The sequence below is a fragment of the Xiphophorus hellerii genome, chromosome 19 (assembly GCF_003331165.1).
Source record: "Xiphophorus hellerii strain 12219 chromosome 19, Xiphophorus_hellerii-4.1, whole genome shotgun sequence".
Lineage (NCBI taxonomy): Eukaryota > Metazoa > Chordata > Actinopteri > Cyprinodontiformes > Poeciliidae > Xiphophorus > Xiphophorus hellerii.
The window spans coordinates 15,170,470-15,458,827 of record NC_045690.1 but is presented as its reverse complement, the minus strand read 5'-3'; the positions used below and the strand labels follow the sequence as shown (position 1 = coordinate 15,458,827).

The following is a 288,358-nucleotide window of genomic DNA, read 5'->3' as shown; positions in this document are numbered from 1 at the left end:
CCGCCCACCCTTGTTGTGGTTTTTTTTTTGGGCGTCTGGTAGCCGCCCTTGAGGGGGGGGTACTGTCAGGATCTGTGTTTTTCCGTGTTTAGTTAGAGTTTTTTGTGTCCTTGAGTCTCTTCGTTGTCCTGTCCTCCCCTTGATTGTTCCCAGGTGTGTCTCGTTCTGTGATTACCCTCCCGTGTATTTAACTCCACCTGTGTTCCTTGTTCCTCGTCGGGTCCTCGTCAATGTTTCGTCAACGTCAATGTCTAGCCTTGTTGTCGTCAGTTTGTCCATGTGCCTGCTGCTCGTTGTTAGACTTATTTATTATTAAAATTCATCATTCATCATACCTGGGTCCGCTGCGTCTGCCTCACCACCAACACCGCACCGTAATTCATGACAGTTTCAGATGGCTATAAGTGAGAGCTGACAACTAATGTATAAAGCTCAGTATTTACTCTCTACATTTACTATTTTATGTGACTTAGTGTTCAAACAAATCTAACTAAAATGCCATGAAACTTTTTAATTGTGCGCCGCTGAGAATTTTGATAAATATTTTATCTTATTGTTAAAAGATGTTCATATTTAGAACAGAGGTGGCAGCACACCATATGTCCACAAACAGTTTCTTTAAAACAGGGTTTAAATAATATTTTGAAGGCAAAGAAGAAGTTAACATTAATGCTCTTTTTAGCAATTTAGGGATATCAGCTAGAATGGGTAGCATCAATAGAATGGAAATCTCCATACATATTCCCTAGAGAATGTATACTCTCAACTCAGACTTCCAATTGTCTTCCAACATGTCACTTTTATATGTTTTATGACAGATTTGCACCATTTCACCTTCTTTGTCTCTACTGAAAGTCCAGCTCTCTCTTGTTCTTTAGCAGTCTAAGTTAATTGCGGAGACTGAACTAGCTCCTTACACTGCTGAGCTTCTTTTATTAAACCCATTGATCTCAATAATCAATGGGTTATTAATTATTATCAATAATATAATAATGCCAGTTATATTATTGATGATCAAGTCGTCATCAATAATATAACTGGCAGACACTGATCAAAGTGAAAATCATTTGAGTAAGGTCATCAGCTAATTTCTTGGTGGATTTCAAGGACATGTAAGGGGGGGTTTGAAGATCAGGACTGGGAAATGCTGTCCAGAGCGCCGAGCTCAGCCTGTCACATTCAGGTTGGTTTAAAAGTTATTTTAATCAGGTACCACAACTCTTGGCTCAATTTCAAAAAGGCATGTGGGTTCCAGTGCAGAACTATTTTTCATCTTGAAGTCATCTCAGATTAGTGACTGTCGATTATGAGCAAGATACTGACTGCTCATAATGACCCCCCCAGAATCACACTTCTTTACCGTTTGAACAGTCTTTGCAAATAGGTTTCAGCAATTTTATGCAGTAAATTGTTGGATGAAGTCTATGGTATTGCCAAGAAGAGCATATGTTCGTGCTATTTTTTTTTTCTAAATATGTCCTTTACTGCAAAGAAATCCTCAATTAGGCTGAAAAACAGCTTTTGGAGACCAGATTAGAGAGGAGCAGCTCAATAAAAGTTCGAAAGCCATTAAGATTGTTCTTACTTTTTGAGGTTCCGGTTTGAGTCTGGAAATAATGAAAAGTCTGGTAATTACAATTATTCCATGCAAGACAGATTTGGCCAGTCAGACTGAGAAAGAACCTCAAGTGGACTCTTCCACCCCATCAACAACAGCAGCTTAATGACCCAGAGGTTCCACTGATGTAGAACATCTGCTGTCCCCCTTTTCTTTTTTTTTTAGCGGGCTAATGGGTGACTAGACTGCACAAAGATGCATGACTTGGGGCAAGATTTTCTATGCAACAAATTTCTCATGAGCAGCTGCTGTGCTGAGTAGACTTGACACTTTGCTGTAAAATTGGGACACTTTGCTTGAAAACAACACAAAGAAAGTCCAGTTTGGCAACACCGGGAGAAGGGAGAAGTTATTTTTTAATTTGTTTAAACAAATTTACCATGCATCATGTATTTTATTAGGATTTAATGTGACCAACCAACATAAGTAGGGCATAATTGTGAAAGTAAAGGAAAAGCTGATGGATGGATGGCTTTGAAGGCATCTAAAAATCTGACGCTTAATGTGAAGTTGTGAACTTCATAAGGTTAACCTATAGAGGAAGGAAAAGGGCAATTATTGAAAGTCCATTAGAAGGCTTGTTTGAATCTTGAATTACTCTCCATTTTATCTGCCTGAGCTTACGTTATTTTAGGAACAATAGGCATATGTTTGTCTCTGGGCATGAAAGCTGCTACACATGTACCCCATGAAGACTTGCAGCTTTAACTGCAGCAAACTGTGGTTCTGGAGTCTTAACTCAGTGGGACTGAATGCATAACTAATGCCACATTTTCTTTTTCAATTTCCATTTTCCGGGATTGAAACAAATCCGAATAATTTTGTTTTCAGCTCACAGCTTTGAATTTCTTTTGGCTAATCCATTACCTAAATTCTAATAATATAGACTGAATTAAAGCATATTAAAGTGGCAAACGTACGCCAGGACTATGGATAAGATATAAGATTAGAAGAGCAAATAGTAGTAAATGTAAATTAAAATCAAGTAAAGCTCACTGTGGAAAGGTTTATCATCTTTGGTAAAACTATTCAATGTTTTGCATGTAGGTGGCTAACAACTTACATGCAAAGCACAATATTGTTTTTTTAAGACAAAACTATAAAGATGTATATTTTTGAAGTAATGTCTCTGTAGAGAAGAGTTGATCATAAGCACTTAAAAAAGTTAATCAATTAAGAGAAACAGAGCACAAAAGCCAAACCTTAAAAGCAAATGAATGAGGTTCATGATGGTCACTCACTCATTAAGAGGATTGGAAACTACTAAGCAACGAACAGAAAACACCACTATGGCTCTTTTTAGCATATAGAAGTACAAACTCCCCTATAGAATCAGTTGGATGAGGGGGGGAACAATCTCAGTGCTCTGACTTCTATCCTATTTACCTGATTCAAGTAAAGATCAGGGATTGGAGACCTGAAATGGTCTCATTAATGATCAATCAATTGCATTTGCTTCCTCCCACAAAAACAACATAAGATAAATTGCTGTGAAAGCAAAAGCCGAACTTAGATCAGATGCTTCACAACTAGAGTTAGAGCTTCAGTCAGTACTCAGAGTCAGCCCATATGCTATCGATGAATCTAGCTAACCAATGAATCACGACTGAACCAAACAAAAACACTAAATATTGTTAGCCACGGATATTCAGTTACACACTTGATGGACTGATCACCGTTAATGTGAATGTCTCTATGAAAGCTAAACTGGATTTTTGCTGGTTTGAAACAAGCATGTGTATTAGCATGTCAGTGTGGAAAGACATCAGCAATGATTCCACCCACTAACAATGGGTTACCACCCATTGTTAATGGGTGGCAACAAGCAACTGTTGCCACCCATTAATCTGGGAAAGGTTTTGAAGGCAGCCCATTTGAAGGAGTCGAAATCTGAGCAAAATCCTCTTTAATTTCAGATGGTCCAACTATTGTAGAGACAAATGTGTAGACATCTGTTCCACAGCTCAGGTTTGGCCATAATTGGATCATGCAAGAACTGGAGCAATGATGTACAATACTGAAGAGAGGTCTAACACATTTGCACAGAATGGGAGAGATTAATGAGGCAACGCAAGCTTATTTGAAAGGCACCATCTATAAACAAGGTTGCTCTCAAGGCAATTTGCTAAAGCATGTCCTGCTTTAGAAAATTTCTAAACGGAGCTTTTGCACACCTTGAATAATAATTCTGGTCTAAAATGTACCCATTGCCCTCTTCTTTCTCTCTTGGATTCAGTGAGAGAGGAAGGAAAATATGTTGCCTTTTGGATTCTGTGTCTTTTGATTTCCTTACGGCAAGTCATGCCATGTTGTTGAGATGGAAAACTCCAGTTTTACACCCACATAATCAATAGCTTTCAGATATAATCTATATTCTCAGTCTTGTAAGGATTTGCTGCTATAAATTTGATAAGATGGTTCACATTATGCGACTCTCAAACTCGGAGATGCACCTGCTACATTTTAATCTGACCCATGTTGGATGAGTTTTGTTATCTCAAAACAGAGCAGCAACACTGTGAGACATTCCAGCTGAACGGCGATTGGCACCAGCCAGAGCGAATATCTTGACTTTCTAGGATGTAAATGTGAAACTGTATCAAGAATCTAGTTTTGTGTGAGTAAATATCTCAAGAAGTCGCTGACTGCCCTTCTTGTGATAATCTTTTTGACAGATCTCTCCTCTAAGGTGTTGTGGGGTTTTGTTATTTTTGCGGAATAACAATCATACAGCACCTCAAATCAACAGAAACAAGCCTATTTCTCAAACAGATGAGCAGCAGATCCAGTGTCGCATAATAAGACAAGCAGAGATTGATATCACTGAGATCTAAATTGGCTCCAGCCTGCTGTGCACAAAAAGCAAAATGCTGTCACACAGTGACTTAGAAGCGGTGAAGATGGATTTCAAAAACTAAATCCTGTATTTCCAGGTCTGTTAGGTGAGAGAATTATTGATTAAGACTTCTTTAAAGCAACCCTATGTATCATCATAAAATGATAAAACATGCCACAAAACAATTGTAAAAGATTAAATAAATGAGGATAAATAATACACTGATGGTCAAAAGTAGTAAAACTGTAAACACTCAGTGTAATAAGACATGCCACTAAATAATTGAAAAGGGAAGTAAATGAGATTAAGCACATTCTTTTCTTCTTCTCTCCATCAAAATAACCATATTTTTAAAAGCCCAATAACATTTATCCTAAATTATATGAAATGTCCTCTGGTGACCTGTATAGGGTGTGCTCTATGTCTTGCTTACTGTCCAGTGGATATGCATTGCAATCCCCCCTGTCCCCCCCAAGTTCCTGCATGGATGAGAGGGTCTTAGAGAAATGATAAAACAAAATAGCGCTTTTCCCCAAACATGTCAGTGCATACAGCAATGCCACAGTGTCAAAATTATTAATCCAGAGCCTACATTCTCCCTCATCACTCAGCAAGAATGAATTAAGAGTAACAGAGTAAATAGAATCAATATTTCAAATAATTTATGTTAAAATTGACAAGATTATAAATTCTCAATCTGAAACTAGCATTGGTTTTGATTTTTGTAAATAAGTCATGCTGAAGATTTGTGAGTGATTCGTAACCTTTTAGTTAAAATCACCTGTCTGATATGGTGTTGGTTGAATGTGGGAACTGTTGTCTGCTTCCTGTGGAATCGTGAATCACCAAGCTGGTTTAGAAGTTGATTATGGTTTCATTATGATTAAAAAGTCATTGAGGGACACACTTTTTGAGCCTGTTCTTCATTCGTGATGCCGCAGCAGGGCAGTCTCAACAGTTTAACAAGTAAAACTTGTTGTTCAGTTGGATGTCCGCTCCTTGCTGTTCTCATGTTATCACTGGTTACCATACCCTATAGGGATCTCTGCTAGGAATTGGCTTCAGCTGTGACCTTGGCAATTCCACTCCACTTTTCAGCTGTTTAAAAATGAGACCAAACCCCCGAAGGCAGCGCGCAGCCCTGGAAATTAGCGTCTCAGAATCACTCTCATGAATGGCCATAAACATAACCTCCATCTGTACAAATAAGCTTCGCTGGGGGCCACAGTGGAGCGGCTATTAAAACAAAATCCCCAGAAGCTCAGATTAGCTTTTCACGCAGTCCGTCTGCCAAAATAAAACTCAGCAGTCCATATAGCAGAGGGCAGTAACTGCCATGAACCAGACAAGTCCCCTCAGTCTTTAACAGAGGCCTCTGAATGGAATCAGGAGACCGACAGGAGACTCAGGGGGAGCAATACGGACAGGGGTATCACAAGGCTTGCCTCGCTCAGACAGCAGCAATAATGCAGCCTTCCAAATCCCATTATCATTGTAATGGAACGGATGGTGTGGGAGGAGAGACGATGGATGTGTGGGAGAGCGAGAGAGATGAGGTGCAAGGGTGCTCCCATTCTCAGTCGCCCCCGTTTTGTCTTAAAGAAAAATGTGCGCACACACACGTATATAGTCCTCTATTTTACCAGCAGTGTAACAGAAAGCTCACAGATGACACCCATGAGTCATATAAATGCCTCTCTAAAGGAGAAAAATGCAGGGAGATGTGGGGATTTAAACCAGAATCATTTTTTAGGATTTAACCAGGGACACATCAGCAAAAATAGCTGGTTATATAGAAGGTTCACGGAAACACAAGTCATTTCATGTCAGTTCAGCCATCTTGGTTATCTTGAACGTAGCTTGAGCATTTTCAGACTGAACCAACTATGTATTTTGGTATTTCAGCTAAAAGTTACCTGATTTGGTCCCAGAATTACATGTTTGCTGTCATAAGCATTGATGAAACCTTCATATTTTATGAAATACATATTTGTCAAACCTGGAATCTCATCCTACTGAGTTAATTTAGCACACACATGAGACTCCTTAGGAAAAAACTTGAGAGTTAAACCTTTATATGTTTAGCAAAGTCTTTTGGCAAATTGCTGACTTGATTTTTACAATTTATTTTAATTATGTTTTTTCAGCATAGGATGATTATACAACACACAACTGAAGTTCATTTCAAAATCCCAAACCTGTGCATGAGTTTCAGACTTATTGTGGATTATCTCTCATACATACAGTAAAAATTTAACATGGACTCAAATTTTTTGAAAAGGTGCTACTGAAGTTATCTTGAACTGACAATGCTATCGCTAGTTTCTGGTTATTGATCACAGTTGACTACAGCTGGTATACAGTTTCTTTGACAGCATGAAAACATTGTTTAGTAGTACTCTTTGGCTAAATTAATATTTTAAACAATGAATGGAGGGACATCAGTGCTACTAACTGGAGAAAAGATAGTTTTGCATCGCCTCAAAGAAACACCTGCTGCAGAGTCAGATGGATTTTTTAGCTGCTGATATGATCAAATGAAGCACCTGCTGGAGAGAATTGCTTCATGGTCAGATGGGAAAAGGTTGCATTGCTTGGTGAAGGTTATATCATGCTGAGGATCCATCTCACTCATTGCACAAAATGAATAGAGCACAGGAATATCTCCAGCTTCACCTCAAATCAACAACAAGAGTTAGATGTTCTAGCAGGGTAATTCTCCAAATATTATTGGCAATGGATGATTTGGGAAAACATTCAGCCTTTAAAAAGACCTGATCTTAACTGTACTGAAAATTCGTGGACAGTACCAAAAAGCAGCTGCTGCAGAGGAACTAGCAAATGAGCCAGATTAGGGGATTCACATCTGCCATGAAGTGAGATCCAATATCTAGTCAGTGATGTCAGAAACCTGTTGGTGTCTACAGAAAGTCTATGGTTGAGGCTCTACTTGTAAAGGGACATTTTGATATGTTCACATTTCAACCTGTTTGTATAGTTTTTGAGAAAATCGTGAATTCTAACTTCTTTTCATGGTTTTGTTGTGCAACACATTTCCAAGCCAATTCTTTAGAAAAGAACTAAACTGCTGAAATACCCAATAGTTAACAAAGGATACAAATACACTCCATATTGAGAATGTGTCTTTTTCTCTCTGGGTAGCACTAGACAACAGTTCCTCATGTATCTGAACTCAAATATGCATCTGAAAGACCAAGGTCAGGCTTTCTTTTTACTGTCTGCAGAATAAAAATGAAAGTCATTGTCAGGGGCCAAGGGAAAAAAAAGAGAAACTGAGAAACACTTTCTTTCTTTGCAGCTGATTGCAGCTAGTTATGAACAAATTGTTTTCAACAAAATCGATTCTGCTTTGTGCTGAAAATCATAATGGTAATGGCAACACCTCATTTCACCGTGATAACAGTAGTGATGCTGACTCAGTATTTACTCTTCAGCCTTTCTTTCTCTCAGTTGAAACACACTGGTGCCCTGTGGCTCACTATATATATGTATATACTGAATATATACAGTACATACATCACATCTGAACCAGAAGAACATTCTGAAGCTTTGCAGCCTTTGGACCCACATTCTGCAGTGCTTTTTCGGTGAAGATAAGATGTGTTATCAAGAAATCTGAATGTTGAGACAAATAGGTTTTGTAAAAAAGGGCAAGAACATAGACAGAGGTAAAGTGCAGTGTTGAGCAGTGTTACCTCCCACAGGTAAAAGTATAAATAAGACCAGACTTGGTGAAGCGTCGGCTGGAAAAAGATTAATGGCTTTTATTTGACAAAAGGACACAAACATGAAAGAGAGAGGATTTGAAATTCTTGGAAACCACTAAGAATAGAAAGGAGGATTTGCAACAAGTTAAGAATAGCATAATACTGTATTAAACATATTAGGTATAGTTTAGATATAATGAAAAAATAAGAATATGTCATCACAGTTTAAATTGCACATAACTAGAAGTTTAAGATGCTATAAAGACTACAGTTTCATCCCTTGAACTTTTCTACATTATCACATCAAAACTACAAACTAAAGTGAATTTTGTTGAGTTTTTAACCGACGTTATAAACCAACACAAAGTAGCAAACAATTATGAGGACGTGAAATTACACATGGTTTTGCAAGTAAATACTGTATATTGTTTTTAATTTTTATTCTGCTACTTTTTAGCCTCTCGCCATTTAAAAGAAAAATGTACAACTAATTGTTTTAAGAACTCACCTCATTAATTAATTACACAACAGTGTGTAATTGAATCTAGTGTACAAGTGCAACTGCTTTGTCTTAGAGTTTCTTTAGGGAACATTAGTGGAGAATAGACACAATGAGCATCAAAGGATGAAGCAGACAAGTCAGAGATGAAATACTGGGTAAAAGTTTAACAAGTTTAAACACAACAAATACTGGAATGGCGATGGTCTTATTAGATAGAGCAAAAAAGGTTTTCTAAGGTAGGAATAGGGTGGGTTAGGGTTAACACAAGGGTCACTCTGAACCTTGTGTTGAGGAAAAATTGGTGGGGTGATCTGTGAGGCAGAAGCTCGGCTGGACTGCTACAGTGGAAGAGATTTTTGGAACCAGACAATGCTTTGTATGAGCAAACGTTTAGGAAGTGCAAATGACTGCCATGAAAGACTCAAAGCAACACTCGAGACATTTTTGATGAGAAAGTAAAATGTCATAAAGTGCCAAAAAATAAATTTTACATTATAACCCTCCCTGGCCCCTTTAATATGATGCTATGCAGACACCGAAAAGAAGTTACTCACCTTACCATGACAAATGCTTGGAGCAATACCAATTAACAGTCTGACCTACTTTTCAAATTATATACAGTATTGCTTAACAACTTGGGGGCACTCAAATCCTGCATAGCTCACTTTACCCTGAGTAAACCATAAGAATGAGGCAATGTCACTGCAAATTAGCAAACTGGGCAGTGTGGCAGTGAAACACTGTGAATTCCGCAGACTACATTAAAGTGCACACGAAACAGAAAATGTTACAATATACACTTTAATTCTTGACATTTTGACCTAGATACAAAAGATATTTCAAAATGCATGTGAGATTTACGGTTTTAACAGCAGCTTCAACATAATTGTTCAAAACGCATATATCAATCACAGTTTTTACTTTTTCAGTTGTACAAACAAACATTTAAGGATGGGTGTCACAGCTACATAAAAGTTGTTTGCATAAGACACCCACACATATAAAATGCATAATTTCAAAACTAATGTTTCATGAACCTAAAAGAAGGTTTTATTTGATATGTTGTGTGGGCAAACACGGCAGGAAAAGAAACTGTGTAGGAGCAAAGAAAGGGGAAAAAAACAGGTGGTATTAAAAGGATGAGCAGAAAGAAATTAAACACTGACCCAGACAGCAGAAAGGGCAATTCCAAGTGGGTGAGACAAAGGTGGGAGACACAACAGTGATGAATTGGAGAATCCAGATACCAAAAGAGCCCATCTTTTCCACTAAAGGTCTCTGTAGAGACTCTCAGAGGAAACAACAGCCTACTTTCTCCTGGATGCAAAGAACCATCATGCCAGCTGGCTGACTGCTTTCATTATCTGTAAAGTGTAGTCTTCGGAACAAAAGACTTGTGATGTAGTGAAATCTAACTTTATTTTGTGGTATTATCCAGTTTCATTTAGAGCTATTCATGCACTACAAGAGATAAAGGTGACACCACTACAGAAATGAAGATTAAGTATTAACAAATGCTTCTGTGTGACTTCATGATTAACTTCCACATGGGGGATTTTATCAGCAGGAATCCAACTGTGAAGCTCACTTACTCCCCTCTCTTTGCTCTGTCAGGTTCTAACAACAAGAGCATCTGATAAAAACATCTCTGTGTGACTGTCATAAAAATGGATTCCCAACCCTTACTGACTGGGGAGGAATCTATAATTCCTTCTACTTCAGAAAGCTTTGCCTCCTTTAAACCTTTTTTGTTACAAACTGGTCAGAATTTCAAGAAAGGGGACCTGCGTGTATCAATAAAGACTCAAAGTCAAGCGCATCTCTCAGATCACTTTGCTAAGGTTACAATAAGCTATTGAAATAATCAATAAAGTTGACTGCACAATTAATGCAATGGTTTGTGGCATCTTCATACAGAACCACAGGTCACTTTATCTCAGTAAATGTAATGCACAATGCAGAAAGCAGAGTTCTCCTTCCATAATAGCACTGCTGCAATGAGCCTATGCATTAGAGATGGGAACTGGAGTCTGCAAATTAAACTCAAGTTGTAGTTCAGTCGGAAAAACAGACTTCCAACTTGACTTGGAGTCCTACTGTAACGACTTTAGATTCAACTTTAACTGTAGGTTTGTGTCTTGGGTCTGATTAACAAGTCAGCTGGTGCTTCAGTAAATGTTAATGTTCCCCTCTGAAATACTATGATGTATACAAACGATTAGATGTCATTGTAACATTGCGCAGAGGATGCACATGGTTCTCCGTAATGTTTCCCGAGAGTCTGAACCTGTAAGTCGATATAACAGCAGCGTCCAAGTTCCTTTTTTAAATGCTACCATCAAGCACACATTTACAGAAGGTCAGACACAGACCCCAGCTCTGGCAGAAGTGAATATATGCCTCTGTTAAAAGTTCATTTGATTTATTAACCAGGGACCTCAGCAGCTGAACTGTTCATATTTGTAGCATAATAACTGTGACCCCATGGACGTCTTTCAAGTCGAGCTCTGTGTTAAATGACTTGGAGTCATTTTAAAATAACGCATTTTATTATTTCATTATTGATAAAGGTAGTAGAATAACTTCAAAATAAAAATAAATTCCTCCTTATTTTATTTTATTTTTTTGAGGAATTTAATATGGATGAGTATTAACATATTTTTTACTAGTTTTCTTTGCAATAAATGTTTCAGACATGGTTAAATATTGAATCCCCCCTGATGTTACAAGGATGCATGGGTAATGCATGTAGTGATAAGATATTTTACCTTAATTTGAAAAATCACTAGTAATATATTGAGTATTCTGAAAAGGCATCAAATATACATTTTTTAGATTAGGCTTAAAGATAATTGACATCCAGAGTCTATGGAAATTTGATTAGACCTGATGGTGTACATCAGATGTAAAAAAAAAATAATTTCCATTCCTATTAAATTGAGACTTGACATGTACTTCTCCCTCAAAGACTTGTGAAGATGTCTAACATGCAGTTGAGTTGTGTTGAATGCCTGTCACTGGATGGGTAAAGGGAAAATCATACCAGGACTTAAAGTTTACAAGTCAGAATTGGCAATTGAATCTACAGTATGTTTTAGATGTCCATTTTTTATTTATAGTTAGCTAGTTATTTCCTCACTCTATTGTTCTTTTAAAGTTTAGCTGTGCACTAAAAGGTTATTTATCAAGAGGAAGTAGTATTTTTATTTTTTCAAATAAAGCACATTTCAGGTTTAAGAACTGCAGTGCTCCTTGAAAGCAATGTATTGCACGTTTTAGCTGGAGGAATGTTAATATTCGAAACATGTAGGCTAGTTGTCCCAAAGCCTGAACCTGCATGTGCTATAAAAGAATCACAACTTGGTCTTTCATTTTGAACCAAAAAGGGTAGATAATGTATCAACAGATGGATGACAGTGTTAGTGACACCTACTGACCTGGCATGGTTACTACAGACATTTTTTTTATTACTTTTGACGATTGTTTTTTTTTTCTCATGCAAAGAAGGAAAAACATTTATTCAGAAAAATAAAACGCCAAACTTACTTCTAATAGAATCAGAAACACCAGCAGATGGCAGAATCTATGCAGGAAAATATTCTAACACACACCTAAACTAGCTCTCCTGTAGCTGGGAGGAATTATTTTATATGTAAGTCTTTATATGTGAGAAAATCAACAGATAAAAAAAGTATATGATGGACGTTTAGTGGCCAATGGGGGAGTGAGAGAGTGTGGATGAACCCGGTGAACAAGAATCTTAAGATTGCCCCAAACAGATTCCATTTCTGCGCTAGCAGGAAGTCATTGAACACTGAAACAGCATTTAAATTTATTTTCTGGTCTGTGCAAATGATCAGTGGACAGATAAAGGTCAGGGAGACAAAAATGCTTTTGGCTGTATTGATAAAGAGGCAAATGGAGGAAGAGTTGATGAGGGAAGGTGAGACAAGGCCCAGAGGAAAGATACTTGCTTGCTTTGGGATGAAGGAATGTGGGTTTCTGTCCAGCTTGATATTCAAGTAAATCTAAGGAGATTTCCACCCTAAGATTAAGTTGAACAACAGAGCTCAATAATGCAAGGCTCAATATGACAGACTTCTCCCAGATTTTAAGTCAGTGATTGAGATTCAGAACAGGACGCTGAATAAATCTCATATAGTTCCTTATAATTACTCTTCTCATGTTGCTCCAGGTTCCACAGGAAAGCTGATTTCTAATAGACTGAAAAACGGCTCTGTATGCAATCAAAGGTTTATTTCTGACATTTTTAGGTGAACTTTGATTTGCTCTATTAAAAGACCTTGAGAGAAATGTTACAGATTTTTCTGATTTTAAACTTGCTGAACTTTAAGAAAGCGTTAACCCCGATCTTTCATTTTTCCAGTTCTGTATTTAGCTTCCAGCTCATCTGTGTGACATTCTAGAAGAGGCATGGTGAGGTACTGATGAACCAATCACAAGCTTACTTTATATTATGTGTAAGACTTCTAATGTTACACAACCAATGGTAAATGTTCATTTTTTATGCTTTATTATTTGTTTTATAAAATATATGCTTTTGATCACAGACAAAATATGTTGAACTGTCAGTGTGATTAATTATTTTCATATGATTGGATGAAAAGACAGGTACACATTTTAGTGTACAACCTCTTAGTAAGAAAAATGTTGATGCAGTCAAAATACACCTATAATTATAAAAACTGCTGACACATTTAAGTTTATAATTATTTACATCTGACTAACATTTATTTTTGGTTGGAAAGTCAATCACTGTCTTTCAAAAAGTAATAAAACAATGTAAAAGTAGTACTAAAAAGGAAAGGAAAAAGGAGACATTAAGTTTTACTTTTTCATAGAAAATTGCATGTTATATGCTCTCAATAATCCTTAAAAAAAATAAAATTAGGAAATACAGCAACCAAGCTTCTTAACATTGCTGATCTTTTTTTTTTTTTTTGGTGTACCAAATCTTTGAGGCTGGAAGCAGGTCTCCTTGCTGAAGCTGTAGTGACTAAACTGGAAAAGTCAGTAGGAAATACCAAATAAATCTGGAATAGCGCAATTCCCTTGTTTAACTTAAAAAGTCTAACTAATGAAATACGTTCATACAACGCTAAAGATCAACGAACAGTATTTAACTCAAAACAATATGTGTTTGAATGAACTTCCCAACTTTCACTGATCATAGCGTAGACTCTAGTATTCACGCTACACCTATAAATAGCAACACTTTGAAAGAAAGGTCTGCTTCTCAATGACTCAAATGTAGTTAGAGAGCTTGCATTGGAAAACACTTTATTGAAGGTATGTAATTAATTGCAAACTCCATATTGCCTATATATTACATGCACAAGCAAGCATCATAATGAGGCTATATTTGCTTCCGCATCATGGAGATTAATAAGCAGCCCAACCAATATGCTGCTACCCACAGCGTCACAAATAGAGTGTGGCTCCTGTTTGCACAGATATCTTGTCGAAAGCAGCTCAAAACAGTGCAGAGAGAAATATCCATCAGCATGGAACAGTGGACAAAAGGGTCATAACCAAGGACATATCAAGCAGTGCGTGAAATTGCATGAGTTCATATAAAAATGTCTACTGGGGAGAAGACAGGTTTAAAGTAACTATGCTCTATTTTACCAGGCAGTAAATGAAGCATTAGTGTTGACACCTGATTTGGCAGAACGTTCGTCTGCTTCTGTAAGTGTTACTTTACTGCTAAAGCATCTTTATAGTTATAGAAATAAGTTTAGTCTTGCATGTCCTTGAACATGGCTTATTTTTTAAAGACTGTTCTCTAAATCTAATAAATGAATCCCCAACTCGAACTAGGGAGAAGAACTCAAAGCTAATTAAAAGATTTCCTCTGTCTTCCATTCCCTGCCTAAAAACAACAAAAAAAAACATCTACAGTCTTGAACCAGTCTATTTTGAGAGGCTGTCTATTGATCACTGCGGCCTTTGTCGACTGTGCAGCAGATGCAATCAGATCTGATGTAATAGGCCCATGCACTTAATTGGGCTTGGCCTTAGCGTTCCTGTCTATTGACTAAAATCTCTGCACTGAACCTCTAATCAAGAAGCGGCATCGACCAGGCTATCACTTCCTGCCAATTTCATAAGAGGGGATTTTTATAAGAATCCGGCCATATTAAGGTAGAGCTTTATGGTGCTAAAAAGGCCGTCCTATTTTTTGGGTTTTATTTACTGTAGTGTAGTGAAATCCCTTAAATTCAACTTGCTATTTGTTATTTTTAAAGACGTATGATACACTACTTTCAGAAATCATTAGAGAGCAGGAGAAAAGCAGTATAATCAGAGCACTTCATAACACATATGAGTTGCTGTAAGTTAGGTTGAAATAGCTGATAATGTTGCCATACCCATTCACCTCAGTATTTGTGTATTAATCAATCTATATTGGACATTGCTATATTAATGAGAGTCATCAGTTGGTTTGATCGAAAACATAGAATTACAATATATTACAGTGAATTACAATTTGTTTTCTCCCCTCCAGGGGGTCTTTTTTGTGGGCTCTAGTGTCCCTTATATGAAAGTAGGCTGACAGGAAAGGGGGAAGGAGAGGGAGGAAGACATGCGGCTATTGCCAGGTCCGGGAATAGAACCTGTGATGGCCGCGTCCAGGACTCAAGGCCTCCAAACATGGGTCGCGCTATCCCCTACGCCACCACAGCATGCCCGAATTACAATTTCTATCCCTGTTGATATTCCTGAATAATAAAAAAAAAATAGATGTCAATATTTTAACATCTGTTTTGTTTAAGATGTCAACCCAGAAGACATTTCAAGCTCAACAGTCTCAACAGGTGAGTATTTTGATCTGGGTTTAGGCACCGGGGTTAGATTCTGATGCCTAACCTATGACCTTTCTGGATAATTGTGTAAGGCTGACACTAGTAAATAAATTTTTACCTGAACGTTGCCAGAAGAGTCCTAGTTTAATTTAAAGCTGCAGTAGCCTTAAAAATATTCACTTTTATGAAGCCTAACTGAGACGGTTGAACAAATTCACATTTGTTGTTCGACAATATCCTGGAAGAAGCCGTGTGAGAATCAACAATGTGAACAACGTTTTTGTTAGAGAAAATACTCCTGATTTAGTGCTTCCATGTTTAGCTTTCTATTGTTCCTGAACAGAATCATTATTTTAGTTATTGCTACTTTTGCCTCTTTGCTTTGGTTTTTCAATGAATTTTTATACTTAGAACTTTTAGTGTTATTGGTCCTGTTCTCATTTCAGACATGGGGTTAGGAGGTCTGGACAGCAACACTAATTTGTGCCATCTCTTTGTGTGCTTTGTTTCTCCTTACCTTCGAAAGTACATTTGGCTTTGCTTCTCCCTTCACCTGTATTTCTCTCCCAGATGGCGGCATTGACTGATGTATTGCTTCCACTGATAATGTGTACTCTGTTTCTTATCTTCCCACAGAAAGTAACCCTGGTTCAATGAATCTGGATTAACTATGTCTCCTTTCTTGAAAGAATACTGACAAATTTCCCCTCTTATAGAATGCACCTTCAGCTCATTTTTTGTTTGTTTGTTTCTAGTCTTTTAACTTACTGCGAGTTGAGGCAGATGGCTCTGGTTTAAAAAATTTCATTGCTTTCCATAATGTAAATTGGATTGAAATTGTACGTAAAGTTCCTATATGAAGAGTTTGAACTGGAATAAATTTAATTGATTTGAACTGAATTTGAAAGAAACTGGACCTGCTTGCCTTGTAAAATGCTTCGATATATTTGCTGTGTCTCCATAAAAATAAAATGATTTAAACTGCAGAAAGACTTCAGCACTGAAACTTTATCAGTTTTGCTGAGGGCTATGGTAGCTTAAACTCCCTGATATAATAAAAAATATATATGTGATTATTGATCTAGTCCACTCCTTTGAGATCTAAGCTTAGAGGGTAACAGAATCAAAACTAGTTGATGCTTTCCCATTTCCAGAGCTTTCATTGTCGCTGCTTTTAAACACTCTCTTTATAACCATGGTTCATCCTCTGGGGAGACATCATAGTCCAGAGTTTACGTATGAACACGATTGCCTATCGTGCAGTGGCTAATGTTGTCCTTCTCGGCCTTCCCTTTAAAAAAAAAAAAAAAAAAAAAAAACAGCGAATAGAGAAAACAATTACAGTAGCACTTACTTCTAGGTGGCTCTGTAAAGATGCTTTTGATGAACAGCGAGTTTATTTATTTTTCATTATGTCTAGGCCTCCAATATTTATGCAATCACAGCTCTGAGCTCTTTCAACTTAGAGAACATGAAAGCTTTCCATCCCCTCTTTTGAAACCACGACAAAAATATCCACGATGTAGACAGAGTAAGCAAGATGTACGTCTATTTTAGCGCCACCGACCAAGAAAACAATATGTGCTGCAACTTTATGTCAATAATTTACTGTCATTTGGGTCATAAATGACCTTCGCATTTGAAGGATGTCCCATTTAAAGCTGGTCTTGGTTATGGCTGTACTGCTTTTATCTTTCATCTGTTGCCCAATGTTTCTGCAAGAATCAGTTTTAAAAATTACCTCTACAATTCACAAAATATATTGCTTGGTGAACTCTCTGCAGAGAAGGTTATTCTCTGTGTGTTGATTAGAAGAATTTCTTATCATAAACCTGAATCCCATCAATGAATTTAGTCCCTACTCTTTCCATAAGACATCTTAGAAAAAAATGCACTGGAAACAGTTTATTTAAACTTTTTAAATTTTTTTAAACAAAATATTTATGCAAAGGCATAAATTTGCGTCCTCCTAAACAGAAATGAAAACTCTGAGCGCTCAGTTTAATGTCAGTGAAAAGCTAGCTGAAGTCCAGAATAAATTCCACGCAGCAAAGAAAATGCAACAGAGTCAAACTTTATTAATGTGAGAGACATCACTTTGAAGTTACCCTTGAACTGAAGAGTCTCTCTTAGCACAGACCACTTTTACTCCTGTCAGATTAAATAAAAGGAGTACAAAAGGGACACAAAGAAGAATTGGTCAAGGAGGGGGTTTATTTTCTGAAAATTCAAGTTATATCTGTGATCTATTCTGTGACATAATTTGAGCCACATTAACATTCTGGAGCTATGCTAGAGTCTTGGTGCTGTTTCACAACAGCTGTCTGATTGGTTTATTAAAGCCATTTCTTAAATCCATGTATAATTTAATAAAGCCACCCTACAGGAATTTGTGAATTTCTGCTAGATTCCTTTGTGTGAAGCAGTGGGATTTAAGTTTCTTTGATATTTTTACAAACTGCAATTCTGCTGCGACAACAAGAGTGTTTTGTGCCTCGCTTCATAAATTGCTAGTTTCCTCGATGACAAGGGCTGTTTTGATTTCGCGTTTAATGGTAGGCTATTGTAAAGTGGATTTGCCGGATATTTGTGCTATAAAGAAGTCAAACTATGCTGCCCTCACGATGTGTTATTCTTACAAAGCTAGACAGCTAGCTAACACTTGAGTTGAAAATAATCCAGTCCTTGATAGTTTTCTTGTTTTATTTTGCAAATCTTTGCTGGTTTGTTTTTCTTTCCTTTTATTTTCTTTTCCTTTATTTTATTTTGTAAAACTGTAACAAAACACAAAAGTATACATCAGCTACAGATACAGAAAACAACCAGGCGAACACGTGACTCCCAATTCTCTCCAATTAGCTAACGATGTAGCTTTAAATATTGGTTGGGAAACGTAAAACTTTTCTACAAAATATTACACAATGCTGGAATAACGATTAATAAAATGAACTTACAGACAAATAGTGTCCAAGGAACAAACGTGTCTGAAGGACAGACGGAGACACCAATCGTACAGCTGGACGAGTTCTGCTTGACTGACCAAATTAAATATGTAAACAATGTCCACTAGGTGTCAGTAAGGTTCCATAGTTTAACTTACAATTTACCCACCAAATACTTAACAAAACATAATGATGGAGTCAGCACACAGCCTAAAGAGCTTGCTGAAAACTTTTCCACCTCTTTCACACAAGACATTTAACTGAAAAGCAGATGTCATGGAGAAAATACAAAAGAACAAATGAGCTTCCATTTAAATGTTGTTGAAGTTCTTTTCATTTAATTTTAGTTTTCTTTGGTAGGACCTTTTCAGGAGGAGACACCTTATCTTGGGAATATTTGCTCATTCCTCCTTCCAAAGTTCTCTACATTTATCAGATTAAACAAACATATCCTATCTACTCTACGGACAATTTCAAATGACCAAACATGTTTCTGTCAGATGTAATTCTGGGTTCGGGCCGTATAATTAAAAAATTTAATTTATCTTCCTTTCCATAAAACATTAAGAATGTTTGTGCCAGAGCTGGTTGGAGTAACTTATTTGTCATCCAACTTTGACAAAACACACAATTTCTTCTAAGCCTACAGCATGATGCTGCCACCACCATGTTTGACTGCAGGTATGATGTTGTTTTGGTCGTGTGCAGATCATAACATGTTAGTCGACAAGATTTTGTGAGATTTTAGAAAGGCCTAGACATTTTTATTTATTCTAGAGAAAATGATTTCCATCTTTCAGACATGGAATGTGTAGGAAGAGGTTGTCAGATGAAAAGAACAGACCTTGTCAGAAATTCTTGCAGCTTCTTCAATGTTGCTCTCAGCATCTTGACAGCCTACCCAGCTAGTTTCCACCTCATCTTATCAATTTGTAAAGTCACCTCTTTATTTTTTGAAACTACTTTTTTTTTTCCTTCAAGTGCTCCAATCCAGTCCAATGAGTGTCTGCCCTCTGGGCTGCACCGGTGTAGTTGTTGGCACTTGCTTCTTGCTGCAAAAACTCCTTGAGTTCATATCCTCAATGAACTGTAAGGAGTTTGTATGTACTTTCTTACACCAGGCCCATCCCAACACATACAAGATATTTATCAACTCCAAATTGCCTTTAGCTATGTGTGAGAGTGTCAAAGTTCCAGAGTGGACTCACGGAAAGAGGCTTTGCATTTGTGAGCGTTTGAATTTTAACATTTATATATTTGCTAGAGCATAAAACATTGTCCAAGTTCCAGAAAATGGAAGTTCCCAAAATTATCTGGTGTCCATGAATATCCAGCCTCCAGGATATCCATGGAGGCTGGATATCCTAAAACACAAAATCTAATTTGAATAGTTATTTTAATATCTAAAAATTAAATCTTGTACCTTACACTTTTTCTATGACTTAAAAGAACATTACTCCTTGAGCCACAATGTTCTTGATGTAATGGATAAATTGCATTGACATAGGGAAACCATTGTTATTTTTTTGATCTGAAAAAGGACAAAGCAAGTTTTGAAAACTTGAATATGACCAAGGATTATGTTAAAGGATCAGACCTGTGAGTATGAACTGATAACACACCAGCATGGATATCCTATAATTGTTGAGTATTTATTATTTGAAGAGCTTGAACATACAAAGCCAAAGATTTCTTTTAAAAGCTGAATTTAGTGTAGAAGTTTCAATTTAATGTAGATTTTCTCTGATCCTCATGAGGTCAGAATTACATAAACATACATGCTGAATAATATTTGGCTAAAATGGAAGTAGAGAACCCTCACTTTTTGTTGTCATCGTTCTAGCGGGTTATTTAACCACTTGTGGCATAATTTGTAGCATCCATTGAAACTGGCTGGAGTTCAAACATTTTCTGTTGAATTGAACTCAAAAGCATTTTCAAAATCTTAATGCTGGCTTTCTTTTAAACCAGTTTTGACATGATTTTGGGGCCACTGTGCTGCTAGAACAACCCGACTGTCAAAGTTTCACTGACCTGGACAAATCCGTTAAATCTGAAGTGAAACTAGATGGATGCATTCACACATACTGTACTTAAAGAGAGACAAGTCAAATAAACCGGTAAAAGCTCTGCTGATGGCGATGGTATGTAAACGTCTGACTGGAGCCGAGCAGAGACATACAACCCAAATCTTATTCCCCTGATTCATTCGCTCTGAGGTGGAGATGTTGTTCACTGAAATGTAACACAGACCTCTGATTACCCATTCGAGTGGGTATCTTTGATTTAACCAGATATAAAACCATCAATTATAGGTCTGCCATGTTAACAGCTACACAAAGGAGGAATTAAAATCTAATTTTGTAAATTAGCAGGAGCTGAAACAGACTAATCATAGTACAAGTGATTGGTCTAAATTCCCCAATATTTTTAGCACACTATTACTTTAATGCTTGTCACGCTCTGGCCATTTATCCTCCAGTTTTTTTTCTTGATGTCTGTGTCTTACTCTCGTAGTCGTATTTAATCAGAGGAGACAGGTTAATAGGCAGTGGCCTGTGGTAAGTAACTGTAATAGTCTCACATTCATGCCTGTTAGTTTTGGACGTATTACTCATAATTCTACACTTGGAGCTCCCCGGTACTTTATGCTTGAAGTTGTTGGAGATGCTGCAAGGATTGCTCTGTACGTGAAGAGATTCTGAACATAAAATGACAAAAGAGAAACTCTTTTTTTGTTTGATTATTTTATTTAAATGAAATAAATTCCTCAATAAATTAGCATTGTGGTTTCTGATTTTGAATGTGTTCAGGGTGGAAGACATCAGGATTAAAACATCCAGTGGATTTAAAGAAAAACTTACACATTGACATAAAAGTCCTCTACCTCCTGTAGTCCTCTAGCCATGACATAAATCATGCTTGAACAGAGTCAGTCTGAAAATACAAACACAAACTTAAATGTATAGGCATCTTGGAGGACTAGAACGAAGAATATCTGGTGAAGACATATATTTTCTGATTGTTAAAGTACAAAATGCAGAATAGGAATTAGACCTTGTATAAAGTCAAATGACCTAATGCATTAAGTCCACAATTTACAGCTAAGTCCCGACTTGTAAGAATAATTTTAGTCAAACTTGCATTCAACTGTTGCTTTGGGTTGAGCTTTATCCTTTTCATCACTTTAATGTACTGACAACTATAAAGCTTTTCAAGTCCCTTTGAAATACTCATAAAGAATATTTTAGACCTTAAACCCCATATCAATGTTTTTATGACGTCCGAGTGTTCTGGTAAAGAAAAATGTCTTTCTAAATGCCTGCCAAGAAGTGTGATCATCACTCAAGTAGAAAAAAGATGGGCTGATTTAGATACTCAACCCTTTTAAGATAATTCATAAGCCATAACTTCAAATTGTAATTATATTTTGTTAAACTGTGAATGTGAACATAATAATGAAACCTTCAAGCATTTAATCATTTTGTTGAATGCATAAAACCTTTAAGGCGAAAACAGCTTAAGGTAGGAAATGGATCCTACAAGGTATTTTATTGATATTCTTGTTCTCTTTTGTCTGAATAATGTAGTAGGAATAATAGTATCACATTTTCTTATAGGCATAATCCTGAATTGCAAGTTACTTAGTTGACTGATCACGGTTCACGACTTTGTGATGACTCCTTCCTCAGCAGAGGAAGAGGAAGCTTCCTACAGAAACCAAGCAAAATCACTCAGATTTGGTTGCAATGAATGTTTTTGTTTTCTCTTTGTATTGTTCTGCACCTAAGGTTGTTGGAAAGATGTTTTTTTTTTTTGTCTATGCATCACTCAATCCAAACTTTGGAACCACCAAAGCATCCAAGCTTGAAGAACTACAACCAGCAGCTTTCCAGTTGCCAGGTGACCTTTCATTCGGGACCACTGCTGTTGTGCCAATATTTTCCTGTCAGCTGAGTTGAGAAACAAGAGTGTGGGAGCTGCATGAACAGCAGATCAAATTGTTTCTCAGAGTAAGACAGCAATTCCAGACAACAGAAAGGCTTGATTATTTTCTGAAAGATATTTTCAGCCTGGGAAGCTGTAAGGACAGCTCCTCTTTTTTGTTTTTGTTGTTTTTTTTCTCCAACCATTCTTGTAAAATTAACATTGAACATTGTAACTACCTACGTAAATTAAATAAATGGGTTGCAAGTGTCTCTCTGTAGGATCCAGACTTATCAAAAGGTAGATTTTATTCATTATGTATAAATAACTTCATGAAACCCTCCCCTCTTAGTTGCAGATTTAGCATTTTTGAAGCTTTTTGTTTCAGTGCAATAATTTTATTTCTCAAATAATTCTTTAAAGTAAGTGTAATTTACTTTTATTTTGTAACCAGGTTGCTGTGTATTGCAGACTTCTGCCCAGGTCCCGCTTGAAAATGAAATCTAGATCTCAATGGGGTTTACCTGGTTAAATAAAGGAAATAAATAAAAATAAATAAAGTAATTATTTTATCAAATGAATATTAGTCAGAGATAAATAAACCATTTAATGAAAGATGAGCTAAGTTTAGCATACAGGACACACAGGCCCCGTCGGGGTGCTGTCAGAGCAGGTCTTGACTCAGATATGTTGATGAATCATTCACATGCCTCAAGGCAAATGCATAACAAACACGTGGTTAAGAGCTACAACATGTGAAACAGATGTCTGCATAATTTCTCTGATTTATCACTGCATTGAATTAAGCAAAAACAATTCTATATATGATGATCTGGAAATGACCTGTCAGGATGTGACATGTCTCAGCTGTATCTGTAGCTCCTGAATGAGACACTTCTCACATGAATCCTTTGTTTTGACTGGTGCCCCATGGCCGGTCCGTTGGGAAGTATCCCCGCTGTAACGTAAACCTCACGGGGAACTGCAGGATGCATCTTGACCTGGTATAGTATTACCTTGTCTCTCTTGTGGGAAATCATGTGTGGCAAGCAAATCCCCCCCCCCACACACACACATTTTGTTTTGTTTTCTTTTGTTTTTCAGCTCTGTAAAAGAATATAGACTGTTTTGGTTGGTTGACACTACTGTTACAGTCTGGCACTGGTGTAACATTTACAATTGATTTACAGCAGATCCTCAAAGACTTTTGTTTCTGTCTCTAACATATGAAGTAAGTTAGATTATGCTAACGACAAATAATATTGAACTTCAACTGTGGAAATTAATTTTAAACACACAGTAAGCAGGCAGTTCCGTAAATACTTTTAAAGTGAATTCATGGTTAAAGTGTCACATTATGGGGGGTGAATAACTTAGTGGAATGTGAACAGTGAGAAAGTTTTGAAAATGCCATTAGCTATTGTTAGAAAAACCAGGTGAGAAACCAGGAGTGGAAATGTTCAGTTTGTGAATTCAGTTTGCTGGGGGGAAGGGGCACAGTTTTTTATGTGGAAGAAGTGCAACCAGTTTTATTACTCAAATCACATTTATCTGTATCCCTCCAAGAAGATGTTCAATTCATTTATCAAAGCTCTTTTAAGTACTTAGAAACAAATACACACATATGTCTTTTATCTTCTGTTCTGTACTTGCAACAAAAAGATTTCTGAGATTGTAGAACTATCATTAATTGAAATCAGTCTTCAAATTGAGATTTTAAACCTTCCACAGAAGAGCAAGCTTGTCTGCGATAACATTTTTTAAAACATCAAAAATGACTCTGACTCAAAAGTTTGCACTTCACTGTCTTGCCATCAACAACTATCAGTACTCAGAAGGCCTTTCATAATTTGAAGTATCTGCAAAAAGAAATATATTCTATGAACTTGGTCTGAATGTTCTGGGACTTGAGGTTTCACAGTAAGCTGAAACAAATAATTAAAAAATTAATTAGAACATTCAAATGAACATGAATCGAGGCAGAATTTAAGGATTAATTTAATATTCCTCCTCAGATGTCATTCTGTTTCTTTTTGCATTACTTTTATTGCAAAGAGGAAATAAATGAGAAAAAAAATCTCTGATGATACCTTATAATGCTTATGTAATTTAAATGTAATGCATGTTTGCCTCTAATCTAGTTTTGAATTGTTTCCATAGATTAAATTATTGTGCCTTCTCAGCTGACCTATATATTGAGAGCAAACCTTTTTCTCCCAATCACAAGTCAGACATTTTGGATCAACTGAACAGTTTGACAATTTCTGCAGTTACTACATAAAACATGTGATAGGTTTGCTTGGTTGGTATTCAAAAGATTTTTTTGCAAGATGGAAAACACAGACAGGTGGTGTACAGTTTAGTCAGGTGACCTTTGGCCTTATTCAGCGTCATGTCATATTTGTGTATGAAGTAAAGAGGAGATCCCATTTTATCAAACAAAAACATGCATTTGGTGTGGTGGGTATGGTAAGGGGCAGAACCCCCTCCCCTTTTTTTTCCTCTTTCCCACTTCATTTGGCCACTTACAAATGTGTGTGGTCAGGTCGTGGTGGGCTGGCTCATGAGTTTGCATTGGTGCAGGCCACTGGATGCCGATCTGGTCCCCCATGGAGGTTGTGGGAACAGCTCTGTTTCGTGCTGGGACCCTGGTGTGGATGACTTTGGTGATGGGGGGGCTGTAGTAACCTTTCTGATGGTGTCTCTGTATCGCTACTCTCTCTTGTTGGGATAGTTGCCCTGTTGCAGGTGTACTCAGGTGATTCTCTAGAACAGGGGTGTCAAACTCCAGTCCTCAAGGGCCGGTGCCCTGCAACTTTTAGATGTGCCTCTGCTGCACCACACCTGAATAGAATAATTAGGTCATTAGCAAGACTCTGGAGAACTGATCTACACAAGGAGGAGGTAATTAAGCCATTTCATTCCAGCGTTTTGTACCTGTGGTACATCTAAAAACTGCAGGACAGCGGCCCTTGAGGACTGGAGTTTGACACCTGTGCTCTAGAAGGATCACTGCTGGTGTCTTGCATCCTAGTACTAACTGACTTGCCTGACTTTTGTGCAAGAGGTCCGCATCCCACTAGGGGATGTCTGGGGGCCTTGATGGGTGTGTGGGTTTTGTCCAAGGCACTGGCAGTCTGTGTGCTGTTGGGGGCTGTACATCGGTGTGTCTTGATAGGGTTGGCTCAGAAAGGCGCTGCTGTGGTTGTTATTCATGTTCCAATCCTTGAGAGATCTACATGGTGATGGCGTTCACCTCCTTCCTTTCTCTGGTTCTCTTCCAAATGTTCCATCACATTTGCACACTCTTAGATGCAGAAACAAAGTAACACATCATATCTGCATGGGCATATGCATAGCATAGAAGCACATGAGGGCTAAAATATGTATTAATTTAATATAATGAAAAATTCTGCTAATCCAAGGAACAAATCCAATTTGTTGCCTGGATTTTATTTTATTATTAATACTATCATTGCTATTATTTATATTTTAGCTATGTTTTCTTGCCCTCTGTCTTATAATAATGTTTGTTTACTGTGATTATTTTTAATGGTTGCAATCTGCCCAACATTTGATTTGCATAACCTCCCTGGAGAAGACCCTTACAACCATAGAATGTCGCTAAAAATGTTTAGTACAAGAAGACATGCGAGAAACCTTGTGTTCAGATGTTAACCAAGCCTTTGCAGTTGTTCATTTCTAATCCATTTGTTACCATTGCATTAATCAAGCATCAAGTGTCATAAAAACATGCTTCCTAAAAGTTAATTTATTATAAACTGTAAATGAATGAAGTACACAAATAAATAAATAAATGAATTATTAAGAAATTAAAGTAATACTTTTCACATACCCTTATGTTCACTCCAGCTGTGTTAGTGAGGGAATATGAACCTTTATTTCACCCTAGCATTTTCTGCTGTTTCACACTGGCTTCTTTGCATGGGTCAGTGATTGGTACCATGGCAAATATATCTTAAATATGGTCATAAATAAATTTTATTGAACACCTTTCACCATTCTACCCACTATTCTTCTGCCACCATAAATTCATGAAAATAAATTGGCGAACCTATTAGTCTTAATGGACACAATAAAGAACTTTCAAATGAAAGATATTAATATGGAAAAGTTAATACATAAAAATGTAACAATAGTTTTCTTACAATGGGAGCAGTATCATCAGAGAGCTAAACTATCCCTTAATACTTTTAAGATGAATTATGCATGTGTAAACATTTTAGTGCTCACATGAAAAAGAAAAGGACGCGTGACAGATCAGGCTCTCGGCATCACGTTTGGGTCCAGAATGAACATTATCTTCTGGTAGACAAAAACTAATGAGTTCCCATCACTGACTGCGGCAGCGGGCCCCTGAGAGCAGGTGGAGATAAGGAAGAAGTTGATGCCTGAGAGGCATTGCGAAAACAGCCACTCAATACCCTGAGCCCAGATTTCTGGAGAGCGCCTCGTAATGAATGTTCTCCTGACGATATTCTCCAGTAAATACACTCCTTTTATGAGAGCGGAGCGCTTTCATCAAATTACACTTGTCTGTTTTGTGCATGCAAAGCAACAAAGGCATGATGACTAAATTCATAAACCATCATGTTTCGGCAGCCTCTTTTCCCTCATTGAAATATTACAAAAGGAGTTTATGTTTTCTTCTTTGCTAAATCTGTGCCTTCCTACTGTTTTTGTTCATCTTGTCAGCCAGAAGCCATTTTGCCCAACAGCGCAAGAGCGTCAGAAGGGGTTTAAACTGAAAACATCAATGAAGCCGGCACTTCCTAATATGCTTAAAAATAAAGAAAAACTTTCAATACAGTCAAATTCTCTAAACTTTTATTTTCTTTTAAGAGATAAACAACTCTCTCTTTATATACAGTGCAGTCCATCCCAAAAGTTTTCAGAGCTTTTCAGTATTTCCCCATTTTATGTTACACAGTTAATTCTAATTGTTTATTAACTTAATAATTGTTAACTATTAAATTAATTTCTTTCCTTTAAATTTGACACAAATAGCACTTTGTGACAATGTGGAAAACAGTTTTTGAGTGTTTTTCAAATTTTCTGAAAGCACAAAACTAAGAAATTTCTTTCACTTAATATTTTATTTATCCATCTTTGGAAGCAAATGCAGACTGAAGTAATTTTGAATATGATACCACAACGTTAGCTCACCTATCTTTTGGTCCATTCTTCTTTGCAGCCCTTGGATGCCAGACGTCTGTGCAGCCATTTTCACAACTGTCCAGATATGTTTGATCCAAGTCTTTACTCTGACTAACTACTCCTTAGAAATCCTACCCATGTGCTTTGGGGTTATCGCAGTCTAAGGTCAAGAGCACTCTGGAGCAGGTTTTCATCCAGGATGCCGTTGCACATTGCTGCATTCGTGTTCCCATCTATTTTGACAAGTCTGCCAGTTCCTCCTCCTGCAAGACCTCCCCATAACATGATCCTGCCTTCAACATGCTTCACTGTATGTACAGCTCATTGATATCTTCCTGCTGAAGCTCTTTACAATATGAAACACTATTTTTGAATGGAAAATTTAAGTAAAATTTATACCTTAAGTTTTATAGTCAGACTTGAAGTTTAGCTACAGCGAGACTTTTTAGCCTTTTTAATCCCCTTTACTTTCACAGCACATTATATAAATACTAGAATTTTCCTCTCACTGTTAGTCGTTAACTCTTGGACCATTGGGAGGCTGTTAGAAATCATAGGACTTCACCTGATTGCTTTTTAATTAGCTCCCCCGAGGGCATTCTTTGTTAAATGAGCCAATGGCAGATACAGTAGGGTAACTGTCTGAGCCTTTACTGGCTGAACTCGACAGACAAAGCCCAAGTCACATGTTAGTTTAGGTTTCACCAACATCACATGGGTTAAACTGCCGAATTTTCATCTTCTCAGCTGAATTTCTCAAACATACTGTTTTTAGCTGAATGAACTGTGACATTAATTGTGCATTGTGCTGTCACAGTGCCTATTTTTGGCACTTTTTGGGTGGACAAATTTAAATTTGCTTCATTGAAGGGCTTTCCATTTAACAAAGCAAATCCAACAATTAAGACCAGCAGTATGAAGAATAATTGTCACTGTTCAGCTGAACACCAACCATGTGAAGGTGATTGATGAAGTTTCTGTCTTCCGCCAAATGGTACGAAGAGCCTGTGGCCTAGAAAGTGCTAATGAACAGCAGGGAAGAGCGAGTGCTGCTCGACCCTGTCGTGTTAATTATTTCACTCACAGCAATATCTTCCTCATGCACAATTTTTATGACCTGCTTTTTGCACCTTTTCCTCAGAACAACCTTGTTAAGCTCAGTGTACCATCAGTTTCAAGAATGGATATATTTAGAGGAAACTGGTATCTGTTTCCCTGGAGGAGATTTTGACTACATATTGTGCATTTTAATCCAAAGCTAAGATGTAAAATAATCTCTAATAGGCAGTTTTTTCTAAATGTCTATTATGGGTGGCATATATCATACATTTAAATGCTATCTATTTATTTTCCCTTGCTTCTACAAAAAAAAAAAAAAAACACAAAGAAATGTCAAAACTTGTGCCTGTTAACAGCTTTGATTAATGCAATCCAGAAGAATCTTCTGAACCATCTTTTATTAATGGATTTCAACAAACTAGTAATTTCCAAACCACAAACATCACAATGCACATAGGACCTCCTCAAAAAGCTTTCTGCCACAGTCACACTCGATGTAAGAGATTATAACAGTTATCAATAGTACTGATTTTATCTGTCTAGCTGTCTCCAGTTCAAGAGAGATTCACAATTTAAAGCTTTTCATACATATAAGCAAATGATCTGTAGTTTAACATCAGTTTTCTGTGATATCATTCATAAGGTTTAAAGTTATTTAGCTGTTTAAAAAAAAATGTATTTCTGTTATTCCTTTTATGTCCTGTAAAACACCCTAGATTGCCATGTATACAAATGGGACTTTTAAAGTAAAGATGTGTTTTCCTTGAAATCAGATTAGTATTTACTTCTTTCTTTTTAAAAGTGGTTGTCTTGCTAGAATAGAAAGAGTATATTGAAGGTAATGAATGAATCAGAGATTATTTAGAGTTCCCCAAATCTAATCTTAACATGACTGCACTGAAATGAGAGTATTGCTTATGGAGATACTGATAACTCTTAGGTCATAAAATTAATTTATTTCTAATGTTTTCTAATGGCACAGAAGATTTTACAAAATACAAACATACAGGCATCAAGAAGTCTTGTTTAAATAGTATATCAGCTGTTAGGAAACATCTGCAGTGATCCCCAGTCAAAAGATGTCAATTTAGAGTTATGAGCTGTAAAACGTTGGTTTTAGGACATAAATAATCCATTAATCTTCGTCTTGCTACCGACAGTTTACAGATGGCATGTGAACAAAAAAAAAAAACAGTCAGTAGATAAATGTGGTCGTCTTACGATGCTCGCCTAATTAATCAGTCTTTTCTGTGTTTTTCTGAACATTGCTTAATGTTATTAAAAGAATGTCATGAGTTCCATCTGGCCTTAACAGCTGCTCTGAATTAAATAGCCACAGAAGCACCTTAAGTTCTTTGTTCAGCAAGTTCTGCTGTTTCCTTTAACTGGGTGCTAAAATTACATTTATATTTCAAGAGCATTATTGCAAACTTGCTCATTTATCTGGTTCTCAATTTTTTTGTGTGTGGTAAAATTTAGTGGTGTTCTGGTCAAACTTGTCCTTTAAAATAGAGGCCCAGAAGTTAATGTTTGGTTTAATTAGATCATAGTGCATTATCCCACCAGATTTAGGGAGACCCTTTAGTATGGTACTGGGGTTATGCAATATTTCCACTTAGAACAGATTTACAACAGTCTCTTCCCTATTTGCGATTTAGTATATAAAAAAGTAAAAGTTCTAAAACTCAACCCAAGAAATTGAAAAGTTTTACTGCAGACATGAATGCTTCAAATTATATAAGTAGTCCTGGTGTTGTTTTATTTATTTACCTTGACAGCAAAAAGTTATCTTACCCTATATCAGGGCCAGATATAGATGTACATTTGGCCCAGACCCATGAACAGACTTTCCAAAAACCGTTACTGACTTGTGGTAGGGTGATGTGTTGATGATGAAGCCATGCATTCCTTCAAAACATCCATTTTATTGACCAAACCAATAACAATAGTGGCGTGAGTAACCATTCAAAGCCGACAACTAAAACTGTCTCCCACACCCTGAAAAGGTTGAATTTTTTTCTGTAAGCAAGCTGAATTCAAACACTAAGTTTATGATTTAAAAATCTATTTAAGGCATGGATGGGATGGTTCCTTCAAGAAAAACAAAATATCTATTTTCTCTGAAAATTATGTTTTTTCTACTTTTTCTCTCTGGTTTGGTGATTTGTTCCTACTTTCTCCATGGCCTAAGTAATATAAACAATAAATTGTTTATACTTTAAACTTTATATGTATGCACAACAGCCACATTGGATACTAAACTTGGTGTTGCTTGACAACATCAAACATTCTCAGTTGGAATTACAACTTCAGGGAACAATCTTGTTTTTCTTTCAATCTTGCAGCTCAGAAAATGTGGTTTCCAAGTACCATAGAGATCCTCCAGATTTAACTATTAGCTCTATTGTAATTTTTTCCTAATTCCTCAAATTGGGATCCCTTTGACTTTTGTCAACCACAGGTAAAATACCAATTGTTTATGACAAACATGGAGAAGCAGCATTCAGCATGGACCACAAATCTGGAACAAATTTTTAGGAAACGGCAAAACATCTGAAACCCTGAGTTCCTTTAAATATAGGCTAAAAATCCACCTGTTTAGAGTTGCTTTTGAACCATAATAAATGGAACATTGATCAATATATTCAACGCGTAAGACAAGTGACAAAGCTGTCTATTTTCCACCTAAAAGTGTCTGTGTGTATAAAAGAAACTAACTCAAATTGATTTTGTTTCTGTTTTATACATCAGTCCAGACAGTAGTGGATTGTTCCGAGCAATACTATGACCTGGAACATGTCAGCGTATCAGCCAGCTGTCGCCTCTAGTTACTTCTCATCACTATGCTGTTTGCCTCTACACTGATACAATAAGGATCCTGTCTTCATTCTTATTTTTTTAATAGAGTGCAGGCAGACTGAGGCAGGAGCAGCTGGTGTTTTTGCCTGTCTTCAGCAGAAAAATGAGACTGGCACAGCAGTCCCGCTGCTGAATATCAGCACACCTGCAGTCAATCAATAACTGGGTCCATGTGATAATTATATTAGGAGCAAAAATTGAATTAGGGAATTAAGAAAGATGTGAATGTCAGTCGAACTCTTTAAAGCTAATTAACTGCTGCCTTCTAAGCCTTCCAATCAGTGGAAAGAATCCACAAGCATACAGTCTATTATGGGGCGGATTAATTGGGTCTCTGCCACTTGGAGGCCTGAGAGCTCCCGGTGAAATTCACACTTGCGTATTTGCCGTTTTAACTATCCAGGAGAGAGGGAGGCGAGTTGTGATTTCCTGTCACTTGTCATTTTGGAGGTTCTTGTACATGACTCTCTCCACTCAGATCCCCAGAGACGGCCACTATAGCGGCTGACAATGTCTTGTCTCCGAATGAAAAAAAACTACCTGTTTTGACAGGAATCTGCAATAAATATGAGAAGAACATAAAAGCACATGCTAGAGGTGTGATTGTCCTAACAAACTGCTCTATGGTAAGTAGTCTAATTTAATGATAGTCTGTAAATCTCTGTACACATTTTTTTCCTAAACTCTAAGTTTCGCATTAATTCGCTTTGTACTTAGTCACTTAAATTCCCATTTTTCTCTTTTAAATTGGCAGATTCACTTTTGTATCCATTCTGTTTAAATTCCACACAACCATCTAAATTAATGATTTGCATTGGAAAAGGAAGTAAATCCTTTTCTTATGGTCAGTGAATGTGGAAGGATGTGTCTGATTTTCAGTGACACTACTTTTAATGGGTCTTTTTCAGTGCATATGTACTGTATGTTGTTTATTGGTATGATGACAAATATTTGATTGACAGCAACCCACTTAGTGCTTACACTCTCAAAGACTATTGAATCCAAATTGTATGGAGAAATACCAATTATGTTCAATACAAGCAGCATATGCTGAAAGTTGGTAGCTGATTGCATCGAGTTTACTGTGCAGCTCTATCGATAATCATTTATGGTTATAATTGTAATAAATTATATATAATTTATATAATAAGAAATAAATCCAAGGCTTTGCAGATGGAATATTTAATACTAGCCATTTATATATCTTGTGAAATACAATGTTCAGGTGTGTAATATATTTGAACATTTTCTAACTGTGAAAACATTAGAAAACGTTCATATGTCTGGAGTTTAGGAAGGAAACTCCAGACATTTGTCTCCCCAACAACACTCTTGAACTCACTGCGGCCACCTCACTTCAGACATTTGCATCCACACTTATGTTTTTTGGCTATTGGCATTCTTTGAAAGACATGAACCAAGGTATATCATTAAATCAAGAAGTTTAGCCTCGTTCTTAGAATAGCAGACTATGCCAAGGGCCAAAACTGATTACCTGCCATCACCATATTTTTGAACTCATCTGTTTAAAGCAGACACTCTACCACAACCTGGAGGAGGGATTCTACCTTTTTCCAGTGATAACGTAAGAAAGCTGACCTTTTATTTAGACTGCTTTATAGTTGCCTACAAACCGCTGCAGTTTGCGCTATTTAGCTTTTCTATGAGAGGTAAAAGGTACATTATGATGATGTATGTTTCATACAACAGCTGCTGTTTTCTTTAGTGTGAAAGCCAGTTGGAGTTTCATTCGAGTATCATCCAATGGCAGTGCCCTTAATATGTCCCAAGAGAAATAAATTATGCTGTTAGGAAAATAATGACAGACTTCCTTTGAAGATGTCAGCAGTGTCCCCTCATAGATGGACTGTGTTCCTTAATGAGAAAACCTGATGTCATTCTGTAGTATCCCATGCTAGGTTTGACTGGAAGCTATGATTGTTAAGGTTAGGATGTTTCTTGCAGATCTAGATTAAGAGAAAGCCATAAAAGAATAAAAAGGCTGTGATGGGTTTTGCTTTTTCTCATTTTGAATTACATCCACACTGTCTTGAAAAGAGGAAGTAAAGCTGCAATTTCAAAGATTTTCCAACTACAGAGCCTCTTATTCTGTTTTTATGTGCTATATCTTCAGTGCTCTTTTAGCACAAAAGGTTCCCTCTACTAGCAGTTGTTCAACATACACTAGAGCAATTTGTCTTTTTGTGGCAGGTCAGGATCAAGGTCGGCCTCCAGCAAAGTCAAGACGTCAAATGACAGACCTGGTAGACTTGTCATTATTTGTCTCAGGAGTCAGTCCTTATCTGGATCTGACAAGGAACCGATTTTGGCCTTAAAGGTTTATTCTACTGTTGTGATTAAATCAGTTTCTTGGGAGAAAAAAGGTGTAATAAAACAGCCTGCTTTTATTTTATTTTTTTTAACTTCAGTCGTAAAAAAAATGAGGGCACCAAATATATATTCAGTTCTCCCAAATATATGTCCAAATACAGTAGTTTATTTACAGGCAATCTTTAAAAATGTACATTGTTTGAACAAAATATAACAAACACATATATTCACCATTCCTCCTAATAGCTAGCTATCCCTCTTTTGGCTAAAGTAACATCAGTGCTTTTTGTGGCCATTGACCAATCTAGGACATTAATCTAAGGAACCCACTCATCGCTGAGCTGCATGTTAAATGGATTATTTGCATGTTCAGTCTGTTTCAAATCACCAAAAAGCAGGTCTGAAAGAGGAGGATCTGAGCTATTATGCCTCAGCCCAGGACTTTCCAATTACTAACCGTCAGCCAGTCCTTGTTGTAAACTAAGAAGCATTGGTACAATTCATTGTGATGATTTTTCTTAGGGTAAAGAGATTTCTTTGCTCACATCTGGCAACAGTAGAAAAGGCCTGCTGTAGGTCCTGTAGTTACAGTTTTGTGGGTTTTAGAGACTTCTTTTAACATCTGGTTTCACAGTGAGCTTACTTGAATGGTCAGACCAAAGCATGTTGGTATTATTTTTGGAATGTCCTCCACTTGAACACTATTTCCAGTTCAGCCGAATGGGAGATTTTAAATGTGCCATGTCATCTCTTTAAACCCTTTGTCAGACTCATAAGCTGATACAACCTTATTCTACTCTGTTTTTGTATTTTTAGTTATTAATGGGAATTTAAAACTGGCTAAAGTCTGTATCAGCAGTTCAGAGCTTCACAAAAGACTTTAATTGGAAATAAGTTAAAATCTCTGATCATTACATATCTGCTTAGTTAGATAATCCTGTTTTCTGTGTCAGAGTCGCTGATAACAAACTCAGTACTATTATAACTGTTTCAACCCATATTCTCAGATGAGATAAGACAGCCACGTCTTCTATTGTTTATAATGTTGTTATAGTTCCTATTTTAAACGACTTGGTCTAAGTTTCAAATCCAGCATGAAGAATGGTGAATAAAATACTGTTTAAATTGAAAGATAATTTCTAAATGTGTGACTATATTTGAGGTGCAATATAGTCCGCATAAGTTACAACGGGAGCCTTTTATGAGGTATAGTAACATAAGCACAACAGAATAAATGTAAAAATAGAAGCAGTAATAAATATGATACTCATTCTGGTTTGCATTATCACATTGTGGCTGTATAATCAGCTTCAGGTACATTTGATTAAAGCCTGAATTCTCCCAGTGCATTACCGTATGTGTCGCTCCCCATTTTGCAATATTATTTCCAGTGCTCATTCTGTACAACAGGGATATTAAAAAAGAAAAAAAGAGGAGCGTAATTTGAAATGTAAGGGCCTCTTTATTATCCTGTACTCCATTGTTGGGGGAAATTAAGTAAACAACTCTGAGGAGTTGTGAGGGATGAGAACGGATGGTTAATGACCCGCAGACAGCGAGAGTGGTCAGCAAATGAAAACAAGTTAATAACATCCCATATTCCCATGATGATATCAAGGAGAAGTCTGAAAATAAATCTAATTTCAAACTCTGAGGTTTCTGAACACGTCTGAGGTCGCCAACGCGCATATCGGACACACCTCCACTTCATGGGAGCCTTCACCCAGCGGGAGGTTTGACCCTGGACAAATTGCATTTTTTTTGTCTCCGAGCCCAACCTTCCTCAAGCTGAGCTCCCTGCAGGGTCTTCATGTGCTCGAGGTCACTTATTGCATTTTCTTGTTTCTTCTGAAGAATCACAACTACAGCTGTCTGGTTGGTTGGCTTACCCAGGTGGAATTTTACCTGAGAAGCTGTGTCTGAGGTATTTATATTCAGACAGACAATCAGACTGGAAATCAGCATTAAAAGCCTATAATGAAACCTCTTATCTCTAATCCTGTAGGTATTTTGTCTTTTGTGTGATTATATTTAAGATGAAATTGAGAAAACAACATGACAAATCGCATGGTGAAATTGTTTTTGATTTCCATTGGTAAGTTTTAATCTTTTCAGATCAGATAAACTTCTGACTCCAACACTGAACCATCTTCCTGTTAGGAACTGAGGTGGAGGCCAAGGTCTATAGCTAAGAGCTGGGAAGCCTCTTTGGGTGTTTGTCCTTAGGGCATAATTATGAACAAGAAGAAGAGTAGCTATGGGTAAAAGGACCTTGTGTTATGCTTAGCTCTCACCATCTGTTTCCTCTACAGGAGGTTCTTGGTCCATTATATCAGAAGGGAAAAATAATGGAGCCTCAGGGATGGTGGATGACCGTGTTGGAGGGCAGGCATGATCAGACTGGAAGGTTGTTGGTGTCACATCGCTGACTCTGCAGTATTTGGTTGACCTGTGTGGCATAGTGGGAAAAAGCTATCTTTGAGGTTCCTTAGTAGTGTCTTTTTTTATTAGAACCAAATGTAGCTTTGCTTTACGATAAATAAAAGTCTAATTTAATACTGCAATACCATTAGCTACATGGTCTGAAAAAAGAGGCAGACTTTGTTAATTTGAAGGGATAGCTTTAAATAAGTCGCTGTGTTTCTATTTTCACACCAAATTTAAATTATGTTAAGATTTTTTGCGTAGGTTGTAGTACATGATTGTGAATCAGAATTTAAATAACAGATGGGTTTTTAAATCTTTATCTGTGAATAAAAATCTGAACAACATGGAAAGCATTTCCCATCAAACTATTAAACTTCAGAAATCACACAGTTGGTAAAAATGTTCTGTCTGTGCGTGATTTAATGTCAGTACAACCAAATCTATTCTGCAAAGGCCTAAGGGGTTTGTTAGAGAACATTATGTAACATGATGTACTTTGTTAGAGACCACAGTACGTCATGAAGAAACACACTAGGTGGATGAAAGAGAAAGCTACAGAGCAGTTTGAGGGAGTGTTCGGGTCTCAAAGCAATAAGGTTAATTAAAGAAACAGCAGAGATTGGTAACTCTAGAGGAGATGCAGAGGTCCACTGCTCAGCTGGGAGAATGTGTTAAAAGGATAACAAATCTGACCTCTATCATCAATTTATCCAAACTAAAATGTCTCTGATTGCTGTCCAGTGTGGGTGTGATACTGATGCTGATTACAATTCCTCAAAAGTCCACTTTGTGAAATCCAAACTTTACTTTAACAATTCCTATTAAAACTGAAAGACAGTGATTTGACCATCAGAAATAATTGCTCCACGCCTATAGTTCACCCAAAGAGTGCTTGAATATTCTGACGTTGATGAACAGCTAAAGGCAGAAAATTGAGGTAAACAGTCAAGAGAAAACTTTCTGTTCTATGCAAATATGAATGCATGTTTTGACAGAGTGCATTTTCTTTAAAAAGCGGAAAATAACAAAAAACAGCAATTTTATTTGGAATCCTGATGTAATATAGCACAATTTCTGCGAGCGTAAAGAACCAAACAGATGTAAAGAGCTGAATAAGACCAAAATGTTTTTTTGTTTTTTTTAAAATCAGTTCTTAGTTTCAGTTTTAATCTGTTCGACCTAAACTTGTTCTTGTGAAGAGGAAAACTTGCACATAGTTGACTCAGCTGGATAATATCAGACTGTTTCATGTCTTTATCTCCGGAGACTAAATAATTAATTACTAATTTAGTCCTGGAAGAGGGCTGTTGATTAAACAGATCAGTTTCTGTTTGACGGAGATAAAACATTTCTGAAATTTCTGATTGCTGGAATAATTAAATAATTGAGCTCTGAGGCACTAATAAGAAAAGGAATTGGATGGATTTTCTGCCTGTGATCTATTGCTGGGAACCTCAAAGATAAACAACAAATGATTTCTCATACATCATGTAGTATTTGTGCAGTAGGCAGCAAATAAAACATTATGCAGCCTACTTTAGGGCTTTTAAGCTTGCAGCTGGAAGATTTGCTCTGTTTCCTCTTTGTTTACAAAAAGGTAAAACCCTAATGCCATCAGGGCTTATATGAAAACCCACATCTCTTATAATCCTCTAAGGCTTCAGGCAATATAGAGCAATATATTTTCAAATGCAATAAGCTAATTTTAACAGGATTCAGATGTTTAGACGTCTGCAAGGTGAATATTGATTTTATTGGGGAAGATGAGCAGAGAAAAGGTCATCTTGGAACTCACACACTTAGGTACCTTTATCAGTTTATTAAATTTAGACTTAATTTGTCAAATACAAGGCACTCTTCAGACACCTATATAACATTGTGCAGCAGATGTGGACTTTCTGGGTACTATGGCTTGGGTGGTCACAGGAGAAATCTGTTCTGTCTGCATAAATATCATGCATGAGTTCTCAGGGTGAAATTAAGAGATTGCAGCGGAGCAACATGAAGTTTGATTGATGATTAATAGATGTACTCAAACTGATCTCCTGAGGTGCAAATCCCCATGAAGAGCTTCAGCAGCTGTTTGAATGACAGCATGGGCCTTCGTTAGCATTTATCTTACATCCAGGCCCTCTGTAGCCCCTCTGCTGCATGCCTACCCCTCTTGCTAACAAAGCATGTTCTGTGTTTTAGGTGGCTATCCTGCAAAGCCTTCTACTTTGCATATCTCTTACATCTTACGCAGAAGGAACTTAACATGATCCCTCTTATCCCTCAAAGCTTTGTCACCTGGTTCTTTTCCCCTTCAGTGTGACAGCAACGAGCTGTGGACCTTCTCTTAATGGGATTATCCCACGTTTGCCAGAGGGAATCTGTGTGCAGCTGAAAAATGGTTTTGTATGTGCACGTCGTGTCCACATCTGTGTGCGTCATCGCTGCACAGGCCATATTTTTCGGTAAAAGAGATCAACCTAACAGCCAATTATTGCTGACAGACGCAATGCTGCAGCTGATGGTGTTGCCGAGGCAGGGAGAATGTACGATTCTTAGACAACAATATGAATATTATCCATACAACATGTAGGTAAACTGCAGGTAGGTTTTGTAAAATCTCAACAGTTTAAGTTTGCAGGAAGGAGCTGCAGCGGACTAATGGTCAAGTCCAGGACTAAGCAGCTACATTACTTCAAAAGACATTTTCTGACATCATGGTGTCTTGGTGTGTACATATTGTGACCCTATTAAAGCATTTTAATATTAGTTTTTTGTAGTGTGAAGAGTTTGGGATGTACCTTTTTAAATACTAGATCTTTAATATGACATGTTCGCATACTGACTACCTGTAATTTCTTGGAAACAACAGTGCACTAATTGACTTATTTTATTTAACAAAAAATACGATGCACTAGCACTATTGGCTAGTTTTACACCATTTGGCTGAATTAATTTCCGTGTGACACTTGTTGTGGGCCAGTCTCTGACATCAGTTTGAGGAAAGTTTGCTCTTGCCCTCACTTTCAGCTATGAGATGTTTTAGTGGTTTCTTACATGTTGAGCCAATTTATTTATAAGTTATCTGACAGCATCTCACTGAAATCAAGATCTGGGTTTCGGGTTGGCCCGGGACTTTTGATTTTATTATTCTCAGCCAGTGAATTTAATGGAACCATTTGAGTCATTGTCATGTAGCAGAATCTAGCTCTGCTTTGCTGCAATTTTAACAGATAGTCTCATATTTTCCCCAACAATCATCTTATGTGTAGCAGAATCTATCAGTGATTGTGCGCTGACAAGGTCTTGCTTCAGCAAAGCAGAAAATGGAAATGTTGAAGTCAAAAGAGAGGAACCGCATGTTCTCTTGGCGTGGATACTCGGCAGAAAGAAGCAGACATTCGACATTCGGGAGAGTGCCTCATAGCGTTAGATGAAGGGATCACTGAAAATCACATAAAAATCACGCTATCAAGCGTGAGGTCTACATGTATGTTGGACATACTGTATCTACTGGAAGAAGGATGGACATTCTATCCTCAAAAGTTGTTCAAACTCTTTTGACCCGGCTCAGGAAATCTACTCATGTCTGGCTGTTGAATCCACCGATAGTTCTGAAATGGCTCAACTTTTTTTGATCTTTTTTTTTTTTTTTATGGTGACTGCTTCAGAGTGGACCTATTGGGATACACTGGAAGGACAAGCCATCACAGCAATAAGGAGTATTTATTTATTTTTTAAAAAATCTGGCTTTTGTGATTGACGGGGTGCAACAACCAACGGAGGGAAAAAGGAATGGGCTTTTGGCACTGTGGAACCTTGGATGAAATCCTTTCACTGCCTCATCCATCAGATTGCTGGGCGACCGACTCCGCGGTGAGTTAAAAACATTATTTTAATACCTCTTCTCTCTTTCTCTCTTTTAAAGGGACATCTTCCATCATTTGAATAAACTTAATGTGGGACTTTTAAAGGTAAACAAAGCTGTTTCTCATCCTGTTTGGGAAAGAAAATGCCTTTTCACTTCTGACCTGACCTACACACTGACAAAATGTGATGTTTTGGGTCAATGTACACATGTGACTCCTGCTTCTCTCACATGAATGCCATAAGAACTTATTCTCAGATCTGTCGACCTTAAATGAGCTCCTGCATCAGTGCTTGCCCATTCCTCTTACATTTTTTCAACCCAAGTTTTCCACCATTCTCCAGTCGAAGAAGTGCATTTTTCCTCATTAGTACAGTAGGCCTACTATTTAGAATGGTGTCTGGTCCAGTCGGTTTTCAAGTTCACGTTTATTAATTTTTATTAAACTGTGGCAAAACACCACAGCTTTTATACAGCTTTTATTCAGTACAATTAAAACAAATACAGTAGAAATAAAATATCTGAAAGATTTGGCAAGTCAGAGACATCAAAATATTTTTTGGGAGGATACATGCTTCATTTTGTTTTTGATATTCTTTCACATAATTACAAAATTTCTACTTTTATTGCAAGCAATAACATTTTTGAAATACAATTACTTTGAATTACACATTTGGGTTCTGTTTATTGCATTTATGATTTAACCCTGTAATGATAAGTGAAACAGATCATATTAATACTTACAACTCAATTCTTGGTTTTGTTTTTTGTACATCATGCTTTATTGCAGGATACTTGAGTCAGTAAATGTGACCCCTTGACCAATTTAGCTGAGTAGCCCTGTTTTCGAATATCACTCAACAACCTCTTCAGATTTTGCAGATGGTTCAGTACATTTTGCTACAGTAAAGCGAGAGGAGAGAAAAAACATATCTCTGCTCCTTTAATGCAAGAGCTATCCTGTAGCTTATCTCTGGAAATCATCTACACATCCTGCTGCCTCACATCTAAAGCTACATCAGTGTTCACTGGATCTTTGTAGGACCCAGCATGCTGTTTTTATTCTCCTCACACATTGTTCAACCTTGTCTCTCTCACAGGTGGAGAGTGGCCTTGCCGACTTCACTCGCTGTTGTTTGGTATTCCAGTAATCACGCAGGCAGACAGAGTTTGTTCTTAACTTTTTGTCTTAGGTGGCAACAGAGGAGGTTTTAATGCCAGGGGATGAAACAGGCAGTGACAGAATCTCCCCAGTGACTCTTTATGGAGTCTTCCTGAAAAACAAAGTCAATAAGACTTGGAGCGCAAAGCCGCAGATATTGATTACCTGTCTCAGAGTATGAGGTGAGATTGGTGATACATCGAGGATGAGGAGAAGGCCGAGCGAGACCATGGGATAGGTGATATGAGGGATATGAGGAAGGAGTATGAAACTGCAAAGGGTGGGAGAGCGAGGATGTTTTGATGCTTCTGGAATTTGCAGACACCAGGGAGATGTAGGTGCTGGAGGGGGAGGTTTGCTGCCTTTTTCAAGAATAAAAGCAGGCGGCTAGAACACCGCAGCACTGAGCAAAAAGTGCAAAGCTTTGATTTATAAAAATAAAATGTATGTATCGCAACTACGTCTTCCCATTTCTGAAAGATAGTGCCTTAAAGTTATTAAATATAGGAGGCAGGGATGTCTTCATCTGACCCGGTGTATTAAATTATTCAGTTGATCTGATCTGGGTTTTCTGCTTAGATTCTAAGCTCTTTTCACCTGTTCTGATAACGTTTAATGAAAGAGAAGGAGTCGGGCTGCAGCTGCTTCCAGTCATGTGACCAGTTATGCCAGTTGTGCTCTTATATCCTCAGATAACTCTTGATGTAGAAGAGAGATGCACAGAGCTGCTAAAATGCTACTCATAAAGTTTTCTGACATTAGGAAGAAAATGTTGAGTTTTTGAGGGTGAGGAACAAGTTTTACTTTAGGTTCCTGTCTGCACATGACTGCTGGAGTTGCATCTAAATATGTCAACACAAACAGTAAGAATGCTAATGTTAGCCTTGGACCTTAACAAACCTCTCGTGATTCAGCATGGTTAGAATAAACAAGATGCAAGTTTAATGAAAACTGCATGCTGAATCAATGATCAGCCAGTGTCTGGTTCTGCTGGCAGCATATTTTTGCATATTTATACAATTTCAATGTAGCTCTGGCAACTTTTTTAGGATTATTGTCCTGTTGAACGTATAACCTCTGCAACAAGTCTTTCACAGCCTCTAATGGGTTTTGTCCCAGGATTGCCTTGTCCTCATCAATCAATCAATCAAATTTTATTTGTATAGCACATTTCAGCAGCAAGGCATTTCAAAGTGCTTTACATATACACAATATATACATATATCCAGTTTTCCATCAATGCTAATCAGCCTTAAAACCCTCTACCTTTTTTTTTAGAAATGGAAATGTACTATGAATGTAATTTTACCCCTGTATTTTTCCTTTTTTTTGTTGAGACCTATAGACTAACCTCATCTGAGCAAGACCTGAAGATGTTCCGAAGTCTTTTGTGACCTTCCGGCTAAGTTGTTGCCTCTCCTGGTAAGGGTCACTGCTGCTGTTTTCTCCATTTGTTGATAGTGGCTCTCACTGGGGATTGTTGGAATCTTAAATATGTAGGAATGGCTCAACAATATGAGGTTCAACCTCTTGCAATTGGAACACTTCTGCCATCTAATCTTAAATGTCTAGTTGTGCACTGTTCATTCAAGTCACCTTGTGTGATGTTATTCTGAAAAACCACTTAGAAAAACAGCAGTTTTGTAAAATCCATATTTTATCAACGTGGCTTTAGCATACAATTTAGGGCTGTTGTAGAAGATTATTTTGGTAATTGAGTACTCTTTAGATTATTTTTACGATTAATCGAGTAATAGGCTCTCTCGCTCTTTTTCTTTCTCTCTCTTTTCCTACCGTTCGCTCCGAAATGGTGCCGATGCAGTTTCAACTCCAGAAAAGCTGTCGTACTCCAAGCATTGCACCAGACAATTTAACAATACTTATTGGTCCCCCAAAATCTGATAAAACGCTGGAAAATTCAACACCATGCTGCTAGCACTTATCAACAACTGATAGGCAGAAGTGACAGCGCTGCCCACCACAAATAATGACCAGGGCGGAACCCGGTGCGCTAAATAATAAAACAAAAATTAACGAAGCTTCGAGACAGATGCATTTTCCTCAAGGAATATTAATTATCGACATACTCGAATCATTCGAGGAATCGTTACAGCCCTAATACAATTAGTAAACAATGTAGTATCACTTCTGTTTTTAGTACACGATTAGTAACCAGTTTCACTTGTATCAAGTGTTCTAAGACTACCAGATATTGTTTGCGAAGCAAGGGTTTTCTACAGTAAACGACAGAAAAGCTTCTGAACAAGTAAACAGAATTGTTTTCTGCACTGATGTCACACTGTTTGACAGACAGATGATCTCATGAAGAGCAGCACAGAGACATCGCAGCGGTGAGGGTTCAGCACAGCGGCGGTCAGCCCTAAAAAGCTCTCCAGCAAGCTGCTTTCTGTGAAAGTCAAACCTGGAACACAAAGCAACATGAATGCTCAATCTCTGTGGGCTTTTAACTCATTTCAAACACTAAAGGTTTTTTTTTTTTCCCATTCAGGAAAAGGTTCTGCTGCGTTTACACACCTGTAGCTCAGTGTTGTAAACTGTTCCTGTTATTCTATACATGCAGCTTCTACTCTTTGACTATGCTCATAACAGCATTGACAGTTTTGCTGAGGAATAGTTGGGTCCAGCAGGGTTCTTGTATAGAGTGGAAACACACAAATCTGATTTAAGCCATCCAGATGTAAGGCAATATCAAAAAGTGTGAGTATTTTCAGTTTTTCAACCCATATTATCTCCATCATTTTGCTCAGCGTCCGTCCATCCAGCCGTTGATCCATCAAACATTCAATTCCCCCATCACTGAATTTTCACATTATAAAAACAGGAATCTGCTCCACCTTGATGAATGTCCATTTTCAAAAGGAAACATGAATATTTTCAGTGACAAAGCAGTGACTGTAAACATATTGCATTTTTGCTCGTTTCACACATTTAAAGATGTTGTCATCCCAATGCAGCGGCACATTTTTTTTGTTTAATTTTTTCCACTATCACTGTTATTTTCTCTTAATCAGCTGACAATGGCGAGAAGAAATGTGACAGCGCGTGAGAAATTAAATTCTCAGTCACACGATAGAAATCGGTAATGCAAGGTGGGAAAAGGAATGAAAAAAGAGCACAATGAGTACTGCAGAGAAATCTGTGACTTTCTAAGGCAGGTTAGAAACTAACGCTTGTTTACACTTGCTCTCCAATTAATTCCAGATGACCTGCCAAACCCTTTGTCTCTGCATTGTCACAAAGTCTCACAGTCTGCCTGAGAGGTCAAGCTGCGATATCGTATTTCTCAGAAAAATCATAAAATTGGAGATGATGTGCAAGCCCAGACGTGGCTTCAATCCACCATGAGTCTTAGAAGCCTCTGATTAAAAAGCACACTTCATCTCCTCCTAAGATTTGTGAAAAAAGCAGCCCATGAGGGTGTGAAATTAAAGTCAGAGCAGAAGGTGAGCTGATGTGGACAGAGACAATGAAAGGAGAAAGGGAAGTGGCGCTATGAGAGGATGGCCTCAACCGTTTTTTTTGTTTTTTTTCCCTTGCCATCTGTGTTTTGTGATTAGGCTAAAGCCCAAGCTCTAAACTCAGATGTTGCAGCATTAGCATCCTGTGGAGGATGCTCATGTCAGTCAGTTGGATCCTTTTCTGTCAGTCCCAACTTTCTCCTAGCGAGAGTCTCCTTATCCTCTTAGCGAGCTCTGATCTGTCTATTCATCTCTTTCTTCATTCTTTTACTACTTACAAAACAACGCTTAAACGGATCGCTAAGGATTTTGGAAGTGAGGTTCTGTTAAAAGGTTCTAAGTAGTTGATATCTTGCCAGTGTTGGATAACTCTCTTGGAGTCTTTATTTAGGATTAATCCAGATTAGGATTAGGAATCGAAGGCAATGACTAGTAATTAGATCTACTTCAAAGTAGACTTTTGTCTTAAGACCTAAAAATATCGTGGGATTGTTTTATGTACATTACAACCACTAACACATTTGTATTGGGTGATGTTTACATAAAAAGTTGAGGTTGGAGGTGGTGCACCACCAATGGCCTTCTTGGTGGTGCACCTTGTTATAAAGGATGTGTGGAAGTAATTAAATATTAGGCATTGACATGACTAAAATAACATTTAAAATTTTTTTTTAAACATCTGATGAGAAATCAACTGAAAATGCTCATTTGTGTGCGGTGTCAATTAGAGGTGGAGTAAAACGGGTTGAGGATTAACAATATTGTCATAATTCTGTGGTCTTTAGAAACCATCTAGTTTAGTAAATTTAGGTAAAAACTTTCTGCAGCTTCACCACGATGTTGGACATTTTTCAGGAACTTACAAAGTCTATTTTACAATTTCTCGATAAGTAAAAAGATGCTATTTTAGGTGGAATTATTCTGTTTATCTGCACCACCTCACCTGATTTTTAACTTGCACTATTAGGAAAAGATTTTTTCAGGGACAGTATAACAATACAATTAAAAGAATTAGCTTGCTTTTAACTCAAGTTTGTAAATTATTCTAAGATCTAAATAATCTATTGTTTTTGGTCAATGCATATAAATAATTTGTCTGCTTTTTCCTGTCAAAACATTTGTGGAGTTTATATTTCGTTGCTTAATGCTTAAGGTAAAATGATCCCATAGGTTTGTTTGTAGGTTTGCAGTGGTGTGCATTTCCTCTGGCATTCAATGAAAACCTTTATTCTGTACTGTCCTTGCATCTTTACTTCTGCATGACTTGACCTTTCAGTCAAGTCATGAAGTAATACACCCGGGATTTATTGTACATGGAAAAAGTTGTATTATTTATTTATTTATTTTTAACCCACCTCGACGATTAGCAGGGCTGGCTTAGAAAGAGCTTTTCCCTTCAGTTCAATTTATTCTTGCGTCATGAAGAAGAGCCTCGAAGGATGAAAAACATTCAGCGCAGCTTGATCTGGGAGCTCAGCACTGCAGGGATCACAAACAGAAAAGCACAGATGCTCATGGGGAAGGTTTTCCAGCGGTTGGGTTGCTGCATTTCCTTGCTTCTGCTTTAACTGTGAGTACCAGTAAGCATTTATTTAAACACCCAACCTCAATAAGTCTGTGCTCATGTGCACAGACTTAGAAGAAGATATTAAATACAAGAGCTTTGCTTTGTTCCTACAGACAAACAATGCTTTTCTTGAGCTTAAATAAAGTACTTCTCTAATTAACCTTAAGATATTTGTACATATTTTAGCAAGCAAATTAAGGCTCTACTTTGATATCTAGTTTGTACAAATCTAAATGAAGACAGAGAAGGGAGGCTAATAACTGCTAATTCCCCCACAGCATTTTATAAGACTGAATAGGATAGAAAATAACTAGACTTTGAGCTAATTGTTTTTGTTACAAAAAAATGATGGAGAAGGCTCAGTTGTGTAAAGCATGGTATGTGTTGCAAAATATTTAAAAGTGCTTAGCCTGATTTGCGTAACCCAAACTAGACAGTTCAAACTATGTAGTTATCAAACTAAGGCAATGTTGATTTAATGCTAATTTTAATATCAGGCCTCTGTGACATCTGCACCCTCACACAATGGCAAAATACAATGGCTGGACTCAAACGTAGTGACTTGCCTCCACCTGCAGGAAAGTACCACAAACAGAACTCTAGACCAGATTTAAACTTTAGACCAGAAAACTACTGGACCAGCCTAATAATTCAAATTTTGTTGTGTGTAGTGCCATTAATTATATCTTTATTGCCTATATTACCAATGAAATTTAAATGAGAGCGTGAGTAGTTCTTATGAAAGGTTTTGGTTCAGTTCTGAACTAAGGGGAGTTTCTTCCTTCAACTAACTACAGACAAAACAATACTGTTGATGGGGCCGGGGCAAGCAAATGCTTCCTTCCAGATAGGCATTAAGATTAGAAGGACCTTACCGTTGTTTCGTGCAGTTTAATAGCTCATGCTGGTTCAACAAATGACACCAAAACAACAGTGCACATCTAAATTTCTGTCAGGAGCACAATTACCCAACGTGAATAAAATTACAAACCGTGATACTGTAGTTTCTGCGAGCTGGAAGAAGATGAGTCCCCAGGGGGAGACGCAGCACAACAGACGGACTAATTTTAGAAAACCACTTTACACCAGTTGAAGTGATGAGGCTATGCCGGTGAGGTGGTGGAGGGAATATTCAGAGAGCAACAACACTGTTACAAAATTCTCTATTAGGAACAAAGATGTTGAGTTGATAATTTCAGCAAAAGTTGTTTTGCAGAACAGACATTGCTCCCAGTGCGTTGTAATATCATTGACTTATTTTGCCGGAAGAATGAAAGAGTGTCTATCCTTTTTGTGTTATTTGCATACCAATGGGGATGTAAAATGAGAGATTGCTAATGAGCTGGTCATCCTATACATATATTTTGGATCCAAATGTTCCAGAATGTAATATGTCAAGGACACAGCCAGATATTCCATCAGAAATCAGGAATTTGGGGTGTCAGGAGGTCAAGAAGGAAAACCAGGACATATCTCACATTGGACACATCGTCCCTCCAGTGTGTCCTCGGTCCCCTTTGGAATATGCCCAAATAAAATCCAAAAAGAGGAGGATCATGATCAAATGACCCAAAATCTCAACTAACTCTTTAAGGGAGTAGGTGACAGAGCATCTTACCAGATCTTTAAGGCTGAGAATATCCAAACTGTGAAAGTGGGAACAGTAATCAATGCAATGGATCTTGTTTTTTGGCTAAGTTCTGTCCTCATTACAACTGGAGTTGCACCTGCAGGGTCCTATAGTTAAGTCCCCAATCTGTATATTCATTCCTCCATCTTGTCATTACTTATGAATACAACACTAATATACTTGAAGTTCTCAGGCTGAGGAAAGGAGTAACATCAGCAAAGCGAGAGGAAGTTGCAAAACCCTAAAACTAGTATAGACATGAACAGAAAGAAACATTCATTTAAGAAAATGCCCAAAAAGTACCACACCAGTAAGAAAACACAGGGTGAAATCTAAGCAAGGAAATAACCAAACAGAACATAAACCAAAATCAAAACTCTTAAAACCAAAACCTAAAGAAAATAGATAATATTAAGCTAAGAACTGAATCTGGGGATGAACCAAGACTAACAATAAGGAAATGATCTTAACTGGAAACGGTAATGAAACTAAAAGTCCAAACACCTCTGGATCAAGATACACTGAGAATCTCACATCATGACATACGGGATGGAAGTTCATGTGCCACCACTGTGGGCTTAAGGTTTGAATTTAATTTCTCACTTTGAACAAACTCAACTTTATCTTGGTACTAAAATCACAACTCTTGCTTTGGGCATAAGATGACCCGAAAGCCCTTTAATGTGTTTAAAACTAATTTACTTCTAATAATTATTCATACATTTGTGCTCATAAGATAAATGCAAAGTTTTGTTTAACTGCTCTTTTACTTTGGAATTTGTCATTTATAAGTAATGAAGATTGGAGATATTCAGTTTGAGTTTCTTTGTCTTTGCAATTTTTTTAAAATTGTCGGTGAAGAATAAGTCCTCTGTGTAGCACCATTTAGCTCCTGGTGTGCTAGCTACAAGTCTTATTTGCCCTAGTTCTGTCAGAAAATGCTGAGCTTTTACTTGGGTGTAAGGCTTTTGCAAACATTTTCCAATCCACATGACCTGCTCTTAGTATGTTAAAAAGTTGATGGGGATATATTCAAATTCACCCACTATTTTATGCATCACTGCAAACTGGCAGAAGGAACGAACGAGTAGGAAGTTGTTTTGGAGCGGCTACGACAGAAAAAAAAAAAGACAGCACAAGTACATCTGCCAGCAGAAACTGTACTGTATGCAGGAGGCTTCTAGAACAATCCTTCGCAATAAAGGCCCTTGATGTCCCATAGCCCCCCGTTGTTTCAGGCCTGCCTGTAGTCTTCCCAGAATGCACCTTTAAATCTCTGTCGTCTGAGAGCATTTCGAGGGAAGAGACGAATAAAACCAGGAGTGTGATGCACACCCTAATGTGAACCATTAGCATTGTCAATTAATAATTAAACATTTGAATGAGATGAAATCTGGGACCAGCTTGAGTCTGTAGTTCAAGTCAAGTTCAGGAAGAATATAATTTTACTCCCTCCCATATGCGCTTTTTCACTCTCTGAGCAGACACAGTCCATGAATTATATTTTTTACTGCTAATGTTGCATGGATCAGGGCTTCTCAATACTGGCTCGCAAAATGTAGACATTTCCCTGTTTCATTAATTCTGGTTTAAATTAAGTAGTTAAGAGGCTTCTGTGGAACTTACTGTTGAGATAATTTATTCATTTAACTAAAAAACATCCACAGTGATAGATCTCAAGGTCCTCTCTTGTAAATACAAAATATCCTTTCCAACACTTTTGATTAACATAAAGATCATGTTGTTTTTCAGTTTGTGGTGTTATATCATAAACGAGCAAAATGTATTTGACTTTCAGAAAAATATTCCCAGCCATCAGCATTGCTTTATTGCCTAACCTTTGTTTTTTTGCTGTTGTTGAAAAAAATCAATTCTAATTTTCTCAGCAGTTAGAATTCGAAGTGTGTAAGTCAGGAGTTTACCAACAGGTTGCAGGTCTCTCCAGCATTTACTGGGCAAGAGCTGGGACACACCCTTTTTTTCATTTATTATACACATCCTCTTTTTTAAGTGCAATATGGAAATAAATTAAATATTATTAGCTTATTACTCATAGTTGCTGAGGGTTTTGGCTACTGTGCCTATTAATAAATTCCACTGGTTTCAAAAGGCGCACGTGGAACATGGTAATGTTAGGTTTGATGGCATTCCCATACTAAGGTTGGTCTTGGAGATGGATAAGATGGCATAAGCAGCCCAGTTTTTGAGCAGAGTACACCCTTTGGTTGCATCTTGAACTAAAAAAACATGTAGCTAAAACATACAGATATATAATAAAACATCCTAACCTAACATGATAATTTGTATGTAAAATGTTGTAAGCCGAAATAAACATGGATGCAAAAAAAAAAAAAACAAAAACAAAAAAAAAACAACCCTGTAAATTGCAGCTTGTCCCTGTGTGGTTGCATGTATTCATGTTTGCCTGTCCATGTATTTTCTGAACTGCACAAAGCAGAAATCTCCCCAGTTTCACAAAGTCAGCATTTGAGTGTATTCAATAAAGAAGAAAAAAAGCATTGCTATGGTGTACACAGATAATCCTTTCAAAAAGAGAGCCTTCAGCAAACAAAATGTTGTGATTTTTCCAGAACACTGGGGGATAAAGTTTCTGAACTAAAAATGTCTCCTCTGAGAATTAACCAGGGCAGCATCTCTTTTTAATCACAAAATGAGTACAAACTGTAACTGGACAGCCAGTGTGTGTCCTTGCACCAAAGTCTTTCAGATTTGACAGTCCCTGAAGGGTTTGGACACCATGTGCAGGAGTGGTTCAGAATAAGGCTGCCTCCGCTTCGTGCGTCCTGAAAGCAAGCCCTCCAGTTGTATGGAAGATCCCTCTGGACCTTCTGAGAAAACTGCTGAGAAATACAAAAGATAAAACGGAGGAAAACTGCCACAACTTGGATTTGAATCAAGACTGGCAGAGGCTCAATGTGGAAAGCTTACTGGGTTTTACCAGCAAAAAGAGCCCCCTCACATGTTTATTCATTCTTCTATGGCAGAATATTGCAGCTCAAGGTCACAGAAGGCTGGCATTTTTGTTTTCGAAATGGCAGGCCCCTCATATGCTGCCACCACAATAACAAACATCCACAACCTTCCAGCAGATGGTTTGCTCAAAACTATCATCATAGCAGGAAGCCCCCGAATGCTTTCATTTGCACCAGAAGATTGTGCCAATTCTCTGTATTGATCATTCACATTTTACTGGATGCCATCTTTTAGTGAATAAGGCTTCCTAGAGTGTCACTTGGAACAAAGTAGGTTTATAGACCTTCATATATTTGCCAGGATGCAGATTTGTTGTATAATTTGGCAGCACAATGGTTTCACAACAAGAAACGGCCGTTCCCAATCAAGGCAAGAAAGTGTTTCTCTGGGTATTTTGTTCAATCCATATCTATTGCAATTACATCTACAAATCCACTTGCAACAAAGCTAGAGTTTGGTTAAATTGGATGAATAGAATCTTTAGATAGCAATTTTCAAGTTTTGGTACATATTCGGTCTGGACTTTGGACTTTGACTGGACCATCGGTGTATTTAAATGTAAATCATTCTGTTGTGGCTCTAAATGTTTGTGTAGGGTCACGACTCTACTGAAAGGTCAAGCTGAACTAAAAGCCTCAAGTCTCTTAAAGCCTTGCTGATGAAGGACCGCATTCCCATAGCATGATGACCCCCCCCCCCCAAAAAAAAAAAAACACTTCCCTGATTAAAGAGTCCTGCTCTTTAATCAGAGAAGTGTTTTTTTTCAAAATGTCCTTCCTTCAACAAAAGTAAAAAAAAGATATTTGGCTTAAATATCAGAACATTTAATTTTTGGACCTAATCTTAATGTCCTCTGAGAATCTGAGGTCAGTTCCAAAAAAGACTTAGGACATAAAAAGTTAGTATCATTCATTAGTATCATTCTTAAATCTCTCTATTTCACTTTTGTGAAGTGTGTGTGAACACCAGAATAAGTCTAAAGTATCTCAGTTCTCCATCCAGTTTCCACATGGGTAAAAGAAGATAAAATGCATAGCCCAAAGACTTTGGCTTACCTTTCAGGTAGGTCTGGGAAAATTCAGGTAATTCTGTTTGTGAGCAAAAATTTCCAGGAGCACTCATAACCTGACAGCATATCTTAAATTATTTATGCTATTCCTTGTTGAAAGAAGGTCTCTCACTTCAGTAACAGTAGCAATATTTATGCATGAGATCAGCAAACAGGTTCACAATATTTACCTGCTACAGCTGGATGCAGTGGTTTGGTTCCATTTGTCTCCTGAAACAGCTGGATGATATGCCAGCGCATGGACGGCGTCGTGTGAGGAATGGCTCGTGCTTACGACATTTCTTCACTCTATTTACTGAGTGACATTTACACAATGTTATACAGAAGGGGTGAGGTGAGGTAAGCTGCTGAGATACATCCTGCTGTGCCTCAGATGTCACACTGAGCTTTATTATTCTATGCTCGCTGTTTGAGACGCCACTGCGCCGTGAATCAATGCATAAAATTAGTTCTTTCATTTAAATAAAACCTTAGATGATATATACTGTAAATGTAAATATATATATATATATATATATATATATATATATATATATATATATATATATATATATATATATATATATATATATATACAGTACAGACCAAAAGTTTGGACACACCCTTCTAATTCAATGGGTTTTCTTTATTTTCATGACTATTTATAAGGCAAGAAATCCCTCTTATTAACCTGACAGGGCACACCTATGAAGTGAAAACCACTTCAGGTGACTACCTCTTGAAGCTCATCAAGAAAATGCAGAGTGTGTGCAAAGCAGTAATCACAGCAAAAAGTTGCTACTTTGAAGAAACTAGAATATAAGGGGTATTTTCAGTTGTTTTACACTTTTTTGTTTAGTGCATATTTCCACATGTGTTATTCCTAGTTTTGATGCCTTCAGTGTGAATCTACAATGTCAATAGTCATGAAAATAAAGGAAACTCATTGAATTAAAAGGTGTGTCCAAACTTTTGGTCTGTACTGTATATATATATATATATATTTTATGTGACCGCTTGAAGTTTTCGCAGGTCAGTTTGTGAGCTTGCAGTGTCACTGTGCTACAGATCTTCATTAGTGTAATCCCTGTTTGAGTCATGTGCTGTTGTTTAATCTAACAAAACACAAAGATTCAGTAATGTATAATGCGGTAAATTATATTTTGGACATTTAGGAAGGAGAAACTCTAGTATCACTGTGCATGGAGGCCAAAAAGTTATGTTTTTGGCCTCTTTTGAGCAGATCACCTTTCACCCACTTGCTTGCTTGTGGCAAACTTTAAACAGAGCCTCTTTAGGGAAAATTTGTAGAGTGCATGACTAATATTTGTCTTGTTGACAGATTCTCCTACCAGAGCTGTGACTCCTCTAGAGTTGATCAGGAAATCTTGGCTGCAGCTCATATTTAAAAAATATATAAAACTAGAAAAGAAGGACATAATGAAACAAAGAAAAATACATCATTTAGAATGGAATAGAGAATGAAGTCTGGATTTTTTCCTCATATTTATCAACCCTGGAAAATACAGAAATCCATTCTGACTTTCCCAGGCTCTTGTAGCAATACATGATTTCTTGCAAAAAATAAAAAATTCCGATATGAGAATTTTCTTCAACTCCTATTGATTGTGCTGAAAGATGAATTCATTTCAATTTATCTATATGTGGAAGAAGGCATGTATAAATGTATATATGACTTTAAAGATGTTAAACACTTGGCAACCACATTTACAGAATTAATTTCAGAATTTTGTAAACAGATCTTAAGTCTGTGAAATGTAAATTTGTGGTTGAAAATGTGACCAAAACACTAACTTTCAATCTTCAGCCCTTCAGTGTTGCTTGATCTATACCAGCAGGTATTGACATGCTCTCTGTTCAGAGCTATTGACAGCTGAGTCCTCCTTCTCATCGGCGGTCAAACTACAAATACTGCAGGAGAACTTGAGCTGAGAGATTGGAGGCGGTCAATTCAGGTGGAGAGATGTTGCACAAGCATGAAGAATGTTATGACTGGAAATTTTGACACCAAACAAGAAGTTAGTGTTAGCTCGGCTGTAGAGCGGTGCCCCTTGTATATCTCTACAAAGTCAAACCTTTAAATAATTTAACATGAAATAAAAGTTTGAAGATGATAATATAATCTTAGTTACACACACACATACACAAAAAAAGGGCACCAGCACAGAAATTTAAGCTTAATAAAGCTGAATGGAATTACAGAAAACGCTTTGCCACTGGCATTTCAGTCTAATGAGCTGTCAAGTCAAGTGAGTAATGCTTGACTTACATACTAATAGAAATTATAAGGCACTTGTGCTTTTAAAATGACTTGACTGTGATACTTTGCAGAAGACGAGTTTACATGTAAAAGATGTTTATTGTTTTAGGTTACACAACTATAATCACTTAATCTAGATAGATTAATTTTCTTAAATTACATGCTGCTTCATTTGAATTTGCTTATGTGCAAATGCATAATTGTGCAAATGTTTTCTACTCATTTAAAAGCTTTTCAGAGTAACTCACCCTAAAAATGTTTTTACCACAATCATTTTTGAATTAGCTGTGTGACGGTGTTAAACTTATATATTTTTTTTCTTTCCGCTAATCTGTCAGAGCTGAGTCTGGTAATTTCTAATTTGAATAACATTTCCAACTAAGACTTAACTTTATCACTGACAGACACAATAAACTGAATTTTATGCCCATTACAATTACGTGGTGACATTTAGGGTTTTCTGTGAATCCACTTCCATCATGCAAAGTTTCAAGCAGCCTTATTGTATTTGCAGATGTGTCAGAAATGGTTTGGCATAAAGTGTCCTGTGGCACACATGTCAGCCTTACAATTCTTGTAAGGATTCTTCTTGGATGGCCACACACTTCAATTAATGGATGGGTTTGCAAGTTGCAAATCTGGGAAAATATTCCACAAACTACTTCTGGCAAAAAATAAAGTATTCACAACACCCTGCAAATCATCTGTGTTGCCAAATTCAGGGTCTGTATCTTGGCTTCCTCCAAGTGGGAATTGTCCCAAATTCTGTCCTAAGAAGGCAGACAGACCAGATGTCCAAAGCATTAGAATTCTCTTTTTTTTTAAATTCATGGTATGAATTTAATAGAGCTGAACTCCTTGTTCCATCAACCCGTGTTAGCCAAGAAATCTGGCTGGCTCAATTAGGCTCCAATCAGCCCATCAATTTCAGATAACGCTTTCATTCCAGGCAAGAGATTATTTTTAGATCTGGACTTGGCAATCTACTCTTTTACATCTGACAACAGTGTTGTTAGTGGTGCTAATCATATACGGTCACAACTTAGTGACAGTTTTAACAAATATGTTAAAAAAATATTTCTTTTTCTATAAAAGGTACATATACTTGGTAGAGTACACATACCATGTCAGAGGTTGTAGTGCTCCGTGTGGTTGTCCTGGGTTTGATTCCCATCTCGGGTCCCTTGCAGCATATCTTCTCCTTCTCTATCCACCTTATTTAGTTTTCAGTAAAGACCACTAGAGCCAAAAAATCTTAAAGAAAAGCATTAGACTAGAGTTTAACAATCTGGGTGGCGCTCGGCCTCTACTGATGTTATCTTAAGATGAGTGTGGATTGGTTCCTGCTTCAGATCAGAGTCTGGACTTTGAGAAGGTGCTAAACTGCAGCAACAATCAAGATAGGCTCCACCTTGAATAAGTCAATAAACACAAATTATAAAACAGAAGAATGGAAAACCAAATGGCTAAATTAATTAAATATGATTGGTTCCCTAATTTGGCAAATATATCAGAATTTAAATTTGCATATTTGTTTCCAAAGGAAATAACTGTGAATGTAATAACACGAGGATGTGATTGGATTTTCTATTATCTGGGGAAGCATTTTTTCTACTGCAACCTCAAATATTATTACACCATCCAGCAGGTATCATTAATTGCTTGTTACTCGAAAAGCGAGAAGACACCATTTCTGAAGCAAGACAAAATAACGGCTGCTAGGCTCACATTTCAAACTTAACTGTGGCTCGACAACTTTCTTGCTAGAAAAACAACCCCTGCTCTTAGCATCCCTTCTATGTTATTAATATTGTGGTTATTAATGCAGCGTTCTGGAAATAAAGAATCCCTGTGAAAGTGGCGACGAGGCTGCAGATGATAGATAAGGGCTGCTTTCAGAGAGCATTTTCTGTAATGGACACCCACTATTAATGGGAATATGAGACCCCCGCTCCAACACCCCCTTCCCTCTTCAAACATTTTGCCATGACCTCCAATGCAATCTGCTGAGCTTTTGTACAAACTCTAGCTAAACCACGGTGGGCCGTGTTCAGGCATAAAAGATCATGGATAGATTCTCTGCAGGCTGCTGGTGCGCAAAAGCTGCAATAAAGAAAAGGGGGAAAAAAAGTAAAATGTGGGAAAAAAAAAAATACTTTAGATAACCTAAAAGGGTGACTGCCCTGAAAAATAAAACAGTAGTAATAGATTTTTGAAAGAGAAAAAGTAACTGAAGGTCAGAGATGAAAGAGGAGAAAATAATTAGTGTGAGTGCTCCCAGTAGGCACCGCGGTTAAAAAAACCCAAAAACACAACTACACTGTTCATATTATGTAATGATTAAAGATGTGCCGATGAAAAGTTGATTTCAGTGACAGAATATAAAATAGTATTTTTTTCTTCTCTGCTGATGACACTTAATCAGGTTCACATCACAAGCCCTGGGATTTGGGATGATATTGGAGTATTCTCATCCCAAAATAACTCAATCCACAGACATGTCATAAAATAAATAGTTTCATCTGGCTTCTTTTTAAACACCTCACAGATACTGAAAGTGGCTAACTTTGGATGGTGTTTCACTCAGTAACACAGCCGTATAATGTTGCAGTTAAAGCAATCAGCGCTTGGGTACGGTGTGTTCATCAGTCAATGGCCAATCAAGGAGAAAATCATCCGTTTCCTGTTGCAGCAGATTTCTCCTGGGATCTTGAGTTTTTCTTTCACTGAATTTTTATGCATCTAAATACATTCATATTAAGTATCAGGAGTATAAGTTGAAATTGAAGATACATTGATATGGACCAGTGATCAGTATGTAAAGGGTTTAAAGTAGTTTGTTCACTATAATCTGTTTCTAAAAATATCTTTATGCTTTATCTAATCACTTGTTTTTTTCTTTATTGAAGAACCAATTTAAGAGATCCAGACTTCAAAAAGGAAAATCTCCAGGAAGCATATGGTGTGACACAACCCGCAATAATAAAACCACAAAAGTTCTTCAGAAAATAATCTTTAACACTGAGAAACTCAATAAATGGAAACATATTGAAATGCAAGAAATTTAATGAAATTCTGGAACAAGATAAAATGCTGTGCTGTCCTGTATCAAGCATGTACGCTAGGTTCGATATTCTCTTGACATAATCATTATTTCAAAACGTATGCAGTTTAAAGTGGAAAAGATTCACTCATTACTTTCAGACTGTAGAGTTCAAATAGGTATAACAAGGAGGAGTAAAAAAGACAGAATAGGCTTCAAATTGCATGTTTAGTGTTATGTCTAATCCAAAAGAGCTGTCTGGTGCAGAGGGGGAATGCATTAAATGTAAATTACTTTTCCCTGCATGCAAGCTGAGATCTACAACAGAAACAAGGTCTCAATTTAATCCAGTGTGTTAAAAGAACAAGAACCTGTTTCCTGTTGAATTAACAGCTGCATCCAGGCGACCTGCAGCGTGAACTGTTGTTCAGCTTTAATTTTCAAGAATGAGTTAATTGTAGATGATAACTTGTGACAGATTTAATAAACAGTTTGAAAGAGACACAGGGAGGCAAAATGTGAATTGATCGCTGGAAGGAATTGTCAGATTGTTTAAGTTTTACGTTCTCACTTTAATTTTCATGAAGGGATATTCTCAATGCCTGACTTGTCATTGTAAAACTTTAATTGGTATTTTCAAACCCAATATTTGACAACTGAAGGTCTATTAATAAGCGCTCGTGCTGCGTTTGACATCCAGCGGTCATGTTCATCCTGCACCTTCGTCATGCAACGCCTTCCCCTTGTAGCGATTATATTTACTCTGTGCTGCCGTAAGCACCTTCGCTAACAGATTATATGAATTAAGGCCTTATTATGGGCTCTGCCCAGGAGCTGCATGTACAGGTGATTTGTAATAAGGACAGTGTTGAGGTGAGTCAGCAGCGACTGGCCTGATTACAGCAGCTGGACCTCTGGAGGAAAACCCCCTCTGCTCATCTGCAGGATGACAGGAAGGACACTCAGCGTTTCAGTGCTTTGTGGGGAGACGCAAAAAGAAACAATTAACATTGATCTGACTCAAGCATTGCAGCTGCTAACATATACAACAGTTGACTTTCCAAGAAAAGAAAACAAAGTGAAGTCAGTTTGGTTCATAGGAATTTATCAATATTTTATATCATTTTGTAGCAAAATGTTTTCACACAAATAGTTTTTTAATTGATTTTTCTGCTTAGAAGTTCAGGTGAGAATCATGTCTATGTCGAGTCAAGTACACATTTAAGTTGTAGTGTTGGTTAGCAGAGTGGAGAGGGATGATACATGATGTTACACGCAGAGGCTCAATGGTTGCTTCCCACTGGTCACTAAGTACCAGAGCCCCATTCTCATCTTACCATCACACGGTTTTGATTTAGTCTGGTTCTGTCTTGAGATGTCAGTTTTTGAAATGATCTATTTTCTGAGCAAAGATTGAAATAATTTTATCTTCTACCATCAAGGCAAATCTGAAACCTTAAGTTCCATTAATGGTTAAAAACAGACAGACAGTTTCACTTGAGTTTTTCTTTTTTGCTAAACACATCCAACTTTTTTTTTCAGATTTCTGTATAGGTAAATATAGCAGAAATAACTGCACAGTTGTCTTTTAATTTACACGAGAAACATTTTTGTCTGCCGAGGTACTTAATACAATCGGTATTTTGTTAGAGGCGCTCAAATCTGCTGGTGGTTTTCAAAAATGCCACAAACAAATGCAGTTATATAAAAATTTTAACCTTATGTTTCTTGTTGACAACTAAAGCATAAAAATATGTAAATTGGAGCAGCTTTATGGGCAATTTAGGCTAACTGAAATATCAAAAAGAAAAGGTGTAAATAAATGCCTAAGTTGCAAATGCCATAGTCAGTTTGCTAATTGGTTTATTCCATCATAACCTACATTCATTTTCTATACGTGAGATAAAAATATAGTAAGTGAATATGAATGTTCTATTTTAAATTAGCTCAAAATGTTAGTGCATTATTTAAATTTTAACTTGTGGGAACATTTTTAGAACTACTCCTTAAGATTGTTTTGTTATTCTAAAGAAGCAATTTGTATATGAATACTCATTCACTTTTCTTCTAGTGATTCATAACTTGTGTACAATGTTTTTTATTACTATCTATAATACAATTATTTATGACAAAACAAAATCTCAGAACACTGACTCAAAATCAACAAATGTGGGCCTAGAAAAATATGGCATGTAGACATTTAAAAATAATGATATGCACAAGTTTTGTTTATGTGAGCTGTCAGAAAAAATTTACAGAAATATAATTATGACAAATTGGAAGTCAGGCTTAGCTAGGCTGAAAAAGAAAATAAAACAATTATTTTACTTTATAAATGTGGTGGGGAAGCAAACACAAAACTAACACATAAAGAGCAAATATGCACTTTAGTTGTTGATTCAAACACGTAAGAATTTCCAGTCCTCCACTCCTGAAACATCATGTAAAATCCCATTCAGTAAGCCAACTAACAACCACCTTTTGTTGGTACACCACAGTAAAGCACCTTCTCACTGTTTGCTTCACATGAAAATAAAATTACTACTGCACAATCCCCACCCTACCCCCTTACATTCTCGCCCAGGTATTGTACAAAAAAATATACCAATATACAGAACAGTACATCTACTGTAAGAGGAAAAGGAAATGATGATCACCCAACATTTTTGAAATGCAGCAGAGTCCCACAGAATACTGATAAAGGCATTAAAACACGCGGATGATGCAGCTAACTTTAGGCAGTGATCTGAAAAGTAACAAATTTTAAGTATCTTACTGCAATGTACAGCCCTGTATGAAGGAGAACAACAAATGAATTGTTCCTCAGGTGAATCAAGTCAAGTAACACATTAATCAAAATAGATTTTGTATCATGCAATGTGGTGAAATAAATTCCCAGGCTTTGCAACTTATTGGCTCCCTAAAAGTCATCACTTTTCTCATTTTTCCAAATAAAATCCTCTCATGAGCGGCACAGTGACCTTTATGCAGCCAATAAATGACAAATTCCTCCATTTAACCTGGCTAAATGAGTAATTATCATGCTTTTTTGTTTTTGTTGCCTGAAGAGTTTCAGAATCCGGTGATATATCATGCTGTTGGCTGCTTTGGGCAAATGATTAAAAGGGTTTGGTGAATTTCAAACACTATTTGCATTTGGCTACAGTAATTTGTGCTGATAGTAGCTGAAACCACACTCTTAGAGAAACAACGTTCACATCAATGAGCCGTTGGTCTGCAGGGACTCCTGCAAACCAACACCAGATAATCAAATTACTTGCAAAGCAGGATTTCAACCTGAGCTGGACAAACGTTATAATTGTCTCCTTGGAGACCCACTAGGGAGCGGGGAAAGTAGAATAAGTATTTGCTGTCAGTATCTTTCCTGAAGCTGGAGTGATCTGAATATTGAGAATTGGGGGGGGGAATAAATTATTGTGAAATAAAGCTAACAGCTCCTTCTGGAGCTAATTTCACACTCTGAAGCTTGAACTTAAATTTAAAACTTTCATTGCAATTTAAGCACTCTGTTTGTTGAGTCACTTACTTTTACATAAAATCTTCTTACTCATCACACATTTTCTCTCCACTCAACAGCAAGGATACAAAAGAAAACAGATATTGCCAGAAGGCCCTTGCCTCACCTCAACTGGGGGACACTAATTCATTCCCAATAGAATGGGAGATTATCTATCCAGCCTCTTTTGATCAGAATATTAACAGGTATCCTTTCTAGATGCCGAAACCACTTCAGTTGACTCCCTGCCAATGCAAAGAAGCACCATCTCTGACTGCCTTCCAAACGTGGATCTTTCCCCCATTTTCTATATAGGAGTCCAGTCCCACTGCTGAGAACGGTCATTTTAGCTACTTTAATTCAGACTTTATTTCATTTGCTCATTCCCCACACTCATGAGTCTAGCCAAGGGATTTCATGTCCACTGATGGGTAAGTTGAGAAGTCTTGCCTCATTTCTTTTGTCACCAATGCAGGCTGGTTCAGTGTTTGTATTGTAGATGTCCCTCCAGTCCAACAATCAGATCTCTTCCTTTGTTTTACTCCTACACCTTAACAACCAGGATAGTTAAACTACATTACTTGAAGCAGTATCTTATAAAACTGAGATCTCCAGACCTCAGCCTATCCTCAGCTACTTCCTTCAGCTCACTTGGTGATTTCTCTGAGGGGTTCAAGAGAGAGTTGTAAAATGTAATCTCTCCAGCAAATCTGTGGAAGGGGCTCTTCCAATTTGGCCCAGATGGCAATACCCAAATTACCTTTGTTGGCTCTTGTCAATATTGAGAAACTGCGACTCTAATATGAGCACCTTCTATATAGCAGACCTTCACACCCTTTCCTTATGAGAATCCAGCCCTCCTAAGGAAGCTAATTCCATCAAATTGCACTTACAAATGGCTTATTACCCACAACTAACAACCTTAACCGAGTGATGGACCATATATTGGCGTGTAAATTGAAAGCTTTGTCCTTCAGCTCAGATCTCTCTTCATCACTATTCACTGATGCAGTGTCCACATCACAGCAGATGCTGATCTCATCCACAAAATAAATCCTTTCCTCAATTGTACCCTGACTTGTAAACAAGAGCCCCAAGGTTGTTAGGAATCTTCAAGACGGCTGTAAGATTTAGCCTTTACAGCAAGTCCTGGCAAGGGGCTTTTTCGTCTTGGGAAATATCCAAAAAGCAACCAAAGCTACTTCCACTGGGACCTATCAATACAGAGAAGCAGTGATTCACAGCTTGGCTATTCTACCCACCATCGATAGGGAATACACACTTATATAGACACTATTTGGTTAAGAAACCAAACGGTGTCCAAATGACAATTTCATACAAAAGTGACAAGGTACTTGAAGCTTAAACAAATGGGAATGATTTGACTGAGTTGTTGTAGACTCCATACCTATGGTTTTGAGTGGTTCCTGCTCTGATTAGCTGTTGGCTCAATTCCCCAATTTGAGTTCCTCTGATTTCTCAAGATGAGATCACTGACTGCTGTGTGGTGCCTTTAAGATACTGATTGGTCAAAAAAAGAAAAAAACTTTTACAAACTTGAGTACAAGCACAGCCTGTGTTTTAAGTTAGCTTTTGTTTTGTTTATCATACGGTCACCTCATGCATAACCTGAGAAAATGATTATGATGATGATAAATCTGCAATTGCTGAGGGAAAATAAGGGTATAAAATGGCAACATGAGAATTGGTACATCCTGTGTAAACCTGTTTTTAATGTTTTGAGGTGAGTCTTTCTTCTGGTGAATCACCTGAAATAATAAATAGTAAAAATGATAAAAAACAACATGAAAATAAAAATGACTTTGTTTTAATTTTCTACTATACTAGCTCCTGTGGTCCCCCTCTTTCTACAGCTGGAACATTTCCATTTTGAGTCTGAAACGTGTGATCTAGGTTATCACAGTTGAAGTAAGTCCTCATAGAGTTCAGTTCCTTTAAAGATGTAAATCCAGTATGAGTATCTTATCTTTCTGTAGATAGTTTTTCCATATAGGTAATTTCTCCAGTTGATTCAGAATGGAACATTTTTCAAATATAGTCAAGAGTTTCAATCTTGGACAGTCAGCTTGAGTTTTTTCACATAATCATTATAACAGTATTCACATGGTTGAAGTTCATACAGAACATCCCACTGTGTTCATGTTTCCTTAGTTTTTAATATAGATCTGTTGTTTGGTCGTAGACTTAGACTGTGCTCTCCATAACCCACTCAGAGCTCTCAAAAGTGGGTTTCTCATCCTCACTGTCGTCGTACTGCAGAAGCATACCGTTAACAGACAGGCTGCGTTTAGTCCAGATGTTACTGATCCTACGTGGCTGACTGCTGCGACACTGCACTGCCCCGACATGCCCCATGTCGAATGAGTGACTCCTCTTGGGTTTATCCTCATGTTGAAACCCAAGTAGTCGCCCTAGCATTGTTGTGGACTCAGCCCTCCCAAGCAGGGGTTCTTTGTCAGATGGTGGTGCCACAGCCACTGTTGTCATGGGATTGGCAACAGCACAGGATGAGGAGACAGAAGCTCCTTGGTGGTCCTTTGCTGCACCCCGTAGCTCTAGTGACGTAAAGGCCCCTAAAAGTTGGTCCAGGTTTTGCCGAGCTTTAGTGCCGTGCACATGCCTCCTAAACTTGGTACTTGGCAGGTTGCTGCATTCGCTGCTCTGCGCATTATAGCCTGCTCCTCTTCCTGTCTGGCTGTCCAACGAGTTAGAGGACGATGATGACGAAGAAAGACTACTCTGGAGGGATCCACACTTAAACTCCACCATTTCTTCACGCATAACTACTACTGTGGACTTGACCTGTGGTGGGGCTCCATTGAACCTGTTCACTCCCCCATTTGTCTGGGAGTATGTGTTACTTACAGTGGGTAATTTACTGGTTTGAATCCCACTGGTTACCTTATAGCGCACCATAAGGATGATGATGAAGACCAGCAGAGTTGCAACAATAATGCCACCAATGACCAGAATCATGGTGCCACCCATAAATCCACTGTGCAGAGACTGGCACTGTGGGTAATCTTCTGTGGTGACGAACTGGATGCATCCAACAATGTTGGTGGCAGTGAGAGTGGTTGCCGTGTCATCCCAGATGGCCAATACACACAGGTCATACTGCATTCCCGGCACCAGATTGGTGACTACAAAGGCCCGGTGAGTCCTGGGAATCATCCTGGAAGCACAAATGGGAAGACAAAGCATGACAAAAGTCTTTCCGCAGGGGATCAAAACTGATAAGAATAAACATGCTTATAGCACTTTTGAATTAGACAGAGCATATAAAAGAAATACCAATGAATAAGCATGTTATGTAGCATTTTATATGCAGAAAGTAATTTAAAGAGATTACAACTTTACTTCCACTGTATAACATTTGATTTGAAGGATGTAAATGGTAATCGGATACAATATAAATATTCACTTTTTGCATATTGTTTGGGTTGCATGTATGTGTTTCATTTACCATGCCTTACAGTCAACTAGATTATACCAAATGTTTTAGGATGTTTTATTAAATGGGCATCAATAATTCTAAGATACCAAATTGATTTATTCTGAGCAAACAAACAATTTTGCTGGATTCATTTAAGTGGGAAATGTAAATAACTATTCTTGTTGATACTAGAAATGTCTCTTTCTTTCATCTGCTTGATGGCATGAAGTGCTTTGGATGGTACACCCATCAACTTGTTTGAACTCTGAAGGCACCAATGGGAGTGTTTGTTGTTCAACATAACTGCCTTGTTATGCAACCTGCAAGTGAACTCATAGGTTTGCTCTGCTGCCCCTCGTGGCCATGATTGATTTTTATTTATCTGAATTCTTAAGTGGAAAGCTCAGACAAAGGTGAACATTTGCAAGCAATAAACTTATATTACTTTATTTCATATGATTTTAGAAACTGTTTTTCATAGGAAGATTTATTTTTGTTCCTGCTCATCCTCTGGCATAAATATGTAATTGTAGATACAACATGGTGAACATTAAGAATTAAACAGTAAACACTGTCAGTAATAATTTTTTTATTTATCCCCATCCGTCTCTTTCATTGTTTGATGAATTTCAAAATATTTGTTGAAGCATTGCTTTAAACCTTGTAACTGGCTAACATTGGGTTCCGCACAGCTATCTTAAGGTTCCATTATGGCTTTCAATCAAGGGAGCCTGGAATTTGATTATGCCATTGCAACACATTGATTAGTTTTTTCAGCAATTGTGCTGTAAATATAATGATATGTTTAAAATCATTGTCCTGCTGAAGACAATGTTTAATCCAAGCTTCTCAGAGGAGAAGTTTAATATAAAGTAGTTTATGGCTGACTTGATGACTTCCAGGTGCCCAGGTCTGGTGGCTGCAGAACAAATCCAAACTATTATACCTCTCCTGCTCTACCAGATTATTGCATTAATCATTTTTTGCTGATGTGTTGTGGTTGGTTTTCTCCAAACATGTTGAAAGCAAACAAACATCTTTTAGTTGATTTTAATCTGTCCAAAGCCATTTAAAGGTTCAGTCAGATGAAAGACTGCAAGCTGGAAGCTGCTTCTATATCTTGCCTTATCTGTTGTCCTGAGAAAATTTATCTGCAACATGACTTTGGATTTTATGCATTTACTTAATGGTACTAGAGTTCCCATTTTAAACAGCGGATGATGCTAGCAGACTTAATGGAGGAAGTGCCTTTTGTTAAAGAATTCTAGAGACAAAGTTTGCCCTTATTTCTTTTCAGCTGAGAAACGGTATTACATCGTGCAATTCCTGACATAAAACATAAACTATAAGGACTGTACTCCCCTATCCTCTCATACAACAATAACACATGGACTATCCTCACACACATCACGGACTGTTTTCTTCACACACACATACAACCTGTAAATTTTATCTGCCATTATTTATCTTGTATTATATTATATACATATATAATCCATTCCCTAACATTCTTGTATATTCTATATATTCTGTATAATCTGAATAATCTGTGCATATAGCTCCCATATTTATATTTATACACAATATCTATATCTCTTGCTATAACCCCTTATAGTCCATACATACATAGTCTTGTACATCTGTAAATAAATATTTATATCTCGTAGAGTACTTCTGGATAGATGCAAACTACATCTCGTTGCTTGTACTTGTGACAGTGCAATGACAATAAGGTTGAATTCTATTCTATTCTATTCTAACTTTTCAACATGTTAAACTTTTACTATAAAGTATGGTATGCAGTGGCAAGTAAATAATTCTCAATGTAGAATAATGTAATTCAAATTGGCTTGCAATGAATTACTCTTCCTAGACCGATGAGCGTCAGTTGTTACCACTATAAGGTAATTGGTTATATCTTTCTGGTTTGACTCTTCCCAGCTGCAAACAATCACAATTCTATCACAGTGTATTATTTTTACACTGAAAATAAACAAGTGCAATTTGAATAGCACCATGCAGTTAATAATTTCCATCTTGAATACCATAAGTGAAGCAAGAGCACACTTAATTATTTATGTAATTATAAAAGCATGTCAACAAACATCACATATAGTATGTTTGCAATTTAAAAACTGAAAAAATCTTAATTAAAAATTATTTTAAGGTACACCTAGCCACCAGGTGATCGTAAACATGGGCTTCAACATCAAACGTAAATAATGAACTATTTGACCCTTTTGAGCTATTGTAGCTGCACATTGCTGCATTCATTTTGATCTAATGAAAACAGTCCTTTCTGGGAATGCTATAACCCTAAAAACATAATGACTATAATAGATTTTTTGGTCAACAAATTAATTATGGACCTTATAAATGTACTGCAAAACAATTTGTTTTGTAGTTATTACTAGTAATCGATAAAAAGAAACAGGGATGCAATTTAATGTAATTTAAAAGAAGAAGAAAATGCAGGGAACTGCTTTAGCTTTGTCGGGTTCCTCATGAATGCAAATGTAGATGACTCATCCACTATTGTCACCAGGCAGAAAAAGAGGAAAGCTGGCACAGAATGTTCATGAAAGGGAAGGAAATCAGATAAAAAGCTTATTATTGAATTTGCACATATGTGAGATGCATCAACTCCGCTTGTGCAAAGTAACATCCTTCATTGCTGCGTTTGGTTATAATCTCAGATTCCCAGCTAAACACCAGTCCTATGCAAGTAATAGCAGAAAATAAATTATCTGATAAGGTTTTGAAAATTTGCTGTCAATTATTGGAGCTTGGAAGGTGTCACATAAAACTGCTGAAGCTTAGAAAGGTATCTAATTTTCACAATGGCTTGGGCCTTACTATGTGGGCATTCTCTGGAAAGATCTATAAATGTTACTTTAGGGGATACTGAATCTGGAAAAAGCTATTTTTCTTCTCTGTATGTACCACACCATTTTTTAGCTGAACACTGAGGCTATTTTCTATATTTCCAGACAATTATCCATCAGATTTCTTTTTCCATTCAGCATCTCATCTATAACAGAAAATTGATTTCACAGAGCCCCCAAAGATCTTTTGCTACTGTCGCCTAGGCCCACACTTGTATGGAGTTCAGCAGCTTAAGAGGGATACATTAGAATGAGCTCTATAATCCTTTTTCTTCTTGGGTTTCTAATTAATGGTTCAGGGCAAGGATTTCTCTTTGGATTTCTCAGAATACGAAAGCTGCATCCCCACAAAATTGTCTGCTTTATGGTGAAAAAAAAACCTAAAGAAGGATTAAGAAAGATGAATGTTGATCTCAGTGTAATACTTCAGAAGAAATAGTTGTCTCAAGAGCTCAGACAATTAGTAATCTAAAACCTGAACTTATGGCATTTTGAGGTAAAGAGATTATATTTCAGTCCTAATTGGGCACTTTGGTCAGTGAGATTTCAATTTTAATTTGGAAATAACTGACTGCAGCTTCTCTTACCTGTAAATGAGAACTTCATCATCCGAACAGTTGTACTGAAGCTGGAACATTTTGACCTTTGGAGTTGATTTGCTTACGGTCCACTTGACCAAAGCAGAGATGGCAGTCACTTCAGATACAGAAACCACCTTTTCTGGAGGAGGCTTGGGCTCCCCTTTGCCTATCTTAGTAGAGCTTGTGATGTCTGAAAGTCCTGATTTTGGCAGTGTAGTACGATTAGTGTTGTTAGTGATGTGGGGCAGTTGAATGATTGATAGCTCGATGGAGGCAGTAGACTCCCCTGCGGCGTTAGCAGCAATACAAGTGAAAATGCCATAGTCCTTGGATGTGGTGACTGCTATGTCAAGGGTGCCATTTTCATATACAGTGGCTCTTGAGGAGTTGCCAATCAAGCGATCATCTGGAGCAACCCAATGCACAGTTGGCATTGGATCTCCGACTGCTTTACAACGTAAACTAGCTGTTTGGCCCTCCAGCACCAGCAATTTGTGCGTATGTTGAGTGATCAATGGGGGCTCGCAGACAAATTCCTCCTCACGAACAGACCAAAAGTAGCGCCCCTTTACACTGGCTGGAGAGGCACATGTTTCCATATCATCCTCACGATCCAGCCTTCGTAGCCACAGTACCTCACAGTTACAGTGCAGTGGGTTTCCACCAAAGCTCAGAGAGAGTGGAGGTGCATATGGTGTACTCATCACCATGCTGCTCTGGGACCGTGCAAAAATTGGGTCTGGAGGAAGCTTCTGGAGGCGATTGGATGTCAGATCCAGGCGAGCCAGTTTTTCAAGGTCTGTAAAAGTCCCCTCAGCAATGAAGGCGATGAGGTTATGGTCCAGACTCATCTGATGCAGGTTGACCATCTTACGGATGGCCTCCCAAGGCACACTACGCAGGTTGTTGTAAGACAAATCCAAATCCTCCAAAGTCAGCATTAAATCATCAAAAGCTGAATCTGAGATTTGATTTAGTTGATTGTTGTTGAGGATCAGGTGCTGCAGATTGATCAACCCTCGTAGGTCATCCGCTCCCAGTTCAGTCAACCGGTTGGTGTCAAGGTGCAGTGACCTCAATGTCTCTAGATCAATAAAGGAAAAAGGCTGGATGCTGCTGATGGTGTTGCGAGACAAAGTGAGATCCACCAGACCTGTCATGTTGGCAAAGTCCTGAGTGGTGACCTTGAGAATGAAATTGCCTCCCAACCGGAGCTCTACAGTTCTCCGGTCTATGTCTGGTGGAACAAAAAGCAGACCTTTTGAGGGGCACAAGGTCCCCAGAGACTCCGAGAGGTTCTGACAGACGCAGTATTTGGGACATGCATGGACCATTGTCATAGCGGTTCCCAGAATCAGGAGGCAGATGACCACTTTGTCCATGTTACCTCATTTAAAGGAACCTGGAAAAGAAGAAAATAGGAAACTGTTAAAGTTTTGGCATTTTTCACTTGCACAAAATCACTTGTAGTAGTTGGATCATTCAGATTATAACAAAAGGTCGAGTTTCTTAATTTTACACACTAATGTCATCAAGCGTTTCTTTGCTTATTACATACTTACTTTACCTATCTTTGTTTCTTCTTTTATCCTTTTGTTTGACTCATTTTCAGTCCTCACCATTTCTCCATAGCATTTGCAATAATAAAAATAATTCAGGCTAGAAAAAGATTGGAGAAGCCACAGGTGTTCAATGGAATCAGCACGCTTCCATGAACATATTATCAGCCCTCACACCTGGCTGAGTCCTCCAAATGAATGGTCACAATTGGCTTCATCTGGTGAACTTTTAATTCCCCAAGATTTGTTTCATCAATTTCTAATATGCTCAAAATTTAAAAATCTATCTTTGTTTTTACCCAAGTAATTTCTACAAATGAAATACTCCTCTTTGGGTGTTTTTTCTCTGGAATCACGGGCACAATCAGCTATTTAATTTTGTTTTTCTTTGTGCTAATATGTATCAGTGAAGCCGATACTGGTTGCTTCACACGGATGTTTTTTTTTTTTTTTTTTCTTGGTTTAATTTACAAGACACACTCATGTGTGAACTGTTTTTGAGATTACCATCAGGGAAGTGTTCAAGAAGTTCAGGCCATAGAACTGCTGCAAAAATGTGTGCAAAAAAATCTAGACATTGCCTGTGTAACTCGGATTAATGCTTAAAACTAAGGTTCTGATGTCGCTGTTAGTCAGGTTTTGATTATGGATCTGTGTTGGTGATAAATTGAATGATTTCTTTTCTCTGCCATTTATAGAATGCATTCCCTTTTTATTTACAGATGTAAATGTAGAGGTATTGGCATAAAAGCACTGTTGTGAGACAAAAGTTCTAGAAAACTTTTGTAAATTGGTGTCTGTATCCCCGCTGTTTTTTAGGTTAAAGTATTCATACCCCTTGAATTTTTTCACATTTTGTCACATCGCAATCACAGACTTCAATGTAAGTTATTGGGATTGTATCTGACACAAAGTAACATAATTGTAAAGGTATGAACATTTGAAAAGTGTGGCATCCATTGTATTCAGTACTACTTAGTCAACATGGTAAATATAATTTTACTGCAATTTCAACTGCAAATCATTTGTGATATGATCCCATTAGAACATGCAATACAAATAGTTTTTTTATTTTTATTTTTAACATTCTTGTGTAAAGTCTGTAATGCAGATTTTCCACAAATTATATTGTTTTTGTTATTTGCTTCTCTTCACTATACAGGACAGGTCATAAGTGCAATTAAAACTATTTTTCCACCTTTTCATTGAAAAAAAAAATACATTTTTAGCTTTAATATATTTTTTTTACTTTTATATTTCAGAACCCTGAATAAGGAATAAAATCTAAAATATGCAATGCTTTTCAATGGCATACTTACAATTTGCAAATTCAAGTAGAAGGCTACTTTTCCATACATATTCATAAAGTAGGCTTGAGAAAGAAATTGTTAATTTAAAGAAATTAATCCAAAGCTATTGCCCTAGGTACCCAACAATCCTCCCAAGGTCATTTTAAAGCTATCCATGTTTTTGAATGTAGCTAAAATAGACCCAAGACCCAAGACAGAACTTTTCAAAAAAATCTTTTATCCAAGTCTGCCAAACTGCCATGAGAGGTCAGACATTTTTTAAACATGTAGGACAATGTTGCTGAAGAATTGTACCTATTTAATCTATTTAATGGTGAGTATTTTAAAAAGATAAATAGCTTCAATTAGTCAGATTTATTTGTCCATTATATATTTATCTCAATCTTTGACCTTTATGTTTTGAATCAATCACATTTATTACAGCACTGCCTGGGCATTTATTTTTGTGTGCCACCCCAACATCATCACTGCCCCCCTCTTAGCCTCCTTTAAAAACTCCCTGGATTTTAAAATCTCGATTCTACCCCCTGTGCCACAATCCACCCAGCTTGGATGCAATGCAATCAAAGCGGCATGCAGCTGATATTAATACAGGTGCCCACTGAGGAAACCTATGTGGCAACTTTGCTCCAACACCGGCACGACTATTGCTGACTTTGGTCCCAATATTGTCCGACATGTGCAACATCATTGCAATAATTTATTGGACATACATTTTGCTTTCATCACAAATGCAACATATTTATCACAATGCACTCCTGCAATTCTCAAGATCTTTTTTAAAAATGGCAATATATTTGCAATGTTAGAGGTGAAGCATGTCAGTCAACACATTTCACAATTTTTTGTTTTATTTGACGGCCAATTTTTAATTCACACTGGTAATGTCCGACAAGTTTCTACAAACACTAGGTAAAAGCCACATTGACCTTTTCTCTCAGTCATTGGGTGGGTAATAAACTACATGTGCCTCTTAAAAGAATGAAAGTCGAAATATTTCCAGCTGTTGGTGAGAGCTGAAGAAATCCAGTTGGCTTCTTTAAAAACACTTAGGTTATTTACTGTGAGGCTACACTCGATCATAACCTGACCTTTTCTCTCGAAGCTGCCACATGTTACTGAATCATCATATAAAAATTCAAAGAGCTCTGCTGAAACTGTATGAAATTCTCTGTAGAATGGTTTCATTTCATCCATATTTTTGCAGACTTGATGCATACGGTTCTGATCTTCTCAGAACTCTGAAGCTAATCCCCACAAGGCTTCACAGCGAGAACTGTCAGCAATGACGGACAGTTTCTCTCACGGACCTGTTTTAATGGATGGCATCTAGAAGCACAGACTAAAAAGCCCCTGAAATAGCTTCTTTATTCCAGTTCACATCTCCCTTTTTCCTCTGAACGGGGACAAGTGAAGCAAGAAACCATTTTGAGAAGCAGTAGATCTGCAGATCTAAAAGTAGAGCCAGCTGAATCTCAGTAATAATATTAATGATAATGAAATCAGAACATAAATATACCCTGTAGAACGTGCTCTGTTTGTGGTTGCCAAGCAATGAAAAGTTGGTAAACGCAAAGTAAAACTGACCTTTCAGAGATGCAAAAGGTTCAGCTGTGAGGAGGTGAGAGCCATGGGCAGTATTTTAAATCTTTAACTATTTACCTGCTGCCTGCTCTGAATTATAACGAAATACAACTGCTGCTGAAATACCAAGAGGCTATACAGTTCCATGCTATATTAATTAAATGGTTGGATTCATTTAAACGGTTTTTAAACATTTGTAGAAATGGTACATTTCATCTTTGTACATTTTGTACATTTCATATTTACAGGGTTTGTGCACTGTATGGAAAGGTACATGTTTTTTTTTTTGTTTTTTTTAATTAAAATAGAACATATAAGTGAGATCTTCATTGTCAGGCTTTATGCCTATTTATTTCCATAGTAAAAATACTGTCCACCCATTAGTTAATAAGCAGTCTATCCGTTCATACGTTCACACGTCCTTCTGTCCTTCATGTATCCATTTGTCATTGCATCCACCATCCTACGATCTGGTCATCATCAGTCCTTTACATATCCGTTCATCAATCCATCTGACAAACAATTCATTTATTTGTCTCCCCATCCCTCCATGCATACATATATAAATATATATGTATGCATATAAACCTATGTAGAAATACATTTCAATATCAATAATAAAATAAAAGAATTTACAAATGACTGAACAGTAAAAATGTGTGCAAATCCTGTGATTCATAAACTAATACTAAAATGTCAAAAACTAAAATATTACTTTGTTAAAGAAAACTTAAGCATTTCTATTCTGACTTTTCTTCCATGTCCTTGTCACATATATTTGACTTGCAGTCAATTGAAGAAACAGTAGCTGATGGAGATCAATATATATTTGTGCATTTCCAGAAAGTGAACATGAATTTATGGATCTAATTTCCTGCCAGGAGCAACAAAGCAGACACATTTCTGATTATCATCTGATCAGATTGTGCCTGTGAGTACATATTAACCTAAAATCCAGATTTATGTACTACATGTTTCTGTATTTCAGGTGCGACTGTCAGTTGCTAAATAAACATTAATAATATAACATCAATAGTGGTTTACTTTGTGGTGAAACTACATAAGATTGGATTTTTTAAAAAAAATCTACCACAATGAAGTCTATATTTCTTGAAGAAGGCAAAAATAGGAGAATGCTGTTTAGTTGGCTCGCCTGATGATTTAAACTTGGAAACAAAAATGCAACTCGGCTGGAGACCTTGTACATAAAGCAGCTACAGTAAGAAACTGTTTATCCTCTGATAGTTTTTATGTCATTTAATCAGTTACACACATCAAATTGAGCAACATCTATTGGTGAACAAGTTGTACATAAAAATGCCAAAAAAGTACATTATCTGTTTGTATCAAGTTTTAATTATGTATCCCTTTTGTCATCTCTTACTTTGTAGTTGACATACTGACCATGTGTTCATTTCATTCTTGTTATAGGGAGTGTTTCATATCTGCTTTGACAACAACAGCCTTTGTTTTGCTACTGCTCTTGAAACATCTCTGGTTGTGTTTGAAAAAAAAAAAAAAGGTAAAGGAAAAACTCCTTCCAGCTACCTCTCCTCGATTTTCATATTCCTTCAGTGCTCCTTCTACGATTTTTCCCATTGAGCTTGATTTCTCTGGCAAAATTTCACCCAGCCCAATCAGGGAACAGAAATAGTTGAGAATGATGTTGATGTTTACTGTTTTAAAATCGTAGTCTATCGTTGGTTGTGGTTTGGCAGTGGCACTGAAGCCATTCAGTCCGTGTTGGAGAAGACATGCGTTTAAAAGTTGCAGGAAAGCCCTCCAGGATTAGACACATCTAAATTGGTTAGTGAAGATAATTCTTTATGAAGTAACCTAACAACAACCAAACGTTTGGCTTGATTGAGAAATTGTTCGAAGGTTTCGATTGAGGCCCAGACCAGTTGGCTCTGAGACCAAACTATATTAAGCTTCAAATGGAAAAATCAAATTATTTAGGCTTCGTTTTCAAGTAGGGACAGATCCAAGATTTAAAGCGAATAAGACACCGAAGGAAAGAAAAACAAAAATTTTAAATGAGTAAGAAAGAAACTGTCTTGCTTATTATGGGTGAACTGAGGATCCATCTTTCAAAATGGAAATTAAGCCATAAGCTGACATCCAAGTGTTTTGTCAGTTCTTAGACAGCACACTTAAGATGCCATGATAGACTCACTGAATTCAAGGAGTTCATCAAGAGACATTTGTCAACCCAGAGTACTAATTATACAGCGAAATGAAAATTTTCTGGAAAAATAAAACACACATGCCCTAAAAGTCTCTTCTGAAAATCTGCCTAGAGAAAAGCTGGCAACCATTTTGAAAAATAAAACATAAAATATCAGCTGCCACTCCCAGGCAATGATAATGGAACAACATTTGGGATTACAGGAAGACAAAAGGTTGGTATTTCAAGAGAACAACATTATTTATAAATGGAGCTGACAGGCTTTTTCTTGTACGTGACTGTCAAAGCTAGTGAGAAGTCAAAGGAAAAAGAAGCAGACTGTCAAACTCAATCTCCAGAGTTAATCTCCACTGACCTAACACGCAGTCTGGAAGAGAAATATATGAAACATGGTGTCCATCCCTGGGTTACAAGTTACTTTAACTTAGTAAAAATAACTTTTATGTTTGGTGTTGGGTTGTTCTTTTAGCTTCCTCTGTAATCTTAATGCCATCAACCTCATTATTTTCATTAGAATGATTTTTAAGATACAAGTCTGAACAAATAGGTGTCCTAAACCTGATTTAGGGATGTGTTCTTATATTCTTTATTTCCATTGTGTGTAAATGAAATGAATCATTGTACCCAAAGCCTTTTCCTAAGAAATACCTATTTAAAAAAATAAATAAATAAATAAAAAAAAAAAAAAATATATATATATATATATATATATATATATATATATATATACTGAAATGCCTCTTTTCCTAAGTTTATTGACAAATGTTGCTTTTTAAAAGTGTCTTTGCACATGCACAATGTTAACTCCGTCAAGCCAATCATTTCAACATGCTATTTACTACCTGTTGCTGGAATTTGCTTTCGTTATAATAGGTTTCACAACAGCATTAATGTAGGATAGCTATATTTTTAAATCCGAAAAAGTGAACACACCAGTGAAAGACTTTCACATGTCAACAAGTACAAAAGAATTAGAACTAAATTGTAGGGGTGCACAATATATCGGTATCGACATCTGTATCAGTTGGTGCTGGTCATGTTCTAGCATATAAGTCAGATAAGTAAAGCTGGGCTGACATGAGCAACCAGTATTTATTATTTCCATTTTGTTGCCATTTGTGTGTGTGTTTGGAAGGGGAAAGTGAGGGATTTTGCCACGTATTTGTTCTGTTATGTGCCTGTGATAGTGATACAGCACAAGATTATGGGATGTTTTAACAGTAAGAGAAGCAATGTAAACAGTGTGATCACTTTTACACACTGTCAAAAGGAATCATATATAACAAATACTAAATAGTGGTTAAAAACTGCCATACTGCCAGTATGCCAATTTTTGCCAATATGACAATTGGCAAAAATGGTCATATTTGTACATCCCCTATAATTACTCTTCTGTAGCTTAGAAAATTATTCTGTAAAAAGATGAAAACATTTTATTTAAGTCAAACTGGACAAAAAATACAAAAATCTTAACTTACATTCAATGTAATAGAAATAAAAAAGCAGCAGTCTCACAAAGACACTTTAAAACCTGTGCACATTCCAGTCTTTAGTTATTGCCTTCATTCTCCTCTGCCAGGTTTGTGTACTATGCTACCCATTTGTTGTGACCAGGATGGTATGAAGGAAATTTATTTTCTCCTTGAAGCTACTCTTGCATTTTGTAAACATCAGCAGAAGTGCTGCCACACAGCTTGTGTTGTCTGTTCTGTCTATGAGCGGATAAAAACCACCCACTTGGCAGCAGCTCAAGACAGAGAAGAATGTCACATGAAAGAAAGGCTGTCGCATTCCATGCATCGCACCGGGCGATATATGAGTATACCCATCGGTCCCCTGAAAAACGATGAAACCCTAGACATTTTCATCAATCAAAGAAAGCCCCTGGATGCCCTGGACAGAAAGTGACAAGTAGACATGTCCGGGGAAAAAGATGGTTGGTCACCCTAATTTATGGACACTAAAAATTGCTGATGTTTTTTTTTATTATTAATTTGAACCCTGTTAATAAGCAAAAATAGCGCTCCACTCTGTTAATGAGGATAGTTGTCAATTTTAATAGTGATAATAGTAATAGTAACATGATAATAATAATAGTAAATGTAACCTATGTAAGGTGGCCTTAGTGTCAAGAAAGGATCTTTCAGTGTTTATATAAATCAGCTAAATAGAGCTAGTTGTTAGGTCACCATACATCATGTAGAAGGGGTTATTTCTCATGCAGCCTCTTTGTGACTTTAATCTGATGATTTAAGATGTTGAAAGTAAACTGCCTCAAACTGAAACCTGCTGCTTGTGGTGACAGAAGTTAGCATAAATCAGAATTTCTGCTTTTTGGCAAGGCGACAGCATCAGCCTTTTTTAAATTTTTTTTTAAGGTGTGTGTTGTGAGTAGAGGTCTCTTATGTAAGCGTAACCTTCATATGAACATGGCCTCTGCAGCTGTTTAGCCATCTGTTACACAAAAATCCAACTGTTCTGTAGGTAGTGCTGGCCCTGAGAGAGAGGACAGTAATCCTGATGGCTTCTTCTTCCCTTTCTGCAGCAACAAATCCCTCCATTGTTGAAATTCAAGGATTTAATGCGGACACGTCACTCTGCAGTCTGCTGAACTCTTTAGACCCCAATTTATGCTCAAGAAACATTTCTCTGCTTTCCTTTCACTGTTGAATTGTTTCTTTTTTTGACACTTTGGTTTGTTATTTTTGACTTTTTTATCCTTTTCATAACATTTGATTTTTCTTTATACAGTGCCTTGCACAACTTTTTTACATCCTTTGTACTTTTTCACATTTTGCCATATTTGAATCGCAAACTTCAAGATATTCCATTTGGATTTTATGTCGTAAACACACCCTATTAAAGTATATATGTTAACATTTTAAAAATCTAGAATGTTGACCTGTTTTTGAGAATGATGCTACTACCTCTTTTTCAGCATGACGAGGGTTTGTTTAGAGTGATGTGAAGAGGTAGTCATCTACTTCACATGGTTTCTTTTGGTCTAATCTGACCCAACAATCTTCTACATGTCTTTCGAGTCATCTACATCTAAAACATACAGGACAGTGGTCTCTGAGGACCAGTATTGGGAACCACTGATCTACATGGCTGGCAGAAAACTGTAAATAGAATATATTTTGCCTTTCTTCTGGATACTTTTCCATACAGAGATGCTAGAACCCTACTGCAGCTCATCCAAAGTTACCATGGCTGCTTCTCTGATTAATGCTGTTCTTGTGCAGTCAGTTCAGGTGAACGCCTTCCCTATTCTGCCATACACTCTAGATTTTAGACAATGGGCAGATCGGTGCTCTGTGAGGTGTTGAAAGGTTGGGTTATGGTTTTATGATCGAACCCTGCTTTTAGTCTTTTCACATCTTTGGCCTGTTTGCTGTGTTCCTTGGACTTCATGGAGTTGTTTGTTCTCTAATAATCACTTAGATCACCTAACAGCTGAATTAATCATTAGAATTAATTATAAGTTGTTTTCACTTGACTTTAATTAGTGGCATCACATTGAAAAAGGCTAAAAATAACATATGTAGGTTACACTGTGGGTATGTTGCTGCAGGGAAAAAATAGCAGTAATTGTCAGGTTCAAAAAGACTGCTTGATAGTCTTTATTTCTCTCTCAAAACATTACTTTATTTGTTTCACTCTTTAAGTTATTCTTGAATCTGGCCGGGTTCTGCTTAGGATTTAGTTTTCTGGTTCATGTGTTTATTTTCTGCCTATCCCTGGATCCCAGAAGCATCCCTTGGAATTTCAGGTCAGTCACACCTTGCCTGTATTTGTGTCGTATCCTAGCATTTTGAGAGCATTTCACAATTGTCTTTGACATTATGTTGGTTTGTCACATACATTCAGATTACCATATGGAAGTTTGTGGTTTTAACATCTCTGTTCTTCCTCCCATTAGAATGTAACTTAAAAAGGGAGGCATTTTCATTACATGCCCATTGTAGAAACATATTTTTAGCAATTTCTCTGCATTTTAACTCCAGTAACTCAACAATAATACATTCGAGTAAAGGCAAAAAAAAACAAAAAAACAAATGCCACCTAGTCTCCAAGCACACTTCTAAGAGGACAGACAAAAGTGGACTCAGTTGCATTACATCTCTCTCTCCCTTTCTCTGCTCTGCAATTTGATAAAACAAGTCAGGATGACAGCTAAACCTGCAAGTGCTGTGCACAAACCACTGATGCCGTTTTGCATCATTTGTGGGTGCTGACACTCAAAATGGTGACAGCAGCTTTCTCTGTGCACATATAAAGTTGCCCCAAGACAGAATATAAATGATGGACTTATGGTCTTTCTGTTTCTTTTTTCCTAACATGAATTATTACATTCTAACATCTTTTTAAAGTCAATTTGAATAGACTGACACATTTTTAAAATCAGAAAACCATCAATCAAATGTCAATGCCGCTTAAATCTAATAATTGCTCGTGAAACCCAGTGGCATTAAATGCCACCAAGCATTTGTATTAACTGCCAACAAGACTTGCATCTCGATTGTGACTGGAATAATGCCAGATGTTTTTTGGGAAACTTTCAGAGGTGAGCTTGCTGATGTGCTTTGAATCATTGGCTTACAGCAAAACCCAAGCGAGAATGAGTGTAAGGTCACACAGTGAAAAGTGGACATTCTCCTTTAGGATATTTTAATCCAGAGGAGAATTCATAGCTTGAGCTACACCATGTCATTAAGTTTCTGAAGACAACCACCATGTTGGACATGATGGTCTCTTTTGTGCTGGTTTTTAGGCCAAGATAATACAGGCTTTATGTTCTTTTACGTTATGGTCTCTTGAAGCTTTGGAGTGTTTTAATATACACTGTTTGTAGGAAGTGATCTTGGTACGGTTGATTTAGTCTACACTGCAATGTATTCACATCTACACAAATGCATCACACTGAGGTGAAAAACAACCACAGTTGGTTTCAAAGGTCCAATGCATCTCAGGTGTGAAAACATTGTTAGAAATGTCTTTGTATTCTTTCTTTTTTGACTGACAAATGTTCTGTTCTTGAATGTCTTTAGATTGAGGCATAATGTGTTGATTTCAGCCTACTTCATGTTGTCAGACACATTTTTTTTTGTTTCTTTTTTAAAGTGGATTTTTGATTGTCCAGCTCTGACAATGATATCTGGGTGAGGCTGGTGAAGTTAGACTAAAAATGTAATTAGTTAATCTATAACTTAAAAGGGAGTTAGTTTTAATTGCCTTTTTGTCCTTACTAAAATCTGAAAAAAAGACTTTTTGGATTTCTCCAAGGTTAAGAATACATAATTGGCATTGGCTAGTTAATCAATTTTCAACACATTGGTATCAGTTTGATAAGTATAATTGGGAGGGCCAATATTAACACGTCATATTTATTTCCATCTTGTTTGCTGTTTGTGAATGTGTTTTGGATAGGCATGTGATGGTGATGATGCAGCACAGAACTGGGGGGTGTTTAACTGAAGACAAGTAATGCCAGCCAAGTGGTCATTTTTTATGGCGTCGAAGGGGTAAGGTAGTATATATGAGAACACTTTTGATCATAATAGCAATATTAATATCAGATAAGAACCCACATTTTAATATCACTGCCGTCCCTCCACAAGTTATTTCTTTCTGATATTAAAATTTGTTTGATCTCAAAACATTGAAGTTTGCCAAAGGAGGAAGACTGAAGAAGTCGTATATAATTTGAGTATTGCGTTAAGCACACCCTTATTTTCAACTGGGATAGAAGAGGTTCTGGATTTCAGCGCTGAGATTTCAGGAAAGCTGAGGACAATGAGCATTAATGTCGGTGGTTGAAGGACGGCTTGTTTAGACTTCAGGTTATTTGGCACAGTTTCTGTTTGCATGTTTTGATCCTTTAGTGTTTGAGTTTATGTGCTCCCACATTCTGTGCGTGATGTAATCCGGCTGAAGGAGCCAAAATTCTCACCATACTTAACCTTGTCAGAAAAAAAAGACTCCCACAGTGCTGAGTTTATTTTTCTCAAACTTCACAGAAGCCAGAGAGTTTTTAGCTGCTAAACATGTTTTCTCTGAAAGAGTCTTATGGCGTCTGCAGTTTTTCGAGTCGTGATAAGGTTTGCACTTTTAAACAAGGCAAAAATGAAGGAAACTGTTTTGTGGGGCTTGAGGAAAGGTTTTAATGGGAGAATCCAACATTTCTGTTTTTTGAGGTCACACTCAGAATTTAATCCTGTACTCAGTCTATGTCAGGGGCTTTAAAAATGCAGCGGCAGTGACTCAGCTGTGGGCTACAACATAAGTCTTTCTTTTTTAAAGCATTGATTTGTTTACATTTTGGGAAACTTGCACCTTTAACAGTTTACATAATTTCTCATTAACAGCTTTGGGTTTTATTATTGCTGTGAATGAATCATGAATGAATTATGTGGATGTTAAAAGCAGAAATCTCGAGTGAAACCCAGCAGATGAATGGCTTCTATGTGATTAAATTTGCCTGAGTTGAATCTGTCAAGAACATACAGAACCTTGAACCTTACTACAACTTTTTTTACATTTTGAAATTAGTAAATAGGCAAATTTTTAATTTTTCTTTGTGATAGACCAACACAAAGAAATGTATAATTACACAGTGAAAAATGGATGGTTTTCAATTTTTGTAACAAAGGTGTGAAATGTGGCTTTACATTTGTGAACATTTATTATAGGTGCAAGTCTCCTACTAGAGAATTACATTTTCTCACATTTTTTTCAAACAGCTCAGCTCAGTTCGAGGCATCTTTGAATAGTCTGCAGACTATTTATCTTTGGTCTGGACTTTGACAAGGCCATTATAACAAATGAATATGGTTTACTCCAGAACCTTTCATTGAAACTCTGTCTGTATGTTTATGTTCACTCTCCTGCTGGAAGGTAAATATTAAGTCTTCTAGCAGCTTTCCTTCCAATGTTGCACTGTATTTGCGTCAAAGGTTATTCCTCTCAACCCAACAGGTTTGCTCAAAAATAACAAGTATTTTCAAAGAGATGAACTTTGCCGGAAGGCCATCTTTATTTTATTTTATTTCTTCATAAATCATACAGGGATCCGGTCAAAGTCTTAAAGGCCATGCACCTTTTCCTTTCCTCTTTGGATGTCAGCTTTGTGCAGCTGACATTCAAAAGCAAACACTGAGTAATCAGAGGAAAATCACAAATCCTTCTTGTTATTAGATAAAAGCTCCTGTTGTATAGTCAGTAAATGAACGGCAGAGTCACAGATGGGGATTTAACATAAGCCACATGGTTTCTGACAGCAATAAAAATAAAACCAGCCCAGGAAATAAAATTAAAAAGTGACCTAATTAACCTTTAGCTAATTAGATTACACCCATGTCCTTTTAATTTTCCTGATTCTGAGATGTTTTATCGTTTTGTGCATACATTTCATTATAACATTTTGGAATTGAATATATAAATTTAAAAAATAACACTAATATAAAAACAGCCAATTTGGAGCTTTCTAGTGGGCGTTTAGCCTGAGTTAGCCTCGTTTAATATTATAATCTTAATGTCTGTATTTTGAGGTAAAGTTTAATCATTTGAGCAGAGCATGTTGTGTTATATTGTCAACAAAACTGCAGAAAACATGAGCCAGGGGGAATTTCAAATGATTCCTACAGATGGAGAATTACCGGTTTTATTTTCTTAACCACCACCATAACAACGCGGGCCATTCAAGCCACCTGGAGCTTGTCACTTGGTGACTCATTGAATATTGCTCCACAAATGCATAAGCTGCCACTCAGTTCTAAATGTTATTTTGGTTTTTATACATTTCTTTTTACACGTTAGCTTATCAGGTGTGCAGAAGGAGCTAAAAGGTGTAAATGTTCCTGGAATTAGAGATTTGTTTTAATTAGGCCCGAGCAGCAAAGCGCTGCGAAGGCCTATTGTATCTGTACTGTTTCTTATTAGGCCCGAGCAGCAAAGCGCTGCGAAGGCCTATTGTATCTGTACTGTTTCTTATTATTAGGCCCGAGCAGCAAAGCGCTGCGAAGGCCTATTGTATCTGTACTGTTTATTATTATTACGATTCTTCCCACCTCTTCGTGTGCCTTTTTGGGGGCTTTATCATATTCAAAAACTCACCAAACTTGGCGGTCGCAACTAGAAAATTTAAAAATTTTGAATTTTAAGGTTGTCGCAAAAATCGCAAAAAGAATTGCTGAACGGCAGCAACTAGCAATTTTCTGTTGACACAATGGTATGAACGTATTTCATCGTAGAGACATGAAATTTGGTACGCTTGTAGAGCTCCCCAAAAGACTCAGAACTTACATTTAATGTTATTAGCCAACTATCACAGGAAGTCGGCCATTTTGTCTTGAACGTCCATTTTTTACCTCGATTTTGACGTTTACAGCCTTCGTATTTGATCGAACTCCTCCTAGGGATTTCGATTGATCGACTTCAAACTTGGTCAGTCTGATCATAAGGCATGTTTGATTTAAAGTTATCAAATTGGTGAGTTTTGGAGTATGTTGAAGGGGGGTTAGCAGGGGTCAAAGTTCACCTACTCGCCATGAAACACGAAACTCTTATATTTCCTATATAAAAACACATAGAGGGACCAAACTTTCATTGATTGATCGACATCGGGTGTCCTAAAATACCCTGTGGTCAAATGATGACATCACTTAGGCCACGCCCCCTGAGAACAGGAAGTGTCATGTTTTACTGTGAACGGTCGCTATCTTAGCCCTTTCACCTAATCAACATGAAACTGTGTTCAGAGACAGAAGACATGTTGGTGTGTTGAGGATTCCAACCCTGACCGGCTTTGACATAGCAGGTGGGCGTGGCGGCGTGGCGAAGTGACCTGTAACGCCGTTGCCATACGTTTGGCTCTGAATTCCACAATTTCGGGCCCAGCTGCTCCAAACTCACTAGGATGGATCCTTATCCACCCACCGACAGGAATTCATAACAAAATTTGGTGGGCGTGGTCTAATTTCTCTATAGCGACCCCTAGAGTATTTTAAATGAACAGCCCCAAGCCATGCTTAAACCTAGAATTACGAAACTTGGTACACATGTGTATCTTGACGGGACGTACAAAAAAGTCTCTTAGAGCCATGCTCTAAACCCAACAGGAAGTCGGCCATTTTAGATTGAATTTCATTTGACCTTGATTTTGACGTTCACAGCATTCGTATTTGATCGAACTCCTCCTAGGGATTTCGATTGATCGGCTTCAAACTCGGTCAGTCTGATCATAAGGCATGTCTGATTTAAAGTTATCAAATTGGTGACTGTCTGAGATTGCTGAAGGGGGGTTACCAGGGGTCAAAGTTCACCTACTCGCCATGAAACACGAAACTCTTATATATCCTGCACAGAAACTCACAGAGACACCAAACTTTCAGTTATTGATCATCAATAGGTGTCCTAAAATACCCTGTGGTGAAATGATGACATCACTTAGGCCACGCCCCCTGAGAACAGGAAATGTCATGTTTTACTGTGAACGGTCGCTATCTTAGCCCTTTGACCTCATCAACATGAAACTGTGTCCAGAGACAGAAGACATGTTGGTGTGTTGTGGATTCAAGCCCTGACCGGCTGCGATGAAGCAGCTGGGTGCGGCGGCGTGGCGAAGTGACCTGTAACGCCGATGCCATACGTTTGCTTCTAGATTCCACATGTTTCGACCGAGCTGCACCAAACTTGGCCTGACTCATCCTGGTGTGATACCTGACAATGCTATGTCATCAGATTATGACGTCATCTAAGCCCCGCCCCCTCACAACAGGAAGTGCTATTTTTTTCCTTGGAAACTTTCATCTATGGCTCTCTTGACCTAATCAAGGTGATTCTGTGTTGGATGACAGATAGGAAGTTGGTCTCGCTTGCTTTAAAGTGCCAAGAGTTTTCAATGGCGGCAACGCCGTTCGTATACGTTTGCCTCTACATTCCACATATTTTGACCGAGCTGCATCAAACTTGGCCTGAGTGATCCTGGAGGCTTGCCCGTCAATCCTACGTCATCACATTATGACGTCATCTAAGCCCCGCCCCCTCGGAACAGGAAGTGCCGTTTTTTTCCTTGGAAAGCTCCGTTTATGGCTCTCTTGACCTAATCAAGATGATTCGGATGATGAGCTCTGTCATTGCTCGCTGCTGGCTGAACCGTGTGGGCGTGGCCAAATGGCGAATATCAGTCCCTCGCCATATTCATACGTTTGGCTCTAATTCAAGCATGGATCATCCGATTGGCTCCAAACTGGATATGTATGACCTTTGTTCACCTCTAAAGAGCCCAACGGGATTGAGATGTAATTTGGCTCCACTGCGCCCCCTAAGTTAATACATCGGCTGTATCTCCTCGACGCATCGACCGATCTGCACCAGATTTTTTGACAGTCGTCGGGGAGCGCCGCCGAACGCATTCACGCGTGTCGCCCGGTGGACGGGCGTGGAAAATGCGCGACAGCTTCTGCGGCGGCTAGCGGGCGGCGGTGCTGGAAACTGCGGCAGAGCTCCTGCGGTGGGGAGTTGGCTGCGGCTCTGGAAATCGTGCCAGAGCTTCTGCGGTGGCTGGAACCCCCGCGGTGGCCAATAGGCCGGAGCGGCGCTTGCTGCGAGGGCCGCCCGAGGCTGCTCGCAGCTTTAATTATTATTACGATTCTGCCCCCCCAAAGAGGCGCCTTTTTGGGGGCTTTATCATATTCAAAAACTCACCAAACTTGGCGGTGGCGACTAGAAAATTTAAAAATTTTGAATTTTAAGGTTGTCGCAAAAATCGCAAAAAAAATTGCTGAACGGCGGCAACTAGCAATTTTCTGTTGACACAATGGTATGAACGTACTTCATCGTAGAGACATGAAATTTGGTACACATGTAGAGCTCACCAAAAGACTCAGAACTTACATTTAATGTTATAAGCCAACTATCACAGGAAGTCGGCCATTTTGTATTGAACGTCCATTTTTTTCCTCGATTTTGACGTTTACAGCGTTCGTATTTGATCGAACTCCTCCTAGGGATTTCGATTGATCGACTTCAAACTCGGTCAGTCTGATCATAAGGCATGTTTGATTTAAAGTTATCAAATTGGTGAGTTTTGGAGTATGTTGAAGGGGGGTTAGCAGGGGTCAAAGTTCACCTACTCGCCATGAAACACGAAACTCTTATATTTCCTATAAAAAAACACATAGAGGGACCAAACTTTCAGTGATTGATCGGCATCGGATGTCCTAAAATACCCTGTGGTGAAATGATGACATCACTTAAGCCACGCCCCCTGAGAACAGGAAGTGTCATGTTTTACTGTGAGCGGTCGCTCTCTTAGCCCTTTGACCTAATCAACATGAAACTGTGTCCAGACACAGAAGACATGTTGGTGTGTTGAGGATTCCAACCCTGACCGGCTTTGAGATAGCAGCTGGGCGTGGCGGCGTGGCGAAGTGACCTGTAACGCCGATGCCATACGTTTGCTTCTAGATTCCACATGTTTCGACCGAGCTGCACCAAACTTGGCTTGAGTGATGCTGGTGTGATACCTGAAAATTCTATGTCATCAGATTATGACGTCATCAAAGCCCCGCCCCCTCAGAACAGGAAGTGCTATTTTTTTCCTTGGAAACTTTCATCTATGGCTCTCTTGACCTAATCAAGGTGATTCTGTGTTGGATGACAGATAGGAAGTTGGTCTCGCTTGCTTTAAAGTGCCAAGAGTTTTCAATGGCGGCAACGCCGTTCGTATACGTTTGCCTCTACATTCCACATATTTTGACCGAGCTGCATCAAACTTGGCCTGAGTGATCCTGGAGGCTTGCCCGTCGATCCTACGTCATCACATTATGACGTCATCTAAGCCCCGCCCCCTCGGAACCGGAAGTGCCGTTTTTTTCCTTGGAAAGCTCCGTTTATGGCTCTCTTGACCTAATCAAGATGATTCGGATGATAAACTCTGTCAATGCTCGCTGCTGGCTGAACCGTGTGGGCGTGGCCAAATGGCGAACATCAGTCCCTCGCCATATGCATACGTTTGGCTCTAAATCACACACGGATCATCCGATTGACGCCAAACTGGATATGTATGATCTTTGTTCACCTCTAAAGAGCCCAACGAGTTTGAGATGTAATTTGGCTCCACTGCGCCCCCTAAGTTAATACATCGGCTGTGTCTCCTCGAGGCATCGACCGATCTGCACCAGATTTTTTGACAGTGGTCGGGGAGCGCTGCCGAACGCATTCACGCGTGTCGCCTGGTGGACGGGCGTGGAAAATGCGCGACAGCCTCTGCGGTGGCTAGCGGGCGGCGGTGCTGGAAACTGCGGCAGAGCTTCTGTGGTGGGGAGTTGGCTGCGGCTCTAGAAATCGTGCGAGAGCTTCTGCGGTGGCTGGAACCCCCGCGGTGGCCAATATGCCGGAGCGGCGCTTGCTGCGAGGGCCGCCCGAGGCTGCTCGCAGCTTTAATTATTATTATTATTCTTCCCACCTCTTCGTGTGCCTTTTTGGGGGCTTTATCATATTCAAAAACTCACCAAACTTGGCGGTCGCGTCTAGGCGGTTTAAAAATTTTGAATTTTAAGGTCGCCGCAAAAATCGCAAAAAAAATTGCTCAACGGCGGCAACTAGCAATTTTCAAAAGACCCATTGCTATTCACTTACTTCATCGTAGAGACTTGAAATTCGGTACAGTTGTAGAGCTCACTAAGACGCTCAGAATTTACAAGTAATGTCATAGTGCAAGTATCGCAGGAAGTCGGCCATGTTGGATTGAAGGTCCATTTTGGAGCCTGATTGGGCCGTTTACAGCCTTCGTATTTGATCGAACTCCTCCTAGGGATTTTGATTGATCGGCTTCAAACTCGGTCAGTCTGATCATAAGGCATGTCTGATTTAAAGTTATCAAATTGGTGAGTTTTGGAGCATGTTGAAGGGGGGTTAGCAGGGGTCAAAGTTCACCTACACGCCATGAAACAAAAACCTCTTATATTTCCTATACAAAAACACATAGAGGGACCAAACTTTCAGTGATTGATCGACATCAGGTGTCCTAAAATACCCTGCAGTGAAATTTTTTTTTTATGTAGGCCACGCCCCCTGAGAGCAGGAAGTGTAATGTTTTACTGTGAACGGTCGCTATCTTAGCCCTTTCACCTAATCAACATGAAACTGTGTCCAGAGACAGAAGACAAGTTGGTGTGTTGTGGATTCCAACCCCGACCGGCTGCGATGAAGCAGGTGGGCGTGGCGGCGTTGCGAACGCCATCGAATTTCGTTTGGCTCTGAATTCCACAGTTTCGGGGTGAGCTGCTCCAAACTCACTAGGATGGATCCTTATCCATCCCCGAACAGGAATCCATAGCAATATTTGGTGGGCGTGGCCTAATTTTTCTATAGCGACCCCTAGAGTATTTTAAATGAACAGCCCCATGCCATGCTTTATCCTAGAATTACGAAACTTGGTACATATGTGTATCTTGTCAGGACGTACAAAAAAGTCTATTACAGCCATGGTCGAAACCCAACAGGAAGTCGGCCATTTTGTATTGAAGGTCCATTTTGGACCTCGAGTTTGACGTTTACAGCCTTTGCATTTGATCGAACTCCTCCTAGGGATTTCGATTGATCGGCTTCAAACTCGGTCAGTCTGATCATAAGGCATGTCTGATTTAAAGTTATCAAATTGGTGACTGTATGAGCTTGCTGAAGGGGGGTTACCAGGGGTCAAAGTTCACCTACTCGCCATGAAACACGAAACTCTTATATATCCTGCACAGAAACTCACAGAGACACCAAATTTTCAGTTATTGATCAACAATAGTTGTCCTAAAATACCCTGTGGTGAAATTATGACATCGCTTAGGCCACGCCCCCTGAGAACAGGAAGTGTCATGTTTTACTGTGAACGGTCGCTATCTTAGCCCTTTGACCTAATCAACATGAAACTGTGTCCAGAGACAGAAGACATGTTGGTGTGTTGTGGATTCAAGCCCTGACCGGCTGCGATGAAGCAGCTGGGTGTGGCGGCGTGGCGAAGTGACCTGTAACGCCGATGCCATACGTTTGCTTCTAGATTCCACATGTTTCGACCGAGCTGCACCAAACTTGGCCTGACTCATCCTGGTGTGATACCTGACAATGCTATGTCATCATATTATGACGTCATCTAAGCCCCGCCCCCTCAGAATGAATTAGAGAGATCTTCTGTGTAATTACATAATAAACAGTACATGTTCGTCGTTTGTAGGGCAATGCTGCCCTCTGCTGGCCACTGAAATAGTTTCATTATTTCAGTAATTCGACACCAGAGGGCAGCATTGCCCTGCAGATGAAATTCTTCGATTTTGTAATACACCGGAAAAAATGAAAAATTGGTATTTCTAACACAAAAAGTCACAGAGACTCCAAACTTTCAGTGATTGATCGTCATCAGGTGGCCTACAATACCATATGGTCAAATGATGACATCACGTAGGCCACGCCCCCTGAGAACAGGAAGTGTCATGTTTTACTGTGAACGGTCGCTCTCTTAGCCCTTTGACCTAATCAACATGAACCTGTGTCCAGAGACAGAAGACATGTTGGTGTGTTGAGGTTTCCAACCCTGACCGGCTTTGAGATAGCAGCTGGGCGTGGCGGCGTGGCGAAGTGACCTGTAACGCCGATGCCATACTTTTGCTTCTAGATTCCACGTTTCGACCGAGCTGCACCAAACTTGGCCTGAGTGATGCTGGTGTGATGTCTGAAAATTCTATGTCATCAGATTATGACGTCATCTAAGCCCCGCCCCCTCAGAACAGGAAGTGCTATTTTTTTCCTTGGAAACTTTCATCTATGGCTCTCTTGACCTAATCAAGGTGATTCTGTGTTGGATGACAGATAGGAAGTTGATCTCGCTTGCTTTAAAGTGCCAAGAGTTTTCAATGGCGGCAACGCCGTTCGTATACGTTTGCCTCTACATTCCACATATTTTGACCGAGCTGCATCAAACTTGGCCTGAGTGATCCTGGAGGCTTGCCCGTCAATCCTACGTCATCACATTATGACGTCATCTAAGCCCCGCCCCCTCGGAACAGGAAGTGCCGTTTTTTTCCTTGGAAAGCTCCGTTTATGGCTCTCTTGACCTAATCAAGATGATTCGGATGATGAGCTCTGTCATTGCTGGCTTCTGGCTGAACCGTGCGGGCGTGGCCAAACGGCGAATATCAGTCCCTCGCCATATTCATACGTTTGGCTCTAATTCACACATGGATCATCCGATTGGCGCCAAACTGGATATGTATGACCTTTGTTCACCTCTAAAGAGCCCGACGGGTTTGAGATGTAATTTGACTCCACTGCGCCCCCTAAGTTAATACATCGGCCGTATCTCCTCGACGCATCGACCGATCTGCACCAGATTTTTGGACAGTCGTCGGGGAGCGCCGCCGAACGCATTCACGCCTGTCGCCCGGTGGACGGGCGGGGAAAATGCGCGACAGCTTCTGCGGCGGCTAGCGGGCGGCGATGCTGGAAACTGCGGCAGAGCTTCCGCGGTGGGGAGCAGGCTGCGGCTCTGGAAAACGCGCGAGAGCTTCTGCGGTGGCCGGAACCCCCGCGGTGGCCAATAGGCCGGAGCGGCGCTTGCTGCGAGGGCCGCCCGAGGCTGCTTGCAGCTTTAATTAGGCCCGAGCAGCAAAGCGCTGCGAAGGCCTATTGTTTCTGTACTGTTTCTTATTAGGCCCGAGCAGCAAAGCGCTGCGAAGGCCTATTGTATCTGTACTGTTTATTATTAGGCCCGAGCAGCAAAGCGCTGCGAAGGCCTATTGTATCTGTACTGTTTATTAGGCCCGAGCAGCAAAGCGCTGCGAAGGCCTATTGTATCTGTACTGTTTATTATTATTACGATTCTTCCCACCTCTTCGTGTGCCTTTTTGGGGGCTTTATCATATTCAAAAACTCACCAAACTTGGCGGTCGCAACTAGAAAATTTAAAAATTTTGAATTTTAAGGTTGTCGCAAAAATCGCAAAAAAAATTGCTGAACGGCGGCAACTAGCAATTTTCTGTTGACACAATGGTATGAACGTATTTCATCGTAGAGACATGAAATTTGGTACGCTTGTAGAGCTCCCCAAAAGACTCAGAACTTACATTTAATGTTATTAGCCAACTATCACAGGAAGTCGGCCATTTTGTCTTGAACGTCCATTTTTTACCTCGATTTTGACGTTTACAGCCTTCGTATTTGATCGAACTCCTCCTAGGGATTTCGATTGATCGACTTCAAACTTGGTCAGCCTGATCATAAGGCATGTTTGATTTAAAGTTATCAAATTGGTGAGTTTTGGAGTATGTTGAAGGGGGGTTAGCAGGGGTCAAAGTTCACCTACTCGCCATGAAACACGAAACTCTTATATTTCCTATATAAAAACACATAGAGGGACCAAACTTTCATTGATTGATCGTCATCGGGTGTCCTAAAATACCCTGTGGTGAAATTATTTTTTTAAGTAGGCCACGCCCCCTGAGAACAGGAAGTGTCATGTTTTACTGTGAACGGTCGCTATCTTAGCCCTTTGACCTAATCAGCATGAAACTGTGTCCAGAGACAGAAGACATGTTGGTGTGTTGTGGATTCCAACCCCGACCGGCTTTGACATAGCAGGTGGGCGTGGCGGCGTGGCGAAGTGACCTGTAACGCCGTTGCCATACGTTTGGCTCTGAATTCCACAATTTCGGGCCCAGCTGCTCCAAACTCACTAGGATGGATCCTTATCCACCCACCGACAGGAATTCATAACAAAATTTGGTGGGCGTGGCCTAATTTCTCTATAGCGACCCCTAGAGTAATTTAAATGAACAGCCCTAAGCCATGCTTTAACCTAGAATTACGAAACTTGGTACACATGTGTATCTTGTCATGACGTACAAAAAAGTCTCTTAGAGCCATGGTCGAAACCCAACAGGAAGTCGGCCATTTTAGATTGAAGTTCATTTGACCTCGATTTTGACGTTTACAGCCTTTGCATTTGATCGAACTCCTCCTAGGGATTTCGATTGATCGGCTTCAAACTCGGTCAGTCTGATCATAAGGCATGTCTGATTTAAAGTTATCAAATTGGTGACTGTATGAGCTTGCTGAAGGGGGGTTACCAGGGGTCAAAGTTCACCTACTCGCCATGAAACACGAAACTCTTATATATCCTGCACAGAAACTCACAGAGACACCAAATTTTCAGTTATTGATCAACAATAGGTGTCCTAAAATACCCTGTGGTGAAATTATGACATCGCTTAGGCCACGCCCCCTGAGAACAGGAAGTGTCATGTTTTACTGTGAACGGTCGCTATCTTAGCCCTTTGACCTAATCAACATGAAACTGTGTCCAGAGACAGAAGACATGTTGGTGTGTTGTGGATTCAAGCCCTGACCGGCTGCGATGAAGCAGCTGGGTGTGGCGGCGTGGCGAAGTGACCTGTAACGCCGATGCCATACGTTTGCTTCTAGATTCCACATGTTTCGACCGAGCTGCACCAAACTTGGCCTCAGTGATGCTGTTGTGATGCCTGACAATGCTATGTCATCATATTATGACGTCATCTAAGCCCCGCCCCCTCAGAATGAATTAGAGAGATCTTCTGTGTAATTACATAATAAACAGTACATGTTCGTCGTTTGTAGGGCAATGCTGCCCTCTGCTGGCCACTGAAATAGTTTCATTATTTCAGTAATTCGACACCAGAGGGCAGCATTGCCCTGCAGATGAAATTCTTCGATTTTGTAATACACAGGAAAAAATGAAAAATTGGTATTTCTAACACAAAAACTCACAGAGACTCCAAACTTTCAGTGATTGATCGTCATCAGGTGGCCTACAATACCATATGGTCAAATGATGACATCACGTAGGCCACGCCCCCTGAGAACAGGAAGTGTCATGTTTTACTGTGAACGGTCGCTCTCTTAGCCCTTTGACCTAATCAACATGAACCTGTGTCCAGAGACAGAAGACATGTTGGTGTGTTGAGGTTTCCAACCCTGACCGGCTTTGAGATAGCAGCTGGGCGTGGCGGCGTGGCGAAGTGACCTGTAACGCCGATGCCATACTTTTGCTTCTAGATTCCACATGTTTCGACCGAGCTGCACCAAACTTGGCTTGAGTGATGCTGGTGTGATGTCTGAAAATTCTATGTCATCAGATTATGACGTCATCTAAGCCCCGCCCCCTCGGAACCGGAAGTGCCGTTTTTTTCCTTGGAAAGCTCTGTTTATGGCTCTCTTGACCTAATCAAGGTGATTCTGTGTTGGATGACAGATAGGAAGTTGGTCTCGCTTGCTTTAAAGTGCCAAGAGTTTTCAATGGCGGCAACGCCGTTCGTATACGTTTGCCTCTACATTCCACATATTTTGACCGAGCTGCATCAAACTTGGCCTGAGTGATCCTGGAGGCTTGCCCGTCGATCCTACGTCATCACATTATGACGTCATCTAAGCCCCGCCCCCTCGGAACCGGAAGTGCCGTTTTTTTCCTTGGAAAGCTCCGTTTATGGCTCTCTTGACCTAATCAAGATGATTCGGATGATGAGCTCTGTCATTGCTCGCTGCGGGCTGAACCGTGTGGGCGTGGCCAAATGGCGAATATCAGTCCCTCGCCATATTCATACGTTTGGCTCTAATTCAAGCATGGATCATCCGATTGGCTCCAAACTGGATATGTATGACCTTTGTTCACCTCTAAAGAGCCCAACGGGATTGAGATGTAATTTGGCTCCACTGCGCCCCCTAAGTTAATACATCGGCTGTATCTCCTCGACGCATCGACCGATCTGCACCAGATTTTTTGACAGTCGTCGGGGAGCGCCGCCGAACGCATTCACGCGTGTCGCCCGGTGGACGGGCGTGGAAAATGCGCGACAGCTTCTGCGGTGGCTAGCGGGCGGCGGTGCTGGAAACTGCGGCAGAGCTTCTGCGGTGGGGAGTTAGCTGCGGCTCTGGAAATCGTGCGAGAGCTTCTGCGGTGGCTGGAACCCCCGCGGTGGCCAATAGGCCGGAGCGGCGCTTGCTGCGAGGGCCGCCCGAGGCTGCTTGCAGCTTTAATTATTATTACGATTCTTCCCACCTCTTCGTGTGCCTTTTTGGGGGCTTTATCATATTCAAAAACTCACCAAACTTGGCGGTCGCAACTAGAAAATTTAAAAATTTTGAATTTTAAGGTTGTCGCAAAAATCGCAAAAAAAATTGCTGAACGGCAGCAACTAGCAATTTTCTGTTGACACAATGGTATGAACGTATTTCATCGTAGAGACATGAAATTTGGTACGCTTGTAGAGCTCCCCAAAAGACTCAGAACTTACATTTAATGTTATTAGCCAACTATCACAGGAAGTCGGCCATTTTGTCTTGAACGTCCATTTTTTACCTCGATTTTGACGTTTACAGCCTTCGTATTTGATCGAACTCCTCCTAGGGATTTCGATTGATCGACTTCAAACTCGGTCAGTCTGATCATAAGGCATGTTTGATTTAAAGTTATCAAATTGGTGAGTTTTGGAGTATGTTGAAGGGGGGTTAGCAGGGGTCAAAGTTCACCTACTCGCCATGAAACACGAAACTCTTATATTTCCTATAAAAAAACACATAGAGGGACCAAACTTTCATTGATTGATCGTCATCGGGTGTCCTAAAATACCCTGTGGTCAAATGATGACATCACTTAGGCCACGCCCCCTGAGAACAGGAAGTGTCATGTTTTACTGTGAACGGTCGCTATCTTAGCCCTTTCACCTAATCAACATGAAACTGTGTCCAGAGACAGAAGACATGTTGGTGTGTTGAGGATTCCAACCCTGACCGGCTTTGACATAGCAGGTGGGCGTGGCGGCGTGGCGAAGTGACCTGTAACGCCGTTGCCATACGTTTGGCTCTGAATTCCACAATTTCGGGCCCAGCTGCTCCAAACTCACTAGGATGGATCCTTATCCACCCACCGACAGGAATTCATAACAAAATTTGGTGGGCGTGGCCTAATTTCTCTATAGCGACCCCTAGAGTATTTTAACACTAGGATAGCTCAGTTTTCGAGTCCTGCCTACATCGGCTTGCCAGGGCCAAAAGGCCTAAATCTCCACCCTGACGACTCTGATGGCTCAAATTAGCATCCCTTCTTCAATTGTAAATGTGGTCGTTGACCGTCAGGCCAGAAGGTAGGAGTGTGAATAGTCCATGTTGGGGGTGGGTATCTATGATACCTGCAGGAGATCAGGTCTCCTGTAGGTAGTGCTCTTCAGTTTAGTTTTGAAGCATACATGAAGTGCAAAAAGTGTAAGCAAAAGAAATCTGGGAGACTTTGCACATGCAAATTTGCATGCAGCCTTTTGTGCTGTGGAGGATAAATAGGTGACTGCTGCTCCCTGCTGCCCTCTGGAAAGAGGTTCTGCAGCATCCGGTGCAGGCCCACCTGGTTCCAAAACAGCTTTTTCCTACTTGCCATCAGACTGCTGAACTCTTAACTGGACTGCACTCAAAAACTGGTCTCCACTTTATACCTTGCACATGTACAGAGCTAAATAACTTCTATTTTACTGTCAGTCCTGCACTTTATATTTTATATTTAGATTTATATTCATATTTTATACTGTTGAAAATGACAACAAAGTCAGTCGAAGTCGAAGTCGAAGTCTAAGGAACAATTGTGCAACTGTGAGATGCGTTGAGGCCATTACCAGTACTGATAAGGTAATGGCCCTATTTACAGAACAAAAGCACCTGCTAGAGAAAATCCTTCAGGCCAGTTGGACTATCGAAGCCGATATAGGTATACGTCAAAGTGGACTAACTTGAGCTATTCTAGTGTTAAATGAACAGCCCCAAGCCATGCTTAAACCTAGAATTACGAAACTTGGTACACATGTGTATCTTGTCGGGACGTACAAAAAAGTCTCTTAGAGCCATGCTCTAAACCCAACAGGAAGTCGGCCATTTTAGATTGAATTTCATTTGACCTCGATTTTGACGTTCACAGCATTCGTATTTGATCGAACTCCTCCTAGGGATTTCGATTGATCGGCTTCAAACTCGGTCAGTCTGATCATAAGGCATGTCTGATTTAAAGTTATCAAATTGGTGACTGTATGAGCTTGCTGAAGGGGGGTTACCAGGGGTCAAAGTTCACCTACTCGCCATGAAACACGAAACTCTTATATATCCTGCACAGAAACTCACAGAGACACCAAATTTTCAGTTATTGATCAACAATAGGTGTCCTAAAATACCCTGTGGTGAAATTATGACATCGCTTAGGCCACGCCCCCTGAGAACAGGAAGTGTCATGTTTTACTGTGAACGGTCGCTATCTTAGCCCTTTCACCTAATCAACATGAAACTGTGTCCAGAGACAGAAGACATGTTGGTGTGTTGTGGATTCAAGCCCTGACCGGCTGCGATGAAGCAGCTGGGTGTGGCGGCGTGGCGAAGTGACCTGTAACGCCGATGCCATACGTTTGCTTCTAGATTCCACATGTTTCGACCGAGCTGCACCAAACTTGGCCTCAGTGATGCTGTTGTGATGCCTGACAATGCTATGTCATCATATTATGACGTCATCTAAGCCCCGCCCCCTCAGAATGAATTAGAGAGATCTTCTGTGTAATTACATAATAAACAGTACATGTTCGTCGTTTGTAGGGCAATGCTGCCCTCTGCTGGCCACTGAAATAGTTTCATTATTTCAGTAATTCGACACCAGAGGGCAGCATTGCCCTGCAGATGAAATTCTTCGATTTTGTAATACACAGGAAAAAATGAAAAATTGGTATTTCTAACACAAAAACTCACAGAGACTCCAAACTTTCAGTGATTGATCGTCATCAGGTGGCCTACAATACCATATGGTCAAATGATGACATCACGTAGGCCACGCCCCCTGAGAACAGGAAGTGTCATGTTTTACTGTGAACGGTCGCTCTCTTAGCCCTTTGACCTAATCAACATGAACCTGTGTCCAGAGACAGAAGACATGTTGGTGTGTTGAGGTTTCCAACCCTGACCGGCTGCGATGAAGCAGCTGGGCGAGGCGGCGTGGCGAAGTGACCTGTAACGCCGATGCCATACTTTTGCTTCTAGATTCCACATGTTTCGACCGAGCTGCACCAAACTTGGCTTGAGTGATGCTGGTGTGATGTCTGAAAATTCTATGTCATCAGATTATGACGTCATCTAAGCCCCGCCCCCTCGGAACCGGAAGTGCCGTTTTTTTCCTTGGAAAGCTCTGTTTATGGCTCTCTTGACCTAATCAAGGTGATTCTGTGTTGGATGACAGATAGGAAGTTGGTCTCGCTTGCTTTAAAGTGCCAAGAGTTTTCAATGGCGGCAACGCCGTTCGTATACGTTTGCCTCTACATTCCACATATTTTGACCGAGCTGCATCAAACTTGGCCTGAGTGATCCTGGAGGCTTGCCCGTCGATCCTACGTCATCACATTATGACGTCATCTAAGCCCCGCCCCCTCGGAACCGGAAGTGCCGGTTTTTTCCTTGGAAAGCTCCGTTTATGGCTCTCTTGACCTAATCAAGATGATTCGGATGATGAGCTCTGTCATTGCTCGCTGCGGGCTGAACCGTGTGGGCGTGGCCAAATGGCGAATATCAGTCCCTCGCCATATTCATACGTTTGGCTCTAATTCAAGCATGGATCATCCGATTGGCTCCAAACTGGATATGTATGACCTTTGTTCACCTCTAAAGAGCCCAACGGGATTGAGATGTAATTTGGCTCCACTGCGCCCCCTAAGTTAATACATCGGCTGTATCTCCTCGACGCATCGACCGATCTGCACCAGATTTTTTGACAGTCGTCGGGGAGCGCCGCCGAACGCATTCACGCGTGTCGCCCGGTGGACGGGCGTGGAAAATGCGCGACAGCTTCTGCGGCGGCTAGCGGGCGGCGGTGCTTGAAACTGCGGCAGAGCTTCTGCGGTGGGGAGCGGGCTGCGGCTCTGGAAAACGCGCGAGAGCTTCTGCGGTGGCCGGAACCCCCGCGGTGGCCAATAGGCCGGAGCGGCGCTTGCTGCGAGGGCCGCCCGAGGCTGCTTGCAGCTTTAATTATTATTATTATTCTTCCCACCTCTTCGTGTGCCTTTTTGGGGGCTTTATCATATTCAAAAACTCACCAAACTTGGCGGTCGCAACTAGAAAAATTAAAAATTTTGAATTTTAAGGTTGTCGCAAAAATCGCAAAAAAAATTGCTCAACGGCGGCAACTAGCAATTTTCTGTTAACACAATGGTATGAACGTACTTCATCGTAGAGACATGAAATTTGGCACACTTGTAGAGCTCACCAAAAGACTCAGAACTTACATTTAATGTTATTAGCCAACTATCACAGGAAGTCAGCCATTTTGTCTTGAACGTCCATTTTTTTCCTCGATTTTGACGTTTACAGCCTTCGTATTTGATCGAACTCCTCCTAGGGATTTCGATTGATCGACTTCAAACTCGGTCAGTCTGATCATAAGGCATGTTTGATTTAAAGTTATCAAATTGGTGAGTTTTGGAGCATGTTGAAGGGGGGTTAGCAGGGGTCAAAGTTCACCTACTCGCCATGAAACACGAAACTCTTATATTTCCTATATAAAAACACATAGAGGGACCAAACTTTCAGTGATTGATCGTCATCGGGTGCCCTACAATACCCTATGGTCAAATGATGACATCACTTAGGCCACGCCCCCTGAGAACAGGAAGTGTCATGTTTTACTGTGAACGGTCGCTATCTTAGCCCTTTGACCTCATCAACATGAAACTGTGTCCAGAGACAGAAGACATGTTGGTGTGTTGAGTAATCCAACCCCGACCGGCTGCGATGAAGCAGGTGGGCGTGGCGGCGTTGCGAACGCCGTCGAAATTCGTTTGGCTCTGAATTCCACAATTTCGGGCCCAGCTCCTCCTAACTCACTAGGATGGATCCTTATCCACCCACCGACAGGAATTCATAACAAAATTTGGTGGGCGTGGCCTAATTTCTCTATAGCGACCCCTAGAGTATTTTAAATGAACAGCCCCATGCCATGCTTTATCCTAGAATTACGAAACTTGGTACACATGTGTATCTTGTCAGGACGTACAAAAAAGTCTCTTAGAGCCATGGTCGAAACCCAACAGGAAGTCGGCCATTTTGTATTGAAGGTCCATTTTGGACCTCGACTTTGACGTTTACAGCCTTTGCATTTGATCGAACTCCTCCTAGGGATTTCGATTGATCGGCTTCAAACTCGGTCAGTCTGATCATAAGGCATGTCTGATTTAAAGTTATCAAATTGGTGACTGTCTGAGATTGCTGAAGGGGGGTTACCAGGGGTCAAAGTTCACCTACTCGCCATGAAACACGAAACTCTTATATATCCTGCACAGAAACTCACAGAGACACCAAACTTTCAGTTATTGATCATCAATAGGTGTCCTAAAATACCCTGTGGTGAAATGATGACATCACTTAGGCCACGCCCCCTGAGAACAGGAAATGTCATGTTTTACTGTGAACGGTCGCTATCTTAGCCCTTTGACCTCATCAACATGAAACTGTGTCCAGAGACAGAAGACATGTTGGTGTGTTGTGGATTCAAGCCCTGACCGGCTGCGATGAAGCAGCTGGGTGCGGCGGCGTGGCGAAGTGACCTGTAACGCCGATGCCATACGTTTGCTTCTAGATTCCACATGTTTCGACCGAGCTGCACCAAACTTGGCTTGAGTGGTGCTGGTGTGATACCTGAAAATTCTATGTCATCAGATTATGACGTCATCTAAGCCCCGCCCCCTCAGAACAGGAAATGCTATTTTTTTCCTTGGAAACTTTCATCTATGGCTCTCTTGACCTAATCAAGGTGATTCTGTGTTGGATGACAGATAGGAAGTTGGTCTCGCTTGCTTTAAAGTGCCAAGAGTTTTCAATGGCGGCAACGCCGTTCGTATACGTTTGCCTCTACATTCCACATATTTTGACCGAGCTGCATCAAACTTGGCCTGAGTGATCCTGGAGGCTTGCCCGTCGATCCTACGTCATCACATTGTGACGTCATCTAAGCCCCGCCCCCTCGGAACCGGAAGTGCCGTTTTTTTCCTTGGAAAGCTCTGTTTATCGCTCTCTTGACCTAATCAAGATGATTCGGATGATAAACTCTGTCAATGCTCACTGCTGGCTGAACCGTGTGGGCGTGGCCAAATGGCGAATATCAGTCCCTCGCCATATACATACGTTTGGCTCTTATTCACACATGGATCATCCGATTGGCGCCAAACTGGATATGTATGACCTTTGTTCTGCTCTAAAGAGCCCAACGGGTTTGAGATGTAATTTGGGGAAAATGCGCGACAGCTTCTGCAGCGGCTAGCGGGCGGCAGTGCTGGAAACTGCGGCAGAGCTTCTGCGGTGGGGAGCGGGCTGCGGCTCTGGAAAACGCGCGAGAGCTTCTGCGGTGGCCGGAACCCCCGCGGTGGCCAATAGGCCGGAGCGGCGCTTGCTGCGAGGGCCGCCCGAGGCTGCTTGCAGCTTTAATTATTATTCTTACCCCCTCTTCGTGTGCCTTTTTGGGGGCTTTATCATATTCAAAAACTCACCAAACTTGGCGGTCGCGTCTAGGCGGTTTAAAAATTTTGAATTTTAAGGTCGCCGCAAAAATCGCAAAAAAAATTGCTCAACGGCGGCAACTAGCAATTTTCAAAAGACCCATTGCTATTCACTTACTTCATCGTAGAGACTTGAAATTCGGTACAGTTGTAGAGCTCACTAAGACGCTCAGAATTTACAAGTAATGTCATAGTGCAAGTATCACAGGAAGTCGGCCATTTTGTATTGAAGGTCCATTTTTTTCCTCGATTTTGACGTTTACAGCCTTCGTATTTGATCGAACTCCTCCTAGGGATTTCGATTGATCGGCTTCAAACTCGGTCAGTCTGATCATAAGGCATGTCTGATTTAAAGTTATCAAATTGGTGAGTTTTGGAGCATGTTGAAGGGGGGTTAGCAGGGGTCAAAGTTCACCTACACGCCATGAAACAAAAACCTCTTATATTTCCTATACAAAAACACATAGAGGGACCAAACTTTCAGTGATTGATCGACATCAGGTGTCCTAAAATACCCTGCAGTGAAATTTTTTTTTTATGTAGGCCACGCCCCCTGAGAGCAGGAAGTGTAATGTTTTACTGTGAACGGTCGCTATCTTAGCCCTTTGACCTAATCAACATGAAACTGTGTCCAGAGACAGAAGACAAGTTGGTGTGTTGTGGATTCCAACCCCGACCGGCTGCGATGAAGCAAGTGGGCGTGGCGGCGTTGCGAACGCCATCGAATTTCGTTTGGCTCTGAATTCCACAGTTTCGGGGTGAGCTGCTCCAAACTCACTAGGATGGATCCTTATCCATCCCCGAACAGGAATCCATAGCGATATTTGGTGGGCGTGGCCTAATTTTTCTATAGCGACCCCTAGAGTATTTTAAATGAACAGCCCCATGCCATGCTTTATCCTAGAATTACGAAACTTGGTACATATGTGTATCTTGTCAGGACGTACAAAAAAGTCTATTACAGCCATGGTCGAAACCCAACAGGAAGTCGGCCATTTTGTATTGAAGGTCCATTTTGGACCTCGAGTTTGACGTTTACAGCCTTTGCATTTGATCGAACTCCTCCTAGGGATTTCGATTGATCGGCTTCAAACTCGGTCAGTCTGATCATAAGGCATGTCTGATTTAAAGTTATCAAATTGGTGACTGTATGAGCTTGCTGAAGGGGGGTTACCAGGGGTCAAAGTTCACCTACTCGCCATGAAACACGAAACTCTTATATATCCTGCACAGAAACTCACAGAGACACCAAATTTTCAGTTATTGATCAACAATAGTTGTCCTAAAATACCCTGTGGTGAAATTATGACATCGCTTAGGCCACGCCCCCTGAGAACAGGAAGTGTCATGTTTTACTGTGAACGGTCGCTATCTTAGCCCTTTGACCTAATCAACATGAAACTGTGTCCAGAGACAGAAGACATGTTGGTGTGTTGTGGATTCAAGCCCTGACCGGCTGCGATGAAGCAGCTGGGTGTGGCGGCGTGGCGAAGTGACCTGTAACGCCGATGCCATACGTTTGCTTCTAGATTCCACATGTTTCGACCGAGCTGCACCAAACTTGGCCTGACTCATCCTGGTGTGATACCTGACAATGCTATGTCATCATATTATGACGTCATCTAAGCCCCGCCCCCTCAGAATGAATTAGAGAGATCTTCTGTGTAATTACATAATAAACAGTACATGTTCGTCGTTTGTAGGGCAATGCTGCCCTCTGCTGGCCACTGAAATAGTTTCATTATTTCAGTAATTCGACACCAGAGGGCAGCATTGCCCTGCAGATGAAATTCTTCGATTTTGTAATACACCGGAAAAAATGAAAAATTGGTATTTCTAACACAAAAAGTCACAGAGACTCCAAACTTTCAGTGATTGATCGTCATGAGGTGGCCTACAATACCATATGGTCAAATGATGACATCACGTAGGCCACGCCCCCTGAGAACAGGAAGTGTCATGTTTTACTGTGAACGGTCGCTCTCTTAGCCCTTTGACCTAATCAACATGAACCTGTGTCCAGAGACAGAAGACATGTTGGTGTGTTGAGGTTTCCAACCCTGACCGGCTTTGAGATAGCAGCTGGGCGTGGCGGCGTGGCGAAGTGACCTGTAACGCCGATGCCATACTTTTGCTTCTAGATTCCACATGTTTCGACCGAGCTGCACCAAACTTGGCTTGAGTGATGCTGGTGTGATGTCTGAAAATTCTATGTCATCAGATTATGACGTCATCTAAGCCCCGCCCCCTCAGAACAGGAAGTGCTATTTTTTTCCTTGGAAACTTTCATCTATGGCTCTCTTGACCTAATCAAGGTGATTCTGTGTTGGATGACAGATAGGAAGTTGATCTCGCTTGCTTTAAAGTGCCAAGAGTTTTCAATGGCGGCAACGCCGTTCGTATACGTTTGCCTCTACATTCCACATATTTTGACCGAGCTGCATCAAACTTGGCCTGAGTGATCCTGGAGGCTTGCCCGTCAATCCTACGTCATCACATTATGACGTCATCTAAGCCCCGCCCCCTCGGAACAGGAAGTGCCATTTTTTTCCTTGGAAAGCTCTGTTTATGGCTCTCTTGACCTAATCAAGATGATTCGGATGATAAACTCTGTCAATGCTCGCTGCTGGCTGAACCGTGTGGGCGTGGCCAAATGGCGAACATCAGTCCCTCGCCATATGCATACGTTTGGCTCTAAATCACACACGGATCATCCGATTGACGCCAAACTGGATATGTATGATCTTTGTTCACCTCTAAAGAGCCCAACGAGTTTGAGATGTAATTTGGCTCCACTGCGCCCCCTAAGTTAATACATCGGCGCGGAGCTTCCGCGGTGGGGAGCGGGCTGCGGCTCCGGAAACCGAGCGAGAGCTTCTGCGGTGGCCGGAACCCCCGCGGTGGCCAATAGGCCGGAGCGGCGCTTGCTGCGAGGGCCGCCCGAGGCTGCTTGCAGCTTTAATTAGGCCCGAGCAGCAAAGCGCTGCGAAGGCCTATTGTATCTGTACTGTTTCTTATTATTATTCTTCTTACGATTCTGCCCCCCTCTTCGTGCGCCTTTTTGGGGGCTTTATCATATTCAAAAACTCACCAAACTTGGCGGAAGCGACTAGGCGGTTTAAAAATTTTGAATTTTAAGGTCGCCGCAAAAATCGCAAAAAAAATTGCTCAACGGCGGCAACTAGCAATTTTCAAAAGACCCATTGCTATTCACTTACTTCATCGTAGAGACTTGAAATTCGGTACAGTTGTAGAGCTCACTAAGACGCTCAGAATTTACAAGTAATGTCATAGTGCAAGTATCGCAGGAAGTCGGCCATGTTGGATTGAAGGTCCATTTCGGACCCTGATTTGGCCGTTTACAGCCTTCGTATTTGATCGAACTCCTCCTAGGGATTTCGATTGATCGGCTTCAAACTCGGTCAGTCTGATCATAAGGCATGTCTGATTTAAAGTTATCAAATTGGTGAGTTTTGGAGCATGTTGAAGGGGGGTTTCCAGGGGTCAAAGTTCACCTACACGCCATGAAACAAAAACCTCTTATATTTCCTATACAAAAAAACATAGAGGGACCAAACTTTCAGTGATTGATCGGCATCGGGTGTCCTATAATACCCTGCAGTGAAATTTTTTTTTTACGTAGGCCACGCCCCCTGAGAGCAGGAAGTGTAATGTTTTACTGTGAACGGTCGCTATCTTAGCCCTTTGACCTAATCAACATGAAACTGTGTCCAGAGACAGAAGACATGTTGGTGTGTTGAGTAATCCAACCCCGACCGGCTGCGATGAAGCAGGTGGGCGTGGCGGCGTTGTGAACGCCGTCGAATTTCGTTTGGCTCTGAATTCCACAGTTTCGGGGTGAGCTGCTCCAAACTCACAAGGATGGATCCTTATCCATCCCCGAACAGGAATCCATAGCGATATTTGGTGGGCGTGGCCTAATTTTTCTATAGCGACCCCTAGAGTATTTTAAATGAACAGCCCCAGGCCATGCTTTATCCTAGAATTACGAAACTTGGTACATATGTGTATCTTGTCAGGACGTACAAAAAAGTCTCTTGGAGCCATGCTCTAAACCCAACAGGAAGTCGGCCATTTTAGATTGAAGTTCATTTGACCTCGATTTTGACATTTAGAGCCTTCGTATTTGATCGAACTCCTCCTTGGGATTTCGATTGATCGGCTTCAAAGTCGGTCAGTCTGATCATAAGGCATGTCTGATTTAAAGTTATCAAATTGGTGACATTTGAACAGGTGGAAGGGGGGTTAGCAAGGCTCAAAGATCCCCTGTGATCGACTGTGTAATACAAAGGGTATCCTTTGTCATGTGTAGGGCAATGCTGCCCTCTGGTGTCGAATTACTGAAATAATGAAACTATTTCAGTAATTTCAGTAATTCGACACCAGAGGGCAGCATTGCCCTACGGAATGACAGTTCAATGTTGAATTGAAAAGGAAAAAATTAAATAATTTGTAATTCTAACACAAAAACTCACAGAGACACCAAAGTTTGAGTTATTGATCATTATCTTGTGTCCAATAATATCCAATGGTCAAATGATGACATCACGTAGGCCACGCCCCCTGACAACAGGAAGTCTTGTATTTTACTGTGAACGGTCGATAGCTTCTGCACCAAACTTTGCACGAGTGACCCTGGTGGGATCCTTGACGACCCTATGTCATCATATTATGACGTCATCTAAGCCCCGCCCCCTCAGAACAGGAAGTGCCGTTTTTTTACTTGGAAAGCTCCGTTTATGGCTCTCTTGACCTAATCAAGATGATTCGGTTGATAAACTCTGTCAATGCTCGCTGCTGGCTGAACCGTGTGGGCGTGGCCAAATGGCGAATATCAGTCCCTCGCCATATGCATACGTTTGGCTCTTATTCACGCATAGATCATCCGATTGGCGCCAAACTGGATATGTATGACCTTTGTTCACCTCTAAAGAGCCCAACGGGTTTGAAATGTAATTTGACTCCACTGCGCCCCCTAAGTTAATACATGGGCCGTATCTCCTCGACGCATCGACTGATCTGCACCAGATTTTTTGACAGTCGTCGGGGAGCGCCGCCGAACGCATTCACGCGTGTCGCCCGGTGGACGGGCGTGGAAAATGCGCGACAGCTTCTGCAACGGCTAGCGGGCGGCGGTGCTGGAAACTGCGGCAGAGTTTCTGCGGTGGGGAGTTGGCTGCGGCTCTGGAAATCGTGCGAGAGCTTCTGCGGTGGCCGGAACCCCCGCGGTGGCCAATAGGCCGGAGCGGCGCTTGCTGCGAGGGCCGCCCGAGGCTGCTTGCAGCTTTAATTATTATTATTATTACGATTCTGCCCCCCCAAAGAGGCGCCTTTTTGGGGGCTTTATCATATTCAAAAACTCACCAAACTTGGCGGTGGCGACTAGAAAATTTAAAAATTTTGAATTTTAAGGTTGTCGCAAAAATCGCAAAAAAAATTGCTGAACGGCGGCAACTAGCAATTTTCTGTTGACACAATGGTATGAACGTACTTCATCGTAGAGACATGAAATTTGGTACACATGTAGAGCTCACCAAAAGACTCAGAACTTACATTTAATGTTATAAGCCAACTATCACAGGAAGTCGGCCATTTTGTATTGAACGTCCATTTTTTTCCTCGATTTTGACGTTTACAGCGTTCGTATTTGATCGAACTCCTCCTAGGGATTTCGATTGATCGACTTCAAACTCGGTCAGTCTGATCATAAGGCATGTTTGATTTAAAGTTATCAAATTGGTGAGTTTTGGAGTATGTTGAAGGGGGGTTAGCAGGGGTCAAAGTTCACCTACTCGCCATGAAACACGAAACTCTTATATTTCCTATAAAAAAACACATAGAGGGACCAAACTTTCAGTGATTGATCGGCATCGGATGTCCTAAAATACCCTGTGGTGAAATGATGACATCACTTAAGCCACGCCCCCTGAGAACAGGAAGTGTCATGTTTTACTGTGAGCGGTCGCTCTCTTAGCCCTTTGACCTAATCAACATGAAACTGTGTCCAGACACAGAAGACATGTTGGTGTGTTGAGGATTCCAACCCTGACCGGCTTTGAGATAGCAGCTGGGCGTGGCGGCGTGGCGAAGTGACCTGTAACGCCGATGCCATACGTTTGCTTCTAGATTCCACATGTTTCGACCGAGCTGCACCAAACTTGGCTTGAGTGATGCTGGTGTGATACCTGAAAATTCTATGTCATCAGATTATGACGTCATCAAAGCCCCGCCCCCTCAGAACAGGAAGTGCTATTTTTTTCCTTGGAAACTTTCATCTATGGCTCTCTTGACCTAATCAAGGTGATTCTGTGTTGGATGACAGATAGGAAGTTGGTCTCGCTTGCTTTAAAGTGCCAAGAGTTTTCAATGGCGGCAACGCCGTTCGTATACGTTTGCCTCTACATTCCACATATTTTGACCGAGCTGCATCAAACTTGGCCTGAGTGATCCTGGAGGCTTGCCCGTCGATCCTACGTCATCACATTATGACGTCATCTAAGCCCCGCCCCCTCGGAACCGGAAGTGCCGTTTTTTTCCTTGGAAAGCTCCGTTTATGGCTCTCTTGACCTAATCAAGGTGATTCTGTGTTGGATGACAGATAGGAAGTTGGTCTCGCTTGCTTTAAAGTGCCAAGAGTTTTCAATGGCGGCAACGCCGTTCGTATACGTTTGCCTCTACATTCCACATATTTTGACCGAGCTGCATCAAACTTGGCCTGAGTGATCCTGGAGGCTTGCCCGTCGATCCTACGTCATCACATTATGACGTCATCTAAGCCCCGCCCCCTCGGAACCGGAAGTGCCATTTTTTTCCTTGGAAAGCTTCGTTTATGGCTCTCTTGACCTAATCAAGATGATTCGGATGATGAGCTCTGTCATTGCTCGCTGCTGGCTGAACCGTGTGGGCGTGGCCAAATGGCGAATATCAGTCCCTCGCCATATTCATACGTTTGGCTCTAATTCAAGCACGGATCATCCGATTGGCTCCAAACTGGATATGTATGACCTTTGTTCACCTCTAAAGAGCCCAACGGGATTGAGATGTAATTTGGCTCCACTGCGCCCCCTAAGTTAATACATCGGCTGTATCTCCTCGACGCATCGACCGATCTGCACCAGATTTTTTGACAGTCGTCGGGGAGTGCCGCCGAACGCATTCACGCGTATCGCCCGGTGGACGGGCGTGGAAAATGCGCGAAAGCTTCTGCGGCAGCTAGCGGGCGGCGGTACTGGAAACTGCGGCAGAGCTCCTGCGGTGGGGAGTTGGCTGCGGCTCCGGAAATCGTGCGAGAGCTTCTGCGGTGGCCGGAACCCCCGCGGTGGCCTATTGGCCGGAGCGGCGCTTGCTGCGAGGGCCGCCCGAGGCTGCTCGCAGCTTTAATTATTATTATTCTTCCCACCTCTTCGTGTGCCTTTTTGGGGGCTTTATCATATTCAAAAACTCACCAAACTTGGCGGTCGCAACTAGAAAAATTAAAAATTTTGAATTTTAAGGTTGTCGCAAAAATCGCAAAAAAAATTGCTCAACGGCGGCAACTAGCAATTTTCTGTTGACACAATGGTATGAACGTACTTCATCGTACAGACATGAAATTTGGTACACTTGTAGAGCTCACCAAAAGACTCAGAACTTACATTTAATGTTATAAGCCAACTATCACAGAAAGTCGGCCATTTTGTATTGAACGTCCATTTTTTACCTCGATTTTGACGTTTACAGCCTTCGTATTTGATCGAACTCCTCCTAGGGATTTCGATTGATCGACTTCAAACTCGGTCAGTCTGATCATAAGGCATGTTTGATTTAAAGTTATCAAATTGGTGAGTTTTGGAGCATGTTGAAGGGGGGTTAGCAGGGGTCAAAGTTCACCTACTCGCCATGAAACACGAAACTCTTATATTTCCTATACAAAAACACATAGAGGGACCAAACTTTCAGTGATTGATCGTCATCGGGTGCCCTACAATACCCTATGGTCAAATGATGACATCACTTAGGCCACGCCCCCTGAGAACAGGAAGTGTCATGTTTTACTGTGAACGGTCGCTATCTTAGCCCTTTGACCTCATCAACATGAAACTGTGTCCAGAGACAGAAGACATGTTGGTGTGTTGAGCATTCCAACCCCGACAGGCTTTGACATAGCAGGTGGGCGTGGCGGCGTGGCGAAGTGACCTGTAACGCCGTTGCCATACGTTTGGCTCTGAATTCCACAATTTCGGGCCCAGCTGCTCCAAACTCACTAGGATGGATCCTTATCCACCCACCGACAGGAATTCATAACAAAATTTGGTGGGCGTGGCCTAATTTCTCTATAGCGACCCCTAGAGTATTTTAAATGAACAGCCCCAAGCCATGCTTTAACCTAGAATTACGAAACTTGGTACACATGTGTATCTTGTCAGGACGTACAAAAAAGTCTCTTAGAGCCATGGTCGAAACCCAACAGGAAGTCGGCCATTTTGTATTGAAGGTCCATTTTGGACCTCGACTTTGACGTTTACAGCCTTTGCATTTGATCGAACTCCTCCTAGGGATTTCGATTGATCGGCTTCAAACTCGGTCAGTCTGATCATAAGGCATGTCTGATTTAAAGTTATCAAATTGGTGACTGTCTGAGATTGCTGAAGGGGGGTTACCAGGGGTCAAAGTTCACCTACTCGCCATGAAACACGAAACTCTTATATATCCTGCACAGAAACTCACAGAGACACCAAACTTTCAGTTATTGATCATCAATAGGTGTCCTAAAATACCCTGTGGTGAAATGATGACATCACTTAGGCCACGCCCCCTGAGAACAGGAAATGTCATGTTTTACTGTGAACGGTCGCTATCTTAGCCCTTTGACCTCATCAACATGAAACTGTGTCCAGAGACAGAAGACATGTTGGTGTGTTGTGGATTCAAGCCCTGACCGGCTGCGATGAAGCAGCTGGGTGCGGCGGCATGGCGAAGTGACCTGTAACGCCGATGCCATACGTTTGCTTCTAGATTCCACATGTTTCGACCGAGCTGCACCAAACTTGGCTTGAGTGATGCTGGTGTGATACCTGAAAATTCTATGTCATCAGATTATGACGTCATCTAAGCCCCGCCCCCTCAGAACAGGAAGTGCTATTTTTTTCCTTGGAAACTTTCATCTATGGCTCTCTTGACCTAATCAAGGTGATTCTGTGTTGGATGACAGATAGGAAGTTGGTCTCGCTTGCTTTAAAGTGCCAAGAGTTTTCAATGGCGGCAACGCCGTTCGTATACGTTTGCCTCTACATTCCACATATTTTGACCGAGCTGCATCAAACTTGGCCTGAGTGATCCTGGAGGCTTGCCCGTCAATCCTACGTCATCACATTATGACGTCATCTAAGCCCCGCCCCCTCGGAACCGGAAGTGCCGTTTTTTTCCTTGGAAAGCTCTGTTTATGGCTCTCTTGACCTAATCAAGGTGATTCTGTGTTGGATGACAGATAGGAAGTTGGTCTCGCTTGCTTTAAAGTGCCAAGAGTTTTCAATGGCGGCAACGCCGTTCGTATACGTTTGCCTCTACATTCCACATATTTTGACCGAGCTGCATCAAACTTGGCCTGAGTGATCCTGGAGGCTTGCCCGTCGATCCTACGTCATCACATTGTGACGTCATCTAAGCCCCGCCCCCTCGGAACCGGAAGTGCCGTTTTTTTCCTTGGAAAGCTCCGTTTATGGCTCTCTTGACCTAATCAAGATGATTCAGATGATGAGCTCTGTCATTGCTCGCTGCTGGCTGAACCGTGTGGGCGTGGCCAAATGGCGAATATCAGTCCCTCGCCATATTCATACGTTTGGCTCTAATTCAAGCATGGATCATCCGATTGGCTCCAAACTGGATATGTATGACCTTTGTTCACCTCTAAAGAGCCCAACGAGTTTGAAATGTAATTTGGCTCCACTGCGCCCCCTAAGTTAATACATCGGCCATATCTCCTCGACGCATCGACCGATCTGCACCAGATTTTTCGACAGTCGTCGGGGAGCGCCGCCGAACGCATTCACGCGTGTCGCCCGGTGGACGGGCGGGGAAAATGCGCGACAGCTTCTGCGGCGGCTAGTGGGCGGCGGTGCTGGAAACTGCGGCACAGCTTCTGCGGTGGGGAGTTGGCTGCGGCTCTGGAAACCGCGCGAGAGCTTCTGCGGTGGCCGGAACCCCCGCGGTGGCCAATAGGCCGGAGCGGCGCTTGCTGCGAGGGCCGCCCGAGGCTGCTTGCAGCTTTAATTTAAGTTATTTTTCACAGCAAAAGGATCTGTAAACAACTTCTCTTTTAAAAACAGGAAGTGAGTACCATGTGCTTTGGGGCCCTCTGGACTAGTGCATTAAAAACCAAACTTTGGTTTTTAATGCACCTTTAGGCTGCATTCTCGCTTTCCTTATGCTTGCTTTTTGCTCATTATTTTGTACATATTTCCTAATTGTTGGTTATCAATATAACTAGCTTTAGTTACAAGTCTAAAAACAGTTAAAGGGAAAGTTCTTTACAAAATCCATCTATTCTACTGACTTTTGCTGCTCCAGCCTACTTTCTCTTTTCGCTGTGACTTGGCATTCATTTTCATAAATAAACTTAAAGTTTTTTTACAGTTAAAAATGTAGGATTTCATAATTTCCTAACTTTTCATACACTCCAATTCATTTTATCATATGGCGGCAGACTGACTCCTCAACTCAATCTCTGCTCCTTTTGAGATGTGGTTTGAGAATAAAAATATAAGAACCAAGCCAGACTGAGTGAGTTCTCCCTGTATGGTCGGACGTCTCCCACACAGCTCCGTTTGAAGCCGGGCCGCGTACATCGTTCCAGTTGTGGATACTCTGCTGCATCCATCACCCAACACTCCTCACACCTCCTGAGGCAAAATGCAGGCTGTGCACTATCTCAGACATAAATGGGTAACTGACAAGCCACACTGCCCACGCCTCATGTTTTTACTCTCTTCATCCAGCCAAAGAGTCTCCCTTCCCTCCCCTCTATATATCTGGTTCATTTAATATTTAGCTGGCCCCCTGCCATGCACATCACATCATCAGTCCGACCTGCTGAACTTTCTGGCCAGAACCTCTGAATCTGTCAAGCATGAGATGCAGCAAAAGGTGAGGTATGCAGGGTCAGGGATGATCGTCTTTGCACATTTGTGTTTCTAAACAACTCAACTTAGCTTGAGCTCTTGTTTACAAAAAATGAAGAATAAGAAGCAGCTTTTAAATTCAACATCTGGATATACACTGTGTTCCAAATTATTATGCAAATTGGATTTAAGTGTCATAAAGATAAAAAATTTTGTTGTGTTATTAAATTTATAGATGGTATTGTGTGTCAGGGCTCTTTGGATCACTATAATTAATTTCAGAGAGCTGGGTTGATTAATTTGTCTGGTGTGCTTAATTAAAGGAAATCTACTTAAGAAGGATGTTCCACATTATTAAGCAGGCCACTGGTTTCAAGCGATATGGGAAAGAGAAAGAATCTCTCTGCTGACAAAAATCATCAGATAGTGTAGTGCCGTATGATAAGGTATGAAAACATTAGATATTTAACGAAAACTGAAGCGTTATCATCGTACTGTGAAGAGATTTGTGGCTGATTCAGAACAAAGATGGGTTTGTACAGATAAAGGCATAATGACGAAGGTTTCTGCTAGATACATTCATCGGATTAAGAGCTGCTGTTAAAATGCCCTTACAAAGCAGCAAACAGTTATTTGAAGCTGCTGGTGCCTCTGGAACCTCAAGGTGGAGGATCCTCCAGATCCACCTTGCGGTGCATGAACCTACTATTGGGCCATCCCTAACCAGAGCTCACAAGCAGAAATGGTCGCAGTGGGCCCAGCTGTACATGGAGATTAATTTTCAAACAGACTTGTTCACTGATGACTGCTGTGCAATCCTGGATGGTCCAGATGGACGCAGTAGTGGATTGATGGTGGATGGCCACCACATCCCAACATGGCTGTGACGTCAGCAAGGAGGTAGTGGAGTCATTTTTTGGGGGCAAAATCATGGGGAGAGAGCTGGTTGGCCCCTCTAGAGTCCCTGAAGGTGTGAAAATGACCTCAGCAAAGTATATAGACTTTCTGACTGATCACTTTCTTTCATGGTTCAAAAAGAAGAGCTGTGCCTTCCGTAGCAAAATCATCCTCATGCATGACAATGCACCATCTCATGCTGCAAGGAATACCACTGTGTTATTGGCTGCTATGGGCATGAAAGGGGAGATGGTGGTCACCATCCTCCTCTGACCTCAACTCTATTGAGAACCTTTGGAGTTTCCTCAAGCAGAAGATCTGAGGGTGGAATGCAATTCATATCAAAGCAGCAACTCTGGGAAGGTATTCTGACATCCTGCAAAGAAATTCAAGCAGAAACTATCCACAAACTCACAAGTTCAATGGATGCAAGAATTGTGAAGGTGATATCAAAGAAGGGGTCCTATGTTACCATGTAACTCGGTCTGTTAAGATGTTTTTGATTGAAATACCTTTTGATTTTAGTACATGTGACCACTTAATGCTGCACATTCAAAGAATGACCGTTTGCAGTTCTTTATAATCCATAAAATGTTTAGAAAATATGCTGTGCATAATAATTTGGAACAGTGCATTTTGAGTTACTGTTCTCACTGGGAGCTTTGTTCAGGAAATTTTGATTTATAGTTCATGACTTGAAAATTATACTGACCATCATTTGCATTGACAATTTAAGAAAATCTGAGAAAATATCACTTGCACAATAATTTGGAACACGGTGTAATTCCTATGTGTGTTTTAAAAAGTTGACAAATATGAATTTTAAGTGGAAATACAAATGTCATGAAAAGCTAGAAAGTGTGATTACTTTTTATAGAAATGTAGCACCATGCCATGATGGAAAGATATCAGCTACTGTTGATGCAGATCAAGCTTAATTTTCAGCCAATTTAAATTTTATAATTGTACAGTTATAAAGCAGGAAGTATTTAAGACAATCTTCACAGGAATGGAAATCCTAGCAAATGCACCCCTCTGCCAATTAACATGCTGTAGGCTCAAGTCCAGGACAGACAACTAGAAAAAGGCAGAAAAAAAATGGCCTGTTTAGAAGCACTGCCAGGAGAAATCCTGACTCTTTAGACAGTTATAGGAGCAGGACTTTGATTTGCTAGATGCATGTGACCACTTAATGCTGCACATTCAAAGAATGACCGTTTGCAGTTCTTTATAATCCATAAAATGTTTAGAAAATATAAAATAAATAAGCCGCAAGAAATCTTTAACAATACCCTTCACCTGACGTAGAGATGTTTGACCACAAATCCATTATGTAAAGAACGGTTGTGGTGGGGTGATGATTTGGGTTTGTTTTGCAGCCACAGACCTGGAGCCCCTTGCACTCACTGAGTCACAAGGATATGAGAGGATAAAGTTCAATCTATACAAGTCTGACACACAAAATAAATGTTTTCATTAAAAAAAATATTAGAAAACATTAGAAAAATCTGTGAAAACATTGTTTTTATTTTCTAAAAAGAAAAAACACAGCAGGAATATTTGAAATATTCTGGATAACAGAACCTAAAGCCTCAGACCCACATTGTGAATGTATACTTCAGATGTAAATAATGAGAATCCAACTTACTCTTACCAAACCCTGACATTTTTAGATTTTGAAAATGAGTGTTTTTAAAAACACATTTGATGCCCAACACAAACAGCAGTAACTATTAAGCCAGCTCTAATGTTTTAGCTCACAGACTGATATGCCCAGTGTTAAAGAATTTATCATGATTATTTCTGTCACCAACACAGAACAAAAGTTGTTCTAGAACATCTTATAGCTCCAACTCAGAGCTATAAGATCCATTTAGTGGCTTGTATCCAATCCACTAAATTACCCATCTGATGTCTGAAATGAAGACAACTGTAGCAGTCTAGTGAGTCTGCTTTGCTTGGCAGAATGACTATGTAACGTTAGCTCATTAACCTCCAAGTCAAGAATAAAATGAGTCGGTTGGAAAAAGGGGAATGAATGCTGTTCAATAACGTGAACTTTGGGGTCAAATTTATTTACGGTCTTGACCTACTAAGGTTTGAGATTAATTAGCCAGACTTCCTGGAAAGAGATTTTTTTTTTCCTATCTTGCTTGGACTATCTGTTTACGATTTGAAGGCAGAGGGTGTTTCACATAAACACGAACTGCCTGATAACTAGGCTGTATCAGGACTGTCCCACGACTTACTCTGTGCTTCTTTGGTGTCTTTTTTTTTACTTCACAGTGATACAAGATACAAGTGCATCACTATAGACTCTTAGTAAATCTCTGTTTTTAATCTATGATCTTTTTTACATGTCTTATCGAACTAATTTTAGTTAAAGATTTTGTACAGAAATGGTTCCATTCTTCACTAGTCTGCTGTAGGGATGAAAAGGTTACAGAGTTTAATGACATCAATTCAAGTTCCAAATGTTGATATCACTGCTTTAAAATTGAATTACCATTAAAATAAAATTAATACCACTATATGAAGAAAACCTTTTTTATTAATGTCCATCAACTGTGCAGTTCATCTCAGAAACAGAAAGAGCTAAATCTGAAACAGGAATGCTTCAACTCACACTTAGCTGTATTTTGGACTCAATGCATGTTTTAAGACTTATTTCTTCCAAACAAAAAGAAGAAAATGATTCATAATAGACCTCCACCTCCAGCCGCCACTAGCTGCACAATGTTTAGTGCCGTTTAACTTTTGGCAAGATGCTTGTGATCCTCGGAGTAGTCTGATTTGTCTACTTAATCTTTCAGCTTGTCAGATTTCTTGCATATTTTGTCAGAGGTTCTGCTTGTACTCAGCAGGACTGCCAAAGTAATGCAAGTTTAACAGACATGTTTGTTTTTCTCCAAAGCATCAGTGCAACAGATGTACAAATTTCACAATAGGAGTCTTAGACTTGTATACTGTGCTCTTAGTTTCAAAAGTCATTCAGGAATTTACATAAAACATACAGTCTCCTTTTAACATGTGCAACATTCAGAACGATTTCAGTCAAACTCAGGCTATAAACATTATGAGTGAGGTTCGGCATAGATAAATCAGACAAATACATACAAGCATATACAAGTAAGCTCAAAATTATTCATACCCTGCGAGACTCCTAATTGGTCACCAATTAGAAGAAGGGTTTGGTTGCTGGGAAACAAATTATTTTTGCATTGATTACTGAGAAGGCTATTTTTGACAAGCCATTTTCAAAGAAAAAATAAATGAAAACAGCTAAATTATTTTAAAGTCAGAATCCTGTTTTAAAAGATGCTTGTTTCATTTGTTATTTAAAACAAACTTTGTGCTTGATTCAAATTATTTCAATCTGCCAGTGGTATAAACAATTTTGGACTTTACTGAGTGCAACATGCACACAGTTATACAAAATTGTTACTATGGTTACATCCCCAGTTCTAGTATGGCAAAAGATTTTGACTCCATAATTGGAACAGAAATTATTGAATAAAATCTACCACCAGAATTTTAATGAACTGGGTTCTCGTGTCAGGGGGAGCGTCTTCAAAAAGCAGGACACTGAGGAAATATTCAGTTGACGCAAGTTAAAACGTTCAGGAAAGGGGAAAAATAAGATGCTTAGATGATTAATTTTATATGCTCTATTTATACTATGATATGAGGTTACAAAGTATGGGTCAGAAGATTCTGATGAGTTTGTGCCCTCTTGCTTTAGATTTTAATGACAAAATGAGTAGACTACCACGAGTTTCCGCCAGAAGTCTTTTACTCCAATATGACATGCAATTCTGCCTTGTAAAATATCTGGCTGTGACTTATTACCTCTTTCATAACATGTATATTCCATCTACAGGTCCAGCCATCTTCATATCCATTTTTTACTCACTCTAAAGATTTAGAAAAAAACAAATCTTTGTAACATATTTTCTTAATAATAATGTCTTGTGTTTCCAACACGTCTAACAAAGACCTCTGAAGAAAGGTTAAAACTTATCTAGGGTGAGTCCCATTAGATGTTGTTGGGACACTGTTATTTTTCCTCTTACAAATGGCACTTCAGTATATTTTATGTTCAAGTAGATAAAGGAATCAATGAAACACCTTTTTCTTGACATTTAGAGTTCCAACAGCTCTCTCTGTGATTCTTCTGGATAATTTAACTCTTATATTGACCTTCCACAGAAAAACGGGCTGTTTGACCAGAACCAAAGTTGGCAGATAAGTCTCTAAGCAGCTTAAGAACCTGTTTCTCTCAGGAGTTTAAGAAGCATTTACTCACAGGTAAACATCCATTAAATACTAATAGTACTTTACATGCGAGAACAGGGAAAATAAACAACTCACTCCAGTTTCCAACACTCCTGACGGACAGTAGCATACGCAAAATCCTCATTTAAAAAGCAGAGAATGCACGATCATTGCAGAAGACGCTTAACATGCCCACTTACTGCACATGCAATTTTCTTTCTTCTTTATTTTTTGCTCATGAAATTTTGAGCTGTCTATTTGAAGTCTTTGTAGCTCAAGCTGTCTGTGTAATGAATATGTAATACAAATTTCAGTTTCTGATATCACAATAAAAAATAAGATGAACCTCACAATTGTAGCTAAATATTAAAAACAAGCTGTTTAAAACATATTAAGGGGCATTTTGTACACACCTAATGAACACCCCAATGTGACATAATTGGAATAACAAGGGACCGGTGTTATTCAGTAGGTTCATCCAAAGTGAACAGTATGGATTACTGTACCTCAAAGGGGATACACGGTTTTAGTAAATCTATTTGACTACCTCTTGTGCTTTGAACAAGAGAAAATGTAGCTGACAGCAGAACACAGCAGAGACTCACCATTAGTTAAGTCATGAAAGACTAAAAATATGCTGTGTTTTGTTTGTAAAAATCTAAACTGATATGCTCATGCAGGGTTACTCCCAGAAAACTTGCTAAGCCCTGTGGTTGGGGGGTTAAGGTAGGGGTTAGGGTAAAATATAAGGAGTTTTTAAAAAATTATTATTATTTTCCTAAAAACATAAACAAGAAAGGCTTAGCCTGGTGGTGGGGCTAGCAAAGCATGGCGGGCTGCCAGGCCTATAATACCCTGTCGGAAACCCTGTCGTGTCTCTTTTTGAAACAAATTTTGACTATCAATGCACAACTGGTTATGTTGCAGGGTCCAATATGGACGTCAGCTACTACAGTATCAACTTTTGCATTAGTATTAATGGTTTTATGTTTTGGTGTATTTAAAATAAGAAGTGGAAACGTAATTATGTCTTGATTATGCATGAGCTGCACTACAAAATTATTGTGGAAGTTTACCAATTGTATGCGTGTCACACAGTCCTGCAATAATGTTCTGGTCAAAATCTGAAACACATGAGTTTGGGGTTTAGTATCCACCACTCTATCTACTCTAAAGCCAGATTTAAAGTGAGTTTGTGATCAATATCCTGTTGCAGTACCAAGTTATCTCCAAGATTTGTACACCTGAGCTAGATTTCAACCCTCAAATGAAATAAAGTTGGTATGAATGTCGCAGACCACCCCAGAAACCTGGAACGCCAGTGTCACTGTTCACATTGAATCTAGCTTTGCATGTCCATGCACTGAGCAGTGGGGTGACCAACCGAAAAAGAAACCATTTTAGACATCCAACAAATGAAGTATGCACATTATGGAATAATCTAGTACTCTGCCAGGATTCAAAGGAAAAAAGTTTCTTTGCAGCCAAATCTAATTATTAACAGATCTTTCACTCATCTATTTATCTGACATCTGCAAGGCTTGTGGCGCTGGAAGTTGGCAGATAAAATGGAACATTTTCAGGATTAAAAACATGTGACTTGTTTGTTTGTGGGGCTTCCAAGTCTCAGTATTAACAAAAAATAAATAAATAAATAAAATAAAATAAAATAAAACAACTCCTGACAATAAGTTGAGTGAGAATTTCTCTTACTCTGTGGACTTATGTGCCATTTTCTTTAGGTAGAATCAGCTTTTGGATGTCTTAAGTTTTGTCGCAGTGTAGAAGACAATCTCAGAAATACAGACAATTCTCATTGGAGCTCCTATTTGGTCACTTGAAGTATTTAGTAGACAATGCCCTTCAGACGCAGAGAAAAACCTTGGCCAATACTCTTAAAAAATAATTTAAAACACATCTCAGAAGGAATAGCACCGGCTCCCTTGCTCTCTTATCAGAGGCTGCCAGATGCCAGCCCACAACACCATCCCACACACAGCCCGAAGGTGCACCACAACATGAAGCCGTTGCAGTGGGGAGGCAGATACAGTAGAGAGGAAGGGGTGGGGAGGAAGAGGAAGAAAGAGATGAATAGCCTAGGAACATTCAGCAGAAGTAGATCACCATGCGGGGGAGGAGGGATGAGTGTAGTAGCATAGGGAGAAACTGGTGTCAGAGACCGATCTCTTCTTCCCCCCTGCTGTGCATGAGAGGCTAAAGACCAAAGGAAGACAACTTTGGATGTCTTCTGACAGTTTGATGTGTGACCGTGAAAAGGGAAGAAACAAGTCATATCTGTAGAATCCCTCTGCAACTCTTTGCCAACAGTAAAAAAAAAAAAAAAAAAAAGATGTAAATCACTTGTGAGTAACAAGTTCCATCCATCTTCCTTGTTACAGCTTCAGCATGCAGCACTCATGCAGATACTGTATGCAAAAAACCTTCAGGCTGTCTTTACTGTGGGAGGAAGCTTTCTAAATTTTACACGTGGAAGGCAGAAACCCTTTCACCAGTGTGAGAGACACTATCTGATGAAGCCATCTGTGATTAGATTTTGACAGGCTGCTGAAAGTGCGTCGGTTGACAGCCTCGAAATTCAATTTTACTTCACATTTCTTGTGCGCTCTGCTTAAGGACGACGATATGTGGCGGTGTTTAGATGTACACACACAGATGGACGCGCTGCCGTACTCGCATGACTACTGGCAGCTGCTCACTGCCTTAACTTCTTTTCCGGCTGCCAGCAAAAGCTGATTACCAGTGCCAGTCGTCCTCCAAACAAACAGGGAGTTAGCAGAGTGTGCAAGGAGCACATTTTAGTCAAACAGAAAGATAGAGAGATGGGAACATGGGAGAGGGTGTCAGAAAGGTCCCTGAGCACTGTATGAAAACATCATTTAAGTTTGTAGTGGCACAACAGAGGAACTGAGGTTCTGGGATAGGATGATGGGGTGAAAGAGGTCAGACATGCTGAGGCAGAAGGCAATGCAGGCTTCTAGAGGCGAGATGAAGAATTTTTGTAGTTTATCTTGGATCTAAATGGTAACTGTTAAAGGTAATTAATAGTTGGAAACGTGTTGAAGAGGTTTTGGGCAAAGAAGACATCCAACAGCTTAGTATTTTTTTTTTTATATTGGAGCCTTTCCAGACTTTAACTGGGTTTATAAAATAAGACACAAATTACCTCTTAGAACAACTGGATCAAATGCTCAAGTGAACCCAGGAGGAGATCTGCAAGTTGGGCTACAATCAGGAACTTAACATGAGCAAACATCCAGAGTGTAATAGTGCAAAGGCAGTTGACTATTCTACATGCTGCTACATGGATAAGTGTCATGAAGTTTGCCAATTGTATGCGTGCTACACAGTCCTGCAATAATGTGAAATTTTGATAATGGAATTATTTTAATGTTTCTAACTTGTTTTTACGATATAAAAAACACTAATTGGAAGATTTCAACTCTGATTTGAAATTACAACTGAATGACTTGCCTTATTATGTGACTTAAAATGAAACCTGAAAATACTTTGACAAGGCTGTATGGTATCCCTGTTAAATAAACAAATGGTATGGAAAAAGCTAGGAAATTGTAACATGGATAAACTTGAACATGGAATTTTGAAATAAATTCCATGAACCAAAATAAAATGATATATAATAAAAAATATAATAGTTGTCTTTCAATGAAAGTGATGCATTTAAAAAAAATACTTTTTGGCATTTAAAGGTTTTATAAATGTACATTTAAAGGTGAGATGGGAGAGTTGTAATGCAAAACAGACCTGAGTTTTATATCATTCCCTTAATGTTTGCTCATACAATGCACTGCCTATTTATCCAAAACTGACATTAAGCTTCAGTCCTGAGTAGGGCTCTTGGCCTACAAAGCACCTCACTCTAGCCCTTCCACACTTAGTTGCACCAGACAAGCGGCAGCATCAATTAGCAAAGACATGGTGGAAATGTGAGCCTGCTTAGGTCCTAAGAATGGTTGTAAATGGCATAAATGGACGGCATGGAAAAGCGTTGTCATGGTGATGTGCTGAAGAGGGAGTAGGAGGCTCTTAAAGAGACCGAAGCCAATTTTAAGGTATCATATATGACAGTGATACAAAGTCCAATTTATTTTAATTATTATTATTTTTTATATATATATATATACAGAATTTTCAAAACATCTGAAGGTAACAGTTACTTGGCTGGCCCATAAAATGGCACTATGTGCCTGGAAAAAAAACACAATATCCACTCTTTAAGAAATAAGTGTTCCTAGGTTAAATGCCTCCAGAAATTATACTTTTTACATTATCTTCATAAGGCAGAAAACTGATCTTTTTCACAATAATTCCACCAAAACATGAGCAGAATATGTTTACCATCGCATCTAATTTAACCTGGCTGGGAGCTGGGTTCATTTGGCCGAAGCCCTAAGACGATGCAAGCAAAGCTGAGATGACAAGACAATCAGCAGGAGAATGTTTGCAAGCAGAATTAATGCAGCCATCTGCAATTCAAACTTTACCCAGCATTAAAACCTCTAATGCAGTAAAACCCAACCCATCTGCCACTGCAGCAAGGAGAAAACAAACACCGACAAGTTTAAGCAAGCATAAATTTAACCCCACTCGCGCCATAGACTGAGGGTGACAGAAATGATATCAGCTGATTAGTCTCCATTTGCATCGTCCTAATGCTCGTGCAAGCAAAACGTGTCTGTTTATGCAGAAGTCTGTCCATATGGGGAACTGTTATATAATTTATACTGCAGGTGTTAAAGAGCTTAGGCTTCCTGAATGAGACACAAGTAGATTTTAAATAAGGTCTGTCATATAGAGAGGAGTGCTAGTCTGTTTGGAAAATGGCTGACAGGCAGGAGTCTTTAGAGAGAGATATGCTCAAAACACAAGGTTAAGATATCCAGAACCAATGAGCCAGCTTTTTGTCAAACAAATAGGTCTTATGTACGACATTGCTTGTGGACAGAATGCACAATGTTTGTAATATGTTCTGCAGGCGAACCGGCAGAGAAGCCTCATATCAAATACAAATAATCCGCATGTGATTGAGTCAGCCAATATTCCAGCTACAATAACAGGATTAACTTTTGTTTCCCACTCAATATGTGATGTACTTTCAAAGGCTGATAAGGCTCGCTGCTTAATTAGATTCAGAAATAATAAATGATAATGGAAGAACACAATGAATTGTATGATTAAAGCAGGCAGCGATTTGGAGATACTAAATGTTCCCTTTGATGTGAGATGCTCTTTCCAGCATGTTCGGCACAACAAACAGCCTTTTCACAGAGCAGATGCTGCTGCCTCTCTTTGTCCTAAAACTGTCCCAACAACAAGGGAAAGATCTCCAATCAGCAGAGGCGCTTACAACGCTAGTAATTTATAGTGCTCAGTGGACCTCTTCTGTGCATGCAGACGCCACTGAAGTAGCACACTAAAGCTCAGCTGTGGTGTTCTGATTGCCTCTGATCCATCTAAGCTCCCTAATATCTCCAAAATCGATCACTGCAGGCAAAAACTTCATCAACATTATATTGTAAAACAATTAATCTTTCACCTGAATTGGAAAAATGCCAACTTGTGCAGGTTAAGCACAAAACTGGAGCCACTGGAAGGCAGAGAGAGAAACATTTTCTTACAATGTTGTGTTCAAACTGCTTCTTCCAGGGTCAATACACCCCCACCAACCAGAAAAAGCTGCTCAGTAAAAGCTCCAGGGATGTACCGGAAGGTCCAAGGTTCTGACCTGGCCTCCAAACTCCCCAGATCCCCAACCAATTAAGTACCAGCAGTTTGGACTGAGCATGCCTGATCCACAGTGGCCTAAATAGGCCGGACAAAACTGAAAGAATATACCATAGAGCATCTTCAATAATACACAACATGCTCAGAAGCTTCACTTCTTAACAGCAACGGTGACCCATACCATATCAGACATGCATGTTTATTTTGACAGACACTTGCATATTATAAAAATAATAATGCAAGCTCAATACAATCTTTAGCTTTAATTAGCATAATTTTGATTATGGGAAGCAGACCTCCCATAATCAAAATTATGGGAGGTCTGCAGCTAGTTAACAACAGCTAGTTAGTACAATAGTTGAACTCAGCCCAGTTTGGAGAATCAGCAAGAATTTCAAACACCTAAGTTAAGCAACCAGCTATTCAGAGCTAGGGCAATTCCAAAGTAGGAAAGCAAAGAAAGTCTGTGTGCACTATACTTATTTTCCACTCCGTGTCTGTAAATAATGTAGAAGCATCTCCCAGTCTCTTGACAATTCAAAAAAGGCATAAAATGACAATTACATATACGATAATGGAATTTTACATATTTTAAGTGCTTGCATTAAAGGCAATAGGACTTGTTTTGTTTCTTTTAGACATTCCACTTCATTTGCCCAAAAGGCTTTTCCAATTGTTATAATAGGTTAGAAGCTTCAGACTGTTAAACAATCACAGTAACCGGACTGTCAAGATCATTGATGGAGCTATTAGGGTCACTACTACTTTTTGTGGCCTACTAGGGGTCATTTGTGCTTAAATGTTAGTCTACCACCACAGCTATTCAAGTCTAAATTTACAGTCTCATAACATGTTGCTCAAGCATAAATCTCTCGAACACTGAAGGCCCCGACATACCTCATCCAAAGCCAAACAGGTGATGTGCAGTCATGTGGTTTTGACATGTTCGTTGCACACACCTTTTGCACAATGGCGCTGACCACCTGGGCGACATCCCTCCAGCTTAAATATACGCCACTACCCGCACAAGTTCCCTCTATGCATTCTGTTTTAATTTTAGGAAATGGTCACAGACAGTCCCACACTTTTCTGCAGACAGCCTCCTCCATCAACAAATGTTATAATTGCAGTCCAGGCGTTATTAATCATTCATCAGTCATATTGTAGGATATTTATTTAGTGAAGAATCGCAAAAATTTACATAATTCCTGGTCGCTTCACAGAAATGTTCCTCAAAGTTATTTGTGTCTTAATAGTGATTGCCTCTATGAACAGAATGACTAAATTTTCTGGCACTTCGCATGAAGTATGTTAAGGCCCTAATGTTAGTGTCCACAGTCTACATCATTAAATAAATATGATTTTTTTTCAAAAAGGTTACATGAATGACTAGGAGTTCTTGAGCTATTTGAAAACTGAATGTGTATAATAGTACTCTGGACCAATTTGATGGTTGAATAACCTAACTGATTAAAAACAATAAATACCCTTGTTTTTAAACTCATATGTTTATTTATTCAATAATTTAGCGGCAAGACATTTTTGAATTGAAAATGTTGCTTATTTTGCGGATATATAGCTTTTGATTAAAATGCGACTAGTTGCAGTACCTGCACTGAATTCGATAAAAACATTTACTGATAAATATTGATATGCATAAATGTTCCCATGGAACCAAAAGCAGGAAAAACGGTTAAAAAGGCAAATAATTCCTCAGGAGACACTATGGTAGGCCTTCGTCAGATCCACAAAACACGTAAACATGACAACCAAACCCCAAACCTTCGGAACCGTCTAGCAAGGTGAAGGATCTAGTCCACTGTTCCACAGCATGAACAAAATCCACATTCCTTCTCCTTATCTGAGATGCAACCGTCAATCCGAGGAAACTTTCTGAAAAGCTTAGAGCAATTTTTCCCAAAGAGTCTGAGAAATTTGATCCCTTGAAACGGGAACTCACTTACCAGCCCCTAAGCTAAAGATCTAAATCACCACTCGGTATTATTCTTTGGTGGTGTTGTGGCTAAACCTATTTTAATTTAATCTAACTCTCTTAAAGTTAAGTTTTAAGAAGGCTTTTACTGTCACAAAATGTTATCAATAATTTATTTGGTGCCAACAAATCTGCAGCATTCTCTGTTGGGAGATGTATCTTTGAACCTGAGTCTTTGAACCTGAGTACAATCTTTGTCGTTCCTTAGATTTACACACAAAAAATGCCTAGTTTTTAGTTATTTCAAGATGCATTAATAAAATGTTGAATTTCATTTATTTCTTTTCATGTTGTTTACATCTGAGGACTTTGAAGGCAAAATGGAGACAGTCCAGAAAATATTTGAGTCACAACTCGTCTGTGATGTTAATGTTTACACATAAAAAGGTTCAGCTTTAGCCTCATTGCTTTAGGGGGACCATAGGCACATCTGAATGGCTAAAGCAAAGCATATTGATTAAATATAGCAGCCAAAGAGTGAGCGTCAGGGAGGAGGAGTGAGTAGACAACCTCCAAAAATCAATTTATGGATCCATGTTGGCGGCTACCTGCTTTTTTTGACAAGGCAGGATTCTCAGATAAACATCTTGCATGCACTGAAATCAGACATCCAATATTGTAAGCACACCTTAAAACTAACTGTAACTGTCAAAGCTCTTATTAGTCTTGTTCTACATTTTTATCAAAGTCAGGATTTATCATCAGTCTTTAACATCCTAGATATAAATTTTTTGATCATTGATAACTTATTCCATAGCAATGATATTTTTTTTGTTTTTTGTTTTTATGGATTTCTGCTCTTTCCTGCCAATATAATAGTATAGATAATTCAGTGAAAGCAAAAAAACAGGTGAATTAATCTTACCACTAGCACACCAATCTTTCTCTCTCGTTCTCTGCATCATCTCATCAGCTTAGAACATAATGTGAATATGACTTTGGTCTTGCATTTCCATTAATGACTAATTCTGGAGCATGTTCAGTGACATCAAAGTTAAAAAGTAATAATACATTAGAATCAAGTGTTCACTAGTTGAAATGATCTCAAGTCAAACTTCAAGAGGATGTTGCTACAGTTGCCACAAGTGGAAAGTAGAAACCATCTGCTGCTCCTCAAAGCATAACTGCTAGCAGACAGTTGCTCTGTAGCAAAACAGTTTGTGTTAAAACAAAGGCAAGCACATTGGAGAAGCAATTGTTGCTATCCACCAACAATTGGGTAGGAATTGTTGGTGGATAACTCATGTGACTCTTATACCAAAGAAATGAAACTGGGTCATAAACAGCAAATCTTTTGCAGAATACCCTGAAACAAATCAAGGTGATGCAAGGGCCCAATCAAAATATAGATTTTAATACAATAAAAAATGCTTTTGTGTACCTTAAGACAGGGTTTCCGAACCCTGTTCCACAAGGCACACTGCACTTCATTTTTGTGATGTTTCCCTGCTTTACTACGTCTGATTCAGCAAACACCTGTCAATTGAAATCACTTAGGCTGAAGCAGGGAAACACGTAAAGCATGCAGGGCAGTGTGCCTTAAGGACACACTGCCTCAAGAGAGCCACCTCTACGTTGCTACCTCTACTGTAGCAATGTCGTAAAAAAGAATATGAGAGGCTGATTTAGTCATAGAACAAATGACAGTTGCAAGGTATTGCAGATAAAGGTGGCTCTACAGGCTGTAGACTTGTGAGGTGTACCTAATTTTTTTGGATGATGATATGCTCTTGTCTGTCATTTCAGGTGTGTACTTATTAAAGTGCTTATTTTTGCTGGAAAAATGTTTCAGAGGATGAAAAAAAGGATCTTTCTGGGACAGGCTACTGATGCAACATAGGGCAATGTTAACAAATTCAACCTAAGGGTTTCTGTCTGCCTTGCATGATACTGAAATGAAGTCAAAACAGCTGAGCAAGTGAAGACAGGAAGACAGGTGAAGAATGATGCTGTGCAGAAGAGGAAGAAAAAGTTTAGCAAATAGACAACAGGATTATGGATGTGTTCCTGCAGGTGAGATTTCCATAGACGGCATCACAAAAGCCGTTCTCTCTCTGAGTAAGACCAAGTTCTGCATTCAGACTTTCCACAGCGAGAAAAACACATCAGACAAAAGCACATGGCTGCAAAAGACTGGCTCTGCAGCCTTTTAAATAGCATTAGTTCAGCTCCACAGGTTTGTCACACCAAATTGTATGAAAAGTTGTGTGGATTCAGTGCAGACCAATTCCCCTCTTGCTCTTCCTCAAAAATTGCGCATCGGGTGTGTGCAGCAGAGCGTCAGGAGTGGCCTAGTTTTTTCGGGTGTTTCATATCTGAAGGGCTTTGCTGGAGGGGGAGTTTCATCTCCGGACTAAAATTGATTAATTATTATCCGGTGAAATCACATAATGAAAGCACAAAGCAATTTAAAAGCTAATAAGCAATTAAATCAGAGAAATAGACATGATTATGTATTCATCTGCGTTATTCTGCTAAAAAGGATTCAATGCCTCCAAGTAAAACTGGGCTTGTGATTTCTCTATCCCCCCAAAAAAAGAAAAAAAAACATTTACTTCAGAACAGGAAGAAAAACATAATGTATATTGTTACCTTTTGATCAAGTAATGTGTAATGAGAAAACATTGTGTAGGAGTGATTGCAAAATACCTGCACCATGTACTCTATAATCCACAATGATTTAAAGAGAGGCTTGTTTGATTACAACAGTGGATTACTTTAAACTACAAAATGTCAAAAAGGTGTGAGAAATGCAAGATGTGTAAAATGAAATCAAAACAAGAATCTCTATCACTGCCTCCAGGACATGACATGCTCTGTGCATGTCATGGTTTGTGGTGGCAAAGGACTGGAGCTCTAACAGGATATATGCAGACGAATAGAAGATTTCATATTTCAATAAAATTAAATAATCTCTCAAGGTTAACACAGGAACCAGTGATGACAAAGAAGAAGGCTAACAGAAGTGAGCCTTTGTCTTTGACGAGAAGTGAAAAGAAAACCAATGAGAACTGCTTATTCTGTGAAAGTTAAGAATCAAGGCTTTTGGGTGACTTTAAAAAATGATTTTAAATGAAATTTCTTTGTTTAATACATACTGTCATATTCTTAAGAAATGGACTAATGTAAGCTAACTGGAAATAATTGTTTTATAGCAAATCTCCTTGCAAATTAGTTAGTATATGTAAAAGTAAGAACAAAGTGATTTTCATTTTTAAAAAAGTGGCTACGAAGTGCCATAATGTGCTTGATTAAAGATATTTGACTTGCAGTGACTTTTAAAACTACTAAGACACCTTTGTGGAAACAAACATAAACTGAAAAGGGCAATGAACAGTAAAATTTGAATGTACAAATGCTCTTTTTAAAAGAACACATTTTGCTCTGATTGGACTGAATTTCTTAAAATGGAGCTCAGCATCTCCATTGAAAATCGTTAGAAGGAACACTGAAAAGATCAGAGCATTTTCCATGGCGCCACTGAAGCAGAACAAGCCTCTGAGTCTGATATGGATACCCTAATAAGTTGATTTCTATAGCATGTAAGGCGACAGTGGGAAATCTCAAAGCAAAACCATGAAAAGGCTTAAAAGCCTCATGTATTGAGTGGATGACAAGCTCATTAAATGAAGAAATAAATCAAACCATAATTAAGAGAATGAGTATGTATGTATCTTAATACTCCAAATTGAGTTTCTGAGCAGCAGTCTATTTGGTTTGACATGCGTGTAAAATACCTTGGTAGTTTTGTTGTTAACAAGGTAAGTGTTGTGGTATCTTTTTGTGTGTGTGTGTTTTATGCTAGAGGACCTAAATGAGCAAGACACATCAAAAGAAAAGGGGGGGAGGCAACAAGACATAAAAGGGAATCATTAAAAAAATTGTGATTTAAAAGGAGACTTATTCTGTCTTGAGCTGTCCATTAGGTTTTGTGATTTTTAAAAAAATATATATTTTGTTTGTTTGGAAACCAATAAAAACCTGAAATAATACATACAAAAGGGGATTCCTGTAACTTGTCTACTTACTAAGTATTTCAACACATCAAGGAATATGCTGTAAGTTTTTAAAAATGAACTAAATCCTTGGTTAATAAAGGTGGAGGACCAGCAGTACTCTCAGACATATAGGCTAACCAAGCTAAGATATTGTAATGTCTTTCTCACTAAAGCTACTATGAATTAAAGCTGTTATCTATAATCCATAACCTTTCCATTTGTATTGAGTATACTAATGAATGCATATTGGATAAAAAAATGGAAATTTATGTAACATATGGAAATGCAACAATAATTAAAATTAACAACAAATTGATACAGTTGGGATCTGTTTATTTTTTAAACCACCTTTATTTGAACCTTTAAAAACAATACTTAGATTTGAGCAACTCACAATTGAGTATTTGATGATTAGTATTTAAAGGGAAAAGTAGGAAAAACTAAACAAATATTAAGTAAAGCACACAAAACCATGAAATTCCTTTAATCACCTCACCTAACATGTCGATCATAATGTACAAGAAAAACGAAGATGGCTCACTATAAATGATTTCAATACTTTGCAGTATTTTTTGCTTCCTCATTGAGGTCCACATAGATTATTGGGAACTAGCTTTGCTACAAATAAGCTAACCAATACGTTGTATAGATATTTTCAAAAATCAAACCGTGTTTTAAACAATTGGAAAAATTTAATCTGATTTTCCTTGAAATTTATTCATGTATTTATTATAAATACAAATATGTAAAAAACTGTCACAATGAGACTCATGTAAAGAAGCTAAATAACAAATTAGCTAGCAGATATGGCTAATTCTCACAAGAATAATACCCATACAATCTTCTTTTAAAAAGTGTTTTAATCTCAAGACGATCTTAAAGATTAAAATATAAAAATTTCTTGAAAATTTTTTCATTTTTGTAAAACATGTGTGAACTATGAAACTAGCTAATAAATTAGTCACATTAGTTTGTCTTTTTGAAGTGTATGTCCACAGTAAAATACCAGATTGGTTTTCCACAAAAGATGAGACTATTTTAAAATGTAGGTATGTTTTGAAAAAAAAAAAAAAAAAATATATATATATATATATATATATATATATATATATATATTTTTTTTTTTTTTATATATATATATATAAAAAATATATATTTTTTTATATATATATATATAAAAAAATATATATATTTTTTTATATATATATATATATATATATTTTTTTTTTTATTTTTTTTATTTAATATAAATCACAATCATTAAATCAATTGCTCAGTTAATTACCATTTAGTTTTTCTGTAAATATATCAGCAAATGGATTCTGAGCAATACTCATTCATTCTCAATCCTATGGTGAATCACTCAACAGCACTTTAAATGTCTAACACTATTAGACGTTTGAAGTGAGTTGTAGCTCACTGAAAACCAATGGTGACAGTATACTGGATGACTAATTCAACACATTTTATATTGTTCTCTGTGAAAGTAGCTCCCATAGCAACTCCAATAGACGGCTCCCTTCTCTGTATGTTTGATCACTATTCTTTCATCTTTTGTGAGCCTGGCGCAGGCACAAAATTGCAGCTTAGTGTGATATATGACATTCCGTCTCAGCAGCGTATGAAAAATAAATTAGATTTCCCTACACCATTTCCTGATCAGCTCTTTCACCCCCCTCATCTCCACCACCAAGGCCCTTCCCTCCTGAATTCACACCTGCCTCTCTTCTTCCGGCCCATGCATGTGAAAGCTCGACTGCAAGACACAAACACAGAGGGTGCATTCGCACCAAGTGTGTCACAGCAGTTTTCAAACTCTAAACCAAATGGCTTCAAATCTTTTAGTTTTATTCTGAATCACCCCATCTATACAGACAGTAGACAAGAGTGATTTTAAAACATTTGCATGCAAGAAAAACCTACAATAATACATCATAACTTAAAAATTGTTCAAATCTTCCTTGAGATCACAATTGTAAGACGCTAAGGATATACACAAACGGCTACAGAGAGATGAATGTGAGAATAACTTTTCATTCTGTCATTCTAGGTGTCTAGAAAATCTGTCCTATTCAGTTCCAGTTGATACACACCGTAAGTTCAGTTTTAGCTCTTTATTTTAAATAAACGTTAAACATGTGAAAGACGAGCTCTACCATCGTAATGGTAAATTCTTCTGCCATTTTAAACTCTGACTTATTTTTAAGAGCTTCTTTGTCACAAGGGAGAAAGAAAGAAATTACTTAAAGAAAAATAAAAAAAATCTTCCTTTATTCCTTGAGGAAATCAAGGAAGACAGGGAAAAGAGGGAAGTTGGACATGAGGTGGTTCCGACAACTTTGATAACAAACCAACTGGTGCACATTAATAAACCTGGATAAACAAACTATCTGGTGTACTGGTGAAGGATACACCCCAAAGGGCCAGACTGCAAATAAATGAAACTGAAAGACATCCTAATGTACAAACCAGAAAAGATTCAGTTTCCCTGAAGGCTACTCAGACAAATTACTCCAACTTTCACAGTCATGCAAAAAAAAAACAAACAAACAAAAAAAAGGAGCATGTGAGAACAAAGCTAGGTGAAAATTTGAAGGTGCAAATTATCTGACTGAAGAATTGCTCCAGCATTGTGAAACCATCTACACAAAATGTGCAAAGTACTTTTATTAAGACGTCAGACTGGTGGAATCACACATTGAAAGGGGGAACTAATTGAAACAATACATGATGGATTTCCCAAGACGTTGCAAAGAGAGGAGTTATTCCTTTATTGAGTGGAAGCTTGTCGGATTTCCTCGCAATGAGTCAAAAATGATTTAACAGGCTTTCAATCAGTGTGCTATCTAAAAATCTTTTTTGGTTTGCTTTTCCCTAAGCATCTGAATCCTCTGTTAGTCGGGGGGAGATTAATAAAAACTTCACACATAAAAGAGCCTTTAATGGAAATTCAATAGGAAAATTAAACTTTATAGGCTACCACACTTCATAGCAGAGCATCTGTATGAAATATCCACATGATTTATATACATATTTTTTTGCCAGACAGTTACATCTATATACTAACATAACACTAAATTTACTTCTTCTACTCTTGTATTCGTCATATTTTTGTGTCAGTAAAACCCCCAAACAACAAGACTCTCTTCCATTGCTGTTCACTCTCACTTGAATCATTATAACCCCCCTGCAGCCTACATTTAAGCATTGATTTGTTTTGATACAGGATTTACTAAGCTCATGAAAAACTTGAATGCAGACAAGAAAAAAAGTTTATTTTGCACATCCTCTATAAATCTAATGAGTTCTCCCCTCTCTCCTCTGGAGAGAACAGGCACAAAGCATCAAAAGAGTCTGCTTACTCTTGATCACATTAAATCCATCATGATGCAAAGTGTGCATGAAGAAAGTAGGACAGCTTTCACCGCAACTCAGAACTGACACTTGCTTTACAACAGAGACATCATCATTAACAGATGAAGCATCGTTCTGAAGCAACAAGACACTCTACCCGCATTCTTCACAATCTGCTGCAGCTGCTGGTTAGCTCAAGATTTCCCAGGAAACTGTCCAATCCAATAAATCTTGGCTCCCATTTAGCTTTAACTGCAAAATTGTAACCTCATCCGACTGTTGGCAGAGACATTTTAAAAAAATGTTTCTTGATTAGAAGACATTTGATGCTGCATCGAAATGTTTATATACAATCAAAAAGGGGTAATTTTTATGATAGTTTTAGGATTTTTTTTAATTTAAACTGTTATTTTTCAGGGATAAAATGTTTTCCCAATATCAGCAATGGAATTTTTTCTTTTTCTACTCCACACAGGGACAACATTGTACACACAGGTTCTCATATATCCATACATCCCTACTGATGTTCAGTCAAATTTCACTTAGAAAGCTGCATGTTTCTTCGCTGAACCCTTCTTGTGATTGTATATTTTGCCAAATTTCTCGGCAGAATTGGTAGAATTCATTCAAATTGAAATGAAAACTGTTTAAGATGTTCAGGAACAGCCCAGAAACCAAAACTCAAACACATCATGCAACTGCTGCTGAAAGAACAGCATCTCTGTTCCCAGTGAACATAGACTTTGACATAGTCCACATTTACACAGTAGGCAAATGCGACCCAAATCCACTTTTTTTAGTCCATATGTGACCTAAATGCAACTTTTTCACGGCAGTCTGAAAGGCCCATTTCCGATCTGTTCACAACACAAAATATACGATTTGTGCCACTTTCATGTGTTGCTAAATTCGATACATATTTGATTGTTTTCAAAGCATTTGTAGTTAGAACGGTCATGTAGCATTTGATCCGAATTTCATGAAATTTATATGAGATGTTCATCATATTTCTACACCGCCATAAGCCAAACATGGTAAATCCAAATGTAAACATGGCTGAAAATTATAATTTTGAACTTGTGAAAGAAGTCTGTGTCACTCAAGTGCATCACATCACATTCCCACCATTCCTGGCTCTGACTGCACATCCAAACAGGCTTATCTATGGAAGTAGCAGTTTGCAATGACCATTCATGGAGCACTATTAGTTTTGCTAGTTTCTCTTTTGACTGGCTTTCTTTGTTATGTTACGATCTAACTATATTGTTGGCTCCTATTCCTAAACAATGTTAAAATCAATACGTAAATGGCTCCATCCATTCTTACTTACATAATCAACCTTGATTTAAATGCAAGTTTTATACTACAGATTGCTTTTATTTTTTTACCTGGAGCTCAATTTGTATTTCAATATATGTGTCTGATGTTTACTTTTGTAGTAACCTTAAGCTTGAAAATGTGTACAAATGCTTTGTCTATTTAAAAAAACAAGGCACTACTGTAGTCCGAAAGTAAAAAAATCGAATTGCCTACAAGCTTAGAATATAGATAGATAGGAAACTTTATTATTTCCTTTTGGATTTCTGCTGAGGAAAATAGTCAAATGTACCTAACAAGAGGTTTGAGTGTACCTGTGTGTTATAGTTCAACAAAAAAAAAAAAAACGGGGAGATGGATTTGACATGTAAATTTGGGATCTATTTCTGAACAATTTGCAAACACTGGACATGATATTTGTAACTAAAAAAGCTATTCTTGGCTGATGTGTGAGTATATTTCAGGTGTGTCTTGCTGAAATTAATGCTCCGTTCTATTTACCTTCGAAGTTGGAACATACCTGAGATGACAGCGTTTCAATTAACACAACAGGAGAAGTCGGGATTTCAACATTGCATCACCCAATAAGAGATTGTTTGCAATATCTCAGACTCTGAAGATTTCACCAGCAGAGTAAAACATTCACTGGAATACTGTAATACATACGAATGTTATTTCCATTGACATTACCAGCCTTGCACTATAAATACCCATATATTAACTTTGCACACATTCAGTTTGTGCTTAGCATATTATTCATTGGAGGGAGAAAAATACATCTTCATTTTTTTTAAGCTCACAGCAGAGTCCATGAAGATATTATCCAAATGTTTTCTTCTGAAACCGAACAGAAATAATGATGAAAAAATGACTTGTGTTGGGGTAAAAAAAATGGCTGATGTCTCCATGCGAAGTTAGTAAGAAAAACCCCTCTAGCTACAGCCCACAAAGAAAGTCTCAGCTAGAGCAGAGATAAAACATTTACATGCATCGTTACTGTGATCAGTTGGGGGAAAATACTCTGCAAATGGTTAATGAGAAAAAAAGAAATGAGGAATGCTTCATTTAAAAATAATTGTGCTTATAATATGAAAGCATTCACATGTGTTGATAGCCTGGTTAGCTCCTTGAGTTCACGACATCAATGTAATGCAGAAATGAGAAGGATTAAATTATATACAACTTTTACACATTTTTTTGAGACTTTTTGTATCGTCTCTTTAAAAAAAAACTGTGTCCAGACATAATCAAGATTGAAAACACATCATTATTCTAAATCAGTTTACAAGACGCAACAGAAAAAACGTGAAAGAAAAAAAAAAACTAAATCCAATTGCTGCTCCTACAGGTTGTAAGGGGAAGCTCCTCTAAAAGCAGGATTTTTCTGAGTTTGCTGTTTGGAACCAGAGGGAAAGACATTAGCAATTACTTTAGCAAAGCAATTGTTGTTGCCCATCAGTCAAGTGTCATGAGGTCATGTTCAGGCAATTTAAAGTCAATCACTATACACATAGATTATTCCCAACTGAAAAAGTTTCCCAGATGTAGAAATTTCCAGCAAATTCCAAGTAAGGCCATGTAAATCTCAGATTAAGTTCTTGCATTTTCTCTAAGACTAAAAAGGCTTGTTTTTGACTTGGGTTAAGGTTAGCCACTCTGGAACAATGTCATTAGGACAAGAACAAATTAGAGATTTGTGGCAGTAAGAAGCATGCTTTTATAAAACCAAGCACAGTATTTCGACACACACTTCACACAAACTGTCAGGCATGGTGGTGGAGGAGTGATGATTTGATCTTGTTTTGCAGCTGCTGGCATCTTGTAGTCAATAGCTACTTAAACAAATCCTTTTGGAAACTCTTGGATTTAGATGACATCTGTTTTTGAAAGGGAGCTCAGACAAAGGCTCACCTTTGTGTGTTTACAAAAGAACTGTTCTGTTGATAGGTTTGAGTTGAACGTGAGGTTCTCTGTAAACCAAAGTATCCCATAGTTCAGTGTGAAGCCATACGTCTGGCAGCGGAAGCTCAATCCAACTAGACACTGATCCAAATTGAAGAAGAAAATCTACAACAGAAGTTGGAAACTGTACCTGACTGAAATGGTTAGGTTAACTTGAAGAGAGCAATGTAGGAGTTACTATCTGGGAAACCTAAATGAGCTGAAGGAACATTGTAAAACGGTTTCCTTCACAATGAATTAACACTTAAAACAATTATCTCTAGCTGCAATAGGAATTTCAGCTAGTTCATTAAACCACCAACTAAAGGTGGTTGTATGAACTGTTGAATTTCCCACATAGTTTTTTTTTCCATTTTGGCTTAATCTTTGCTTAGTAAATAGTGTGACTTTTTTTTATTTTGTTAACTTCTTCCTCTTGAGAAAAAGCAAGAATAAATCCAGAAACCAGATCAGAAAGTTCCACATTATGACCTTAAGATTCTCAGCTTTTGATACAATAGCGATGTCAGGCTTCACGCTGTGACAAAAGCCAACCTTACCTATATTGTGGTGTATTGTGCCATATGGTCCCTCAGAAAATTCTCCAGGCCACACATTCACTCTCAGAAAGCTGGAGGAACACTCAGCCTACAGAGAGGAGATAAAAGAAAATGGCGCTCAAAGTCTATGTCTCACACATCGCTTTTGCATGAACATGTCTGTGGGAAAGGTGTTAAAAATGAAAAGGTCAAGAGCTGTTCCTTAGCAGGTGAATACTAAATCAGCCTTTATGCATTAACAAATCGCTTGATGTTTTACACATTTGACCTTTGTGACTGTTCATAATTCTTTATTTCTGACACAGTTAGAAAACTATCTCCTCTACATCCTAAACAAAACAGGGGTGATTACATGTCTCCGCCGAGGGCAAATCTCACCGCTAAGCTACAAAACCCTTTAAAAATTCAGACAGCAGAGCTATGATTTGGAGTGAATTATGTGCTTCTCAAACAAAAGCAGGGTGAAAGGAGAGAAAGAGGGGGGTAATATTGCTGTAAGGAAAAATTATTGAAATTTTGCACAGCGGGGTGTTTATGCTGGGCTTTGGCTCCCAAGTGACATTATAATCTCTGCAATGACTTGACGAGCGTTATTTGTCTCTTTGTTCTCTGATTTTTCGTGGCCAGTCATCCCTACAAGCTGTTTTCCTTTCTAAACACGCAGCAGGGGCGCTGCATTACGTGTTTGCATTGGGAGATTGTGTGGGAGTGAGAATGTGGGTGCAGACGCATGCATCTCAGCGAGGACATCTGAGTTCTGCTTCATGTGTGAGGAACCATCAATGACACGGCTCACAAAGATCACGCACTTATGATATGTTTATCTGCAGAAGCTAACAGAGGAAATATGCTGTCCTTTGGTTTTGTTCTCTGGCTGTAACGATGATTATTTCCTCTTGGGGCTCATGAGGTCTGGTTTCACTGAACCACATGATCCAGCCAATTCTATCAATGCTGATACTTGAACCAATTGTGTTCATAGACATCTAGACTCTCGCATTATTCTGCCCCTGGTGTCGCTTTCCAGTTCATTGCTTTCGTGTTCACCCTCAATTTTGCCCTTGCGGTCCAGCACTGGATGTCAGCCTGATGGGTGAAAACCTTGCAAGAACGTCACCATACAGTTCTTTGACAGCTGAATGAAGTCCTACTTTAGTTTCTGGCTTTAGTTTCAGGAAGTCCTGACTGAACTTTACTTTCCACTTCTTATCAAATCAAACTAAAAGGCCAAAATGACCAAGTTATATCAATCAATTAATATATCAATCAATCCATAATTGAGGTATACAAAAAAACACCAAAAAACACAATGGATTAATAAGTAAAAACCTAACTATTTAAAAGATGTAAGAACAAACAATCTAAGCATATATAAATACTTAAAAAAATAAGTTAAAGGTAAGCAGATAATTTCATAGCTAAGTCAGAAAAATAACGTTAAAAAAAAGGAATAACAGAAAAAAGAGCTAGTTAGTAAAGTAAAAAAGATCAAATGAATAGATGAATAAAATAATAGTGAATCAGAATTGACTGATGGGTAGAAAAATAAAAAAGCAAACAGATATTCAGTTCACATAATATAACAGTACATGCATTTTAATACATGAAAGCAAGTCTTTAATTCTGGAAAATTTTAATGAATTTATAAACTTAAAATGTAATATATCAACAATATAATGAGAGCAAATTTTATGTTGAAGCATTTATATTTAATGTTTAAATATGAATATTTTCTTCTTATTAAATGTCCTGCAAAGCCTACCTTAAATGAAACACTTTCATGACTGGAAAACAAACCTGAACTTTCTCTCAATCTACTCTTGTGTAGAACAAAATTAAGTTTGAAAGTTAAAGTTAGTCATTTTGACATTAACATCTATGATGAAACATTAGCATCTCGCACAAATGGGTAAGAATATATAAATGCTGTAACTGCAGGTCTCAGTAGTTAAAAAGTTATCTAAATGTAAATCCGCCACTTTAGTCTTTGTGTACAACAGACTCAAAGATGCAGATCAGCAATCTGTTCAGTCAAAAGGATCAGCAACACTGATGTATTTAACAAATTAATATAGATTTTCATTTTTCTTACATGATGAGACACACCTTTCCCTAAAAATATGTGTAAATGTTATTCTAATTTAAATATACAAACTGCAATGATTGAGGTAGGTGATGTGTTTAATGCTGATTATTTTAAATCCCCCTTTTTTTTATGGAGTTATCATTATCCTCTACAGATTAACAGTCACAGATTGCAAACAACACATTATCATTCCCTGCCTTCATTGAGATTCCATTTAAAGCTGCTGCTTTGCACATTAACCTGCTGCGATGCACATTCAGGCTTGCAAAATGAGTGTGGGAATTGAGACTTTCAAAGACGCCAGGAGAGCACAGTTTTATTACAACACAACAAGACTATTAATCACATTCGCAATGCATTTAAAATCTGTTCACTCCTGTCGGGCACCATCATTTGGATTTTGCAGAGTTTAATTTACAGATATGAACCTGTTGTCCAGGCTACAATTTGCAGCTTGTAAACCTGAAAGGTTCAGAGGAACCAGAAGAGAATGATGGTCATTGGCTCAGGATGCACAACAATATATCCTTAGTTTATCCTTAGCACAGATAAACTTTCACACAGGCTTTGTGTGAAAGCCTGTGTGGAAGATGGTTGAGCTACTGTAGAGCTGCAAAGGAGGCAAGCTGTTCCTATAATGAAATGAAAAATATCATTTCTTATATTTGTGTCAACTTGTAGATTTTTGTTTTAGAAATGGTTGTGTCCCAGAACAATAAACTACATGTAACTTAATAAATTACAGAATCATTAAGTCCATTTGAAAACATGAAAGTCATGTATTACTCAGGTTGTTTTCAGACAATGATGTATGCCAAGCATTACTTCCATTAAGCTTGATGAATTTAGTTTAAATTTAATGAAAAGTTCTGTTTGTTTTGTGAGTATTCACTGTTTAAAATAGGTTTCACTAATTAAGTTGAATGACAGAAATTAACGTCCGTTAACATTCTAATATATTATGAACATAATACAGCAATAAAGTATATAGTAGCCTGAGGGAACCCACTAACGTTTCAGAACATAAGATGTAAGTTTCAGGAAAACTTTAGGACCCATTGCAACTTACATCATATACAGTCCAGCACCTCAGTATCCAGTAAGTTTTGGGAAAGCGACTTGATAAAAGTACTAAGTAATTGACGTAAAGTCCTGTGTAAGTTCAAAGAAAGGAACCGGTAAAATCTAGGAAAATAGCAAGTAAGTATCATAAAAGTTCTGAAAAGCACCCAGAAAGCTAACTGGAAGATTCCAGATACATCACTTATAGCACGACCAAGTCCTTAAAATATACATGGTAGGGTTACAAAAGGTAAGCAATATTGTTTGTAGCAGAGCATGGTTGTCAACATACCCACTTCAGACCTGTCTTGACTAATTTTTTTTTTTTTTTTTCAAAAAAGAAACTAGTGACAAATCTAGTGGCTTTCTTTGTTATTCAAGACTTTGGTGTAATTTGAAGCAAAAAACCAACCAAACCATAAAGAAAGTATGGTTTGTACTCAGCTAGATTTAGCAGGAATGAAATATTTATGAACTTTATTTTTGGAGACTCATTCGGTTGTTACACACGACAGTGTCAGTGTTTGAGGCAGACCAAAACATGGGTTTCAAGGACAAAACCAGGTTTCTCCCCAGCCGCAAAAATATCTTCCAACTGCGCCTCCTGTGGAGAAGCGTAATCACATTTTCCACAAGGGTGGCTGTAGTGCCCGGGAGAAAAGGCTTTATCGAATCCTCAGACGTTGTCATTACGCAGTCCGTGTGGTTTTCACTCCATATCTGTGACCACTCATCCAGCCAGTGCCATTTAAAGAGCATCAAAGCTGGGGAACTTGTTATTACATAGAAAAGAGCTTGAGATAACATACACAAGGAGAAATTACAAGGCAGCTGAGGGATACCTCTGGAATTGTATTCAGATGCTATTCAGAAAAGTATCTAATACTAATGCTGAAATGAGAATTTGACATTTTTTTCTGGGTAGGGTTCTAATTGAGTTTCTTTTGTCAGAATTCTTCCTCCGATGCAGTTTTGAGCAACATCACAAAACTGCATCGGAGGTTGCTCAAAACTCCGATGCAGTTTTGCAATGAACAGAGAGTTGCTTGGATGAACTAATTTTGATGGATTTTACAATTCTAAAACTACTAAAAATATATTTGCAGGCTTTGGGGCTTGCTAAATTCATAGCTCATCCTTTTAAAAATGCGTTGGATTAGAACATTTATGTAAAGTTGTAAGGTTAAAGAATTTTAAATGCACCATTAAATTTAGCGCTCTTTTGTGAACAGTTAATCTTTCAGAACGCAAGCATGTTTGTGAGGCTAAAAATACAAGAAAGAGTTTGATTTCTTTTTTAACTGTGTTTTACTAAATTTTGAATGATGCCAGATAGAGAATGAGAAGAAATTATAAAATTTCACATTGGAGATGAACTAAATCACTGCAAGCAAAAGTCGTTTTTTTAAAAAGAATGGTACAGTGTAATCCCAGTCCAAAATCCCATTAAGACTTTTGGACTCTCCGTCCACTTCAGTCTGAGCTTGAAGTATTTTGTCTCTAAATGTTTAAATCTGAAGAAGACTAATGAAAAATCGTGACTAGACTAACAGCTGTCAAGAGGTAGTTACATAGTACGACTCAGGTTCACTGATTACAAATGTACATACAACAATTTGAACAATATTTGTCCACTTCCTTCGACTTTACAATTTAACACTTGTACTGGTCCTTCACATAAAATACCAGTAAAATAAACTGAATGTTGTTGTTTAATGTATAAAAGGATAAGTACCTCTGAAAGGCACTGAGCCTTCTGATCTCAAAAGCACCATAAAATGAAACAAACTCGACATAACTTGTTTACCATTTGTCCCATAGCTGTTATTGTTCCTCCACTGCAGCTCCCTCTCAGAAAAAAAACTGGCTTTTCTCTTGCCTGAATGGCAGAACAAACTATGTCACTCCTGACGCCTTGGCTTGGACGAGTACGAGTGTTAACTTCAGCTTGGATGGCACAGACGTGCGGGCCATCTGGAGTCCTTTCTCCCCTGCGAGGTTGGTGAACATGTGGGCTAGAATGGAGCCAAGCTAAGTTTAAAACATGTCCCATGGGAATTTTGGCTGGTTGTCATGAGCACAGAGCAGCTCTCTACCCTGGGGGTAATGTTACACAGGTAGCACTCAGACACTGTGAGCTAAGGGTAATATACAATATAAATGTCTAAATGTGAAATGAAATGTAGTGTAAAATTGAAAACGATGGCTGAGAATTTTCAAGGTGAAAAGCTTTCCCGAGGCAGTGGCAGCCTTTGTGCCAGCACCTGACGTCTGTACAACAGTTTCTCAGAAAATCGTCATAAGTTGAGGGACTTTGTTTTTCCTGCTTCTGCGACCTTCATAATTTGCTACCTCAAATGTACCTTGATACAGATCTAGAGAAACTGAATTTATAAAATAGTGATGGAGATGAGAGAAGATCACTAGCCATGACTGTCCGGCAAAACAATCTAATTAGATTACCATAGTTCATTGTCGATGTATTTGGTAAGGCTGGCCTGAATAGAAGGTTAGTGCCAAAAATCAGTGTAAAAAAACAAAGCTTTTTAGGTGCTGAACATCAAATGGAGGCTATACAGATAAAATAATTCAGGCTAATAGATGTGGAAAATATCAAACTGAAATGAAATATTAAAAGGCAAAGAATGCAAGCATACAATGTTGGTACTCTGTATATGCAACACAAGAACTGACTATAATGGAAAACTATACCAACTACCAACTGTAAGTTCTAACTTACAGTACAGACCAAAAGTTTGGACACACCTTCTAATTCAATGGGTTTTCTTTATTTTCATGACTATTTATAAGGCTAGAAATCCCACTTATTAACCTGACAGGGCACACCTATGAAGTGAAAACCATTTCAGGTGACTACCTCTTGAAGCTCATCAAGAAAATGCAGAGTGTGTGCAAAGCAGTAATCACAGCAAAAGGTTGCTACTTTGAAGAAACTAGAATATAAGGGGTATTTTCAGTTGTTTTACACTTTTTTGTTTAGTGCATATTTCCACATGTGTTATTCGTAGTTTTGATGCCTTCAGTGTGATTCTACAATGTCAATAGTCATGAAAATAAAGCAAACTCATTGAATTAAAAGGTGTGTCCAAACTTTTGGTCTGTACTGTATATTTCCAAAAGTAGAGTAGTTTGTTCTTGAACTATGAAAGTTTAATAACTTTGAGAAAAAAATATGCCCTGATTATAAAATATTTCTCTCCCTCTTCTAACAGCCAGATGAAAAAAAGATAGGCATCCACAGGCTTTTTGATGATTTCATCACTATTCACTTAAGTTAGTGTACAGGTCTGTTAGTACAGAGTTATATCTAGAGAAGTGATCAGGTAAGGGTCTCTCATAATTTGAGTTCCACATCTGAGTATGAATACCAATTTTGCAAAAGTATACTTTAAGTTTTCCACAGTTTGAAGTGTCCAGTCACTAGCTTAAGAACATTTTGCATGCATTTATGTTTTCTAAACTTTTAGTTGACACTTTTTATAGCAAGCTGTAATCTGATTTCAACCTATGCCCCAAGTTTAAGTGTTTTGCAGCCTCCAACAGGTGTTCTTTTACACAATCTTCCTCTTCATGTCCTTCCTGTCTGTCCTGACGAACTTCCCCACATTATGTTGCCACCCCCATGTTTCACTGGGCAGATGATGTGTTCAGTGTGATTTCCAGTTTTAGTTTTTCTACCACAGTTGCTGAATGCAGAGGAAAGTTGCTGAAATAAAGCAACTTTCCTCTTGCCTCAGTTTCTTAAGGAACATATCTATGGAGAGGATGAGCAATAGTTGTCCTGTTAGCAGATTTTCCTCCTCTGTATTTCACCTCAGGTTTTTCAGAGTTATCATGCTTCTCTGATTATTGTTCTTTTGGTCAAAACTGTCAGTTTAGGTGAATAGCCTTATTTTGGAAACTGTAACGTGCCATACTCTTTTCATTTCAGATGATGGATTGAACCATTGGTGTCCAAAGCTTAGGATATTGTTTACAACCTAACGCCGCTGTAAACTTCTTCTCCACTTTATTCCTGACCTGTCTGTTGTGTTCTTGAATATAAACTGCACTTGTTCACAATTGCGCCACGCATGACTGCAATAATCTTTAAAACACGTAACTGGTTGCACGTTTGTTGTAGATATTATCTGATCCAGCCAGAGAGGGAGAGAAAAAAAAACACATAGAAGCTCAAACTTTTGATCTTGTCAATATATTGAGGCGATGCACATTTAGTGTCTGGCCATCTTAAAAACTGCATGAATAAAACTTAACCTGAGACAATTTTATGCATTTTAATACATTAGAAGGTCAGCAGATTTAATTTCAAAAGTGAAGCCCAAGTATTATGAAGATGAGAAACACAAAAGGACATATTTAGATTGTTTTTCTTGTTTTAGTTCATTATGGCTTCCAGCTAATGAAAACCTAAAAATCTGTTAAGGGAACTGAATTTTAAAAACTAAAATTAAAGAAAATGCTGGCCAATTCAAAACTAAATCCATGTACTGTACTGTGTGTGCTCTCAATGATTGGCCAGGCATTTTTTCCCATGAGCTACTGCATCTGTATGGAAAGGCTCTTGAAGCGCAGACTGTATTGTTCACACACAATGTTTCCAACCCAAACTGTTCAGTAGGATAACTTCCACAATCTTTTCAATGCTGATAATAAACTGAAGATTTCATTGAGTTTTAATTTCTAAGATTCAGAGTCTTTGGGGGTCTTTAACAGTATTCCAATTCTAATTTCTTAGACCTTCATGCCTGATTTCAACCCAGAGAAAAACTAGAAGCAAATTTGGTCAGGTAGCACACTGTGTCCTTCCAAACAGATGATTTATGATGAAGGAATTTACATTTTGTTAACAATGTGTCAGCATAATGTAATAGAGAATAATGAGCCAAGTAATAAATTCAATACATATCTTATAGATAGAAAAAGTAAACTATAGGACTAAACTTTAATTCTGAGTGTTTTAAAGACTATAAATCCTATTCATAAAGCATTACAATCCTTACAAATAGTAGTTTGGGGAGTTTGTGGAGTTTCAAGGTTATATTACGACATTTCCCTGCTTTGAGAGCAGCAGTTTGCTAAATAAACACAACTTTGCTTCTGTGTCAAAAAAACTTAAAAGTTGTCCGGAATAAGTCTTTCCATGCAGTGATTAGGTATGCAGGAGCACATAGTGGAATACCTCGAGGCTTGTAGCACTGTGATAATATTTACCAAGCAGGAATCAGGGAAAAGGATAAAAATCTGTGATTTTTCCTCCCTTTGTCAATGTCCCACAGTTGTAAAAACCTGCCCTTGAACAAGCACAGAGGGCCGTCTGTGACGGACAGGCCTTGAAAGGCGACTTCCTGCGATCATGTTTACTCGTCTCGGCAGCACCTGTTGCATTACACCCACGCATGGCTCATGCAAACATAAGAACACATAGGTCTGTTTCTGATCTAAAGGGCAGGCTACCAACAAACCAATGTACAAATGCGGTGAGTAGCAGGGAATCACCAAAGGTCAGGAATAAATTAGGATCTCCACAGAGAGCAGAAGTCAAAGTCAATAAGAATAAAAGCACTACTGTTTATGTTTTGTATAAGATCCACTTTCACTTACTGTGAAAAATGGAGATCTTATGGTAGGAGGAACGGTCCATGAAAATGGCAGGAAAGAAAAAATGACATTTGGATAACCTAAAAGACTAAAGTTGCTTCAGAACTCAAACTGTTCTCAAGCAGTATAAATGTCCTTCTAAGGAAGATTTATACTGTATATAGTATATAATAGTATATAATATATGCTATATTATATACTATAATATAGTATATACATACATATAATATAGTATAATATCGTATATACATACTATATTACATTTTAAAAAATCAGTAAAAGAAAACAACTGATAAACCTGATCACTTATGCTTTGCAAAATTATCCATACTACATTACAACCACAAACATCAAGGTGTTTTAATGGGATTTTATATCAACATAAATTTGTGCACAACTATGAAATGAACGGTGTGTGTTTTCAGGACTTTGTTTAGTGTTTGTTCTCTGCCACACATAGCATTTTGCATGTAGGACAAAAAGTTTAATCATGGTCTCCTGACCACAGCAGCTCATTTTTACATGTGTGCTCTAGTTTGTAAGAAATGGGACATCCTAATATTTGTGTTGATGAAAGATTCTCCCACTTAAGCTGCGGATCTCTACATCTCCCCCATGGGTCCCACTGCACCTGTTCTTTTCTTGCTCAGTTTTGATCAGCCATGTTTTAGTACGTCTATGCCATACTTCTTTGAGGTAAATTAAAGAGTTTATTATTTTCCAGTGCTCTCTAGCAAACCTTTAAGGCCTTTGCAGAAGAGCTGCATTTATACTGAGATTAAGACACAGGTGGACTCTGTTGTGACATGAAGTTGGTTGCGCTTGATCTTATTTTGCGAAATCAAGGGATGCATGCCACAGCTTTTGGATTTTTATTTGTAAAGTGAAACATGACATCCTTCTGTGCATTAAAACAAGTATTATGAAATCCAATAATTTACATGTGAGTTTGTGGTTGCAACCTGACAAAATGCGGAAAAATGTTCAAGGAATATCATGACATTTGGGAGGTTCATGAGTTCAGGAGAAAACAGTCAGCTTTAATTTTTAGGGTTCTGTGCTTACTTCACTGGAACAAATCCTTTTTAATCATTTCACTTCATACTTCACTCAAATTTGGAAAATACAACAATTTAGTAATGTTCATTATCTCAACAGTTCAATCTCTTTTGACATTTGTTTTTAAGGATTGATTGTTTTTTCTGCTCTTGTCAGTCTTGTGTATTATTGCACTCTGTCACAGGACAGAAGCATGATTGCTTATAAAATGTGAACATAGTTGAGTAAATTGTTCTTCAGATCTCCCAATTTAATTAGTTTAGATTTCTTAGGCTTACTGATAGCAAACAATACAGTTTAGGTTTTTCTTCAAAGATCTTTTGTTCACAAAAACCCAAACCATTATTTCTGAACTGAATTCTATTTTCAGCCAAAACTGCAGCACAAAGTCGAACTTTAAATAATTTGAGTATTTCTGTTTTTGTTGGATGAATCTATATCCCCGCTGTGCTGAGAGATAGATCTTTGAGGATTAAAACAAACAAATAACTTGTGTAGCTTTGTCATGCAGGCCGATATGTAGGAGTAAAAGCTGGTCTTTCTCACTTTGCTCTCTATTCTTCTGTTGTGAATTTCTTAACATTTAAAGGCTGTCAGATATTTAATTGTTACCCTGAAAGCCATCTAAGTCAGTGGAAAACATGGGTGTGGAACATTGCATGTAAACACTGGAGCATGATATTGAATTATTTTCTGTGATAGATTATAACTCAAGAGAAAACTACCCATGAAATATTGGGTATGTGTGTACACAGTGTCTAAAGACAAATGAGTTAGAATAATAAGAACATCCTATGCTACTAATGTAATTTGTCCATTCTATTTGGCAAAATTACAAATTTCAAAAACCTTGGTGCAGAAGTGGAGTGTCATCAAAGGAAGGAACAGATTGGTTTTATTAGGAGACTGTCGGGTAAAGTGATATTTTCTTATGTACAATAACAAGTTCCTTTTTTTATTAAGTATTTGGCAGTGTTGCAGTACTCGAGACCGGACTTGGACTCGGGCGCTGAGGACTCGGGATTTTATTTCAAGACCAGTCAAGACCGCAGCTGTGAAAATATCCCTAAACTTACAGCATACTGTCCAGTTTATTTGTTAACATGTTTGTTTTCACTGGATGCAAAACGCACCGATTACAATCCAAACAATAACGTGACTTACCAATTACGTGTTTCTGTTACTTTCCCACTCCCCATCCCCACCTTTCACTTGCACGCGGCGCTCCAAGACATGCGCAGTGGTTTTCTTTGAGGGGCAGAAGATGTCTGTCTAATCGTCACTAATATAATTGTGCTGCATAAATCATAAGACATCCGATGGCGACAGCTAATTCAGCAGCGCTTCGCTTTCACAAACGGTGGGGACTACGTCTAACTTTTTTCGTCACTTAGAAAAGAAGCTCAAAGAAAGGTAAGTTTCGTTGACATGATGTTAGCAAAGCTAGCTGTACAAAGACACATAAGCATTTGTGATGGAAAAAAATAGTCACTCACTGCACTGAATGAACCTTACCAAGCTCCGCCCACAACCGACCCACATGACCGCAAGTCTCACAAACAAAGCCTCGCAGCGCGTTGTTTCTATGTAAACATGACTCGATTAGTGCATCATTTCTACTGGATTTTCACAATATATCAGCTACTAAATGGACAGAGGAACTAACAAGTTCATGTCATCATCTGGGAGGAGGTTACTGGTTTCTCAGTCACAAGCTGGTTGCAAACCTGAGGCCAGCAGGTGTCAGTCAGTTATGGTAGATCTGAAATTTGGTTTGATGACCTCAATATGAGAAGCTACAGACTTCCTCTGTGGATGAACCACAGAGCTCTGTAAAGGTAAAGGCAAATCTTCTGAAGTTGGGATATAATTATTTTAATTTATTTAACAACTGATCTGCCTGTACACACTGCTGTAAAAACCGTCCTGCTTCACAGGAAGCATACAAAACTAATAAAACAAAATAACACGGAGACCTTAAGGAACACGGTCATATTTTTCTAAAAGCAACAACTTTGAACCTGAACAGTCAGCTGAACTAGAACTCCGACACCAGAGATGCTCTACTGTTAAGCTATGGGGTTGTTGTGCTTCCTCATGCTTCAGAAGCAAAAAGCCTGAACCGTAAAATCCCTCCTTACTTGGCCTGTGACACTAACGACAATAAACACACGTAATATACTTGAAAATAAGGTAAAAACATTGTCCTTTAGAATGTATGAAAAATGTTTAGATACTTAAATAGCATATTTTTACAAGAAAAATGTCCGAGAATATTGCCTACTAGCATAAGCTAAAGCTAATGTTAGCCACAAAGTTTAAAGAAAGTAAAACTCACCTTCAACGTATAACGAGGCGAACATCTTAAAACCTTTCTCCAGCTTACTTGTTGGGACTTCGGATCGATGTACATCATTAATTGTTACCTTGGACAAGCCCTGCAAATACCCAGTGTAAAGTGCCTTTTTCAATAGATCGGAAACGATGGAGTCGCTTTTACCCGGACGCGGAAGCTGACATGCAAAGAGCCTATTGTGCGGAGGTGTTGACTAACTTGTGGCATATATGGGACAACACTGTGTCCAAAAGTCTGCAATATAGTGATGAGACATTCACGAACCATCCGAGTCTTCTGAACTTCTCTTTACTAAGAAGATAATACTGGAGCCTCACTAAGAGCCATTCTTTGATCTTGTAATGCTCTGCGTACACTGCAGTATGTATCATTATTTTTTTTAATTGTATACATTGATATTTATTTAATTAGCAAATAAATAAAACACAAGAATGAAATAAAAGCTCAGAATAAGCAAAAAGATATGTTTTGTTTTAGGTGTGTAAATATGTCACACAAGGTAGGTTTTTAATGTTGCTGCCAGTCAGTCACTGACAGGCAAAGTATAAAATTATAAATAGAAATAAGACAAAGAGTATAAATAATTTTCAAAAGGCTAAATAGCCTATTATATTAAACAGATACATAATACAGTATTTTGAAGGTTTTTCAATGCTCATATTGGATTATTTTATCATTTGAAGGATGTCTGTTTCATTTTCATCCACTTTAGAATAAAGCAACCACATTCTTTCATTTCAGCCTGACTTCACTGACGTAGATATCAAGTATTTTGACTCTATTTTATAAAATTTAGATAGTAAAGAATGAATCCAGCTCACAATTTGTCATGGCTATACTCTTTCTTAAAAGGCAGTAAAGTTTATTGTTAGACAAGTTTGCAGTTTACATCAATCTTTAATCAGGTAAAAGTGTGAATAATATCTTTCAGTTGTACATTTCTATTAATCTGAGTATGCTATTTTAATAACTGCATATCATGTTTTTATATTGTAAAAGTACCCTTACTGTAAATAATCTTATTCAATTTGTATGTGTTTATATTTTTACTTTAGTGTGACTATTCATGCTTGACTTGCACCCCTGAATCTCTCCACTAAGGAAAAATACAGGTTACTTTTATTTATATTTTTGTGTTAAACATGCAAAAAGAAGCATGCTGAGGCAGCAGCTTTGATTCTCACATCAAGTCTGAATCTGGTACAGGAATTGCTTTCTAAGTCTTGTCCTTTCCTGAATACCAAGAAAACCAAGTATGATGTTTTTCTAAACAACTGGAGGTTATTTTGCATTTTAATGTCTTACTGAGGGACAATGAGCTCAGTATTGTGTGTGAATTTCTATATCTTTTATCTAAGATGCCCAGCGTGTTAAGTTTGATCCTGAAAAATTCTAACAGACAAGACCTTATTTAAAGTCTGACTTTAAAAAATGAAGGTAATTCTTTTTTTTTCAGTGAAGTATATGATGATTTATTCTCATGGTTGAGCTTTCTTTGTTTACCTAAAAGTGTTTTCCTCTTATAAAAGGGCCTGAAATGTGCTTCCAATGGCAGCTCTTGTTCTGATGGAAAAGCTGAGGGCCTTATTTTCAGGACATTCCTCTCAAGGGACCACAGTTGCTGGGTTACAGAAACACATCTCCAGTGACAGCCAGGATCAGTTTCTTGACATTGTCTTGGTTCCTTATATGGATTTGATTATTCTCTGAAGGGAAAAGTGACACTGACAGGCATAGACATGTCCTATAAGATGAACCATGGAGTGCAAAACAAACCATAGGCTGTGTAGATATGATATGTAGGAAAAAGTGATGCCAGCTGAGAGACAAAATGGACGTTGTAGCCACAAAATGGACGTTGTAGCTTAATTTCCGCTTCCTGTCTCCACTATTTGTTACAAAAGTTCACAAGCTACCAGAAAAGTTCACAAACTATCACACTATCCATGTTCATTTTGTATTTTAAAGATGGTTTATACTGTTTGGTAGTGTGCTAGTTATGGGAGAACCAGCCAGCAGCACATCTTTGACAGAAACCGGCTCATCAAAAATGTTCATGTAGACTTTGAAATACATACAGGAGAGCATATTTCTCTAAAAGCTGCACAAAGGATCATTAAAATATTATATTGTCATCTAAGTAAAAAGTGAAAAGACATGTTTATTTTTGAAAGCGATCTTAAATTTACAGGTTATTCCTTTATTAGAGTTAGCATTTTCAAAGAGGTAATTAGGTTTTCCACAACAATGTCTGATTTTCTTACAAATATTGGTACATCTTTTATACAACGTACCCTCAATGACACATGCAGCCCATAAAGGAAACTATTAAATAATTCTCAGCTGTTATCACCTTCTCTGCCTGTGGTTCTTCAGTTTTAATACCTTGTCAGACATATTAAACTCCTCTGTGGTACAGCATTTCACGCCCATTCCCCTCCCTGCCTCGGATTAAAAGGGGAAAAAAAATCCCCTCTGCAAGCTATTTATAAATAGAACATGGTATCACACTGAACATATTTTTGGATAAGGAGCTAAAGCGGCTAAACTTTTAGATTTTATTTATTTTTTTCGCCTTGTACTGCTGCTGTCACCAGAGTTTTAGCTTCGTTTGTCAGAGAGTGTCATGCAGCGGTATAGCCAGCGTATTCGGATTCGGGTCGACCACCGAGAAAATGCAGCTCCAGATTCGTCTCAGTTGTTTCTATGACTCACAATAACAGGTTTTTTAATAGAGAAATCCAGAGAGCTCAACTTCAAAGGGGGGTTAATTTAGATCCTCTCAGCATTTGCCGCTCTGCCACAACCTTTACATGAGAGGAAGAGAGGATTTTTACGGCTTTAATTTGTTTTTCCGCACTTAAACTTCAGAGAGAGTTTGGTTTTACAGCATTAAAATAAACAAAAAAAAAGAATAACAAGAAAAAAAGACAGATAATATTCCCTGAAAAGAGGTAAAAACCTGGAGAATTAAATGACTGCGACCTGATTTCTCCTAATTTTTCTCTAGTTCTACAGCTGACAAGAAGATCAGCGTCCTGACACACAATGCACATGGAAAATTCATGACATTTCCACATACTGCCAAAAATGAAAGCAGGGTAGCGTGCATGGCATGTGGGAATAGGTGAACTGTAAGGAGAGCCTTGGGGCTCTGCCTAATGAGGAGGATTAGGGAGCTGTGATGGGGCCGGTGTCGGGTGGCACCAACTTGGCCACTGGGAAACTGAAATAAGATGGAAGTGGAAGCGCAGGTCAAATTTCAGGCCAGATTGTTTAATCGACAAGAGCAATCGAGGGATCGCAGGGTTACACTAACATGTTATCATCTCCTTGATAACCTGCTGAGAGAAGATGGAGCGAGAAGGCAATTTAAAGTCCAGAAATGTCTTTTTTTTTCTGCAGATATATTTTCTACCCTAAGGGGCATATTTACACTGAATTACTTAATTTGTGAAGAACCTATTTTACCACTTTACTGTTCCTATTGTGACACAGGGCTACATATATTTTCAGAAGATAGTGGCTGACCATTGCACCCCTGACAGGCTATTAAAGAAAATTCTGCTATTGCAGAGTGAAAAAAGACATTTTTGACAGCTTGGATTTAACTAGTAAAGTCTCACCAAAACATTTGAGAAGAAATGTGAGACAGCCCAATTTGCCAAGGGCCCCTACCAAAAACATTTTTGACTACTTTGCTGGATGTGATCAACACTCAGTGAGCAACTTTAGGCTAAAAATATGCTTTAAAGATTTTTTTATGACAAGCATTAAAGACTTTTAAAGGTTTGGAAAAAGCTACAAAATATTCACTGCAGCGCCATTGTCCAGCACTGAAAAACAGAATATTTAAAAGGAGTACATTTATTCTCCTTTGCAAAAAGGAACAAAAGAAGATGAAGGTGCAAAAATAAACACTTTTTACACGTTCACTAGTGTTGAACTCATCGGGAGCTTGAGTTCATAACATTTCTGAAAGATAATTGCAAATATATTTTGCAATTCTTGCTTTATTTTTAATTTTATTTTGCATCTTGCAGCTTTTTAGCATTCAATGCTTAATTTCCATAGGGTATAAACATAACATGACACAGGTGGCCATTTTTGTTAGCAACTCTTAAAAATGGTACACATAAGAGAACATGCCATTGAAGTAAGATGGATGTGTGTTATTTCTAAACTAGAAAATGGCTACAGAGATAGCAGACAATGAAAGTAGGTCCAAGCCTCAACCTAATTGTTTAAAGTTCTGCGATCAGACTGTACCTATTGCTCTTAAGTTGCCTTCTTAATTAAAATTTAGTAGGCAACTACTAAATAATAAGTTGCCTACTAAATAATACTAGATTGTAAAAGCCTAATAATTATCACAGAAGTTACAATTTAAAGTACTGTGGCCCAAAGCAAATCTGTATGCCACCTTATCCCAAAAGAAACAGGATAACAAAGGATGATGAATTAAGAGACTCGAACTCCAGAGAGTTAATTTCCTAACAAAAGAAAACAAGTTGACATTGCCTGACAGAGATCCACTAGAACAAAGGAAATTTTTGTTGTAAGAAATTTGCTGCAAGCAGTCAGTGAGCTCAGATCTACTGTCAGCCTCTTCACCTTAAAAACAAAAAATAATGTGTGAGTAAGATACAAAAGTACTGTGTACTGGTAAGATTATGTGAAATTATTGTGGCATGATATAGTTGTATGGTATAAAGTCTCCTTTATGGGTTAAAAATAAAAACTTAATAGTGATATTATAAGTAGTTTTCACTGTTTTCTAATGAAGATTTCTAATTCTTAAAATACAATTGCACATTATGTTCAAACTGCAGTGGTTTCTGGCCCCTTCACCCCCATCCCATCCAGTTGTTTGCCAGAAAATGACCGGATGTTGTTGGGGTGTGTGTGTGTGTGCTTGGGGTGTCACTAGAAGCAGTAGACGCCCAAATGGAAGCACAAAAGGTTGAAAAAAAAATTCTGTGGAATGTCACACCACAAGCAGTCATCTTTACAAAACCACAAAAGCTTATCCTTAGAGTCTGTGTTTGCAGCAGCTGTTTACAGAAAATCCAGATTTTTTGCTAATTGTTACTAGTGCTCAGTTCAAGCTAGTCATAAAATGAACTGAATTTGCTCATACTTTATAAAACCTTGTACCTATGAGGTTCTTCAGCTGAAAAGCTTTTATACAGATCACTGCTAATAGTGCCCACAAAACCAACCTAGAAATTAGTGAAAGTAAAAATAATAAATGCTTGGAAATACTTTGTTTAGTTCAGCCATGCTCCTCGTCCCAATCCTTTCCTATACACCACTGCTTTGAATGTAACTCACAAAGACTGAATTAGAGGGTCCAGCATAGTCACCCTACTTTAATGAGGTGTTAATGGTATTTAATTGTATATATCAATGCAGTTATTTTTTTGTTTCCAAAATAAGCAATATTAGTGCATCACACTGACCAAAAATCTGTTCCCGTTTTTAGTACAAAACACAGCATGACATTCTTGTATTGGCCCCACAAGGATACCAAAGAATTCAACGTTTTTGAGAACATGAAACCCAATTTGCCTAGCAGGTTACATCTTAGCTGCAGTTTATTTCATAGTGTGCTAAGAGTCTCCTTGCCACCACTTATCTAAAAGTCCTTATCTGTTTCCACCCTTTAGAAAGCAAAGGTGAAACAATCATGGATTAACTCGATGCCATGGGAGCTTTGCCCCTGGGATAATTAGGAAGAATGACTTCTGCAGGAACAGCGCTAAATGACACCAACCAAAGAAAGAGAAAAAAATAAAATGAGAGAGAGAGAGTTGGGAACATTGATTAATATTAAGTAATATTTTCTAATTTATGCTTTCTGGAATTTGCTGAATGATTGTTCTGCTAATAAATATTGTCCATTCATATGTTTCTTGTAGAACAGATAAATGCTATTTTCTTAATGGTTAAATATGACATATGAGTTTTATTTGAGGTTTTCTACTGAATGTAGTTTGTCAGAAAGCTGTTTCTTCAACTTTAAACTTAGAACTCAACATACATGATTGGATTAGACATGTTTGAATTGTTTGTCTCACACCACAGTTGTAAAAAAATTGACCTTTAGAATGTATGAACATTAAAAAGATGGAAGTAGTCTCTCCCATCAGATGGGTTACTGAGGAATAGATTGGTAATTTTGCAAGTTACATACTTCCATATACTAACAGCTCTATGCCATAAGTCTAGTCTTGTCTTTTGTTCTGCAACACAATATTTGTTTAGTAATAATAACTGCACTTACAAAATACAGTTATTGCTTGAAAGCTCTTGGACTTAACAAATACTGTTGGTTTTAGAAAGCAGATCCAAAGCATTAGATATATGGTGTGAATCAGTCCCCATTTTGTGTCCCTAATGTTGTATTAAAGTGTTTGCTTAGCAAAGTGGGAGTTTCTCACTATGATGCATGTCTATCCACAAAAACTGCATCTAGACGTCTTTAACACAGAAATGTAGTTTAGAGACAATCTGTCAAACAGCCTCCAGTTTTAGCTGTCATGGATGATGATCTTAAAAAAGGAAATAAAACAGTCTGAAAAATGTTTTCTGTCAGAGAAAATGATTCCAAGTGGAGGAAAAAAAATCTGACAGCTAAGTGAGAGACTGTGATGAATGGACAGCATGCAGGAATGCGGGTTTTAACAGATTTTATGCTTTAGAAGTGAAAAATGTTCAGTGTGATGGATCTGCTATGATAATATCTCAGGAAAACCTTCTGGATGTATAACATGTTTACCATTTAAGTAGAAAGCAAATGTAATTTTCAAATGGAAAAATATTTTATTAATCAAGTAAAGTCATACCCATAAAAATAACATAAAACAAGTTAAAGAGCTACATTTCACAATACAGATAAACAATTATAGATTTTAGTGAGATATTTAGGAGTTTTACACATGCTTAGACTTTTAACATTATTAGTTGAAACATCCTGCAGCTTGTTAAGACCAAACGTTTGGTTCATATACATCACCTTACCAAACTGATACACATTGATCTAATTTCACAGGCTGTCATGTTACCATATTTCTTTGCAAAATATCTCAAACACCATACGACTGGAGTAAGAGCTTCAGTGGAAACTGCCACAGATTTTAAGAATGAATTTAAATCTGCAGTTGTGCCACAAGATCTTGGTTGCCCCCCCCCCCCCCCCCCCCCCCCACACAGACACACACAGATTGCTAATATCAATCCCTTTTAAAATGAACACAATAAATTAATTTTCATGTTAGTATTTCCATCTCTCTGATAGATTCTAGATTACATTTAGAGGCATGGCATAACAGATGTATAAAAAGTACAGCATTTATTTGTGCTCATTTAAATAGATATGTATTTGTGTTCTGTCCTGGCAGCTTTGTCAAAAAGTGTAATGGATCTTCTTGCCTGGCAGTGTTGGCAGCTTATCTCTGGTACAAAAAAAAAAAAAGTTTGATATTCCTCCTGTTGCGTGGTTGACTTTATTCAATTACGGGCCTGGCTAGCTATATCTGGTTTAGGTAACCACAGTCTGAACCACGAAATGAACACCCTCCAAGATCCGGGGGCTGCTATAGGTAGATCCAACATAACCCTCACATCATCAACACACTGCAGCATCCCCGCACACCCATCCAGTGCAAAATGAAGGCTGCATGATAATCTAAAACCTAACATCTGTGCAAAACATCTCAATCATAGTAATGAACACATTCATACTCACAAATACAGGCTTTTGCTGTTTGATCAGGTCAGGTATCCAAACGCATATTGATTCATTTGAGAAATATAGGGTCCAAGTTCACTTTGCATCTTCTTGGCTCTATTTGTCTCGTTTTGGTTTTTCAAGCCACCTACAAATACACAGAGAGAAGCACAACAGTGGGTTTGAAGCTCCAGTAATTTATCTTACAAAGTATTAAAACAGAGACAGATGTTGTTTTTTTGTCATCAGATATGGCATCTGGTATTATTAGAATTAGGACATCAAATATTAAAAGTGCACTTTAGAGTCCAAGATGAAACAGAATAGCACCTCTTCAGCTCACATTGGTTTTTACATCCCTCCAAATCTTTGATTTAAGCCTCCAGACTTAAAGGTCTGTTTAAGGAAAATACAGAAAGGTCAAACAGTGGATGATTCACATCCATATCAAAGGAGTCCATCCTGACAACATCTGATCACTTTATAAAAAGGAGGAAATCATGATTTGTGCAGGAATAAAAAAAAAACTGAGCATTAACACATCCCCTCATTAAAATGCTGTGACCATGTCAGAGCACATGTCCTCCCAGAAACCCTCTCCCGCTTTTCATCCTAATGAGAGAAGATGAAAGCGTGCTGAGACTGAGACAGACAGGACAGGGTTTTAGCAATATTTATTTGGGAGAAGACTGAATGTTCTGGCTTCAGGTTGCGCTGTCCAAGGTGAATAAACAAAAGCGTTCCCATTGTCCCTTTGCAATTAGTGCCATCTTTGTTGAATAATACACACATTTTTAAAAGCCAGACTATTCTTAAGACCCTCCATCTGCCAGACATCTAGACATGATGCAAGTGCAAAATTACTGAAATGCTGATTTAATTTAAATCAAGTCAAAAACTCATTATTAACCAGAGTACCAGTTAATATATCTTATGTATATTTGATAATGATTATTCCTCATTATTTTAACAATGGCATTTGACAAAATGTTGCTTGTTTCATAATTAGTTACTACGTTATGTTTTTTTGCCATGTAAAACCCTGTAAAATGCACTATACAAATCAACTTGACTTGACTCATTGGTAGAACTGAATGTCATGAATGCCAGTGCACTTCTGGAGGTTTTTCCAAAATTTCCTTAATTGTGTCTTTAATGTCAAGTTTATATAAGGGAGTGGGAACTTGCGCTCCTCAGCTGTCAGAGTTCTGGATTATATAGAGGTATTGCTGTGACTGAGAAGTATGGATAGATATGGAGGTTGAGTAAGTAGAAAAAATGCACATTTTACTTTACAGTATTAAAATCCATGGCTCCCAAAATCATGTTGTAATCTCAGACAAAAGCGTCATTAATCATATATTACTTGTTAGCCAGAATACTTGAATATTCTGGCTGACAATACTCAAGTATTGTTTTCTGGCTATTGTTAGCCAGAATACTAACTGAAGAATACTTCAGTATTCTGGCTAACAGCACAAAGGCTCCTACACCGAGGAAATACCTCCTACCTGTGGGAATAAATAAACACTGCCACTCAAGAGCTAAAGTATCATATTATTAGATGTAAAAAGACTTCTTTGTATCATGTGATTTCTGACTCTCACAGTGACAGCTACAGAATATCCTCCCACAAATCCAATTGACAAGCCCCCTCTGCAGTAAGGGGTTTTACAAAGCTCCAGAGATTTCCTGACTCCCTCGGTTGTAGTGGTTATTTGTTGCCAGGAACACCTCTGCTTTCATTCAAGCAACACAATATGGGAAATGAGATTCTGCAGCCTGGAGGTAGTGCTCTTCATTTTTCCACAAACCCACCTACAGCAGCCCAAGCGCCCACCATATCTTGTGGGCTTTCTTTTCTTTTCAGGAGCAAACAGGCATGAAGTTGTGAAAATCCAACCAGAATTGAGGCAGTTAGGGTTTCATTGTGTATAATTGAGATATTGTAGTTGGTTCATATGCCGCATAGGTCACCAGCAGTTGTCAGTTTGATTTATAGATGACAAATTGGAACCAGGGAGGGATTTTTCTTTCTTTTCAACACCAGACCACTTTTTAAGCACTTTGAAAACAAGTGTGAAACAATAAAACAGTGCAGAAGCCAGAGAACACATGAACACAAAATAGCAGATAAGAAGGTGAAACAAATAAAACAGGCAGGACAGAGAGTAAAACAAAACAAAACAAAAAATCACAGAATACTGAATCAAAATAAAGAGACTAAAAGTATCTATAAAAAAGTGTTGCAATACAGTAGGAGTCATCTTTGAGTACTACTTGCACTTGGAAAGTATTTTTCTTTTCAATCACTATCTTTTGGGTCTATTTTCACAATTAAATTAGCACAACATTCATCGGTGAGTGTAAAACAAAACTGAGCCATAGCAGGTATGAAGACACGGCAAGAACAGAGCTTTGTAGAGTAGGTCTGAAGAGGTAAAGATGCAATTATTGAAGGTGATGCCAAAACTGTCACAAAGTTGGACCAAAATAGAGGGAAACTTGTGATGCCCACCCATTGTTCTAGTCATTGTTAAGTAGTTAACTCTGCTGAAATCGTTTGAGTTTAATAGCACAGTTTGTTCACTGTCATCACAGTCTGTTGCTAAAAAGAATATAATTAAAAAATCTCAACAAGCTGTTTTTGTCCAATGGTGAATTTTAAATTCATACTGCAGCACTTACAAGATTGTTTGTTCATTTAGGAGGGAATTCACTAGTTTGTACATCTCGCATCTTAGCACATGAAACAGATGAAATGTGTAACAAATAAATCTGAAAAAGGGTTAAAAATTACTAAAAAACAATTCACTATTCAAGGACAAGCTGGACAATGGATGGATGCTTGTTTTAAAGTATTCTTTTCATATTATTGTAGTTATTCTAATTGAATTCTTACTTTATCTTGTTTTTAGTTTATGTCACAGTCATGCTTTGTTCAGCAGTTTGGGTTCATGTTGTACGCAAAGTGGGCTATAAATAAGACTGAGAACATGTCCTCTTAAATGCATGCAAGCACACACAGAAGGACCTCATCAGGCTGGGAGCTTTGAATCTTCTACTTATTCAGCTACAGTCGGAACCGATAAATATATGTTTGTGTCATCAATCCAGGTGGGCACTGGAGTAGGAATGCATCATGCAGGCTGTAAATCATTCTCCGTGCATTTATTTGTCATGTCAGCATGTTGTAAACAACTCGGCAGCCCAAAGAGAGCCTACAGGACTATGTAGGGTTTAAATAAAGGTGGTTGTGAATACATAAAAAGTAAGCTCACATATGTTAAAAGGCTGATAATCCAAACATTCAGTCTATGACATGTATGACATACATTGAGAAATCAATACAGAAATGTAGTTTTTTGTATATTTTGTTATAAACATTCTGTGAAATAAACTAAGAGTATAGCTAGCTTTTGGTGAAATATCTTGGGGAATATTGGATGGAGGAACTCCTCAGGGGGACATGAATGTTTTAACAGTTCATCTTTAGAACATTTTAAAGTTTTTGACCAATAAGTAGCACTAAATGAAAAGATTTTGTGGGGTCCAAGTGTGCTTCATTCCTTTTGGTGTGTAAATACTCCAGTGTTGTGTGGAGTGATGTTTTTGTTTCTAATGTGATGTTTGTGAAATACCTTCTTATCGAACAAGATTAAGAGGAACAAGGTCAATGGACTACTTCACTACTTCTGTTCATAAGCATAGTAGGGATGTTAAAGTAGGTATAGTCAACACTTTTACAGTCTTACAAATTGGGTTCAAAATATGAATTAGATTATGTTGCCTTTTTTTTCCAACAGCAGGCATGAAGTTGTAAAAATCCTCCACAATCATGCCGTATTTAGCTTTGCTCATTGCTCAGTCAACTTACTAGCTTCCCTGCCACTGTGGGAGAGACTCATCCCTGCAGAATAATGCTGCCATCCCCCATTATTGCCCTAACTATGGTTTGTTCATGCTGATGTGCTGTGCTAATATTCTGATACACATAGAAGGTTGAACATTAGCCAGAACATCTATTAAAGACTAAAACCGGAAGCTGACTCCACAGGAGAGAAGCAAAAATAACTAAAAGATCTGCCTCCCATTCTGCTTTCAGAAATTCTAGGAACCACCAGCAAACCTGGCAGAGCAAAGAGTTCCACTAGAAACATGTGGAACAATCAGACCTATGATGTGTGATGGAGCTTGGTTATTAAGGGATTCATTTGTGAGCAGGAGAGTTCTAGTTTCTATTCTGGATTTAACAGGGAGCCAACGAAGGGAAGATAATATAGGAGAAATATGATGTCTCCTTTTTGTTTTCATCAGAACTCTTGATGCAGTGTTTTAGATCAGCTGAAGGCTGGGTTGTCAAAGACTTCATGAAATATTTAAGTATCACTTTAAAACAACCACAGCAAGACATCTTTACAGAGCCACTCGAGACCAACAGTGGACTCCACTTAAACTAAGCTACAGCTTGTCTTTCACTTGTATGAAACAAGCTGTGTACCACTGACTTCGATGGCCTTTTATCATCGAAGATAAATTTGAACAATCCAGTAGTAGAGAAGGCATTACAGAATCCTTGAGATTTGCGACTTTGTCAACTCTTTAAAGTTTCTTGACGAAGGCTACACGTGTTACTCTATACCTGTCCAAATTTGGCTTATCATAGACCTGCGGGAATGGCCTGCAAGTCACATCCAATATTTGTCTGCAAATACCCATCACAGTAAAATGACAGGTAGCTGGATATCCTGCGACATCTTCTATCTGCAGGGATTTGCATACTTGTCATCTGAGCTGCAAACGAGGCGCCTGAAAGATTTGGGGTCAGATTAAACACTTTGTACATCCTGCTGTTGTTTTGATCTCTCCAAAGGACTCTGCTTCATGAATGCTAATGAAAGGTGGAGCTGTTCATAAAAATCACTTTACCGACTACTCAATGTCATACAAGAAGGTGCTATATCAGTCGTGATGTCCTCCAAAGTCATTCTTAAAAGTTCATCTATAGATAGTTGAGCAATAGCTTGAAGGGGGGAAAAAATGCTGATTCGTTCAGATTTGGTTTCCCTCATGGTTACACATGGTACCGAGTGAGACCTAAACTTAACAGGTTTGCAGGTCTTTCTCTTCTGTGATTTAATCAAGCAATGCGCCCATTTTATCACTTTCTCACCCAACCTAAACAACTATATATTTTTTTAAAGTCCACTTGCTCCATCCATTTTAAATACACAGCACTTATTTTATGTGCACATGATTTATCGCTGTATGACTTCAGAGCAGCCGTTAACTTGCTCTCACAGCTTTTCAGACCTCCTCTGCACCGAACCTGCTGTGTTCTTACAACATCGTAGGCTGCTATGTTTAGTTTTGCTGCTCATAGCATGTGAGTCAACTAAATGAGCCTTTTGCTCCATAATTCATATGTGTTAAAGCAAAAAAAAAAAAAATCATGTTGAACTGAATTAACGTTATCTCAGCTGAAACCAGCTGCTGTTTGACGATCATCATGATGCACAAGTCTCATTGCATAAGTAGAGTTGTTTAAAGAATTGAGGACTTCTCTGCAAAGCAGCTTGTGTGTAGGATGGTCATCAATGTTCCATTACCAAATGTTACATGAACTAAATAAGGAATAGAACATTAACCTTTAGCATACAAAAAGAATGTTATCCAAAGGGTGGCACATGGATGATAAAAATATTATAATCTAAATTTGTGGTGACACATAAAGCCAAACACAGACCAAGCTTTTTAAATTTACAAAACTAAATGTTTGCAGTTCCTCAGCAAAAACTGCCATCCTGTTTTTCCAAAATGGATCGTCTAAAAAAGTTAGCAGAGTGGAACCTTAACAAAGATGGTGTAGCATATTGTAGAGAGGGATATCCAGACTCTGGGCCTGCAATAATAGTAGATGTTAATAAATCAAAGAGTCCCCAGGACAAAATCTTGAGATACACAGGACCTTAAAAGGCCAGTATTATGTATATTGCAGGCGCACAGTGCCATTTTATTGGACAATCAAGTAACTATGTTACCTTCAGTTGTTATAAAAATGGAGCGTATATTAAATACAACTTATGAGAATTTTGACTTTGCAATATGACGCCTTGAAATTGGTCTCTGTCTCTTTAAGAAACTCCTGCTCTTTCCAATAGTTCGCCTTTAGAATGTCATTGCAACAATGCCTTTTTATTATGCTGTTACACCGTTAAGATTGAACATTTCAGTGATAAACATCAATGTCAACATGGCTCTGTTAGGGAAGGGCTTCCAGAAGAAAGTCTGTTTTTTTCTAAAAGCAATATAACTTTTAGAGAAAAAAATCTTAGCTTTGCAAATCTTATAAGATAATTTCTTATAATAGATTTATAATTTTATAATAGATTTCCTCTATTATAAGAATTAAGATTGTTTCCTATTACTGTTACTCCAGCATAATGGTAATGAGAGGAGTGTATTTTTAAGGTCTGCTTTTTTCCAAATCAACTTAGACGGGAAACATGCTCCCATACATTATATGTCTGTTATTTCTAAGTAATTTCTTCAACATATGTTCACATTTATGAACTGTTCCGAAAACAATACTCTAGTGTAAAAGCAGCCAAAACCAGAAAAAAAGATGTTTACCTTGTGAGTGTGAGTTGGGGACATTTACAGGGAACAAAAGAGCTGTGTTTGACATCACAACAGATGTAGCATATAGATTGTGTATTTATAGACTCATTGTTATGCAAAGAAGCTCCTTTTGGCACCATCTAAGTTATGTCCTTGAATGAAGAGTTTGAGACGGGTAGTGTTTGTGTGTATATGTTAAACTCCTTAAATGATTTACTCTTGTACAAATGATTTTAAAGGAATATTTAAAGGTGATTGGGTGGCACCTTTAAATATTCATGGGTTTAAATATTCATGTTCGATGTCAAATTACAACAAAGGCAGATTTGATATGCAAGATGTAATTTTAAGATGGATTACAACCAAAACAGATTTTTATAACAAGCCTATTCTTATTTTATCCCCCAACCGACAGGTGTGTTAAAATTGTTTGAACTTACTCTGTTAGCATGAAATAATATCTGCGTGTGCGTGTGTGTAGTTCTCATTAAATAACGAGCAGCAGAGCAGCAGTATTAAATGTAGGTGGTGTTATAGAGGTGAAGCTGCTCTCCTCGGCAGCAGGTCAGTCACAGACGACAAAGGCTGGCATTTTTAAAGGTCAGCTCACACAATGTGAATGCAAGGTAACTCTTCCTCCTCTAAATCTCTACTCATGGCACCACCACCTTTTTCCTTTCCTGCTGGCAGATAACTGGTAGGTCATGACCATGCTATTGCTAAGATGTTTTAAATGCTGAATTTTAGCTTGTCCTCACTTGCATACAACAAGAAGTTTTTTTTTTCTTTTTAACTGAATGAAGAGAAACATGCATGTGTTCCTAATAGCAATAGGAAGCACGGCTTTTACAAAACAACTTTAACACCCCACCTATGGTCATCAAAAATGGAGAAATAGCGTCATACAGAATACAAGATGAAATGAGATTCCAATGTGTTTTGGCCCAGTTCTGGTTTAGAAATGAAGGCAATAAGCTCCATTATCTGTCGGCAACTTAGGTGCTGCATCGAATAGAATAGGTTTAATTAGTTCAGGCATGTATTTGATTCTGGTTGAAGATAACTGGGCAGAACCAGAACTCACTGGATAAACTAGAAATGCCACCAATGAATGGATGACTTTAGATAAAATTGAATGGCTTCCATCACATTTACTCAACTGGAACATTATTAGAAGATATATATTTTAAAATAAATCTGCATTTAATTTGGGAAAATCAGCCTAATTCTAATCCTCCAAAGAATCCCTTTGGTATCTTGCTTTGAAATAAGATAATCAACAGTCTGGAAAACTAAACATTTTCCAAGGGAGGTTTAAAAGGTTTAAAAACCATTAGCCTGAACAAGAATTAATTTATTTAATCCTGCTATAATCAGCTAACCTCTCTCCCTGGGAACATTTTTGGAGCCTTTAAGATGGGTTACTTTCATTGATTTTATATAGAAGTTACAGATCAATACTGACTTAATTAGACAACGGACACATTAAGTTTTAAACAGCAACTAATTAATCTTATAACAAATGCTCTGCTGCTTTCAGTCCTTTTCCTTGTTGGTCAAAATGAGAATAAATCCCCCGGCAGGCATTGCTAACACCGACCTTCATGTTGCACAAAGAGCTCCTGCTCTTTCTGTATTACATCTAATTAACTTCATGAGATCCTACGTAAAATATTCCATTAAAAATTCACTAAGCTGTCAGTCAGAGGAATATGACTGAATAGCTTTGCTTTCCTTTGATGAGAGCAGTGATGTTTGTTGGTAACACTGCAGCTTTCCGCCTCCTGAACACTGTTCCATCCAGCTGCTGACAGCAAAAATAAACAATAACAAAAAAAAAAAAGATGCTGAAGCACGAAAATACCGCCCCAGAGAGACTTGAATAAAGAATCAGGGTCGCCTCTAAATTTAGCTTTGGAAACAGCACACAGCAAGCATCCTCTGATGATGATGATGATGATGATGATGATGAAGGGAGTGTGAAGTTTGCTCCACATTTGCATGACGTGCGACTTTTTTGTTTTCTGGCAGTACAATGTATGTATGTGTCAGTTAATTAGATGGGGAGAAAGCAGAACCCTCCATCGCTCGCTTCTTTGATCAATAAAACATGATGGATTTTGTCAGAAGTCACTTGGAAAATATAATTAAATGGATATTCTTCCATATTTAATGTAATTCTCTCCAAATTGCTGTTTTAATGAACTTTGGGTGTCTTGGTTGAATAGCATTATTTGGTATGAACCAGATGTTTTTCTACTCTTGGTGCTGAGTTGTGAAAACACAATTTACTTGGTACTAGTTATAAAACTGCTACTTTCTCAGGACCAACTCTTTGCCAGCAAAAGAGTTATGAGCCCGAACAGCTAAAAATATACACTTTCTTCATTTATGTGACACTTACTAAAGATGCAAAGTTGGCCTAGCAGACGCAATCACATAATGCACTTTGAATTTTGACCTAATGGTGTTGCTGTTGTAGATTTCTACATTTGCAGCTGTTACAAAATAACAGCTGCAATAAAGCAGTCTTAGACAATAGGGAATACATGCCTATCAGTATTTAAATACATTTAAAATTTGGCAAAAAGTTTTAAATACATTGTTGGTGTTGTATTAGACTTGTCCATATTAGTATATCTTTAAGTATTACTGTTATAGCACCAATGCTAATTGGTGCTATAACAGCGCTTAGTAGGATTCTACACAGCCATCAGCATTATGATAGTGGACTTGAAAAAGTAAAAAAGAAAAGAAAAATCAAAAAAAGGATCTGTGTATTGGATCCAAAACACCAAGGGAGACAAAAGAAATGAGCGTTCTGCTTTAAGACAGAGCAGTTATCAGGACCACCTGGAGACACCCAAACACCAAAAGCAAAGTCAATAATCTTTAAATCATTGCTAAACCTGTTCCAGTCATTTGCTTCACTATCAGTTCGGTCTCTAAGGAGCTCATCCCATTCCTCCTCGCAGATCCTCTCATATCACCTCAGATTAGATGGGAAGCCTCTTTGAGAAGTCTTTTTTTAGCCATCTTCTGGGTTAAAATGTGGGCCAAAGTTCACAGCATACACACACACACCCACGCGCATACGCAGTCACACATAGCCCTGTACTGTCTGCACGCTTCAGATCATCTTTGTCCTGAAAGATGACCCTGTGCCAAGTGGCTGTAATCTCTGGGAAGCGTGTATTCTTCCAACACATCTTTGTGTTTGTCTACAGTTATTATTTTTACACTTTGCTGCTGAAAAGGGCCCCCAAAGCAGAATGTTTTCCTCAGGGGTCTTTAGAGTGCTGCTCTGAATTTCTTTTCTTGCTTCACACAGTGTGAAATGTAACATATTATACAAATTACAGAACAGCAATCCACGTACAATCTATCACAACACACACATTGTACAGAACTTTCTGGCAATCAGTCTACCAACTGTAAATACTGTAAATACTCTGTAAAATAGTTTATGCATTATGTAATTTACTGTCTTTATCATACTGCTGCCAGTGTTACCTATAATTTAAATCTAATGGTAATTTGTTGTTTATCAAACTTAAGGATGTAATTTTCTGATGTTAAGAGTGAAAATGTTCCATTTCCATGCTGAAAGCTCTCTATCTACAAAAGCTTAATGTAAGACAATTTCACAGTAATTATACTTGAATTAAATGAAGGACTCACTAAAGTGACTGACTTTCAGTTTGCTGTTGACATGTCTTTATTTTATGAAACCTGAATAATTGCATATCTAGTTATAGTGTTTGGTTACATAAAGTTTTAATGTCCAGTTTGTATCAGACTTGAAGAAGATTTGATTGAGCGATTCTCACCTTGCTTTTCTATTTTCCTTTTGCTGGCATAGAAACTTTCATTTTCATTTCTGAATGATAATGCGGGACTATAAAATTGTTTTATACCACTTTTTATTTTCCTTCATGCTACAATTAGCGTTTTCATCTAAATATGCTAATTCTAGCATATTTAGAATTGCAGTGTCAGTACTAGGGTCCTGTTTTCTGTCGAACGATGCAATCTGACAGGGTTCTGGTAAGAAAGAGCAAATCACATTTAAATATTTTTTTTGCTAAGTTGGTGAACACTGAAAATTAAAAGCAACCAAATTCAAAGTAAAATTACTGAAAAGCCTTTGGAAAATCTGGACAATTGATGCTAGACCACTTCAAAGATTATATGAAAGTATGACTTCTTTAAAGATAAATATGAATAGATTAAAAATAGTATAAGACTTTTGCACAGCTCAAATGTTACTGAAGGTGAAACTGAGTCATAATTCTTTGAGAGTGGCTGTCGGATCAGCTGTCAGCTTCACATCCAGTACTGTTACTCAAAACCCAACCAAAGTGGCTCTGTTGGCTTCACAATGTTTTGGGTCTGTCACTACTGTATCCACACTGATTTATATAACAAATTTTACTCAAGGTTTTTACACAATACTCTAAGTATTGTGTAAAAATAATACTCAAGGAGAAGAATAGCAGTTTTAAACAAGGTCTTAGTCTTCCAGGAATATAGAAAGTGAAGTAAACTAAAGGTGAACGCCATAAAATCTGAGAGTAAATTAAAGGAAACATCCAAGCTGGTTTTTTATCCCTTATCAATACTTTTTAATCTAGACCTCATTTTCTCCTATCTTCTTCCATTGTTTTGATTATAAAACTTCTACCTCACACACATGAAAGGTTGACTCTGGTGTGTCTTTCTCTGGCTTGATGAAGAGTAATGTTGAGCTAGGGGCTGAAATATTTTCAGAAGACAAATGCCCAACCAGCTTTGCTTGAAATACTGCAAGAAAATCTGTATTAATGTGAAACAACAACACACATGGATATATTTCATTGGTTTACACTGAATATTTTCCTCCTTTTGGAATAATTTTAGAGCTGAAAATGACACTCCAAGCACAGCAGCTATGAAAATCGAAAGTTACTACCGTAACTACGGTTCTATGAATCCCGGATGACCGCCAGAGGCGGTGCTTCAAGCACTGAATGATCATTCTTGCGCATGCGCAGGTCGAGTACTAATGACAACAAAGTCACCTGTGACCTGCCGGGGACCCACGTGACTCTATATAGTCACGTGGCACCCGGCAATCAATCCCTCAATCTTCTCGCGAAAGCAGAGATTCCGAGGGACCAAGCACTCTGGCGGTCATCCGGGATTCATAGAACCGTAGTTACGGTAGTAACTTTCGTTCTATTTCATCCCTACTGACCGCCAGAGGCGGTGCTTCAAGCACTGGATGACTCATATCAACAAGGTCACGAGGAATCAGCAACAAGGAACAGCGACTACACCACCCACCTAATGTGATGTAGAGGCATGCTGCTCCAAAACTCCTTGAAGCGGATGGGGCGCAGCCACATTCACCCTGTAGAACCGAGTAAAGGTACTAGGTGATTTCCAGGAGGCCGCACGGCATATAACATCCAATGGCACCCCAGTCATGGCAGCAAACGACGTCGACATGCCCCGTGTAGAGTGGCACTTCACTCCCGCCGGCAGTGGCCGGTCCTGCAAGGCATAAGCCTTGGAGATCAAATCCACAACCCAGTGTGCAAGTCGCTGCTTGGAAAGTGCCTGCCCTTTCCGTGAGCCAGCGTAGCAAACAAAAAGGCTATTAGTCTTTCGGAAGGATGCCGTGGCATCGATATACGTCTCAAGGGCACGAACAGGACACAGTGGTTCAGAGGGGCTCCCGGTGTCAAGCCGAGCAAGATGGAGCGGCTGGGTACTGCCAGCCGCCAGTGATACCTTAGGAATAAATGCAACGTCAGACCACAGTGTAACACCCGAGCCATCAGGAGTCCACCGGCAGCAGGGCTCGGCTATCGAGAGAGCCTGTAATTCCCCCACACGTTTAGCAGAAACCATAGCTAAAAGGAACGCCGTCTTTAGTGAGAGCCATTTGAGGTCTGCCGATGCCAGGGGCTCAAATGGGAGGGACCGAAGAGCCTCAAGCACAAGAGAAAGGTCCCAGGCCGGTGCCACAGGGCGGTTGGGTGGGTGCAAACGCCGAGCACCCCTTAAAAACAGTACAACCTCTTTGTCTCGGCCCACAGAAAAACCATTCAGCCCAACATGCCAACAGGAAATGGCAGCCACATACACCTTTAAGGTAGATGGAGACCGTCCTTGATCCAGCAATGCCTGCAGGAAGGTCAGGATGTCCGAAACTGAACACTGCACCGGGTCCTGCCCCCTATCACGGCACCAGGTCGCAAAGACCGTCCACTTGTTAGCATAGACAGCTCGCGTGGACGGTGCCCATGCATTAGCCATCGTATGCCCTATGGACCCAGGGTATCTTGAGAAGGTGGACCCCGGCCCTGCAGGGGCCAAATCCAGAGCTGGAGCCGGTCCGGTTCGGGGTGCAAAATCTGACCCCCCACCTGGGAAAGAAGATCTCTCCTGGAGGGGAGACGCATTGGCGAGCCGGAGCTGAGCTCGCACAGTAGAGGAAACCAAGTCCTCGCTGGCCAGTAGGGGGCCACCAGCAGAACCCTGTGCCCCTCCTGACGCACCCTGAGGAGAGTCTGAAAAAGGAGGCCGAATGGCGGAAAGGCATAAAGGAGGGCCCGGGGCCAGTCGTGTGCCAGGGCATCGCGGCCCAGAGGGCTGGTGTTGTCCAATGAGAACCAAAGGGGACAGTGAAATGCGTCCCTTGAGGCAAAGAGGTCCACGGCCGCCCTGCCAAAGACCGTCCAGATGCGCTCCACTACCTCTTGGTGAAGCTTCCACTCCCCTGGAAGCGGCTTCCGACGGGATAGAAAATCTGCTGGCACATTCTCCGGCCCTGGTATGTAGGCTGCTCTGAGGCTGGCTATGCATGGAGCTGCCCAGGTCAGAAGCCGTCGAGTCAAGCACAACAGTTTCCTTGACCTGGTTCCCCCCTGGTGGTTGATGTGAAAAACCACTGTGGTGTTGTCTGACCTCACCAGCACATGCTTCCCCTGCAAGCCTGGAAGAAAGCTCTGAAGAGCCAGAAAGACAGCCTGTAACTCTAGGACATTGATGTGTTCCCTGCTCAGCCGCCGGGACCATGTCCCCTGTGCCATTTGACCCCGCCAAGTCGCACCCCAGCCCGTGGAGGATGCATCCGTAAACACAACTTCCCGACGACACGGGAGGGAACCGAGCGGGACCCCTGTGGTCATAAACAACCTCACCCTCCATTGGGACAGAGACTGAAGACACTGAGGCCCCACCCGAAGTCTGCGGAGACGATGAGTGTACCGTGCGGGATCCAGATTCAAGCTGTTCAACCACATCTGGAGGGGCCGCAATGACAGCAGCCCCAAGGGCACTACGGCAGACGCAGCTGTGAGCATGCCCAAAAGTCGAAGATACCGCACAAGAGGCGGTGCCATGCCGCGCCCGAATTCCGGGAGCATGCTCAATATACTGTCCACCCGCTGGGGTGACGGGCAAGCAGCCATTGAGATGGAATCCATGGCAATGCCCAGGAAGACAGTCTCCTGTGAGGGAGTCAGAGCGCTTTTCTCCATGTTCACCTGCAAGCCCAAGCATCTCACATGATGGAGCACTAACCGAGTATCCCGAACCGCCTGGTCCTGTGTCGCGGCACAAATGAGCCAGTCGTCCAGATATGGGAGGATCCTCAATCCTTGTGCCTGCAGAGGAGAGAGGGCCGCCGCAACACATCGGGTGAACACCCTGGGAGACAGTGAAAGTCCGAACGGGAGGACCCTGAACTGGAAATGCCTCCCCTGAAAAGCAAAACGAAGAAACCGCCAATGGGGCGGAGCGATTGGGATGTGAAAATAAGCATCCCTGAGATCTACGGAAGTGAACCAATCGCCTGGGGAAATCGCCTGCAACACTTCCTTGGTGGTCAGCATATGAAAGGGCATGACCTTCAAGTACACATTCAGGCCTCTGAGGTCCAAGACCGGACGCAGGCCCCCGGTCTTCTTCGGAACCAGAAAATACATGGAATAAAAGCCCCCTGGATCCAGCAGGGGGTCCACAGGCACTATAGCACCCTTGGCCAGCAAGGTGCAGATTTCTTGGTTCAGTGCCTGTGCCTTCACCGGGTCGCAGATCGCAGTCATCCTGACCCGGCCAGGGATAGGTGGCCGGCGGCGGAATTGAAGACGGTACCCCCGGGACAGGGTGGACAACACCCACAAGTCCGGGGTGTGGGCAGCCCAGAAGCTGAGCTGACCCGGGGAAAAATAACCGACCGCCGGCCCTAAGGCATCATCTGCGGGCCCCCCGGCCCTTCGAAGGCCCGGGAGGACGTCGGCCAGACTGCGCGGCTCGAAAGGGATGAAAGGACCTCGTCCCAGCTTGGTCTCGAGCCCTGTTTCTCCGATCTGGAGCAGGTCTCTGGACCGATCTCTGCCCTGGTACCAGCCCCTGGGGCTCAGTGGAAGAAGGAGAAGGCCCTGAGGACCTCCGTGAAGGACCCGCAGCCGCCCAGGTGCTGACTGGCTGGCGATCACGTCTGTGAAGCCCTGCCAGCTGTTGCCTCGTTCTAGAAGCCTGAGCTGTACGGTCCAAGGCGTCCAGTGCCGCAGAACCAAAAAGTTCCCCCGGAACCACAGGCAGGGCCCGGAGGGTCCTCCTACAAGGCTCAGTAAGTGGTGACTGCGCCAACCAGACTTGGCGGCGAGCGTGAACCAGTGTGGATAGTGTGCGTCCAAGTTCCCTCGACATAAGAGCAAAGGCCTGCAGAGATGCATCAACCAGGCCTTGCGTGGCATGATCCAGTGGAACAGATTCCAAGGAGGAAGACAGGGCCAGCATAAGATGGGATAGAGAGTTCCCAATCCGGCCCATGCGGGCCCCAGAGTCATAGGCCTTGCAGAGAAGGTCATCGGTAATACGGCACTGAGGACGCGGACAACGGGCATTGGACCGCAAAGCCTCATCAGGTGGGATAATAAGAGAGGCAATGCCCGGTTCCACCGCTGGCATCTGCCCCAAGCCAACCTTGGGGGCCTCCAGCATAGCTGCCAGGACCCTGCCATCCGTCGTCAGACGCGAAAGCGCCTTGGTGTCTGACCAGCAAGCATGGAGTTCCCGCACGTACTCCGCCGAGGGAGGAACCATAAGGGCAGTCTCTGACCTACTGCGCTTAAAGAAGGCGCTGGAAGCCGTAGGCTGGGCCTGAGGAACACTAATCTGTAAACGGGCAAGAGCCGTTCTAATAGCGGATGTCACAGATTCCGCCGTATCCTCCTGGGAGGCAATGGAGTCCGACCCAGAGGCCCCGGAGCCCAGCTCCGGCAGGTCCTCACAGAAATGGGTGCCAGAGGCCGCCACAGAAACAGCATCATCGGCGTTGACTGACATTTCATCCTGCTCGGAAGGGAGAGCCGGGCCGCGATCATCAGCAGTCTGAAAGGACTGGAGGAGGGCTTTCATTTGGGCCAGTTCAGTAGTGAGATGATCCACTCTCGTGGACAACCGCCCTGCATCGGTCCGTCTGGCTCGTTTTGTCGGTACCGAAGGTGCAGCCACAGTAGACCGTTTGCACATCGCTTTCCCCATCGGCAAATGAGTACGCGGCGCAGCGCCCGCCCAGTCGGTAGGCTGCTCCAGCGCAGCCAACCGATCCAGTCTGACTGACCGGGGCATGACGCAACAGTTGGGGCAAGCGTTATCTGACAGCGCCTCCCGGAGATGTTCCACACCGAGGCAGGAGGGACACAAGTCATGTCCGTCGTCGGGCTGAAGTGGAGCCAGACAGGACGAGCAGCATAAATTATCCAGCATCATACCGCTGAAAGGCGTGATTAGCCTGCCACCAACAGAAGTCAACACGAGCAGAAAACGCTACCGGCGACTCCGTTGCAGAAAACCCCCCGTAGAGGTTCCAAACTCAGCATGAGCAGAACGCCACTAGCAAATCGATAATCAACCAAAGATGAACTCAGCACGAGCAGAGACGCCACTGGTGAGTCAGATAAACAACAGCAAAGTAAAATGGACTCAGCCCGAGCAGAAAACGCTACTGGGGAGTGTAGATAAACAACTGTAGAAGAACTCAACGCGAGCAGAAACGCTACTGGTGAGTGTAGATAAACAACTGTAGAAGAACTCAACGCGAGCAGAAAACGCTACTGGGGAGTGTAGATAAACAACTGTAGAAGAACTCAACGCGAGCAGAAACGCTACTGGTGAGTGTAGATAAACAAACTGAAAACTCAGCGCGAGCAGAAACGCTACTGTGAGACAAAAGAGCCACAAAAGAGGCAAATCAAAGCGAACAGTAAACTACTGCTGAGAAAAGAACAAAAACTTACCAGTCACCGCGGATCTGGTAAGGTGAAAGCAGCTTGTGCAGCCCCTGGAGGGCGAGACTTACCCGCAGCTCCGACCAAACCCGGTCACGGGGCTACCAGCAACAAGCAGCTAGGAAATTAGTGGTATACACAGAAGCAACCGGCTTCACACGACCACACACCTGTCCTCAACACACCTGCGCGCGAGAAGAACAAAAGGGATTGATTGCCGGGTGCCACGTGACTATATAGAGTCACGTGGGTCCCCGGCAGGTCACAGGTGACTTTGTTGTCATTAGTACTCGACCTGCGCATGCGCAAGAATGATCATTCAGTGCTTGAAGCACCGCCTCTGGCGGTCAGTAGGGATGAAATAGAACTAAGCTTTACTGAAGAAGTAGTCATTAGAGGAGTAGTGGACATCTCAAAAGTTTCAAACACTTTACCTGTTTGTATATTTGTCTCACAGAAGTTGATGAAAATCATTCACAGGTTTGATGTGTAATTATATTGCTCCAATAGATCTTTTGTCAAATCAATTCTCTTTTAATCAGGATGCAGAAATTTGTTTTATTACTATTGTTAGTATGCTGACAGTTAAATGAATGTTTTTAATGAGGATATTACAGTGATGATCAATAGTTAATGCAGAAGAGTTTGCCAATAGTTCTTAAGTGATTATTTGTTCTTTGTGAAGTTTAAGAATATAGTTTAATTAAAAAAAATAATAAGAAATGCTGCTTTAGTCTAATACTATGGTAACAGATTCCAGGCCATGGTGAAATAAAACACGGCAATCACTTGGATGTTTACTTGGGTGTACAGATGGGTCTAAGTGCCAAAGTACAGACATTGCATTCAGGTGGAAAATGAGAAACAGGCAGTCACCTCTCTCATCTCGAAAACTTAAAATTCACTGTTTCAGTATCCAGGAGATGTTAAGAAAAGTGAGAAGTGTAAAAAAACCCCCACTGTATTCTACAGAGACATTCAGGTTGCTATGAATAGACAGACCGATATAGATAGATGCCATGCACTCATCATTGTACTCCTTTGCATTTTCATATTCCTGCTCATTTGAAAATTTCATACTCAATATTTCCAGGTATGAAAAAGAGCCGCAAAAGGACCATTTTAACTTGAGACGTTATGTCACGATTACAGAGGAGTTCACCTAGTGCCGACTACCACAGATACCAGGACAGCTCAGTGTGCTACAGCAACATTGCCCTGTTTTATAGTTTTGAGTTTTTAACTTGCCTCTGGTAACATGTTAGATTCCGAAAATCTCTGAGTCAAAGTCAGAATCTATATTCTGGGAATACACATGCAGACATCACAGTGATTGTGTTAACACTAGTAATTGCTAACAAAAAGGATATTACAGTATACAGAATATTTGCTACTACCACCAAGATTATATTACAGAACCATTGTCTGGAAATTGCTGGTGTTTTCAGTTGCAAATGTTGGTTGGGAAAAAGTTGCATATTTAGATGTGACGTCATTGTTTCCATAATAACACATCCCTCAGTGCTCTGCTACGCAGCACCTTACAGCTTTTGTTCTCAAAGTTGTACATAATTTTGGAGATTTGAAATGGAATATTGTGTGGCTATAGGTAGGTGCACAGATGCCGTCGGATCAGCTGCCAGTCAATTCTCCAAAAGATCCATGACAAAGGGAGACTTGGGTGGATACCAAGAATCTTAATTTTCTGCTGTGCTTCACAGCTCTGTTTAGCAGGTAGAAAGTTGTAGCTTTATTTATTTTTCATTACATTTGTGAATAATTTTGATTAAAACATTGTATAAATGTAAGATATGCAAGATACACATTTTTTAAGGGCTTTTTGTTTACCTTATTTGACCTTTAAGGTGAAAAGATACAATCTTATTGGTACACAATGTAATATCTCACTGTTCAGACAAATGTAGAGACTTTTAAAACGCCTCTGAACAGCAAACTAAAAAAAGCCTTTAATATCAGTCTACTTATGGGAAGTTGAACCGATTTGAACTCCTCAGTCCAAATGGCAATTGCAGGTATCATGAGATTCTGTAATTCTTGGCCCATAATATCACTGCATTGCAGTGGCTGGAACCTTCATTGTCATCTGTACACCTCACATACTGCTGGGCAACTGCACAAAATTACCACCCAGCCTCATCCAAACTCACAATGTGACCCCTATCAAACTTCATCCACTGCTGTAGTGCTCTCTAAGCTCTCTCCAAGTCACTCTGTGTTTTCTGTTGTGTAAAAACCTGCACAAATAAACTTGACTCAAAGGAGCAACAAAGTTGTACCAAATTACTCGAAATCTAACAACTAAAAGACCTCGGGAGTAAAACATTTACAGCTGACTCTGTTAATTAAAAAGACACTTAATAGTTACTTGTTAATAGCCTTTGTTATTAATGAAGAAACACATACTAAGCAATTATCTAATTTAGTCTCAATTTAAGTGTCTTGTTTGGCTATAATAAAGCTAATTAAGAATGCTTTGGACTCTCAGACACCAAGAAGCTCTGAGTTTTTTCTCTTTCTTCTGTATCTTGTGGGGTTTCTCAGCCTTTTTAACAACATGATTTAAACCAATCAACTCATTTTGTTTACATATTGGCAAGCAATAAACATAAAGTTGATTAATCAATTTATTCAGGAGCCTCAGTTGTTAAACACTTATGTACATCAGTGGCTTAAATATAATTATTTTTTTCTCTCTGATCTGGTGTTGCATTATAATGAGCATCCTAAATTTTGCGGTCTTAATTGGATTTTCTTAACTACTAAGTAGCTTTTCATTACTGAGCACCAGCAAGTCAATTAACCTTTTTCAACAAGAGCCTCAACTGCACAACTTAAAAAAGTAACTGTACAACCCAAGTGAATTAAAAACAGTGCCCAAACAAGTAGCATTAGGCTACTATCAACTACTTCTAATTTTCTGTTTAGTCTTATTGCTTATTGTGGAGAAAGTATGGTTGGAAAAATTTATGTATTTGCTTCTCATTTCTTATAATTTCATAAAACCCAAAACCATTTTTAAAGTACTTTCATGCAACAGTAGTGTTTGATGCACCTAAACTTTCATCCAAACTTGGAGAAACTGCTAAGTGCTAAATGTGAGATGAGATTCCAGCCAAAAGCTGACCCTCACATTCAGGAGACACAATTGGGTTTTTAGTCCTGGTTGTGAAGCAATATTACATAGATATTGAGTACAGATATTACATTCTGTACCAAGGTTTACCCAACCAGATATTACATTTTTGAAGGTTTTGTTAGCATGTAGAAAGGTTATGGATATATAAATCTTTGTGGAATGTTGGAGGGTAATGTTTTTCTAAACACCATTGTGTTTAGCATGGTTTCCTTTGTAGGTAATGAGCCTCATTTTTGCTGGGTGATGAAGTCTACCAGATCTGCCCTTTGTCATGGATTATCTTGAAAATAAAAATTAGCATTTAATATTTTTTAATGTGTTGACAAAGACCACATTAAATGTCATTGGGCTTAGGGATAATGATTTTAATTCATAATCTATGACAACTCTATTTTTAGACATTTTCAAAATCATTGATCAGACAGACTTCAAACTGATTCTGACTTACAAAAAAAAAGACTTGTGAACAGGGGATGAAGAAAAACTGACTCATGTTTGCATGATCATGAGCTATAGCTTCTTTCTCCAGACTGAAGACTTTGACAAAAGAATGCCTAAGGCAGAAGTTTGTACATTTACTTTACTTTTTGACAGTACAGCAGCATCACTAGCTTAAAGTCCAAAGAGATGGTGAATATTTGAAGCTGCTTTGTCGGTATCCTACCTTGTGTGTTTGTGTGTGTTTATGCACAGAGACAAATGAAAGCTTTCACTGCTGCTCCCATCTTCCTCTCCTTCCTGCGAACAATCTCACACAAACTTCCTGTAGCACAAATGAAAGCATCTCTGGGTGGGAGCATATGGTAGAGCCCCAGGAACTAACCACACGTCTTTGTCTGAGATGCAGTGACGCAAAAGTACGAAATGCCTGCTTCATGCAAGTGAAAAATGTGAGCGACGTGCGGCAGGTGAATAAGGATGGTCAGATTTGTTTCCTCCCACGGGTAGGTGGGTTAAGGAGCTAATATACCGCACAGGAGATCCTTGACTAAGGTGTTTACGTGGCTCTCGTTTAAAATGCTACATCCCTGAGGCTCATGGCTCTGTTCATCAAGCACATTGACAGTTTTAGGACAAGTTCATAAACAGCTGCCATAGGAGGCTGTGATATTCAAGGATGCCACAGTCTAGAAATTTTCCGATCAAAGCTCAGTCATAGGAGTTTAAAAATGCTGCCTAGAAAACTGAGTTACATTTTATACTAAGCAGCACTTTATTTGATTTAGGACATGACATCGATTTATTTGGTGACACATTAACATGCTATGCTGACTGCTTCAATGTAAAAGGCTTCCTCCCAAAACATACTTCAACAGCAAATTCTTTCATAAATCCAGGTCAAATCAGGTGATTATCTGTGTATTTTCTGGAGCACAGCACATTTTAGATGAAAAAATAAATAAATAAATAAATAAATAAACACGAAGCAAGTTTTGTTGTAAAGAGCATGAAATACATCACATTTTCTCCCACAAAAATATCTGTACTATACAACCACTTATGGATTTATATGGACCTTAAGGCGCATAGAAATCTGTTTAAACCTTTCATACAAACAAAATAAAAAAAGCCTGATTTACTCTAATTGAAATTTCTTAAGTCAAATTTCAATTAAATGGTCACCTATGTCAAAAATGACAATCTACTGTAGATTGATTGTCACAATAATGTCATCAGTTCTGGTGAAAAATATATTTTCCCAGACCCAAAATAAATGATTAAATGGCAAATAAAATGGATACAAGACATTTAATGAAATAGATAAAGACAAAGTGAAGCAATCAAAGAGCCTGAGCTCATTTTAATGCAACTCAAACGATTAAATGAGTTACTTTATACTCACTGACACTGCTGGGGAATAGCATATTGAGATTACCAAAGTATTTTATTGGCTTTTATTAAAATTTAAATCATAACGTAACATCTGTCTATATAACTTTGGGTGGTGGTCTGCTTGAAGATCTTTATTAGCTTCATCAATTAAATTTTTAAAGCGAATATTTTGCAGCTTGGACTGAATATCAGTTTCTTGACAAAGAAAAACTGAATAGAAATTGCCTTGGGGACAAAATGACCAAAATGCAAATCTTGCTGCCGCTGAATATGAAACATTTTAAAATACATTACATTTCAGATCTCAAATTGCACTGCTTTTTTCAAATCAGTCTTTTACTGCATGTCTTTCATGTGAGTATTCAGATTGGTATATAGACACCATTTTGCATATTTTCACAAACCATCTTGACAGATGGTTTGTGAAAGATTGCCATTTATTTTTGAACAACCTAATAAAGCTCATTGCCCGTCTTTTAAGTACAGATATGAAACACAAAGTTGCTTAGATTAAATCCCACCTAAGCATGCAGGGAGATTATTAATCATGTAATGTACATAAGTAAGCTTCTGATACAAATACACACAACTCAGATTACATAAAACAGAACACAGTAACATACCATAAAAATGTATATTTATAGCAGTTACAAATATGGGGGCTCATTATTTCTAATTAGCTCAACCTTCTGTCCATTTCCTGGTTTAAGGTTAAAGCTATTAATCCAGAGGGTGTGCTAATGTCAATTTATTGAAGGAATGTTCAGAAAACCAGACAGCTGCATGTGAGTAGACTACATATGCCTATTTATACTAACCCGTTAAAATATTTTTTAAACAGAAATAGCAAATCAGACAAGAGGACAACAGCTCAATGTATTTAGCAAAGACTGGACAATAACATATTACAACATAAAAAAAACTATTAGTCTTGATTTCGGTGGCAGCATTTTGATGGTATTATTATAATTTGCCTTAAACTGCATAACTCCATGAATCCAGCTTGGTTTCAAATTGGTGGTGGAGCTGGTGGTATACTGGTACAGGTGATATTTTCATAGAAAACTTTGGGCAACTTGTTGCTGATCACTTGGATCCATTTATGACCACAGTGACGCCAAAATCTGACTGTTACCTCTGATAGAAATATGGACCACACCACAAACCCTAATTTGAATCTGAATTTGATCATGGTTACTATACTCTAAAGCACAAGTGTCAAACTCCAGTCCTGGAGGGCCACTGCCCTGCAACTTTTAGATGTACCACTGCTGCACCACACCTGAATAGAATAATTAGGTTATTAGCAAGGCTCTGGAGAACTTATCTCCACAAGAAGGAGGTAATTAAGCCATTTCATTCCAGTGTTTTGTACCTGTGGCACATCTAAAGACTGCAGGACAGTGGTCCTTGAAGACTGGAGCTTGACACCACTGCTCTAAGGGTATCCATAGTCACTAGATCTCAATCTAAAAGAGGATCTTTGGAGAAAGGTGAAACAGGAAATTCACATCCTGGGTTTGCAGCAGACTAATCTGTTGTAACTGCACAATGACGTCTATATGGACCAAAACTTCTAAGAAGAAAAGAAGTTCTGACGACAAGCGGTGGACTAGCCCAATGGATGACCACCGCTGGGGAATGTGTATCTTAAATTTTCCATTTGTTTACTCAGAAATGCTGAGATGACCAGAATTACTGTAATCTAAGTGCAATTCACAAAGCAAAACTAAACATAAACTAAACAAAACCAAAAAACATGAAAGACTCACCAATTAAATAATTTGTGAGTCTCATAAATAAAGTAAAATAGATAGAAGTCCCGGAAGCACAATTTGTATCCAACCTGTCTTTTGCTGACCCTGTACAATGGAATATCCATCCTTTAAAGCTGTTGGTATTACCTTCCACTATCAACACTGTTTGGTGGAATATTCTACAATGTACAGGGCCTAAAACGAACAGCAGGGGCCCTCACCTCATCTTCAGATACCATGATGTCCATGAGAGTTTCCTATAAAGTAAGCAACATTGCAGGGAGAGCAGTGAGATGGAACTAAGGGGCAAGGAGAGGGATGAAATAAGGAACAAAAAAACAAGGAGGGAGGGAGAATGAATGAAAAGGAAAAAAATAAAACAATTACAAAACATTTATGAGAAGTAAGAAGAGAGACAAAAAAAAGAGAAGAAGAGAGACTATGAAAAGTATTCCCCTTGGATGTTTTACCCTTTTTGTTGCTTCTAAAAATCAACCTTGATCAACAAAAGTTTACTTTTTTTGTCAAAAAAAAATTGACAATCAATTCTGCCTTGCAAAATGTTCCAACTCTGTTAGGTTGCATGGGGATCAGATGTGAACAGCCCTTTTGAGTCCACCCACAAAAGCTCTATTGGCTTAGGGTCTGGGCTTTGACTGTGCCATTCTGGAAAACAAATGTTCTCTGAAACTGTAGTTCTCTTGCAGATGGAAACAAATTGTCCTTCTGGATTTTTCTGTAGTTTCCTGGATCCATTTTGCCTTCCATCTTTACGAGCCTTCCATTGCCTAGAAGCACCCCCATTCAATGGTGCTGTCACCACCATGCTTCACAGTGGGAATGGTGTGTCATTGACTCTCACCCTTGACTGGTGAAACTGGTGAAAAACCTTTGCAATACTTGTTCTTGTATCCATAGTTTTTTCCATCTCAGCTGCTGAACTTGTAACTTCTTCAGTGCAATCATAGGTAACCTGGTGGCCTCTCTCACTACTCTCCTTACATGGCAGCTACTAGTCTGCAGCTCTTTCTCAGTGAGCAGCAACAACCTCACTCACTGAGGAAACCACTCGAATATGTAAGTCGTTCATCACAGCACATGCTCAACATGCACAAGGTTGTAACATGGAAATGACATTCCTCCTGCTTTGTCCAAAATCAACTTCTTTTTTTTTTCTATCAACTTTCTGCTTAAGCTAATAGCCTAGCTTGTGATGCTTAACAAGCTCAAATGTGTGATATAGCATTTAAATTTGAGTTTGAGGTTAGAGTTTTGATTATTTTCTTGTAGGCTGATATCACATGACTTAGTTATTCAGTTTGACAGATATCTGATTTTGATGTCAAAAAATGTTCAGCTTTGATTGTTTAAGAACTTGAACATTGCTCTGCTTCTTTGGGCAAATCCACAGTTTTATGGAGGCATTTTGATAATGTCAACTAAAAAGGAATTAAATGCTTAAAGAAATGCTCTATCACTCTCAATGTTATAAAAAAATAATTCTATTATTTTGGCGTGTACTATAAGACATGGTTATCTACTATGAGGTGGAAATGTTTCAGTTTGGTTGACAGATATTGTATTTTTTCAGAGACCGATAACACGCAGTAGATAAATTGATGGAAGGGAGACATTTTATATTGTCTAGAGTAGTTTGATGTTGGATTGTTCTTGAAGGTATTTTCTTTACAATTTTGAAACTTAATTTCAGCTTCAGCTACTTGTAAAGCTATACTTTGATGGACTATAGTGGAAATCAGACCAAGGTGCAAATAAATTATGTTAGATGTGATCATAAAGGTTTATAATACCATTGTTGACATTGCTGATTGAACATAAAAATAAAATCTGTTTTCAGGAAGAATATAGACTAATAGAGAATGCTGCTATAACTCCTACTATTACTTTTTAAAAACATTATTTAACAAGCTGAGGGTTCAATCGTACAAGGCAAGTCACAAGAGATCAGAAAAGAAAGGGGAGATTTTGTTTTTCATGAGAAAGAATTCATCTGAATTTTTTCTGTTTATTGTCCCCCACACCCCCCCAAAAAAACATTAAATGGATTTTTGCCCCTGTAGGAAGTGTTTTCATTAACCACGTCAAAGCGACTTTGTCCAATGTGATGAACCTGCAGTGTTGACGAGTGAAGGAAGACATCCTGTCATGACTGACACCTTAAAAGCTTTTTGAAAAGCATGTCACATAAACCAGACAGACATCCTGGCTATCACCTTTATTATTTTTCCATTGACTAAAACACATGCAGCACTCCAGCATGCTCGCTGCAGTAACACAAGCTGGCAGCATTTAATCTACTAATGCAATTAGCCCAGTTTTTCAACGAGACACAGATCTATAGGGAAGCAATTAAAATCCAAATTCTTCTCAGAGTGTGGACTTCACAGGGAAACAAATCCTTTGACAATAAAGTGTTTGTTTTGGACAGTTGATAAGTGATTTTTATTTTTTGGATAAAGACAATGCTAAGGAGGGAAATGGAGAACAGTAGGAAGGACAGGAGAAGAAAGTGAGAGTGGAGAAGAGAAGTGAAGGAAGGAGAAAATGCAGGGAGGTTGAAAAAGAATGGAAAACACACTCAAATGAAGAAGGAGGACAAAGAGGCCACACAGGACTGGGAAAATAAAAACAGCGAAAAACAGAAGCAGAAGGCTTCAATCAGAGAAGTAAAAAGAAAGCTTTCCAAGCTCACTGCTGGCTATTTTCAACTTCATCGACACCAGCTGAAATTGACATCACAGCACTTGTCTTGCACTGCATAACTTACACACAAGTTAGCTTTTACAGGCATCTGTACAACCAAACACACCCTAGCTTACTAGTGCTGTAGTGATACATCTACTGTAGATCACCAAAGGAATGCCACATGACATGGAGTTTAGCACAATAATACAAGAATTTAACGATATTTCTATGAAACAAGAAAATGCTCTGAAGGTTTACTGGTTAAAAAATCTCACCACTGTCGTATAATATAGTCTTTATTTGACTAGTCTATAAATTGGGCTTTTTTTTTATCAAGAGAAATAAATCAACCTTAAAGTTAAAGACTTTAATCAGCAAACTAGAAGTAAGAAAGAATAAAATGATGATGAAACTCAAATTAGTCATATTTACTAAGTAAAAACTGTAAAAATATGAAAAAGTAGATAACAATAGAACCAATAAAATTATGTACTAATATCATAGTCCAGGATGTATGTAAATACTGAAAAACCAAGGACTGTATTGAAGAGTTTTTTGTGGGGGACATGAATTAGCTCAAAATTAATTTAGACAAATCCACAGACCTGGTATTATACAAATTTTCAAGAGACATACATTTTATTTAAAATGTTCTAGGTTCTGCATGTTGACCCTGTGGCCTAAAATGTGCATATCTGAATGCATCTACTGAAACACAGTAATTAATTTGGTTTTATGATGCTAAGACTGCAAATCTGAATCATTAAAATGTTTGTTTTTATGGTTATAAGCCTTTTTAATGAGCCAGCCTTTAACTGGACTTCTTTGGCATGTTGGCACAAAGTATTTTAATTTAGCATATTTTTAATAGGGAAATGTTTTCACATGCACATTTTCGAGATCCAAGTTGCCATTTTGAACAAATTAAATCTGTTTTCGGAGTTTCTAAAATAGCCTTAAGTAAAGCTCGAACTTTACCTAAGTTCTTCTGATCTGGTCTTATTTGTATATCTAATGTTCACAAAGTTTCACATGATGCAGATTTTAGGCTTTATTATTGTCTTTAACCGGAGTTAAGGTTAGAAAAAAAGAGTGGTAGCAAGACGGACAATATGGAATAAAACATAGATTAGAAAATATAAAGAAAAGAAGGAAGAAATGAGCAAAAGATAAATAGAGAAAAAGAGCAGAGATAAAGTTTGAGAGGTAAATACAAGAAACGTATTCTCCTTGTACGTGATGGGGGCTGCTACTGAGATATTATCATCCTAATTCTTTACACAAACAACCAGCAGGAAGAGGGAAGCCTTCCCAGTCTGTTTAAACAAAGACAAACTTTGTTCACTGACCTTGAATTTCTCCTTTGGGCAACAGTGAGTCGCAGGTTCTCCTCCCCCCGCAGATGAATGCTACAATATTTGTGTGCGTTTGTGCCGGGGAAGACGTCCTCCGCCTCATCCGTTCAATCTTTTACCTGCAGGAAGACAACGGAGGACACAGGGGATGAGAAATGGCACTACTCTGACATTTTTGTGACGCCTTATCTTTTTATTTAGAAAGAAAGAATAGGAAATCTTCTTTTAGCCTTGCAAATCTCTGCAGTTCAAATAGTGGATATATGTTTACCTCAGGCAGTATTTGCAGATTTTTTTTTTTTTTTTTTTTTGCTATAAATGCTTGTTTTGAATGTGTTTCTGCAATCTTTCTCAAATCGCAAAGGCCTGAACTTCCAGGAAATGTAAATCATAAACCTTTGATACCGGGTGTCTATCCAACTCGAAAACACATCAATCTTTGTTTTGCATCTGTTAAAATTTTAAGATTTGGACTCAAATGACCTTCACATAATCCAAATTCATATTTCAGCATCAACAAAGAGAAAAAAGTTATTTCTTGTGACATGATAGACCGACTAAACCAAAATTCTCTTGTAATTGAATTAAAAGGCCAGTATTATGTATTTTCCAGGCACATCGAGCCATTTTATGGCACTAGCAAGAAACTATGTCGCCTTCAGTTATAAAAATGCTGTATCAAACGTGATTTAAAATAAATTTGACTTCATAAATGAATGCCTTGAATTTGGGCCTTGTATAGGAGCTTACATAAATTTCTCATTTTACTGTTTTGTTCTTATACCACCAGTTAAAGGTTAACTGGGTTTATATGCATTAAAACCTCTTCCACCAGTGAACCTATTGTTTCCCTCAGCGGTGCCCCATCAACCAGACTTGGGTCAACTTAAACTGAAGTCACACATTTATCACTCTGCTCTTGTAAATAGCTTTAGCATTTTTCTAGGCAGGTGCCGACAGCTTACATCACTCAACACGAAGCCGGACTCAGTTTGAGCTAAGTGCCGTGCCAATTACAGCATGACACTGCCATCCATACATATTCTCAAGGATATTAATAATTTATGACACATGCCTTTATTGATTTCTACCCATCTCCTTGGCTTTACTTTGCTAAAGTTAGGTCTTACAGGTGATATTTTTTGATCGCCTCTTCATTGAAATCTCATTTCTTCCAATTGAGGAAAAAAAAAAACATTACACAATGAAAGCTGGTATTGAAAATATGCTGATATGTAAAGCATTTTCTAAAAGTATCAGCTTTAATATACACTGATCAGATGTAACATTAAGCCTAATATGCCTGACAAAACAGACTGGACCCTTTGAGACATGGAATCCACGACACTGCTGAAGATGTTAGTAGCAGATTCTTAAAGTCCAACAGGTTCCAAGGTGGGACCTCTATGAATTGGACTTGTTTGTCCAGTACAGCCCAACGTTTATTTGGATGTTGACTTGTAGGCAAAGTCAATATCAGAAAACCAATAAAATATAGATTTTATGCCTACAATGTCCCACCTAACAATTTGCAAAGTCGGGTAAACAGTGTTTATCACTTAACTTGTCAGTGGTCATAATATTATGTCAGATGAGCGCGTATTCATCATTCCCCCAATAGAGTACATCTGCAAATTCTATAGATTCCAACGGTGTGGCATATTTTTTTTTCTTTTTAAAGCTGAGTTTTCCGAGTCTTGTTTCGGAGTATTTGCTTTTAATTTGCTGATAAGAAATCTTTAATTTCTTGTCAGCCATTTGTAAATACGTGCAAGTCATTCATCTCAAATCTTGTTCTTCTTTTATTCTGTGTAACATTTAGTTTCTAACACAATAATCCACAAATCCTCACCTATTCGGTGAAATATTACAGATAAAATAAGAGTTATGTTTCATTTTTAGGATTCCTTTCAGCCTAATTTTTCAAACAGAAACCTAATTATTTAACCTGAAAGAGCCTCTTTTGGCTGTAGTTTCAATTCCAAATTCTCTGTCAAATCAAGTGTTTTTTTTATATATATATAACTCAGCATTAAATTGAGCCTATCGTCTACTCTTGACCCATAAATTTACACTTAACATGATACCCTCCAAATGATTTTAATCCAACACTATCAAATTGTTGCTAATTAAAAAGGAAAGCCCTTGACGCGCTTCGCTTTCCTGCTGCCTTGAGCTTTCACTGCACACACACACGATGAAAGGTTAACGAGGGGTGGTTTATGTTCCAATGCATCGCCAATTAACACAAGTCAGCATTTATTTGTCCTGTAATGAATCATGCCAAAAAGCTCTGCAAAGTGGATCATTTTAAACTATCCACTTTGCAGTGGATAATTTTAAAAAAAAGAAAATAACAGCCTTACTTCTGTCTTTGACAGCTGTTTCAGTCTTCCACCTGCAAAAACTACTTGATGTCATTACTGAATGTTTACAGGAATAATTTCAAAAGCGGAATAGAGACCTTGATATTGTTTGTCAAATGGGTAAAGACGTCATTATTCTGCATGATTCACCAGTTTCCTTTATTACTTCATATACCAACCTGCGGCCTTTTCAAATCTCAGGTTCTAAAAAAAATGCAACAAAATAAAAAGACAACATGTGACAGTGTGCCGTATCTGCTCAGAATTATATGCAAGGTGACTGCCTGTATGTTCTTTTGCATTGGAGTCTTAAAATGTGTTTGCCTACATTTCTACTGGAAACCTGCAATTGAAAACAAACACATCAGCTTGAGTCCACCCCCTGCTCTGTCGTATATTTTCTACTCAAGTGCCTGTCTCTCTGTTGCCTTATTTGAGTCACCTTTCTGTGTTTGCTTCAGTAGATTGCTCTGCAGCTCCATTAGCAAAAGAAAGTTGTCCTCAGACTCTGGCAGGTTGACACCAACTCTCAGTGAAATACTACCTACAGCCTAGTCCAAAAGGTTATTAGTTATATTACTATATAGAAAAACAAACTCTTTAAAGTTGGATTAAACAAATAAAAATTAAATGTATAAAAATATGCATAAAAGACCAGATTTGACCAGATTTACACAGACGGAGAACCATTACAGGATTACCTGTCATTAAAAGCTGCCATATTTAAATTTTAGTGCAGCATCATGCAAAAACTGCATTAGTCTCCTGCAGAAATATGCCATATTAATAAGAGGATTTTGTGAATGCTGTACACAGTGCTGATCATAATTGTCAGAGCCCTGTATTTATCAACACCACTGTAAACTGGAGTTAGAAACTGTTTTAAGAGGATTTATCATCAGCAACTGATCATATTACCAAGACTATTGTTTGCCAACAATAGCAAATGACATTTGTAATTCCAGCTGGAAATAGTGATATTGAGTTGTACTCATGTACTAAACTAGAAATGTCACTTTATAAGTTCAGTGATACATCTTACAGGTTTTTACAAATCTTTACAAGGGTTGCTGAAAAGTGTAGAGTCCTCTTTCTCTGGTCCACTTTGGCCAGTTGTTGACCTCTTTAGCACCGTCGCCAGCACCTGATAGCTTTTGTCTGACAATTCTCAGTCAGGCATGAAAAAAGTTTCATAGACAGGTACCCTGGGTGTACATAATCAAAATTTAGTTAATTCACTATTGGTTCCTGAAATTAATAGACTTGAAAATCAAATTGTCCATAATTTCATTTATTGGCCACACAAATTGTCATATAAAGCCATTACTCTTGAATTAATAAAAAAATAATAATAATTAGAACAAAACATTGCTGCTGAGCTACCAAGCGTATTTGCCCCCATACAGGTTTGTTCTGTTTTCTGTTAATGTGTAGTACAGAAATATTTCAGCTTATCAACCCATTTTGAAGATCAGCTATTTTGATAAAATGCAACCCCAGCGCCTAATAATATAAATATTGGGGTAGCTCTGGTTCAGCAGTGGTTTTGACGGATACCTTTTTGCCTTCCTGCTGATTTGGGGACACCTTGACTGTGGAAAGTGAGGCCTGCAGAGCTTAAGATGCTGTTCTAGATGAGTTGTTGATGCACTCTTGGGAAATTTTTTGTACATGGGTCACACTTTAAAAAAATTGGAAGTGCTTTTTCTTTTATCTATTTGTGAATTATTGTTCTCACTGTGACTTGCAGAAGAACCAAAGCTTTTGAAAGGCCTGTGTAACCACTTTCCAGACTGACACTGTAGATTTAGAGCATAATGTGTTTCCTTTGGAGGTCTTTTAGCACCCAGTTCAGGTTATTTCTTTCTGCAAGTCAGGCAGTAATGAGACCTGGGTGTGACAAGTGAAAATGAACTCAACTTTCCAAAAAATATGTAATTTTGGTATTTAACAAGGGAAGTTAATTACGTTTTTTGGGGGGTTTTTTTACATATAAGGCCAGGATTGTTTGACCAGCTTTATCCCCTTAATGAGTGGAAACATCATTTGAAAATTGCTTTTTGTTTTTACTAAGAGTGCTCAGTCTGATGTTGACATTTGGTGATTTAAAATATTTAAGTGTGGCAGAAAAGGAAAAATAAATGTCAGCAGCAACTCCTTTAAAGTGTACTTTGAGTATTCATTCACAAAAAATTCTGAGTAAATATTGAATTATTTTAAGTTTTTTAAATTAAATTAAATTTAAAATATTTTGGGACGACAGCCTCTCCATAACACATTATCAGTTTGGCACTCTCTGGTTCGAGCATGTCTAACACTCTCTGTATACCAAATATGTAAGCACGTAGGCGAGTGGATTAAACATTTACAATAGCACCCAGGCTAGCTAAGCTTTGTTACTGAGCAGATTTACCTTGCTGTTAAGCTTCTTATGGCACCTGTCAGCCCCCTTTTCAGCCTGACAAATGTGAGGACATAAAATTAATTTACATTTACAACAATTTAGTTCATTTACAGCAGAAGGGACACTCAGGGGAAACATTTCTCTTCCAGATAGGGAGCTGTAGCAGCCGTCTACTTTAGGTGAAGACTATAAAGTCATAAAATATTAAAGATGAAGCAATAAAGATTTCATATTAGAGTCTCAAAAGACATTGTGTTCATTCACTCTCATGAAAATAAAAATCCAAGCCAGTCAAATGAACCACACTGTGACTGTGATATACTGACGCAAAACCCTCAGGTGTAAAAAAGCTCATCTCAGCCTCACTTCTCACAATCTACTGACGTCAAAATGCTCCTCTGCACAGATTGTAAACACTGACTTAACACAGGATGAAACATTTATGAATAGCTGGTGCTTTGAAATGCTTGGTAAAACTCAGACAACTTGTCCCTGACCCATCTGAGCATGGCACATACAGCAGCTTATGGTTTTACTGCGTTGCCGGACGCTCTTGATCAAAGTTATGCTGCCATGAGGAGGTTTTAATGCTCCCCTACCAAGCCTCTTGAGCACATGGATGATGATTCATGTAGGGTTTAATGTGATTTCCATGTTCTGCTCATCAGCATTACCTGACAAAAAGCCTGTGGACTCATACAGAAACATGGTGACGGCGAGTACAGAGCATATCTCAGAACTGCACGCATTTCCACATATCAGAGCAGAGAACGGATGCTTCTATAGGCAATTTAGAATAAGAATTTATTTATATGGCAGTAGCAAAGTGTGGGTCAAACCTCTGACACTGCAAAACATTGATCTTCCACTGGTAAACATAAGTCTAAAGTATGAGCATGTTATAGCGGTTGAACGCAACTTGTTTACCGTCTTCTTATCTGATCAACTCCAGCAACAAAGTGACACAAAATAAGCATCCACAGACAACTCTTAACCTCCCAGTGTCACACCGGAAAAACAGCAAGAGAGTAATGAAGAGAAAACAGGTCCTCTGGTTAAATCAAATGCAGAGGTCGAAGAATCGGTTCCCCTACACAGACGGGCAGACACACAAACAAAGCCAAAACATGTAGTCTCTGTCATTGGCAGCATTTTGTCTGAGTTGGCTCTATTCTTTTTTTCTTTTTTTCTTTTTGCTCCTAATTATCAGCCAGAGCAGTGATTAAACGGTACGCAAGACTACTTCCCACAATTAGCATTTTGTATACCACGCAATCAGTAAGTGTAAACAAGACATAAATATACAAGGGTGTGATAATGCAGCCCTATGATTAAATAAGTGCTGTTAAAACAACATGAACAACAACAATAGAATGACACATGGGCTACAATCAATGCGTTTGTTATCTTCTACTAACATTATAGAAGAGGCACTTGTTCTTCCTCCACTTATAACACACTGACAGTTAAGTGACACATTTGGAAGATATTTCAGATTTCAGACATGAAACTACTCAGAATTTTACATTTCAGAGCGAGCTTGGGATGGTGCACTCATCTTGTTATAATAACTGGGGCTGCATGATTTATTAGAAAAACATAACGTGATTAACCCACATTTTTCTCACTCTTATTTTTCTGAGATCCCTACAATTCTGTGAACTTTTGCATTCTGATCACTAGAATCTATGCCAAGAGTGAACCTGCAGTGAAAACCCATCCATGTGGCCAAATATTGCTGGTATGCAAAATTGAACATGGATCCTAAAATAAAAGGGCCTACCAATGATTGTGTTCAAGAAGAATTATCTGGCGGTGAAATTTCACCAGCTGAGATTTATTGTATTATGCAACTTTAGTTATAGCAGAAATAATTTATATTAGTACTAGTCTTAAAATTTTTTAAGCAATGATCAAACTGTGTGGGACATTTCTAACATTTAATGGTTCAGTATCTTGTCAAAAGCCATTTCCATTAAAACAGCGGAGTATCAAACTTGATGAACACTGTGCAAAATTGTCAAAGCAACCAAAAAAATGCCTAAGTCAAGCTGCTGGGTCTAAACAAAAACATGTTCCATGTCAATTAATTTAGCTAACAATCAGTTACACTTAAAAATATATTCTCTGTCCTTTTTTGATTACTTACGCCTTGCTACACAGCACTAATTTTATGAGGCATTTATACCACAAGGTATCATAAATGTTCCTTAGAGGCTTTGATCAATATTGACAACGACAATATTGAACAGTTGCAGCAGACTTGTTGGCTCCACATCAATGATGACTCTCCTGTTCCACCACATCCCAAAGAGGCCCTAATTGATTTAGCTCTGGTGACTCCTTAGGCCATTGGAGAACATTACCTCATTTTTATGTTCAGGAAACCTATTTGAGATTATTTTCAGCTTTGCAACATGGAGAACTATCCTGCTGGAAGTAGCCATGAGAAGATGGGTAGCAGTAGTCAATTGGTACAAGAGTGAACCTGACTAAGTCAAGAAAATATCCCCCACATCATCACACTGTCAACAGCAACCTAAAATGTTAATAACACTACTCATCAAAACAGACAATGTTTTGATGAGATCGTGTTTGTGTTGCATTCTCACCTACTTATTCTTAGCTGACAGGGGTTACATCTGGTATAGGCAAACGTCAAGGTTTTATCATGTAGTGCATTCAGAGACAATATTTTACATACTTTGGTAGTAATTAAGATTATAATAGCTTTATTGGCCAACATTATATGCACAATTAGTGGAACCACCCTGCCCATTATACTCCAACCTCACCAACACATTTCTCTCCACACAACCATCATCAGTTGAAAATTTCCTTTTTTTCATACCACTTCCTGTCAGCCCAGGAGAGTTGTGAATGAACATTCCAGTAGATCACTGGTTTCTGAAATATTCCGAACAATCCATCTTGCACCAAGAAGCAACGTCACTGAAAAGCCTTTTCTCACCCATTTTCATATCTAGAATGAACTAAATCACAGATGCCAGAATGCATTAGGTTGTTACCATTTGTCAGATTGCCTGATTTGCTGTTTCTGTTGTGGAAAGATTGTACCTAATAAAGTGAACTTGTGTACTTGTATAAATAAGCAGCTTTTAATTTACTGTATGTAGGTTGAATTATGCGAGACCATCTACTATTGATGATGATTATCGATGCACTAATGCATACATCACTTTAATGCTGCTTTTTATTACCTTAATTTGCAGTTTTATGTATTTAAACTGCAGTAAGTCCTTAAGAGCTGGAGTCTTGGATCTTTCTCGGTCACAACTGATCTTAATTGAGTGTGTGATTACCAGGTTTCTGTAAAACGTCACTGAAAGCTGGGTTGATAATTCAACTATCTGAAATTTGGTGTTGGGGCAGGAGCCCTTCATAAGACTACAGGACATCAACACTTGTCAGAGTTGCCCATCCTAGCTTTCCACAGAATGAATGTATAAATTTGGAAATAGATTCTGTACAAACCTGAATGATGTTGTAGCTGTTAAAGAAATATTAGAAAATATTTTTTTATATTAACTCATATTATCTTCTTTCTTAATCATGCCCTTAACAGCATGACTGCTGTTTTGAAAGTGAGTGCCAACTTAACACAGTGGATGCTCAATGAATCTGTATTAAAACTGCGTTGGTTGCACTTTTAACTGAGTCCACACAAAGCTGAATTTAGTTCTTTAACCCCATACTTTGCTGTAGTTCATTGGCTTCTTAACTTTGTTTCTCGCTGAGTCTTGAGAATTGTTAGCAGACTATCTGCAGAAATTGTTTTAATTTGTCTCCCTGACTGCTGGCTGTGTATTTGGCAGGACAGGTGCATCTACACTTTACCCTAAAAAAGCACACAACCACGACAAAAAAAAAAAAAACGTTGCTTCCAAAAAAAGCAAGCGTTGCAAACCTGGTAAATCCCCTCACGCAGCATTTCCAGTAAGTTTTGCAAATACACCAAACAAATGTAGGAAAAAAAATAATCCCCTGCTCACTGCGAGGAGCTCACTAACACATTACTAACGCATCGCATGAAACAGATCAGTAGGATCCAGAAACATGAGGTCAACCTGTCGTTTACATTGTGAATGATCCAAGTTTAGCTGGATTAGCTGTGACTTTATTCGGATGAAAAAGTGTTGCAACCCTAAAATCCTTTAATCCACAGGGAGGAAAAACCTTAACTCACCCAACAGCAGGAAATGTTGGATTAAAGTTTTGACTGAAACGTTTAGGAAAAATTGTGTCAAAAGTTTCTTTTGCAGTTTTAGTCATTATTTGCAGCCTTCTTGGAATTATAAAACATTGAGGGATCCAAATCCAGGCATACTGACAGCAGCATGAGAAACAATGGTGTTGCTATGGTAGGCCATCTTAGAGCTAAAAAACAGAGTATTGTTAAATCAAAACACAAAATATCATCAAAGTAAATTTATTTTTTAAAATATCTACTGAAAAAGGGAAATATGTTGGTTCCTTACACTTGAAGTTTATATCAGTTAGTTTTGTGTTACATCTTATAAAAACACTAAATTCACTCAGCAACAAATTCAGGCAGAAGAAAAACTTTTCCAAATCATCTTTTTTGAGCAACAAAAACTGATGAAACTAGTAGTTACATTATTGTTTATATGTTATGACCGGGTTAAGAACTTCCAGTGATAATATTTACCGTTTAATATGTATGCATTTGACCTCCAAATGGCCCAACATTTTCAGCTGATATAAAAAAGCATTAGAACAACAAAGCTTGTCTATGAAAAATAGGTCCAAAATATTGTGATTTTCTAAAAAAATTGAGATTTTCTTTTCTTTTTACCATAAAGCTGTCATCTAAATTAGCAGAAATAACCACCTGAATTATATCACTGTGTGTCGTGAGTCAGTATGATGACTTTCACTATTTTAAATGAATTTCTGAAACAGCCTTTCAATAATATCTATATTTACTCCTGTTAGCTATTTTATTCAGCTAAGACATATTTCTAAGATAAGATTTCTGGTGTCAAAAGCTGAAGTAGAGATGATTATTCATGCTTTTATTTAATCTTATCTTAAACGCTGTAACAGCCTTTTATGTGTTGGAATAAGGAAGCTCTTGACTGTCTTCAGTCAGTTCAGAATGCTGCTGCAAGGCTTTGCCAACACAGAAGAGACAGCACATTTCTTTAGTTTCAGTCTCTTCACATTGGGTACCGCTACATTTTAGAATTTCTTTTGTCTTTTCTTTTAGAGCCCTGTGTAGTCAAGTCCCAGCCTATATCTTCAACCTTCGAAAACCCACACTTCAATCTAAGATCTTATAGTCAAAGGCTGTTATTGGTTCTGCATACAAACTTTAAGACAAAAGAGGTAGAGAGGTTAAATCTCTTAGAGCAGTGGCCCCCAGATTGTGCAAAGTACTGCCTCCATCTTTGTGATGTTTTGATTCTTTTTAGGAGCAGCTGAAGACTTATTTATTCAGACTGACTTCAAACTAGTTTTCTGCTGCATATTATGTGTATGCTGTTTGATCTTTCCTTTATTGTCTTGATCTATTGTACTTTTGCGGTTTTTGACCGGTGAAAAGTGCTATATACATAACCTTTACTTACTTATTGACTTACTTATTTACTTACTTACTGTCTTAGACTAATAATCCCTTAACAGGTTTCTACAGAACTTATTAACAAGCTGTTAATGTCATTTATTATTCTTAATTATGTAGAAGCAAAGACACATCTAAAACATGCAGGACCAGAGTTTGGAAAATAATTTGTTAAATGGTAAATAGCCCATGAGTTCATTTGAGCTATGCCAGTTAGAGAAGAAATCTGGATTACAACTGCTAAATATTCTCTGAAAACTCGGATGCAAGATATTATTTACAATCTTGGAAGTTGAAAAGAACCCAAGAACATTTTGGTGTACCCCAATCAGTGTCCAGTGAAATCATCTTATTAATCTAAACCTTTTTCTAAACCCTCAGTACTGGAAATGTTTAGTACAAACACATGCATAGACATATTTTTCACTGTGCCTTTGAATGGGGGCGCAAACAACAATCATCATAATGTCATATTGGCACAATGTGCCTGTTGATGACTCTCTCTCTCCACGTGAAATCCAAGTCATGTGCCTGGAAATCTCATTTAGCTAATTCAAAGCTTCATTCCGGCCTCCTTTAAAGCTTGAGCTTAAGAAGAGTAGAAAGGCAATGAGGGGTGAATCTAATTAGTGATGCTTCAAATATGTTTCCCTGAGACCTGCCAATATCTTTAAAAGGGCTTCTATCTTTGACACCGCAATGGCACTGAAAAGGTCCGATTACCAGGAGGCCATCTGTAGGTAGCTGTGAAAAAAGTGTGCCTCCGCTTTTGCTGGTCCCAAGTAAACAGCTTGTTGTTTCAGTTAATCCATCCTGTGGAAGGGTTTTATAAATCCACCAGTGGCTTTTTCAGCAGCAGCCTCATATTACGAATTTCTGCAGCCTACGGTCACCGTTTCTACCAAAGCCTAAGCGCTACAGGTCAATGACTGTGCTTCATTTTACTTTCTGTCTGTTTTAACTCAGCTCTTCCTTCAGGCAACCAAACTGGGGCGAGCTTGGCATTGAAAAGAACCAATTTGTTAAAAGGACTGTGGAGTGCTCTTGTCTAATGTTTCATTAAATTATCCCTATTCACCCGCTTCTAGTCTGTAGTAAAGCCTCTTATGGCAGCAGTGGGATTTCAAGCAGCAGAGCCGAGGTCAGTGCTTTGCAATCTGATATTTCTTTTTGTGGATTTTGAATGTTGCTTCAGTTGCGGTTGCAGATGATGTTGATGTGTTTTTGTTCAACTGTCCTTCTGGTGGCTTGAAGGACTTTGATGTGTTCAAGCACATAACTGCAATGTGGTTGTTACACCTCAGTCACACAGATGCATCTGCCTTATGTTTCAATGTTATAGGAAGACAAGCTGCCTTTGGTAATTACCGCTTCTTCTCACACATTTAAAACTGCAGTATGCAAAGTTTCACTTCAAGCTAAGTCAGGCTACCAAAGTTTATTTCAACAGGTTACAATATTTTGGAGCAGTAGCGCCATGGCTCTCACATGCCATGTTGTGAGACATGTCTGCTACAGAATCTTTTACAGCTGCTACTTAGAAATCGCAGCAGTGACTCTTTTATGATGTCACTAAAACTGTGCTGTCTTTGCTGTTTACAATTCACTCACCTCAGCATGTGATTGCTTGAAACCAAAAGTGAAACTGAGAAAACCACATACTTTCTAATTAATTTGACAAATAATTATCTTGCCACTTGGGGGAGCATTCACAGAGCTGGATACAAACACATATTATGTGTTATTAATCCAGCTTGAGTCAAAAAAAAAGCAAACACACACTTTTCATTACCAGGTTGTAATGTGATTTACTGCTAACTCAACATAGTTTGCAATAAAATGTTGCAGTCTGATCATCTCCATGAAAGCAGGAGTTCTGGTACTCAATTGCTCTGGAGCAGGCAGGTGTAAATTTATTTGCAATGTCATGCAAATAAGATACAGTATAAGCAATGACTTTAGAAATACAATTGCCTAACAATCTGCGGAGGGCTGTTAGTTCATTTCCAAAACATAGGATGTCCACCAATAAATAGAAGTAGAGAATTAAAAGTGTAAGGTGTAGAGCTGCTAGTCATATACAGTATATACTATATATAAAAAAAAAAAAAAAATTCCCTTCTCACCCACCGCGGGTGGTTCTTATCCTCTGAGCTCGGGTCCTCTACCAGAGGCCTGGGAGCTTGAGGGTTCTGCGCAGTATCTTGGCTGTGCCAAGGACTGCACATTTCTGGACTGAGATGTCTGATGTTGTTCCTGGGATCTGTTGTAGCCATTGGTCCAGTTTGGGGGTGACTGCCCCGAGGGCCCCGATGACCACAGGCACCACTGTGGTCTTCACCTTCCAGGCCCTCTCCAGTTCCTCCCTGAGGCCCTGGTATTTCTCTAGTTTCTCGTGCTCCTTTTTCCTGATGTTGCAGTCGCTTGGTATTGCTACATCTATCACAACGGCTTTCCTCTGTTGTTTATCCACTACGACAATGTCTGGTTGGTTCGCCATTACCATTTTGTCTGTCTGGATCTGTAAGTCCCACAGGATCTTAGCTCTGGCGTTCTCCGCCACCTTTGGGGGTGTTTCCCACTTTGATCTCGGGGTTTCCAGTCCATATTCTGCACAGATGTTTCTGTACACTATGCCTGCAACTTGGTTATGTCGTTCCATGTACGCTTTCCCTGCCAGTATCTTGCACCCTGCTGTTATGTGCTGGACTGTCTCAGGGGCCTCCTTGCACAACCTACACCTTGGGTCTTGTCTGGTGTGGTATATCTGGGCCTCTATTGCTCTGGTGTTTAGGGCCTGTTCCTGGGCGGCCAGGATGAGGGCCTCTGTGCTGTCCTTGAGTCCAGCTTTTTCCAGCCATTGGTAGGATTTACTGATATCAGCCACTTGGGTTATTTGCTGGTGGTACATCCCATGTAGGGGCTTGTCCTGCCATGATGGTATCTCTGGCACCTCAACCTCCGTTCCCTGTTGTCTGAGATATTCACTGAGCACATTGTCTGTTGAGGCTTTGTCCCTGATGTATTTATGGATCTTAGTTGTTTCGTCCTGGACTGTGGTTCTCACACTCACTAGTCCTCTGCCTCCTTCCTTGCGGCTCGTGTACAGTCTCAGGGTGCTGGATTTGGGATGGAATCCTCCATGCATTGTTAGTAGTTTTCTAGTCTTAATATCAGTGGCTTTTATCTCCTCCTTTGGCCAGCTAATTATTCCAGCAGGGTATCTGATTACTGGCAGGGCATAGCTGTTTATTGCGCGGATTTTGTTCTTGCCATTGAGCTGGCTTCTCAGGACTTGCCTTATTCGTTGGAGGTATTTAGCTGTGGCTCCTTTCCTTGTGACCTCATCGAGGTTGCCATTTGCTTGTGGTATACCTAGGTACTTGTAACTGTCCTCTATGTCTGCTATTGTTCCTTCTGGGAGTGAGACCCCTTCTGTGCGGATGACCTTCCCCCTCTTTGTGATCAGCCGACCACACTTCTCTAGTCCGAATGACATCCCAATGTCCGTGCTGTAGATCCTGGTGGTGTGGATCAGTGAGTCGATGTCTCGCTCACTCTTGGCATACAGCTTGATGTCATCCATGTAGAGAAGGTGGCTGATGTTGGCCCCATTTTTGAGTCGGTATCCGTAGCCAGTCTTGTTGATAATTTGGCTGAGGGGGTTCAGGCCTATGCAGAACAGTAGCGGGGACAGAGCATCTCCTTGGTATATGCCACATTTGATGGACACTTGTGCGAGTGGTTTGCAGTTGGCTTCAAGGGTGGTTTTCCACAGCTTCATCGAGTTTGCAATGAAGGCTCTCAGAGTCCTGTTGGTGAACTTGGGTTATTCTCTTAGAAAAAAACCCAACAACACTTGGATATGGCAGAAACAAGCATCCATTCCACTGAAATAAAAAATAAATCTAGTTTTCTGATTAGATTGTCACTGGCTTTATGGACAAAATATTTTGGCTGATTAGTAAAAATTTTAATTCTGCACCTAGTTCTTTGAAGTGCAAAGAACAAGGAGGTTCAGAGTCTTTATGTGGCTCTGAACCTCCAGAGCCACATAAAGACAGTTACAAAGTTGGCCTTCTATCACCTGAAGAACATTTCCAGGATTAAAGGACTAATGTCTCAGCCAGATCTAGAGAAACTCATCCATGCGTTTATCTTCAGTCGTATTGATTATTGCAACAGCGTCTTCACAGGTCTGTCCAACAAATCAATTAAACGGCTGCAGCTGATCCAGAATGCTGCTGCTTGCGTTCTCACTAAAACCAGGAAGATAGAGCACATAACACCAGTTTTAAAGTCCCTGCACTGGCTCCCTGTAGCTCAAAGAATAGACTTTAAAATACTGTTGTTAGTTTACAAATCACTGAACGGATTGGCACCACAATACATTAAAGATCTGCTGTTGTTGTATCAACCTTCCAGACCTCTCAGGTCTTCCGGTTCTGGTCTGCTTTGCATCCCCAAAACCAGAAACAAACGAGGAGAAGCAGCTTTCAGCATCTATGCACCACAAATTTGGAACAAACTTCCAGAAAACTGTAAAACAGCTGAAACACTGACTTCTTTTAAATCTCAACTAAAAACCCACCTGTTTAGGATTGTATTTAAAACGTAATCAATTACAAATTTATTGATGGAACTTGACTTAATGCTGTGTTTTGATTGTTGATTCTATGTTGCTTTGTGTTTCTGTGTTTGTAATGATGTAAAGCACTTTGAAATGTCTTGCTGCTGAAATGTGCTATACAAATAAAATTTGATTGATTGATTGATTGAAGTGCATTCTTGAACCTTCGACTGGTACCAATATATAATTTTAAATGCATATTTTGAAAGATGTTGTTTTCAGGAGAAAAAAAAAAGTTAATGTATTTATGCAAGTTCAATGCAGCAAACAGTGATAGCTAGTTAGCTGGTTTTGCTAATTGTTGGATAATTATTCTAGAAATTATATTTTAAGTTTAAGTAAAAAAGATGCTCAATAAAACAAAAAAGTTAAGAAAGAAGAAAAAATATTGCTTTTTACCTCTTCTCACCAATTACTTAAACACGAACCTCATCCAGATTGCATATTTCAGTTTTTACAAAATCTCATTTCAAACATGCCAGTATCATTTTATGTTGAACATTTGTAAGATGCTTGACATTTTTCTGATTGCTTTACATTCAGCACCAGTTAAAATATGCTTTAAAAGTAGCTACAGTGTTTTCCCACACAGTGTTTTTTCCCAGTACTAGTTTCAGAAACATTAAAATGCTAACACACAGCCTGAGGCATATTGGTATATTGGAGGGCAAGAAGACATAGTGCTTTACTCTGTACTTACAACATCTTTAATCTATAATGGATCTGTGCTGCTAACCACCCGCATGCAAGTTTGATGTGAGTCACCGCTGAACCACTGGAACTGAATTGTATGCAAGAAAAAAAATAAATACATTTACAGATGATTTGTTTTTCTTACATACATACTATTGTGTATTCTGGCGTAACTGTAAGCATATGACACTGTCACACTGATTCAGTACAACAGGCCAATGCAGCCAAAGAGGATTCTCTCATCTGGAATTAATGAGCTTCCTTTGAATTGCTATGCATTATGCATATAAGATGAGTTTAAAAATCCTTGGTCTCCCAACTTGTTTCGTACTGATTCTTCCCTCTTTCAGTAACAAACACAAAGCATGTTAACTCACAGAATAACTTAAACTAAATAAAGATTTAAATACAAATTAGCTGTCTAAACAGAACAAAAAGCAGATATAATAGTTAGTGAAGATAATGTTGTTTTTTTTTACTCTGCTCACAATAAAAACAATCCATTCAGTTCATAAGCAGGGTTCTCATACTCACTGTGGCATTGTTTCTGTCTCTATTTACTAAACAAGTGATTCGTCATCCACATATTTTTCAAGCAAAAGAAGAGACCATCACACTCAAGGATTTGGCATTAAAAGAGCACAGGACAATATTGGCTCGGCTAGCATTAATATTTCTTCGCAGATAGTAATGGTGTGACCCGAATAATCTCAGCAATACTGGATGAATAATAAAATATGAATAATATTGTCTTTAAGAATGAGGTAACGCTGTTGGATGAATCTCAGTGTAGCTAAGAAATATCTTGCATGGCGTGGGAGTTCCAGTGGATTTTTTATTTATTTAATCCTTATAAGAATTGTTTTCTGATATTTTACTCTTGTTGTTACCTTCCATATATTCACTCACTTAGAGGGTATTTTCTGTTCTGTTTTTATATTTTATCTAAAACTAACAGGTTCCTGTAATCCTTTGACATGGTCCTGTAGGCTTGATCGCTCATTAAAAAAGACTCTGAAACGCATTGGATGAACTGCTGTTATTAGTCGACTCATATTGAAGCAAAGAACTCATTTCATAACGGATCATTTCAAGATCGGTTTTGCAAAAACAAAGTTGCACAATATACCTGTACAATAGAAAACAAAGTAATTCAGCAAACTCACAATAAAAATAATGTCAAGAGTAATTAAAGTACTAGCATTACACTGAAACAGATAAATTCGAACAAACAATATAGCAAAGTAATATAACTATTCTAGAAATATATTTAAACAAGCATGAAATCAAGATGTGGGTCCTGTTCGAGCTAAATAGTGGAAATGAGCTTTTGAGGGTCTTTTGGTGTATCTCACTTTATCAGACAGATCTTATTTGATTGATCTGTCTTGATTGAGAACAGGTGTGGCAATAACAAGACCTGGGTGTGGCTAGAGACACTGAACTCAGGTGTGATGAACCACATTTAATAAACATACAATCAAAGGAAGTCAGGAGGGAGGCAAACACTTTATTTGATAAAAAATAGATCCGAAAGATCAGATGGGACAAAAAGGACCGGGCCTAGGACAGAGCCATGCAGACATTTGCATATAAAAGGGTTGAAAGAATGTACCTTCTTTCATTAAATTGAACTGTGGAATCAATGTCCCTGGGGTGATAACTGGACACTACAGTCTGCAGTGTCTAAAGTAGCAATTAAGTCTGATAGCACCACCTCCCATTTCTTTAGTTTAATATGAAACAAATTTGCCTTACAGAAGAAGGGTACCTAACTGATGAAGCATCTCTTGGGTCCTTTGTCTAGCATTTGCTCAAATCTCCTATTTTTTAAAGACATGATTTTTAGATACTTTGTCTGCTCTAATTGGATTTTATGCCGAACACTTTGGTTTGTTCTTCAAATTTTCTCCTTTTTTATAACACACTTCACGACACTCTACCATGGACCATATACATCCTGAATAAGTGGAACAAAATAGTCTTCTTTCTAATAACATGGTCATAATTACAACTTGTGAGATGCATTATCAATTTTGTCTTTGGTCAGTTTCATTGTCTCATCCAGTTTTCAGCACTGGGGAAACTGCCATCTATTTCTCTGATTGACCCAAAACTTTGAATCCTCAGGAGAAAATGAGAGGCAGTTCAAACTCATCCGGTAAATCAATGACCTGACAGAGTTTTTATTTAGATTTCCAGAAACACAGGCAGGAAATACATGTGATACTCCTTCAAAAAAAAAAAAAAAAAATCTAGCAAAGCTGCCAAAATTCATGAACATCAACTGTTTCCTAAAACGCCAACACACTTTGAAATATTAGGACCACTTTATTGAATTATACACCAATTTTGTTAAACACAACCATGCAGTTGTTTTCAAAAGCCACTCTGCAGCTTTCCCTTTTCACTAACTGGAGTGGAATGTAAGATTATTTGGTAAACCGTGAACATGCCTCCTACATGAACAGCATCTGTTGCTACATTTCCCACAATCGAAAAATATTTAGCCTTATCAGATATCATGGGAATATTGACATTTATTTAGATCTGCATCACTTATGCTGTTGATCAACGACTGACTTTTTCCTTTTGGAAAGCATTCTAGATGTTCAATTTAACTCTTTAGTTCAAGGCTTCCAACCTTCTTACACCCACACAAGCACATATATAGTGTAAAAAGTTTAGGACTAGCAACACCACACAGGGAAATAAAGAAACTGTGCATCATATGATAACGTATGGCAGAGAAAACCATGCTTCTGTTGGATATTTTTCTTACAAATCCAGCAGCTAATACTCTGTTGATGCAGATATGATTTTCTCATTCTGCTCCTGGATATTTTCCAGGTCTGCAAGCTCACAGTTGTAGTCATGACATTTTTTCTGATTCTAGGATTAAAGTTGGGGGGAAGCTGGCCTTTAATCTTACGCATCCTTCTAAGTCTTAAAACGCATTAGTTTCCAGTGCATTATAAGCAATCATGGTATAAAATGGTTGCGCCTGCAGCAACAGAGCCGCTTCCAACAAAATGCAGCAGTAAACAGCGTTGAGTGGAGTGATGCACAACTACCACAAACAATTTCTTTTCATTTTAAAGATTCAGGTTTGCTTTTTCAAAGTGTGTGTAGTACTTTATCAAATGTGGTATTTCATGGCTTTTCAGGTGCAAAGGTGTGAATGAGAAAACTTTGAGGTAAGGTGGCAGGGATGATTTTAGTTTTGACTTTCTTTGTCTCCGAAGGGGCCAGCCATCCTCGCATTACTGCAATTTTGGAAATTGAACCCTCTTTGGAGGCTGTTTTGTTTGTCATTTAGCATCCTCCAGAGGGCTGTTTTATGAAAACCATTGATTTAAGGCAACTTTCTATATTCTGCTCATAGCTCAGGGTTCCAAAACGTCATTAGTGTCAGTCAAAACAAGAAGACTGAACACAAATATGTGCACATTATTTATACATGATTTTTAGGGGGGGGGAAATCAATTGTATGACAGATTTCTGTAGCTTGTTATTATAGCTGACTTATGTAATTCATGAAAAATTCCTAACTGCAAAGACAAAACATAATACTGAAATATTATAGTTTGAGTTCATAGGTGGAACATAGTTTACTCATGTGTTTCTTTGAACATTGAAGTTCAAAGAAACAAAATGGTACAGAGCCATCTCAGATTGGTTCTGTCTGACTACCAGTAATCTGTGTTGTCACACTACAGAGGAACAAAACAATGTGAGTTTCCTGTGTGTCTGTGACATTTCTATTCATTGTCAACCTGGAAGACTCAGTGTAAGATACCACCCAAAAGCCTTTTCTTCAACTAACCCAAACCCAGCCACCCAAAATTAGAGTTTGGCTCCCAGGTGTAGCCATGCTTTCTTACTTTGAAAGTTTTTTACTTATTTTTTTATTGTCCATAAACGGAAAAGAGAAAAAGTACTGTAGAAGTTACTACAGCGCTAAACTTGGAATGCGCCAAGGGCTTTGATGGAGCAAACATGTACAAACACACATTCGTAGTAGTGTGTCTATTTAATCTAAGATGATGCAAATGATTCAGTTGAAAATTACCAGGGACATTTAGAATTGGAGTACAAGAGTACTCCATGGCTTGGCACGTTACAGGAATATGGCGGAGCATCCCTTATTTCATACAAGTGTTGTGTTATATTGTTCTTTTCTATTTTCATTTCCCACCTGTAAAGAAACCTTTTCAACCTTTTGAGCTGAGCTGAAAACATGTCTATGAGCAAGACTGCCTAATGAACTGAGTCTTCTTTCAGGAAGAATGAGTTAAAATTTTACCAAGCTATTATAAGAAAATTAAAACGATATCTGCAAAATACTACAAAAACGTCTGAATTTTGAGAGAGTGCACAAACAAAAAAACCTTCCTCTCAATTCTGGCATTTAGCAAATAGAAATAATTTGGTTAATCCTTAACTGACCTAAATTAGAAAAGGTTTAGCCTGATTTAACATCCAGTCGTTAGGGTTAAAAAAAGCTACATGTTTATATACTGTATATATTGTACGTAAATTTCTGTTTCCAAACATATAATCCAGCCTATTCTTGAGTAACTCTGTAGGTTTAAAGCTAAGAGGCAGTCTCATCGGGTGGAGCAATCTATGTACTGATGATTTCTATGAGGGGCCGTTTAGGACAAAAACTATGTTTTGTCTCTCACACACTACTAAAGACTCATACACACTCACAAAATATTAAAATTGCACATATATATATATATATATTAAAATGTCACAGACGCATACAATTTTTCTCTCACACACATACACAAAATACTAAAATTGTGCATATACACTACTAAAATATCACACGCGCATACAATATTTTTTTCTCACATGCACACATAAAAGACTAAGATTGCACAGATAAATTAATAAAATATCACACACACATACACACAAAGCATACAGACATGCTATTCTGAATGATAGGTCGAAAATGTATGTGTGTGTGAATATTGGGACTCTCTTCATCTTTCTTCATTCATCAATATTTTGAAATGTTGAATTTCAGCTCATCCGCATGATCTGCAGAATTCATAGCAACTTATGTCACGATGCAGCTAAGTTAGGTTCCGTTTTTCACTCTGCTCCAACTCACCAATACCTGACAACAGTATTTATTTGACTGAATTTGAAGTTGTAGAGAAATGTCCTTTATTTTTTTCCTATTTTATTTTCATTCACAGCATTTGGCTTCTACAGACAGCAACACTGTTTGGTTCTGACTCACACGGTCAGAACAGACTTGATTAGACGGAAATCTCTAAGCTAGAGCTACATATAGAGTAAGGAGCTTATCTTAAAATGCAACTCAGTATTTGCATTGATAGAGCTGGTCAGAGCATCATTACAGCAGCAATTTGAATAAAATTAGAAGCCTCACCATTAGGTTGTGCAAATCCTGCCATGTGTTTGCTATAAAACCAACCCTTTATAGCAAACATGTGGCAATATCTATATTCATATTGTCATGAATATAGAAACAACTTTACCAGTAGACTGATTAAATGAAGGAGAAATGAAATCTCATCATATTTTTCTCCCTGTACTTAAAAATAAAAAACATGACCTCCATTGAAGCGCAACATTCTTTCCAGCTGCCAGGATTTACAGAGGAATCTATAAAAATAAGAAAATATACTAACAGTCTAAACTGAGCAAAGGCATTAGTGTAATAGTTCTGCCTCCACTTTTTACTTCCAGGCATGTTCAGAATTGAAGAAGCCTTTTAGACGAGAGGTAAAAATAGATTCTTCAAGAAACAATCCTACTAACTCTAAAATTGAGGCAAATTATATTTAGAAGAATAATTATTTTCCATATTTTGACTTTTATCACGTACGTGTTGAGGTTTTTTGTTGTTTGTTTTTTAATCTTTACCCGCTGTTCACAGGTTTTCACTTTCCAAATGGATTCTGAGTTAACAACAACAAGTTGTATAGCTACTGCTGACCATTTCAAAGAGAGCCGTCTTTCTTCAATGAGGGATGGCAATGCTCTTTAGCTCACAGGGGAAGAAAAACAGAAAGATAAAATGGGAAGGGGAAGAAAATACTTTGAAACAGCATATTATAGCAAACTTTAAACCATACCTAAATATTGCAGCTCCAAGCACAACCAGGTTTTTTTTATGGTGGCCAGTACTTCTCCTAGCCCTCTGACGTCTTCATATGATTTTTGCTTTTTCACTGATTTGAAGGCAATACATCAAAAACACAGAAGCAGAGAGATGCATCATCCTTCAGTTGACCATCTACCATGTATGCCAGGTTTCCAACTAATAGCTCTATAGGAATCACATTGTCAGAGCTAAAATCCTATTTTCTGTCTGTCAAACTGTGTTACGTTTGGTATTTTTCATAGGCCAGCTAAAGCTAAAGGAACAAATTGTAAACTGGGTCTATCTTACACATACATATCTGTGGATGTCTTCACAGACAGCTAAACTTTCGCCTTCCATCTTCTTCCAAGCTGACACCAGATGTACAGAAAGTTAGCCCCTCAGGGAGTTTCTAAAATCTTCTTCAGAAAAGTAGCTTGACTTGTGAACATCTTCTGAGTGAACAATGTGTGCAGAGCCTCAGGCTCTGACACTCAGACTGATGTGACAAATGTAACATTTGAAAGTGTTCCACTGTCAAACAGCTTCGCCATGCCCGGCAGCAAAAATTCATATGGATCATATTAGATACTCAGCCCAGCTACGACCACTAAAACTTCATTTCTGATGTTCTAGGCGATGATTCAACTAATTTTAACAAACTTTAAAGGGACTGTAATTGTTTAATCAACAACAGCCACGGTGTTGCTTCATTATTTTTTGTTACTTATTAGCTTAAAAGTTAATTAATTAGTTGTTGGTTAATTATTTTATTTCATAGACCAAAACAAAGTGGTATATTATTGGTACACAAAAAAATAACTTGTTTTCAACTTTTTTCTAATAAAAATCTGAAAAGTGCAGATTCCATATAAAATGTGGCCGACAGATTTTTCATTTAAGAACTTAAGGCAGCTGATTGACAATATTTTAGGTAGATATTGATTTTGTCTTATTCCATTTTTTTTGTCATTGTTTTTTTGTTTTTTTTTTGATGTGATTCAAAATTTGCCAAAGTTTTCTCACATGAAACCTGTGCGTTAGTAGGCAATAGTCGAACCTAGTTGAACAAGTAACTTCATTTTCTTTCAGTAATTCTATTAAACTTGCACTGCACTTAATGTATGGCATGAATGACAATATGGAAACTAAAAAGGAACTGTGAAAATTTTAGGACACATTGAAAAGCTTCTTGTAGACCTGTAATATTAAGGCCAAAGTCGGCTGAGAAGTGCTGAGAAACTGTTTCTTTTGTGTGATTGTCAGTTTGTAGCACCATTTCTGTTTGGAGACATTCAAACAGAAATGGTTTCAGTCAGCCAACTGTGGGACTTCCTTGACTTGACCCCCAAAGTAAAATGAAGTGGCAGCTGAAAGCTTTCTTTCACTCTTCACTTGCACTCCAAGAGCACATGCGATCACTCCTGAATTAAACATCCAATGCTGAGCTTTTGCAAAGATCCCACAACACGCTGCATCCAGCATACAAATCCCAGTCCAGGCATCTGTGTTTTCCCTCAAGACCCAGTTTATTCACCCATAATTCCTTTAACCTCAATTAGACATCTGCTGACTATGATACAGCACACAAAGGAACAAAAGTGTCTGCTGTATCAGAGTTGAATGCAGAGTCCCTGCCCTGGAGGTCTCCCATTCACTTCGAAGGTACAGTAAAAAAAAATAAAAAGCTGCAAAAAGCTTGTGTGCCTAAGTGCCCGTTGATGCTGCATGCGCACATGAAGCCTTTTCAAGCACAACCTGAACTGATCAACTATTTTTATCTCACCATTGCAACCTTAAGCCATTCTATCATGCAGTCTGTCTGCAGGCAAACAGGAATCCAAACCAAACTTTGCTTAGATTTTTTGCTGACTTTGAATGTGAACCCTTGAGGAACTCCGTCTAGGCTGAGATTCCATCCTTACCCTTCCCCATTCATCCCTCTTAACCTCTGTGCTAAAGACCCACAGAGATGCCAACAGATTTGGACTTAGGCTCTTTTGTCCCATAATCTCTGAATGGCAAACTGTCAAACCAAAAAAGAATGATGGAAAAAATTAAGACAATACCTTTTTCTGACAAGCATTAACACAAACCTTTAATAAATATATACCACACTGACTTTGGTGTTAGATTATGGTAAATGGCCTGTACTTGTGGATCCCAAAGTATTTCACACTACATTCAATCATTCACCCACTGTTAACAAATTCACATTCTGATGGTGGCAAGCTACACTGTAGCCACAGCTGCCCTGGGGCAAACTGACAGAAGTGAGGCTGCCATGCACTGGCGCCACTGCCCCCCTCTCACCACCACCAGCAGGCAAAACGGGTGAAGTGTCTTCCCGGAGACACACCAAAATGAAACGGTTGTTATAGGACAAACTCCTGTCATCATCACCACTGTCACACCCTTATTTTGTTTGCTTTTATGAGATGTTGTTGGGCTATTACACATGTGTTTGAAGGGGCAATCTTCATACAATTCTTGAATATTTATTATGCTCTTTTAAAGGATGTAGATGATTGAATAAGGCAAATGCCTTGATTTGTTTGTACTTTAGGATGAGTTCAGACCAATGATCTAGCTGCAGATGTGAAGTCTCTGTTTTGGCATTTTGCCCTGCCAAAAGTGTGTGAGGAAGAAAGGACATCACGGTTGAAGCTCAATTCGTTCAGGAGTGCCAGAACTATAACAGCCTACTTCAAAATTCTATCGAATTTAAAGAAATGCAGGCAATGATAACAATTTCTGGGATATCAGAGAGCCTGGATAACAGACTGTTATTCTACCAAGTAATGGGATTTTGTTTTTACTTCACATCTAAATGCTTGTTTAGCTGTTTATAGTATGTTTACCCCTATTTCAATTTACATGGATAACAAAATAATATAAAGAGGCTATTGATTTACAGAGAGTTAGGAAGTCAATTAAGAATAAAGAACTTGTTAAAAACAGAAAAACCAGGAAAACATTCACTGAGTGAAGTGCTTAAAACTAAATACTTCCACAGGACTATAAGGAAGCTGCTTTAAATCTTAAACCACTGCTTCACTCCTTTTATTAAAATTTAATACACATGAGATCTCAGATTTAGCAACAGCCCCAAGATATCATACCGTGGAGATACCGTTATAAGTCAGAAAATATTAGATTTATCTACCTTATTCACTCAAATTATTTTTTATTCCCATACATCAAGCAAGTCATCAACTCTTTTGTTCAACCTGTCTTATTTTTCGTGTGCATTCATCATCAACATATTGATAAGAAAAAAAGTATTGAGGGGACAAAAATAGAACATAAAAAATAAGAAAAAAATCCTTCATTAATCGGCAAAATGGATTAGAGAGCTGAAACTGAGAGCATAGAGAAGATGTGATCTAAAATATGCCACACATATTGCGCAGAACTCATATTTTGTTGTATTATTTAGTTGTAGTATTTAGGAGGAAAGACTGGGAGGGAGGGCAGATTGCAGTGAATTTTGATTCAGAAACAATTACAATGTTCTCATATCACCCTTTCAATAGGTAGTTTAGTTCACACTTCATCCGACTTCAGTTCAATGCAGTTTACTTATGGAGCACCACTTCAACAAATATTGCCTCAATTGACTTAAAAAATCTATTAAATCCAATATTACAGACAGATACAAAGTCAGTTACATGCATTTCAATTTGTATCAACTGGATTAATTTTTTTAGTTAAAGGAGATGAACACAGGAAAAAGTCATGCCCCTCTAAGAAAAAGAGAAATCAGGCAGCCAAGCAAGAAAAGAAAGGGAGGAAGAGAAAATGAAGTGAGGGAACGCAGCTAGTTCTTGGTTTGAAAAGAGAGATGAGCAGCAGCACACACAAGCAGCAGCAGTAGCAGAAATATCAGCAGGAGTTATCATTGAATAAAAGCTGCACATGAGCGCTAACACATATTAATTACTATTACAATTCCATCTGCGTCAAAGATATTACCACCAATTGTTTGACACAGAGATGTTATAGCCATCACTGTAAAATCGGTTTATTTTGATATGTTTACACCTTTGCAGGGAGTGATTATGTATTTAACATTAGTGGACTGCCTGTAATCTCTTGAGACTTACATGACTCAGGCTTGGAGAGGCATAGTCTAGAAAATAGTTTCACAATTATATATATTTAACCCTTCAGTGCCTTTGTAAAATCGTAAAGTGTCAGGATTCACAAAATAGAATATCATGAGACATGACCGTCAGTTTGACCAGCAGCTGGTCCCTCATCATGTCCAGATAGCACTGAGGATGAAACATAAGGTGAGCTCATGTAGGTAGTTAAGATATTCAATTTGTTTTCTGTAAGTTAAGATGTTTCATGTCTAGCCATTTCAACTTTATTGTTCTGGAAACCTATTCGTAATATAGAGGCTCATATTTACTAATCTTGTCTAAAACCATGGGGAAAAAAATATCAACATTTCCTGGTTGAATTTGGGAAAGAAGGAAAAAACAAAACATACATCCAGAATGTTATCTAGTGCAGCTTTTATCAACTCCTAAAGTAATTGCAATAGTGTGCATTACAAACCCTCAAGATTAATGTTCAAACTACTTTTTATCTCATGCATAAAGTTGACCTTGGAGGTTTTTTAATCTGACTTTCATTTACATATATAGCAATTTTAAAGAATTAACAATTTCTTTAACAGAATAAAAATAGATGTACTTGGGTCAATGTGGACATTATATTTTTTTATAAATTATCTCTATATTTAGACAACTTAGACGAGTTTTTCAAAATGTGTTACAATGTGTGTTATTTACAGCCACAAAATATATTGTAATCCCCCTGTTTTTGGTGGATTTTCAATGTAATTTCATCAACATGACACTAACGTGCCTCATTATCTATCAGCTTGATGTGTCCAAATTGTATTTACAGTTTAAATCAATGGTTTGAGTTTAACTGATCCTTTTGCTGTGACGTCTAGCCTCTTGTGAAAAAACTCAAGAAGTTTAGATAAAGCCAGTCACAGTAAGAACATGCTCCAAATAAAACTTTGGTCAGCACTCATGAGATAAAAAAAAAAAACAAAAAACAGTTTGCAAAGAAAGGGCAGGTTATGAGCCTGTAAAGATGTGATGTTAACAGTGAGGCTCCGTCATTGTTTTTGCTACACGCTTTCCCAATCCACAGTACGTTCAATTATTTATAGCAGCCTACATCCTGACTGCAGTAGTTGGCAGACGATAGAGTGCTGGGCATGCTGAGAAACAGACAGATGACACAACTCTGCTGCTTGAAATACTCGACTCTCTGCTGCGGGACAGTCAAAGATGAGCAATTTGGATGAAAGACTCAGTTTTATTCCTAAAGTTTAACCCTGCTGTTGTAGGTGAGAGATTTCTTTATGGCCCAACAATGGCTTCAACAACTTTCTGAAAGTTTGCTGTTTCTCGTTAAATATTCATAACAGTATGTTTAACGTTTGGCTATTATTTAGAACAACATGAAATAATTTGTATTTACAATGAAAACTATTACACAATGCAGTACACGTGTTTTGTGTGTTTAAAAAGTTTTATACTAAGAATAAAGTGTGAGAAGATAATTTGCTTCTCATTAATCGAACAGAAGTCGATAAGTAGAAAGTGAGCACATCTCTAAATTAGGTATTAAATGTATTCATGACGATGGTAGAAGTAACATTGCTAAATTACAAGTGGTTCCAGGTAAAGAGCTATTGAAAAGCACTCAACTGAGCCAAACCATCTCGCACAAAAAACCTGGTTGCATTGTCGTCAATATTTAAAATCAATTCCTTACGTTTGGTGTACAGTTTATGTAATTTCACAGATTTATTCACTTCAACCTTCTTTGGTACATTTAAGTGAGAGCATGTTGATTTTTTTTCTAGCCTGACCTACTCTTAACCTGATTATTTGTTGCTGCCGTGTTGTCAGAGAAGACCTTGCAGAAGAAAAAACTGTCTCGTCAGCCCTTAAATATGAAATCTCTATCCTGCTTAAGCAGCTAAAATAAAGAGACCAGAAAACAAACATCCATGTTTATTCCAGTATCAGTCTGTTACTAGCCTGTAGTTCCAAATAAATATTTACTTGGCTTTCCCCTTTAAACTGTAGCTAAGATGTGCTGCTTGTTTTCCACATGATTACATGAAATGGTGTAATTGTGCTGTAATTAGCAATAATAAGATGCTGGCAAGCAAATTCTGGGATACAGGGAAACCTGCCAGAAGTGGAAAAAATAGGTGAGAGCTAAAATATTTGCATGCTTTGGGCCATTAATGATTGGTTTGTGCAACTTCAAATTCCAACAAAATAAAACACAAAAAATATGAATAAAATTCTAAGAAGTATCTAGTCTAGAGTATTCTTGCTAATCCTTTCTCTTGAAATTGAGGTTGTGTATTGTGTGGACGTCTGTTCTCAGATTGATGAACAGTTTTAATCAAAAATATAATCAGACCCAGAGAAATATCTTAATGTTTTTAGTTTTTAAAAGAAAAACATACAAGAATAGAGATGCTTTTGCATAATCCCAAAGCAGAATGAGATGTCACCGATTAAATCTATTGCATGCTGAAGTAAGAGCTCACTCATGTTAATGGAGAAGATTAAAAGTCTTTACCTTTTCAGTCGGTAAAGACTGAAAAGGCTTTACCGAAAACAGCAGAAGCTCAGAACTTCTCACCGGCCAATGTGAGCCTATGAGTAGTTGATAGTGACCACTCTTCCCAGGCCAAGAGTCATATTCCAGTAACAGCCTAACTAATACTGATCTCTTTATGCAAGTAGCCTGATCAAGATTCAGTCTTTGTTGACACGGAGACTGAAATCCACAGCTGTTCCTGTGGTCCTTTAGGTTGTAGGCTGCTATTTGTATCACTTCCAAGATGTGATACACATAGCAACAGCAACAGCACCAAAAGCAACACAGCACATTACTCTACTCAGATGCATGCAGGTCAAACATCATGGATCGGTTACCAGCACAATAATGAACAAAGATATGGAAGATTTGGACAGGGTCAAAGGTGACAGGGGGATTCTAATGTTGTTGTTAATGGGGAGCCCAATGTCTCCCAATGTACAGAAAACCCTTTCAAATGGCTGTAAATACAGTTCAGGTTCTGTGATTTTTAATATCAAAGTACATTAATAGTTTGTCGTGCAAGAGACCTTATTTCAGAAGCAATGTGCAGATGATGACATTCTAAAATTGTATTTCATAGGACCATGCTATTGTAATAAACCTGGTAATCTAAAAGCAAGAAAAGACTCAAACAAATTGACAGTCAAAAGAAAAAAAGTGTCTTCATCTACCATCTAAACATATGAGCCACCTGAGAAATGACAGTTTGAAAAAAGAAATGTGTAATAAACGTTGGATTGTTTTACTGACACTTTGGAGGCAAAGCAGCAACCAGTGCAGCAGTAAATTATTTTGAAGCAAAAAAAACATCCAAAAAAAGCAGAGGGACTATGATAAGCAGTCAAAAAAATCCATAATTTATCTATTTTTCTGTTTCTAAATGTAGGGAATTCATCACACTCCATTTTATTATGTTTTCAATGATTCACTTGATATGCATTACATAAAACAGCTATCAGAAACATATTGCACTGAGACTAACTTTCTTGAACAGCAGTGAGTGTAAAAGGAACTACTCAGTGAATAATGCGGGACCTGAGCTGAGCTTCACATACTCTGCATAATTCAGCTTCAATGAAAGACAAATTACTTCACCCAAAACTGTCACCTAATACTTCCACTCCAGTAAGTTGCTTCATCTCCTGCAAGCAATAACAGGGGTGTCACCGACTGATTTTCAGAATCTGACTATAACAATAGGTCACTCAGTCCATCAATCACATAACTCCGGATCTGTAGTGACATCACAGTAAATCTAACGATATCCATTTACTCCAACCATCAGGTCTACTGAACATTTCCCACATGTCTGTCATTAGACAGCAAGAAAATCTAAAATCAAACCTAGATTCAGTCATAAGTGTCTCTCAAATTCAAATACAAACTGGTCAAAATAAATCCTTAAAACACATACTGAAAGAAAATGCAAATCTTTGGCACATTTGTGGATCTGACCAGTAAGTATTTATAAATCCTATTCAGACTTAATAAGACTTATGTTCTTACTGCATTCTGTAGTGTTACTATGCTACGGAAAATGCTCAGACTGCATAATGTGAACTGTGTTTTTTATAATATTGGCAGAGCAATGAGAAGATACTTTGAGCAAAAGACTAAACATTGAAATATGTTTACATCCATTTCAAAGAAAGGGAAAGAAAACTGTCTATTAGAGTCAAACCTGCAAATGCCAATATCCAATTAGTCCAGAAAACACACAAATCAAAACAATCAATTTGAGTTTTACCACAAGTATTTAGTATTTCAAAGTTTCAAAGCATGCTGTCAAGACAGAAAAGTGCTAGTTTAGAAAATATTTTTTTAAGATTAAAAATACGTCCAAATAGAAGGTTTTATAACTCATGCTCTTCAGCATTTATTATCTGCAGCAAAACACCCATGAAGGAATCTCCTCCCCAACACCCTCCAGACCTCTAAAAGGTGTTTGATGAAAATCAGTGAAAGGCTAACGAACAGCAGCAAGCACCGGGTTCGGCCACCAAATACACACACAGAGTCTTTGTGTGCGGAGCTGAATTGATAACTGTGGCATTTTGGCCAGTGTGGAGCGATCTGAATGGCCCTCTCTCTCCCCGGCGGGCTGCTCTGCTTCTGTTTAACATGCTCCATGCCTCTGGCATTTATGAATGGTTCAAATGACCTTTTTAAAAATTGGGTTGCATTTTGTTTATTCAGGGCCGGGAAAAAAAAAGCATCTGAAGTAATTTAAAAAAGGCAAAAATATGTGCTGGGGTTCAGTCTGCCACATTCTTTCACATTTTTTGGTAGGGAAGGAACTTGTTATTCACTGCATAATGAATCAGGACCCCACACTGGTGACATCTCATTTAACTCCCAGACATTTAGCTTCACATAAATGAGAAACCATCAGCTGAGAGATGTTACATTTGTGACCACATTCCTTTCAAACTTGTGTGAAGTGTGTAAACATTGTCACAGAGAGGAAAATGCAAAGCACTAATGTGTTCATGTAATAATGGAGATAATGTTCTTCAAAAGAATGAAGATTTTCTCACAGTGAGAGAAATAAAAGATCTCCTGCTGTATCAAATGAGGAGTAAGTCTATGATTAGGAGTCAAATGAGTTTCCTTAGGCGCAGAACAAGCTTGATTACCTGCATTAATGGGAATTAGTGGTGTTAATGGAAATGGAAAGAAGTGCATGGACTGAAATTGGTCTTTGGCTAGGAAACAGCAAATTATGTGTTTTAAGTGCTGCTAGTAAAAGGTTAGATCACTTTCTCACTTTTTCATAAAAGAAGAGAAGAAAAAAAAACTACTTATGATCTACAACAGTTCAGAGTATGTGGGAGTGTGTACATAAATACTGACATTTCAAACCAACGGACACATGTAATCTCAATATTTTTCTGAGAAACATAACCGGATCTGAAAAGGCAAAAGGCCACCTTTATAATGACAAAACCAAGCAGAATCCCCACACCCATAGGAATCTCTGCATTCAATACTTTGTTCAAGCCCACTTAATCCCTCATATACAGTGAACCCTCGTTATAACGCGGTTCACCTTTCACGGCCTTTGCTGCTTCGCGGATTTTTTGTGTAGTTTTTTTTCCACAGTGCATTGTGTTCTGCGTCCTGATTGGCTAAACAGTCTCTGCGCTTCTTCTCTACCTGTGTGCCAATAACGTTACGGTATTTAAATATATGTAATACAGCTTGGCAAATTTTGGCAAATATTTTTTGCCCAGAAGAAAAGAGAGCAACAACAACTACCAATAACTACGTTCTTCTCTTGAAAAATCACACCTGCACCGCAGGCTTCAGAAGAAAAAGACACTACAAAACGGAGTGAGGCCACAGCGTCACAGTCAGAGGCACAGTGAAATACACTAGTCACAATTTGTCCTGCTGTAGAATAGAATAGAATAGAATTCAACTTTATTGTCATTGCACTGTCACAAGTACAAGCAACAAGATGTAGTTTGCATCTATCCAGAAGTGCTCTACGAGATTTATCTGTAAATAAACAAATATTTATTTACAGATGTACTTCGTATTAATGATTAAAATGATTATTTTACTGTAGTAAGAAAGTGTTCTATTTGTTTAGAAAATGCTTGGGCCTGAAAACAGATTTTGTTCTTTGGATTCAATGTAGAGTATTTAATTATGCTGTATAATAATTGTAAAAAACTACTTCACTGATTTCGCCTATCACGGGTTCTTTTCGGAACGCAACCCCGCGAAAAACAAGGGTTCACTGTAATATTGCACAAGAATGGAGCATAGAGAGAGAGGAATCTTTGACAACTCTCCAGCTATGCGCTTGTCTTACATATTTTACAGGACCTTGGGACTGAAAAGGCCAAAGAAGCACTGATTTTATGTTTGAAAGATTTCTGTGTTGATTTGGACATTTGTTTTGGATTATTATCCCAGTGAACGATCCTCTTAAGACCCATTTTCAATTCTCTTTCAAAAACAAATCAATTTGTACTTACATTTTTTTTACAATTCAAAGAGTTCATGATTCTCTGTGCTCAAAGAAGATTCCCAGGATCTTTTGCAGAGAAACAGAGCCCACAGTATCACAGGCACTTTACTGTGTTTAACATCTGGATTACAGGGACTGTTGCAGCTGTTACAGAAACATACAGAAAGCTTCACCTGCTCCTCCTCTGCATGTCTCAGACACAGTGCCTGACCCTGGGAACCATCAGGAGGGGAGCTCACTTCAAATAGGTAGGCTTTGTTTTCCTTTTTTATTATTTAGTGTAATTTGTGACAAATAGGCTTGTGTGTGTGGGAATATGCCGTATCATAGGTGTTGGGCCTTGTTTGAGTCAGATATGTTGTTTTTTGCACCATTTGAGACTTGCAGTACAAAAGTGTAGAAACTAAAGTTGGACTCTGAAAACTAAAACTGCACAATGTACAAAAAAATACACATGGATAAGGAAATGCACTTATTGTATTTCTTCAGAAAATCACCTGAACTGAGATTAATATGGCTTTGTAAGACTCTGATACATTAATTCACCATATTTGAGTTCTTTGGCACTACAGCAGTGGGTTTATTTTAAGAAAACACATCAAACACGCTGCTTTCAGAATAAAATCCAAAAATACATCAGTAAGAGAACTGCAGAGCCACACAAACCTGATTCTTTAAGTTTGACTTCCAGATGTACAAAGGTGCCACATTCATAACAATAACATGTGTTTATTAACACCATTGCAATGCCCAGGCATCATATGTTCAAGAAGGACAAAAATTCTGTGTCAGAGAAAAACATACTTTGGAGTAAATTTTGCACTACAGCCAGACAGAAGCAGAAGACTTTGAAAATATGCTGGTCAAAATAAACTACGTAATTGTGTTAGTAAACTTGTCAAGAGTCCCGTCTCTCAGAAGCCTCTCAGAAAAAAACAACAACAACATAATCCAAGTGTATCATAAGAAGCCAGACTACAGTTTGTAAATTCTCTCAGATAGAAAGACCTTGATTTTCTTTTAAAATGTGCCTTGTGGTCTGATGAAACTAAAATTTCAGTGTTTGGCCATAATGTTCATTGTTACATTTGGAAGAAAATGTTAGAAAATGTACAACTATAGCAGCATCAGGCTGTGTGGAGGTTCTGCTGCACTTTACAAAAATAGCACATTATGAGGAAAGAACTTGGAACAACATGTCAACACGTTGTTAAGTTTTGAGCTCAAGCTGGTCTTCCAAATGGACAGTGACTCTAATTATCAGGTAGTAGCAGATTGCCTTAAGGAAAGTTAATGTTTTAAAGCAGCAATTATAAAACGCTGATCTCAGTTTTACAGAAGACATATTTGTGAACTGAAATGGTGTGTGCAAGCAACACGGCCAGCAAACTTGACACCAGTTTTGTCAAGAAGAACGTACCAAAAATCTAGAGAACTATTGTGAGAAGCTTTTGGAAGGAGAGTCAAAATTCTTTACACAAATTGTGTAGTTTATAAAGCAATTTGACCAAATATTATGTTTGTAAACACCTACATTGGAAGAATAATCTCTAAAAAAAATTGTTCTAGTAGTTGTTCTATTTGGAAGAGTCCTAACTGACCTAAAGCAGTAAAATTGCATTTTCAAATAAGAAATATAAATATCTGGCTCCATAATTACAAGCTTATATACACAGTTGTAATTTAAAACACTTTCTTATAAACAATAATATCTCATAGATGTAAAGTGGAATATTTTGTGATGACAGACACAATTAAAATCCACTCAGAAAGTCTGACTTGAAAAGAGACCCAAATTACATTTACAATATAGAAATGAAAATTTTGAAATTGTGTCTCTTAATGTTTTTAATCCTATTAAAACACGACAAAATCATTATTTTCACAGGCCTGTGTTCTTAAGGCAGGATGACTGCTTCCGTCAAAGTAAACTTCACCCTCCCTGATTAAACAGATCCCTATTAAGCAGACTCTTTAAATGTCAGTCAGCCTGGCTCCACTACTTATGGGCTCTTGCTGTGCAAAACACAAAGCCCACCCAACAAAGAACATTGACTTTTTTTTCTTTTCTCACGAGTTACAAGCCTCAACTGCGTCAGGCGCTTTGCTGCGTTCGATTACATCCTACGACTGCTCGTTGTCTGAGGCTCACACATTAAGAACTCCTTCTGCAGCTGTGGGTGTGTGTTTGGAGAGCCTGACTGACACTGTTCACTGCATGCTGATTAAAGTGACAAAGCAGATCTGCAATCTGGGAGGCTGAACCAGGGAGAGTAAATACTGGCAGACAGGTTTCAGCTGCAGTCAGTGTGAGCTCTGATTGATCAAACGTAACCCTGTTTAAAAGCAAACTGAGCTTTTTACAAGTTCTGGACGGGTCTGTGGCGAGAGAGGAAGTGACAGCTAGAAATTCTTCATTTTAACTTCTTTGGAGTGGAATTTTATTGCTCTACGATGGGCAGCCTGAACTCCTGTCAGTTTGAGTTTAAAGCCTAGTAAGACCAGCTGCATGTTTTCAAGTCGGCATATTTAGCACATTTGTCATATCTGTTATTGTTAAACCGTGCAAGGCGTTCAAAGGTTTTCAGATGCACTCAATAGCCCAGAAAGTACAGCAATGAAGACATGGAAAAGCAAATTCAAATGTGAAACACATCATAGCTAATAATGATGGATGTGTCAAAAGGGTGCCATAATCACTATGAAGTTGAGGAGGGCCATAAATTCAACCTGGCATTTGTCAAATTTAGGTGTAAAATGGTTATTTTCAAACAAAGCTTATGCAAGAATTTTAGCATGACAATAGAAATCTGTAGATCAGAAGATTCACTGAATATCAACAAATCAGGGAATTTTTCTGCTGAGGGTTGAATGGAAACAGGTGAAGATATGAAGAGCAGGAAGCAAACAAGATGACTAATGAAAGTAGCTCGTTTGTTACAAATATTCCTCACAAGAAAATGTTAATTTTGTACAACAACACAGGATAAAGTAATTTAAATGTTACCCAAACTGAACGAAATGAACAAACAAGCAATTAAAAAGCTTCACTAAAGGAATGTATATGGATACAGTACTGGGGGAATGTGAACCTTTGCAGTCAGACAAGGACAACACTTAGCAAACCCATCAACGGAGCAATCATCTGGGAGGACCTGAGAGGAGAACAGTGAGATTAAAAGACCAGCTATCAATTCATCAAAGCGGCTGCTGTGAGGGAATTCCAACTTTAAGGCAGAATGGGGACATTTTCTGCCTAATGACAGCAATTTATAAAAGCGAACAGACAACTTTGAAATTGGGATCTTGAGTTATAATGAATCTTTGAAAACTGTGACTTTGGGAGTTTTTAGTTGTTGATGATGCTGTTGTTGCACTAAAATGGGCTTTTACCTCCAGAGAGTTCCAGGAAAAAGGAACTTCACAGGTCTGTACTTTCAATGCTCAAGGACACGGTGAAGAAAATCGAACTCAGCAGGAGAACAGCTTCTCCAGCAGCTTTATGAGCAGAATATCAAATTTCTTGTCTTTTGGTTTCTTTTTTCTTTTTTTGCAGAAGCTGCCTCTGCAGAAGCATAAGGACAATCTACTTGATGCATGAGCAATCGACCTTTTAAACCCACTACAGGTGAGGTTGTCATGAATAAGTGCGACTGCTCTATGTTTGACCACAGAACCTGAATGCAGACCAGTGATTTTCCTCCTGGTTGCCCGGTCACAGCGGCCTTGTTTGTTTATATCTCCCCCCCCCGAAATACTTCCTTATTTTGCTCAAGAAGAAAAGCTTTTCTGGCTCTTTTCTAAATTATAGCATTTTCACAGTGGTGACATCCCTGCAGAGCCTGAATGTTATCGCCCCTCTGCGGCGTGAGCAGCTCTCCGTTTAGGATCTGTTTTCTCAGCTACCTTGGAGGCCCCGCCGCACACGGGAGAGGAAGATGATGCTTTTGTCATGTTCTCTGACAACTTCACTAAGCCTGTTTTTTTTTCTCTCTTCATGCTAAAAGTGAATGAGGGACAGAGAGATGAAAGGAGATGAGAAGAGCCGTATAGATGGAGGACATTTAAGGGGCGTAAGTGGAAATGTAAATGACTGCATTGTGGGGGAACCATCAGGTGTTCCCTTCATATTAACTCTAACACAGTTTAATTGCCACCCGTGTTTAATGCAAGCCAGAGGTGGAAGCAGACAGCAGTGGATTAATCTAAATGACATCGAAGTGTCCTCCGGTGAAGACCCCACAAGAAGCAAAGAAATCAAACAGGATCTACTCCACCAGTGTGTAATGTGTGCAGCAAGTATACAATATTAAGAACAAGGAAACCTTGATACTAGTAGAGACCAGCTACTGATCTGGACAATGATTAGCTTTAAATTAAGTAGCTGCTGAAGGCAAATGACAAGGCGACTTGTTCAACTCTGGGCTAAGATCATGACACCAAAAGAGTGCTGAGTCTTGCGTATGATCTACTGCTATCGTTTTCCATTATCACCTTCTACAATGATGCTGCTCAAGATGTCTGTGGCTTCTCACTCTTGCTTTGGAGAATTATACTTATGAAAGGCATTGCCTGCCCCCATTGTGCTCATAAGAATGATGACTGAGAAGGCTGTAAACGGTAATGTTGTGTATTTTATTTCAACATATATTTCCAGGAGAAACCTTAGGAGCACACTTTATTAAATTCATGCCTTTTGGAGTATCTTGTTTGCCTACAAAGTGGTAATTCTTGCTTTCTAGGAAAGGTGTGTCCCTCCTGGCTTTCTGTCAGCCAGTTGCAAGTTAGGAAATCACTTGGCTTTGGCTCCTTGTTGTGCTCAATGACAAGGCTAATGTTAGCCCTAAAAGCTGGTAACAATCTATTGTTGCATTCAAACACCATAAAGTCCCTTTCAAATGTATTAATTCCCTCTGAGCTGAGTACATATTTTACAACCACAAAGCTCAATCTGTTTTATTTAGATTTTCTGTGATATACCAATAAAATGAAACATGTAATATACCAAAAATAATAATAAAGTTAAAAAAAAAGTCCAGACCAACCGATTGGCTTCAGATGTTGTGTATTTAACAAGCAGACGTTACCTGTTTCTGTGAAAGTCTCGGAGGACTAAGCAGACAGGACATGGGGTAAAGTTGTGAAGAAGTTTAAAGCAGGGTTGGATTATTCTTCTTTGAAATTCCAGAGGGAATTTGTTGAGATGGAATAAATCAATCTCTAAAATCTTTGGGCTTAAGAACTGCGGCCCTGAAAAATCCCTCGTTGTTGAAGACTTCAAAGTCTCAGAGTATCTGCAAGAAATTAGAAGGAATTTTAAAGAATATTTATTCCTGAAGGCTAGACTTGAAATGACTAAATATTATATGAATAATAATTGAGCTATATTTTACTCGGTTCCCCTGGGTCAGTACCTTCGTACTTTAGCTTTCACTAAAATTACAGCAGAAAAGTATGTCTCTACCAGATGTGCATGACTACAGTCTGAATCTTTTTCTCCATTCTTCTTTACAAACTAGCACAAACTCAATGTTAGATTTGGTGTACAGCACCTGAGTTATCACTTTTCAAGACTTGCACAGATTCTCAATTACGCATAAATTTTGCAAATGCTTTGATCTAAACCATTCCATAATAGCTGTGGTTGTATGCTCGGTTACTATCAAGATGGAAGGTAAACCTCCATCACCAGTTTCTGGCAGTGTTTTGCAGGTCTTCTTCCCAGATTGTCCGTCATTAACTCCATCCACCTTCTGATCAACTCTTACCATTTTCCCTGTCCCACTCTTTCATGAAGGTAAGATTTTTCAAGTGCACATTAAAGTAGTTACCCTGTCGACTGATCCTCCCACCTGATCTATTCCGCTCCTCCAGAATTACCATAGGCCGCTCAGTTGCCTCTGCCTTTAAAGCTGTCTGTGTCCACCTTGTCCGCTAAGGTGGATGGCCATGTCTTGGTACATTTGCAGTTGCGTTGGATTCTTTCTATTTACACCAATGTTTTTTAAAAAATAAAAAAAAAAACTCTCAGGCCTTCAAAAGACAGGAGCATTCACACAGAGAGCTAAGTTAAGTTGACCCTATTTGCACGATGCTTTTCAGTTTTCTTATATATATATATATTTTTTTTTTTCTTTTCTTAATACACTTTAAATAACAAGTAAACAGAAATGTTGCATTTGGTGTCTTAAAATACCGCAGTTTGACTGGAATATAAATTCCAAGAAATGAAAAAAGAGACAGATGTGTGGAGAAAAGCAGCAGCTTTAGCAGAACGGTTTCTGTCAAGAACAGTTTTAGCTAATCACCCCTCACTGGCTTCTACGTTGGCAGACGTTTCTGCCACCTTTCTCCTCCAAGGCTGTGATCCATGAAGCCTGTGAGTTGTAAATTATTGTAACAGGCAGCGGTACATTACACCTTGAGTTTGCTGACAGGAAGCCAAGCCTCAGTCAACGAGGAAATGGTTGAAATAAACGCTCAGAGGACGACGGTCCTTACAAACTTTAAAGTGGCACAAAATAAGGTATGCTTTAAATGCAAACAAAGGGAACATAATGTCAGGTTTTCTACAGTCTATATTTGTGCTTGGACCTTCAATCTAAGCAGCTTGCAGGCTTTTAAAATCTAAAAGTTGGTTGAAATCCAGCTGGAGTGGGCTGCAACTGCTGACTTAGATAAATGATCCTGCCATTACCTGATGGGCACCACTGTGCTCAAAAGTGCAGCAGCAACAACAGCAAAGCAGTCATGTGGGAGGAGAGAAAGAGGTCACAGTAGGGCGGGCTCTGCTGAAGTTGGAAATTAAACAGAATAAAACATATGAAACCCAAAAGGTGAATTTGGTCCTCTGTAACCTGACCATGTGGTGTTGTTTTCCCTCCTAATGTATTTAAAGTGCTTAGCTGTGATGGTAGCAAGAGTTTGAGCCCCAGACATGCTGGTTCCAGCAGAAAACGACTAAACGCTCTCGTGTTTCACATCCACTGCCGTCTGTGTCCCCACAGTCGCGCTGCTGGTCAGTGAGCTGTGGCAAAGTGGCGTTCCAACTTCTGCTTCACAAAAGGGAGGAAGCTCCCGGAGGTCGTCTCCAAAGCGCCACGCCGGCTCGGCCCTCCAAAACCCGGAGCTCGCTTTGATTCACTCTGGAGCGAAAAGCTTCCTGCTGCGACGGTTAGAGCAGGAAGTAGATCAAAGCACAGCCGGATCAGCAGCGAGGCCACCTGAATGAAACGCACGCAGGTGGACGCAAACAAGATATTAATCTAATACCTGAAACGTATCTGCACCTTATCATCTGTTTGCTGAGACAGGAAGCACAAGTTTATCTCAGTACATACCAAGTTTTTCCACCTACATCAGGTGAACATAAGTAGAACATTATTACTCAGCATTATAAAGAAGGTTTGCCTTGTTTAAACCTCAGACATTTAGTTTTCTGTGCTCCTGAGTGTTGACGTGAAAGTGAACCTCACAGTGACATCAAAAGAGCTATTTTGAGGCAATCATTAAATAGGTACTAGCAGCTTGAGTTATTTAAAACAACTGCAAGCTCACCCTTAAAGCAGACTGCAAGATGCTACAAGAAGTCTCAGAAAATCTTAAAATGTCATCATAGCATGTGAGATTTTATAAACACAATGCAATCTTATGCATTTCTATTCCAGTTATTATGGAATAGATAACTGTCAAAATATTCTTCTGCTTATGAAGTCTTGAATTTTCTGATTTGATTGTTGCTGCTTGATTGCTTGATCACTTCTTTTGTTTTACTTTTTCATACAGTTCACTATATAAAGGAGTTTGTAAATGAAATCTAATTGATTTTGATTAGTCACAGGATGATAGTCACTTCTGTTAACTACATTACTGTAGCATCGTGCTCAAATGATGTAAAGCAAATGAATAGCAAGTTATAATTGCTAGTTATTTCTGTGAAAATTACATTTGCTCTACCTTTTCGCTCAGTCTCACCATTCTAACACCATTGGGATGTGACTGAAACCACATGAAAGAAGAGCTATAGATGACTCTGAAAAGACTTCAGGGTTGCTGCTTTCAATTTCAGCTAGTAGGAAGCTACAGATCCCGCACTTGAGTCTTTGGAGGCAGGTGGTGAAACAAAAAATAAATACAAGAAAAAAGGAGCAGCCTTTTTTTATGCTGAAAACTACTAGTTCAAATCCTCCTTTTCTAAACCTCCACACTTGACGTTCCTTTGTCTTCCTTGGGTTTCTGAATATGTGAGTAAGTATTTCTTACTGCAGTAAAACACTCAGGATTTCCTTGAAGAAATGAAATGCATGAACTGTTGGGACAAACTGCTCATGTGCTCGCACCTGGATTACTTTGACAAAAAATATCAAAATCTACTGCACTTTTACCACAACTTCTAATTTTAGTCAAAAAAAGCCAGAAGCCATAGCTGAATTATTAAAAGTAAAAAAGAAAATTAGCCATTGAAGAATGTATTCTGAACACCAAGACCAAAATGTTGATTCAAAAATGTTTATAGATGTTTAGCCAATAACAATGTTCATTTTGGCTTGGTTTTTCACAAAGAAAAAGAACATAATGAAATGTATAAACATTAGTGGTTGTAATGTGAAAAAAATAGTGAAAACAATCCCATTTTACTGATACCTTTGCAAGGCACTGTGAATATTCAAGTCGTCAAATTTGTATCATAGCAGTTTAAAAGAGTGGTAAGAAAAAGAAGAATGCATGTGAGGTTTCCACCCTGGCAGCTGATGCTGCACATATGCTGCAGCAGGGCCACAGTTGCAGGCACAAACACAAACAAAAGACCAACTCGGTGACAACCGCAGCAATAATTCAACAGGAAAATGTGTCCCTGTAATTCATGGCAATTTGAGGTGAGAAACTATGTTAAAAATGCTCTGCAGCTGCACGCTATTCCCAGATGAGCTTTACTGTAAATCCATCATTACTCTCTGGATCAAATGTATTTGACTGGCTGCATGTTAGAGCCTCACAACCTTTCATTTTGGATTTATTTGTGTGTTTTCAATCCTTTTCAAACAATTCTGCCACGGAAGGTGAGTAAAGATTTGCATCTCTCTGTGCTTCGATGCTAAATCCCTATTTGTTCCTTGTTTCATTTTTGAACTTAATTTTTCTCCTTCAGGCCAAGAACTGAACCCAAATTGATCTCTTTCAAAGTTTAGTGGAACAGCCTCCGCTACATCTCCCTGCCACTTGTCGCTGTGTAATTTCCATTGCAAAACAACAACTTTCCAACATTCATTGGGAGCTTTCTGTACATGCCAAGCTGCTCCCCGAGGTAAAACTGCCCTACTTCTCTCAGTGTCCTCTGCATCCATCTGCCGCACCCGTAAATTGCGTTCGCCTGCAATCGCAGGTTACCTCATCTGTCAAAGCGGCCCTATCAATTTCAGCGAGCGGCCTCAACAGAAGGCATTAACCCTCCAGCGTCATCCTGGCATCTAGCACTGAGAGACAAACGCCACTGATACCGCCATATCAGATGAGCAGAGCTGACACTAATGTTGTGACTGTTTGTGGTGAGCAGCGTGAATAACAATGAATGCAGAGTAAGAATTAATTAATGTCTCGCTCATGTGGCTCCCTGGCAAAAACAACATGATTATCTACTTTAAGGGGCACAATAAGCTGTATTTAGTTAACTGAAACAGAAACATTTGAACTTAACACAAATTGGTTGTTTTTGTTGCCAATCGTGAAGATGTAATAAAACCAAATTAAATTCACTTAAACGTGTTTAGTTATATTTACTGGCTGATAGTGTTGATGTCAACATAGGATCATATAAATGCAATGTGACTGAGGTCCCTGGTTGTGTTGTATTAAAGTAGGGATTGGATAAAGCCAAAGGCCCTATTCACTTTATCTGCTCACACTATCAACGCTATATGTAATTTCCTTGAGACATAATTTAGATGATTTTGTCTTATGAGTAGTTGATATATGGAGCATCTGATATTTGTTGTCAATATATTTTAACTGTTAATTTTTGTCATTTCACATGATATCGTGGGACATTGGGACATTTCGTCAGAGTTTATTTAATCCAGAGGAGTTCTGCTTGTCTCTGTTGTTTTTAATGTGATGGACACGGCAGAACTGAGTCCAAAACATGAACAAAACAACTTTCCAACACTCATCGGAAAGCTGGAAAAGGTATCGTAAAAAGTTTAAAGAAAGAATTTTTGGACACCACCATTGTGTAGGTTTTTAGATTAGCTACAGTAACTTCATATTTTCATGTGATGAATATAAAAGTTATCTATTCTGAAATTATACTTTTTTAAAATAAAATATGATAGTTTGAGATGTCAGAATAAATTTTAAAACATAACCATTGAAATTAGGATCAAATTTCTAAAAATAAAACAATTCACAAGGGTCAGCAAAGCCAAAACATGTTTTCTTTACCAATATTGAATTTTCCTAATAATTTTTAGATATGTAACTAAACAACTCATTCCCAAACATTTCCTGAGATAAACATCTAATTGTGTACCATTTAGCAGCTTGAGGTACATAGCAAAAATATTTAGCTCCTAAGTACACATTTAGCAAATAAAATTGCGTAATTATCTTTTAAACCATTTCTGACATCACCTTTACTCATAGGTTTGCATGTGTAGCAATTGTACATATCTGCATGGCAAATATAGCAAAGTATTTAGCAACTAGCATAACATTTGCCAACAAAATATTTTCCAATATAAGATAACTTGGACTTGACTGAACCTCAACGCACATAATTAAGAAAATCTTTCATGAACAGTTCCAGTGACTGACCTTAGAGGTTTACACCATCATGTAAACCTATATCATGCAGGGGATTGCATGGCATTAAGTGCCTGCAAAGTTAGATGTTTCTCAAGGGCCAGAACAGACCTTAGCAGATTCAAATATTTTGGCGAATTTACTGAAATATCAGAATTTTAATGAAACCGCCTCTTTGGCCTATATTTCGCAAAATAACTTCATGGTTTGTTTTTGTGCTAATCTAACAATTTGCAGTCAACTTAATGTTGCTTCAAGCTTTAAAATCTATAGTTTGTGTGCCACTGAATTATCAGCAAGCTGAATGCTGAATATAAACAACTTCAATGGAGATGATGGATAGCTGAAGCCTTCCTGTCTGGAAAACTGTCATGTCACCTAACGTGAGTAATCTAGTTTGAGAACTTGGTCTTAACAAAACAAAAAGGAGACTAAAGTAAAAGTAGCTTCACATGAACTTCTTGTTTCCTGAGGGAATTCCTTTCATGTTGAGCAAATAATAATAATGAAAACCTTGAGGGAATATAGCAGATATTGCTTGACACCTAAAAAGGCAGGGAAAAAAAGCTGATTAAATAAAATTGAAAGCTTCAAAATACTCAACAGGGGTCCAACATTGTTGCTGAGAAAGAACTAGAAAGTGGAAGTTCAATTCAAATATTCAGTGGCAAAGTGTTTAATTTTTCCAGCAACATATTAAATGGCAAAGACAGGGTGAGTGAGCTTGAAAAGTACATGCTATAGAGGTGGATATTAATAAAGCCAGATGAGATTAATGTCTTGGACTGACACTGAACTAAAACAACTGGTGAGCTGTTTCTCCTCTATTCTCTTTGTTCTCTTTTGCTTCTGCAAATTAACACGAGGCTGAATATATAAGTATATATTGTATATATACATGTAGAGAAAGAGAGAGAGAGAGAGAGAGGAACGCACCTGCCACTGAGTCATTGTAGTGTTTTCATGAGTACAGTGACTTTGCTTGAATAAAACCTTATGCTTAAAATATGATGGCAGTTTAGAAAGGGGGTAAACAGCCAAGCAAGTGCCGATTAAAAAAAAGCCCCCACTGTGGGAGTGGAAACGCTGCCTCCTGCGGCAGTTGGACTTGTGTGCGCTGTCCACGGTGCTGAACTGCATGCACAGTCCGACCGGCTGGTCTCCACCTCCGGACACCGATTTCTCACTGCGACTCCGCGACTGCTATGTAATCCACAAGAGGGTGGTGATTACAGAAGGTGGTGGAGTTAGTGCCTCATGGCGGCCATAGAGCCCGCTAACCTCAAACACACACACAAGCATATAAATAGCTGCGATTGTTTGCACATGCACGAGCCAATATTTTTCTTAGGATGTCAAGGGAATTTCGCAATAAAATCCCCTATCTCACACACACACACACGCGCGCACACATACGCCTCCATTCGTACAACTTAGGGAGAGTTTATTACGAAGCTTTGTGAATTACAAGGGGACATTTTGGGAGAAAAAAAAATATTTCATAAACAGACTTAATCGACGCTACTCTCCTGCGTCCACACACAACCACAAATGTGTCTTCGGATGTACATTTTTAATTCAATTAAATGTCCAACTGAGAGGTCCAGCAGCTCTTCGCTGGTCAGGTCACTTTCTGTGAGAAGCAGTAATTGTCCGAAGACTGAGCCACCCTTCATCCAATAAACACCTCACCTTGCCTTTGTGCAGGCTCCTGCACAAATGTAAACTGACTCTTCATGATCACCGTGCATGCAGCAGATGAAGAACAAACATGAAACAAAACAGATCTAACCTCTGGGGGCTTTTGATGTTATTTCTTACCTGCACCGGCGGATAATGATCCATTATGTGCCAAACACAGAACTCCTTTTTCCCCCCTTCCCAAGGTTTGAGCCTTACAGCCGCTCCCTTTCCATTCCTCCACTAATTCCAGAAGAACCGCAAAACCAGGCGCCCGCCGACCGCATATCGCTCCTTCTCTCGCTCTAGACGAGTTTTTTTCCCTCCCCGCACCAGCAGATGCTGCGTTAAATCTGCGCTTTTTTAGCCGGAAGCCAAGCTGCGACATGGAGCTTCACAGCATTCTTTTTGTAGTAAAAATAACCAGCTCGCTGCAGTTGTCTGTGTATTTCCTCGCCGGAAAAGTCGCTACATTCGCACAAACAGGTCTCCCCCCCTGTCTGCTCTTCGCTAATCGAATCCTCGTCCTTGGAATGGTTGCAATATCCAAAGTAGTTATCCGAACAGAAAGCAGGAATTCTTTCAAAAGGAGACGAAAAAAATCCAAAACAAAGTTGAGAGTTTATCTTTAATATTTCAGAGGCGACTTGCTCGTCCGGAGAGCGCGTAGATGGAGTAGATGTAGAGTCTCTGTGCCGGAAAGGCTGCAATAGAACAACGAAACACCCTAGATGGCACAAACACCACGAAGCATCCCGGAGCCCACCGAGAGGAAAACCAGCAGGGGTGTAAAAGGAGCAGGTCAGCCAGAAACTCAGCTCCTGTGCGCATACACTAACATAGGGGAAAAAAAGAAGAAAAAAAAAAAGTGGGGCGTTGATTGTGCTTAATGAGCTACTTTGGCAACGTCCACAGGGAACCGAACCGTCTGCAGCGGATTACGGACCTACCTGGGATTACCTTGTGTTTAGCGCCTGTTTAGCCTATCAGAGCTGTTGGCAAGCACGGACTTGTATATATGTGTCAGTACGGGCAAATGGGTTTGCGCTGTGTCAGTCCTGTGGTAGATGTGCCATCTAGGGAAGGCGCAGTTCATGAGCTGTTCTCTCGGAATAACTATATAGTACAATGGCCAAAGGCATTCATGTCCCGTGAACCATTTCCCTCTTTGTCACACAACAACCACACATTTCAACCAAATTAATACCATTTTAGGGCAACATAATGTAAAACATGTCTGCAAAGTGAGAGATAAATGATTTTTTTTTTTTTTTTTTACAAATAAAAATCTAACTTACATTTTAGATTTTTTTTTTTTTCAGGCCCCTGATTTCATAGATTACAGAACTATTGGCTACTGAAAATACAGCTCCACATATTTTGGGGGTATGTCTGAGCTTAGCACTTCAAAAGGACTGTAAAATAGCTCATGCTCTGTTGGATTGGATGGAGATAAAGTCTGTTATTAAGTCTTGCACAAATTCTTATTTGTAATAACAATTTAAATACAGTAAAGATAACTCACACAAATGCATGCTACAATTTTGCTCTTTCATTTCTTTTCTGTTTGTTTGCTTTTTGTCCTTTTCTGTCCAGTTGTGGTCTAGTTTGTGTTTCTCTTCTACATAAATTATTGTTTGAGGTTATAATGTAATAAAATCTGGAATACCTTTGTGGGTGTGAATACTTTTTTTTTGAGGCTTTGCAATATCAGAAACAAACCATGGGAAGTCAAATGGACACGCACACACACCTTAATCTGGAACAAAAACTGAACAAATTTGATAATGCATTTAATACTATTAGCTTAGGGTCACATTATGTACATATTTCATGCTACAGCTGTTCATTAGACTTTAATTTAACCCAATTGATCTGTCCTAGAGGACCAAAACCTCAGGGTGTACATTTGTATATCATCAAAACCTGGATAGACACAAACCAGAACTGGTTCATTAGGTCCAGTTTTCCTGCAGCTGTCAGCTTTAAAATGATAGTCGTCGAATGCAAACTGTGTTTGGTGAGATCATCTCTATAGCTTTGAACACTGACCCATAAAACCTTCAGTGTTACAGTAGATTAAAGTAATCTTTATTTTAATTCTCAGGATATAAATGATTTTAATTTCAAACAAGCTTAGATGAATGATAACGATATAACAAGCAGGTTCATTATTTATTTAACAAGTCCACATTAATTCCTCCTGCAACATTTAGAAAAGAGCCATATGCTGGCGATGAAATCCACTAATTTATTAATTATCATCTTCAGTGCGACCACCTCTATAATAGCATTTTGTTGCACCGGAACTAGCTGGTGTTTGTTAATATAGCAAAATGTTTTATGCTAACTGTAAAGCACAGTGGAGAATGAAAGAAGACTTGAGTTAATTGAGTTTGCTGATTAGTTGGGTAATTAGTTAGTTCAGTAAATTGGTTGCTTTGTTCGTTGACTTGGTACTTTTTCCTTTCAAGAGAGAGTTGTTTTAATAACCACAATCATAAACTGGTCTCCTACATCAGACATTTATATTTTCTTTAAGAAGAGAAAAGAAAAAAAATACTGGCATTACTGCTGATTGATTATTAGTAGAAACTACCTAATTACAGATGTGACATGCTCTTGTGTTGTTTTTGTGGCACCTATATGAGCTATTCACTGTGCAATAGACTGTCATGTCAAATCATCCTGGCACAGTTTACATCCTCTTTTCAAAGAGACTAAGCAAAGCAAAAATGCGTCCACACTGACTTTAAAGGAAACTGACAGGCCAGCTCCATTTGTTCACCAGTGGCTTCTGACTAAGGGTTTTAGTCTGTGGCAGATTTACACAAATTACAAACGTCATAAAATCTAGAACAAAGCAAAATTCAGAAATATGGGGCGTGCCGTGGTGGGGAGGGGTAGGGGTTAGCGCGACCCGTATTTGGAGGCCTTGAGTCCTCGACGCGGCCGTCGAGGGTTCGACTCCCGGACCCGACGACATTTGCCGCATGTCTTCCCCCCCCTCCTTCCCTGTTTCCTGTCAGCCTACTTTCATATAAGGGACACTAGAGCCCACAAAAGACCCCCCGGAGGGGTAAAAAAAAAAAAAAATTCAGAAATATAAAATACAAAGAAAGCAGCGACAGGTTATTGGCAGCTTGGATGAACCGTGGCATCTTTGTGCCAACCTCTAATGTATTCAAAATTTGAATAAATTCACCTTAACAAACCAGGTCCACTGTGGTTTTGTAGATCATTCTGAGCAGAGGGACCGACATATTTACTAACACCAATTTTTACAAATTAGTAGGTAAAGCTGGAGAAAACCTGAAATTGTAAAAAAGATCATTCACAACAACATAGGCCAGGTGCCTCTTGTAAGATTTCTAACAGATGAGTCAAAAGAATAATTAATAGAATTGTCAAAGAGCCAAGGAGCACTCACACAAAGCTTCAGAAAGTTTAGAAGTTACTACACACATTAAGGGTTGAATGTTTCTACATGTCACCTCAGAGAAACACCATACCAGAAGTGAAGTTTAATTGGAATTTGCTTTATTGCACATGGTACTACCAGATTCCAGCAAACCTAAAGGAAAGATGAACTGAGAAAAGTACTGGGATATTCTTCATAAGTATGCATCCAAATGACCCCCAGTATCTCCAGCATTTGTAGACAGTTTGTGTTGAAGAATATGTAAAATCACAATGCATGTTACTATCTTCCTCAGGATGTTGAATGCTTCTTTCCTGTTTCTACCAATACCTTAATTGGATTAGATTTTTTTTTTTCTTATTTGTATGAGTTAATTGGGTTGTCACCAACTTCTGGTGTGAATTTCATGTTAGTAGCAATGTCAAAAATATATTTACTGAGAAAAAAGGTTGACATATTCAATAGTAATTGAGCATAAAGGAAGATTTGTGATATTTAAGTCAACAGAGTGCAGGCATTATTTGAAACTAGCTGCTCATTTCACCAATGAAAAGCTAATGAACCACATAGTATTTGGCTCTACTGTAATATGTAAAAAAAAATTTCAAACTCCTTGAGATTCTCGAGGCCAGCTGTCAGGCTACTCATAAGTCATTGTAATTATTCTTAACGAGTATTTCTTTTTATGGCGGCTCTTAGCCCTAAAAAAAAAAAAAAAAATCTGTGTATATACTTGTAAAGAAGAAAGAATGAACAGGAGTCAAGGACTGTTTGATTAAGTTCACAACCAAACTGTCAAGTTTCAATTACACAGACTGATAGCAGCTGAAAATAAACAGAAAATGTGAAAAGACACACAAAAAAGAACATGAAACTGATACATTTTCTCAAGCTAAAAGGCTAACATGACGATACCATGGAAACAAACATGTGGAAGTAAAAGTAAGGCATCATGAGAGCAAAATGTGATACCAATTTACAGACAGAAACTGCTCTTCATAACGATTATATAAAGAAGGCACAGTTTAGAAGCATGAAAATACAGAACATGTTCTTCATGTCACTTTTGGTTTTCAATCATTCTGCATTAAAAAAAATTATCAAACCGTCTTCAAAAAAAACTTCAACAAAACAATTACTAGTAATTGCTTAGTAATTGCTTTGGACCCTGATTGGTTGCCAGAGTAAATATTCATCCACCTTTAAAATAATACAGCAAGTGTACACCCAGACAAACAAGCATGAACACCCACCCTTATGGTGCATCGGTTCTGTCTTTGTCTGCAGTCTGGTGGTCTGTGACCCTGCTCCTGCTGTGCTTTGCAGTATTTTCTTTGTTTGGCTCACTCTGACCTGTTCCGCATGGATTTGGCACTCTCCGGTTCCAGACCTGGAATTTCTGGGCTTTCTAGATTTGTGGGCTTTCCCTACACATTTTGATTATGTGTCTGTTTTCTCTTATTTGCATTGCTAAATCCTTCAGTTACCATACATTGTTAATGTTTTTAAGGGGCAAATAGGCTTTAGGACTTCCTGCCATTGTTACTTGTCACCAGTTCTGGTATTGGCCTCAGTTGTGCTGCATACTGTATATGTCATGTTTTTTTGCTGTGGGGGCAGCAAAGAAACATCAAGGGTTTGAGGCAGAGAAGGTTCAGAGACTTGTTTGGTGGTGGTTCCGCATTGTTGTGGGGACACCTTCACACCTCATCTTTGGACCCATATGATGGGTATGCTACAGAAAACGTTTAGGTGGGCTGGAATGGGTTTTTGCAACCTTTTTTTTTTTAGGTGTGATTTGAATAGACAGGGTCTGCATGTTGCTCTGAGATGTTTGGGGATCTCATGGACTGGCCGTATCCTGCATGTTTGTAGTTTGTGGGTTGCTGTGAGTTGTGCATGGGTGCTTTTGACCGTCAGTGACACTTTGAAGCCATGGGTTGTCTGTCTCCCTTAGTTATGCAGGGATTTTTGGGAGGACTTTTGGTAGTCTGCTGATATTATATCAGGATCTTTTGTTCAGCTTGAGATGGTTGTGCATTGAATGAATGCCATAATGGTGCAGTGGTATGTATCTTGGCTTCTCTCTGCTCATGGTTCTTCTCATGGATGTGGTTTCTTTCCACATCACTGGACGACAGGAGCTGATCCCGGCCATCTTTCTTACTTGTTCATGTGTTTATGATGCAGAAAGAGAGAGGGGTATGTGTGCGTTTGTGAGATGGTGAATGAAAGGAAGAATGGGGGACCAGGGAGATGCACACATCAAAATCACAATGAGTTACATGTTAACATTGAAGTTATTAAACGTCACCTATCATCTAGTCAGTGTTGCTGTTTAATCCTCCCTGCAGTTGTACTCACTAAAGCCACAGAATAATCTCCTGATCCTGGAACAGCTGGCCATTTACATAAAACCTGTCAACAGTGACTACAGAGCGGGTTCCCTCTGCAATGAGGTTTTTCCTCACTGGCAATTTAGTGCATTGGTGGTCAAGGAGATCCTTTGGAAGCTGGTCATTCACACTTTAGTTTGAATGACCAGACACAAACTCTCAAACAATGTTCAAACATCAGCTCAACGTAGGTCGTCAGCCTCAAACTTTGGTTTTCCATTTGTTGTTTTTAAAGCACATACTTTAAAATATTGATCAGGTCAAAGGACGTGTGAAAGTGCAACCAGAGTTTAAATGCAACCTTTGGAAAAAAAAACTTCAGAAAGATCACTTAAAGGACATATGAGAAGATTTGGCTGCTTGGACAGAACATATAAATATATTAAAGTACAGGCAGTTTAAAATATTTGTGATCAACAGCTCCGGGGCACAAACTAACTCAGCTTGTTCTGTGTGTTCTGCTTTTAGGAGAGGGGATGTTGGATGAGAGAGTGAATATCTGAGCTCTGAGACTGACTCTGAGATAAGAAAGAGATCCTGTCTATCAGCGGCTAAATCAGGCACAGGCTTCTCATTAATTAGCGAACGAGAACAGCAGAGAGGAACAGAAGGAGGTGAATGACGCGGTTATGTTGTTGGGGTGATGGAATAAGCTATCAAGCAGTGATCACATGAATGACCCAGTTTTTCAAAGACATCTGTCTTTAATAGAGACAGGAAAGCAATGTCACAGAACACATCATGAGCTAAAGGGAATTTTTTGGGGGATAAAATAAGAAGCTGTAGTGGTATAGTCTCTTCAGCTTTGTTTTCAGAAAATTCATGAAAATTAAAATCAGCTTTGATCATAAAATAGTGGATATATTGTCAGTTGATTAATGTCAGGTGTCTTAAATTATTTGTGATGTTATCTACTGATTAAATATTAATAATCTCATGCAGTCACAGTCTATAAGCAGATAAAATGACATTTTTGCAAATGTATGTGTGTTTTATTGAGATTCTGTACTGAGTTGATTTATTGCATCAATAACAAAACATATAGTCCGATTTCTGATAAAATATGATTTATCAGAACGATAAATTCTGTTACATCAATTGACATGATATCAGAGGAAGACAAATTTGAAGAGGACACAACAGCTAAAAAGTGAAAAGTAAAGGCATGGTTGTTCTGAGGATCTAACTCACTGTAAAAGGAAACAATTAAAACAGAGGATATCTGTTGGAAAAGAAAAACAAAACTTCACAATGACAGTAATTTATCTTATGTGGCTCATGACTGTGCTGTTTAGAGATTAGTATTTATGCAAAATAATTGTGATAGTATATACATTTTCATGCACTTTTGATATGCTGGCAATAACTGAACATGTGCATGTTGTAATAATGAAGGATTCAGTTTAGACTTCCTTCTAAATTGTGCAACACCTACCACAATAAGCTTTTGACTTCTGCTAATTCTGTTACGTATTTGTAGAAAATAAACTATTTTGTGCTTTCACCGTCTGACTGATTTTATCTGTATCGCTTCAAAGCTGCTCTGACAGCATGATGGTGAAGATGCATAGCTCCGATCCTACATTCCTCTTTTGCAATCCATCAAAGGCAAAAGGAATAGGCTGAGATTGTCGCTTTACTTCTGCTGGTGGGCCATCTTTAGTGTCTGTGACCCAGTGACCACCTGACTTTAACAGAAGCAGCTGAATGAAAAATTAAGCAGCACACAGGAGGAATTTGAGAGGAAGTGAAGCTCATTTCATCTGTCAGACAACCTTTTGTGAGGCTTTATGAAATTCTCTGAAAGTGACTGATGATAATCGAGAGTGTGTCCTGATTACAAGGCCACATAGATGGTGCAGGCATTATGTAATTACCATCCATTTCTGATGCTGTAGGATATTTGTCAAAGACTGTAGCTTCTAATAAGTATGTGTGTCATTTTACATGCTGACCTTTATGCTGCATGTCTCATTATGTACAAAACAAAGTGGGTTTCTTTGTTTGAGGACTTCAGCAAAATCAAATATTCTTTATATGAGATAAAGAATATTTAACTGAGATAAAGATGAATCTGAGCGAAATCTGAAGCTTTAGGATCCATCAGTCTGCTTTAATAAGATTTTAAGGAAAATAATTTATTTTAGCGGTGTGGTCAGACTTAAACACGAGGATCGTCATGTAATGACATGAGTCAGTCTGACAGTTCTTATTTGCTTCTCTTTAACAGGGAATTAATTCATCAACAGATGGGAAAGAGGTAATTAAATGCAGCCAGCAACCAGCCTAAAGTGTTTTATGTTGTTCTTGGGAATCCAGGAACTGTTGCTTTGCCAGAACATTTTGATGAACACCTAAATTATGTTGCAAAGCTTTGTGTTTACACTGGCACATTTAAATAAAATCTAGTGGACCCAGTTACTTTATCAGCAAACTCACTCAGAGACAGTGACGTGCGGTCAGGGGAGGCAGGTGAGGCAGAGCCTCACCTGTAATCATGGAAAAATAATAATGATAAAATCATTTATATTGCTATTTTCACCCTGTGGTTTGTACTATACCTATTTTTCATTTAATTTAAAAAAGTTCAGATTATTTTTTCTTCAAAGTCGCTGAATTTCTGCATTTTCCCATTCAAATGCTCGGAAGCGAAGCTGGTGAGGCAGCAGCGAGCTGAGCCTCACCTGGGATTGCGCAACTTCTCGCTAACTGCACTGGCTGCCATTCTGAGAGCATGTTCGCCAATAAAATGGCTAAAAAAACATTTAATGTATGAACTGATTTTCCATAATTTAACTTATGTATATAATGTACAGTGTTTTTTTGTCACCAATTGTGTGTGTAACGTGTTTCATGTGCTGAAGAGCGATCAAAAACGGCAGAGAACAGATTCGAGGTGAGGCAGGCAGTTCTCTTGCCTCATGGCAGGGGGCGCTTATGATCCCAGACATTGTGATTCCACAACTGCAGAGTAAGATACTGTAAGCGAGCTAGCCATGGAGCTAGCCATACAGTAAGGTCAAGTGCAGCGATATATTTATAGTTTTCTCCTCTTACCACAGCAATTAATTAATAATCGCAAAATAATACTACAACAATACTACTGCAACAGACTGAATGTTCTGCTTTTTGCTTGGGAGATATTTGAGTGTTTTTTATTGTGTCGTTGTTGTCAGTTGCTATGGCAACGAGTCTGTGCGTAGCTGCGCTGATACCGAGAGCGACAAAAGACGTGGTTTTGGGTTGTACTTTAACGGGTTTCCCCTTCGCTGTGGAGCACAGCACGAAATGAATAATATCTACATGTCCAAGTTTGATTGAGTGAACGGAAATAGTCTTTTTGCCCTCCAGCGTTGTCCACATGCGCGCAATTTCCTTACATAAACAATAACATGCAGGGGGTCTATATTTGTAAATCTGAATATGATTAAGTCAGTGCCTCACCAGCTATGAACCTCACCGCACGTCCCTGCTCAGAGAACATCAATGAACAAACAGCATCATAAAGAACAAACTAGACAAACTAGACTAGACAGAACTAGACAAGTCAGGGATAGATAAAATTGAAGAGGATTAGTAAACAAAACCCCAAAACAAACAATAACCCAAGCTTTGAACATCTTGCAGAACAATAATCGTTCTATCATCTGAAAAATAATAACAGTATGACAACTACCAAGAAAAGGCTCTCTTGAAAGCCATGAAGACAACAGAAAGTATTCTTCTTTGTAGTTTGTACATTTTTAATTTTTTTTAGACAATGTGCAGCTGGCTCCACTAGAGCTCTCACAGCATCAAATCAAATCTGCAACCTTCTAATTCAAGATAACTACTGTAGCTACTGAGCCACAGTTGGACCACAAACATTAGAGCATTGTTGTTACAGAGGGCTCTGCAAAGATTCAATGAGCATCCAAGTACACGCCACACTTTTCAGATGTTTATTTGTAAACAGACACAAAAAAATATCAGTCTCTTTCCGCTTCATAATTTTGTACTACTTTGTGTCAATTTGTCACAGAATCCCAATAAAATACGTTGACATGTTTTAACATGACCTGAAAAAATAAAGGGTGTGCTCACAAATGGCTGTTTCTCAAAATGTCTCTTTTGAGTTCATAACAAATTGCCTAGTCACTCAAGTAAACCACGTTTGTCGTTCCTCATACCAAATTAAAATTTTAGTCCCAAGTCTAAATCAGATTACTTTAGAGTCTGTTTTGTTGCTTGAACTGTTAGTGAGAAATTATCAGGGAGGTCAGCAGAAAAAACTGTCTGCACTCAGGGTGGTCCTCATTAGAGACAGTTACATCATTTTAGTTTACTTCATCTGGCAAAAGCTGCAGTCACTAACCTTTAGGTCTCAAAGTAATGATGGACTGTTATACTTTCACTCATCAAAAAGAAAGTGCTGGAGTTACACCAATAAACAGAAAAGACTGCATGCATGGATGGATGGATGGATGGATGGATGGATGGATGGATGGATCTCTGCAGTTATCTGAGGATTTGGCTTAAAACAGTCTTAGTGTTACCTGGTAAAAACAGGCCTCTTGTACTATACCCAATCGAGAAATGATTCCTTCCTGGAGGTGTAGACTGTTTTAAATGTTACCCAATCGCTAAAATTTGCCAGTTACGCAAACATTACGCCAGTTCACCGCTATGAAGGTTACTGGAAATTGCCTGCCAATTAATGTTGATTCAATATTTGGAAGGCTGTCCAACAATGGCTTGTTCTGCTGCCATTGCTAAAACTACAGTTAGACTACAATTCTGAAACAACGCAGAAAGTCAACATCATCATTCACATCTTTGTTGATTGGCCCAATTGAAATACTATCTAGTCTTAGTGCTGCTCTCTTTAATGGTGTAACCAACAGGAACATTTGACAACAGTAGTCACTCTTTAACCCAAAGAGGGCAGAAATATGGGGAAGGGTAAGATATCAATGGAAATGTACAAGGAACAAAGCAGAGGACTACATAAATACACTGAATACAAAGGAATTAAGTAATATGGCAAGACCTTTTAAACAATGAAAAAAAAGAATTAACTAAAACCTAAAAAATACACACAAAAACCAAAAACACAAATTAAATATACATCCCAGGATCAAACATTCTTGTACTAATGTTATTGGGGTTTTTTCCGTTTTTTTAACAATTTAAATTATTTTGTATCCTATTTATTCACATAAAACAATTTCAATTTAGTTAAAAAAATAAAATAAAGAAATCAGTAAGGATTCAATAAATACAATGGTTCAAAATATTTTATTTCCACCTTCTTGGCCATATTGATGAACTATTTTGTTCATTTTCGATATTCAAATGTAATGGTTTATATTCAGAGCTGCATTTGGGAAAACTATTTTATGAAAAGCTTGGTCATTTACTTGTTCAAATTTCCCCTATGCAATACAGAAAAGAACCACCAATAAAAAAAACACTGACAAAAGAAAAACCACAAAACCAATAATCCAACTCATTGACATAAATCCATTACAACCTGTTATATCTGCTGATGAGTGCAGCAGCATCAGTGCCTCGATGAAATAATTACCGATGTTTTTGGTGTCAACAGGTTCAGCACAGTTCCTCATTTCAGGTCAAGGAACATGTCCATTCAGTTTTGTCTGGAAATGAGTAATCTCAGCGGTCTCAATCTCCCAGGGCAGTGTTAAATTTGCTGCACATGCTCTCTCATCTCTATGAGCAGTTACAGGTGCGATGCTGTCAGTATTATTGAGAGAAAAATGATTAATTAACCAAGCAGATGACAGTCAGTTCCTGAATCAGTCAGTCAATTCTGCACAACAGGGGGAAAAGAGAAACATCTGCCTTTTAAGACAGCCCGTTTATTTATTGCTGGCCACCGGATCTGCACAGGAAATCTGTTTATTGGGTTTAGACACACTGCGGCTGGTAGTAAATGTGGAAATAATAATTTAAAACAACTGACTTGACTTTTGATTGGTATAGCTTAATTTTTAAAAAATAAAATAAAAAAAGAGTAGCCTTTAACTGTTTTGAAATCCCTCACATAACGAAAACAGAGTGTGTGTCTCTGATATGACAACATGAAGCATCAGCCGTCACTTTGATTGCCGTGCATCTCTTTTACGACAGAGTGCTGCAATAGAAGGAAACATAATAAAATAAAAATAAAATCTGTACTTTGAGCCATCACCGGCGTCACGGGGACTACATTTTTGTCCCCGTTTCATTTTCTCTGACAGAAGTGTAACAATGCAGACTACAAGAAGACAATTTACAGGGACACAGAAACAACAGGGAAATAAGAGGGAATTGAAAAGGTGAATTTGCAGCATCAGGAAATTTGCTGCACAGACTCACGGAGACCCGTTGTGCCCAAATATGGAAAACAGAGTAATTTTATATTTCCAGGACACCCAAACCTGAAATGAAAAAGTCAAATTATGAGGGCTCAATTCTGCACTGCATCACGTCACAAGAAAACATGATAGACTTTTAATAATCTAATACCTGCTCTGGCTTTGAAAGCTTCTAAAATGAGTTTATCAGCAACAGCTCTTCTGCTTCTCAGAAAGCCTCACTGTAATTAAACTCTTTCCTGCATTTGCCAACTGTTCAGGTTGTCCCATTACATCTTGTGTTTTTGCCTTTATTTTTCAGATCATCACATAAATGTTAATGCCAGACAAAGCTGTTGAAAACCTGGATAAATACATCAAGCAGCTTCAAATGATGATTTTATTTAGCAAAGAAAAGGCTAGCCACACAAACCTGGCCCTATGTGAAAAAAATAATTACCCATAATTTGTTGTGCCACTTTGGCAGAAAAACTGCCCATCAAGCATTTGTGATAACCGACAATGAATTTGTTACATCACTGTAGAGGAATTCAGACCACCTAATTGTTTTAATTTATTGTTTTAATTTAGGGATTACGAGGGGTGTTGAGCATATACACCTGTTTAGGGTCAGGCTATACAGGAATTTCTCAGCCAGATTTAATGCCAGACATTAACTAGGGACTTCCAAATCTTTTTTTGAAGTCATTCAGATGTGGACCTCCTTCAGTGGTTTGGATTGCACAGTGCTATTGAGCTTAAGGCCGTGATCTAACAGCAGGATGTTCATCTTCAGGATTGTCTTGTAGAGAGCAGAAATCATGGTTACATCAGTCGGATGGTTCCAACTGATGGAACTATCCATCAGCATCCAAGGAAGCAAAGCAGCTGAGACCATCAAAATAAAATCACCATGTTTAGCTTTAGGCCTGATGCTGTAAAATGCTGGGTGAGATTTATGCTGGATGAAATGCCCTACTTACAAATAGTTCCACTTTTTATTCAGTCCACAGAATATTTTCACACAAGTCGCAGGAAAAAGATGTTGGTTTTTTTTTTTTGGAAAGCAAACTATACCTTTGTGTTTTTTTTGTCAACTGTTGCTTAGGCTGTGGAGCTCTCCTATTGAAGCCATTTTTATTCTAGTGTGGAATTAACCCAAAACATAGTTTACCGTTGTCAATCATTGCTTTAACCAAGGAATATTAACTTTTTTCAAACAGATCCAGTTTGTTTTACATGTCTTTGTTTCCTTAAAAATAAATAACATTACATGAATGAATTTGTGCAAGTTATCCTGGATATCAAAATATGTCTTTTTGATCTAAAACATTTAAGAGATACAAAAGAGCAAAAACAGAAGAAAACCGCAAGGGCACTTATTCAAGAGCACTGAATATATTGTATACAATCATAGAAGGGAAAAAAAAGACTCAGCTGCATGCCTGCAGAGTGAAATGCCAAAGCTCAGTCCTGAAAGCCGCGTTCTGTGAGAAAAATATTCTATTAACACAAATGTGCTCCTCAGATAAGAAAATATGTGACAGTGTGTCGTAATTTCAAATTACAGAGCTGCTGCAGTCGCACGGTGCCAGGTGGAGTTATTGTGTCTTATCGTCCTCACAGAAACAGAACTGTGAGCTGTTTGATGAACAACCAGCAGTAATGGAGCACATCATGTCCTCTGGCTGTTATCCAACGAGCCCCTCTCAGCTGAATGAAACACCACATTGTTACTCACTACCTTCAAACGGGATATATTCTATGATTTGGTGCCCCTGTAGGAGGAGCAGAACAAAGCCGCCACATGTGTGTGCGACAAAAATGATTCATGCAGCTGTTTACTGATGTTTATTCTGATGATGCCATCTGGGACCTGTGTTATAAACAATGATAATAGGCCCAAACACTGGGCTAGGAGACAGTAGGTAGACAGACAACAGGCCAAGAGATTTTTGTATGTAGCATTTCAAAAGAAGTCACATCCTAAGATATTTTCCATATTTTTCTGTTACAACCCAAAATGTTAATTCATTTTACTGGTTTTGTATATGAACGACTAACACTCAGTATTTTATGATTGTTAGGGGAAGGAAAATGATACGCGGTTTTTAAAATGCACAAATAAAAATCTGTGAAAGGTCACTTGCATTTGTCTCCATCCCTCTTTGTTAAAACATCATTTTTATGTTGTTTGTGTCCGCTGACAGAATACAATATGAAATACAAAACTCTATTTTATACATGTTTAAAACAATATTGTTAAAAACAATATACATGTTTAAAGCACATAGTGCCCTGACAAAATGGTCTTATGTAGCAAAAACATTGTTGCACTTAGTTAAGTTAAACAGTTAACTGAGTAGTTAAGTTAAAATCAAACTTGTTGGGTTTAAATTTTGCTGTAAATATTGAAGCTACATAGAAACTATTAGAATGTTCTTGTTCAAAAAATAGCGGTGATACAAATTCACTAAGCTACTGCTGCTAACACTAAATATGTGCTAATTAGACACAGAAGGTATATTTCAGTTATAGCTTCCTATTACAGGGACCTGAAACTTGAAAGATCCACCAAAAATGATGCTCCACACTGCCTCTGAAAAACTTTGACCAAAAATCATAAAGAATTGAGAAATGCTTTTAAATCTGAAAAAAAAACCCAGACATTTCTTTTGAAGGACAGTATAGATTTCTCGGTTCTAAATAAATTTTAGTTTGCTGGACTGAGGGCAAAAAGAAGTGGTGAGATATTTCAACAGATGCAAAAATGAATTTTTCACTTGCAGATGTTGATAAACACTGTTTAAATACATTCTGTGGTTAGGATGCATCCTCTTTGTACATCTTCACTGTAATACTGTACTTTCTTATAACTGAAGCTGTCTTATAACTGTATTTATTTCATATGATCTGTGTGTCACTAACAACGGATGGCATTTGTGTTTTGACAGAAGATAGACAAAATTAAGAGCAGTTGTTTTTTTTTTTTCTTAAATTCAAGCAATCTGTGCCAGTGCTTTGTTTTTCAGCCGATTTTGATTTACACGCATCCTTAAGATAAACAGCTTGTGTAAAAACCTTTGTACATTTTCCCATTAGTCACACAAACTTACTGGGAGTTGTAACGTTTTGATTCACAATTATTTTTGATGCTACATCACTAGCATTATTAATTAGAAGAAAAAAAATCTCTCCTTCACACGAAAGTTTTGTGTTTCAAAACAGACAATTGAAGACAGAAGTACTGACAGAGTTTCTTTGCCATCCAATTGAATCTATCTTGCTGCCTCTTTCCTTTCAGGGTCACTGAGTCAATCCTACTCCATTTGAGGGGAAAGGAGAGAAAACTGCTGCAGATGTAAAACACCTGTGACAGGCCAACAAATTCACACCTAGGGGTTATTTGGGATGCAACTCCCCCTGAACTGCACGTGACTTGATGGTTTCAAAAGGAGTTCAGAAGCCAAAAATCCTTTCTTGGAGATATGTTTCTAGTTTACTGTACACTCCTAAAGTGTTAATCTTAATTTACTCTTTTATTTTCCTTTCAAGGAGACACTTTTTTAAGTAAATTGCTCATTTAAATAATTTTTTTGTATTATATATATATATATATATATATATATATTACAAATTGCAATATCACACTTTCTCGCTTTCACTTCATTGTTACCATTTTTTATTCCCCTTTCTCCACCTTTTTCTCTCTCCATAATATCTGGAAGTAACTGACACCCTGCTGATTAAACACACCATCTTTGACATCATTTAATCTCCATATTAATATATATTTTCCCATGATATAATTATCCACACATTGAAAAAGAAATGCCTTAGTTTGTGTCTTAAAACAAGAGAAAAAATGTTAGAGTCTGCCTGGCTATTAGCTGCTGTGATGGTATTAATTCGGACTGAAAGATTAAACTGAGGAAAAAATAGCTCCGATTTCTAAAGTTATGCATAATTTCACAAACCGGTACAATTTTCAGTAGTTTAATCTATTGAGAAGATAAAGATAAGACATAGCAGTGATTTTAATTTTTCTATCAATTTCTCTTAACTTTTATTCACCACAAGTAAACTAATGGCAGAATTTTTTTCCCAAAGTAGGATAAAACTGAGATCTATATTAAAATGATGTTTGCCCCAGATCTAGATAAAAATTTGAAACCCCATGCAACCAAAAATGTTGTCTGAAATATTTTTGTTCAAAGACAAATAAGAGATCTGTGATAATTCTTAAAAGTTATCTAAAATTTTTAAAAATGATTTTAAAAAATCTGTCACTAGAAGCCTGACCAAATATTGAGTGCATAAACTGGACAATGTATTTGTTTGCTGGTGTCATGTAATCTCATTTAGTGAAAAACCAAAATTGGGGCTTTCTGTAATCTTTGTTTCCAGTCAGATTGTAATTCTACTGAAATGCACCTGCAGTCATGAATTTCTACACACTTAGAATGAAGCACTGTTAAAGTCTGTATTTTCTCTATCTGTGTCTTTATGTGCACTGCAGATGATGTATTGCTGTGAATAATCATCTGCACATCTTTACGTTCATGAAGAGCCTGGATTTACATTGTTTAGGTAACACTGTAAATCCAGTGGGAAGAAGCAAGCAAAACAAATACAAAAATAAAACTAATCTGGGAAAAGGTTGTGCATGTGTGACTTGCTTTACTTATTTTCAAACCTTTTGTTCTTGGCAGCAAGAACAACAGCTGGCATGTTTTGTTTTGTGCTGTAAAACAATAGCAAAAAGAAGTTCATTTTTGCACATGTAATAAAAATGTATACTCTTCTAGAGGAGTGGTAGAATTACTCAGTTTTACTCTTTGTTCCTGTAATTATGACTATAATAATGCCAGTCAATCCTGAAATCGGTGTTCGACAGCTTTTGTCTTGCCTTTGAGATCTTTATCTTGTCAAAACATTTCTAACAAAGGCACAGCGCGGTTCGGGGAGAAAAGTGAATTAATAAGGAATCGAGCCCTTGGCTAGACTGCTGCATCTTATAATCACTGGAGCACTGAGAATGAGCAATCAATAGCATAATGCAAGATGGCTACTGCTGTGTGGTCCTCGCACACTTACACAAAACACACACAGATTGGCTTTGTTCCTGCAAGCAGGTTCCTGTTCTTCCTCACGGCTTCAAAAGACTGACAGAACAAAGAATCATTTCAGAGTCTGGGTAGAATACAACAGAATCCTTCACCATTTAAATATAATGAACAAGACATTTTCTCAGATGCTATTCAGCTGTCAGCCAATTCACTGGTGAAAATGTTAGCTCGGATCATGCTTCCAGCAGCAAAGATAACCTGTTTTTAATTTTCACTAATTGGCATGGTAACCATGATTACAAAAGATGCCCAGTTATATCGTAACCTCCAAAGAAATTTGGACTTAATTATATAATGTTCCAATTAAAAACCAAGGCTCCAAGAAGTGTGGTTGCTATGGTGCATTTGAACGAATCAGAAAAACAGGCAATGCACCATGTATTTATAAGTAGTAGTAATAATATCCATGCAAAAAATTGTATAATGATGATATTAATGTGTGGTGTGTTTTTTTGGTGTGTAAATAAATGGAATTAGTTGATTAAAAAGTTCTGTCAAAATAAAATATTTAGTTTTTTCTGATATTGGTGTTTGCTAATATCCTTTGATTAATTTTAAGTGTACACATTGATCATGTAAAATGGTTGTTTTAGTGCAGTTATAAAACTTACTAAACCTTGTTGTTATATTCACCTGGTTATATATGCACCCAATTCTCTGTCTTCATCCTCCTTTGTATATTTTTCTGCTTCTCTTGTGAGTTCTAAGTATTCTGTATTTATAGTTTGTACATTTCTGTTAGTGGTAATTTTTTATTTTTTTTTTTACAGATTTTAGTCCTCCAAACAGCAAACATGAACAGAAGAAGTGATTTATTTTTTCACTCCACATGCAGTTATCTAATTCTTTCTCTGTCATAGAAAAACACTTATCCTTTTGCTGGATTGGATGTTCTTTTGTTTATCTAACTCCAACCTTGAGATTTTCCCCACATATGGAAGATAATGGGTGAGAAATTAAATAATCCAAGTCATTCATGTTAATCTCAAACGAATGTAGCACAAGTCTTTTCATCAGCTGCTGGGTGGAGGCAGGATTGTAGTTCAGCTATGACCAGTGAGGGAATCTTGCATTGTGCTGCTCCTTATTTCTCTTTAAAAACTGCAACATTAAAGAAAAATGTGAGAAAAACAGATTTTCTGCTAAAAAGCAGCACTTTTTCTTGCCTGTCTCCCCAATCAGTAAATGCAAACATGAAGACGACACACCCACCTGATTTCTCAGCAATGTTAAATCCTGAGGACTTCTTTGATATGTGCAGCTTCGGCAGAAGGTGTCTGTTTTTAGCTTTTATCAAAACCGCAAAGCCGAAGACTTCAAAGAGGCTGCTTTAAGCTGCAGCTGTTCCTGTCACTTTTCACTTGGATGTCTTTATCAGGTTTAGAAAGATCTATTTTCTCATCCTGGATCATTTAAAATTTAAACAAAAGCTTAGAACGATTTTTATTTATTTTACTCTTTTATCTTCTATGAAATTATAGTGTGGAAAAATTTTCACCAGTTGGACCTTTACTGTTCTGAAACCTGAAACTGCAAAACTAGTCTGATTTAACTGCTTTAGGTCATCTATTTCTCTGTCGTGGACTCCAAATATGTCATCTATTTATGAGACAAATTAATTTTAAATTTACAAAAAAAAAAAGAATCCTACCAAAATTAATTTCCTAATAGGAGAAATTTCTATTGTGAATGAAGTCCAGTTAGGTTAACTGGGACTTTTTCTGCTCACGGTTTGTTCACTGCGGAGCTTGCAACACGCTGCTCAATCAATGCTTTGACTTCAGGAATCAACATGAAGCCCCTGGCAGTCATTATTGTTATCTGCTCAAATTTAAACTTGGAGTTTTTGAAATACTATCACTGCAATCTCTGATCGACACTTTCTGTTTGAAGGCTCTTTCTTTTGTTACTTAAATGGCTTATCTCTGTTGCTCTCTTTGTATTTGGCTGATGGAGTAACTCTACCTCAATGGAGCCAATCAATTTTTCTTGTGAATTACTAAATCAAATCATTGTCAAAGTCATTAAATTGTGATAACTAAGTGTGATGAAGCTGGGTGGGTGATATTATTCCTAGATGATGTCACACCAAGGTCAAAAAACTGGTATCTCGCCTATGTCGTCATAGTAAGTCTTACCCCCATTAGTTCAACTAATATCATTGAAAAATGGGGATATCTGGCGGTAGAGGCTGCCAAACGTGTAAAAAATACTCTATAGCTTTGACTTTAGCAGAACAACACTGATAAATGAACTGCCTTCTTTTTGGAACTGAAAAATATCATAAGTCATCATATCCACATATGTTATTTTTCATTTTCTCCTCAACATTCTCGACTGCCTTTGCGTTTGGCCAGCAGACACCACTTGACTCTGAGTGCTTTATGATTAATGTCAGCGGCATGAATGAATACAATGTAATTACAGCTTATCAGAGAGGAGGTTGTTACTTTTCAGCAAAAGTGAAGGAGGATCCTGACAGCAATCTAACCACCAACAAAAGCAGAAATTTTTCATGGATGACTTTCAGCTCAATTCGTCCCCGTTTTGTGTGTCAGGGGCCTTCACTTTGTCTCAAGGTTGCGAGTGTTTACAATGTGAGCAAATTATGGATTGTTGAGGATTACTCATTATACAAACATCGTACACGGCATAACTGTTTTTACAGGCTTCCAGCACATTCAGAGGGAGTGCTCCTGCTGCTCCTAGCAGGGCGAGGGAGGCAGAGGAAATGCATTGTGAATGCACAAACCACTTCTTTTCTTCTCTGTTTGAAGAAATAAATCCAGAGTGCAGGTGCAGAGAATCATTTGTCCTATGTTTGTAGTTTCACACAACCAAGGCGTTCAGGGATGAACAGAACTTGACTCCATCACTCAGTTATCCAGCATTTCATTAGATGCCTGGCAGCAAATATTAACTCCTCTGTATTTCTTTCATGGCCTATGGCACCTGTCTAATACCTAATTATTTTTAATTCAGCAGGCAAGAGTTTGTCTTTCTCTTCTAGTTTCTAAATCTCCCTTTTTCAATCTCACACCAGGTACTGCTGGAGGAGACAGCAAAATACACGTTTTTGGGTAATATTTGGGATGTTCGATTAATCCACTGTGGTCTGAGTTTTGTCAGGAATTTGCTCTTCATGTACGTTTCTAAACAGAAAACTGTCATGTTAATCTCAGCTGGTTTTAAAATGTGCATATTCAGATGAATTATGACAAAAGTTCTACTATGAAGCTGGGCTTTCTTTTGTTTAGCTTATGTAAATAATAATAGTTGCATCAAAAGAAGTTAAGTACTTCTTTGGAGTCCTGGTCAGAAGTTTAAATGGTTTTGAACTTGTTTCTCATTTCCAGAATGACATAATTATGCAACAGGTCTACAGTTTGCTGTGGACTTTTCCTCATCCACATGGGACCAAACTTAGACGTCCACATTGCGACTGGATGTCTAAGGCTAGAGTTGTGCCAAATATTGCCCCAATATTTTGGTACAAGCTCATTGTCAAGTGAGCTTGACAATGAGCTTGACAAACTTGACCACAAGTTTTTGTTGACATCAACAAACCTTTTGCTTATTTCTGTCTGAGTACCATTGTTATCAAAAATTCGGGATAATTTAAATTGGTTGATTTCCTGACACAGACCTGGATTCAGGAATAGTTCAATTTACCCTTGATGCTTTGGCTTAACACTTGTTCTTTTCCACAACCAGTTTTGATATGTTGTGTAGGAGTACCATATTGTAATCATTAGTAGTTGATACATTTATATTAAGTTACATTTTAGATTTCACCTTGCTGTATATATATATATATATAAATATCTATATACAGTACAGTATATATATATATAAAATTTTCATCTGACAAAAAACTTCGGCTTAAACTTGACTTGACTATATGGGTAGCTATATTTTCCGGTCAGAAGTTATATGGCCACGGGACTCTTTCCAGGTTCATGATAGTCTTGATTCTTGGCTTTGCAGGATATCCTAACAAGTTTCTTTTCAGCTGACAATTTTGACAGAGAAGTCACCAAAAACATAGACTCAGTTGGGAGTCTGACTGAATCAGGATCCCAGACCAAAATGACCCCCAATTTAACCACAAAGAGGTAAAATATTCTGTCTGAATTGTGCCGTAAACTTGCTGTTTGTTACAAAAAGTGTATGATTATGACTCGATTTGCCAAAAGACAATTAACATTCTTAGTGAGAGTGTTTTAAGAGCCTGACTGTGTAAAATGGACTTTGTGCAAAATTCAAAATAAACTAGTGCCAAGGTTTTCCATTAAAATAAAATAATTTAAAGCTATAAATTAATAAGCTTTTTTGTTTCAATAATGATCAGATGTAAACTTCTGACAGATGTTCTACTGTGTTTTTCACCTTTTTACTAACTTTGTTTGCTCACCATTATTTTTATGTGTTGTACTTTATGTTTTGTGCAATTGATTTTCTCTGCCGATTTTATGTTTAGTTATTTTAATTCATGTTACGTAGCATATCTGCTCTTCAACAAGTTAATTGTCTAGGGCTAGAAAGTTCAAAGTTTTCACGTTTTGCTTTTCTTCAGAATAAAATGTATTTACTTTTTTCTATAACTTTTTTCATTGTACCCTGACCTGTTCTTCAGCCCTCTTTGCAAAGTGGAAAAGTTTACCTGAAAAATGCATGTTCAGATAAAAGAACACTTGTATGTTTCATTTAGAGCTCTATATTGACCAAATGCCTAAATACTTCACCAAGAAAAAGAGCAGGTTCTATAGAAAGGTTTGAAAAATCTAAGAAACGGCTATTTGATTTTGCAAATAATTACAGTATTTGGATGTACAGACTTTTAAAAAGGATTCACACCTCTTGAACCTTTCCACATTTGTCATAATACAACCACATCACACCATTCCATCATATGCTCAGTTATCCAGAGACCCCCATGCCATGCCTTTCCTCACCCCACCTTAATAAGCCAATCTGAATAGCAAGTTTCTCTCTCTTACATCGGGATCTGCTTCACACCTCTCAAAAACCAGATTTGAACTGATGCTCAGCACCTCAATCTTTCCCCTCAGTTGCACTTCAACTTGACAGTGCATCCATAAAAAGCCTCTAAAGCAAAATCTGTGACAAGATGTAGCTGACGCCCTGCAGACAGCGACATCCAGCCAAAAGAAAAAAAAAAAAAAAAAAAAAGGAGCACCAACCAGCAGTGTAGCTTCGAAATATACAATAGTCCTGCTGTGCCTTTCTACATGATACCTGCAGGGAAACAAGAACCATGTCCACAAAGCACATTAAGATCTCACACAGCCTGCTGCAAAAGTAAAGGGATTACCCAAATGTTCTAAGCAGTGAACTCAAACCAAAGATTTAGAAGAACATTTACAGCATAAAAAACAACATGCGATATGAACGACCTACCTAAAACCAGGTGGAACATAACAGTCCAATCAAGAAATGAGGCCACTGTCTAACCAGAAAATATGTATTCAAACATACTGTATGAATAGTCCCACACTGTGCCAAACCAGCAGAACTCATTAACATGTCCGCAAATTAAATAAAGGCTGGAAGGGTAGCAATGGGAAAAATAAAATGGTCAATTTATATGCAAATCTCAACCTTTTCCAGACAAGAGGCAAAAATAATACCCCCTTTTTTCTCTGAAATATTTCCTGAATTACACGTAATGATGTGTACGGCATAATTTGCTTTCCTGTTGGTAGAGTTTCTGTCTGTGCTCATTAGGCCATCTTAAAAATGTCAACCACTTCAGTTTTAAACCCAAGCTAATGCAAAAGTCACTAAATAACCTTTCATAATGATTTAAAAACATTTATGACTTGGTCAAAACATGCAGAGGTGAGCTCTCTTTTTCTCTGGGTGAGGTCTACATTAGTCCCACTGAGAAAAAAAACCACAAGAACTGCAATGCTGTATGGTTTTTATGGACATGTTTATTTTATTGTGCAGGTCTAGTTTTTAATTCTTCAGCTGTATTAAATCAATAACTAAATAGTGGAAACTTTGACAGCATAAAATTTTCTAACAGTATAGCGATACCGAGCACATGTAAGTTGTGTTTGGAATAGATAAAGAAGGCTAAAATGTATATAATATCCATGTTAGTGACAAGACATGCATTACAACCAGGACAACAAGCTTCAGCTGCTCAAAAACCCGTGTTGATTGCAATGCAGTTAGTGTAAAATATTGACTATGTTAGAATTATTATGTTTTGTTATCTTTCTTACATTAGTAGTTTTATATTACTAGTTGTTTTTTTTATTTTAAGGTTTGATGTTCTCACCCCAGAGAGGAGGAACTTGTTAAACTGTGTGTAAGACTAACTGACCTTTCCTTGACCTCAAGCATGTTTCCGCAGGTGCTTCTTTAGGAGAACTTCCTGAGATACTCCTTAGTAGCATTTAATTGTCTGTGTGTAGAATTTAGTTTCTGTTTTCCCTTCCTTGTTATCAGGGTAGCCCCCCTTTTTGTTAAGATCACTCTCCCACTTTCCATTCACTCCCTTTCCCTGCTAATAAAAAGACTAGTTCTGCAGCAGAATGGCAGAACGCAAGGAGATCATAGGAGCTGATCCTCTGTGCCTTCTCAATTCTTGCAAAAAATTTGGTTGAAAACCAAGTAACATTGTCTGTGGTTCCTTTATATAGGCTAAGAAAATACCTATCAGACTACCTGGTGAAATCTTGCAACATCTTTGAAAAGTAGAAAAGAAAGCAAAAGTAGTTTTGGTCAAATATACAGCCAGAAGTATACCAGAGGTTTGTTGGTGGCTATTAATACCATATGACAGGGACAAAGTCAGCACGTATTGGCAACATCAGATGTGCATCAAAAACAACTTCCGAGGTATTCCAAAGTAACTCCCTGCCCCAGTAGAGTCTGATGGCCTTATACTGAAGGTTAAATACTTGTGATAAAACTATTCGAGTCTGAAATCCAATAATCTGTCACGTCTTGATGCACTTTAGCATGACTAATGTTTGTTAAAAGTGTTATGTTGGTGATATACACCACAATGCTCCCACAATGTCTGTTCTCATCAAAGGACATTTAACAAATAGGAGTTGGATCAGGTGGAACTTTTTTTTTTGTGATTGAAGATGCACTGTACAGTCATACAATACTGGGAAAAGGATAGTTTTTAAAATATGGTTCTTATAACCAAAAGCACCACCTCAGTACCTTCTTCATATTCTGGTTATCTCTTTTGACCAAAGTTGCTGAAGTCAAACCAAAACTTATCTTTGTTTCCATTTGGCAGCATTTTGATTGTTCTCCTAATGTCCTTAACTGCTTTGCTGTCCTAAGAAACACATGACATGTGAAAGGTGATGCCTCATCAACTTATTCTTAGAAAATGAGCTCAGGAAGTCTGTTGGACTGACTGATCCATCAACTTAGTTTTATTTTTGAAAATTTTAATAAACAAATCCTAAACATCCTATTTTCCTTTGTGGTGTCCAACTATCAAGGCTGTACATACCGTACTTGTGTTTGCATGTCTAAAACAATCTGTTTTAGACATGGGCTTAAATTTTTTGTTTTATTCTTACAATTTTTTATATTTCCAACCTTGACTTCACTTTCAGGGTTTTTGCTGACTCCCTCACTGCCAGCCGTCCTTTAAATTCAAGGTTTATCAGAGGCTCTTTTGATATTGAAATGATGTGAATATGCAAATGTGCATGCAGAGTATGAAGGGATTAATTAAGAGTGCAGAGACACACGCATGATTACAATGACCATAGTGTGTAACAGCAGAAATAAACACAGACATGCTGCTTCGTTAAGCTCTGAATACAGACACTGATACTACTGTTACAAAAAAAAGATTTTTAAGATCAGATCTCATCAATTCCATTCCTTCTGTGCTTAAGTAATAATGTGTAAGACACAATAAAAGAACAAGACAATAGGAAATATCTCTCTTTTTTAGCTTTAACACTTCCAGTTGAGCTTCCACCTCTTTTTAAGGAATGATGTTAAAGACAAAGTAAGGGACATGGGGTAGATATTTTTTTTTCTTTTTAGCTCTTAGACCTTGAATTCAGATCCAATGGATCTCTGCAAGCCTGTACACTCTAATGGATGTCCCATGGTGTTTAACAAGCACAGAAAGAAGCATGGAGGGAATGAATGCTGGAACAGAGAACCGTGCCTCCTTTAACAGCCCCTCGGAAAGACAAATCAGAGGAACATATTCAGCCGCACGACATGGTACTTCTTTCTAGTTGCGTCTATTGCTCTTCGTTTTTTTTTTTGTTTTTTACAGAACACTTCCAGCAAATTTTTCATATGTATTATAAACTTTTTTCTCCTCTGGTCAAACCAAACCTGAATGTTTGTGTACTTTATTTTCATTCTTGTAAATGAAAAAGTAAAAATGTTCTTTGCAGATTATTGAGCAAAACAGTCTGTTATAATTAGTTGTGAACCAAAGCTATTCAGAGGGTTCATCTGCAGTCTGCAAAAATCTGAAATTAGATTTTATCTAGTCTAAACAGAAAAGGAAAAATTACAAACTGTGATATAAACACTGCTTTGAAATTAAAAGTTGTTTAATTTTGCAGGTTCTTGGTCTGTGTCAAGTTTAGATGCTAATCAAAATACTGAAATTGCAAATTTTGTGGGACTGTTGTAAAATTTTGATTATAAATCAAGTGAATCACCTCAGAGATACTAGTGCCACAAATTTGCATTGAAATTTGCCAAGTTATATGCAATTTTCTGACTGGGATTTTTATGCCTGTACAAATGATCCCTTTCTAAAAACATATAAAAAACACACAAAAAAAAAAACCCAAAAACATGTGGGGGTGTTATGTTTTAATTAGGTCAGACGATTGAGAAAGATGATATAAAAATATTTGATGATGCAGAAAGGGGCAAAACAAGACAGCCTTACAGAGCCCCTTCCTCTACTATCGACTGTATAATAGAACTAAAATATTAGCAGGGGTAAAAGCTCCTGTTTCTAACCAACTGAACTGCATTTGAGCAACACATGAGCTATTTTAAATGAAGAGAGTTTTGTTGGTCATTTGGGATGAAGGTTCTGAGTTTCTGACTTGTACAACAGTCTGCTACTGGCTTGTTCTAACTATTTAGTAGCTTTTTGCTGATCATTTTTATTTTAAAAATACCCCTAAATATTTTTCTACGGAATTATTCGTTAAGATAAATCTCATAGGTTAATGTTAAATAAGCAGACATTTACCAAAAAGCAAAAACAGGGAAAAATACAGCAAGTAAATAAATTTAGCTGCCGCTAAATGCACAGCTTAAAGACTGAGCATTGAACCAATCCTGGCATGTTTGTACCAACCATATAGTTGGAGTCGGGAATATGTTGCACTCACTGCGGGACTCTGTGCATGGCTTACTTGTGCCTCACATAGTTGATGTTCACCCACTCACTCTGAAGTAAAGCATCTCTCTTTGCATGAGGAATGAGGAAGGCATAAAGAAATCTGGAGAGAAGCTGTGAAAATAAATAGGCATCCTAAATACATAGGGAAAGAAAATGCATGAAATATTATAATGTATATGTTATATGCATATGCAGTATAGGATTTGCCGCTGCATGTTAATGAAGCTGTAAATTAAAGTACCCCAGTTTCAATTTGAAGGTTTTTAGATCAAGTAATATTCAGAATGATCTGGTCTTCATCAAATTCTAAAAATACTAACATATTATTCAGAGTGCCAAAACACACTACAGATTAAATACTATCCCTATGTATTATATAAAGATGAAGTCATATTTCACAGCAATACCACTCAGCAGTTGTTTTCTGTCTGGCTTTATCAGTTTCTCCTGTTGTAAATACATTTTTGCTCACTCTTCTTTGTAACGCGTTAGCTAAAATATTTGCAGACATTTTTGCTCAGCTCTCTTAAGGTACCACCGCAACATTTCAATCAGGTTGAGGTCCAGACTTCGACTAGGACTTTGCAACAACTTAATTATTTTCTTTGTAATTATTCTTAGACTAGCTATATTTTCTTCAGATCTTTGATGCCCCTGTGTTTGCAAAACAAGCAAAAATTATTGGTTCTCCACCACCATATGAGAGTTGGAATTAGTGTTTGTGCAAATAGATTGAATTTGGATTTCTCCCAACATGATGTTGTGTATTATGGCACATTTCTCCTATGTTCTCATTGAAAAAGAAATGTTTTTAAATATCAATGCCATAACGTGTTTTTCAATTTCTGTGGAAAAACTATTAAGACAGCATCACAGGCTCTAGACAAAGTTTGATATTTGTCCGGAGTTTTAGCGTGGTTGCATTATGTGATGAAGCCCACTAGCTATCTGACAACTGCCTGATGACACAACACGTAAGCTGGATGTCGCATATACACGTCTTAGAACCCATTTATTCTCTCCAAGTAAATAAGTAAGCTAACGTCAATGGGTTTTAGGCTCTAAGACCATTGGAGCGCAGATATGAGTTAGCAGAGGTGGGGACTCGAGTCACATGACTTGGACTCGAGTCAGACTCGAGTCGTTAAAATCACGACTTGAGACTTGACTTGAAAAAATGCTCAAAGACTCGGACTTGACTTTGACTTTCATGCCATTGACTTGGGACTTGACTCGACTTGAAGCTGTTTACTTGAAAAGACTTGATATTTTTTACTCAAAGTCTTAAAATTTAAAACACATTATTTATAAAGTGGCGTCATTAATTAATTTCACTCATTCCGTATCAATATGCGCAGACCGTCACTATGGTTTTCCTCTCTCCTTATGTATGTATGTGTACGTAGCTGCAGCACAACCAATCAAATTAACAGGATTTGGACGTTTAAAAAAACGCAGCAAAGCTACAGAGCTCAGGGAACGAAATACGAAATAACCGCTCGAATATGCGTCCGCGAGTAATTTCTTTTGGCTACGTAGGTTATGAACTTTCGACTAAAAAACGAACTGCAACTTGTAAAACATGCAAGAAGAGAATATCGGATGGAGATGCCACGACGTCCAACTTTGTCCGGCATTTGAAGCTTCACAAAGATCGGTAGGTGGCACTTTTCTTTTGCTGTTAGATAGTTGACTTTAGCTAACTTCGTGTTAGCATGTGTACTCCGGGTTAAATTGGTGATGATTTACCATAAATCCGGTCCTTCAAATGCCTCCACAAATAATGTGCACCGTGTTAGCTCAGGAAGCCGGTGGATAGTGAGCGGGGCTCCGGAACAGAAAGCAGATTCTGGACCTGAACACAGGGAACAGAGTCTCTCTGTCCCATCATGATGATGAGCCGGGTCTAGTATCATCTAAGGATGGTTGGTGTATTTGAAGACATCTACGTTGGGAAATTATATTGACAATATATTGTTTACTGCAGTCAGTGCATTAAGTCAACTGTTTTTGACTTAATGCACTGACCGTCTGACTGTCACATGTGGCACAGAACCCATTTCCAAGTAGTATAGCTTTGCTGGGAAAAAAAAAAAGACCAAATACAGTGACTGTCCCAAATAAATTTTGTGTTTAGAATATCTGTCCCATATTTACGGAGGACTGAAACTAACATACTTAGAAATAAAAGCAGAAAAATAAATGCACCAGACCTTCCTGAGTTTACTTGTGATAACTTCATTTATACTTATTTCATTTTTTGAAAACTATGATTGTTGTAGTGTTGATGTTTATTTATGAATAGAAGGAGTAAACTGAAGTCAAATGTAATTCATGAAAGGCTGTAATTTATTTTCTGACATCTGTTTACTTCTGACAGATTTGAAGAATACCAGATGAATAAGAGGATCACAAATGAACCTCAAATACATATTTTAAAAAGAACAAATGGTCTAATATTTGAATTTTATACATAATTTGCAATTATGTATAATTGCAAATTATTAAAAATAAATAAATAAAAATGACTCGAAATGACTTGAAATTAAAGGTTCCTGACTTGAGACTTGACTCGGACTTGAGGACAGAGACTTGAGACTTACTTGAGACTTGCAACACAGTGACTTGGTCACACCTCTGTGAGTTAGCTTTCTGATTCTGAGAAACTTTTCAGATAAATCAAATATGGCGACAGTGAAGGAAAGCGTCATTCTCAGAAAGAGAATGTAAGTTATGCAGTAAACTCTAGAGGTCATTAAAAACAGTTTGAAGAGAAATTCCACCGTAGCTGCCATCCATTGTTGTTTCAAAGCATTTTCCCCATTGCTGGGGCTTTTAGGTGTTAGTATGCATTTGCAAGCTTCATACTGATGGACGAATTGACCAAAAATGACTCCTGCTGCAAGCTGCAAGAGTCTGCACATTTAATATTGAATGTAAATTAAAAGTTACCCCTGATGAGACAGCATTCTGGTATAGGTCATTTAAAAAGACAACAAACATTCATACATTAAGACCCTTTGTTTTGCTAAGATCTTCAAATCGCTATTCAGATCCCAAGATTGCTCCCTGATGTGTAGGACCAGCTCTGGTGTCAGCTCTGACTTCATGCTGGTCTGTGATCTTGAGAGCTAGCTACAACAGCTGTTGGCCCATTTGAAACAGGGGATAAAATAACAGCTGCATGAGCATGTTCAACATCTATTCAATAATTGTATCCAAGCAAGGGGTGTAACAGATTCCTGATGCTTGTTTCAGTCTTCTATACTTGTCAAACAAGTAATTGTTTGTAATAGAACACCTGTTTTCCTTCTTCTTTTAGCTCTATGGTGTATCTGCAATTTGTTGTTGTAGTTTCATAACATGCATCTCAAGAACTTCTACATTCCTCCTTTTTTTCCTCCTATGCTTTCTATGATTTAACATGACAGCACCAGTCAGATCAGACAGAAGCACAGCCTGGACCGGCAACGAGGGTCAGCAAATCATCCCTGTGCTTCTGGTGGCTTTCGTTTAGCTTGTGCACAGCACAGGATGACCCACATTCCCGTCTGTTATCTCTGATTGCCGCACTGCCGCTACGACTTGATTAAGCGTTTGCAGCCACCGTGGTTCTCTTGAAGTGTGGTGGTGGGGAAAAAGCAAAAGCGAGTATTTGACTTTCAAATGAGCCAGGCAAGAGCTAAACTTGGAGGCGATATACAGGGGACTATTGTTGAACACCAGAAATAGAGAAAGGTGGGGAGCCTCAAAGAAGCAACATAAACAAAGGACAATGATGTGAGACACAACATCCACAAGTGGCAGCGGTATTATTGTGTCAAGGAACTTGCTGTGAGTAAACACACCAGTGGAAATCTGTTGGTGAAGTTATTGCAGGAGGAAGAATATGTGCGCCGAATCTGTTTTAATCTAAACTGTGTCATTCAGCTGTCTGTGCTGTTTGTCGTCGCTGTGGGGCGGGAAGAAAAAAGTTAATTATTGCACATAAAGTGTGTCACAATCAGAGTGTGAAAGTCAGAGCAGAAGCCGTGATGAACATCTGCTGGAACGTGTTTGATGCATCTCAAACTAAAAAACATTCACACATCCACAGCAAGTATTGTCAAGGGTACTCCCACACAGCTTAAACTGCAAATTGCTGGGTGAGCTGGTGTAAACCAAAAACCTGGAAGGAGAGAGAAGGAGTCATTATATCTTATTCGAAAAATTTCAAGGGGGAAATTAATATTCATAATATTCTCATACAGAGTGCTTGTCACGTTGTTAAATGAAGAGAAATCTTTACGAAGAGTGTCAAGCGCTTTGTGCATGAGAATATAACACAATACAAGCACAAATCATGGAGGCTGATACTGGGAGATTTCAAGATTCTTTTTTTCATCTGTGTAAATAAAAGAGCATCTGAAAATATCCCCAGAAGTTTCCTATTCCTATCCTTTATTTTTGAACCTCAAGGCAATAATATCCTTCACAAAGAATAAACTAATACATTGTGATAGACATGTAGAAGACTTTTGAGTATGCTCATGCAGTATTGCTGAAGCCTCTGTGAGCCTGAACAACACACAAGAGGCTGTTTTCCATTAATGTAACATCGCACCTGCTATTATCATTTTACCTAAACTTTGGCCTCATGTTTGCACAATTTATTTTGACATTACAGAAAACATTTGGAGCACATTCAGACACTTGTCGCTGTGACACTGCTTTTTCAAAAGCCAACAGGGCAGAAGACTGCTGTTTTTCCCCTAAGACATGCAGTAGTTTGTAAAGAAGCTAAAAAAGGAACAAAAACAGACTTGACTTTAGAATATTAACAGGAATAAATTGAATATTTATTGCGTAACTAAACAGCCATGAGTTAAGTCCAGCAATAGAGATGCTCAATATATTCAGTTGCTGTAATCATTTTAATATCAGTCTGTGAAATATTACAATTGAATTGGAATTTTGGTTGGAATTTTGCTACATACAATAGATCAAGTATTATACTATTTTATAACATATAATTGTACCTTATTTTGGGGGCTTTAAATATAAGATCATTATTGAATAAATTGCAGAGCATCTGTAAATTTCCTACAACTGCACTCAGAATAGATTTAATTCTTATTCTCAGCATAAACACTTTTCCTAACTTTCGTTTATTTCCTTTAGCAAGGAGTTAATTCATGGTTAAAAATACCGGCTATTTTAAAATATTTAACTATTTTCCATTGTTTTGTATTCATGAGTTATTTTGAAGAAACTGATTTCAGGGTGAAATGTCCCGGGGCAATTGTAGGTTCAGCTCTCTTACTTCACTTCCTTGCGAGTGTCCCCTGTAGATTGCCCTTTAACACTTAATTGAATGTCAGTCAGAGTGAAACTGGAGTGTTGAAGGGTAATGGTATAGTGGCGGAGAGTTGCAAAGACTGTGGTGGATAAGACAGGAGGTCATTACAGGCCTCTGAGCAGGGAGTGGGAGGAACATGGGATGCCAGGTCAAAGCAATTAAAAATGTTGAAGAACCATGATTATTGTTCACTTTGTGAAATAAATTGTAACATATTTTGAGTCTTTTGCCAAAGAGAGAGAGTTTGTGCTATTAGGGTTCATAGATAACCTCTTTAAATTGGTTAAAACATTTTAAACCAATGAGCAAACTTGCTAATTCTTTTCTTTTGAGTGGTTAATTTGTTTCTTTAATGTTATTTAATCAGTTTGTTGGCAAAAAGTACAAACTATAGATCACTCCATTTCATACAATAAATTACCCCACCAAAAATAGCAAAAATATGGTGAGAACATTTAATTCATTGCCAATGCATATCTACTGTATGTACATACTTTAAATGACCTTATATTATTGAGTATTTAGCTTTTCTAGCTAAGCAAAGTTTATTTGTAAGGCACCATTCAAACACAAGGCAATGGATGCAAGTGCTTTACAGAAGAAAATGGAGACCTCTTGTTCAGTTCTGGTCCTGGTAAAACTAAGTGAAAAAATCTCTTTTGGTCTGATGGGTCTATGTGATTCATGTCTGGCAAGAAAAAAAAAAAAAAAAAAAAAAAAAAAAGTGTATGAAAGGCCAAGATGTGTTAGTGCATCATAGACTGAGGAAATAATTTAAAACCAGTGCAGTAATTTGAGCTTTAGTTTCATGGCCTTCTCAGTTGGGTTTTGGATAAATTGCAGTCTCTGTCCTGTTTTGATAGGAAACCCTTTATTTTAGCTATTAAACAAGTTTTGTCAACAGCATCAAGTATGAAATGTTCTTTTATATCCATTTTTATATTAAAGCTATATATCCTAGAATGTAAACCAAGAGGAGCCTGTAGACTTTGAGTAAACATGGACAAAGAATCAAATCATGGATAACCTTATGTCTCCTTGTACTATTTATGATTGCCAATGATTCTTGCATATTATACCCAGACAAGTTAGAGTTAAACCAATATAGCACAGCATCCAGAGAATACCAAAATGGAAATTGTGGATAGTTTGGTTTTATCCACCTGAAGTATATAGTTATGTGGGAAAAAATAGTTTTATATGAACTAGAAATGAGTGCATCTAAATAGTAAACAGAATGAATGAAAGTTAAGTAATCATTTGGATTAATGTAAAAATGGAACATTTAATAGATCAGGCAGCTAGAAGAATATCTATCAATTGACCGACCTACCTACCGAAAAAAAATATTTGTATAGCTGCAGATGTATTTTAACGAGAAGAGACTTTTTCTTCCATGTTAAATTAATCTTGAATTCCCAACTTATTACCTTGCTGATTAGTTATTTGCCATTTAAAATTACTGAAGTTGTGTAGCTCATTAGTTTTTACTTTCAATAGGAACCATCAGACAATTTGCATATTAAATTCTTATCCCTTTATTTTTGATGTAACTTTTTAAATTAAAGTGCTTCAGTTGACAGAATCCTCATTTGTAAATGAACACAAACATGAACACAAACATGCGTCCATCTCAAGAGATCAAGCACAGACCGCAAGAGGTACAATTGGTGCCACTGTTATATCATAGAGCATTGTCTTGACAGCCACTTAGTGTCTGATTGACCTGGAACCCTCTGAGGTTCTGTTTTCTTGTTTTTTCATCGCGGCTCATCAGATATCCTGAGCAGTCCTGGAGTTGTCTCATCTCAGCGTCTTGACACTTAGCAACAGAGCCAAGCGCTCTCACAGAAAATTGGCCCCCTTTTTCTTACTGAGACGCTGGTGCTCTCCATCTCTAGTGCCTCAGTCATTTTGCTCCTCGGCCTGTATGCATGCACAAAAATCACCTCCCTGGCCCGCTCGCTGAAGTTCATCTGACACGGTGCAGTGGTGTAATGACTCAAGGTTAAGAGCTTGTCTGCCAGGTGCAGCGATGAGTGTCAAAGCTTCAGGTATCAGGTTTAAGGGCTCCATTTTCACTAGTATATCTGGAAAACTGCTTTTTATTCTCTTCTTCTGATGAAGAAGCAAAATAAAATTTTGACTTTTGTGGGCTTTGTTCTTTATTCTAATTCAAAGTGCAGCATTTTCTTTGGAGCTTAATTGGGCTGATCAACTGAGATACAAGCAAGAAGTTATTACACACAGTGGAAACAAGGCGTTTACACTGCAAGACACATATACACACACATACGGTACATACAGTACATATGTTTTTTTCTTACTGTCTGAAGTTGAATCAGACCAACCTTCACCACACTGGATGCACATCACGACCCTCAGTGTCACTCCTGGCAGATGAAAACAGAAAACTGAGACTAATTTACTCAGACTACCCAAAATCACATTATAATAGAATGGAAAGATGTTGCAAGGTCTAATGATTCTCGAGGTCAGAATTTTTCGGTAGCAACTTAAAAGCATTGATTAACACTGCCATGCATCAACAGTTTGAACTGCTGGTAGTAAAATGGTGTGGGGAGATTTTCTTTACAGATTCACATGATCCAATCTACAGCAATTCCTACTGCAACAATAAGATATTTTTTATTATTTTTTTGCAGTTTTATGTAGCAAATTCCATCCTGAATAAAGAACAGTCCAGATAAATTATTAAAGGGCGGAAAAGACATTGAACTCTTGTCTTTTTGGTATGTACGTTCCTTGGTTAAAATATTTACCATGAAATTGTTTAGTATCACATTCTGTAAAGAAATTAAACATATTTTTTGTATTGCTTTAAACCACTGCATGGAAACTTTGTTATAATGCAACACTTTTTAAGAATCATAAAACAAAAAAAATCTTTAAAAAAGCTTCATTTTTGTGAAAAGTCTTAATCAACATCTCTGTGGAGATACAGGAGGAGGATGCAAAAGTAAGCAGGTTAAAGTGATGAATGTCCAAGTAAGCCACTTACATCTGGATGAAAACAGGGACAGTGGAATCTTCTCTCTCTGACATTGTGCAAATTGTAGTCATATTTTGAAAAACAAGAGATCTGTCAGAAATGTAATATTCCTCATCATCTGTCAAAAAAGCTAACATAATTTATCTCAATGCCTGAAAAGTTGACTCTTTGAAATCAGAATAATATAAATGCAAGTTATCTGAGAAGTAATTAGATCTGCAAACTGTTCAGTAAATTCAATATCTGGGAAAACAATAATTAAAGTTTTCATTCAGCTTCTGAAAATTTGGTCAAGAATTTCTCTTCTACATTTTTTTTTTCCTTTTTGCTGCATTTCTATCATATTGATGATTAAAGTAGTTTAATAGTTTTGCTTTGTTTCCTTAATTAAAATAAGCATTCAAATTCTAGTGAGGAGATGAATTTTGATTACAATGATATTCCCCCCAAAAAATGACAGGTCCTCAATATTATTTGCAAATAACCTGATTTACAGAGAGTCTACTGAGGATGTGCAAATGACTTCGATGACCGTGATGTGGATATTTTGCACAGCCAGGTTTGTTTACCATCACATAAGATTACGTTATATTAGAAACGATTGCATGAAGTACACAGTAAAATGAAATTATGGTTAACGTCATCCTGAAAAGATGAATTTCCCTCAGTCAGCAGCTGTTTGCATCACATTAATTCTTTGCAAAGATTAGCGCTTTGTGCACAAGAAAGTTGAGTCTAGTCGTTTGTCTTGGAATCAGGCCCTTCACTTGGAATTAATTATTCCTCATATGGGAAAGAATGGCAAAAAAAATCTCACTCTATCTGGACTTCATTTGTTACAATTACAGTCCAGGCAAAAAGAGAACATATTCTGACACATGGAGTAATTTGGCCCATTCATCAGCAGTTGCTGTAGTTACACTACTCTCCAGAGCTCCAAACAGAAGTGCAAGAAGACCGGATCAGAGTCAGGAAAGGAACTGGTTGGTACTAATCTTAGCCACTTGAGCGGCTACTGATACTAAAGGTTTTTAGCATCTTTGTAATTAAATTGGGAAACTTGTGTGAGATTTAGGAAGTAAAGTAATTAGGAAAGACAATTCAAAACATATATTTTTCTCCCGCTACAAGGAATCCTAATGTGTTTGCAGTAAACGTTGGTGTATTTCTCATGGTTTTATTTTTTTCATTTAAATAAATTTACTCAAATCCATTCATTTTTCCATTTCCATTGCAGTAAACGTTGGTGTATTTCTCATGGTTTTATTTTTTTCATTTAAATAAATTTACTCAAATCCATTCATCTTTCCATTAACTTTTCTGGGGTCTGATTGTGGGGGCAGCAGCCTGAGCGGAGAGGCCTAGACTTCCCTCTCCCCAGCTATTTGAGCCAACTCCTCTAGGGGAACTCCAATTCCCGTAACAGCTGAGAAACATAGTCCCTCTACGATTCACAGGACTTCCAGTGAGACTTACCCAGAACATTTCACCAGAGTATAGTGGAGGTGTCCTAACCAGTTCAACTGGTTTCTTTTGATGTGTTGAAGCAGCAGCTCTACTGTGAGTCCCTCCTGGATGATCGACTTTCTCACTCTGTCTCTAAGGGAGAACACAGACACCCTGCAGAGGAAACTAATTTCAGCAGCTTGTGTCTGTGATCTTGTTCTTTCAGCCACTACTCAAAGCTCATGACTATAGATAAGGGTAGGAACGTAGAATGACCGGTAAATGACACCCACATAACTGCAAGTGCAGCACCAATCTGCCTATCAACCCCAAGATACTTCAATTCTTTAACACATGGCAGGACTTCTTTCCTTACCTGGAGAATGTTCTCTACCCTTTCCTAGCTCAAGGCCATGGTCTCGAGTTCACAGGGACACAACAACCCGTAATAAAAGACCTGGTATCCCATACTCCTGGAGTATCCTCCCCAGGACTCTCCAAAGTACACCGTCAAATACCTTCTCCAAGTTCACAAAATACGTACATGCAGACTGTTTGGGAGAACTATCCATGCAACCTCCAGAACTCTGCTGAGAGTGCGGTTGTTCTGGTGTTCCACAACACGGACAAAGCCAGTCTCAACAATGGAAGCACAGAACATGGCCCACTTGGATTCCCTGCCACCGCTGGAAAGTATTTGAAATTATACCAGAGGTGGTAGTTGAAGCTCAGTTTGATGGAGACTGCCAGACGTTCCTAGCAAACCCTCACAATGCATTTGGGCCTGCCAGGTTTGACTGGCATCCTCCTCACCATCTGAGCCAACTCACCACCAAGTGGTCAGTCGACAGCTTCGTCCCCTCTTCACACGAGGCCACAGATCAGATGAGACGACACAAAGTCATTCATCAAACTGCAGTCCAAGGTATCCTGTGTTAATTATATCCATAAAGAGAACAGAAATCCCACCATTAAGCCTAAACTGCCATTTTCATCAAGGGACATAAATGATCACTTTCAAGACAAGAACTCTGTAAATTCAGATCCTTTGAAATAAAAAGAAAACAACTAGGTTTTTCAAAGTAGATAATTAATCATAAAACACTTCTAAAGCAAAACTAGCATTTCAGTGAGAGGCACATAGCATAGTGGTGATGTGGGTGACCCAATACGGAGGCCATTTGTATTTTAGGGTCTTTGCTGCATGTCTTTCTCCCTTCTCTAACTGCCCTTTTCCTGTGGGGTTATTGTTAATAAAGGCCACTAGTGCCACAGAAATCTTTGCAGGTGGAGAAAACTAACTGGGATTTTGGGGGGTGGCTTGCAGTTTGAATAATGTGGTAAACATGGCTTTTGTTAAAAAAAATATTTGTCATATTCTCCAGTTAATGCAAAGTATATAAACAGGTGAATACATACATTGTCCTAATACATGCAAATAATAATTTGCATGTATTTTATATTTGTTATAATACACAACATACCACATATCATTTAAAGATAAATGACTATTAGATAAATAAGCTTATTTGAATTTTAGATCTTTTTTTTCTCCCAACCTTACAAAGACAAGGGATGAAGACAAAACATTTCAACTAAAGAGTAAAGTCTTTTCATTTCACTTTACAGGATGAAGACTTTGTCCTGACAATAATGTCCCTTTCCAGCGCCATATCCAGCAATTGTAGCATAAGCCTCTTAATGGAAGAAAGACAGAATACTTTCCAACTGGTGTTAAAACATGAGAACAAGTTAGGAATATTTAATTGGGTACTTGTACTGAATGTTCATTTGCATTATAATCATCCTCTGGGGGTTACAATTTTAAATCACTTAATACTGTAATGTTATTAGTGCACCTTCAAGCAGTCACAGTCAGCTTTATGTTCAGTTCATTTCTTAGGGAGTTATTCCAAGACCCATGTTATCGTTGTAAATTCTCCACTAAGCTGCCGCAGTCTATACTCCATGCTTTCTGTATGATAAGCAATTTCTTCAGGTGACAGACTTGGAAGAAGACTTGAATCTCTCCCCAAGACTCTTTTGTTTGTGTGACCACCTAAAAAGCCAGCGACTTGTCAGATGGCAAGAACAGTCTGCTACTTACTGAGCACAACAGGCTGCGGAAGAGCTGAAATCAATGAGGCCATGTTTAGATTATGATCAGCAGCAGACTGGTAATCTATTCCAGAAGCTTCATATGGAATCAATATACCTATGGCTGAGAAAGGAATCAATCCAGTCTTTCAACAGAGATGGCTCATCATCTCTGTTGATGGCAGGAGCCATCTCTGGCTCCTGCTCAGTTTCTGCAGACTGAGCAGCAGAAACCAAAGTACCAAAATAATAAGAAATCTATGTAACAGAAACAGTTAGTCTGGCTTTATGACCACTGTACTCATGTATTGAATAAGAATTCTTCAATTATCTGATAACTTTGATGATGATGATAGATTTTATTAGACTCAGAGTCCAGATTACATAAAAAAAGAAAACAAAGACAATTAAAAAAACAGCTCCTAGCCATTCAGAAGGAAATCATACCAATGTCTCCAGAGTACAGATGAGTATTTTACTGCACTATATTTAACAGCAGTATAATTCTATTATTAGACTCGTTTAAACGATAAATAATTTTTTTATCACTATATTGTATATAAGCTTTCTTAAAACAGCCATCAAAGTGCTGACGTGAGCAGATACAAACAGTTCACTGGCACTAGTCCATCTGGGTTTATTTAACAAAAGTCTCAGTGCATCATTATAAGCCACCTTCAATCTTTGAAGACTGGCTTTTTCAAAATTGCACCACAAATGTGCAGTATACAATGATGTACAATATGACCTAAACAAGTTCTGTTTCACTTTATCAGAACAGAATCCAAACTTACAGACAAGGATATTTGCCTGAGCGTATAACATTCGAACCTGACGGTAAATGTCCTCATCATCAGACAGACGGTCTGTCAACACATGGCCAAGATATTTTACTTCACTTGAGACATTCAATAAAATCCCAGACAATTTGAAATTACTCTATTTTTGTCCTCCTTAGTGCGACAGATCAAGATGATTCAATCCATCAGAAAGTATTTTACATCAAGTAATTCACCATATGCTGAACAGACATTAAGCAGCTCCTGAAGACCAGCTGAACTTGGACTAAAAACCACTATGTCATCAGCATACATTAAATGATTAATAATAGTATCACCAACCATGCAGCCAGTTCTACACAGGTTTAGCTGCTTAGAGAGGTCATTCATATAAAAATTAAACATAGGAGATAAAATGCTTCCTTGTCTGACTCCATTGCAGACACGCAGTTGTCCCATTTCACCTGCATAGCTTGATTAGCATACCAGTAGGACAGACATCTTACTATATACTTAGGAACACCAGCTTGGCACAATTTTAAAAATAGTTTTCTATGATTTACACAATCAAAAGCCTTAGTGGTGTCTAAAAAGCACAGAAAAACTGTAGAATTTTTGCTGTTATAATTTTTCAGTAATTCTTTTAGGCCATATATCAGTGCCATGTTTGGACTTGAACCCAAATTGATTGTCAGTGGACATAACTATCTTTGCCAATTTTGGCAAAAGAATTAGTTCAAAGACTTTAGACAGTATACTAGCTAGGGCTATAGTTATCAGAGTTGCCAATTTTACCAGCTTTGTTTTTAATCACAGGAAGTAGGAGAACATTTATCAAGGATTCAAGAATAAAACCATGTATAATAAAACCAGTGAAACACAAGGCAAGAAGAGGGACTACCCATGAACTGGCAAATTTGAGATGTTCAGCTGAAATAAGATCCATTCCTAGATTTATTTACAGACAGTTCTTTAATTGCTTGATAGACCTCGTGTGTTTTGATAGTTTTTACAGTGCTAACTTTGTCAACCTGGAAGGGTTCACTTTGTACACAGGTGAATAACTTGCTGTAGAGGTGTTGCCAAAAATTCACAATCATATTCACCCCAGAAACGCCATCGACAGTGAATGCATTTTTTCATATTTGAAGTTTCTTGCATTACATTTTGTTGCAACTGATTCCAGTCAATCATTGAACTTTGTAAAGGTATCATCTCTAAAACAAGGACACTTTTATGTAGCATATCTGTAAAGATAATATATTATATTTTCAATCAATGTAAATGGATTGTGACCAATAAGGTCAATGGGCTAGTTTTCTCAGAAGGTAGATGCGACTCATGAAGGAGCAGACAGACTAGAAGTTTGCAGTTGTGCGTGCCTTGTATTTATAGTGTGAAAAATTATATACATATTTACATCAGCAGTGGAAACATCCAAATGGCCATTTAAAATTGCACAAAAGAGAAAAAAACAAAACAACAAAAAAAACAAAATTTATCAATCCCACAGTTCCATCATAAATGAATCCACAGCCTTTAGTTCATCCACCCCAAGCTGGGGTTGATTGCAGTGTTTCCCAACCCTGGTCCTCAAGGCACACTGCCCATGTTTTAGGTATTTCCTTGGTTCAATCCAGCTGATTTCAATTGATGACTGATTAACAGGCGTTTGTTGAACTGCAATCAGTTGAATCAGGCACATTAAAGCAGGGAAACCTCTAAAACATGTAGGACAGTGTGCCTTGAGGACCAGGGTTGGGAAACACTTGATTAGAGGTCCCAAGCAAGGTAATTAAAGTGCTTGGTGCAGGTACTGGGCTGACAAAAGTCAGATCAGAGTGGGGACAAAATTGTTCGTTGGCTGCAAGGAGCCTCCTATCAGCCTGGCAGGAAAGCAGAAGTCTTCAAGCACCAAAAGTGTAATCTCTCCTTGGGCTCTAGGCCTGGACTTTTAGCTCGCCATCAAACCTGGCCTGAATAATAAAACAGGACCATTTTCTCAATATAGATTTATATATAATCAAAACATTCTAGTGTGCACACAAATTCATCAATGGCACTCTTTGCACTATAAATCATTTTTAGTCAATAGCCTATGCATTTTCAATAAATATAAAATTCAATATAAATTACATCCATAATCCAACAAGTATGCACCATATAAATTAGTTGACATGAAATGTAAAAAACCTTATCTAAACTAGTGCTCAATAAATATTTAAGGCACCTTATTGTTCATCAAATGAGTTTACATCGTAATTTAGCAGCTACACAAACAAACAGTGACAATGAGCTAACGCTAAGTCACACATAGAAACACTCACCAATTCCGCAGCTTTATCTCACACAAATGGGTTTTTTCACCTCCTTTTTGGCTCACAGTAGTTGGCTCCTGTAGATCAGCACATTATGTGAGCATCGTACAGATTTAAGAAGAATGATGAATGACACGACGCTTAACTAACCTGCAGCTCTGCTCCTCCCAACGTGTCCTAATCCTTCATACTTCCCCGCTCCAGCTAATATACCTAGCACATAGGCTGCGATGGGACATGTGACCCTGGTACTCAACAGCGATTGGCTGTGTAGAAGTCTCGCGAGAGTTGCTGACATTAAAACTATCGCGAGATTCGCGATAAAGGGGACAGGCAGTGGAAAAACCGGATAATGAAGGAATGAAAGTTAAAATTTACACCCGGGGTAAGCAAGGTCAGGTCTTTTAATCTTTAGCTACAAAATGGTGGTGCAGTGGGAAGCACTGTGGCTTTGTAGCAAGAAAGTCTTGGGTTTGCATGTTCTCTGTGCATTTGTGCACAGAGAACTCTGGGGCCTAAAAGCATGATTGTTAAGTTAATTGGTCTTTCTAAATTTCATAGTAGTCTGTGGCCCCAATGATTGCTGGAGACAGGCACCAGTAACATAAAACACTAACTTTAATAGGACTGTTTCCTATCATACCACCCATAAATAAGTGGCTATACTTGACTCTAGTTGGTGGCATCTATCTTTCAATGGACTTAATAGTTGTTTTTAAAACTCAGGAAAAAAAACTCAGCTAAAATAACTGTATTCTCCATTGAAAATTGAAGTCTTTTTTCTATAATTCTAGGTTTTCTCAGTGCACATTTTCGTTTTTCTTCACTGTGTCCTATCCAGATTTGTAGAAATCAGATTTATTGTGTATGTAGCCTATATGTATACATATGTTATTTCCTCAGTGAACAGATCAGAATGTCTGTGTCAGAATGTCTGTGTGAAGTACATCTTTAGTCTGTAATGGACTGACACGCTTTGTAACTAAAGCATCAACATTTAAATGAATAATGAGCTTTTTAAAATCCACAACACAACAGAGAACTACATAATTAATTATCCAGAGGCTGTAAAATACTGAGGAACGTTGTGTTTTATCGGGCTAAATTAATTGGAGTGGTCAGTATCACATAATACATGTGCTAATAACTTGTTACAACCCTAACCAAACAGCTCTTATCTTTTAATAACACAGTGAGTTCAACAGCTTTGGTCTGTTCATTTTAATAGGTTCAGTCACTTAATATTCACTGTAACATGCAGACAAATTATCAGTGAACATATTGTTTAAAAAGTACACAAGTATTTCTGTATCATTACAATACAAACTGTGCATCAAAACCAACACCTGTTGGAAGTGATATTGTGTCAAATATTAATTGGAGTGACTTAAAACCATATTTTCTTCCTTACATTCATTTGCACTTATTCTGGTTCATTCAGTGATTCAAAGAACAAAGAATCCTTTCAACAAAAATCCCTGACAAATGCTTTGTTTATATTATACTGTTCTTTTGTAGTATTACCTGTGTCTCACTAGGACAGTCAGCGTGGTGGCACATCATGCTCCAATTTACATTAAATGCAGACGAGCAAGACAAAGTAATGAGGAATAAAAAGAAAGAAAAAGAAACACTGTTTTATCTATAAGAAACATAGGTAGGAAAATAATGTTCCCTGTGGAAATAATCTGGCAGAAGAAATCTACCTTTCTGGTTCATTGTACACAAACTAGAGTAAAGGTTTGCCTTACAAAAAACATCCAATGAGAACTTGTAACAAAAGAAGAAGAATTAGAGTCTGGACTCCACAGCCCTCCCTCCCTCCCACACACACACACGCCCGCACGTCCCCACACACCTTTTATGGGTTTCCACAAGAAGAGTTTTATTAAAACACAAAGAATAACCTCAAAAGATCTTAAGATATTCTAAAGAAGTGTTGATCATCGCCATTTTTCTTCTCATATAAACTTATGAGTGAATTGGTATTTTGAATTTACAGCCGAGGTAGTTATTGGCAAATGCTCTCTTAATTTTTTCGATGTTCACTGACTCTGCTTTGAAGAATTTCATCCCCCCACAAAAAAACAAGAGTGAAAGTAGATATGCTAATATTTTCCAAGTATTTAAACTATATTTAAAAAGAAAACCACAAGGACAGAGAGCTGCAAACAAAAACCTTGAAGATGATAAACAGCGTGAATTTTTAAGCTAATTTCCATTACAAAGCTCAGCCGCTTTGTTACTGCAGCTGAAAAACAACATGGTAGTGAACACGTAAAAGACTATATTTGCACTAGAAGAACTGTCCCAAGCTTGGGTAGAGAATGGCTAAAGGGAAAAGAGCACTACAGCTTGCTTTAAGTTTCATTCAGAGTCACAAAATCCAACAAAAGTAGAATCTTTACTATTTTGAGACTTTGGCTCTTTTCTTTGAACCTTACAGCTGTACCTGTTCTGAATAAGAAGATTCCTAGTCACCAGGAGACTGACATGTTAAACCTTTAGAGCGTTGCATGCTTTCACTCTCTCACATACATCCCAAAAATCCCCTGGAGAGAAGCACAGAGGTGTTACGACAGGGAGGAACTTGTTGATCCGAGGAAATATGAAACCTTCAGAAGAAGTTTTGAAGAGAGGAACTCAAACTGCTGCAATATTTTATGTCCCTGGTCCCACTCAGGCGATTACATATTGAGAAATTATTTCAGCCTCTAAACAAGGACAGCATCTGGAATAATTCATTTAAACCATTTTTTAAAAATTTTTATCTAATGCAAGCATGAGATTTTTTTAAAACTCTGTAACCTTCATATTGGTTTAATTTTATCTCAGAGTTTACTATTAGTTGTTGAATTCTGATAATTTCTCTAATTTATTCCTCTTTGTAATATGTATTTTAATTAATTTGTTAATAAATTGAAAATTAAACATTTTTAGCCTTTTCTTTTCACTCCACTATCTACCTTTTTTTTCTAGCACTGCTACTGGGGAACTGCTAATTTAAAAACATCCAGTACAATGGCAGTAATATGTTTTTTAATTTTTATCTTGTAACTGGTTAGTAGTTTAGCATTTCTTTTCTGATATGATAATGATGCACAAATGAATTTCATATGTGTCTGAAGATAACTTCTCATTCATAATAACTGATTAGTGCATCACATCTCGGTTCTTCCTTGCATGAAGCTTTATTCTCAGCCAAAAGCAGAAATTGATTGCTTCAAAAAAGTCAAATGTATATGTCTTCATTTATTTAAAAGCATAGAAAAAGCCAAATCATATTAAATTCATTTTTATTATACATATTAAATTACTTTTTTGACCTCTGCAGATACAGATGGGATACTCTGCAAAGATTATATATTTTATACCTTCTTTGAGAGGATGGTAATATCCTACAGTTGAAATCTGGGATATTATACACCATCTTTATGGAACATTATGTCATGGTATAATGTTATTCCCTCAATTAAAAACACAATTAGTGTGTTGGTTTGATTCTTTCATACAGGTTTAAAAAAGTCTTTGAATCTCCCATGGCAGCCATTCTGGGCTTAGTCAGACAAAGCACCGTCTATTTCCACAAAGCCTCTCCTTGGAGCTGCCGTCCACAGCTGATCTTCCACCTCACATAGCACCCCTCCCCCACACCTTCCCAATGTTCCTAGATAAATTTATTATGTGCCATATTTTGAATCTTTATAGACCCTTATATTCATCATTTGATTATGTCAGAAATTGCCTATGGAACTAGTCATAAAAAATATATTTAGATACTATAGTATACACAATGTATGCAAGAACAAAAAGCCACAATTGACAACAGTCTCCTAAACAAAATCAGAAAAGTATTTGAGCTGGACGTAGTATCAACCTTTTCAGCCTTAGATTCAAATCAATGGACTGGGAGATTTAGGCTGATAAACTCTAATAGGGGCAATCAGACTAGAGACAATCAACTTTATTCACATAACACATTTCATCCAGATTATATTTCGAAATTCTTTACTGGAAAAGAAAGTAACAGAGTAGATAAAATAAACACATCAAACACAATGGTAAGATGAAATGCACAAGATGCATAAAAACAATAAACATTCAAACACCACATGAATGAAAAACAGTGCCACTCAAAAGAAAGACATTTTTGTATTTATTTATATTTGAGCATTCCTTTTAATTTAAAAAAAACTATTTGATCAAAACACAAATATGCAGATTTTTACACAAATCAAAATTAATATTTTATTTTTCAAAGCTCTAAAATATGCTAATTGTACATTGCATATTGCATATGTAACCCAATGCTCACCGCTCAGGGTGCAAATACAAAAGTGAAGATGGAAAAGACAAAATAGAATGAGCAATTACTTTTTCTGCTGCTGTTATTCTCCTTGATTTCATCACTCAATGTAAAAAACAGTTGATGTAATAAGCTAACGACAGAGAAGAAAGCTCCTGGAGTGTTTCTAACCTCATAGGCTTTCCATCCTCTATTTCTATTCTGCCCACTGACTGTTCTGAGTCTTAAAGGTATGTAACTCTGAAAATTTCATGGATATGATGAATCAACTGAAGAAACAAAAAATAAGGATTTTAAGGAAAAGATTTGCAACTCTGCTGAAGTTGGATATCTTTTGTTACAATTTGATGTGCATGCTGATGTGAACCCATTAGGTTAGATTTAAAAGTGGTCAGACATGGATTCTTCATTGAATGCAGATTTATTTGATAAAAGCAAAAGAAACTGGGACCATTTTAGTCCTTTCTGGCAAAAGGACCACAATAGAACCGTAGAAAAATAAAAAGAAGACAATAGATGTACTTGTCACATCTGGACAGTCCTAATCACGGTTATTTTAAACCAAAGATAGTGATTTATTAGCCTGGCCATTGCCTCCATGTGCAATTCCACTTCCAGCACAGTCTGAGTTTTTTCCCCTTGACTCAGATTGTCTCCTGTTATTTTTTGAACAGGCCAATCAGTGAACAGAAAGAGAAGTTGTGAATTATGACCTCAATTTTCTTCTTTAGAGTAGAATTGGCGCATTACATACGTCACAGGCAAATGTAAGCAACTGGGTAAAATTTAAAACCTCAACACAGCCAACGCCACCAAGAAGCAATCGTTTCTCAACAGTCAAGAGCTCAGACCCTCTGTATGAAGCAAAGTGGTGCAAGGGTTTGATTTTTACCAGGCTAGTGATTTATCCTCAATTTGTAAAGTCAAAGAGAATTTTAATCCAAAGATATTACTAAAACTTTCTTTTGTTCTCATGAATCCAATATTATGTGTTGTAGTCTTGTGAGCTGGAAATAACATAACGCTCCCTAATACAGCTGGAAAGCTTTTGTAACACAAAAGTATGCATGATTGGCATGGTGAATCTTATTTCATAACCTTAAATATTTTTCTGCGAATGTTCTTCGAGCACACTTTTGAAGTTTTTATATTAAAATCACCACTGATTGCACTATAGGGCCAGATTCTGTGAATAAAAGCCTCCTAATTACTGTCATATTACCCTTCTCTTTGCCTCATTAATAAACACAGACATTCCCATTCATCCATTGCTTTTGTGTGAATTTCTCGTATAGCCATCAATACTGTGAAAGCCCCGATAAAAGCTTGGCATTCCCATCTCCCGGGGCTTTCGAGCATTAAAGAACAGCCCTCAATTTGCAGCTTTCTATCCATCGCAGCAGGAGTGGGTTTGTAGCAGAGGTGAAGCTGACAAGAAGCTGAGATACTTTTGTATCTCCCAGCCTTTGGTAAGTAAAATGACATAGTTTTCTATCCCTCACAAACGCTCTACGGCTTTAAGTGTACAGCCCAACATAGTCCCATCAAAACACAACAAATCCTCTTGCTCCGAATCAAAACTCTGAGGTGACATCCTCCAAACAAATAGAATCCTTGAGGGGATTAATTCTGGGCATGTTCTTTATTTCTATGTAAATGAAAATACACCTGTGATCTCCAAGTCCTTGTTGAACCTCAGCTCCTTGCTTTGCCACAGGACAGCACTTTGTCATGGCTGAGGAGCTGGAGACAAGCACCCGGACCTTTGATGTGTCTGAAGTTGACAGGCGGGTCCCAGGGCTTTGTCACTTCACTCACAGTGTTATCTCAGTGCAGATAACAGCAGGATCTGTTAGCAGGTGCCATTCAAAGGTGTGTGGGAAGTGCTTGGGCTGGGTGGGAAAACTGCGTATGACACTTGAGCTTCAAAGTGATTTTTGATAGGAGACAGATGCATGTTACGGGCTGTAACAATTTCCATAAACTGCAATGAAATCTTATGTTCCGGTTGGCATTGCAGTTCTGTTTTTCATACTGTTTCTTAATAATAATGTTAAGAATACATTAAAGCTGTTACTAATAAGTTTTCTTTGCATTAGTGTAATGGTAAACTAAACCCAGTGCAATTGTAACAAACCTTTCAAAGGTGTAAAAAAATGGATGGATGGCTCTCAATGAGGAGATGGCTCCTGTCGTTTGTGACCAACCCATCACTACAGTGGACTCAAACTGTTCTTTCACATAGGACATTTATGTTGTCTTTCATGCTAATTTGTGAAACCATCATCCCACAAACTCCCTCTCTTTTGTCATGTCCCACTGACCTGATAAAAAAGTTGAGTTAGCTTTTTACAATCCGAGCTGTCCACTGGAGCGGTCAGTGGACAGCTCTGCCTGTCTCTTCACTCAAGTGTCCAAGTCATGCAGCCACAGAGCAGATGAGACAACAATAAAGTTGATAATCAAACTGCAGTCTTGGGTGTCCTGTTGCCAAGAGCACATATGGACACCTTTATGCTTGAACATGGCCAGTCCATAAAAGTTTAATAACAAAACTGATTGGTTCAGTTCAGGGGTGACATCCAAGGTGAGTCCAATTATTTCTAGTCAGAAACTCTCAACCTCACACACATTTCACAACCCAAAGGCCAGCTTCTGTAGGAAGGAAGGTCACCACCATCCTACATTAAACCTAACTCTTCTGCACCCTACCACAGGAGGGACTTATAAGTAGTGAGTCTATGGGAAGGGGGCCCATGTCTCTAAATGGGTGAAAGCCCTGCCATCAGGCACTCACCAACCTGGTCTGGTTCCAGAGTGGGACCCCAAACATCATTCTGGCAGGAGAACACTGTTTCCAATCGTGGAAATCATCATAAGGGGTCTATTATGTTCTTTGAAATGCATTTATGGCTAATTTTTATACATACTTTTTTTTTTCAAAAAAGAAGTCAAAAACCAATGGAAAAACATGGAAATACTTAGAATTGTACAAAAATTCTGTAAAGAAAAAACGTCACTCTTAGTTTGAACCAAGCTAGTGAAAGTGATACATACTGCTATATGAAGGTAATAATGGACTCCTGATCCACGTATGTTAAAATACCCTTGATTAATCCTTCATTGTTGCTGATTGCTAGACAGAGACTTTATAGCTAGCTAGTTATGCATCTTCTCTATAAGTTTTCTGCGGTGCCTTCTACAATCAGGAGAAACAATGTACCGTAGCCGAGAAAAATAGATATTCATGCTGAAGTGCATATCTATATTCCTTTTCAGGGTTTTTTTTTTGTTTTTTTTTACCAATTCTTAGCAAATTCCTGCAGATGGGTCACCAGCAGCCATAGGCTGATATTTGTAAGTACATGTGCTAAAGCAAAAACACTGTCTCAGGCTGAAAGACATTCTTCATGACAACTGACATTTCTCTACTCCCTGTGTGTGTGGGGTATGTGTGCAGTGGTATGGGGGTGGTGACTGAAAGCTTTGCAGACAAAAGGAGAGTTCAATACACTCGACAAGGGTCTCTAAAATTTTTAAAAGCTGCCTTTCGATTGGGGTCGATTGGGGTTCTGAAAGCCCTTCTGGTTCCCTGTGTGAGTTTAAAATAACACGTTTTGTCATGCTTGTCCTCCTCACAGGCTCTTTCTCTGTTAGGAGACCAGTAGAGTAGAGTAATGGTCACTGAACCTTAAAGCTTTTAACTCATAAATCAGCAAAACCTCTGAGCCTATGACTTATTAAGGTATTTTAAAATTAAACAAGACCATAATGACCATTCCTTTAGTTTTCTTAATTGCTGCTGACTTTCTCTTCTACTTAAAATTATATGATATTGGTTAGGTAATTTAAAGTTTACCTACTTTGTGTTTCACAACTGGAGTTTACCGAAGAGGAAGCAAAAATGCATGGTTTGTAATTTTGAATTGTTCCATTGTGGTCAAATTCTGTTACATCCATGTTCTACTCCTCACACATTTTGAAATTTTCTTTTGTGTTCCTGTTATTTGTTTACAATTAGAGGTCAAAATCTGATATGCATATGTCCAAAGGAATATCTGACTGTGAACAGGTAGCTCCAAAAGTTTGAAGTCATCGCACTCTGGTAAGGATCTTTGAGCAAATGTGCAAGGCTAATGTTAGTTTTCTGTCTCTAGCTTTTGGTCTCCAAGCTGCAGAGATATGGGAGCCCTGCTCTCTATTTGTTCCAATTATTTTTAACTGGCCAGTACTAATAGAAAGAGTTGTTCATCAGGTTCCCAGATAAAGTGTCTTGCTTTGAGCACTGTAGTTATTAATGTGTAGTGTTAGACTATTCACTATATGCTCCTTTCTAAGAATGAGTAGAAAATATTAAAAGTTAATGTCTAAATCAAACAAAGCAATTCAATAGAAATTAATTCAGCACCTATATACATATAACTTAAAATTTACTGCACAATCAAGAAGCATTTGATTGTGAAAGTACGTACTTTGTAAGGTTAATTACTATTATTAATTCTATATTTCATTGTTTTCATATTTTTATGTTAAGTGACTACACAACTGAATCCTAAAGTTGTTGGATTAGTAGCCCAATCTGTTCAATAAAACAAATAGTTGTTATCATGAAGTGCAGATGTAGCTGAGTTAATTGTATTTATTTATTATTTGATGATCCTTCTCAAAACATTTTTATTTCTATTTTGTCGAATTAACATATCTGCTGACATGGCTATTTCTGTTTTAACTGCTTTTATTTCTGGTTCCTAATGTAAATATTGTTTTTGGGGGGACGTTATTAGTGTTGCACAAAGCAATGTTCAGTGACGTAGCTGCAGCAGCCAGGCAGAAGCTGCCTAACTGAGCTGCTGGTAAGATGCGCGCTAAAGTTACCTCTCACTTTTAATAATGTTTATATTGTTAAAAATAGTTTTCACAGCTTTTGTTCTGCAAAAATATAATGTTAACTGTGCAAGTGTTTTTTAAAAACAACTTTGGTGTTGGTTAAAGTTAATTTGTTACGTTATTAAGTTTGTATAAAGTTTTCCTCCAAAATGTGTTTGTTGGGCCGCAGGACCGTGACGGTGATGCGTGTATCATACCTGGTGCTGAGTGTGTCCCACTGTTTTATAGGAATAAAAACCAACGCAGAGTACTATTCCTGTGTGATCCTTTCCACATCTGTTACACAGACATAGTGACATAGCAGAGTTATTCTTGCTGTCATTAGAGCAGCACTCTTTTGTTTCAGGTTGTAATGAGTGATTAAGTATGCCTGATGCTAAATCCTAAAATTTCTACAAGGCAAAACTAAACCTAAAACCTAAACATCATAGTCATTTAAAGGTCAAATTTGGAGTTAAAGAAATCAATTTTGAGAAGGTCTTTTGGCAGAAATATATATGCATGTAGCAACCTTTGAAGTCATAGATGTAAGTCTGCTGGAATATGTTTGGGGGCATTGTGAGGGGTCACGTGGTGCACAAAACCTCCTCTGACTGATTTTAAATTGCGTGGAAAAGGGTTTCGCAGACATTGCATCACATCTGTCTGTGTAAAGACATGATAAGCACATGCAGATTTCCCTCCTATACGTGCACAGACTCTGTTGCATAAACACAAATCCTGCGTCTGACTTCCTCACCTTTTCTGATCAGACTTCAAACGGCATATCAAGCGAACTGGCATTTTTTTCTTTTAATGCATTTCATTATTGTGATTCATAATTTCTCTACCAGACTGGATGTCATGCTGTCAAGTCTATTTCTTTTCCATTTGCGCTGTATATGAGATGCTTCTACATTATAAAAATATCAAAATTTAAATGCGAAGGCGCTACCTCTCCTATAAAGTATTTTATTTTCAAAGTTTAAAATTGGAATTAATTTTCTTAAAATGTTAATTAAAATAACTTGTAACAGTTAAAATGTATTGTCCATGGAATTTGGCTTTTGCATAACCTCACAAAATTTGTCTATCAATTCGGTGAACCCTTAGTGGGAACGACTTGGTAGAAAGAGAATTTTATTCAAACAAGTTGTTCCCGTGCAATCCTTACTGCACATATTACATACAGTACAATCAAAAGTACTTGGCTGAAGTTCATTAATATACAGTTAAATATGGGTAACCTCAGGAATATAACTTAAGCTTAACTTTAATTTGATTATGAATCAGTAATTTAAGAAATCACAAAACAACATTTCATCAGGAACGCATATTGGTTGGAGCTATTTCATTATGTGCACAGGTAGATGTGGAAGCTGCCTTCATTGTGGAAAGTATTTAAGGATGGAGAGGAAAACTTTCATGAAACTGAAGAAAAACAATTTATTAAGTGAATTAAAGCAGAAGAGGTGAATGAATGGTGTTACACATCATCATTTCAACATAAAAGAAGCTTTGTTCTTGAAACACAAGAGTCACATGAGGGCTCGGGTGTTATCAGGAAATCTTTTTTTCTTTTAAAATGACTAAGTATGCTTCCTAACAATGTCAAAACAATGTTTTTTATTAGTGTATTGACTTTGTAATGAACCAGTTAATATTACAGAGACATCCCTCTTAAGAGCTCCCCTGTAGTGTTTTCACAGCTGAGAGAATAAAAATAGTCTTTTTTTGATTTGCCTCCATTATTAAACATATCACATCTCAGCAGTGCATTGTCTCTTGCCAGCCCTGGCAGCAGGTCTCAAGCGCAGTGGAAAATCATCTCTCCCAAGAGTTTTACATTCTGAAAATCTGCAGCATAAACCAAATAGGACATCCTCTGTTGTTATTTTGGCTCCTGCATAACCTTCGTGATTTGGCTCAATGATTCTCTCAGCCGAATCTTTCAGTGCTGGGTGGAGGCATTGAAAGCTTTGGAAATCTGTTAGACTTACCTTTAACTGAACACTGCTGTTTTTTTTACTTACTGAAGTAATTCACTGTAGGGTGACCAAGTTAAAGCTAGGACACACTATGTGAGGACATTTTTATAATGATTAAATAAAAATATGCATATTTTTAACTGACCAACTGCACATGCAGACCATCAGCTGATTTCTACATGATTTAATTTAAATAGAGCTGTCATAGCTGGAGGACACAGCTGCAATAGTTACAAGTAGCTGTAGCAGTGTCCAACAGTCAATCAAAAAAGGGATTTTTAAAAGGGAGCAATAATTTCTTCCCATTTTTTTTACCATGTTAGTTCTGCTATTTTTAAATTTTTACTTTTATCAATAAATGAAATCTTTATTTCAAATTTGCATTTTCTATTTACTCCTGTAATCTTTGTGTTAAAACAAAGTTTGTTTAATTTTGCTATAACTTTAAGTGTCTTACACTAACTGTGTCAGTGTGAGACACTTTAATGTCTCACTGAGGCATTGAATTGTGACCAATTCCATAAACTGAAAGTCTGTAAAGGGACAAACACTCTTTGTCAGCACTGCAGATTGATGGATGGCTACGACACTTCAAGAGTTTAAAGTCTTCAAATAAAAATATATTCTTTTTTTATGCAGGTCCACAACAAAACCCTGCATCACTTCCACATATTTCCAGATTTTGTATAAAGCCTTTACTCAACTAATATCCCTTATGCCAACTTACATTGTCTTGCAAGACTATTGAGGGTTCCAATCCTGTGTGGCGTTTGGATATTCTTTCTGTGCATGTGTGTTTTCTCTGGGTTCTCTTTCCAAAAGCAAATAAGTTGGACATTCCATGTTGCCCTCTGTATATTTGATTGTTTGTCTCATGTTGACTTAGTGATGAACTGACAAAATTTACACACTTCTCCCCCTTTTAGCGATGGATCTAGACACCTGCAGCAATTAATAGAGAAACCTTTAGAAAGGAGGAAGAAAGGCTGAGGAAAGGATTCTGGTGTTCGTTGTATTTTTAAGAGACTCTTTGGACCTTTAGTCTTGTTGAGCAGTTACAGCCCACAATCCCAAGTTGGCAGTGATGCTAAAGCAGAATAGATGAACCTCCTGACAACCTGGGGTTTTTAATAACTGCTTTTTATATTCTTAAAATTTATGAATCTACATGTTTTATGGTGTAATAAAGTTTATAGTTTTAAGCCCATTGTCACTATATCCCACATGCTGCTTGGGGCCACTCTGACTCCCCATTAGAAACCCAACTCAATTTAAAAAAAAAGTTGTGTTATCCCGACGAGAGCTATAATATTATGTCTTGGATATGCTCAAAATAGATAACTTTTTAATCTCAGTACACACACATCAATGAAAAACAGTGGTAAACCATCTTATTCAGCAATATTGGGTATTTACATAAACACTTCTAAAATGCATTGAGCTAAATTATTTGTGCTAATGTAGCTTTGCTGTGAGGTCAATGATAATTAATGACCCATCTTGTATAGAAAGACAATTGAGGTTATTAACAATTTATTATTAAAATATTACTGTTATTAACAGTTTAACATCAGCCTTGAAAATAAAATCCTAATGTAGATCGGAGGTAGAGTCCATCAAGTTAGGAGAAAAGATGTCCAAAGGACAAATATAAACATGTATTATGTTAAAATTTCACACACACACACACACACACACACACCCACGCACAATACAGATAATACAATCACGACAAACATAAAACAATACAATTGAAGTAATCACAATATACTATAAAACATTTCATTCTTTCTTTAAAGACTTTCAGATTACAGCCACTTTTAATACTGGCTTGAGAAAAGTTTGCTCCAGATGTTTGTTAGATTTCTTTTATGTGTTGTGTTCTTAAAGTCACCTGGCAGCATTTCAGTGGGTTCCTTGGTCTGTTCTTTAACTCAGAAAAAAACATTTCCTCCTTTCCTTTTTCCTCCAGAATTTGTTTTGAGTGAGAATTTAGCCACTATGGTGAATTATAACCAGACTGAACTGTTGGATGCTGGTTTGTTAGGCAATTTGAGTTCATATAGACTTCAGTTTAACTGCATTTAAAATCTTCTCTATATGAACTCAAATTGCAGCTGGAGGTTGTAGAATTCCTCTGGGTTAGCTACTGAAATCTAAGTTCTGCATTCCTTCTTCCTCTTTAACAACTTTCTCTTTGAATTTCAGCTGCCTTGTGCTTGTATCTTGTTTTCCATTCACACTTTTTTGTTAAATTTGTCAGTTTCGGCCATGGGAATGAACAACAATGCAGTACAAGGCAGAACACAACTGAAAAGGAAAAGTTGTGCAAGCAATAGATCCTTTACAAAACTTTTGAAATACAAAAGGAGGCAATCTCCACAAATGTCTGGCAGTTTGAGTGTTAAGCTGTTGATCAGAATGAGTCACAACAACAAACAATGAAGACAATCTGTTTAATTAAAAAGCTTTCAGGAGCTCACAAAAGAAATACAGTGCACCAGTGAAGGTGCTTCAGTATGCACCATCATCCCTTCAGATACATTCAGTCATGTTTGTCATCTATTATTTAATGACTCCACAGTTATAAAAAGAAATTACACTGAGTGTCACTTAGTGTTTGTTCTCCTGGTTTGCCATAATGGATATTCAGTAAAATATTTAATCGTGTTTTGTGATAATTAAGTTTAACAGAAAAGATGACATAGATGCTTTGTTCACCACTTATACCTGTTAACCTGTGAATTGCATAAATGAGGCCTTTCTGCAAACACCTGCTCTGATTACCTCCAGTATGCAGGAGACTAACAGGAACTGTGCATATGGATGAACTGGGCACCCAAGTGTAAATGATAAAAACTTGAGCTATTTTCGATTTTTAATTATCCGCGTATTTGTTTATGTTTGCCAGCTAATTGCATTGTCTAGTGCTCAGTGGGATCTAGTAAACACAACGTTTCATAACAGAAATAATCCGAGCAGGAAACCACCTCAGCATTAATCCTTCCAGAAAGGACAAATTAATTAGCTTTAAAGGTCCCTGCTCTTTGATGTGTTCAGGATTTTTTTATTATTTTTTTATTTATTTTAGCTACCCTTCACCTTTCACACTGGTACAGAAAACCGATGCACATCAGCTTAATGTCAGTGGCTAGTGTAACTACTTTTAAATATCAGATCATTTCTTTGCATTTCTGTCAATTTCCATTTGTTGTTTATTTACAGAAATTACATCCAGCAAGAAGTCTATTGTACAGTGTGTCCTAATTAAACATGATTCCTCTAAACATCTAACGAATAAAACATGTAGAGATGTGCATGAGATAAACAAGAAGACTGAATCTGAGTGTATGGTGTGTGACATGTAGAAAAATATAGAGGGCGAAACCATCTGATTCTCTATTTTGTTCTCAATTAGTGAAATTACACTCCGTGCTAACCTTTAGAGTTGAATTACAGTCTGCATCTTAATTACCTATAGTATCGACAGACTCTGAGACTAATTAAAAATAGCTATTTGAAATGGCGTATATTTTAAGTATTATGAACTAGACAGGTGAATTTATGCAGTATGGCTTACTTAGGTATTTTTCTGGTCAGTTTTATCTTTTTTAAAACTGGGTACCAGGTTTGTATGAAGCAGCATATAAAAAACAAAACAAAGACATCAGTTTAAAATGTGTAGCAAATTATTTTTCGCTTTTATAAAGCTATGATTTCAAAGCTGATTTTAAAATGATTTTAAGTCATTTTAATGACTTCCCAAAGAAAGTCTCAGAGTAACTGGAGTTTTATATGCTTGAAGCAAGGAGAAACAATGTTTCTCCTCCCCCATATTTTCGCTGTGATCTGCAGATCAACTGGTTAGATAATAGAGCTTACATTTTTTCCATGCCTATTGCTGCAAACAATCACGCAAAGCATTTCAAGAAAGCAAGATAGCAAGGACCAAGGACCACGTTTCACATACAGGTCAGTATAACGTTTTGATAAAAAGATGGTGGGCAAGTGAGAAGTAAGTCAGTTATGCTAGCCTGACTTTGACAACCTTAAGCTTTTCCCTCCATTGTAGCAACATCAGTCCTACATCAGTTCATCTGTTTCTTTTTGTGTGTCAGTTTTCTCAAGGTGTTGTCCTTCAGTAGTGGTTACTTATCCTTTGAGACCATTGCTATCCTCGTCCTAACCATATGGTCCATGTGGTGTCCTTTGGTAAGACACTAAATGTCCTGAGATTGGTTTTGATGGAGAAATTCTGTTGATTTATCACCCTGAACTTTTTTATGGTGTTAATATCTGCCCTTTGTGTTCCCAAGGTGCATACAATGCCCTCTTGCCTGTGGAGGATTAATAAAAGGACCTTGTAAATGAAAGTGGCAAGCACAACCTTGAAATGTTTACTAGCCAGCAAAAAACAAAATCCCCTTAAAGCAGCTGGAGATGAAGGGTTTAATAACATTGATTTACATATGAGTAAGAAAAAGAAAGGTTTTGTTACAGCAATAATGTCTTCTTAAGAATGAAGATTTAGCAGACCCAAATACAGGGGGACAGTGGAAAAAACAATTTCTTTTCAACAGAGTGAAACCTCCAGCACAACCAGCCTGCACCTTGTGTGTAGGGCAAAATATTGATTTAAAAAAAAAGAAAAGTTACAGAAACAATGCAACCATTATTGCAAAAGTCATGAGAAACTTGAAAAAATCAAAACATAAACATTTTAAATTAGAAGTTTGTTACAACATGATTTGCAATTTCTGTTTAGATAAAACGTGTTGCCAGGAAATCTTTGCTTTTCTGCCAAAATGTTAGGAAGCAGGTGCTAAACAGGCAGCTGATAAAGGTTGAGCTTGTATTTATGTTTTCTGGTTGACCATACTGTACTTAGGCTGCCCCTAGAACAGGGCCAGCTCCAGAGTTACTTTGATAAACTGAGTGCTGAGGTTACGACCTGCCTCAGGACTCGACACACAAAAAGTCAGGCACTGCCAGTGTAAGTAGAAAGCATACACAGTTTTCTTTCTGCAATCGACATAAGAAATTATTCAACCTGATCTCTTGTATCTACCTAAATGGTTGGTGTATTTCTCTATGCACATTTTAAACAGCTTGAATGTCCAAAATAAGAATATTAACTGTATATATTAATTTATGTATTAAAAGTATTTTTCCCACTGTCAAGCAGTACTTTAACAGAACAATAGCCTACAAAAGTAAGTCACTTAAAACATTTTACTATGTAATATAATACAATTAACATGAAAACAATTTAGTTTATTTAGTTTGACAGTAATTTGTCAAACACCAAAGCAGTAAGTAACTACTCAAACATCATAATTGTAGATAACTGCAATAAAGACTTCCCCAATAACATAAATAAGCAGTCTTTGTTTCGCAGACTTAATAGTATATATGTAAAGCTAATGCAGAACCCAGCAATTCTTTCTTAATTCACAGTTTGCTGGATCCAATGACTGATTTATCCCTCACAGTCTGTCATTTGTCCTCCTCTATAAGCTGTGTATGATCCCTTTCCGGAGAGTGAATAGTGGATTCGGCTGTAAGGCCTAAATCCCATCTCTCAGCCAAGCACGTGTTAATACAATGAGATTTGTGAGCCCCTCGCTACAAGCAACAAGCCGAAGCCAGGGAGAGCCAGCCATCCAAACCAAATGACTCAACTCTCTGGAGTGCTATGTGCTGTCAGCATGAAGGATGCCATCCTGATTTGTTTTGATTAGTGACCCTAAATTTGTGGGAAACAAAGTGAGGAGAGAAAGACGAGGATTCCCTGGTTTGGGTGTGTGTGCAGCACAGCCTGACCACAGTCTTGTATGAAACACCTGACGTTGTTTTCCACTGAAAGGTGTGAAGGACAATTAGGAGCATTACAAGTCAGACACTTTTTTGTTTCTTTGGAAGCCCCGAACAAATCGAGCCAAATCCGCTTCACATCAGAAATGACCTTCTGCCGCCGCTGTCAGCTGCCACCAAACCCATTACAAGACAGATCATCGTTGGAGATGAGAAGTCACCCCTTCCTCTGATGACCCTCTTTGAAAGTGACAGGTCCCAGAAGACCCCTTCTGTCCTTGTGCATGCAGCCCAAGTTCTGAAAGACAGGACAATTGTTAGTTTCGTGTGCGCCGCTAAAGCAAGTGGCTTTGCCAAGTTTTCACTATAAAAAACTTTTTTTTAGTTGACTACGAGAGAAACATTGAAGAAGGTCATGGATTTAGTCTACTTATGTATATCACACTTATTGTGCCTAGCAAAAATAAACATTAACCTTGGCACAGTGCCCCCTTATCTAGGGAGATTTTGTGATAGATCAACAAAGCATTGTTTATATTTTTATAATGAAAGAAAAATGAATGGGATGCAAAACATTTTACATAAAGACATCAATGCTTTAACAGCTGCCTCTTGCCCAGATTGGTGCTGTAAATGAAAATTGTTTCTCACCTGGTTAAATAATGGCTAAATAAATTAACAGTAGGATATCCATTTATATTAAGTTCTTGAAGTCAATATTTTGCCAAACCACTTTGGCTATGGCTTTTTTGCAGAGTGTTTCTGAGAGTGTCACAAACCTGGGTGAAATTTATCCATTCTTCTTTGCAAATGTAGCTTAAAATAAGACAGATTAGCTGGAAAAGTTTTGTCACAAATCCTCAGTGTGAATTAAGTCTGGACTTGGTCATTTAACACCTGGATATGCTTTGATTGGAATACAAACCAGGCCTGCAGCACAATGCTGCCTACAGCATGTTTCAGTATAGGAATGGTGTAATTTCGTTTGATGTGCCCTTTTACTATGAAAGGGCAGATGTCATTTGTGTGTGTGATTGATGTCGTTTCTAAAGCTAACTTTTGGTTTCACCTCAGCAGAGTATCTTCTACAAAATGTTTGCAGTGTCCCTGCATGACAAGTGGTGAACTGCAAATGTAGGGGTTATAAAACAGTTTCAAATAAAAGAAGAGAAAAACAGTAAGCGGCATACTATTGTTTGTATTATTATTTTGCTTAATTTGATTCTTTTTAGTATGTGGAAAATGTAAATGAAAAACACCATAATTCACTTCCCTATTGCAATAAAATTCATGAAAAAAGGGACATTATTATTGCGGATCCAGGGATCTAAAATTTATTATTCTAGTCTTACGAGATCAAAACTACAGAATTATGCAATACAATAATAATGAGTATGGCATCTTCTTGGAGTGGTTCCCATTAAAATGTTATGGTTTTAGAGTTTATTTACTGATCATGTCTCAATTGGTTATGTTTGACTTGGTGTAAGGGAAACTTTTGCTCGTCCATTACAACACTAGAAGTGACAGAAGTGACACTCTGTCTGTTCTTCACTATTCTCCTTCACAGTGCTGCAACACAAACAGGGCTTCTTCTTGTTTTCTTTCAGCTAAGGTTCCATCTAGTTTTCCAAAGCTTTGGTAATTACTAGCTGAAGCTTTTAAAGGGAGGTTAAATTGCTCCAAATTAAGCTTTTGATGCTTTATGTCATCTTATGTTACTCCATCATCAAAAACAGACTGCAATTTGATTCTTTCATGCATGTTTGAGGAATCCTTGAATCTCCCAGCAGCAATTAAGAAACACTTGGTAGAACTGTGGCTCCGCTAAGCTCATCATACAAGCTACAAGGCTCCTAAAAATGGTTGTAATTGGCATCAATGGATAGCATGATGTGATGATATGCTGAAGGGTAGAAATGGTAGGAGGTTCCTAAAGAGACATAGGACAATTTCAAAATGTCAG

The 288,358-nt window shown here is 38.3% G+C and overlaps 2 protein-coding genes and 1 long non-coding RNA gene across 3 annotated transcripts; 1 reads left to right on the top strand and 2 right to left on the bottom strand.

Moving 5' to 3' along the window:
* Positions 1-57,302: 57,302 nt before the first annotated feature.
* On the bottom strand, positions 57,303-229,291 carry LOC116709132 (leucine-rich repeat and fibronectin type-III domain-containing protein 2). The gene is made up of 6 exons (XM_032547485.1): positions 227,888-229,291; positions 182,803-182,927; positions 155,112-155,241; positions 135,177-135,264; positions 67,744-69,139; positions 57,303-64,010 (listed from the first exon to the last, which is right to left on the bottom strand). The coding sequence occupies exons 5-6, from the start codon at positions 69,117-69,119 to the stop codon at positions 63,020-63,022; spliced, it is 2,367 nt and encodes a 788-aa protein (XP_032403376.1). The 5' UTR covers positions 69,120-69,139; positions 135,177-135,264; positions 155,112-155,241; positions 182,803-182,927; positions 227,888-229,291; the 3' UTR covers positions 57,303-63,019.
* On the bottom strand, positions 167,912-171,526 carry LOC116709131 (uncharacterized). Its single transcript, XM_032547483.1, has one exon. It carries the CDS (start codon positions 170,729-170,731, stop codon positions 168,026-168,028), a length of 2,706 nt encoding a protein of 901 aa, XP_032403374.1. The 5' UTR covers positions 170,732-171,526; the 3' UTR covers positions 167,912-168,025.
* A 49,181-nt stretch (positions 229,292-278,472) lies between the features above and the next one.
* LOC116709465 (uncharacterized) lies at positions 278,473-278,847 on the top strand. The gene is made up of 2 exons (XR_004336876.1): positions 278,473-278,577; positions 278,781-278,847. It is a non-coding gene; the product is annotated as an uncharacterized LOC116709465 (long non-coding RNA).
* The last annotated feature ends 9,511 nt before the right edge of the window (positions 278,848-288,358 follow it).

Bases quoted from the DNA above. Each gene is read 5' to 3' on its own strand.
- LOC116709132 (XM_032547485.1), bottom strand. From the start codon at position 69,119: ATGGACAAAGTGGTCATCTGCCTCCTGATTCTGGGAACCGCTATGACA. The intron at 64,011-67,743 runs GTAAGAGAAGCT...TTGTGCTTCCAG, and splicing joins GATGAAGTTCTCATTTACAG to GATGATTCCCAGGACTCACC.
- LOC116709131 (XM_032547483.1), bottom strand. From the start codon at position 170,731: ATGGCAGGGTCCTGGCAGCTATGCTGGAGGCCCCCAAGGTTGGCTTGG.